Below are 288,358 nucleotides of genomic sequence, written 5' to 3'. Positions count from 1 at the left end.
GGGCAGTTGACATCACAGAACACACCCTTATATCAGTAGTGATACCCCCACCATGCTGGTCACCAACAGCCTCACACAACAGGCCCTTTAGAAATTTCAGCTCCAAGCCTATTAGAACCTTAATCTGGCATTGCCTTCCTGGCAAATATGATTTAGTGCAATGGATCCCTTCCACTGCATGCCATGCTCACAGAGCCTCTGGGTCATGCCCCCATAGCGGCAAAATGGGGGCGTGGGGGGGAGCCGCGAGTATAGGCCACGCCCCCAAATTATGCCACACACCCCGAAAATTTCAGCAGCGTCTCGTCTGCTGAGCTGCAAAAGTTGGGAGGTATGCGACAAGCATTGGGTCTACACCACTATGTCAACATGCAGCAAGGTCGACATGGGTCTAGGTCGACATGGGTCTAGATCGACAGGGTCATTAGGTCAACACATGCATTAGGTCAACATGGGCAAGGGCGACAGTCAAAAGGTCAACATGGGGTTTTTCACTATTTGGCAACTTGCACAGTGTCCCCACGCAAAAGCAGGCGGGCAGCTGCAGGCCGATGATGTCACAGGATGTCAACCGCTCACCCCATTCTCAGACCAGAAGCCACAAATATAAGTCTTTGCGATCAGGGGAAAAATCATTCGATGATCATCGAATCATCGAATGATTTTGCCCCAGTATGCTCCCCTGCGAATAGATGTTTATGCAAAACATCCATTTACAAAGCGGTGCGGAGGTTCAGGCGGCGGCGGGGGGCAGGCATTCGCATTCATTCGGGCGGCGTTAGCTGGCTCGAAAAGCAGCGACTTTATGATGCTTAGCAAGTCAACCAGAATCAGTCCCTGTGCCCCGTGTTACCCAAGTCTAACATGGAAGCTTTGTGCATTACATCGAATTTCCCTTTGAAAACTCATTGTGCACAAACAATAGTGAAATCATGCCGGGATATTGAGCTTATTTAGGCCTCTTATCATTCGGAGGAAGTGGTGAACTGTTTACTGATGCACGCAGAGAATCTGTCTACTATGTGGCAATGTTAAGACAGGCAGAGGGCTTGACAGCATGTAAATAAATCATGGTCATGAGAATCTGCATGCTAAAAAAGAGCAAACAGCTGGCAAACCTGACAGACAGGCCACAACCGGTAAGACGGGGTGCAGGCCTGCTTGTCTGATGTATGTATGCATGCTGCTTCTGAAGCTTAGCAGATAAGAATGCTGTGTCCTGGCTGTGTCGCTTGTCCCAGGTGCGGCCTGTTTAAGCCTTTTGAAGACTAAAGTCTGTGATGTTTGCCATACAATTAATAAAACCTAAGATGAGAGAAAGAAGTGAATCATTCATTGTAAGATTATTACTCATATACGCATTTTATAAAAAAAAAAAAAAATTTAAGGCCGGACAACAGTGATACACAAAGGGGGTTATTCTGGTTCAATCGGTCCTCTGCGCGTATACACGGAGGACCAATGTTTCGTTTGTGCGCATTTGCTTTGTAGAGTGTCTCCTAATAATGGGCCTTATTCTGGTTCACTCCTTCTGGAAAATTCCTTCTTAGATGGACAATACCATGTGCACTGCAGGTGGGGTAGATGTTACTTGTGCAGAGAGAGTTAGATTTGGGTTTTACTTCAAAGTGAGAGCTATATTGCAGTGTAGAAATAAATCAGCCAATATTTTCCCTGCGCAGAAACAAAATAACTCACCCAAATCTAATTCTCTCTGCACATTTTACATCTGCCCCCCTGTAGCGCACATGGTTTTGTCCATCTAAGAAGGAATTTGCCAGAAGGAGTGAACCAGAATAAGGCCCAATGTCCCCAAAAATAATATTTCCGAGGAGTGATAACTTATTGTTACAAAGAGGTAGACAACCCCATAGTTTCTGGGAGATGGTTTGGATTCCACCTCCAGAGGGACCAGTTCAATTGAGATGATGTTGTGCAAAATTTACTTAACCTGTTGCAGTGCCACTTATACCCCATTTCCACTAGCAAATATAACTGCCGGTACGCGCATCTACCCTGTTCTTTTGATAGTGGAAATGAGTCTTTGGTATAAATACTGGGTTGACTGACCCGGCAATCCAACTCAGGTAATTACCTGGGTTGGACCTGGGATGCTCCTGGTCCAGTGGACCTGCCTGGCAATATGCCAGGTGGGGATGCTAGTGGAAAAGGGTTCACAAACCGGGTCGCACCCAGGTTAGAGCCGGGTACAAAATTCCGGTTGCGACCCGGCTTGTGTAGTGGAAAAGGGGCAACACGGATGGTGTAATGGTTAGCATTACTTCCTCACAGTACTAAGGTCATGGGTTCGATTCCCACCATGGATCTAACTGTGTGGAGTTTGTATATTTATTATTTATTTATTTACAGTTTCTTATATAGCGCAGCAGATTCCGTTGCGCTTTACAATAGTAGACAGTGATAAGACAAACTGGGTAACAACAGACAGACTTGGAGGTAGGAGGGCCCTGCTGCAAGCTTACAATCTATAGGGATATAGGGGGGAAACATAAGGATATTCTTCCTGTGCTTGCGTGGGTTTACTCCGGTTTCCTCCCACCATCCAAAAATATACTGGTAGGCTAATTGGCTCCCAACAAATTAACCCTAGAATGTCTGTGTGCGTGTACATGTGGTAGGGAATATAGATTGTAAGCTCCACTGGGGCAGGGACTGATGTGAATGTTCAACTCTTCTCTGTAAAGCGCTGCGGAATATGTGTGCGCTATATAAGAAACTGTTAATAAATAAATAAAAGGGATATAAGTTGAAAGCACTATTGTATTTGTGCTATATGACACCCTCTTAATAACATGTGTCACAAACATTTTATTGATAGTATCATGTAAACTCGATAACACATATGGGACATTGATGAAAATACTTTACAATTATAAACGCACACTTTTCTGATTCTTTTTTTCTATTACAAATGATGGTAAGGCGCACAGTAAGGCGTATAAATTAGGTCATGCCGTGTCTAAAATTTTAAATGCAGTACATTTGAGGTGCAATGATGGGAATAGTACAGCTGACTTTTTATATCTATTTTAGTGCAACTTCTTTTGCATAAGGAAGCTTATTCAGCAAGAATTGTGGCATTACTTCTGAAAACATATACTTTCTATATGCATTGCAATTTAAAACATAATTTTTTTTATCAAAATATATAAAGTTTAGTAATAGTTGCAAAAAAAGTATTATTTTAATTTTATATTATTTTATATATATTTATATATTTTATATATATTTTATATGATATATTATCATATATATATATATATATATATACAGCGCTGCTCCCATCTGGTATCCGGCTCGCAGGACTTTGACAGGCGCAGAGATGTTTCCTCCTCGGCGTCTCTGCACAGAATGATTTCTTGGCCAATCAGGAGCCGAGAAAGTCGGCTCCTGATTGGCCAGAAATCATTCTGAATACAGACGCTGAGGAAGTAACATCTCTGCGCATCTAGAGCAGAGATGTTTCCTCCTCGGCGTCTCTAGTTAGAATGATTTCTGGCCAATCAGGAGCCGACTTTCTCGGCTCCTGATTGGCCAAGAAATTATTCTGTGCAGAGACGCCGAGGAGGAAACATCTCTGCGCCTGTCAAAGTCCTGCGAGCCGGATACCAGATGGGAGCAGCGCTGTCACCGGAGAGGATTCCGAGGTCGCCGCCGGGGACCAGGTGAGTTGGATTTGCTTCCTTAGGTACCCCTGGGGACTACCTCGGATCCCGGACCCCGGATTCTGCAGCCCAGGAGCCCCGGAACCCCAGGACCAGCCCCGGAACCAGGACCAAGGCCCCGGAACCGGACTCTTCTGCCCTGGAGCCCCGGAGGACGGACCCAGGATCCAGGGACCGACCTACGGGCTCAGGGTAGGTAAGTATCAGTGTGTGTGTGTTTTGTGTGTATTAAACTTTTATTTTACAGTGTGTCAGTGTGATTTTGTTAACTATTTTTTGTACTGCAGAACTACAAGTGCCAGCGGGCCCTTTAATGCCCCGCATGCTGGGACTTGTGGTTCTCCAAGTCCCAGCATGCGGGGTAGGCTTGCTGGGACTCATAGTTTGCCAGTATAAAACAATAGTTGTACTTCTTTTTTTTACACAAGCCATCAGCCCGATGCCCACCGCCCAGGGGCATCGGGGACAGCCCCGGACTATCAGCATGGGCTGGTAAGTCCTGGAGGGGGGGGACCCCTTCATTGGGGGGGTCCCCACTTCCCCAGGACCCCTGCCCATGCTGACCAGCCAGGGGGTTAATGCTTTGGCCGCGGGAGCATATATAATAAGTTTCCCCCGGCTGTGGCATTAACCTGCTGGCTGGTTGCGTCCGGTGCTGGTTCTTAAAATACGGGGGACCCCTAGTCATTTTGTCCCCCGTATTTTGGGAACCAGCGCCGGACCTTGAGCCTGGTGCTGGTTTCATGAAATCAAGGGGACCCCTATTTGTCGGGGACCCTGATTTTATGTCACCAGCACCGGCTCAGTGAGCCCGGGGCTGGTTATGCTCGGGCGGGGGACCCCGCGCTTGTTTTTTTTTTTTTTAACTTTGCGCTGTCCTGCAAACGTGCGATTTTCAGACATGAAAATCGCACATTTTCAGGACTAAATACAGCGCACCACTTCGCCGCAAATCGCCCCTCTTCGCACTTTTCAGCCTCCAATGCGCATCACATTAAATATGCGCATTTTGACTGAAAAGTGCGAAATGAAAAAAGGCGATTTGCGGCGATGTGGTGCGCGAATAAAACATGCGCATTTAGCGCAAAGCATAGAATGTCACCCACAGAGTCAATCACGCATACAGAAACACAGAGACAATCACAAGGTAGCAGACTAGCTTTCGAAGCTATTGCTTTGAGCGGGCTTAGCTAGTTTTACATATGTGTGTGTTTTTGTTTATATGCTTTAATTTATTTATTTTAAATAGTGGAACCTACAGTATGTAATGGTGGCCATACATTTATACGATATGGTCTTCTTTTTTCACATGAGTATGATCCAATCGGCCCATAAGTCTTGTGGAAAGTGCCATATCTTAAGTATAAATTCTACAGTAACTCCGATCTGAAGACACAAACTTCCTGAATGCATCAGACCTTCAAATGTGGGGATGTCATACCCCATTTTGAAGAAGGGAGCTGGGTGTTGCCCCCAAATGGCATAGCAGGTCGGTCATGGCATGATATTATTTCCTATTGCAGCTCAAGGCGCGGTTTGGATAGTGGAACAATCCTTTTGTTTTGAGTCATGGCAGCTGCTAGGGGGCTACAAGCTGTGCCTGCACACATCACGTCTTGCGTCTTCGAAGACCCAGGGATAGACAATCGAGGCAAAACTACACGATACTGCCCCTGCTTCCCCATTACTCTTGATTCAGCCACTTACATACAGTACATAACTGACTTTTTTAAATGTTTTTTTTAGACCTATGAACAACATAAATATAAAAGTAATACGACTATAATAATAATAATAATAATAATAATAATAATAATAATAACAGCAAAATTGTCACCAGGACCACCATGTTCATACTAAGAGCATTTTAGTGACCATCAGACAATATGGAGAGCATTCAAGTGAGCAACAGACAATACGGAGAGCATTACCGTAACCGCCATACAATTTTGACAGCATTACTGAGACCGCCATACAATATTAAGTGCATTTGTGTGACCGTCAGAAATGCAGAGAGCATTTAACGGGATACCAGACACCATGAATCCCACATCACCCCTCACTTGCCCATTTGCACATAATCCCTCACCAGTACTCCCCTCATATCACCCCTCAATATAAACCCCTAACAACAACGCTTTGTCTCCTATAGTTAATTGTATAGTACAGTCTGGTTTTGTGGTTTTTCAATGAAAGAGGTGAATGTATTCTCTTTTTGCCTGGTGTACCGGTGCTACTATAAATGTTGCTCTCCAGCTGAAAGAGATCTTAGCATCTCCATGTAGCGTGATGCTGGGAACTGTTGGTGGAACTTAGGAAGGAAGCGAATGCTTGTGACTGAAGAAATGGTGCCCCGCTTTGGTAGTAATCACAGTCATGGCCAATTTGGTGAGGCCAGAGCCTTCTTGGGACCCGCTGGTAGCTTATACCCCCTCACACCAGAAGCAAATTTCCGGGTTAAAGATTTTCAAACTGGGAATTTGCTGAAAAACCTAGGTTTTTCTGGGTGTGAAAGGGTCAACACTGGTCTTAAATCAGGGTGTGAATTGGGGTCAGGCTTCACCCGGGAAAACAGCCGGCCCTCAAAAATGCCAGGTAATTGCTAGGTTGCCGGTGTGAAAGGGGTATTAGTTTACCTAACTGTAAATCTGACTTTGCCTTAGCCAACATCATGTAGATCAGGGATGGGGAACCTTCGGCCCTCCAGCTGTTGTGGAACTACAAATCCCAGCATGCCTTGTTACAGTTTTGCTATGTGGCCATGCTACAACTGTTGCAAGGTATGCTGGGATTATAGTTCAACAACAGCTGGAGGGCCGAAGGTTCCCCATCCCTGATGTAGATGAAGGATGACTCTTTCAGAGACATCCTTCATTTTTGTGTATGGAGGACCCAGAAGTGCCCCCCGCCGCCAGCACCATATGCAGCTGTCTAATGGTAGCGACGGGCCTGCGAAGACCCCAAATCGTATTTCAATGCACATCCTTGGGTTTGCATACAGATAGAAATCCAGACCATTATATCCTACACTAGCGCCAATATAGGAAAAACATAAGTTTTCTTAAAGTTTTCTTATTCTTGATTTCAGCAAGCATAATTTAGAAACCATTTTTCTAGATTTAACTCCACTCTGTTAGTTTCATGTCAATTCTAGTGTCATACACTGAATATTAATGTCTGGATAATTCTGTAGTAGATGCAAGGAGTGATTGCAGCAACATTAAAAAAAAATCACCTGTAATATAATGAGCTGTTCTAAAAATCAGGAACAACAGTGTTTTAATTAATTAAACTTGTCAGCAGAGGCAGAAGTTGTCTTTTATTGTGGAAATAGATATAAAAATGATTATTTAAATTGGGCTTTAAAAGTTATAATTGACATCAACATAATTTACAGATGATTGGTTTGTAATGCCTTAAACAGGAACTTTACTTTAGTTCTCATTTTATTTTATCTTCCAACTACAATTAATTGTGTAGAATTTTTCTTTACAATATTCCAATACATATATATGAACAAAGAGAGGGTACAGAGTGCGCTTATGATATACTAATATACATATAATATAAAAGATATTTATTTATAACAGGTTTTACCTTTATAATATTTTGTATACAAAAGATAAAAAACAAACAAATACAATTCAGTTCGTATCCTGTATGTGGTTTATTCGCAGTATGTGATCAAAACATATGAATCTGGTCCAACGCGTTTCGTCAACTAGGTGACTTCATCAGGGGCGAATAGTAGTTTCAAAATGAATGATACTAGTAAGATGTCAATATGGATATAACCATAAGGGTAGGTAGGAGCATCTCCTTCTTAGGAGTTAGTTAAACAAGAATCCGATATAAAATTCAAAACAGATCGAACAGATTAAACAGCCCAGCAGTAGGTTCTTGAAGGTTCAGACAACCACAAGGGAATAATGGTCCCAAGTAGGTGTGTCAGCTCTGAAGTCCAAAGCTGAAATCAGCCACACTATATAAAATCAACTCCACGCAGACATGGATAGTGGGGGTATGAAAAGGTCGGAGGACGCGTACCGCTGCCCCTCGCGGGCTCGCTGTGCTCGCCACGCTTCGGGTTGGTGTTGATAATGGGGGTGCATTTAACATTGAAAGCACCCATCAGGGTGCTTGTACAATTAAAATTTGCATCGCATCGCATGTCATTTGCTGGCATGCAATGCTATGCGATATTTCATTGTACAAGCACTCCTGTTAATTTAATGAATGTCGCATCGCACACCACTAAATATGGTATGCGATGGGCGCCATGCTAGGAAACAAGTACCCCCTCCTGTTAGTGAGGGACAGTGGTTTGAAATTGGAAGAAAAATAATATCGGAGTGCGCTAGTAGTACCACCCAACAATACAATAAAAAGTTTTTATGTAATTCACTTTCATGTATCCGATGTCCAGTGGCGTAACCCGCGGTGGCGGGGAGGCGCAGAGCAAGTTTGGGCGCCGGGGGTCTGCGGGGCTATAGTTACCCGCTGCTGTCTGCGGTACCTGCCTGCCGTGCCGTGACTGCTGTCACAGTCCCGTCTCTCCTAGCGCTGGCTCCTGCTTCTATAATGAAAACGGACACTTAGAAAATGGCTGCCCCCATACTGCAGACAGTTTTCTGTCTGCAGTATGGGGGCAGCCATTTTCTAAGAGTCACGTTTCATTATTAGCAGCAGGAGCCAGCACTACGGGACCGTGACGGCACGGCAGGCAGGTACCGCAGACAGCAGCGGGTGTGCAGGTATGGGCATGGGGGGGGGGCTGCCGAGGGGAGGGGGAGTGGGGGCGAATTTTTTTTAGCGGCGGGGGGGCGCATAATAAGTAGCTACGCCACTGCCGATGTCCACAAGTATTCAAAATAAGATGCATGATTTGTTCATAGAAATGGCTGTTTATTAGAAAAGGAGATACCCAATGCGTTTCATTACATAGACTTCATCAGGGGTATGAACAAGTAATAGGATCAAATTGGATCTAGACATTTTAAGAGTAATCTCTATGGTACATAGTGACAGATAAAATCAATTCAATTTGGCAAAAAAAGGTATAGAATGACCTGATCAAATAGGTAACAGGATATAGGTCACTGAGACAAAGACTACAGTTCAATTCAAGCCAACCTTTTCTTCCACATCATACTACTTTTTCCTTTGCTAGCCGTTTGCAAGGTGCTTGACAGTAAGTAGGCACCTGGCAGTGGTAACTTGCCGTTTAGTGGGAGTGGTAAGAAAAAAGAAGGTGTGCGGAAAAAAAAACCACAGCTGGGAGTTTGGCAGGCGTGTCCAAGCGTTTTAGGGGATGGTGTGTGACATCAGCTCCAGGCCGGATAGGCAGTGGCTTCAACAGGTCGGCTGGACCTCGGAGAAATTGAAAGGGCATGGCCACCAGGCAGGGGTGTGGGCTCTGGGACCTCCGGGCTGCAACTCAGCTGAAGAGGCGATGGGGGAGCAGGAGCCGGGTAGAGTCCCGGGCCCCAAAATTCCTGATGGGAGCCCTGTCTCCTGTCCGGTCACCCTGTGCAGAGAAAAAAAACTGGGGCGAGTAACTGTTGTCACGGCCCGCCATGTGCGCAACACTTACCTCCGCTCCCGGCAACGGTCCCGGTCCACGCTGTCCAGCTGTCCTGGTCTCCGGGCGGCATGTGACAGTTCCACGCCGGCATCCTCCATGCTGGCTCCGGTATATTCTCTGGGCATGCGCGGAGCTGGGCGCCGTCATCCGGATGTCTTCCCAGTACTGTCTGCAAACATGTCTCCTGTGTGGGGGCGGCCATATTGTTGGAGTCATCAATCACTCAATTATGATGTCATCCTGGATCTTCCAATCACTGGGCTTCTCTGCACATATATTCTGGCAGCCCAGGACTATTAATCAGTCAGTGCAATGTTGTCCATCAGGTAGAAGCTCTCAGCTCTATCACAGGCAATTACTGCAGTAGTTCATTCCGCTGCAGCCTGACCTCCAGGTGTTTTTGCTATAGACACCATCCTGATCCGTATTCCTCTCTACTGGTCGGTTATTGCTCGGAAAACGGTACTGCTGGTGTACTCAATCCTACCGTCACGTATCCAGAGATGGACACTGACATTCACCCCAAAGGTGGGTGTTCTGTGTCACCGTGCACACGGTGGTCCTCACCTGTGACAAAGCGCAAGTGAGTCCGGCATACATTCCTGCAACGGCCTACTCAGCAATTATCATCATCTTCATTATCGTCATTGTCATCATCTTCAATATCATCATCATCATCTTCAATATCGTCATTATCATAATCTTCAATATCATCATTATCATCATCTTCATTATCGTCATTATCATCATCTTCAATATCATCATTATCATCATCTTCATCATCTTCATTCTCCTCCTCATCGGTATTCGTTGGGACTACTACTGTACTGTTTAAGTCCAGAGACACCTGCTCCCCGTAGGGCGTATCCATTATTCCACTAACCTATGCAGCACAGTTATATCAAGGAACCCAGCTTCCGTTTCACTCCAGCTTCCCCTGAACAGAGTCCTCAAAACGTGACAACTGTATGGACGAATTGATGGCATTCACCTCCATATAAGGCCCTGACCAGACATTGCTGGATTCAGAATATTACAGATAAAATTCATCCTTTAGGGGAAGTGTAAAGATGTTTCATTTTCATGTTTAGTGTATATTGCCTGGGAAAGCAGTGTACTTACATGAAAACTATGAATAAAATATGGCAAGTTCCTTGTGCTTATTTCGCCTGGTAGACACCCTTGTAACACATATCCCCAGAGACTCCCAGCCCTGAAGTAGAGAGAAATTAAAATGATTAAAAACTCCTAGGCTATGCATGGGTGAATCTGCCTGGAAATGTTCATGAAAGGAATCAGGCTCCTATGAGTGCAGTTCATCCTTCGTCTCTGCATATGAGACATGTAATGCATCACGCTGGGCAATTAGACAGGCACACTGTTTGTCTAGAGCAGCAGTTCCCAAACTTTTTCCTCAACCATACCTTTTGATTAGGCTTTTTTTTAATTTATGAGTAACCCCCCCCCCCCACCCCCCCATCCTCCAGTGGCGGTTTTTACCTATGAGCTGCAAAGCTTAAGCCCCCTCCACCCTGGTAAAATCCGCCACTGTGTGAAGCCAAATGCAGTCTGTGAGACTGTACTGGCTTAACTGTGACTGGCAGTGGCTTCTTATTGGAATTCCGACCTGACAGTCACCCAAGGCAGACCCAATGGGAGGTGTTCCCTCCCTCTGGGATGCCTGTGTGCGGCAGCAGCCCATAAAAACGGGTTCTGCACATGCGCAGTATCCAGGGCTCATGTGCTGGACCTGGGACCATGAATATGCTTCTATGGAATGCTGCCAAAGCAGCCCATAGAGGCTTGGGGCCAGAGCATGCGCAGTATTGAAAAAGCTACTGCACATGCGCTGGTCATGTGCTGTCTGCTGACTACACATGTGATGTGATGGGTTATGGTATGTTAGACTCCTCCCATCACTTTGTGCCTCCACAATGCTGCCATGTATGTGCTGTCTGCTGACTACACATGTGATGTGATGACCTTCTGCAGTAACTTGCTGGGGTCCTGTCAGTATTTTTATTGTATGATGGGGTCCTAGAGCAAAGTAGTTTGAGGACCCCTGCTCTAGCGGATCGATGTGCCCAATCCTTTGAAAATGCAGTGCAATGTGAAGATATGGTCAATGACTACATGCTCAGCTGGGGTCCCGGTGATGGCACTGAACAATATCATTGATGATATCATTCAGTGTTCACCTCGGGGGTCGTTTGTTTGTGTGGCACAGCTGGAGAAAATCCCAAGCAAACAGGAGAACAACATACAAACTCCACACATGTTACCTGGTAGCAATTACAGAGCTCTGCTGTAATGAGTAGATATTATTCTCAGAAACACAAAAAATATCTTGAAATAAATATACATTCGAACGTATTTAAAATTATTTCAGATTTCAGTTTTTCTCACTGCTATAGATACATAATATGTAACAGAGCAGTGCCCCCAATTCAGAGCATGCATCATAGCCGTTCCCCTCAATCTATATTAAAGCGCTGCTCCTCACCTCTATGGGGGGAATACAAGTGTTGTGTGCACCAGGGGCCTCTAGATGGTGCTGGAAGAGCAATTCAAGTGTTGCTCCATTCTTGCGCCTACTGCCACTGGCAATGATATAACTGTTATGTTGTTCTATCAATTTCATGGGCTGTTAACTAACTAGTTGATAATATACCACACTGTAATGCTCCAATTTATAATATGACACTGCTATGCCCCCTATTTATAATATGCCATAATATAATGCCCCCAATTTATAATATGCCACACTGTAATACCACCAATTTAAAATATGCAGGTACAGAACGGTAAGCCCAGCATTACACTCTGTGGGTGTGGGGCCAGGCTGATATATATATATATATATATATATATATATAAATATGGGGGGGATCCCCTTCCTGCGCTTAAATAGTTGGAGCAGCACCTCTGAGGGGTCCTCTGTTAGGCAAGACCCAGATGATAGAAATGAGAAGAGGAGGGGGTTTTCAGAGGGCGCTATTGATCGTAACAGAATCACTTCAACTTGACATTAACATTTAATATAAAATAAACAAACATATAAAAAAAACATATTAGGGTATCAAATAGACACTGTTTGTGAACAATCGTATGTTAATACAGCTCGATTCAATTCAGTTGGTCGATGAGGTTGAAAACAAGGAGCCATGAGGTTTTCAACCTCATCGACCAACTGAATTGAATCGAGCTGTATTAACATACGATTGTTCACAAACAGTGTCTATTTTGATACCCTAATATGTTTTTTTATATATATGTTTGTTTATTTTATATTAAATGTTAATGTCAAGTTGAAGTGATTCTGTTACGATCAATAGCGCCCTCTGAAAACCCCCTCCTCTTCTCATATATATATATATATATATATATATATATATATATATATATATATATATATATATATATATATATATATATATATGATTTCCACTTGCACCTTGACAAAGGGGTGATTAAGACCCCGAAACGTTGGTCCTTTCTTTTGCCACAATACACTTTTGAAGAATCCCATTTGAGTGCCGCCTCTTCCATTCCTCTACCTTTCTGTCCTGGAAGGCACCGGGGTATTCGGACCCAGCTGCGGGAGTGCCAGGCCTTCTCCATTATCTATCTATCTATCTATCTATCTATATATATATATATATATATATATATATATATATATATATATATATATATAGGATAGTGAAGAAACAACAGCGGCACTCTGGGGATTTTTAGAAAAAATATATTTTCAGCAAAAAAAGCTTCCAACGTTGCGGGGTATGTGACACCCCTTTGTCAAGGTTATACGTGCAATTGCACGTATAACCTTGACAAAGGGGTGTCACATACCCCGAAACGTTGGAAGCTTTTTTTGCTGAAAATATATTTTTTCTAAAAATCCCCAGAGTGCCGCTGTTGTTTCTTCACTATCCTGTACTTCTGTTCCTGAAGGCACCTGGGTTACTTATACTGCTGGAGGAGTGCCAGGCCTACACCTCTACATATATATATATATATATATATATATATATATATAAGTATATATATATATATATATATATATATATATATATATACAGGGCTATTTTTCAGCAGGCTCCAGCAGGAACTGAGGCCCTTATTCTAGTTCACTCTTTCTGACAAAATATTTCTTAGATGGACAAAACCATGTGCACTGCAGGTGAGGCATATAAACACAGAATATGATGGCAGATAAGAACCACTTGGCCGATCTAGTCAGCCCCTCTTTTTAAACATGTTACCTCAAACCATATTTGTTCCTTATTTCTTTGTAATAGCAGCTGAAGAGGGCTCTTCACAGTAACCTCACGACATCAGGGGAACGCTGCACTACTGGGAACTGGCGTTCTGAGACCTTAGATGTCTGTTCAAGTGTGTATTTGTTTATTTGGTCGTGATCTACCTTTTGGCCAGGTCTACTTTACAGAGGCCCCTCAGAATAATGTTGTTTCTATGAATTATACTTAACAATCTGACCAATCAGACAGCTCCAGCAATGTCAGCTTGTTCTGGATGTAACAATGTTTGATTTCCTTACTTTATTCTAATACTCCTTTCCAGACTGCTAGAACTCTGTGAATTATACATGAAACAAACATACCATAAAGTATCCTTTTCATACCGCATGTTGTGGTAAATTTCTTGCTGTGTCACATTTAATTAACATAACTTAATGAAATGAAATGATAATTATCCCTTTAATTACACTGTTTAAGGGAGCAAGCACACTGGGATTTAGACAATGCAATTACACATAATACCATGGCAACAGTAACAGGTGGCTGCAATTTAATATCAAATATAAACACATGATACTTGTCCTTTGACCTTGTTTCTAGCCAGAGGGCAGTCCATTTTGTAGTTAATACTCGCTAATAGGCCCGCTGAAAATGTTAAACAAACCAGTGCGATCCAATGACGACACTCAGTTTTGTATAAGCAAAAGAGTCACACTGAAAGATTTGTGTTCATTAAGATGTATACATAGCAGTAGACAGAACCCATCAGCAGCCCATGTGTTTCCTTCCCAGACTTCGGATTACTTAATGCATGGTTCCACCCGAAACTGGAAATTCAGCTGTGGGTGGAATATTTAACGTATTAATCTGAAAAGCTTATCGTCATCCGACAAATCAAAAACGTTTCTCATGATTAATTTTTCTTTTGTTTTTATTTTAGTTACTTATCATTTTTATATATGTCTAGTGTCTGATTGTGTGTCTCTGAAACACTGCCATCTGTTGGCAGCGAGTGAAACTACATCTCTTTCTCCCTCACACATGCACAAACATAGAGGCAATCATAAGGTAGCAGACTAGCTTTCGAAGCATTTGCTTTGAGCAGGCTTACTAGTTTTGGAATACATTAAGACAGGGTGCCTCAGGTTGGTAGTCTAGCACAATTATTTATGGTTAAAGTGATAGGTAAAAATTAGTGCTAGTGGCAGCCAATCATAAAACACTAGTTTAAATCCTGTTTTTACTTTCACTTTGAGCTGTGACAGTTTTTAGCCCACAAACTCCCTCCCTTTCTCCATATCCAGCAAGTTTGAAACAGATTAGTGTCCTACCAAAAATTGCTTTTACTTTCTGTTATGAAGTCTTTTAGCACACAAAGGTGTAATTTAGTCAGTGGAGTTACCTCTAGTGGTCTGTGGCGATACTTCTCCTTATAGAGGTGAAGAATAGTTAGCTATATATATACATTGGACACAGAGTAGAACACTACTGCTGGTGATACCAGGAATTTTCCTTGTTCCTTTGAAAGATTATCTCTAAGAATTATAAAATTATCTATCCATTGGAGAAATAATTCTGAATTGTGGTCCTGATCTCAGACATCTATGTATGTGGAGGCGCACTGATCGCACAAATATCTGATCTGTATCAGAAACCAAATATTCAATTGATCTTCTTCATACTTTAAAAGAGAAGAATGACTATGGACCAGTAAACAGACTGTATATTTAAGTTATAATACATCCAGTGAGGAATTCATTCTTGAGCCATTGACAGTAATACCAATACTGCAAATTATTCATTATTGAGAAACTTTTATACAGATCCATTAAGATATATGTAAAGCAACCCTGATGAAGTCTCGTAGTGAGACGAAACGCGTCAGGCTTTTGTATACATCCACTATTTAAAAGAAAATCCTCTGTTGAGAAACAATTGTGTGAACAACTATTTGTTTTAAAAAGTGATTTTATAATAAATGTTTTTTATTTGTGAAATGTGTCTATAAATGTTTTAAGACAGGAAAGACTATTGTAACAACAGGGCGCTATCTAGCACTATTTTGGTGAGATATATATATATATATATATATATATATATATATGTATGTGGACAAACAGAAGCACAATTGTACACCACCACATAACTGACCCTAAAAGCCCCCATACACTAGTGTGAGGTATAGCATAGTCACTAAGCAGTTCTTAGGCAGCTGGACCACATACAATACATCATGTGCGGTCCTTTTGCAAATAATTTACCGTATGCAATCCCAGTCAAGGCTGCTGGATTCAACTAATCCTTGTGGCAGCCATTTCTGGATCCGATGCGTATAGGACAGCACCTCGGATCGGATTCAGAGGTAAAATACATACAATGTGACACTTCACACAATTTATTGGCCCAATGGGACCACTTTGTGTAAAAAAGGCCCATATTCCACTAGTGGATGGGCACCTTAATTATGACAGGAAAGCACAATTTACAATTTCCTTACTAAAAAACTTTTATTCTAGGGGCCAGTGGTCAAAGTGGGGCAGTATACGGCGGTATCCGCCACTTAAATCTGAGGATAAAAAAAAGTTTTTTTTCCCCCTCAGGGCGCACTCTGACCACTCAGCAGCGCGTCCTGTGCTTTCATGCTGCAGCTCCAATGGCAGAGGAGGAGTCCATTCTGACTACTGTTCTTCCACATCTCCTCCTCCCCGCCTGATCCTTCACACCGAAACCGGCACATCTTTACCCATCCGCCGGCGACGCAGCGGGGGAGACAGCACTGCACCTACTCACTCACCAGGTGCACAGCAGGAGGGCCCTCACACAATGACTGCAGCAGCCGCCGGCCCTCACTGCTCTCCAGAGAGGAGAGGAGTGGTCTGACAGCTGCAAACATGAACCTCAGCAGGCAGAACAGCGGTGAGCATAACAGCCTGCGTCTGTGGGTGTGCAGGCGGCTCAGGGTTCGGGATTATCATTAGCTAATATGTGTGTGCGGGCAAGGGGGACTTTCACTAGCCAGCATGTGTGTAGGGGTGAGGGGAGACAAAACGGGAAGGGTGTGGGGGGGACTAATTGGGTATTTATTCCATAATATGTGGAAACAATGTCTGGGGTACTAATAAGGGTAATATTGTGGGTAATTCATGTGGTGCTCCAGGAATATTATGTAATAACAGTAATCTTACCTCATTGATGACCTTAGGGTATGGGAAGGAGCTAACGACATAGGAAGAAGTTTCAAAACTGTAAATAGGTCGGGCAGTGGGAAGGGTGGGGAGGCCTGCAGAGAGTCTACTAAGGGGTGAGGTGGGTACGAGGAAGTTAGTAAGGAATACAAACAAGTCCAGAGGAGAAATTTAACACAATGGCCCTTATTTTGATCGGTGCGGCCCGATCAGAATATGCGGCCGCAACCGTGCAGGCGAATCCCCGCCTTCCATACGGATCGCCACCTGCCGTCCGTACGCGGATATGTGGCGATCCGCATGAAATTGGACGGGGATACGCCTCCTCCGTCTTGGGAGCTGCCCCTGCATTCGATGGTCGCCGAACATCGAATGCAGGGCCGCACGCTCCACCAGGTCCCGCAACACAAGACCACACGGACACTTGTCCGTGTGAAATCATGTATGGGGGCGGGCAGCTGACATCCGGCGATGTCAGATGCCCGCCCCGTACCCACGCGTCACGGCCTCATTACCATGCATACGCCCCGCGTTTGCATTGGAACGCCCATGAAACGGGGGGCGTATGCATAGGGTAATGAGGCTAAGTAGCCCCTCACGCCCCTCTACGCCCCCTGTGCGGCGTATAAAGAATCCGTGCGGCGAAATCGCCTGCACATGCGCAGAGTGACCTCTGCACATGCGCAGACGATCAACATCGCCGGTCCGTCCGCATGCGGGAATTTCCGCACCGATCAGAATAAGGCCCCATGTTAGGGACGCAAATAAAAATAAACATAAAATAAAATGCCTACTGGCTAATGCAAGAAGCTTAGCAGGTAAAATCGGGGAACTTGAAACTGTGGTCACTAGGGACGATTATGACATTATTGGTATTACAGAAACATGGTGTAACGAGTCGCACAATTGGGCATTATGCATGGAGGGATATACACTCTACAGAAAAGACAGGGAAAATAGAAATGGCGGGGGGGGGGGTGTGCCGATATGTAAAAAAATAACTTAACATCATGTGAGAAAGAAATGAGCACAGGCACAGAGGAAAACTACACGGAGGCCGTGTGGGCAGAGATAACCGACAATAACAAAAAAACTAATAACAGAATTTTAATAGGGGTATGCTATAGACCACCAAACATAAACGAAGGGGACGAGTCTCTTCTTTTAAACCAAATCAAACAATCATCAGATCAGGGTCAGGTATTAATTATGGGGTATTTCATTTACCTGATATTGATTGGAAAAATGAAAAATGTAAAACAGCAAGAAGCAGTGGGTTCCTAAGCTTACTTAAAGACCAGTTTATCGCACAAACGGTAGAAGCTCCAACTCGTAATAAGGCATTATTGGATTTGGTTTTAACAAATAACATAGATTTAGTTTCAAACACAAAAGTAATTGAACACCTAGGGAACAGTAACCACAATATGGTTTCACTGGAAATCAACTTCAGTAAATGACATCATAAAGGATTGACAAAAATACTAAACTTCAGAAAAGCTAACTTCAAATTATTCAGAGAAGCCCTAAAAATAATTGTGTGGGAAACAGTTTTTGAGGGGATAAATGCTGAGGAAATGTGGGATACTCTAAAAAATGTACTCGAATCATTAACTATTAAATACATTCCTAAAGTAACTAAGGGTAAATTCAATAAAAAAAGCCACCATGGTTGGACAAAAAAGTAAGGTCAGCTATCAACAATAAAACAAGAGCATTTAAATTCTATAAAAATAACTTAAATGAGGAGGCGTTCACCAAATACAAAGAATCAAACAAAATTTGCAAAGGGGCAATCAAAGTAGCTAAAAGGGATTATGAAGAGCGCATAGCCACTGAAAGTAAAACTAACCACAAGAAGTTTTTCAAATACATAAATAGTAAACTTATAATTAAGGACAACATAGGCCCACTGATATCAATGGAAAAAGTTTTACAGAGGACAAGGGAAAAGCAGAACTGTTAGATGAGTTCTTCTCATCAGTGTTTACTAAGGGAGGGCAGACTGTGGAACGCACACATACCACAAATGGAATGAACAAGCCAGACCTCAATATTGTATTCTCTACCGAGGAAATTATATTGAGGATCAGCAAAATCAAAACAAATAAATCACCTGGGCCAGATGAGATTCATCCTAGGGTACTAATGGATTTAAGGGAGGAATTAGCTACCCCTCTACATTATATCTTTGATAATTCACTATCATCAGGAAAGGTACCAAAAGACTGGAGAATAGCAGAGGTAGTGAGATTATTCAAAAAAGGAAAAAAGGAGGATCCTGCTAATTACAGACCTGTTAGTTTAACATCAATAGTGGGTAAACTATTTGAAGGAGTTTTAAGAGATGGTATCCAGGAATATTTAGACCTTCATAGTTTACTCAGTAATAATCAGCATGGGTTCGTGAAAAATCATTCATGCCAAACTAATCTACTTGGTTTCTATGAAGAGGTTAGCAAAAACCTTAATAATGGAAACGCTGTAGATGTGATTTTCCTAGATTCTGCTAAAGCCTTCGACACATTACCACACAAGAGGTTGATAAATAAAATGGAGGACATGGGATTAGGGGCAAATATCTGTAGATGGGTAGGGAACTGGCTGTGTAATAGAGAACAAAGAGTGGTCATGAACAGTGCCGTATCAAATATGACACCAGTACTATGTGGAGTGCCACAGGGTTCGGTTCTTGGGCCCATTTTGTTTAACATTTTTATTAACGATATTTGGATGGGGTTACTCAGTGATGTATCCATCTTTGCGGACGATACAAAACTGAGCAGAGTTATTAAATCATCAGAAGATGTCACCACGCTTCAAAATGATCTTGACAATCTAGATGAGTGGGCAAAAAAGTGGAAGATGAGGTTCAATGTAAACAAATGCAAGATCATGCACCTTGGGAGACATAACCATTGTGCTAGTTATAACCTAAGCGGGGATGAATTGGGTAAATCAGTACTCGAAAAGGATCTAGGTGCGAAATGCAATAGGGTGTGTTTTTTTTCGCAAGAAAAAAAATCGCACCAAATCGCACATTTAAAAATCGAATTTTTTGCTGCAAATTCGGATATGTAATGAGATGCGAATTTGTGGCAAAAAAGTGCGGTTGGGTTGCGATTTCGGGCGATTTTTACTCATGAAATGCATTTTAAAACATGCAATATTGTGTAAAAAACAAAAACGGGAAAAAAACTGCGTGGGGTCCCCCCCCCCCCCCCCCCCCCTGAGCATAACCAGCCCTGGGCTGAAAGAGCCGGTCCTGGTTTCATAAAATCACAGGAACAACCAAGTTGGGGTCCCCTGGATTTTATAAAACCAGCACCAGGCTCAAGGGCCGGTCCTGGTTCCCAAAATACAGGGGACAAAATGACTAGGGGTCCCCCGTATTTCAAGAACCAGCACCGGGCCCAACCAGCCAGCAGGGTAATGCCACAGCCAGGGGGGAGACTTTTTATACAAGTCCCCCCGGCCAAAGCATTCAGCCCTCTGACCGGTCAGCATGGGCAGGGGTCCTGGGGGAGTGGGGACCCCCTAAAGAAGGGGTCCCCCCCTCCAGAACTTACCTGTCCATGCTGAAGCCCGGGGCTGTCCTCGATGCCCCTGGGCAGTGGGCATCGAGCTGATAAATGGTGTAAAAAAATAGATGAAAAACTATTATCTTATACCGTGGAACTATGAGTCCCAGGAAAACCTCCCCCGCACGCTGGCACTTGTAGTTTCACAGTAAAAGAAATAGTTAAATAAACACACACTGACACCCAGTAAAAATAAAACTTTAATACATACAAAGCCCATACATACTGATACTTACCTATCTTGAGCCTGTCGGTAGGTCCCAGGGTCCGGGGGCTTGGTTCCTTTGGAAGGAAATCCTACTCACCAGGTCTCCCGACACCTTCTCCATCTTCTCCATCTCCGCCGTCTCCGCCGCCGGTAGCCAACTTTCAAAAGGGGACCCACACCTAATGCCACTCCATAAATCACTGTCCTGGACTCAGTGGCAGATGATGTGACCCCCCCTCTTTGAATTTTGGACTGTGCTGGAGTCCCACCTCTGTAACTGCCACTGGCAGGGAAGTCTAGGAATAGAGCATTTTGTTCCTAATGGAATGGGTCATGTTGGAGGGTATGAAGTTGGGTATGAAAATTATAAAAACAGGGAGCCCCGTACTAGTCCATGCCCCCTTTACTGTAGGCCCTGCCCTCTCTCCTCTTAGCCCCACCCCATTTTTTGCGCCAGGTCCCAATTTGAAGATTAGCAATGCTGGGAGGTATGGCAGTATAAGGCTGTATAATATACAATTCAAATGCAAAGTCTAGAATCTGATTGTGTGCGCATTCATATACTGTATATTCTCTGTAATCCCTAGATTGATGCACATATGACAGGTTCTCAGCATTATGTCCATCTGGAATATCTGCCTCTTTTTTTTCTTATTTGTGGCAGGAGTCTGAGTATTCTACACAGAAAACCTGTTTTACAGATGCAATAAAGAGAGAAAAAAAAAGAAATAAAACCTTGATGGAAATACAGAGAGCAAGATTTACAGACGTGATTAGACCTTGAACGTTTTCCATTGCAACAGAAGCACTGCAGTGACATTGCTGCATTGGATTGCTCTAAGACTTCTGCATTTCATTAATTTAAGAGTAACCCATAGAGACAGTCTGCTGCATTGAAACTATTGATTTAAACTGATTGGAGGCTGCCGCACACTGCCGCGTTGAAATGTTTTGTAAGGGATTTTGGTCCACAGGAATGGAGATAGATCAGGGCAGAGTGATTAACGCAGTCAGACTACTGTGCAGAGAATAGCTTTCTCTTCCCAGTTGCTATTCTGATTTGTTGGACTGAATAACAGGCTGTGTTTACATTTATTTTTGCTGAGGGATTGCTAACTCTTTCCTTGCTGCAGCAATGACTGCCTGGGGCTGCATTTGGGTGGGTCTGGTGTGCAACCTATATTCCCTGTGTGCTGGAATTTCTCACTGTATAGAGACCAAGGAACAAAGCAAAAAAAAATATTAAATAAACTTTATTTGCACACTGACATATGGTTCGATTATTCAGATGTATTAATCAAAGACACATAGGGACCAGCATACCTCCCAACGTGACCCATTCCAGCAGGGACACAATGCTCTGTTCCTGGACTTCCTTTTTAATTTATGATCACCTGCTTTGAACAGGTTAAGTGACACCAAAGGTGTTCAACACAAGTGATAGCAATCATTAATTAAGACGGAGGTCCAGGAATAGAGCATTGTGTCCCTCCTAGGCCCTTATTCTACTCGGCTCGGTACGGCCCGCGTGCGGCCGTACCGCCGATGTTTTTGTTCTGCACATGCGCAGAGGTCATTCTGCGCATGTGCAGCCCCCTTCGCCGCAGACGGATTTCGTCCGCCGCAAAGGGGGCGTATAGGGGCGTGAGGGGCTTCAGCCCCTCATTACCCTATGTGTACGCCCCGCGTTTCATGGGCGTTCCCATGCAAACGCGGGGCGTATGCATGGTAATGAGGGCATGACGCCCTCATTACCATGACATGGGGGCGGAAAGCTGACGTCGCCGGATGTCAGCTTTCAGCCCCCTTTCAAGCTCCCACACGGACGATTGTCCGTGTGGTCTGAGCTTGCGGGAGCTGCCGCGGCGTGCGGGCCTGCCTTCGATGGTCGTCGACCATCGAAGGCAGGGGGCAGCTCCCACCATGGTGGAGGCGTAGCCTCCACCATTTTTGTGCGGATCGCCAGCCGTCCGTGTACGGACGGCCGTGGCGATCCGTCGGGTGGGCGGCCCTTGGTTTGTGCGGTCGGAGCCCCGTGTGCGGCTCTGACCGCACCAACCAGAATAAGGGCCCTGGAGAGGGTCATGTTGGGAGGTTTGGGACCATACAAGGTGCTAGAAGGGAAGTCGCTCTGTGGGACGCCAGTGCAGTTGTGGGCTCCAACAGCTAGCAACATCTGGAGATTCACGTTAGGCAAATGAGAAGCCCCCATACAGCTGGAGCCACGCTCTTCTGTAGCTCCATCTTGGCACGCCGCTCGCTGAGACAGGGACGTGCAAGCATCTCAGGCGCTCGAGGGTCCATTGTCATAAATGGGGCTGGCGAGCGTCTCACATGCACGTTCGCCTTATTTGTGATGCATCGCGCCACGCCATTCACCGAGAACCGAGATATATTTGGGGAGATATAATATTTATGAGTACCCCGCAAAAATGGGTGTTTTCAGGAAATATCCTGCAGTTAATAATGGGCTCCCCTAGAGTTGGAAGTGGGTGTTTTTAAATTCATCTCTAAATAGCAGTGTTAAAAAATAGCTGTGTGAAGTAAAGTTTTCTGATTTTTGCTCTGTTCCCAACTCAGAATAAGGCGTAAGTGTATCTCTTCTATAAAAGATAACCTATAGACACTGGGTTATAAATTCCACCTTCTTGAATTTGGGACACTGCCATGCATTGAAGGCAAGCACACCAAAAAGGAGGTGTGGCCTTGTGCTAAGGAGGCAACTCTGTGGGGACATGCCCAGTGTGATAGGACATGCCCAGTGTGATAGGACATGCCCAGTGTGATAGGACATGCCCCGTGTGATAGGAGCAGCTAGCCATGCCCCCAGTTCCTCTCTCCAAAGAGTAAATCCTGTTCTAAGCAGAGGCACCTATCATATAGAAACCTATCAGATTATATTTTTATTTATTAGCACCAGAGGATAATAGAAACAATCTGATATTTTGATATTTTCTGTCATTTTGGAAGTTGGTTTGAAATAAAGGTTACAGCAGTTTCCCACTGAGAAGTCACCAAAAGCCCCCGAGATACAAGCTGCGACCTCCACATACTGTACCCCAGGTTATATTAGGATAGAAGTAGTATTTGTGACTGAATTGCGTAAGTCATCAATAACAGCCAAGGGGGATAAGTTAGGTTAAAGGTCATAGCAAAGGAACAAGAGGGAGGACATCTCAGAAAGTACAGACAAGATCATCTAAGAAGGAGAGAACAAACCTGGACCCCGCCAGAGAGAAAAAAAGTAGAGAGATAAGCAGAAGACAACCTGGAGACAAAGAGGGAGAGAGATAAGCAGGAGACAGCCTGGAGACAAAGCGAGAGAGGAATGTGAAGGAGACATCCCAAAGAAAAAGATGAAACCACTCGCACACAAGTTGGAACTGACAGACAAAACACAGTATAGGGAGGGACGGAGATATACATAGCTGCAGAAGATCATTTGTTGATGATGTGGTGTGGATGGGGTGTAATACATAAGAAACTGTAAATAAATACATAGGCTCCATCCTTTCAAAATGGTGGTACTCAAGTACTCCCCCAGTGTGAGTGTAAGGTGCCACTATAGACAGTGGAAACACCCACAGAACCTGCAAAGCTGGCTCCTATGGTGTAACATACTCAGTCGTACTGAGGCATAGGGCGAGATGTATCAAAATAAAAATGCCGTAAAAAACCCCGTTTTACCGCATTTTCATATGTACTATTACATACCTCCCAACTTTGCCCGAGTAGGATGCGGGACACTGTCGAAATTTTCGGGGGCGTGGCCTAATTTCGGGGGCGTGGCCTATACTCGGAGCTCTCCCGCGAGGCCACGCCCCCATTTTGCCGCTATGGGGGCATGACCCAGAGGCTCTGTGAGCCTCTAGCCTTGCCCCCAGCCCCCTGGCTGCGGGAATAGACGCTGTGCGCATGCGCACAGCGTTTATTCCCCGCTGTTTAGCAGCCGACAGGAGGGACTCCCAACAGCCCCCCCTCACCGCGGGACACTGCCGGCCGCGGGAGGGACAGCGGGACAGGTCCTGATAATCGGGACTGTCCCGCTAAAATCGGGGCTTTTGGGAGGTATGCTATTACCCGGCCGCACCAATTTCACCGGCCAGGGTATCGCCACCCTTTGGGTGGCGATACCCTATAGAAGCTTATGGCCTTCTTTTCGCCACCCGCCACAACCCCACCGCCTCGCCGACCCCCCCTCTCCCCCTCCCTTGGGCTTACCTTCTTGCAGGTCCTCCTGGACCCCGGAAGGTAAGCCCTTCCTCCCCCTAGCAACGCAGCCGGATGTCATTCCGGCTACAGGGGGGAGGAGGAGGCGCCGGGGACAGCCTGCTTAGCTGTCCCCGGCGTGAAGGCATCAGGAGGCGGCAGGGAGGAGACGGAGACCCCCACACACCACAGTACAGGTATCGCTGGGGGTCTCCGTTACCGCACCGCGATGCCAGCCGCATATGTTAGTACATATGCGCTGGCATCGCGGCGAAGGCCGGCGATGTATTTTAATACATCCCGCCCACAAAGAGCCCCCCAGGAGAAGGCCACTAGGGGCCCATGAATTGGGGTGTGGCTATGCTTTGGTAATGCACCATGGAAAATACCCCATAGTCTTGTGCAGTATAATCTAACCTATGTATAATGTATAACTCAAGTGTACTTGGATAGAGTCTGGAAACTGATCCCTAGAGGAAGAGGTGGGAACACAGGCAGTAGGGCTCACCAAGGGTAACTCCTATTACCATGTGGGCCAGACCAACCATGAGCATACATAACAAACTACTAACTGCAACATCTTTCTTCTGTCATCAAGCAAAAATCAATTCTGTTCATGAAACAAACACTAACAAACCCCATTTGTGACCCATTAAAGTTGTCCTATAAAAGCATGTTATTCCCATAGGTCAATACACATTTCCCCCAATAAATCCATCTATATTGTCATGGATTTACCTTTCCCCTGCAAATACACAGAATGGATTGTTCCTAGCTGAACCAAATGATTCATGCAATAGCAGAGCTGACATATTGCCAAGTACTGTAGTTAATGGGTAACATAAACTTTTTTCCAAAGAAGTCTAATAGATATTTTTGCGTCTTTCTACCATTATTTTAGTCTGTACTTTCATTCCTTGTATGTGAAATGTGTAATAAAATATCATTACCCCATTTGTATGCATGTATTATTATTACTAATTACCAACATTTACAACATACAGTGGAAGTACAAAAATATGTGGATTTATTTAATTTATGTCAGACATCAAAGTTTCTCATGAGCCAAAGGTTCATCAGTTTTTGTAACGGTTTGTAACGTTGTTGTAGGAAATACCATGTGTTCATTTGAGTTGGAAGCAAAGTATAAACGGGGAGATGTATAAAGTTGGACCCATTGTAACCAATCAGCTTTTTCCTATATTTAGCTAGGGCACTCTATAAAATCATAGCTAGTATCTGATTGGTTGCTATGGGAAACGTCTAATTTTGTCCTGTTTAGAAGCTTTTATACATCTCTCCTATTGTAACCACCTGTTCTCAAAACTAATTGTTAAATGTGATTGAATCTCTAACAGGGATATATACGGATAACCGGCGGTATCCCGAAGGAGGGAATCTATAGGTATCAGGTAAGTATACTTAACCTCTCCCTGCACCCCTAACCCTCCCTTCTTGCCGCCTTATCCTAACCCACTCCCCCACAGCCTGACCCCCCCTTGTAGGTGCCTAAACCCAACCCCCCCCCCCTTCCTGCTGCCTAACCTTAAATTTCCTCACCCTGCAGCCTAACCCTAAGTCCCCCTACTAGTGCATAATCCTAACACACCCCATCACCCGCCCAACCCTAACTCATCTCCCATACTCACGAATCAGTATTCCCGCATCAGCATTTTGATCCTTTAGAGCAGTGGTAGCCAACCCTAGCCTACGAGAGCTACCAACAGTTCACATTTTCCAGACAACCTAGCTGCTGCACAGCTGCACTCATTAATCACTGACACATTTTAAAATATACACAGATGGAGCTAATTAGCTCACTTGTGATTCTGTGAGGAGACCTGCAATACATGCACTGTTGGTAGCTCTCGAGGACTAAGGTTGGCTACCCCAGCTTTAGAGCATGCGGCACTGGTATTCTGGTCAACTTTTAGCACTGTTGGTGGCAAGCAGCATACAAGGCTTGTGGTGCGGCATAGGTGGGCGGTGTGGGGCGTGTTGGTGAAATTGGTGAAATTGCATTATCACAGCCCCTCCCTTGCTTTACAATCCATCATACAATTCACAGGCATCAGATGACCTAATTATATGGACTAAAATGGTCACAGTTCCCATTCAATCCTCAGAATAGGGGACTAAGTAGAAACCGGATCCGGTCCAGGGGTTTCTTGCCCGAGGGGGGGGGGGGGGGTTATTGATGAATGGAGCCTGTCTGGTCCGGCATTCCGGGGTCCGGTTCGGTTTTTACCCATACCCTCAGAATAGTCACCTTGGTAACCAGGAAAAAAGAAAACTACCAAGTGTCACAAATTAGATGACAAATGATCTCAAATCACTGTGTGACAGGGATTCCTATATACAGGCTGCATATTAAAACTGAGAATGGTTTAATAAAGTGTTGGCAGAACAGGGGAGGCACATCGAAAACACACACTGTACTGGATCCCTCACCCCAGCAATGAGATATTTGTCCTTGCTCTGTAAATTGTTTCCTCTGCTTGCAACCGTACCACAGGGAGAATCAATTATAAGTCTCTGGTCATGTGTCACAGCGGCTGATAAGAAATCAAGCATCCTGTGGTGGCTTAGTTTTACTTTATTGGGTTTTCAGGCTCTGAGTGTCTTTTAGTCTATAACGTGCATTAAAGGTTTGGAACCTCTATTTTTATGACATGAGAATACATATATTGTTTTGGGGTTTTTTATGCTACAGACAAATGACATGCAAATTAATCTGCTATTGATTTTCAGTGCAGGCAGCAACCACTAATTATCTATTTATAAAAGATTATCCCTACAGGGCTTGTTATCATATTTCTCTAAATGTCTGCTGTTGGCCACATTTTATTTTCTGTTGTCTACCTACAGTATACTGCCCTGCTCTGGCCAGTCAGTCCACTGGCCACTAGTCTTCCTCAGATTCAACTAGTCTCCCTCAGATTTTAAACTCTTCACATGATGTTCTGTCATTGGGAGGTCTCTCTCGCTTCCTGACAGGTTTCTACTCATAGTAACACATATAAGCTAGACTGCCAGATGCACTAGGCTTCAAAAGTGATAAAAGGGAGAGTGATAAACAGCCAGCCAATCAGCTCCTACCTGCTATGTCACAGACTGTGTTTGAAAGATGTTAAGTAGGAGCTGATTGGTTGGTTGTTTATCACTCTCCATTTTCCTGAGCCTAGAACATATTTGGAGCTCTTTCCTACAGGCAGGGTCTGATTAAAGGTTCCAGGTGCCCTAGCAGTGGCGTAGCTATAGCCCCGCAGCCCCCGCGGTGGCGGGGAGGCGCAGAGAACATGTGGGCGCCGGGGGTCTGCGGGGCTATAGTTACCACTTACCCGCTGCTGTTTGGTGCCCTGCCGTCACGGTCCCGTCTCTCCTGGCGCCGGCTCCTGCTGCTATAATGAAAACGGACACTTAGAAAATGGCTGCCCCCATACTGCAGACAGTTTTCTGTCTGCAGTATGGGGGCAGCCATTTTCTAAGAGTCCGTTTTCATTATAGCAGCAGGAGCCGGCGCCGGGAGAGATGGGACCGTGACCGCAGATGCGGCCGGTCAGGTACGCCGAGGGGAGGGAGGGTGCCGAGGGGAGGGAGGGGAGGTGGGCACCGAAAAATGTGCAGCGGGGGGGGGGGGGGTGAAAATTAGGTAGTTACGCCACTGTGCCCTAGGCTAATACACATGTAGCTCCCCTTCGTACTGCTGCTAAACACACATGTATGAGCACTAAGAGACTCGCCAGTCATACTGCCCATGTGCATGTAATGAAGGTTATACAACTAGGATGTAATGCTTGTGGTGTGTAAAGGAGACTTTGACTTAAGGCTGCCCAGCTGGCGCTGTAGCGCAATGTATATAAAGTAATGGTACTGTTTTCCAAGGCTGCAGCCTAAGACTATTGGTTAATCAGGCACTGCCTTCATGTATGAATACTAAATTACATTTTCATATAAAGGGATTGCATCTTTTAAGATAAGAGTCATGGCCAGGATTGGTTGGGTGCATATTTCATTTTGTTACTGCTGTCTAGCATCACCTCACGGATGCATACAGTATATATAGATCAGCAATTGAACATGAATACAGATGCAGGGGTTGTTTCTGTTTAAAACGATGACTACACTCCAGTTCATCTTGGAGCTACAAAGTGGCAGGTGGCCATAACCATCCCACCTACTGAAACTGCAGAAACGATTACGGGAAAAAAAATGTGAAACTGTTCTGCTTAATATTCATCTCATCTCATTCGTCTCATCTTCATCTGGCAACAGAACTTTGGTTCTGTGATGGAATTTGACCTTAAACGTTCCAGCGTGGAATTCCGTTTATCATTTTTGACACAGTCCTAACCGCAGCTCCATGAAACGAGAAGTGTGGAATTTACTGTACAAAGCGGAGAAGTAAAATCGGAACTTGTTATGCAGAAAAACTTGGACGCAACATGTGTAGCCTGCAGCTATCGCTGAACACAAAACTCCAACGCTGCATGTTTACTGAAGGGACTATTAGTCATTTGCATACTGAATACCGACTTCAAAAGCACCTTCGAACTGTTTCACCTGGGGGAGCTCATCATTTCATAGTTGGTCTCTATAATATTCCACAAATCCTTCTAACTATCTCATCACATGCAATAACCCGGTAATGAAATAAAAAGTGTACTGCTACCTTCAAACTACCGGATTCCAATTTATACAACGAGATTCAAATTATACTTAAATAAACGAGAAATCAATTTAAAACAAATAGTATTTTCATTTTAAATGATATCAGGATTGGAACATTGCGTTATCTCTGAATTTCATATTTCTAGAGCATTGGAAAAAATTGCATGTACAATCAGCCTGTGATCATTCAATAAAAGGCCATTTGTCCACACAATCGCTATGCCTGGGCCATTAATCACGTTACAGCAGAATGTTAGTAAAAGGAAAGGTTGTATGTTTGGTAACAGAAGAGAGGAGAACAGTAAAGAAAAAAATTAAAAATAGGATTTAATAGAGAACTTCGATATCACCAAATCACCATGTGGTACAGGCAGGGCAGGTGACAGGGGGGTCAAGGGGGACAAGTGTGACCGGCCCCAGTGATCCGAAGGGCCCCAGAGCCTCTATGCCCAAACACGCCCACAGCCTGTACTAGCTAGCCTGTCAGTGACCCTCACGGCCCGGCCGTCTACTGTGCACCATCAGTGTGTGGCTGAGTCTGACTGACTCACAGTGTGCCACTGCTGTCTACTGTGTGTGTGTGTGCCCTGCTGCTTGGTGCTCAGCCATCTACTCTGTGTGTGCATACGGCATGGGGCCGCATTCGCACAGACGTACCCGCTGCTGGCACTGTGGCCTCAGTCTCTGGCTCCTGTACTTGGCATTATTTTGTAAAAGTGACAGGCCACCAGTAGCCGGGAGCCAGCAGGAAGCAGCAGCCAGGAGCCAGGCCAGCAGGACTGAGAACGAGAGAAGTCCTCACCTGAAAACAGGATATGGAGCAGCGAAAGGTTGTGAGGCTCATGCAAAAGAGGGTTGTGTGGATTTGGGATTAGGTGGGGGGCCCCAGAAATATCATTGTACAGGGCCCCAAGATTTCTGTTGTCAGCCCTGGGTACAGGTAGGGACTGCAAAACACATAAAAACATACATGTGATCAACATGTACTGTACAGGTACATGTACCCCAAACGGGTCACTTTTCGGACATTTGTGCTCACCCCCTGCATGATGCAGTGAGCAGTAATGCCGATGTTCACCACCCTAAAGAGCAACGACTGAATTGTTATCGTCAGTGGCAGCCGCTAACACAATCAATTGAATTCCCTCCTATGTGTCCCAATATATAAGAGAAGGATTCATCTTAGCCAGTGAAGGTTAAAGCGCTGTCAATGTGGAGTCTAAAGGTGCCCGTACAATTGTGTGATTTGGGAACTTTTTTCCGATTCCAGCCGGACCTGGCTGAGAAAACGGATGAAAAGTGGCTGAGAAAAAGGATGCGTGTGTTTCAGCTCCAATTTGCGGACCTGTTCAGATTATAGCTGGAGATCGCACGGCCTGTAATATAGATTTATCGGATCTGGCAGGCCTCGCTGGGATTGCATCTGATACACTATGTATCAGATGCAATCCCAGTGAGGCCTGCCATAAGGAGGCATATGATGTATCGTATGTGATCCTGCCATCGGGGAAACTGCATAAGTGTGGGATGCGGTCATTTGGTCTACAGCATGATGGTGGACAGTCAGTAGGTTGACACCATTAGGTCAACATGGGAAAAAGTCAACATGGGTCGAGGTCCACATGGGAAAAGGTCGACATGGTTCTAGTTCGAAAGGACATTAGTTCGACAGGTCATTAATTCGACAGTGTCTAGGTTGACAGTCAAAAGGTTGACATGGGGTTTTTCACTGCTTTTTGAGCCGACATGTGCCGACAGGCTGTATTTCATGCCCTACCATCCACTAGGGCGTGGTGGGAGAATAAAATATTCTGCCGAGCGCAGCGAAGCACCGTGCCCGACGCATTGCGAGCGCAGCGAGGGGATGCGGTGCACTTGAAACTGTGTCCATGTCGACTGTGTTGAGATTCAAGTAAAAAAACTGTGAACAACCCCATGTCAACCTTTTGACTGTCGACCTAGACACTGTCGAACTAATGACCTGTCGAACTTATGACTTGTCGAACTAATGACCTTTCTACCTTTTCCCATGTCGACCTTTTCCGATGTCAAACTAGACCCATGCTGACCTTTTTCCATGTCGACCTAATGGTGTCGACCTAATGACTGTCGACCATCATGCTGTAGACCAAGTGATCCCAACCCCATAAGTGTATGGGGGCCAGAAGGGATTCACCAGGGACCAATGAAAGGTGAAATAAGGAATTGTCCCGGGAGCCCACAGGTAGTGGCTCTATAACTGCCCCTCCCCCTCATATAACTAATTGGGAATATTACACAAAATTTGAAAAGGCAGTGCAAAACCAGAATGTAGACAGTGGCTAGTTTTAGCCAAAGACCAGGGTCACTAGCACATGTTCAGGTATAATTTACACAGCCAAACAGGTTATAGTACATGGCTTTCTGCCTCTATACAGATCAGACGTGACCTGTGAGCTATCCACTGAGAGTAGAAGTGCATACACACTGTACAATTTTTTTGACCAATCTCATTAATTTTGGCCCTTCTGAATGATATTGGTCATGCGACGAACGACGAATGATGATGCGCATACACGCCAGTTGTTCATCAAGGTTGTTCGTGCAACTGTGGATGCAGCTCAATCTTTTGTCTTTCATCAACATCTTTCGTCCAGGACACTGGATTCAAGGGAAATTGGTCATCAGTGTCGCTAATTGGAGCCAAGAAAGTCGGCTCCTGATTGGCCGCTAGGCGGCCAATAGAATCATTCTGAGAAGAGGCGCCGAGTATGAAATATCTCAGCATCTCTCCTCAGTGCGATGCGGAGACTGCGGGGAGCACCGGCAGCATGAAGATTACCTGGACTACAGTGGACCAAGAGAAGACATCTTCACCACAGGACCAGGTGAGTAGAATTTCCTTCCACAGCTCCACCATGGATTACTTCGGACCCGGATACCGCCATGGACCTGGAGGACGACACGGACCGCTGACATGGACCTGGAAGACGACACAGGACACCGGACACCAGAACAGAGGGCTACCTACGGGATCAAGATAGGTAAGTATCAGTATGTGTGTAATGTATGTATTAACGTTTTATTTTTCTAATGTGTCAGTGTGTATTTATTGTACTATTTTTATTAATGTGGAACTACAAGTGCCAGCTGGCCCTTTAATGCCCCGCAGGCTTGCTGGGACTCATAGTTCCACAGTTTTAAACAATAGTTTTTTCATCTATTTTTTTTTTTACACCACTATCAGCCCGGTGACCACCGCCCAGGGTCACCGGGGACAGCACCAGGCTTCAGCCTGGTCAGGTAAGTCCTGGAGGGGGGGGGGAACCCTTTATTGGGGGGGTCCCCACTCCCCCAGGGCCCCTGGCCAGGCTGACCGGTCAGGGGGTTAATGTTTTGGCCGCGGGACCTTATATAATAAATGTCCCCCGGCTGTGGCATTACCCTGCTGGCTGGTTGTGCCTGGGGCTGGTTCTTAAAATATGGGGGACCCCTAGTCATTTTGTCCCCCGTATTTTGGGAACCAGCCCCGGACCTGGAGCCTGTTAAAAATCGGGGAACCCCTATTTGTCGGGTTCTCTGATTTTTAATTACCGGCCCCGGCTCTGTCAGCCTGGTGCTGGTTACGGCTGTGGGGGGGTGGGCCCACGCCGTTTTTTTATTTATTTATTTTTTCTATTTTTTTTACACTCTGCAGCCTGCACGGATCTGACTGATCCGTGCAGACTGCCTGAAAAATTTGTAATTAGCGGCCATATATACGGCCAGCTAATACGAATTAGTACGACATCGGAGGGTTACAAAGCAGTCGTATATGACTGCTTTGTAAATTCCACTCCGGAACACGACTTTGCATGCGACTGAAACAGTCGTATGCAGTCGTAGGGAAAATACTAATACGAAAAACTAGGTTTTTCATATTAGTAAATTTCCCCCATAATGTCCGATAATATTCAGAAAGGCCAAAATCATCTATATCGCTTATTTTATTGCCCAATGTGTACGGGGCTATAGCCTGCATCTACCATAGTCTGCTGTCCGAATACTGTGTTCTCCCTGTGTGGTCACCTGGCTCTCATTCCAACCACGTTCCTCTGCGTATCTAGGCTTCCGCATAGTCTTCACCGCAGATTCTCCTGTTGGCAACTCATGTTCTCCAGTCTTCCAGATAGCTGTCTTCTGATCTCTGCTCACTGTGGGCCTTACTCTAGTTCACTCTTTCTGACAAAATCCTTTTTAGATGTACAAAACCATGTGCACTGCAGGGGAGCAGATGTAAAATGTGCAGAGAGAATTAGATTTGGGTGAGTTATTTTGTTTCTGTGCAGGGAAAATACGGACTGCTTTATTTTTACACTGCAATATAGATCTCACTTTGAAGTAAAACCCCACCCAAATCAAATTCTCTCTGCACAAGTAACATCTGCCCCACCTGCAGTGCACATGGTTACATCTACATGTACAACATTGATTTCTTTGCCCAGAACCTCTTTTAAAGCAGACACATCAGGTGCCGGGGGAATATAGGCTACAGGAGGGTTTAGAGTGGCAGCTGCAGTCGTGCCGAGGGATGGGTGAGCAGCGCTTTGGTCAAAGAATCACTCAGCGGGGATTAACCACGGAAAGAAGGGGTTATTCTGAGTCAATCGGTCCCCCGCGCGTTCGCACGTGAGACCGATTGTTAGCGACTGCATATAGGTTTTTTATGCGCACATGCACCCGGTGTGTGTGAGCACCCACAGCGCTCCCACACAAGAGTTCAGGCAGGGGGCACAGTGGGGCATGGAGAGGCGGGCCGGGGAATTCGCCTATGGGAATGCCCAGCGCTTCATTGGCGTTCCCATGAGAAAGCTGGGCATTTCCATGGTAATTCCCTGATGACGCGGGTGTGGGGGGCGGGCAGCTGACGTCAGCTGCCCGCGCTTTCCTCGCACAGGGTGCCTGCAGATCAGAGACACCATAGAGGTGTCTCAGATCTGCGAGCGCTGAAGAAATCATTCAAATGATTTCTCCCCCGCACCCACGGCTGGGAATGGATGACTCATCCATTCGCATGCCTGTGGGGGTTTGGGGGGGACAGGCAGTCATGCGGGCAGCATCTGGGGGACTCTCAGGGCTGTGAAAGACCTAAGAGCAGGGTTGCCGACCCTCCCGGAATTTGCGGGAGTCTCCCGAAAATCGGGTCCCCCTCCCGGCCCCCGGAAGGGTGGGCAACCCTCCCGGAATCTGGGGGACCCTCCTGAGCCCCCCGAATCTCGACATGTAAATGCCGCAATCCGCGGGTCTCAGAGGAGGGGGCGGAGCTAAAATGGCACAATCGCATCATTTTAGCCCCGCCCCCTCCATGGATATCAGTCATGTCTACTATTTCCCGTAATGGGGTGGGGCTTAATGAAGTCACCGTCAAGCCCCGCCCCCGATCTGGTAAGGAAAGTCTCCTCTCCGGGCTTCTCCCGGAGAAGAGCATTAAAAAGTCGGCAACCCTGCCTAAGAGACGCACTGTAGGGGGGCAATCGCACTGCAAAGGACACCACCGGTCATCTGGCGCACACTGTTGAAACCAAGGATGCCGGATTATTTGTGGTGTACCCATATTTCCAAGCATACTACAGCACTAAAATCTTGTATTTTTTTATTAATTTGTACTGCATAGAACAATAACCAACCACAATTGGTGGCTGCAATGGTCCGTGGGAGTTATGTTTTAGAGGCTTATTCATCATTACATAAAAATGTTTTTCTACTAACTTTTCCTGTCTTTTGAGATCCCTCCCGCTGTTGCAGGGGCTGCGCCTCCATTCCTAACAGGCATACACCTCAGTATTGTTTTGGCTTCATCATGGGGTAAGGATGGCCATGGGCAGGATACCCATTGGTGGTATTGAACCATCTGGCTGTTCTATGGAGGGGGCTGCAGACTAATCACAGCCGTGGCGCGGAGCAATAATCTGTGTGCATATACTTGTAGAAAAAAAAAAATGATGGAAAACTATATGTTCTTTTTTTACCATCAATGGCAAAAGTTAACATCAGGCACAAACCATCAATTATTTTTTTATTATTATTATTTTTATTATTAGTTATTTGTTATTGTTATTACCATCGATGGTCAATGGCCATACCTGTCACAGGGACACTTGTAAGTTTTTCCTTAAGCACTATAGTTAAATGTCTGTTCCAGTTGTTCTATTTATTTTAAATAGTGTAAGTAACTAAAGGATGATAAATGGGTCCAATATTTATTGCAAACTCGCTGTTTATCACAGTGAGTTCATTAATAATATATAGCTGGTAATAATTTAACATGATGAATGTGCTCCTTATTAGCATATATACTACTGTCTACTAAACAAAGCAACGCTATTTCTGACACAGTTTTTACATTCAAATCAAGCAGAGGCGACTGCATTACAGCAATGAGAGCACGGGAGCCATCCTGCATATGCGCAGGTAGAGGCATTCGGAAGGAGGGATGGGGACGGTTGGTCTGTGATGTGATCTCAGTTTAAAGCAATCGCAAATGCAGACAGGTGGTGGTATTCAGGTAGTATGCAGGCAGGTGGTGGTATGCAGGCAGAAGGTGGTATGCAGGTAGGTGGGTGCTATGCAGGCAGAAGGTGGTATACAAGCAGGAGGTGGTATGCAGGCAGAAGGTGGTATGCAGGTAGGTGGGTGCTATGCAGGCAGAAGGTGGTATACAGGTAGGAGGTGGTATTCAGGTAGTAGGTGGTATGCAGGCAGGTGGTGGTATTCAGGTAGGAGGTGGTATTCTGGTAGTAGGTGGTATGTAGGCAGGTGGGGGTATGCAGAGAGGAGTTGGTGTGCAGGCAGGAGGTGGTATGTATGCAGGTTGTACTATGCAGGCAGGAGGTGGTATTCTGGTAGTAAGTGGTATGTAGGCATGAGGTGGTATTCTGGTAGGTAGGAGGTGGTATGCAGGCAGGAGGTGGTATGCAGGCAGGAGGTGGTATTCTGGTAGTAGGTGGTATGCAGGTAGGAGGTGGTATGCAGGCAGAAGGTGATATGCAGGTAGGAGGTGTATGCAGGTAGGTGGTGGTATTCTGTTAGTAGGTGGTATGCAGGTAGGAGGTGGTATGCAGGAAGGAGGTGGTATCCAGGCAGGAGGTGGTATTCTGGTAGTAGGTGGTATGCAGGTAGGAGGTGGTATGCAGACAGGAGGTGCAATGCAGGCAGGAGGTGATATGCAGGTAGAAGGTGTATGCAGGTAGGAGGTGGTATTCTGTTAGTAGGTGGTATGCAGGTAGGAGGTGGTATGCAGACAGGAGGTGGTATGCAGGCAGGAGATGGTATTCAGGTAGTAGGTGGTATGCAGGTAGGAGGTGGTATGCAGGCAGGAGGTGGTATGCAGGCAGGAGGTGGTATGCAGGCAGGAGGTGGTATGCAGGCAGGAGGTAGTATTCTGGTAGTAAGTGGTATGCAGGTAGGAGGTGGTATGCAGACAGGAAGTGGTATGCAGGCAGGAGATGGTATTCAGGTAGTAGGTGGTATGCAGTTAGGAGGTGGTTTTCTGGTAGTAGGTGGTATGTAGGCAGGTGGTGGTATGCAGGCAGGAGGTGGTATGCAGGCAGGAAGTGGTAAGTATGCAGGTTGTACTATGCAGGCAGGAGGTGGTATTCTGGTAGTAGGTGGTATGTAGGCCGGAGGTGGTATTCTGGTAGGAGATGGTATGCAGGTAGGAGGTGGTATGCAGGCAGGAGGTGGTATTCTGGTAGTAGGTGGTATGTAGGCAGGAGGTGGTATTCTGGTAGGAGACGGTATGCAGGTGGGAGGTGGTATGCAGGTAGGAGGTGGTATTCTGGTAGTAGGTGGTATGCAGGCAGGAGGTGGTATGCAGGCAGGAGGTGATATGCAGGCAGGAGGTGGTATGTATGCAGGTTGTACTATGCAGGCAGGAGGTGGTATTCTGGTAGTAGTGTGGTATGTAGGCAGGAGGTGGTATTCTGGTAGGAGATGGTATGCAGGTAGGAGGTGGTATGCAGGCAGGAGGTGGTATTCTGGTAGTAGGTGGTATGTAGGCAGGAGGTGATATGCAGGTAGGAGGTGGTATCCATACATCCGAGGGTCCTGAAGAAATCCATATGGGTACCTGTGGAAGAATGTGTAAAAGTAAATAAATAGTTTAAAAAAAAAAACGATGTTCTGTCCCCTCTCCCTAGCCATAATTGGCTAGGATTCCCTTATATTTTTAAAACCAGATTCGGGCTCTTGGATTCTACATGGGCAAGGTAGGTGAGTGGAGTACACCACGCCAAGTTTTTTTAACTATTACCAAAAAACCCCATTCCTGTTGCTAACAAATCTCACCTTGCCTAAAAAAATTGCACATTCCTGTTGCTTAAAAATCACCTAAAGTCAGATCAAAAAGTGATGTCCAGAGTGCCTGAATGTGGGGACATTTCCAAAAAATGTGTAGAATGCTGCCTATTTGTCCACATCCTCTCCAACAGTAGGGTGAGGTTTCGGGCCAGAACTTATGCAAGAGTTCAGGTGTAAGGTAGGCTCTGTGAATGTGTTTGAGGAACATCTCTGTGTGGGAGACGCATCTCGAGATTTTAAAGCAGGAGGAGAATATCTTCTCCCAAATTTCTAGGTCAAAGACCTCACTAAGGGCCTTATTTTGGTTCATTCTTTCTGACAAAATCCTTCTTAGATGGGCAAAACCATGTGCACTGCAGGTGGGGCAGGTGTTACTTGTGCAGAGAGAATTAGATTTGGGTGGGGTTTTACTTCAAAGTGAGATCTATATTGCAGTGTAAAAATAAAGCAGTCAGTATTTTCCCTGCACAGAAACAAAATTACTCACCCAAATCTAATTCTCTCTGCACATGTTACATCTGCCCCCCTGCAGTGCACATGGTTCTGTCCATCTAAGAAGGATTTTGTCAGAAAGAATGAACCAAAATAAGGCCCTAAGATCCTTCTCCCATTTAGTCTGGGAGGGAAAAACAGAGTTCGTAGATTCTGTTATAGCATATCTATACCATCTCGAGATGTTTCCCCTGCTTGTTTTAGCGTGTATGAGAAGAGAGAGTTGCTTCAAACAGTTCCTAGGGGTCGAAGGTTTATAGTGGAATGCAGTGAGCCAACTTCTGATTTGAAGATATTTATAAAAATCATGTTTTGGAATTCGGAATCGTTCTTGAAGTTGGGTGAATGAGAGTAGGCTATCCTGAATTTGAATATCTTGGAGAGACTTAAGGCCTCGTGATATCCAAGATTTCAAGTCTAGGTTTGGGATCATAGATGCAATAGATTGGAGAGACAGGTATGGGGATGGGCTAGAATGGGCTGATTGGACCTTACATATTTTTCGCCATAAGGATAAGGTGGTGGTGATTGCTTTACATTTATTAACGGAGAGAGGAATGGCTGAGGGGGGGAGCCAAAGCAAGTCCAATAGTGAGAAGGGAGATATAATAGTCTGTTCTATGGTGACCCAGGGTTTAGGATCATCTGTATTAGCCCAGTCTAATTTGGCTGAGGATGCAGGCTGAGTGGTACTTTTCTAAATCTGGGTACGCTATTCCCCCTTTATCTTTCGGGACAGTCACAATAGATCTGGCAAGTTTAGCTTTCTTTCCCTCCCAGACGTATTTAGAAAGAATACGATTAAATTTATTGCAAATTGATTTGGGAAACGGGCGAGGGATGGTTCTGAATAAATACATGAGCTTGGGCAGGAGGATCATCTTGGCTGCCGCTACGTGCCCAATCCACGAGACGTCCCGCATAAGCCACTCCTTAGTCAGAGCTTCAAAGGCTTTTAGTAAGGGGTCGAAATTGCAGGTCATGAGGTCAGAGTCTCTAGCTAGGTGCACACCTAGATACTTGAGAGATTTGTTTTGCCAGGCATATTTGTAGTGTGCTTTCATAGAGTGGACAGATTCGGAAGAAACCTGTAATGGGAATGCTTCTGTTTTGTTGGTATTTAGTTTATAATAGGAGATTTGCGTATAAAGCTCAAGGGTGGAGTGTAACCGAGGGAGAGATGATTCGGGGTTTGTGAGACAGACTAAGATGTCGTCAGCAAAGAGGCAAACTTTGTGTTGTGTCCCCTCTATCAATGGGCCACAAATTAAGGGATCATTCCTAATATATTCTGCCAGTGGTTCTATAGCAAGAACAAATATCAACGGGGAAAGGGGGCAGCCCTGCCTGGTGCCATTGGTTATGTCAAAATTTGTGGATTGGCAGCCATTGGCGAATACTGTCTGTATTAATATGGTATGTTCATGAGCAAGTCCCATTGTGCAATGTACCTAGCAATACTCCCCCTCTCTTTCCCTTTTCAATCCTCTCCCCCCCCCCCCCCCCTACTCTCTTCCCATTGACTATGCTAATATATTGATCCTTAATGTTGGATATTATGCTTATTATGTTAAATGTTTTATTATCTTCATAAAACTCCAATAAAAATGATTAATGAAAAAAAAAAAAATCACCTAAAGTCGCAATCGATTTCTGGCGTGCAAATAAATCGCATCCTATTACATGGGTGGTTTGGTGAGATTTTTATGTTACTAAAAAATTGCACCCTATTACTTTTGGCCCATCATGTCTTCCACCACCAATCCCAAACCATCTCCCAGTTGTTATACCACCTCCTCTCCCAAAGGTCGTCTTTAAAATATAGGTGAGTATGGTTTAAATACTGTAAGTCAAGACAGGACTTTTCTGCCATAGGACTGTACTTCTGTTGGGACTGTACTAAAAAACTGTGCATTTCGGGGCACATGAACAACCTGTAAAGAATCAGTCTACGTTACACTTCCATACTGGCAGTTGTGGGAGGCTCACGATTTTTCGCAGAGCCCCCTGAATCCCTGCAAGAGCAGGCTTATCACCAGCATCCGGAGAGAGAGAAAGAGGGCGAGATGTACTAAGGCTGGAAAACTGATAAAATGTAGAGTGATAAACCACTAACCAATCAGCTTGTACCTATCATTTTTCAAACACAGCTTGTGACATGGCAGGCAGGAGCTCATTGGCTGATTCCATCAGTCTTAATTTTATCACTTTTGAAGCTTAGTACATCTGGCCCAGAGAGGGTTAATTACAGGTATTTGTGAGTCGGAGGGGGTGGGTTAAAATAATGCGATTTGCATCATTTTATCTTCAAATCGCTGTATTTTTCCAAAATTTTGGGATGTCTTCTGAAATGAAATTAGCTGCAAAATACTGTATTGTACTGTACGTTGATGTGACTTAGCATAATAGTGGAGTCACATGAAAGATTACTACATAGCAAAACAGCTAGGGAAAAAAGTTATGCATCTGGCAGGAAAAGGGCTTGGTGAGGGCAGCTGTGTAAATTGCCCATGTGACAGGTGTCTGTACAATAACATGCACTTTTTTTGCATGAGCTCTTTTGCTGCTCACAGACAAGCACAGAATTTTGACAGAGGAATTCTATAACTGTACGTGCAGCTTTTTAACAGCTATCAAAGCAGAAAACCTGATTTATGTGACACCCTCCAGGCAAATCTCATTCATGTAAATAAGACAGCATTTAAAAAAAAAAAAGAGAGAAGAAAAAACTGCAGGAAGAACGCCGATTGTGGGAAAGAGAGATGATGTACCTAACAAATGTTTGTCTGTTCAAACGGGGATAGAATGAAATGGAGGCAAGGCCAATAGATTATAGGGGTGTGGCCACAACCCTGGGTAACGGGCCTGATTCAGACAAAGCTGCAAAATTTCTGTGGGTCGGCCATCCAGGACAGGGCAAGGCTGCCCCACAGGGCAAGGCAGGTCCCTCCCCACGATGTGACCACAAATTTTTGCAGGTATATGCCCCCTGGCTGCACCGCCTAGTTGTGAAGCCAGACAGAGGCCAGCCATGTTTTGGGGGCTGCAAAAGCTGCGTGTGATGTCACACAGTCACCGCATCCCTGATCCCCAATGATCCAGATACACCTGCATTGTCCGCATTGTGATCACGTGTGATCTGTGTCTAGGTCTTAATCAGGCTCAATGTTCTAGAGCTAAGCTGTCCTATACCATCAATAGACGAGTGGCAGGTGCATGTATATTTCATTCACCACTGTTCTGCTATGAAGAGTACTGTAGCAGGTCTGTGGTGAGTGCGTGGGCATACCTCCCAACTTGTCCAGTTTTAACGGGAAAGTGCCTTTTTTGGGATCAGTCCCGCTGTCACACTGGTGGGTAGCTATGTCCTACAGTGGCAATGGGGGAGTTGGAAGCTCTTCTCTCACTTGGGGGGAGATTCTCTAAATAAGAAATGCGGTAAAAACCCCGTTATCGGGGTTTTTACCGCATTTTGGGATGCTCTAAGCATCCCCCGCCGGGTTAGCGCGGCGGGGGGCAACGCCAGAAAAATCTGGAGATGCCCCATAGAAGCCAATGGGCTTCTACCGCATCCCTCCGCCGCCCCACAACGACCCCCCGCCGCCCCGCACGGACCCCCGCATCGCCCCCTCCCCCCTCACCTGTGTCCGGGCAGCACAGCGCAGTGCTGCCCGGACCTGTGACCTCCTTCCTGCACTGATCCTCTTCCGGGTGCAGGGAGGAGGAGAGCCCGGCGCAGCAGCAGCAGCGCCGGGTGTGTGAGGGAGGGGGGAGACGCCGGGACCTGCTGGGACCCGGCGACTCTCACCGCAAAGGACAGCTCTTAACGCAAGAGCTGTCCTTTGCTATAATTATCGCATATGTTACAACATATGCGATAATTATAATTGCGAAGACAGGCGAAGGGGGGCGGAGATTCTTAGAGAATCTCCCCCTTGAGCTGGGATGCACTTGCATTCGTAGGGATAATCGTTCCATTCCGGCTTTTTACCACATGATTTTGTGATGTTATTGAAATTAATTCTGCCATATGCTAATAGACAGTGGTAGCCAACTCCAGTCCTCGAGAGCTACCAACAGTTCACATTTTCCAGACATCCTAGCTGCAGCACAGGTGCACTCATTACTCACTAACACATTTTAAAAGATCCACAGGCGGAGCTAATTACTTCACTTGTGTTTCTGATAGGAGATCTGGAAAACATTAATTGTTGGTAGCTCTCGGGGACTGGAGTTGGCTACACCAGCTCTAAGAGTTGTACTTTCTCATCGTCTGCGCGGTAAGGCACACCCCTTGCGTTGTCAGTCGGATCTGTAGTTGGAAGCTACTGCGCATACGCCCACTGTGTTTTTTTTCAGTCATACGCAGTAGTTTCTATATGACACCTTCTTTAATAGCTTCTTTAGGATTGCTGCCATCTAGTACCTCCAAACTCCTTGCCCACCTCCTTGCTCCCGTCTACTACCTCAACCTCCCTTCCCACCTCCTTGCTTCCATCAAGCACCTCAAACCTCCCTTCCCATCTCCTTGATCCCGTCTAGTGCCTCCAATTAACGGATTTAAACTTGAAGGGAAGGATAGGTCCCCCCTTGTGAGCAGGATCCCGGCGGCAGTTAACTCCATTGTCTCCCAAAGTTCTGCCACTGATGATAGCTTAAACGTGTCAAATAAATTAGGTCTTATTTTTATTCCTCTGCAGTCCAGACTGACACCCTAGGCTGCATCCTATTGGTTAATCAGGCAGTGACTGTCCCAGTAATTATTATACAGGAAACATCTGACTAATCAACTACCTTAGGTACTGTTGCTATTAACAAAACTGGGAAGCAGATAGGCAGACTAGACAGTGTAATATCTGTGACTGCCATAAAATTTTGCCGTTTACAAACAGAAACTAGTATATGACGTCTCTGTCTCTCTCCTGAGTGAGGTGATTCCTCCTCAGTAGAATCACCTCATTCAGGGTGTCATCATCCTAGACACACAGTACATACTCACCGTATGTAACCTGGGATCTTAGGTAGTGATTCACATTTTTATGTCTAGGTGGGAAAATACACAGATGCTCTGAATCAGAAAATAAATTTCCATTGTATATTGGAAAAATAATAAACCTTTTCCAAACCTATAGCACAATACTAAGCACCATCTCTCCGTGTGCAGAATATGGAACGATTTCAAAACTTGGTACAAAGAGCAATAATGTGCTGTATAGTTATAATAACCAATCCAATGTCACACTTATAACAATATAGCACAATGCTGGGCAAGAGGTAGCTTTTAACCTGTGTGTGGCCCTCTGAGCCTTAACTAATTTTTTTTTTATACAGCTTTGATGCCATATTTGATTGTAACAGGTTATAATGCGTATGGTAAAGGCCTGCTGGTAAGTTTTTTTTATAGGTAACATTAAAGATTCATTTAACTTTCAGTTGGGGGATAGTCAGTATCACTGACAGCTCTGCCGGGCTCTGGTAAAAAAAAGGGGGGGGGGGCGTGGTCAATGGGAAGGACATTGACAATGGGAGAGGGGGTATCCACACCCCTCTAAAAATGGTACTTCCTCATCGTTGTGGCCACCGCTACGCCAGTTACGTTAGCCGATACTTAACCGATACGTAAGGATTTTCGGTGAGGGAACTGTTACAAATCTGCTCTAGAGTAATATTTTGAGATAAGTAAGATATGTTTACTATATTTAATTTACCACAAACTGAGGAAAATGCAGTAACTTTCTTGAACAAAGAAACATTTTAAACACAAATAAGAAAAAATATGCAAATGGGCCAGAAAAATCTTGGGGCTTGTTACACTGATATCTCTGGGCCCCTCTCAACTGCGCCCTCCTTGACCAGTGGATTTTTTTGAATGTGATTTTTGGTATTGCAAAATAAATATTATAATTAATATTCACTATGCAATGTGATGTGGGCCACAATAGCACCTGCGTATTATTACATTGTAATGTAATATTACCTTTACATTGCATAGTGAATATTTAATTATCTGGGGGAGGGGTTTATAAATAACATTTCTGAAATCATTGTATAAAGCCCTAACCACATCCCAAAGTACACCCATTCAAATCCTAATAGGCCAGAATGAAAAACATTCCATAGCTCAAACCTCAACCTTCTAACAAAATTAACCCCTGCTGCTAAATGAAGAGTTTGCTGACGCATGCTGGAGGTTTAAATTCTGTCAGGCAAATTAAATGCCTTCTGTCTCCTCTCCAACCTCAATTATCCTTCAGCCCCGATGTTGCTATTGAATGGTTAACCATATCACCCATATTTGATGACATTGATAAGACAAACATTTTGCTGTGTGTAAACAAGCTTCTTAATACCATTGGTGCTGCCGTAATGCCTTAAACAACCTTGAGTCGCTTGCTTCTGTCACACCGCGGGGTTCTGTTCTCTCTGTACTGGGTCACAGCTGCAGAACCTGAGTTGATTATAGTGGTTCGTCTCAGCCATGAGAGAACACGTTCACCCACTGTCTTTGTGTATGAAATCAATTATATCTACTGAATACTTATTATTTTCAGAAGGCACATAAAAAAACATTATGCCATTTGAAAAATGATAAAATGTTGGGGGACAGTTATGTAGATGTAAAACTGAATCTGATTGGTTGCTGGTGATTACAATTTTTTTTTTTTTGCGCTGTACATCATTTTAAACAGGTAAATATGGTCATCTGGTTTATGCCAATACCTTCAACTATGCATTAAGATCTTGCCCAATTTTGCCACTGTAGAAAGTTAAAGGACCAAGCGCACTGGGCGATGTTGAGCTGAAAGCCGCTCAAACTTGGTATTTTGAGCGGTTTTCAGCTCAAAGCCGCCCAGTCTGTACGGTGCGGCGATGAGTGGTGATGTGCGCTTCTGCATCATCTTTGCCGGCCACCGCTCATCTGCTGAAGGCTTGTCCTTCCCTGTTGGAGATTGAGCTCTAGCTGCGAGATCCTCACTGTTAACACTGCCCAGGGAAGGAATTCTATATTCCAAAAACCCAAAGGGTGAATGCACTTTAATGCGTATTTAACGCTCTACGACCAAATCATGGTTCACTAAGTCCAGTTGAGTGGTATAAAAGATTGAGACGGGACTTCTCTTCCCCTTCTAATATATTTGTTGGAGATCAAACTCTTTTTGAGAAGAACCTTGAGTATACCCCTGATGAAGTCACTGTAGACGAAACGCGATGGGTGTCTCGCTTACTGTTTTGCCTATGACAAGTATGAAGGACTAAATAAACAAGTCATTGGAGGAAATTTTCTTGTCTGCTTCACTGAACATTTGGATCACCATACATACGGACTTAATTATATATATATATATTATTTTTTTTATAAATATTTATATATATATACATACATATATAGGGTTTAATAAAAGTAATTTGATCATAACCTTTAAGAGGGGTTGGAAAATACTGAAAGGATGTGACTTAGGGGGTTATTTTGGTTCACTCTTTCTGACAAATGCCTTCTTAGATGGACAAAACCATGTGCACTGCAGGTGGGGCAGATGTTAGATTTGGGTGGGGTTTTACTTCAAAGTGAGATCTATATTGCAGTGTAAAAATAAAGCAGTCCGTATTTTCCCTGCACAGAAACAAAATAACTCACCCAAATGTAATTCTCTTTGCACATTTTACATCTGCTCCCCTGCAGTGCACATGGTTTTGTCCATCTAAGAAGGAATTTGTCAGAAAGAGTGAACCAAAATAACTCCCTAAGTCACATGACTCACTCACTTTGGTCCCATGATGACCTTATGGGCAAGGTCTGACTAACTGTCCAGTCCCTGACTATACAAGACATATATTGTGATGCAGCCTGAAGTTTCTACCCTCATTACCAATCATTGTTTTTTACAGTATACATATTATCACAGCATTATTTATATAGTAAAAAAAAAAAATTAATATATATATATATATATAAAATATATATATAAAATATATTTTGTATTATTTTGTATTATTAAACGTACTACTACTACTATTATTTTAGTATCAGCTGATTGCATTGCATAGCATTACGAGCACGAAAATCACTCCAACCGCCCTTTCATTTTCATTTGTTTAGTAAGCAGATCACTTTTCCCATACATATGGGGAACGTGCAAGGGTGTAACTACCATAGGTGCAAGGGGTGCAGCTGCTATTGGGCCCAGAGTTGAAGGGGGCCCATCTTTACTGTCTAAGTAGTATGTTTATCATACTGTACATTGATCACCATCAGTTGCTAAATAGGGGCCCTTACAAACGTTTGCTATGGGGCCTACGAATATCTAGTTATGCCCCTAGGAATGTGATTCTGGTCGAATTTACAAAAAGAAAATTGTGGAAAAACCCCACAGTGAAGACAGTGATAATAATGCCAGCTCAAGCTGGTGTTATTATCACTGGGCTCAATGGGAATCCTCTACTCAGGCACAGCTTTCTCTGCCACTGGTCCCATCACAACAGTGCAGTGATGGGACCAGTGTGATCAGCTATGAGTGCCCGATGGTGATCACCGTGTAAAAAAAAGAAAAGAAAAAAGAAGATACTCCTCTACCCAGGATCCAGTGCTTCGGTGAAGGCTGACAGTCATCAGGGCTCTGTGCTGCTCCTGTGACTGCTGGTGCAGTAAAGTGATGCTGGAGGTCGCAGAAACCTGGATTCCCAATGACCGGCAGCCCTGCAGAAGCTGTGATCAGCAATCCCCCAAGAAGGCAGTGTGTGGGGGGGGGAGGGGCTTGGTGCAGGAGGGTCATCGTGATGGATGGGATGGTAGCAGTGGTGATGGTGATGCATAGCACATTATTGCGGGGGGGGGGGGGGGGGGTTCACGAAAAATGTCCCGATAATGGTACAGAGATCTATCGCAGGGACAGAGCTTTTTCGCATGCGTTAAATTGATGCATCCGTGAGAATTAGTCAATTATTGCATTGCGAATCTTGCCAATATGATAAAATTACATCTGCATTTGAGGATGTGTCTGGTAATAAGTTGGCCCCTAAATGTTGAAGAGTCAACCAGTGACTTCTCGGCCTCATTGTAATGCAGCTTTCTGTGCGTAATTGTTGAAGTAATTCTTTTCAAACTGCCATTATGTTGTTTTGCCCACATTTCCATCCTTAACAAGCTCCACAATCTGTGCACATGCACCTACCTCCCATTCACTTTAATGGGACCCACCAGCGATGGGAATGAGTGTGGCTTGGTGCTCTTCGTTAAGTTCCTATACGCAGCAACAATGTAGTGGGACACATCAGAACATACCATCATTATCAGAACAACCTTTGGTTCAGCAGGAGCACCATGTCCCCTGAGGATAAAGGAGCCCACTGCTGCTCCTGTCACCATCTTCCTTTTCCTGTCACCCACTGCCGTGTTGCAAATTATGAACTCTGGTTTGGGTGGAGGAGGGGGCCCAAATGATATTTTTGCACATGGGCTCACCATCCACAAGTTCCGCCGCTGGGCTTTATTAATGCTGGTACAGATGGCGTTTCTATGGCCATCCGCCGCTGCTTGCCATCCGCCGGATTGGGGCATGTGCACATGAGACGCTCACGCACCATGTTCTTACAAAGTCAGCCACGGCCCTCCACCACCTCTCCGCTGGTCCCCCAAAGCTGCCCGCACACCCCCCCCCCCGCCCCAACCCTACCCATCTCCCTGAAGTGGAGAGGGGCTGGGCTTCTGCCACCTACCGTCAAGCAAAGGAGATGCGTGTGCGTGTGAGACCCCAGTGTATTGCAGCAGATGCAGCGCCTCTCTGCCAGCGATCGACAGCTCAGGTAATCTGGCAAATCTCTGGGCTGGCTGAGAGGTGCTACAACTGTATGTACCCAATATGTGTATCCAGCAGCGTAGCTACGCTTTGGGCGCCCCCCCGCCGTTAGGGGGGCGCCCCCGCCGCCCATTCAAACCCCCCCAATCCCCCGCAGCCTTACCTTTCGCGCTGGTCCCGGCTGCTCCGTTCTTCTGCTGAGGACCACCACAAAATGGCCGCCCCCATACAGCAGACAGTTTCAGAGAACTGTGTGCTATATGGGGGCGGCATTTTGTGGTGGTCCTCAGCAGAAGAACAGAGCCGCCGGGACCAGCGAAATAGGTAAGCCTGAGGGGGATTGGGGGTAGGTGTAATTATAGCACCACAGCCCCCGGCGCCCCCATATGCACAGCGCCCCCCCCGCGGTGGCGGGGGCTGCGGTGCTATAGTTACGCCACTGTGTGTATCGTGTATCACCACAAAAATATAAAAAACAGTGATACCGACTTGCAGTTGTAAAGACCTCTTAGTTTTTTATTCTGATAGTGATATCCACATCATTTACAGGACAGTTTCTCCTGAGTAACACCAAGTTTTCTTAATGACTGTACCTGCTTTACGCACCGTAGTTTTTTGAGCAACACAGGGATTACAAATCTGCGAGTTACAGGAACAATAGAGAAGATCACACCTTATTAAAGCTCCTGGAAGCTTCAGTTTCCTGTGAAATTTATTGCTCCGGCTGGAGAAAAGTTTCAGGCTCACTTTGTGAACGATTTTTACATCTCCGTACAAAATGTGATTTTTCAGCTATTTCTATATCTAGGTTATGTGGTAAATATAAAAAAAGTTCTAAGAAAGTTAAAATAGCGGTATTCCTAAAATGTCCTTGATACACGATAGGCAGAATATTATTGTTTTTTATGAGCAATTATATTAATATTATTAGGTACACGTCTTCTACAAACTGTGATCGCAGCCATTTTCTGTTCTGAAATGTTTCCGTAGTATATGAATTCATAGGCTGTCATTTTGAAATCATGCAAAACTTATTAAGTTCTCGTGAAAATTCTATGGTTTAGCCTATAATATATCTGTCCACTGTGTGGGAAATCTAGCAGGTTAATAAACTGGTTAAGTGCCAACCTACAGTATCAGACATTTGCTTTTATTGGGGTCTCGCACAACATGGATGAAATGAAAACCTCCCAAAATTTACACATGCCAAACAAGATGAGATAGGCCTGTTCTGGTCCGGCCAATACTTGCCCCATTCTAACAAAACACCTCCTATTGGTTGTGCCATCCTCCAGAATGGGGTATGCGCACGTCGAGACGATCATGCGCACCATTCTCCGCAATGAACGCTTGAGCGCATGAAATGCTCGCACGTCAATGTCCCATCCCTGTACACCGGATCGCCATCCGCCAGAAACTTTGTACCAGCACGGGGGGGCAGTATGGATGGTGTAATGGTTAGCATTACTGTCTCACAGCACTGAGGTCAATTCCCACCATGGCCCTAACTGTGCGGAGTTTGTATATTCTCCCTGTGCTTGTGTGGGTTTCCTTCGGGTACTCCGGTTTCCTCCCACAATCCAAAAATATACTGGTAGGTTAATTGGCTTCCAACAAAATTAACCCTAGAATGTCTGTGTGTGCGTGTAAATGTGGTAGGGAATATAGATTGTAAGCTCCTCTGGGGCTGAGACTGATGTGATTGTTAAAATATTCTCTGTAAAGCGCTGCGGAATATGTATGCGCTATATAAGAAACTGTTAATAAATAAATACCAAATAAATCTGTACATAAATTATGTGGTAAAGAAATGAATGTATGAATAATGAAAAATGTAAGTATTATGCTCTAGTACAGGGTCACCTCAATGCGCCCTGCTCCCTGCTCATCCAGCCCTGCCCTTTCTTTCCCCTTATGTGTCAAGTAATGACACATAAGGGGGCACATATGTACATACTGTATAAGGGGGTACATATGTACATATAAGAGGAATATGTACATATCATAATTAACTCCCAACCATACTGATTTTGGGGTCTGTCTTGTGGGCTAAATGAAGGGACAGGAGGCAGTTTGTCTCAGTTTGAAAAGTCCATATTATCTCCGGGGCCCGCACACCCTGCACCTATTACAGATATACCTATGGGCAGGGTTATTTTTCAGCAGGCTCCAGCAGGAACTGAGGCCCTTATTTTAGTTCACTCTTTCTGACAAAATATTTCTTAGATGGACAAAACCATGTGCACTGCAGGTGAGGCAGGTGTTACTTGTGCAGAGAGAATTAGATTTGGGTGGGGTTTTACACCTGCCTCACCTGCAGTGCACATGCACATGCACATGCAAATCTACTTGCATTGCCATCAATGACGGAGAGCCACCAGATCTCCGTCATCAGTGGCATAACTATAGTTCACAGTGGTTGACCATCGATGGCTGGTAGCCATATATAGCGCATGGCAATTACTAAGGGAAAGGATAAAATGTAGGAGGCAAGGATAAAGGTGGGCACAATGACATAAGAGTGTGTACAATGCTGTGTATTGGCTTTGATGTTATTTTGACAATAGGAAGTTGAGAATTGTGTAATGCTGGATGCAATATACACAACCAGCTCATGTTGCGGCATGTCCCGTCCCTATTATACTCTGCATCCTGTGGCTACATTATGACATTATGACAGCTATACCCATGTTTACATTGCTAAACAGATTGTGCATTTCTGAATAATGTATGAAGGGATATAAAAACATTACATAACATCTGTGTGTGAAATAACTTACCAGAATATCTGGGCGACTCAGGAACTGACCATAATAGAAAGTGTTTCATGGTTGAAGTGACGTCCAACATATACATTAAGGATCAAATTGTACAACTTGTTTTGTCATGACATTATAATAAATATTGTACCCCTTACTATAAATCACTATGTAATAAAAGGATTATGCTGCTCCTCAGCTTAATGGAGGGAATTCAAGTGTTTTGCACACCGGAGGCACCAAACAAAGTAATCTCTCTGCTCATGAGCGCATAACCTCCAAACACTGACATAACTGTCATTTTGTTCCATTACTTCACTCGCTGGTAACCTTGGGGTTACTTGGCCTCTATAAAATCAATTAATGCTTCTATGTAGGAATGGAGCTCCTCGTTGCCATCTAATATCCTAATGTTTCAAAGTAGCATGTACAGACGTAGCACCTCTTAGTTAGCTTAGGGAATAGCCAGATGCCTTCACTTGGCGGGTGGGAGCATAAACCCTGTCCATCTAAAACTTCAGGGAGATGGGCAGGGTTAGTGCGGGGTGCAGGTAGCTAAGGGGGGGAGCAGGGAGCAGCGGGGAGGTGGCGGAGGGCGGCAGGCTCCATCAGAACGGGACGCGCAAGCATCTTGTGCGAGCGCACCTCCTTCTTGCAGATGGCATAAGACGGTAAAATCCCCTTGTCATGTGGGATAGAACAATATAAGGCTTGGATATCAACTGTCAGTCAAAGAAAATCTTCCCAATCGAACAAGCTTAGCTTGTCCTAACAGCATTGGGGCTTTCAACAGTGAATACAATCCTCTCCGGATACACAGAACATACTTATGAAGAGATCCAAATCATATTAGCGAGTATTAAGTATATACTCACACATAATTAATTTGAATTCAGTGGAAATGTTTACCTTCAACAAACTGGTACTGCAATGGGACAAAATTTGCCCCATCATATGCCAGTTTGTTGATGGGAGTGTGGGAAGAATGCTACATACTGTATATGAATCAACATTTCAACATCACATTTGGTTCTATCAAAGGTACATTGATGGTCTGATATTTATCTGCAAATGGGATCTGGCCAATGTTGTGGCATATGTGTTGCAACTCCATCAAAATGAATTCAACTTAAATTTACTATTTCAACTTAAATTTAAACCACATGATGAAAGTATTGATTATTTAGATTTAATCCAGAGTTGGAATGATAGCTTCAATGAGGTCAAGAGAAGAGATGTTGTCCCCACCAAGAAAAATAAAAAAAAGCAAAAAACTAGGAAGACCTTTTATTACACAATTTAACAGAGCAAATAATTTGATCAGAAAAGTTCTAGACAAGCATTGGAATATTATTTTGAAGGATTCTGTATTGGATCCTCTCTTGCCACCGAAACTGAACCTTATATTTTGTAGATCAACTATCCTTAAAAGCATCATTGCCCCCAGAAAAGTGAAAAAGGATGTAAACAATCAACTAAGACTAAAGGTGCCCATACACTGTGCTGATTTGAGCCGATTTCAGACGATTCCAACGCATACCATGAAATCGGGCCAAATCGGCTCATTTCGGCCAATTCCAACGCATGCCATGAAATCGGGCCAAATCGGCTCAATTTGATGTCCCCTCAGGTCCAATGCATGGTCCCATGCGCATCGGACCAGAGCCGGTGGTCGGACCTGCTGGCCATCCGACCACCCGACCTGGGATGTGGAATGATTTATATTGGGAAAACCTAACGTCAACCCAAAATAACAATATTTTGGTAGTTCACTTGCGAAATATTATAAACAAAGTCTCTGTACATTATATGGATAAACATAATGAAACAGTAGAAAGGAGTAACTTTTCATTTACTATTCTTGAACATGTGCAACCAAACCCAAGGGTTGGGGATAGGGATCTGGACCTATCAAAATTCTTAACATTCTGGATTTACACTCTTTCTGAATTCTCTTTGCCCCAATGGGCTAAATGAAAGCGTAGATATAGTTTCCTTTTTAGGGTAAAAATTCTCCCTTCATTTATAAAAAAATACCACTTACTAGAGGAAAATGCTTATAGGTATTTAGCTTTTTCTTTAGGAAAAACTTACTTCCTCTTTATTATTTGTTGTTCTTTAAATAGTTCTCCTTCCTTCTCGTTTCTTTTTTCTAACGCATTTCTCTGAATTTGGTTCGTGCTTCTACACATTTACTTTCGCTAAATGGTATTTGCCCTTATATACATATATTATGTTATTACCTATTTTATGTATGGTGTTTAACCTTTTAGTAGAACACAAAGTTTAGTCTAATTAAAGTCCTACGTCTGGGTCAATCAGTGGGAATCTTATTTCTGTCTTATAAATCATACCTCCCAACTGTCCCGCTAAACGCGGGAACGTCCCGGTTTTTGGGGACGTTCCTGCGTCCCTCCCGCGGCCGGCATGTGTCCCGCTGAGGGGGGCAATTGGGATTCCCCCCCAATCTGAAAGAACAGACCCATGCACACAGCGTCTATTCAGCAGCGCAGTGGCCGAAAACGCAGACGCTGCCTAATTTGCATAAGCCACGCCCTCGTTTGCATACACAACGCCCCCTTTTCTTTTTCTGTACTATTTAAAGTTCTTTAGAATTTTTTAGACACAGGAAGTGATGTCATAGTTCAGCGCTATACATTTTTCATTCACCATTGTTAGGAGATACAAAGTGGGAACTTCAACGCAGTTTATTTTTTTATATGTTATGTAATTATGACCTTTCCTTGTTGAAATTTAAATTGTAAACACATGCTGTCCTCCATTCTTCTTTATATATATCGTTACCAAAATTAAGCAAGTATATCCTACACTGTGACAGGAGCCAGGGCTAGGGTTGCCACCTCACTCATCTTGGATTCCTGGAGACTTTTCCCTCCCCCTCATTAATGCGCGCTGGCTGGCTTGCGGGCTAGCTTGCTGGCTGGGCTGGCAGGCGACACCAGCGGTGAGCTGGGGGCGGATTGCGTCGGGCGGCGGGCCTGCAGAGAATCCTGGAAATCTGGGAGAGGTGGCAACCCTAGCCAGAGCTTCCATCAGAAATTGTGGGGTCCAGGACTGACAAAATAGACCACCTCTGTATTCGTACAGCTTACTGTGTGACATTTTAAAGCAGTTTCTAAGAGATACATGGACAGGATATCATGTCCCCTGTTTGCTTATCATACACAAGTTGTCATGAGAGCTTCTGATTCATTTATAATGCTCTGGATTTGAGCTGTCCTATCTCTGCTATGTAGTGTACCCAACAGCAAAGGCAGATATTCCTGTACTCAGGTAATGGAACATTACAAAATGTTGCAGGATATATATATATAGTACTTGTGTAGTTTCACGGCTGCACTGTGCTGCGCTCCTTCCCGGTTCGTTGAGAATACCGCTAGCTACGCTGTCAGTGGAATTGTCCATCGGTTCGCACTGTGCGTAAGGACTGCTAGACTGCTATGTAGTGAAAAGCACCCATTTTGTAGCTACCCAATGTAAAGAAAACGAGGCATTTGCCAGTGCTCCATGTCACATGCTGGCAAATTCCACCATTTCAAACCCCCACTATCCACATCAGCCCGAAGTGTGGCGAGCACAGCGAGCCCCGCGAGGGGACGTGGTACGCGTCCTCCCAACCTGTTCATACCGGCACTATCCACATCGGCGTGGAGTTGATCTTATAAAGTGTGGCGAGCGCAGCGATCCACCCAGCCCGAAGCGCAGCGTGCCCCGCGAGGGGCCGAGGAAAACGAGCCAGAATCAGGGCGAGCGCAGCAAGCCCCATGAGGGGACGCGGATTACTTGTATTCCGCAACCCCTCGCTGGACTCCCTGTGCTTCGGGCTTGTTTTCCGCTGCCCCTCGAAGGCCTCGCTGCACTCGGCCCACTTTATAAAGTCAACTCCATGCCGACATGGATAGTGGGGGTGTGAACAGGTCGGGAGGACACGTACCATGTCCCCTCGCTGGGCACGCTGCGCTCGCCAAACTTCAGGCTGATGTGGATAGTGGGGGTGTTTCGGGAACACATTCACACCTGTCATGCCATCCATATGAGTCCAGGTACTGCCATGCAGTGCCCCTCTGCCTCTTATTCCTCTGCTTCACTTGCATGAGCCCCAGAGCCTCTCAATATTCTAGGAATGGACCCCAGTGTCTTGGTCCATGAAGTTATAACGGTGGCTGATATATATATATATATATATATATATATATATTCAAAATAATCATTATCTAAGGTAGTGCCCGGTGACTCAATCTATCCTGCACTATCATGTGAATGTCTTTCCTGCATCATCCGTCCAGAGATGCTGCTTGTATATTAATGTTCTCTGAATAATAATGTTGTATGCTTAACTTGGCACAATCTTCTAAACCAGTGTTATAAATGTATCATTGTCAGTCTGTGGTGTAACATTAGCATTGTGAGAGATTTATATACAGACATCTTCCTCTAACAGAAACCGAGAGAGTCTCTCCACTGACTGTGTGTGAGCTGCCGAACTATCCCCGGCGGTTCTCAATACCGGTGTCTGATTCTCTATGTATCTGCACACTCACCAATATGGGGGGCACATATATAACCCCACACTCATATTATTGGATCACCAAAAATGTCATATCATATGTACAGATGGAGCGCCTCTCAGCCAGCACCGGGACTCGCCAGAATGCCCCCGCTGGCGAGATGGCACTCCATCCGACTGGAGTGCGAGAGCATCTCTCACACGCGTGCTTCCCAGTTTTTAGGCGGCGGGGGACGCCAACCCTGCCCGTCTCCGCTTCAGGGAGATGGGCAGGGTTAGGGGGGGTGCAGGGAGGTGGGTCCGATCGGCAGGGACCGGTAAGGAGCTCCATTGGAAGGGGATGCGCAAGCGCCTTGTGTGCACGCGTCCCCTTCTGGTGGCTGGTGGGGGCTGGCGGTAGGTGATCCAACTGCCAGACCCCCGCTGGAAGAGAGCGGCTCCATCTGTATATAACATAATATCCAGCTGTACGCTCTGTGTTTTTGTAAGGGATTATGGCCCTCATTCAGCTGGTATACGGTTCCTGGGTTGACATTTCCTAGGTCGACATGGTCGAGTTTTTCACATTTTTTTTGGTGTAGCGGCATAGAGTGAGAATATGGAATATATACAGTGTAGTGTGCCGAGCACAGTGAGCCATGCAACGGGACACGGTACACTTATCCATGTCGACCTTAGGTTTGTGTCAACCTTTGGCAAAGTCGACCTATGGTATGTTGACCCTTTGTAGGTGTTTACCTAGTCACCTTCGACTATTCAGTTACAGTCACAGTTTCGCTTAACCCTTTGAGTGCCAATTGAATATGTCAAAACTGGTGTGAAAATTGCCAGTCAAGCATTTGTATTCATGATAATGACCTGTAATGTTAACTTTTTTTATTTGAATTCATATAACAAATGTGAGGGATGCTGGCATTTTAAGCCAATATTTTGCACATCTGTCACAGAGCTGTTGGCACTCAAATGGTTAAAAAGCAATTTAGGGGGAAATTTACTAATATGAAAAACCTAGTTTTTCGTATTAGTATTTTCCCTACGACTGCATACGACTGTTTCAATCGTATGCAAAGTCGTGTTCGGGAGGGGAAATAACAAAGCAGTCATATACGACTGCTTTGTAACCCTCCGATGTCGTATTCATTCGTATTAGCTGGCCATATATACGGCCGCTAATACGAATTTTTCTGGCAGTCTGCACGGATCAGTCAGATCCGTGCAGGCTGCAGTGTGTAAAAAAAAATAGAAAAATAAATAAATATAAAAAAAAAACAGCGTGGGGTCCCCCCCCACAGCTGTAACCAGCACCAGGCTGAAAGAGCCAGGGCCGGTAATTAAAAATCAGGGAACCCGACAAATAGGGGTTCCCCGATTTTTAACAACCAGCCCCAGGCTCCAGGTCCGGGGCTGGTTCCCAAAATATGGGGGACAAAATGAGTAGGGGTCCCCCGTATTTTAAGAACCAGCCCCAGGCCAAACCAGCCAGCAGGGTAATGCCACAGCCAGGGGGATACTTTTTATACAAGTCCCCCCCCCCCACAAATACGAATGTCCCATCAATAGGAATACGAATTGTTGTATTTTCGGTATGGTAAATCCCGAAAATACAAATGTGTAAAAAATAGGTGTATTTCTGCCTACGAATACACCTATTTTTTACGAATCCATTTTGGTAAATTTCCCCCTTAATTACAATTGCCTCGTAGAAATGCTATTGTACTTCACAAATGCGATTCTATTGCAATTTCTATGGTAGCAAGCTGCGTAGGCAGGCACAAGGCCAACATTTTCTGGCTAGCAGTGGCTATGTGTAATGACATGCCTGAGTTGTCCGGACCGCGCTCTCCGCATGCCACATCGCGATAGGGATTCCAATACCAGGACATTTTTTAAATCCCGGGATTCAGGGATTGGCCTCCCTAATTTAAAAAAAATGCGCCCGTCCCACTAACACTGGCCACCTCGCATATTTACTTACACGGAAGGCGTGCTATGTGGCTGGGAGCGTGGCAAATGGCAGTGGTGGGGTACCGGCAATTTTGGCGCCAAACATTGACCTCCCTAGTCGTCATCACTCAAGATGCGATTGTAGCCTTTCATGGGGGGGAAGAGTGCTGGAAAGTTGCCCACCTTTCTGGGGACCAGGAGGGTCACCCGGTTTGGGGCTATTCTGATAGGATAGGCAAGTATGCAGTGGCGTAACTACCGAGAGCAGTCACTACAGTCACTGTGCAGCTTGGCACGGAGGATGAAGCTGCTCTCCCCCAACCCACTTACCAATCTGGCCGGCAAGCTGCTCTCCCCCAACCCACTTACCAATCTGGCCTGCATCCAGCAGTCCCACGATCTGCAGACATTTAGGGGGGGGAGCCCTCTGACTGCTGCAATGCTCCCCCTCTTTCTCCAGTCTCTCTTCCCACTTTCTCTCTCTCTTTCTGAAGCTGTCACCCACCCCCTCTCTCTGACAGCTCCCCCTCCCCCTGTCTCCTTCCCCACTCTTTGACGCTATCTCCCCCCTTCTCTCTGATGCTGTCTCTTCCCCCTCTCTCTCTCAGGGCTGCCATCAGAAACCGTGGGGCCCATGACTGACAAAATCGCCAGGGTCCCCCTCTCCCAGGAAGCATAGGTGGATGGTGGGGGGCAAAGGTGGGAGGAGCTACAACAGGTTCGGGCATAAGTGGGGTGGACTTAGGGTTAGGCTGCGTTGAGGGAGGAGGTTTACGTGGCGGAGTGTGGGATTAGGTAGTATGGGGAGGGGAGTATGGGGAGGTTAGATCCCTTATGTGGCTCTTGAAGGGATTTTCCATATGGGATGCTGGGATGCTGTATGTATCTATCATGTATGCATACATAGTAATTTTGTGCTTCTTATACCTCTTCCTTTATTAATTTATTACAATTGATATTTGGTTTATTACTCCAACCCTTTTATAGTTTATGATCTTTACCCCCAACCTTTTTGTATTTTACATCAATCACACCCCCCTAATTTTGTAGAAAATTAACACCCTCCACACCCCATCTTTATCTTATGCCCATACACTTCACCAATTTTATACTTTAAATATGTCACCCCCACCCATTATATAATTTCTGCATACACCTCCCCCCCTTATATATTTTATGCCAGGGGCCCTCAAACTATTTTGCTATGGGACCCCATTAGACAATAAAAATAATTACGGGACCCCAGCAAGTTACTGTGTAGACAGACAGCACATACAGTACATGGCAGCATTGTGGAGGCACAAAATAATGTGAGGAGTCTGAAGTAACAGACAATTCAACAGATTATTCAGACTCCTTGAATTACTGACAGATTACAAAAGTCATCAGCCTGATGGTCAGCAACATGGAGTCGCGACCCCATGCTGAGAAGGTCGGGACCCACTTTGGGGTCAGGACCCACAGTTTGAGAACCGCTGTTTTAGGCTAACATACGGTACACTTACTTGCTCGCTGTGGGGGACTACTCCAGGGTAGCTGGCAGGCTGCAGGAGATGAGCACTGCAGGTGCATGTCATCAATCCAGCATAAGGATGCTGGAGGCAGAGTGGGGGGTGGGCAGAGGCTCCAGGTGCACAGCCTTGGAGACTGACAGTGGCTTGCATGCAGTGTGCGAAGCAGTCCTGGCCCGGGTCCCAGGATTCGCGGCTGCTGAGATGCAGCCTTAGTTTAGTGGTACGGTCCGCCCCTGATCTCAGCCGGCTCTTTATCACAATGAAAGTGTGCCGCCACAGCTGTGCAGGAGCACAGTAAGTGCGTGGACGGGGTTTGGGTGGCCGTGGGTGCTGAACATTTTCAGTGCTTATGTACATCACTGAGCCTCGGGCCCCCTTGTCTGCCGTGGCCCGGGACTCCGGTCCCCCCAGACCCTCCCTGCTCTATCTGCTTCTCCCCTCTGTCTGATGCTGTCTCCTCCTCCTCTCTCTGATACTGTCTCCTCCCCCTCTCTGATGCTGTCTCCTCTCATTTTTTTTCTGGCGCTGTCTCCCTTCCTCTTTCTTTCTCATTCTGATGCTGTCCCTCCCTCTCTCTACCTCTCTCACTTCTCTCTCTTTCTCTTTCTTTCTCTGTCTCCCCCCCCTCCTCATTGGGCGGTATTCAATGTGAATACCTGCGAGGTGCAGCGAATCCTTTTTTGGATTCGCTGCACATTCGCCACGTTCCGGAGCCGGCGGGCTCCGGTATTCAACGAGTCAGGGGCAGCGAGCCCCTGACTGGCGAATATGAGCTCCTGCGGCGATTGCCGCAGGGAGCCTGAGGACGGTGCCAGGCAGAGAGATGGTAGTCTCTCTGCCTAGCCCAGACCTTTGTGGGGGGTTAGGTGGGCTCCCCGGGTGCCAGGCAGCACAGGCTGCCCCCCCGGGGGTGCCAGCAGGGGGGTGTATATTCACTACACACGATCGTAATGATCGTGCAGTAAATATATGAATATGTAATGAGCGGCTCGGCTCCGGCGCCCACTGCTGGCTGCTGTGTTAAAAAAAAAAAAAAAAAAAATATTATTTTTAAAATTAAATATATATTCATGTGCTTACAGCACATGAATAAAAATAGCATGCCCCTCCTCAGAATAAAATTCCTGATTTTTTGACACCAAATGTAAAAAACAAAACACTTTATTTTAAAAGTTCACATTCCACTTCACCATAAAAAGATAGCGATTGCTACTCGGTGAATCATGGCGAAAAAAACCTTTAAATGTATTCGCCATGTGGTCATTGAATAGGGTGATTCACCGTTTTTGTCAGAAATTCGCCAAACAGCACAAATTCGCCATAAAAACCTGGCGAATCAGGCTCATTGAATACCGCCCATTGTCATTAACTTCCCTAACTTTCTCTCTCTTGCTTCGCTAATGCTGTATATACACTGAATCGATTGCCATGGGAGAACGATAAAGTGCATACATACTGACCTATATCGTTCACAATGTCGGTCAGTGACATCACCTACCCGCTCCATTCATGCAGCCTCTGACAATACTGTCAGATTGAATACAGAGGGGTATGTTTGCAAGGAGCAAACGGAAAGACAAATGTGCCTTTTTGCCTTTAATACTGTCAGATTGACCTGCATGTACAGACAACAGGAGGGGCGTTAACAACCCACACCATTGTGCAGCGTTAATATTGACCATACACACTGGACGATATTCACATATCGCCCAGTGTATACCCAGCCTAAGGGGAACTGTACTAGCAATGTGTGTGTGGGGGGGGGGGGGGGGCTTTTTTAAGAGTTTGCTATGGGACCCACAACATTCTAGTTACCCCCCTGCTTACTGCTTTAAATGTAAGTAAGCCACATGCATACTGGGAAGACCAGATCCTTAGTGACACCTCTGTTAGTCAAAGTCGTTTTTCTGCTAAATGTTTCTGGTCTCCCCTGCATCTGATCTCTAGTGGAGAAATTCACAAATCAACTTCAGAAATGCAATTAAACAATCTACATCAGTACAACAACAAAACGACATCATTTAATACACTGTATAAACATCAGCTTCATTATTGTTTCGTAAGTGCGTAGATGACTTAATAGGTTTACATTACAAAATATGAAAGAAAGAGAAGAGCTGGAGTTCGCACTGGCTTAGAGACGGGTAATTTAGTACATCTCGCTAGCAGCGGTCCTTCGCTGCTTAGCGAGCTGCTTAATCCCGCCCACAGCCAAATCCCCTCGGTGGGGATGTGTAACAAGAACACATCCCCTCGCATGCAGTCAACCATCAATGATTTCTCCTGCCTTCACAAATAAAACTCAGTCTGAACTGACTTTTATTTACGAGCGCTAGGACGAAGACGAGGCAGGCAGCTGACATCCCGTGATGTCAGCCGCCCACCCCCGACAGGCCTTGGCCCGCCCACGTTCCCATAAAATGCTGAGCGTTCCCCAGGTCCGGCCCTGTGTCTGCCAACATATGCAAATGGCCGCCGCCCCATGCCCCTTCACGTCCCCGGCTTGCACATCGAACAACGTGTTTGCCATGGCCGCTTGCACCTGACGTATGCACATGCGCAGAAATGACCCTGGGCATATGCCCACCACGGGAGCCACTGGGAATATTCTGGTACGTGCAAACAGACCAGAATAAGGCCCTTAGTTGGAAACGATAGTTGTATTTAAAACTTAACTTTTATTAACATCCTTAAGACACTATTTTACATATAGATACGTAACACGTATTAAACCTTGCTGTGAGCCATCCTCACAATATCTGCGAAAAATGCCAGCGTCGTTCGCAGCGACTGTTCTTTTAGTATAAATACAAATAGAGCCAAGTCAATTCATTGTAGTTCAAATATTGTACCCCGAAAAAAGAACAGGCATTTTTAGCGGATGTTTTGAGGATCACTCACAGCAATGTGGCACAGTCAGAGGAGGCAAGTGGCAGTGCAGAGGGTGCGGGAGCCAGCTCTCAGAGGAGTAGTACACAATTACTGTGGTCTCTGTTAGCAGTGGCTGTCAGCTCTATGTGCCCACTGCTGAGCTGACACACCGCTGAGTTCTCTGGTGAAATTGTATGAAATGATAAAAGGAGATGTCAGAGTGGTGTATTTGTGCTGCTCTATCCAGGGCTTCATCCTATTGGACCAGCTTCGTTCCTAGGCTTGTGAGTTATTTTAGTCACTAATATTATAGTGGGGACTGATTCAGCTTAGCCTGCAATTGAGTGCTTCAAGAATAAATATAGTAAGGTCTCATTTGGCATTTTGTAGTGTTTACATGGGTTGCTACGATGAAAATAAGGTGTTATAAATACATTAAATGGCTTGTTAGTTTAAAATAAAGATTATAAAAAACCTAAATGTGCTGCTAGTTTGAAGCTGAGGTGTCACAAGATGGTTTTATATAGAATAAATGTGCTGCTTGTAACTAGACCGTGGCCTTGTGGGAGTTATGCCATGCCCATTTTGTGCATGGTATCGGCTCTTTGTCTTACCATAACACATTTTTGGGCTCATTGCTTCTGACTGGTTTGCCACCCTAGCCTTCAAACAAATTCATATGTTGTCCTTAGAGGTGCACATTTTAAGCTTGAGTCGAGATGCCAATTTGCACCTTCACGAAAATATAATATAAAGACTACCTGTATTGTATACATTTGTATTACAAGGGAAGGTACAGTACCTGTGAACACGGGAAGTTAGCCTGTTACTTAGAGAACATATATAACCTCTTAAGCGACAAATTGCATATGGGTTATAGCAGAGCTAATTTAATGCCCTAGGCAAGTTTTTGTTTGGTGTCCCCTAGCACTGTCATTAACTCCGCCCCTGACCCATTGCTCCTTATTAACATTACAACACAAAGTATTGCTCCTTTTCACACTGCACCGCACTGTATTGCTCCTTATTCATACAGACTGGCTGCTGCTGGCTTAGTTGTATGAGCTGCATGCCCCATGGCATTCAAAATGGACTAGGCATTTGCCTAGTTTGCCTATGCCTAGGGCTGGTCCTGAGTTATATGAAGACTAAAAAATGATTTGTAGGAAACAGTAAATCACTCATACTGTACATCTGATTGTCTGGGGAACTGGTTAGTCCACTAAAACCCCTTTCAGACCGCACTTATTACCGGGTAAAATGCCATTTTGTGTTAACCTTTCTGGGGAGGGGGGCAGGAGCCGGGACCCGACAGAAGCGCAGGCGGGCGGACGGCAGCAGGTAACTGTAGCCCCGCAGACCCTACCCTCAGCACCCACACCTTCTTAGCGCTTCCCCGCCACCGCGGCGGCTGCGGGACTATAGTTACGCCACTGATACTATCTGTGGGACACAGTGGTGGCATACTATCTGTGGGACACAATGGTGAAATAATACCTGTGAGACACAGTGCTGCCAAAGTATCTGTGGGTCACAGTTGTGGCATATATATGTAGGACACAGTAGTAGCATACTATCTGTGTTACACGGAGGCGCCATACTATCTCTGGGGAACAGTGGCACCCTACTATATGTGGGACACTGTGGTGCCATTTTATCTCTAGGACACAGTGGCAGCACGCTATCTGTGGGGCACAGTGGTGGTACAATATATGCAGTGCACTGTGATGGCATACTATCACTATCTGTAGGACACTGTGGCACCATACTATCTGTGGCACATGGTGGTATTGCTGGCATGATTTCCTTATGGGATTTACTGTAGCTCTATGGAAAAACTTTTCATCCTATACAAAGGGATGTATAAGAATGGAGAAATGTGTGCAAATGTTTTGATGTTTCCAATCAAATTGTAATTTTTCTAGTGTAGTAAAGAAAAGGAAACATCTGATTGGTTTATGGGTGTTGGAGTACTTTTGAGCACATAGTGTTTGGTTACAGCAATAAGCTCATGCACTGACTAATATGTTTCTACACTGACTAGTATAAGCATAGAATTAAAAAATATACTGAACATTGGTTTGTGTAAATCATTCTAAGTGTAACAGTTTGTATAACTATATACCAGTAATCGTGACCTCACTAGCGGGAAATGTCTTTATAAGATTAATTCCTACTTATAGCATATAACGACGATTAATGTGGTGGTCAGGTAACATTTCTAGATGATTACATATATGTTGTAGATATACTAATGTCTAGTTAAATTGCACCACACTTGACACAATGCACAGGCCACAGGCTACTTTTAGACTTTTCTTTGTGGAAACATTTTCATACCTTGCTGGTAAAATACAACACACCTAATGAATCATGAAAATACTCCCTCTAATGCGTGACATAAAAGGGGTTACAAGGTGTCACCTGGAAAATTAAACATAGATGACGAAAAAGAGCCTTTCATTACATCTACTGACAGTCCACCTGTTAAGCTTAGAAAATTGTTTCAATTCTGTATAATTAGCGGAACGATATAATTGTAGAAACCCTTTGTGGGTCTCCTCAGCACTCCTTCAGTAAATCTAATGTTATCACTGCTTTTTCTTCTAGTCTTACCTCTGCTCCTGGAAGATGGGGGAGACTAACACGTTCCCTAGACCCCTGGATGACAGGGTTAGTCTCCTGCATCCTGTCCATTTCTTAGTAGAGTGGATAGGAGGGGAGATCATACTGGGAAGTATGGGCAGTGCCATCGAGAGGGGGAGGGGTGGGTACTTTTTACCCAGACCTCGGTCTGCTAGGGGAGCCCGTGTCCCGCTCCCCTTACCTAGAGATGGCCTTCGTTGCCATTGCCATCAATGGTTGCTTTGATGTTAATAGTGCAACTGTCCGTCGATAGTGTAAAACTAAGCAATGGATGACCAATATTTTTACCTATCGATGGTAATCTATTTTGTTTGACTGATTGGCCTGTGGGCCAATTAAAACACGGGGCGGGACTTTACGGTTGTTGGGGGCGGAGCTATGCTCCTTGTCCCGGCACTTTGAAAAAAAAACCCGCAAAACGGCCGTTCTCCCTATCGATGGCAAAAGTATTCGACATCGGCTATAAACAATCGTTGATTTTGAATCATCGATGGTCGACGGCCATCCCTACCCCCACCTAGTTGCAGGGAGCGGCAGTGGGGAGAGAGATGACAGGCTACAGCCTCTCTCCCAAGCTCAGCACACGCTGCTCAGTGCCATGTGCTGAGGTGTGGAGAGAGGCAGCTGCAGTGGCAGCCTGTCCTCTCCCTCCCGAGTCTGTGTGTGACTGTGATGATGATCACTCCCGGCAACACGCACAAATTATGTTGGATTTTTTTTATCCCCTCAGGGGACGTGGCCACGCCCCCTCACGGAGGCCATGACCCTGCAGCCTAATCAACCTATTGGTTAATCAGGCACCGGATGCCCTGGGTTGGTGGTCCAGAACCAACTTAAATTATTTATGGTCAAGTAATAGGCAAAACCAGTGCATGTGGCTTCTAATCATAAAATATGTGGTCAAACAGAAGCGAATCCTGTCCCTCACCACATAACTGAACCTAAGGATGACATATAAACACAATTTACTTAATTTAATATTTTTGGTACTTGTTTCCTAGCACGGCCACACCGATTTACATCGGGGTGGTTGTGTCGGAAAAATCGGGTCGATCGCATCGCATGCGATTTGGTCGCATGCGATGCGATCGACGCGACCGACCGATTTTGGACCCGATTTTTTTTTTGAATGAAATGTAAATCAGGTCCCTGGGACCCGATTTTACATTGGATTCAATGTAAAATATTCCCAACCCCCCCAAATTTAACGGCGTACACCCCACCCCACGATAGACGCCAACCCGAAGCGTGGCGAGCGCAGCGAGCCCGCGAGGGGCGGCGGTGCGCGTCCTCCGACCTTTTCATTCCCCTACTATCCACGTCGGCGTGGAGTTGAGAATAGAATAGTGTGGCGAGCGCAGCGAGCCACCGAGCCCGAAGCGTGGCGAGCGCAGCGAGCCCCGCGACGGGACGCGTATACCTGTGAAGTTATACGCGTCCCCTCGCGGGGCTCGCTGCGCTCGCCACGCTTCGGGCTCGGTGGCTCGCTGCGCTCGCCACACTATTCTATTCTCAACTCCACGCCGACGTGGATAGTAGGGGAATGAAAAGGTCGGAGGACGCGCACCGCCGCCCCTCGTGGGCTCGCTGCGCTCGCCACGCTTCGGGTTGGCGTCTATCGTGGGGTGACGACGGGGACATCTATAATGTGAAATGGGTCATATTGGCCCATTTCACATTTTTCACATTTTTTCACTATTTCAATGTTAAAAAATATTTTAACATTGAAGCCTATGGAAAAATCGGGGGCATCGCGTCGGGACCATTGTTAATGGTCCCGACCGACGCGATGCCCCCGATATTTTACCTTTCCCGACACGATTTCAATGTTAAAATATTTTTTAACATTGAAGCCTATGGGGAAATCGGGGGCATCGCGTCGGTCGCGTCGGGACCATTGTTAACGGTCCCGACCGACGCGATGCCCCCGATATTTTGTCCTAGCCGGCCAAATGGACCTGATTTCAAAGGAAATCGGGTCCATCGTATGGATCGTGTACCTTAACTTAAAGGTACACGATCCATACGATTGTGGCCGTGCTAGGAAACAAGTACCATATTTTTTTTTCTAAATGACTCAATAAGAAACTTTTGGCCTAGGGGTGCCCTGAAAAAAATGTGGAAACTTTAGGGCACCATGTTTGGGAGCCACTGGGCTTACCAACTAAGGGGATCACTTAAAAAGTGGTTTTGTATTAATATTGTTTGTGTCCATTTAATTTTCTTAATTCTACTACTTAGTTACCAAAACCTAATTATGCACTAAAAATAAAGACAAGAGAGGGTTTGGATATAGGGACATGATTCTATGAATAATTACTAATTTAGAGCATATTAACTAATAATGCCTAGGGTAGTGTTTTATCTAACTACAACCATGAAATGAATGTGCATGGAATGTTAGCAGCAGAAAGCCCCAGTTCTTTGTGATTAGGAAATAGCAGAGATTGTACTGCATTTATAAGAGATTGTACTTAAAAGTGGAAAATGTATTTAACTTTTTCATGACATTAAGGAGCCATTTAAATACATCAGTTGTTACTGTATATGCATACACATAATATTTGATTGGAAACTTTGGGCTAATTTCATGTGTGTATGCAATGGTACATGTGAAGCAATAGTAGTGCGCATGTGCCCAGATTTCTTTGTGCTCACGCTTGTAAAGAGGATCTTACTGCAGAGTTATTGGCAGGAAATGAAAATTTGGGGAAGGCACCAGAGAGTGGCGGCATTTAAAGCAGGCGTGTCATAGCCATTCCTGATGTGTGTTTCTGACTTCAGCTGCGAACCCACAGCACTCGCACACAGAAGACCGGGCAAGGGGGGGGGGGGGGGTGGAGTACCGGGGGGTGGCGGGACGGGCATATGGGAATGCTCAGCGTTTCATGGTCCCGCAGGTCTGAGACACCATAGAGGTGTCTCGGATCTGAAAGCGCTAAAGAAATCCTCAGATGGTTACCGACCGTCGAATGGTTTATCCCCCACATGCAAGGCTGGGAATGGATGATGATGCGAAATTCACAGCCTTGCGAGTCAACCAGAATAAGGGCCTTAGTTTGATATCCAGCGTACGCATCTTTTCAATGCTGCATATGCACAGTTGTAGATGCACTGACACGCAACACTGAACTCTACCTAAGTGAGAACACCCTGACACAGCCCAGTTACAGCCCAGCCCAATATTTGTACAACTGTCAATCATCAGCAGTTGCGTACACTTGTTGCTGGAGCGTGCACAGTGTGAAAAAGGATGCAGGGTGCACCCAGTACACAGGCTTCTGTACGGCACCGATACCTACAGCACTGGAATGATTCACTTAAGGGCGACTATGCCCAGCGTGTATGGACAGTGATGATCGGTATCATAGCTGGGGGGAAAGCCGCTCAGTGCATACACACTGAGTGGCTTTCCCCCTGTCTGGCGTCGATGGAGGGGGGAGGACGGTGTTGCATAGCGGAGCGCTGTGCAAAGCCATCCTGAAAGCCGCTCATCTGCCGGTATAACCAGCAGATGAACGGCTTTCCCGGCGATGTTGCGGTAGCGCGCAGCAGTACTCACCGCCGGGCCATACACACTGGGCAGCTTTGAGCTGAAAGCCGCTCAAACCTGCTGTTTTGAGCGACTTTCAGCTTAAAGTCGCCCAGTGTGTATGGGCCTTTACATTTGACTCAGGCTTGATTTGCTTTTGGACAACACAGTTAAAGTAGTAGTTAACATAGCTGCCTTACAGACCTGGGGTCAGGGCAGCCATCAGGGGGACACTGTGGGCAGTGGTGGATTTCCCACTAGGTATGTGAGCCAAGTGTCTAGGGGAGGCACTAGTTGGGGGGTGCCACCCCACCAGGGCCGGATTAAAGCAGGGGCAAAAGGTGTTAGTACCCCTGGGGCCCCCCTCTAGCTAGGACCCCCCTGTGGTTGGCATGTATTTTTTTTTTAAATATAATTTTTTTTTAGCTAAAGGTTTTGTGCATGGATTGGGGTAGTGCTGCAGCTTCACCTATCTGCCAATGTGACAACGATTAATGGTGCTGAGCATCGGGAGCCAAGGCACACTGACTGCACAAGTGTGCAGTGCATTACTGGGAGTTGACTAAGTCCCATGACACTTTGCACAAGAGGGCAGAGGCTGAGAGGTTTATGCTGAGCTCTGATTGGTTGAGCTCATTACATGCTTCTCAGGCCCATAGAGGATAGCAGCAGCAGCCTAGTCATGGGAGGGTTTTTAATCAGAGGAAGCACTGACGCTGTGAGGTCTCCTACAGAGTAAGCAGTTACCCTGTCTTATACTGTCTTTTCTCTTTGTTTTGACAGTGTAATATTCTCTCATGCAGTTTGTGGCCAGTAATGACAAGTGCAAGGGGGCCCCCTGTCTAAAGTGCCCCGGGCCCCCCCGAAGGCTTAATCTGGCACTGCACCCCCCCCCCAGATGTACAGTCTAGATTCGGCCCTGGCTCTGGTTGCCGTCCACTCTCCAGATACAGCCTTCTGACAAAAATGAACCCATTCTGAAAGATGTCTTTCACTTTATTTTGTAGTGTGTATGGGGATTAAGAATAACAAGCAAATAGTTTTATGTTTTAAAAGTTTCTCCGGAGCTATACTAGGAGCTTTAACAGAACAAAGGGCCTGATTCAGTCCTGCTCACTAGGCTGCATATATATTTGCTGTCTAGCGAACACATATAGTAGGCGCCAATTCCGTGGGTGTTCCTGGGCCCAAGCACCCACGGAGAATGACGAGCACCCACAGCAGATCCAGCCTGCGACCGCCGCAGGTGCGATGTGCACCACACTGACTGCGGCCGGGAGACCTGGAACACAAGCTCCCGGCAGCTCCAAGACACTGATTAGCAGCGTGCCTGTGGGGCCAGGGTGAGACCATGGGACAGAGTGACGCCGCCCAAACAGGGCCAAGCACCTATCAGAAAAATTCACAAATCGCTGGTTGTTTATCACTCTCTATTTTATCACTTTTTGAAGCTTGATACATCTGCCCCTTAAGTCAGCCCCAGTGTACTGTATATTTTGCAGGCTGCTAAATACTGTGCATCCTACATACCTTTGCCTTATGCCCAGCTAACAGCCGTAGTAACAATGTAACACGTCACATTTGTATGCAGTGCTGGTGATAAACGCAACATACTGTATAATCCTATGATCCTATACATCCTGATCTATGTGTTGTCCTGCCACAGGCAGAGGATGGAAGGATGCAGAATAACCAGCGTCAGTCTCCTTACTACCAGGCTTACATTCCAAACGCTGTCACTCCCCTCTCACTGCTGCTGCTGCTGCTCATTCTGCTGCCAAGCGGCCTTGCTATTGGTCACTCCTCTTTTCGTTTTTGCATATCCACGCCCCCCTCCCCCTCCAGCGCTCTCTCTGTCTGTCTGTCTCTCCTGCTCGCTATAATGCAGTGCGGTTGTCGGTGCTGGCTGGAGCTGTGCGGCTGTGCGTTACTGCTGCTGGGGAATCTTTGCTGATTAATAGGCGACTTTTTCTGCGCTTCTCTTGCTCCTGCCAGGGGAAGGCTCCTGCAGCTGTCCAGGGAGTGAGCTCTGCAAGTGAGACCTGGAGAAGGAGATAGGAAAGAACTGCAGTAGGGCTCCTCATTCCTCCCTTTAGTTTTAGTGGTGCAGTATGAAGTGCAGTTATGGCAAGAAGAGGTAAGACAGCTGTGAGGACGCTGGAAGATTTGACCCTGGATTCTGGTTATGGTGGTGCTGCTGATTCCATCAGGTCGTCCAACTTGTCCCTGTGTTCCGATTCTCACCAGGTAGCTTATGCCAATGGAGGAAACTGCTGCTGGCTTCTAACTGACTCCATGCACAGTAGACACAACAGCTTTGACACGGTCAACACTGTCCTGGCTGAAGACTCAGAGGTCCTGGACTGCTCAGGACAGTGCTCCAGGCTGCCTGACCTTGAGGAAGTCCCCTGGAGCCTTGAGGAGCTAGAAGCTCTTCTGAAGAAAGAGCAGTTGCTGATTGGTGCCAGCAGAGATGTCCTCTCCAAGCTGTCCACCTTGGTCAGCAGGTCCCTGGTTAGGATTGCCAAAGAGGCTCAACGCCTGAGCCTGCGCTTTGCCAAATGCACCAAGTATGAGATCCAAAGTGCCATGGAGATAGTCTTGGCATGGTCTCTATCTTCCAGTTGCACCACCTCGGCTCTCAGTGCATTATCCCTGTACAACATGAGCACTGGGGACAGGCTTAGCCGGGGCAAATCTGTGCGTTGCGGCCTCACTTTTTCGGTTGGAAAACTATATCGGTGGATGGTGGACAGTAAGGTGGCCCTTAGGATTCACGAACACTCCGCCATCTACCTGACTGCCTGCATGGAGGCCCTGTTCAAGGAGATCTACAAGAGGGTCCTTGCCATGCCTCGCCCCGAGAAGGAGAATGAGGCACCAAACTTTACTGCCGAATCCCTGGAACAAGCAATTAGCAATGATTCTGAGCTATGGGGCTTACTACAGCCATTCCAGCACCTTATATGCGGTAAAAATGCTAGTGGTGAGTAGTAGCAACAAAACCTTAAAGATGGGGGTACCTCCACTCCTCATTTATATTCAGAGTGATGCTTTAACGCCTATAATGCCCTACCACCTCGGCCGGCATGTAAAGGGTTATACTGTGCTCATTGTTGGATGGTCTTCTTGGTATCTACTATAGGTGATGGTCATTATTTTCTGCTTACCTGTGAATCCTTACCTGCTGTTGTTGTGATGTACCACAATGCTATCATTAATACATCTCTCCCTATGTGCCACAGCCACAGAGGATTGGCCTGCAGCACAGTCTAGCATACAGTATGCAACAGAATGAGCATTATCAGTAGCTTCACAGATAAAAGAACAGTACACATGCTTTTAACAAAACCACTTCCAAGACTAGGCAGATAATCTAGCAGACTAACCTCCCTTCCTTTACGTTGCCGTGAAAAATCTCTTAATCCAGCATTTGCCAGGTGAAAAAAAAAAAAATCTTCACATCTGCATTGATGACAAGCATCTATGATGTCAAATGACTGACCTTGGTTACATCAATGTAAATGTGAATGCAATATCTACAGCATGGCACCCAGGCTAGGTGTATACACAGTAGTAATTAGTGCACGCCTCAAATGCACAGCATGCATACATATTTGGTATGCACCAGTCATTCTTGCAGGGAGAGAGTACAGACTCTACCACTGACACCTGTATAGAAATATATTATTGGATCTATACTCCATTAGATCTCACCGTCACTGGCTGTAATTTAATGTTGAAGACAGTTCTTTGGTTTCTGTAGTCCCAATAGTAATTCTCTGTTCTATGTGTGAACTCTTCGTTGTGGGAAAAGACAACATATTTTTGGTATAAGAACAAGACAGCCTGTTTATCTGGTTTCAGATGGTACCCACATCATTGTTTATTGCCCTGGTTTTGGATGCTGATCTGTGTAATTGCCGCAACCCTGAATTTTGGTCATTCATGTTAAGATGATAATGGTTTGGAAGCTTGTTTACGCACATTGTCACAGGGAATAATACATGCTGCACCAACGTATCAGCTGTGGTGTTCACCCCTATGGAGCAGTGGGGCTGCTCTGAGATTTACACAACCAGCTGAATGCTAGACACACTCATACAATAGGTGTGTATCCAACAGGATTTCTTGGATATGAGTAATAATGCAGGTTGGCTGTACAGTGCTCCCATGTGATGTGTTGGTGTATTATAGCTGTATTGTGTATTATAAGGTATGTGCAATCTGTACAGAGGGTGATAAACCTATACTGATACATGGACACAATGCTGTGTACAGACACACAATGGGATCGATTGTTACCACCTATCCGAACACATGAATGCTGTACACTCATTTTCTGCAGGATGGCAACCCACACTCTTATGCAGTATCCAGTGATCTACCAATAGCAGCACACAGATACATCTCCCCAAGGCTGGGTCTATCTGATCACTGTCTTGTAACGCACAATTGTGTAACTGCACACATAAGCACTTTAATAGGTGTCCCCCATCACTGACAACAACCACCTGAGTAACAGGCGGTCGCAATACATACAGTCACGGTACAGTGTGTCGTGTCATTTGCCTTGATATATGATACCTGACACATGCATTATTGATGCCCATGGCCTGTGTTGCAATGTTGGATGATGGCCTTAGTTGTGTACTCTGTGTGAGGATTTGCAACACTTGATGTTTATATTGACATCCTGTGCCACTATATTTTTGACATCGTTGGAGGCAGTGACATCAGAACTGGCATCCTGATGTCACTCATAGCTCCTCCTCCCATTATCAATCTCCATTGTTTGCGTGTTGTAAGTATAAAACCTCAAACAAAACAAACAAAAAAAATGCTAATAATACACAATGTGTACCGTTGGGAGGTGTAAATGCAGAGCGCAACTGAATTTGCTGCGCTATATAAGAAACTGTAAATAAAGGGTCTGTAAACTGTAAAAGTTCACAATTTGTAAGCGCTCTTAGACCGCCATGATGTGGCGACTGTTGGGTGTGAATGTTTAGGAACCTAACATTTTCTGAGCTTAGTTGTTCTTCTCTGACAGGGAATGAGCTTTCCCTTCCTTTAATCTACCAGCACCTGTTAATGAATGCTGCACTATGCTACTTGATGTACTGGCATTTGAAGAGGCTCTGTGCCGCCACCCATACTGTCTTACTGTATATCAAAATGAGATAGATACAGATATATGATACAGGTATGACATACATATATGATATGAAATAGGTCTTTGATTTGCAGCTATTGATTCAATATTATGGTGCATACATTACAGTCTATGTGAGTCATACATTGCAGCTACAGTATATAGTATTGCAGTAGCAGATGCTCATTGAGAGAAACTATACCGTTAATTTGATTATTATAATAATACATAAAACCAGTACTTTCAGCATTTTCTCTACTTCATATTTACTGTACGTTGATAAAATCTATTGCTGTTTTTATTTCAAAGCAACAGGCGCTGCAGATTAGATGCTGTTTAGCCCAACCTTTTTCAAGTGTCTACGTGTATTAAGCACATGGGTCAAATTCTCTATTGTAACTTGAACGGGTCTTTCCCCAAGTAATAGAATCAGGCAGCGCACCTGCGCTCCTGGGATTCTCCATGCATAAAGGTAAAGGATACTTAGATCTAAACAGCTGATTTTATGGGGTCAATCCAATTAACTCACCTGTGCTCTTTAGAGGGGGAGGGTCTGAGTTGCAGTTGCAACAGTGTGTAAATATTGGCGATGTCACCAGAGCTTGCTCCCCACGTGGCCCAGTTTATGGATTTTTGTATGCAGCCCTATGGCCCACTAATACCGTTTTCAGACCGCAAATGCCGGGTCGCTCCGGGGATGGGACCTGTGTCTAATTAGGACACAGGTCCCATCCCCAGAGCGACACGGGATTTGCTGTCTGAAAATGGTATTAGTGGGCCATAGGGCCGCATACAAAAATCCACAAAACTGGGCCACGTGGGGAGCAAGCTCTGGTGACATGGGCATTAGTGCCGGGTCGGTGGTGTCACCGGGGGCTGGGGTGGAGGCAGCGCTTGGAGCTGACTGCGCTGTCTCCTCCATACTGTGAACGGGACCCAGGTCGCTCGACCTAGGCTACTTGTTCACACTGCACTTGACAAGGGTCAGAGTCGTGTTCAACCCTGGTCATTAACCAGGGTTGAACTCCCGTGCTGCTCGACCTGAGGTGGCCCTTTCAGACCTCACTTTGCCCTGTGTTGGGGCTGCAAGAACAGGGCAATAACCCGGGTCTAGAGTACGGTCTGAAAGCGGTATTACTCACACCTATGAGTACATTTTGGGTAATCAGCTTGACCCATGTGATTGTATAGAAGTTCTTGTGATAATGGGTTGTAGGCCAGATGCACTAAGCTTGAAAAGTGGAGAGTGATAAACAACCAGCCAATCAGCTCCTGCCTGACATATTTCAAACACAGTTTTTTGACATGGCAGGTAGGAGCTGATTGGCTGGTTGTTTATCACTCTCCATTTTATCACTTTTGAAGCTTAGTGCATCTGGCCCTGTATCTGTACAAGTACCGTGACAGAGATCACAATTACTGGCTACAAGAAGTCTGTTTCTGTATTGGTAGCAGACAGTATTCAGGGCTGATCCTTTGACGCAGTTGACCTTTTGTATCTGTCTACTTTTAGCTGACAACATTTTGTCCCTGTTGACCTTTTGACCCTGTTAACCTAATGAGTGTCAGCCATATGTGGTCAACCTCACCCAGACACTGTGTAGATCTGTATCACACCCTCTGTAAACTTACAGGTTTGTTTTTTTTACTTCTCATCTTGTGTAAATGCAGATCCTATCTTCTCATACACATCACAGTTCTGAGGAATTCAGTGTTGGAGATTTCCCACAGTCTAGATCTCCCATACACACTGAAGTGGTTTTAAGCACGGGACTCGGGTAAATATGTATGTGATGCCCATGGCCACCAATCAGCTGCTCTGTATAATTTTATATTATGCAAATTATAGATGTTACTTCAGTGCTGATTGGTTGCCATGCGCCACTTCTAGATGTAGTTCGATGTCAGAGATTAGATGGCAAACTGCATCCTGCCTTCCCTCAGCTGCGGCTAAATACACAGTGCGGGCGGCTTCTCGTGAAAATGTTCTTGTCTGCTGCGCGGTCTACCTGGACAGGCGATAGTGATGCTGCAGGTCCGCGCATTGCCCGCTGTGTACACATGAGGCGATTCTGCCTAACCTTTTACTACAAGAATCGCCCCGTGTGTACCCGGCTTGAGAGATTTGCATAAGAGATTTGTGCTGAGCGATTTTTAGCGTAGGAGATTTTTGTTAAGCAATTATAATAATTTAAATAATGGGTGTGTATTATTGGAAGGTAGACGTAGATAGCTCAGATCTTTAAACATAGGTGATTTGCAGTCTCTTGCTAAGCCATCTGACTGGACATATACTGAATGCTTGAACGATCTAGACTGCGTATCGCCATCGCTATGATGCATACACACTGAACGATTGTGCTTTATTTTTAATTGATTTAGTCAAATCACTTAAAGAGCCTACGCAGGAAGATGTTACCGAGTGATCTGAGCAATGTAGATCGCTCAGGATTGCTTAGCACACAGCGCTGCACATCGACGCATCAGCGATGTGTGCTGAGCGATCTGTCAGGGCCAGTGCTCTCCTGTGAGAACACTGTACCTGACCAGCGATTAACTAGATTTATCCAGCATCCTGGATCTTTATCGCTGGGCAATAGCATTTCTTGGGGCCATGTATCGCTATTAGGGATGGCCATCGTTGTCTTTGCCATCGATGGCAAAAGTGCAACTGCCCATCGATAGTGTATAACCATTCTATGGATGACCATCGATGTTTTCCCATATCGATGGTCATCCATTTTATCTGATTGAGTGGCCTGTGGGCCAATCAAAATGTGGGGGCGGGGCTTCATGGGTGCTGGGGGCGGAGCTATGCTCAGTGTCCCGGCACTGTAGGGAAATAGCAAAAACGAAACTATTTGTTTACATCGATGGTGGGAAACCATCTGGTTCTCCCCCATCGATGGCAAAACTATTCGACCTCGGCCATAAACCATCGATGATGTCTAATCATCGATGGTCGATGGCCATCCCTAATCGCTATGACCCCTACACGGAGCGATATAGGGGCATTTTCTAAGCGATCTTACAAAATGCCCTGAAATCACCTCATGTGTAGGCCCCATTAGAAATTAAGCAAAATCTCCCCGTGTATATGGCCCATTAGCCAAGCCTGAGAGTATATAATAGATGTAAGTCAGTACATGGTATATTATCCTGTTTACAACGTATACATGTGCGTAGTTTGCATATTTTCAAATGTTTCTGTGCTGCTGAGCGATCACGTTACATGTGGACATGTGCATTGTAAATATTCCCTTTCAGTTAGTATTACATTATAAAGCCAGGGAATCATTACACATGGAAATAATTAGATTAAATGTGGAAAAATTGTACTGCAGAGTTGTCCATTCTGAAATATTTTGCAAATAATCGTTTTCATTCTAATAAACATGAAACAATAATGTTTATTTCTCCAAATTGTCAAATGAACAAATATTGGTATGTTTACTGTGTTATACTGCACTATGATGGCAGGTGAATGACCGAGAGAGATGGTCCAAGGGGAGATCCGTAATATAAGCTGAGGTGAATGAAAAAACCCAGTGGGCAGTTAAAACAAAAAGTACAGTCAATAACACAAGGGGAAGTCCCCCCAGCATATTGTACATTAGCAGTGTAAAAAGAACACATACGCGCTTGTCCGCACTGACCTGGGTAAAATGACACATGGGACCCTGCTTGAGTCATCAGCCCCTGGTAGAGAATGAAGCTGGGTCATTGTTATGTGTGTGGGCGTCTTCATGTTGCATGTCTTCAGTTTTTATTACAGTTCTCACGAGTGCTTGGAAACACCCACTAAAATGTACAACAACTTCAGGTGGAGATATGACATATTTCTAGTTCAGAGTGGTAACAATATAAATATGCAGGACCATTCATAATCATTAATAAACAATGGCAGAGGTTTAACCAGTGGCGGTTTTAACCTATGGTCTGCAGGGCTGCAGCCCCCTAGGTAAAATACGCCACTGTGTGAAACCAGATGCAGCCTGTCAGACTGCACTGGCTTTACTGTGACTGGCAGTGGCTTCTTATTGGAAGTCCGACCTGACAGTCACCCAAGGCAGACCCAATGGGAGGTGTTCTCTCAATCTGGGATGCCTCTACGGGCTGCTGCGGCGGCAGCATATAAAAACTGGTTCTGTACTTGAGCAGTACCGAGGATGCTATTGCACATGTGCTGGTCACGCTACTGCGGTCAGGGGTCAGGATCGGCAGCGGGGACCAGCAGGCATTGGTGGTGGGGTCCAGCGGCAGTGAAGGGTTGTGGGGGCAGCAATGCAGCAGCCCCCCTTCTCCACAGAGGCAAGAGCCGCCACTAGGTTTAACCATCATTTACCTACAGAAAGTACTCCTGGTTATTATCTGATTACAGCAAAGTGCTGTCTGTTGGGGGACTGCCAAGGAAACATACAGCTCCTGGCTTACTAAGGCCAGACTGGGCACATAAGAATTTGATCTCCCCTTTAATTTTAACTCCCCTTTAATTCCCCAAATGCCCCATGGTAGTTCAAAGCAAGTGCAATTAACAGCCTGACGATTATCGGATGACCACACATGTGCCCTTATTCTGTTTCACTCGCAGAGGCAAATTCCTTCTCAAATGGACAAAACCATGTGCACTGCAGGTGGGGCAGATGTAACATGTGCCGAGAGAACTAGATTTGGGTGAGTTAATTTGTTTCTGTGCAGGGAAAATACTGACTGCTTTATTTTTCCACTGCAATATAGATCTCACTTTGAAGTAAAACCCCACCCAAATCTAACTCTCTCTGCACATGTTTAAATTGCATGAAGTTAAATTTATAACTTTGGTTTATTGGAAAACTTCCATGTAACAGTCAATAGGGAATACCCATTCAAATCTCCCACTCAATGGCTGCTCCCTATAAGGTTGTTAAAGGAGAATTCACAAACAAGTTAAACTAATGACGATTGATTATGATTAAAGGATGATCTAGTCAACATGCATTAGGTTGACGGGTTAAAAAGGTGACATGGTCAATAGGTAGATTGTTAAACGTCAACAGGTTCCAAAGGTCAATGGGTTCAAATGTTCAACATGGCAAAGGTCAACCCCCCCCCCCCTCCAGCAAACAAAAACCTATGTGTTTACCATGTTCACATCGACCATTTGCTTGTGTCAACCATTTGTTCCTGTTGACATTTTGTGGTGTCTACCTTTTTCATGTCAATATATTGACCCTGTCAATCTATGGCATGATGACAGCATAGGGTCAACCTATTGACTTTTTACCTATTTCTGGTCAACCCAATCATCTGCACCCATATCGTATTCCTCTACCCATCTTGCTCCATGCAACAGTGCCATGGAAGTTCAGCATTTGGTCAATCTAACTTGAAAATTGTGATAATAGCAGCAAGTTAGACTGTGCTAAGCAAGACCACACCCAATGTTGTGAGTCCACGCCTACTTATCTCAGATCTTGCTTTTAAGGTATGTCACTGGTTTTCATTGAATTTGTATGCTGTGAATATTGATTGTTTCATTCCACAAAATAGTCATTATTTTGTATTTAATGTACAGTATATTTCTACAGCAAATATTCTGGTTCATACAACCACAGGTCTCTTGGCGCTAAAACAGCTGCTGTCCCCGATGATATATACTATAATTTATATTGTTATTTGCTGAAATGATATAAGTTGCACAGGGTGAGCACAGGATCCGACTTTCGCCAGCTACTGATTTGCAGTGAGAACAGACTTCTTCAATTTCTTATAATGCCTGTGTTGAGAATAATTCCCTTTCCTTAATTTGAATCTTGATTTCTCCCCTGAGAAAGATTTTCCTTTCTCACATTTATAATACTGCCCCTCTGGATTTGTAATTGCTCAAGTTCTGGCAAAATTTCAACATGATACTGTTCCCAGGCCATGCTCTGTACATTGTTTTGGCTCAGAAACCACTGAAGTGATAACATTTCCCAGCAGAGGTGGCTGGGGTTCATCACTAGCTAATTTGTTGCATTGCATCTTCCCAAATGGCATTCATTCGTACCAGCCTCAAATATGTTTTGATGATCAGGCCAATTATGGTTTTTACACCACAGAGAAAACTGAAAGTAGACTATCGCCCCCTAGAGGTATCATCCTGTATTGCAGTTCTTGCTAATATAATAACCACAGCTGGGAGTTGCATTGGTACATTTCTTAGTTGTTGTAGATACTTTGGACTTAAAGAGAGTATGAGTATGAGTAATGCTGGGTACACACCAGGACAACTAGGGCCCGATCCCCTCAATCTAGATCCAATTCCGACCAATTGGATGTAGATTGTGTGGTGATTGGGCCCTTTTTTGTCCTGGTGTGGACCGATACCGATCCGATACGTGGTCCCGCGGGTCGGTCGGTCGTTATTGAGATCCTACCTGCTGCAGGTAGGATCTCAATGACGACCATACAGCCGGGTGCGGGTTGCCATCGGATCGGACCCGCTCACGGTGCACATCGTGAGCGGGTCGTGCCCCCCCCGCGTCACCGTGAGCGGGTTGGACGAGACACTGACGACCCGCTCACGATGTGCATCGTGAGCGGGTCGTCGTGGTGTTTACCCTGCATAAAGGTACCCATACTCAATCCCGACCCTTCGGTACTGCCATTACGCCGACCGGATGCTCCTATCAGTGGGTAGTGGTAATGGCTCTGTCTGGGCATGTTAAAAAGTCGTAGATGTGTGATCCCCGCCGGGATCCGGATTTTTAGACACGTTTAATATCCCACCCTGTGACTGTCAGGGGATTGGGGATTGCCACAATACACCGGGGGTGTATGGGCACCTTAAGTCCTTAGTGAAGGTGGCACATGATTGGTTCACCATGTATTTTGCATAATTATTTACTTTCACTTATTCCCTTCCCTGATGTATTGATTGTTCCAAATTCATAACGTTCCCCAATGTCTGTCATCACCCTAAAAATTATTTGTGGTCTTGTTAAAATGACATGTGGTTTGAGCAGATCGGAGGCCTTATTTTTGTTCTTGGGAATGTCTCCAATAATTTTAATACAGATCCTGGGTTCTTAACCATTTTCTACCTGGGTGCCCCTGGAAAGCCCTTTTCCATTATTTCTTCAACATTTGCAAAGCAATACATCTGTAATGAGTATAATTGCTGTTAAATAATAGGTTTAAGCATCACTATTTATAAACGCAGCAAATGTGCTATAAACAAAATGTTTAAAAATGACACAAGAACAGAACAAATGATATTTATTACAATTTGAGAAAAATGTTAAATGGACAAAAATACTATAGCCGGCATTTTACCTCTTAGTATTTTTTTGCAACATATGCTACTATTTGTTCTAAGATTGACAGGAATAGACATTTGTTGGGCCCTTAGGAAGATGATGTAAAAGTCCCCTGTGTTCTGCTTATGGGTGAAAAGAACACATTGTATACATTATATCACAGGGGAAGTGGGACAGTGAGCTTTGTTCCCCACAGAAGCAGCAGCTCTTGCTGCTACAACTAAATAGTCTCCATACAATTCTTTTTATAACCAGGGTTGTATTAAGGAGCTGGTGTTATGCAAATATTTATACAGTACTGTCAGAGCAACAGTGGTGTATGGCCAGTGGCTACATCGTGGCAGGAGCCACTGATGCTGCTTTCAGACCGCATAACTGGCTTTGACCCTGTATTTGAAAACGTTTCCAAAAACGGGTCTGTCAGGTAAAACCCCTTTCACACCTCATCTCTTAAACGGTATATTACCGTTTAAGTGCCGGTTTTGGACACTGGCAGTCCTGTTTTTTTTTAAACTTTCCAAATACCGGGTCAAAGCCAGTGCGGTCGTCAAACTCCCCCCCCCTCCCCCCCGCGGGTTAACATCACCCCCCAATGTGTTTAAGAAAACCCTCCTCATGTTTCCGAATGCTGCTTTTGGAGGCTGCGGGACCCCTGCGCTACTGGCGACGGCTCACTGGTACCCACCGGTAGCTGGTGTCTGGGGATGATTCCTATTTCCTATGCAGCAGCACGGAGACAGATAGCAGTGCGGACGGTGCGGGGCAGGCAAGCTGGTTGTCAGAGTCCCAGGCGCGATGGGTAATGTAGTTCTGCTCTTGGCGTATTATCTACTTACCGCCATTACTGAGCAGCTTCCGTGGTACTACAACTCCCAGGTGACATAGCACTCTGAATGTAGTAGCTTTATTTAAAATGGGTTTTACACTGTCAGTCTTGTGATGTTTATTATTTTACTAAGCGTAGATTCTTGTACGGGACTGCGGGACACGGGCCCTGGCAGCGGTATGTTACTCGCAGCACTCTGTATGCACTATGCTCACTCTTGCCGTGCATTTACTTATTACATACCGCACAAATCTTTGGGTTGGTTGGGATGTTAACCCACGGCATTGGCTGGGTCCTAAATACCGTTTCAGACCTTATTTGATACCAAAATTTTAACCTCCATTTTAACCGTTTTACAAAAATGACTTTTGTAAAACGGTAAAGTGGTCCTGCACCTTTCAGACCGCACAGATTACCGTTTTGAAACGGTTAAAAATCGACAAAATACCGGATTTTAAGTGCGGTCTGAAAGGGGCATAAATATGCAGATCATTGGCTATATAGCCAAATTTACCTGCATGTTCAGCAGACGGCAAGGCTCAATATGGCCGTGCGGGAGCGTGCAACGTTAACGATATTGAGTGTACCCACTAGACGATATTGTGAAAGATATCCCTTAGTAGGCCCTTTCTGAGTGATATTATACCCTTCAACATGTCATGCATAAAAATCAGTACAAATGGGGCATGGCCATGGGTAAAGGGGGTGTGGTTAAAGTTGCCAAGATCCAGCAGCGGCTCCTACAGTGCGACCCTGCTATTCCTGCTCCCTGCCTGCCTTGCCACACTGCTCTTCGATCCTGGATCGAGTGGTGGCTGAAAACCGGTACAAACTGGTAAATTGGTTTTAGCCGGTACACACCATTGAAAAATGGTAATGTGCCGGCTAACACGCTACAGTTGGTGGGTGTACAACACATATAATATAGTGTGTGTGGGACATTTCTGCCTGATATAATCTTTAATGATTGGCACAGCCGGATTGGCCATCTGGCAAATATCAGAAGGCCTGATGGGTCGGTCCAGCTGTCTGGAGACCTAGTTGTGCAGCTCCGTCTCCCTGTGTTCTGCTGGTATGGTTAGTACATGGCGTGATGCATGGCCATACCCTACGATTCATGGCCATGCCCCAGTGACATGTGACCACAACCCAGGTTTCCAGTGCATAGCCTATTTTAAGCCAAAGTCCATCCCTGCTGACATCTTACTATTCATTTATTTACAAAAAATGTTGTCTAATATTTTATCATTGGGTTATTTTATTGGTGAGATAATATATTACTGTGACATTGGCAGTTATCCAGTGGTGCTCTGGTACAAGCTGTGACAGGCAGGGCCCTCCAGCCTCTCGTTTCTCACCCTGCACTATCCTTGCCTACAGTGTGGCTCTGTTCTTCTCTGTCCGCTCCCCCCCTAAGGCAATGGTTCATTGAGTTTTGCTATGATGATCTATCACTCATTGCGTTGTACAGAAATCTCACTCTTTGGGTTTTCACCTTGTACTGTCTGCATACAGAATATTGTATTGATTTTGTGTTTTATCATACCTCCCAACATTTGAGCACTCCAAGGTGGGACCTCTGTTCATGCCGCAAGTGTGAGCCTGAAATTTGTAGGGAGTAGTCTACCAATCAGGCACCGACAGCTCTGTCTTCGGGAATCTACGTTGTGCGCATGCATCTGGATACTTTGGGCAGTATTCCATCTGTGCCGATACAGTATTTGCCACAGGGGTACATAGCGGCTCTCACCTATTCAATGCTGCCGTTTCTGACGGTATTGAATACTGTCAGTTTCTTTTTCTTTTTTTTGTCGGAAACTGCCGTGGATTGTCGAATCCGCAGCCATTTTCCGACAATACGTTTTTGCTGATCTACTGACTTTCAGACACTCGACAGTTAGAAAATTGAATTCTGACTGTCAACTTATTGATGGAACCAGCGAAAGCAGATGGAATTCTGACTGTTGGGATGTTCTGACAGTTGGAATTCCGAATTGAATACCCCCCTTAACAGGATCTGGTATTATTGTATGGACAGTCACACTGCTCTGTGAAGAACAACCCGCACATAGATCAGACATGTATGTCCAAACTATGGCTCTCCAGCTGTTGTGAAACTACACATCCCAGCATGCCTTGCAACAGTTTTGCCATTCACTACTAGCATAACTATGGCAAGGCATTATGGGACTTGTAGTTTCACAACAGCTGAAGGGCCATAGTTTGGACATGCCTGACATAGATAGTTTCTTTAGGTCTTTCAATCACTGGACTTGATAAAACTCCAGGGTTGCCGACTTTCAAAAAATCCTCTCCGGGAGAAGCCCGGAGAGGAATCTTGCATTACGCGTTTTGGGGGTGGGGCTTAACTGTGACGTCATTAAGCCCCGCCCCCATTACGGTAAATAGCCGAAATAACTGTTATCCATGGAGGGGGCACGGCTAAAATGACAAGATTGTTCCGTTTTAGCTCCGCCCCCTCCCCTGAGACCCGCGGATTGCGGCATATAAATGCCGCGATCGGGGGGCTCAGTGGGGGTCCCCCTGATTCCGGGAGGGTTGCCCACCCTTCCGGGGGCCGGGAGGAAGGACCCGATTTTCGGGAGACTCCCGCAAATTCCGGGAGGGTCGGCAACCCTGTAAAACTCCCACCTTATAAAATGAATAACAACGCATGTTTCATGTACGTTTTAGGGCCTGACAAAAGAACAAATGTGATCTAGATCTAGGGGTGCGACAGGGCATTTTGTTTATCCAACAAAATTGTGTTATACCGCTTTCACACTGCCGAAACGTTTCAAAAACCGTTATTTAAAACGTGTCTGAGCCTTCACATTGCAGTAGATTACCGTTTTAAATACCGTTTAAGTACCATTCACATCAGTCAACCCGTTTAATCCCCTGAACACGTTTCAAGGCAGAATGCAGGGGACAGCCTATCACAGGTCTGTAATCTGTTGTTTTTACTAAATACCGTTTCAGAGCCATTCTCACTGCATAAAAAACTGCTCTGAAACGTGTAGGACTCTGCTTTTTAAACGTTTTGAAATACCGGTTATCTTTAACCAGTAAATCAACTCTGGCGCTTTCCCACTGCAGCCTTAAACGTTTTGAAATGTGAAAAAAATGGCAATATACCGTTTAACAAGTGCAGTGTGAAAGGGGTATTAGATTACCCTTATTGCTGTGACAGCAGCGATCTCTGCAATGCGATCACAATTAGATTGCGGTTGCATCGCAGGATTAGACTTTACATGCTGGGTGGCTTTGCCCTGTACTCTGCGCCCCCCAGCATGCGAGAGACTGCAGTGCAGTTGTTATTTTAGGAATACTGCGGCTGAATCAGGCCCAATAATACAGGCTGAAGCAGGATTCTGATTAATACCAGTATGTTTTAGTTGCGTGCAGATTTTCAGCTTCTAAAGTCATTTTAATAACCACTCTCTGAACCCTAGCTTTCTGCCTGCTTACATTCGGCCATGAAAAGTCTTCTGTATCCATGGTACTGTGCATCTGAGGTTAAAGCATTGCAAACAATTAAATGGGTTTAAAGACTGTTATCTGTTCTCACTAAAATACACACATTATAAAACATTAGAGCAACTGCAGTGAGCAAGTCAATTACCGTGCATTTAATGAATTGTATAGTACTATCGTTTCTTCCATGGCGAAAAATAGAAAGACAGTATGGAAAATAATTCATACACAGGGCGATATCCAGTATTCAGTTAGCGTCCGTTTGTATCTGCCAAAAATGGACCAATAAATGGGCTAAAACACATGGGATCGGGGTTAAGTTCTCAGTTCCGGTGGCTGCTTGTCAGTGATTATGACCAGAGCCCTGGCTAGCTGTTAAAGTTGCCAGGTGAGCAGTGATATTGGGCAGGGCATACTCAAGATTTAGCCATAATATGTAGATTTTTTCTTGTCTGTTAACCCATCACTGTGCATGGGGCAGCCCTGTTTTTTTACATTATAGCGTGCTGGAAGAAACTTGTGGCATGAGTAGATTGGGGCATTGCCTCATCTATTTCCTGTCTGAACTGTTGACCGATAATCTTGCCCTCTCTCTCTCTCTCTCTTCTTCTTCTTCTTTTTCTTTCTGTTATGTACAGTATACATAATTGTGCATACACACAGGGCGATTTAAGCCCCATTTCTTAGAGATCTGACTAGATCTGTTCTCATCTGTGTTCTTGCACAGATGAGACCGGTATTATGAGGCCCCTATTTGGTGCTGCACTGTTCTGCCCCTGATTAGACTACTGAAGTGTATGCACTAACTGCTCCTGTGTAGGTCTCACAGAGCAGTGACTGATACATGGGAGGTGAGAACGGTATTGTGAGGCCCCTATTTAGCTCTGCACTGTTCCAGCCCTTATTAGAATATTGTAGTGTATGCACCAACTGCTCCTGCATAGGTCACACAGAGCAGTGACTGATACCTGGGAGGTGAGAACGGTATTGGGAGGCCCCTATTTAGCTTATATAGACTATCAAAGTGTATGCACTAACTCAGGCATGTCCAAACTGTGGCCCTCCATCTGTTATCAAACTACACATCCCAGCATGCCTTGCCATAGTTTTAGCATTCCATAATAGCAAAACTGTGGCAAGGAATGATGGGACTTATAGTTTCACAACAGCTGGAGGGCCACAGTTTGGACATTCCTGCACTAACTGTTCCGCCATAGGTCTCACAGTGCAGTGACTGACACCTGGGAGGTGAGAACGGGGTACTTGTGTATTATCACGGCTCCCACGATTTCCATCTTATGGGATCTTATACAATTTAAAATTGTATACCATTGTATATGGCATACAATGGCATACGATGAGATGAGATTTTAAATTGTATAAGCACACTAATGGGTGCTTTCAAGGTCAATTGGCCCCCCTATAAGATTTTTGGTACTCTTTACCTAGCACGGCGCCCATCGCGGTCATCGCGGGCATTGAACGTGGATAGTGGGGGTATGAAAAGGTCGTAGGACGCATACCGCCGCCCCTCGCGGGCTCGCTGCGCTCGCCACGCTTCGGGTTCACGTTGATCGTGGGGTGGCGTTAACAATTGTGGGGGCCATTTCACACTTCAGGGTGCCTCTGTGGGCCATTTAACATTGTTTCCTATGGAAAAATCGTGTCAATTGAGGCATTGAACAGTAAAATCGAGTCAATTGAAAAATTTAACATTGTTCCCTATGGGAAATCGCGGGCATCGCGTCGGTCGCGTCGCACCCGATTTTTAGTGCATTCAATGGCCGCGATGCCCGCGATTTTTTTACCTGCGATGCCCACGTTTAAAATCGTGGGCGCCGTGCTAGGTAAAGAGTACCAGATTTTTAATTGTATAAGCACCCTAATGGGTGCTTACAATGTTAAATGCACCCCCACGCCACCCCCACTATCAACGCCAACCCGAAGCGTGGCGAGCGCAGCGAGCCCGCGGGAGGACGGCGGTACGCGTCCTCCGACCTTTTCATAATCCCACTATCCATGTCGGCGTGGAGTTGACTTTATATAGTGTGGCGAGCCACCGAGCCCGAAGCGTGGCGAGCGGACGTGTAATACTTTACATGTATTACGCGTCCCCTCGCGGGGCTCGCCACGCGTCCCCTCGCTTCAGGCTCGGTGGCTCGCTACGCTCGCCACACTATATAAAATCAACTCCATGCCGACATGGATAGTGGGGGTATGAAAAGGTCGGAGGACGCATACCGCTGCCCCTCGCGGGCTCGCTGCGCTCGCCACGCTTCGGGTTGGCGTTGATAGTGGGGGTGCATTTAACATTGTAAGCACCCATTAGGGTGCTTATACAATTAAAAATCTCATCTCATCTCATCTCCTCGTATGCCATTTTTAAATTGTATAAGATCGGGTCCCATCGCAGCACATCTCATCTCATTGCATACCATCTTAAGCCTTATGGTATGCAATGAGATTGGATGAGATGGGAGCCATGATAGTACACAAGTACCGAGAACGGTATTGGGAGGCCCCTATTTAGCTCTGCACTGTTCTGCCCCTGATTAGACCATTAAAGTGTATGCACTAACTGCTCCAACATAGGTCTCAAAGAGCAGTGAACCAGGAAATGTTTTACCAACATAACCAGGAGTTCATGTTGCTCTCTATTACATAAGAGCAATAATTTATCCCGGCTATTGCTTGTCATCATCCTTATGATGTGAATAAGAAGCAGAATGGAAGACCCAAGAGCATCAGTCGGATGATTTATTATTTTATTTTCAGTTTCTTATATAGCGCAGCATATTCCGTTGCGATTTACAATTGGAAACAACAGTGATTAAACAAACTGGGTAGATACAAACCGACATGGAGGTAGGAGGGTACATCGGCTGCTGTAAAACGCCTGCTTAGAATTCTGCGTTGTTCAAACAGTTTTTTGCAAAGGACAAAAAAAAAAAAGGTTCTCCGTGGTGTCACGAGCCTGGCACACATCCAGGGATATCAGCATGACACCAGTGTGTAACTAAATGGCTGTTTTAGATTAGGAATGAGCATTTTTGGTAATTACATTTCTCTTTTCTGATTTTCTTTTTTTTTGCCTGGTTGAATATTGTAGATTCTCTCAACCTCAAAATGTAGTTTTCTTCCTTGAGCTGAAGTGTGCTCATTCTTGCTGAGAAACCTGATCCCTGTAGAATGGCTTTCAGTGTAGTAAGTTAGCAGCCACCATCTGGAGGGAGGAGGAAAACAAGGGCAGGGTGACATGTTCACGTCAAAGAAACTAAACTAAACTCAAAACGTATTCTCTCAGCTCTGCGTGCCGTCGGGAAATATGATCCGTGTAAAAACAGACCTGGTACAGGCTACGAACATTTTCTCATTCAGTGTTGGAAAAAAAAAAGTCGGGTTCCTCTCCTGTACTAGGAGCAGGGCCGAAACTAGGGGTGTTGATGCTGGGCCGTCACACAGAGCGCAGGACCCTGTGGGTCAGCGCTGTTGCTGCCTCACAGCAGGTTTCCTCAAACAACTACTGCAGAGCATCCCTGAGCCTTCAAGGGATGCACAGGACAGACACCCTGCAGCCTGGAGTTGCCTGGAACATGCCTTAGGATTTGGGAATATTAATGCCCCGTCAGCACTACCGGACTAGCAGCACCGCCGATATAGCTAACTATATCGGCGGTGATGCTGGACAAACATATTGAAAGATATCGGTCGATGATATCGTTCAGTTAGGTCACCGGGTACCCCTATTCCCGGACTCCGGTCTTAATTACCGGACTGTCCGGAGTAATTCAGATTTAGCTGCTTGCACAGATGATGTAGGGGGTGGGGGGGGCGAGTATTGTTAATGACATTGAGCATACACACTAGACTTTTTTTAAAAAGATATTGCTCAGAAGGGCCCTTTGAGAGAGGCTGGCTTGATTTTGCCTTTAGGGGCCGATTCTGGTTCACGAACGGAATCAGGCCCTGCCCCGACAGTCAGGGGGCTGGATTCTCTAAAATCCGCAGCCCAGTATCGCCGGCATTCGCATTTCTATTGACCGCATATTCTCTAAAATATGCGGTCATTAACGCAAGGGACAGCTCTTGCGGTAAGAGCTGTCCCTTGCGATGCGGCGCCGTTGCTGGACTTCCGGGTCTATGACCCGGGAGTCCGTCTACGCATGCGCAGACCGACGCTTCAGCCGCGGGGCATGCTGGGAGGGATCCATGACGGATCCCTCACACAGCGCTGCGGTAAGAAGCCCATAGGCTTCTGCAGGGGATCACCAGCTTTTGCTGGCGATTCCCTCCGCAGCGCTGACACTGCGAAGGGGGGTTAGAGAATACAGAAATGCGGTAAAAACCCGATAACGGGGTTTTTACCGCATTTCTGTGATAGAGAATCTCGCCCAGGGTTTGAGCATGCACATTTGTGCGCATTCTTAATCCCCGACTACAAGCGGCCTTGACGATTTACATTGTTTTCCGGGCCGATCGCAGCGGGACGGTGGCGGATATGGGAATGCCCAGCGTTTCAAGAAAATGCTGGGCCTTCCCATGCAAATAGGGTGGGACGAAATGTGCCGCGGGCGGAGCGGCTGAGGTCACATGACGTCAGCCGCCCACCCTGTCTTCATCCCAGCGCCCACAAATATAAGTCAATCACCACTGACTGTATTTGCGAGCCCGGAGAAATAATTCGATGGTTGCCAAGATTTCTCCTGCTGTGGATACATGGGAGGGTATATATTTTCATAACACATCCGCTCGCCTGGTCTGAATTTTGCTGGCTGTATGGTTTATCTATAAGTCAATAAACAATGTCTTATTGGTATATGAAAAGTGGTTTTGTTGTATACACTGGCGTTTTCATTGGACCGCGGAAGTTGTGGCCAACACAGGGCAGGAAGCACTATTCAAACAGTACAAGATACACAAAGTCAACAAATACAAAGTTAGAAAACAAATAAATAAACAAATAGCAAAGGTTTAAATCATGTTATGCAAAATCTAAGTAATTGGGGAGATAGAGAAAATGGAATAAAAATGACAGATGTAGTAGACTTCAGGTGACCATACACTAGGGTGCTTCCATAGCCATTTGGTCACTTTTCATCCGATTCCGGCACGAAAATTGATGAAAATTGTCAAAATCGGTTGTGTTTGACATCTGGTCTGATGTGCTGCAAGATCCCGTGAGTATCGAATCGAAGCTTGCACTGGCTGCATTGGTGTATCGAATGCAGTCCTTCCACCTGGGAGGTTCCTGGACAGTTTAAGGGGGATTGTGCTAGTGTATTGCCACCAGTAGAAAGCAGGCAATTGGAAATATATAAAGCAGATACAGATAGGACTAAAACACTATAGCTGTGACTATATTTCTGCCAACCCTCTAGCTATAGACGTAGGTTCAGTAACAGTCAATGGGGCAGGTGTTCTAAACTTTGGAGAACGATTAAATAGAAAGATAGTTTTCTGAGGTTCGGCCATGTACCGCATATGCACCAAGCTCCAGAATGTGATCTTTAGATGGTGTGGCCTACTGAAGCCTATGGGCTTGTGTTGCACATCCCCGCAGAGAGGGATCCAATCAGATCCCTCCCAGCCCCGCTCACGGTGAGTACATCACTTGGCGCTTGCGCAGATAGGAATCCGTTGTGATTTTCTTTGTGCGTACAGCATTAGTAAACGCTGATATGCATGCGGTGAGAGGCAGGATGCGTTCGTTCTGTTACAGCCTTTAACATGACAGTTAGGGGCTGATTAATTGGTGCTTTTGTCTCTCTCTACATTACCTCTCAGGGGGAAATGTATTAAGCCTGGTGAAGAGATAAAGTGGAGATAAAGTAGAAGGTGATAACTCACCAGCCAATCAGCTATGTTTACAAAATGGCAGTTAAGAGCTGATTTGCTGGTGCATTCACACCTTACACTTTATCTCCACTTTATCTTTTCGCTAGGCTTAAAAAATCTGCCCCGCTGTTTGATATACCTCCCCTAAGAGAGTTACCAGGAGTCAGTGTATTATATAGTATGAGAGTAAAGGCTCCCATACTCAAGTATGCTTTGGGCCATTTTCACCCATTTTCGATGGATCGGGCCGAGAAATCAGATGAAAGGGTCAAATTGTATCTGTTTAATCTCTGATTCCGATCCGATGTGCGGTCCCATGTGCATTGTATCAGAGCCGGAGATTGCAAGTGCTGCACTAAGGATTTGTCAGATCTCTCAGCCCTTGCTGGATTCACATACTATACATCGTATATAAAAGGACCGCATACGGTTCAATGTGGATTGCGTGCGACTTCTCCCCTCAAAGGTGTCGCACAAGTGTATGGGCACTTTAAGAGCAGGTAGCTTAGGAGTGAGGTTATCAGGCAGTTTCAGTCCATTACAATTAAGGCAATTACCTGGCTCTTGGTATAGGACAGCTGTGATGTTCTAGATTTCTGTTGCTAGACAACCAGCAGATCTGGTGGCATGTTATATTGTACGACATGTAAGAAGCAAGTTGTATATATTTACCTGCAATTCTCAGGAGGAATACATTTTCTTTCTTCCTTGGTGCTGTGGCATAATGTTGGTCAGTGGTGTAACTCTAGAGGGTGCAGGTGGTTGATATGAGGTCTGGAGGAATACAAGGATGATTTCCTTTGTCACATTAGCATCAGTGCCCATGACCGCTGTTAGAGATTCTCCCTGCCAGAGGCTGATTGGACACTTCCTGGTGACTGGCCCCATAGACCGGACACCTAATTCTTGTGGTGCTCACTACTCAACCCTTGACATTGAGCGGGCTGTGTGTTGGCTATCTTGTAGCTTTAGATCCATAACCGAATGATATCCAGATTTAGGAGTTGATCCTCCAGGATCTTTGGAACCAGGGGAGACATGCCTCATTCAAGCCAGTACCCTCTTCCAGCCCAAGCAGATGCACCCTCTGCATTAACTGTGGTTGTATTGCTTTAGTACAGAGTTGGTGGCGGTGATGGTGGTGCTATTCCTGTTCAACAATGGGAGTTGTTTTATTGCTGCAGCGTAGAGTTAATGGTGGTGATGTTATTGCTGTTATACAATGACAGTGGTGTTATTGCTGCAGTGTAGTTAGTGGTGATGATGGTGATGGTGGTGTTATTGCTGTGCTGCGGTGGTAGTGATGCTATTGCTGCAGTGTAGAGTTAGTGGTGGTGAGGGTGGCATTATAGCTGTTCTGCGGTGGTAGTGATGTTATTGCTGCAGTGTAGAGTTGGTGGTGCATTTGCTGTTCTACAGTGATAATGGTCTTTTTGCTGCAGTGTAGAGTTAGCGGTGCTGATGGAGGTGTTATTTCTTTTCTGCAGTGGTAGTGATGTTATTGCTGCAGTTTATAGTTAGTGGTGGTGATGGTGGTGTTATTGCTGTTCTACAATGATAATGGTGTTATTGCTGCAATTTAGAGTTAGTGGTGGTGATGGTGGTGCATTTGCTCTTCTACAGTGATAATGGTGTTATTGCTGTAGTATAGGGGTTATGGTGGTATTATTGATGTTGTACCTGTATGGTGATGGTGGTAGCCCTAGGCTGTTGGAGGCATTGGGGGAAATTTACTAAAGGAAATTTGTAAAAAAATAGGTGTATTTGTATTTAGAAATACACTTATTTTTTACATTTACTATCCCGAAAATACGGCAATTCGTATTCGTATTGATAGCACATCAATACGAATACGAATTGCCGTATTTTCAGGATAGTAAATATCAAAAATAAGTGTATTTCTAAATACAAATACAACTATTTTTTTTTACAAATTTCCTATTGTAAATTTCCCCCATTGTTGCTGTACTGTGGGGTGATGGTGGAATTATTGTTGTGGCATGGGTATGGCAGTGGTAGTAGATTGATGTGGGGTTGGAGGTACTGTAACGCTATAGGGTGGGGTATTGATGTAGGGCTGGAATGATGGTGTTAATGTGCAGGTAAGGTGGTAGTATTACTGCAGTCTTTGGGTGGAGTGGTAAGCAGTGTGTTTTGGAGGGAAATATGTAGCAAGCCTATAATGAACAGGTGAAATTACCCGTAGCAACCAATAACGTACTACTTATCATTTTATAGAATTAACTTAACACATGATAGCTAGAAGCTGACTGATTGCTAAGGGCAAATTATTTCTGTATTCATTAATTAACGAACAGTTTCATAAATAGTGCAACAAATTCTTTTGCGGTTTACAATGGGAAACAAAACTGGGTCATAACAGACCAATATAGATGTAAGAAGAGGAAGACCTTGATTGCAATCTATAATAAGCTTATAATCTATAGTTTGATGCATCTCCCCTACAACCTTAATACATGGTTTTCACTAGGCGAATGTGGGGTGGAGAGCTAGGCCGGATGAAACCATCCGAGGGGGTGCCACTAAAATGACACACATGACACACCAGGAGCACGGCTTTGCGGACACAAGGCCATGCCCGCTTTTACTTGCAGCGCCACACCGGATGAAACTCGTATTGACGCAACTGTTTAATGGGTCATATTGTGTTAGCATATTTATATATCTTACTACTGAAACATACAGTAAGAACTCTTTATCAGGAAAGAGAGACTTTGGGGGTAACAAATGAGTAATGTCATTGACTCTGTAACCGGAACAGCTTGCGTTCTGTGAACATTACCATCAATAAACCAAATTAGGAGGAGGTCATCCTTTAATGCATGTGATCAGTGAGAGCTGAATGCTCTCCTGACAGATGTTGCTGGTGCGGGGCCTGCTGTATTCGTACCTCCCTTCCCAATTCATCCAAAGTATTCTCATTATAACAAGTAATTAGCGCACAGCTATTCCCAAGTACAACGTACTGTTAGGTGCTATCCGGGAGTCACAATCAGTTATATGGTTAAAGGCTGCTCTCCTTAAAAGAAAAAGGGGGGTACAGGTAGCTGTAGAAAATATGGTATACGGTCATTGTGTAGACCAGTTTTTGGTCAACATGCATTGGGTCGACCACTGATGGTCAACATGGCTGAGGCCTACACATGAAATAGGTCAACATGGCCAAGGTCGACCCAAGCATTAGGTACACAATGGCATTGTCGACAGTCAAAGGTCTAAATGTTTCACTTTTTCTTTTAGCCAACATGTGCCGACAGGCGGTATTAAATGACATACCATCCACTGGGGCCTTGACACTCCAGATGTTGTTAGACTACACATCCCAGCATGCTCTGCTTCAGTTTTGCTATTTTGGCCATGCTAAATCTGATGCAGAGCATGCTGGGATGTGTAGTTCAACAACAGCTGGAATGTCAAGGTTAGCTATCAAGGCACTAGGGCATGGTGGGAGAATAGAATAGTGGGCCGAGCGTAGCGAGGACCGTGCCGTGTCTATGTCGACAGTCAAGACAAAAATCCTTGAAAAACTCATGTTGACCTTTTGACTGCCGACCTTACCGTGTCGACCTATTTCATGTGTCAACCTAAGCAATGTCGACCCAATGCAAGTTGACCTAATATGGGTCGACCTAATGACCCATACCCCAAAAAACTGTACCATATCACCTAAAATCTTATTGTCCTGATTTTGGGCTAGATTCTCTAAGCTTCAAAAGTGATAAACTGGAGAGTGATAAACAGCCAGCCAATCAGCTCCTGCCTGTCACGGACTGTGTTTGAAAAATGTCAGACAGGAGCTGATTGGCTGGCTGTTTATCACTCTCCATTTTATAACTTTTGGAGCTTAGAGAATCTGGCCCTTTGACTGTAAATAATGCCTAACTTGCACCTATAAGAACTAGTGTGGAGATGTCTGAAAGTTTGGACAGACATAAAGGGGGTTATTCAGACCTGATCGCTGGGCTGCGAATTCGCAGGCTGGGCAATTTTCTAATGACTGCACATGAGCACGGCTCGCAGCACTCATGCGTAAGTTCATCCTGCGATAAAATCCAGCGTATTTGTTCATCGCCGGCCATACGCGAGTTTATTGACATGAAGTCAGTGTTTGTGGGTGTCCTGCAGCCGTTTACTGGGAGTGTCAGGATTCAGAAAAACCCCAGTTATGCCGAACCGTTTTCACAGAAGGTGTGTGACGTCAGCTCCAGCCCCGAGCAGCATGTGTCTTATCGCCAAGTCCTGGGCTACGCACAGACTGCACAGACTCAAAAATCATTCAAAGGGTGAGGGGTTGTCAATGGATTTTCAGCTAATCGCAGGGCTTCGATATTTTTGCAGGCTTGCACAGGGCAGGATTTCACTCAGGCTGGGTCTCTTGATTGCAGGTCTCTGCAAGTAAGCAGCCAGGGGATCATGTCTGAATTACCTCCCCCCACAAAAGTACCAACCAATCAGTTTCTGTCATTTTTCAAAAAAGGACAGCCAATCAGCTTCTATAAATATAGAAACAAAGCATTGAATAAGAAGCAATGGGGGCGGGGGCAGGGGGCCGCTCATTAAATATTCACTGCACACTGGTCACGCTCATTACATATGCACGAGCGGGACCAGTGTAGCAGCTCCCTGACCGCGTCCCCTGCCAGCTCTCCCGGGGGGCAGCTTTTGCTCCCTGTGTCCCCGGGAGCCCTCCTTCACCCCCACACATTCCGGCGCAGGCAGGGAGGCTTCCATCTTCCTGCCTGCCGCCGTCCCCCGGCTCCCTGTGGCATTCAGCGCAGGGGTTAAAAATCGCCAGCTCCCTGCGGCGTTGAATAGGGTGAGAGGGAGGGCTGGCAGCAAATGCTCCAGCCCTCCGGAACCCGGCGAATGTGCAGCGAATCCTAAACAGGATTCGCTGCACATAGCGTAATTTACCATTGAATACTACACTAAATGTAAAATGAAGAATATATTGCAGAGCGTGACGGTTGAATGATGGGGGATACCACATGCGGGAGTCGTGGTTCTTAGTGTACTTAGTATTGTGTTTCTTCCAAATAAAAATCTGTGTTCTCCGTGAGCAGTTACAGGGGAGCTGCTGGGAAAGCCCCCGATTGCCTGAAGTGCTGAAGTCTTCACTCGAACTACAGCTTTTAAACAGACCTCTATAAGGAGCGATTGTATCATAATGGTGTTTGCACTACATGGGAATGAGCAATCTGTATACGCGGAGTATCCTATACCCTATAATAAAGGCGCACTGTTATTCATCATTCTGGATCAACAACATCCAAGTCTTGTTCTGTTTTCAAACAAACACAGTCTGTTTAAAATAACACAAACACATAGGGCCGGATGGAATGCGGTGCTAGTCCAGCGGGATGCCGACCGAACTTGGATGGTTTTTTTTTAAAGGTGCAGTCGCTTATAAGGCCTGGTTTTGCGTAAAATAAGTAGTAAAACGCTATAGAAAATAACAATACAGAGTTTAACAAGACACACAAATATGGAACTTAAACTTCATCTATTTTGGAATATGGTGTTTAAAGTGGCCATTCAATGAACAAAGTAGTTTTATTTTTATTTCTCCTTGGTATGTTTTTATAGATGGCTATTAATGATGAATAATTCTTTAGATTTTCTATATTTTTATGTGACTGCCATGGCAACCACAGTAACATGGCACAATGGATCTTATTCTGGTCCGTTCGCACCCCCGCGTGTTCGCATGGGGGGAGCGATGTTTGGTGTCTGTGCATACATAGGGTGCGAACGGACACGGCGAACTGCAAGTTTGCCGTCACATTCACACCCAACAGCTGCCCGCCCTGTTCTCGCACCGGGCGCACACAAAGCTAAGACACCTGGGAGTGTCTTAAATTTGCGTGCTCGTTCCACATCATTCGATGGTCGGTGACCATCGAATGATGTGGTCCTCGTCCACAATGCTGCGAATGGATATCTAGCAAAACATCCATTCTCAGCCGTGCGGGCAAATTCAGCGTGCAAGGGTGGTGGGCGATATTGCGAACTGCGGGCTAAAAGTCACACACAGCATGTGAACCAGAATAACCTCTATTATGTAGTGTACAAAGAGGCTTTGGGCCAGATGTAATGGGATGCATGTAAATTTACAATTTACAAGGCAAAACCATGGTGTGTGTGGCTGTGGCTGTGTGCGTGTGTGTGTGTGTGTGTGTGTGTGTGTGCACCATATTGGTGTCCCCTCCAGAGATATATAAAAAAAAAAAATGATTCACAGGTTGATGATCAAAAGGTGTTTAAAGACAGAAATTCTGAATAGAAATGGTGTTTTAAACAAGAGCATTGAAGTGAGCTGATGTGACTGAGCACAGCGGGGAACTTATGGCCTATTTAATCCTTTTTATTTTTTTACATATGTGAGATATGAAACGCATATCATTTGCAGAGGTTATGTCTACACTGCGGCTGATCATTTATAGACATTTGCAGGCTACAATTTAAATCTGAATACACACCTGGCTTATCTGACCATTGGTACGTGCATATAAACCAGGCATGCCCAAACGATGGCCCTCCAGCTGTTGTGAAGTCCCATCATGCCCTGCCACATTTTTGCTACTAGGGAATGCTAAAACTATGGCAAGGCATGCTGGGATGTGTAGTTTCACAACAGCTGGAGGGCCACAGTTTGGACATGCCTGATATAAACCAATGGTCTGCCCAATGTGTAACTCAGTTGAGGTATCAGTCACCAGTGGTCTCTGCAGCAAGTGTACTGATGGTTGGCATACCGTCTGTACGTACAGCCAGATGTGCCGCTCTGTCTGTATATATTTTGGCCATCGGCTGTGCTGATGATACATTATATGCCTGTGGATGATGTCATTAACAGACATATGGGGAGTGCACACTTGCCACTATATCTGACAGTGTGTACCCAGCATAATCTTGTCACAAAGCATAATGTCTATATCATTTCTAGTTGTGCGCTGTGCAGCGTTTCATGATGTTGCAGTTGTCTTCATCATACATGAAAACATTCATAGAAAATGGACATTTCTACTCAACTAGTTAAAAGCCCGTCCAAAGGATGGCTTCTGCAAGGTACATTCACTTTGTGCTGTGACAGTTTTTAGCACATAAACTCTCCACCCCCGCCAGTCGCTATTTGCTCGTACGGCCAATCTCTGTCTTCACAGCTCCCTGTCTCCATATCCAGCGAGTTTGAAACAAATCAGTGTCCATGCAAACATTGCTTTCACTTTCTGTTATGGCATCTTTTAGTAATTTGGTCTGTCAAATGGCCTCTAGTGGTCGCTGGCGGTACTTCACCTCAGAGGTGAGGAGTAGTTAGCCTTTTATATATATAGATTGCTACTCTATGGTGATGTAAGGAAAATGTATTGATAAGCTTGTTGTAAGCATCCCTTTTAATAAAAGCCATTACACAAGACAATGCGCCTTATTCTGGTTCACTCCTTCTGGCAAATTCCATCTTAGATGGGCAAAACCATGTGCACTGCAGGTGGGGTAGATGTTACTTGTGCAGAGAGAATTAAATTTGGGTGAGTTATTTTGTTTCTGTGCAGGGAAAATACTGACTGCTTTATTTCTACACTGCAAAATAGATCTCACGTTGAACTAAAAACCCCACCCAAATCTAATTCTCTCTGCACATGTTACATCTGCCCCACCTGCAGTGCACATGGTTTTGTCCATCTAAGAAGGAGATTGCAAGGAGTGAACCAGAATAAGGCCCAATGTTTTGTACCTTTACAGACAAATAAGGGGAACATTTTTTAATTCTGTACAAAGAAATGATCTTTTCTGAATTTACTGCAGTGATCTGTCTCTCTGATGTAAACAGCTTCAGTATTGGCCAAATGTTCATTGTTTTTTTTTACCCCGGTCGTCTCCTATGTGTCTTGAATAATGACATTGACATCCTGGACAAATGTCCAGTTAATATTCATATACGGTGTCCTACTGGCACCATGAGTCATAGAGTCATCAGTTCCTATATTAGCAATTCTGATTAGGGATCGGGGACATAATGATTAAGGATTTATGCATTCTTTGCTCACTGTGTCGGACCTCAGACAAATCACTTGACATCCACGTGCCTTCCTTTCCAAATTACAGCGGAGATGATTTAATGCGGCGAGCACTAAAGTCATGTACATAGAGTACAGAAGAGGGAAAAGATCACAAAGGGCCTTATTTTAGTTCACTCTTTCTGACAAAATCCTTCTTAGATGGACAAAACCATGTGCACTGCAGGTGGGGCAGATGTTACTTGTGCAGAGAGAATTAGATTTGGGTGAGTTATTTTGTTTCTGTGCAGGGTAAATACTGACTGCTTTATTTTTACACTGCAATATAGATCTCACTTTGAAGTAAAACCCCACCCAAATCTAATTCTCTCTGCACATGTTACATCTGCTCCCCTGCAGTGTACATGGTTTTGTCCATCTAAGAAGGAATTTGTCAGAAAGAGTGAACTAGAATAACCCCCATTGTCTGACCCCGAGGCACAAAAACAGAAAATTGCAGCAGTGTTGGTGCTGCCGGGCAACGAAAAGCTATAAATGTATAAAACAAGTGGGGAGGGTGAGGGGTTTTTATTCACTTTCTATGGAATAAATAACATGATGGGAAATATGTGGTCTCTGCATCTTCATGTGCGGTCCTAGGGCCTGCAGGTGGGGCAGATGTAACATTTGCAGACAGAATACAATTTCGGGGAGTTATTTTGTTTCTGTGCAGAGTAAATACTGGCTGCTTTATTTTTACGCTGTAATTTAGATTTCATTTTGCACCCAACCCAAATCTAACTCTCTGCACATGTTACATCTGCTCCACCTGCAGCGCAGCATGGTTTTGTCCGTTAAAGAAGGAGTTTGGTTTTGAAAATCAACCAGAATCAGGCCCCCGTTGTCTTCTTGCTTTAATGTTAGTTCATCTTGTAATACAGTAGCTTGTAAGACTTTTTTATAATGCCTGCTGATATGTTATTGCATCCAAGTGTCTATTTCTGTACTTAATGTAGTATTTGGACTTATTACTGACAATGGGGCATTGTATTAAGGCTGGAGAAGAGATAAACTGGAGATAAATTCAAAGGACATAAAGCTCCAGTCAATCAACTCCCAACTGTCATTTTCAAACAGTTCATTGGCTGGTGCTTTAACTCCTTGCACTTTACCTCCACTTCTTCTCCAGACTTAATACATCTGCCCCATTATTGGTAATGTTAGGCCGTTTTACAGGTTTGACAGCAATCCATGACCACAAACCAAACCAGGGAGCTGTGTGCTCAGAGCTAGTGCGTTCCCCGCTATGTTGTAGTGGATTTCCTGTTTTTCCCTGTTCCCCTCTCAGTTGAAAAACAAAGTGATTGGCTACTCACGTATAGTACATAGCTTCTATGCCTGTGGTGAGGAATTAGATTGTAATGTAAACAATGATTGGTTACAGGTTCCTCTAAGGTGGCAAATGTCCTAATACTCTTATTGGCTAGGAATTGGTCTGTTTCTGTGAATGTTCTAATGTTCTGATTAGGTATAGACTGGTCTGTGAGGTTATGTGAACCAACTAATGCTCTGATTGGCTATAGATTGGTCTATAAGGTTCTGTGGACATTCTAATGCTCTGATTGGCTACAAAATGAGGACAATGTCTTGAGAATGTTGCAATGTTCAGATTGGCTACAGGTTCATTTCGTCCACTGAGGGGGAGATTTAGCAAAGTTTGGAGAAAGTGGAGAGAAAAAGTACTAACCAATCATCTCCTAAGAGTCATTGTACAAGCTGTGCTTGAAAAATGACAGTTAGAACATTATTGTTTTTTTACTGTATCTCTCTACAAGCTATGATAAATATCCTGATGAATGTTGCAATGCTCTGATTAGATACAGCATACTCTAGTTCTGTGAGCATGATCAGCTTCATGGTTAGAAAATCACAATGTGCCATATTTTGAGTCATTGACATTTTATATGGTCTTATCCCTTTCAATTAATATGATGTTTTAAAAAATAAATTAAAGGAACCACTTAAGTTTGTGTTTAAATGAACAGCTGAAGCTGGAGAGGAGGCTGGGTTCATCTGGCATGTATTAGATAGGAAACCTAAACTAATTCAAGAAATAAAATTCTGTAAACATTATGAAATGTTGTCAGAACTACTTAATTACAAGCGAGATACCATTGTGTTCTTAACCAGACCCATCATAATCATTTAAGTATCATAAACTTGACTTGTTAGTTAACACTAAAGTGGTCATCCAATTCCATAGAACAGGAGAGAATGCGTGCGTCCTAATTCAGCATTCAAGGAATGTGTGAAAGAGAGAGAGGGAGAGGTGATTGTTTCCGCTTCTGCCTTGATTTGACGCATGAGGTTTCGTCCTTAGTGGCTTTAGAAAACCGAGGGCTGTTTTAAGCAGGAGGTGTCATAAACCACCGAAGGTACCTGAGCTGCTGGCACTTTAAGTTCCAAGTTGTTAGGATCTGACTTTGTAGGGATTAGCCAATCAGGGTGTAGGGTGGAGCTGCCTATGCTTAAGGCAGAAGGAAGTCAGGGTGAACTTCCTCTATGATCCAGCTTTCCCCTCCCTCCCATCCCTATTTTTCTTCTTTACAGGCGGCGGTAAAGAACGGTCTTGTATATTTGAAACCATCTGAGGATAGTGGGGTGTGCTCTCCCGGCATTTGATATGTCGTCAGCACATGCCCCTTGGACAGGGGATGGCTGCACCATCCGGACGGGTGGGTGTGTTTGGGAGAGTTTGAACACCAGCGATGTTTGAATGGTGTGTGTGATCTTTACCCCCTCCTTTCTATGACCGTTCTTTAGGGCCGCTGACCACTTAATAGTCAGAGATATTTAAATGTCAATGAATAAATTTGACAATATAATTTAAACGCCAGCACTTGTGTCTATCTCGTTATTTTTAGTGTTAAGTTTAGTGATAAGTTAAATAAGTTTTGTTAAAGTGTGCGGCAAAAGGGTTGCCGATGGTGAGTTTATGGGGTTTTCTTCCAATGTTGACCCATTATAGGCAATTATTGTAAATACTAATTTTTTTCAAAACTTTGTGCAAAGTGTTCACCTTATTCCACGTTTGGGCACGGACTTTTTTCTGTTTGTGCCTTACCCAAAAAATAACAAGAATTAGGATTATATTATCTTTTATTAATCCCTGAGGAAAAATGGATAAATCTGAAACATTGGGCAGCGTATTATTGTGAAAAGTCCTGTAGGTGCCGCTACCTATACTATACCGTGTATATGTATATATACATTCCTGTTGATATTTAGCACAGATACAAATCGATCAGCACAGTCCTGTGATTACTACACCATGCACACATAGACTTAAATTACACAGCTAGGCCCTTATTCTGTTTCACTCGCGAAGACAAATTCCTTCTCAAATGGACAAAACCATGTGCACTGCGGGGGGGGGGGGGCAGATGTAATTGTGCAGAGAGTTAGATTTGGGTGAGTTATTTTGTAAATACTGGCTGCTTTATTTTTACACTGCAATATAGATCTCACTTTGAAGTAAACCCCACCCAAATCTAACTCTCTCTGCACATGTTACATCTGCCCCACCTGCAGTGCATATGGTTTTGTCCATTTGAGAAGGAATTTGCCTTTGCGAGTGAACCAGAATAAGGGCCCTAGTCTGAAATAAATGGCTGCATCTTTCGTTTTTTCCTTACGATGCAAAATGCTGCTGTTCGAAAACCCCTTTAGGTTCCTGTCAGAAGAATCTAGAGAAACATTTTTAGCATTGCCTGCAGGTCCTCTGCCAGCATTCCTGGTAGTCTGAATGAATGGCATGTGACTTATTCAGCACATCACATGACCCAGGGTCAGTCAGTATATTTGCACATCGTATAATTGTTTCCTTGCAGGAAAAGTTCACATATGCAGATATCTTTGGTTAGTTCTAGTAGTGAAAGCATAACTTAGTTACACAAAATATACATTTACTAAGTAGTGTTGCTGTAGATCTTAGTGTCTGTACACGGTAAAATCTTGTCAGCTAATTTGCTCATTTTCAATCAGTTAGCGCAGTGTTGGCCTGATTCTGAGACTGTTGCAAAGCGCCCATAAGCACGGATGCTGCTCCTGCTGCAAATTGACTTCCTTATGCTAATGCTGGTGTGTTCTGCAGCTGTTTTCATCCAGGAGATCCTAAAGAAACAGGCATCCTTTCTCTGTATGGGGGATCAGTCACAGTCATAGTTGCCTACCCTCCTGCATTCTGCAAGAGACTCCCTGAAATAGCAGCAATCTCCCTCTCTCCCTCATTAGTCTAGCATTCTCCCTCATTTCACCTAGCCTACACTGTTACATTTTTGGGGAAAAAAGGAATGAGAGACATTTACATTGAATCATCAGCGCCATTTCCCAGCACTTTACCTAGTATCTCTTACTAACTGCTTTGGGGCTCATCTACATTTGGATATAAGTCATTTTAAAAGATTCCTCTCAGATGTAGCAGTACACACCCACGCTTCTAGGTGCCACGTTAACAAACGCTTTTCACAATCTCTCAATATATGGAGCTAGACACGCCCTTTGGGTGGAGCATAACACGCTGTGCAAAATTCTACTACCAACTATAATCTCCCTGAAACTAGTTTTCAAAAGAAGGTAAGTATGGTCACAGGGCCGACGGTCTGCAGTTAGCAGAGAATGTGTTTCCAATGGGAAGCCATTTCCCTGCTATAATGGCAGCCCTACCTGGCTTCTCCCAACTGCACCCAATGCAGTCAGTAGAAACCTTTTTTTTTTACATCTCTGTGCATTTTTCCACATGATGACGTTGATGTGACACTAGTAACAGAAAGCGGTCCCTACCCCAGGAACGACAAATACTGTAGGAGCCACAGCTATGATTTTTTTTTACATTTTACTTCTGCATTGTGACTGGCTTACTGAAGTTACAGTAAAACTGTTACCAACCGGTATGCTGTCTGTTTGGACGGATCGGACAGGCATATTGCCCATATATGCAAAATATGTGTGCTCCCGCGGTCATTTGTGGTTGTTCCGTTCTTATTTTAATAACGCTCCAGTGTGTACAGACAATCTGGGCTGACGGGGAACAAATCCACATTGCTCCACAGACGGCGCTCCAGTGTGCACCCATCTTAATATAAAATAATGCGTTCCCATCACGTACCCGGGAAGAGGCAGCCATATTGTTTACTGTACCAATATGGCCGCCACTAGGTTTAATGTGCAATGTAATTGCAGCCTATCCATTTACTGGAAATTAGTGATGTCACTAGTGCACTAGTTTGGGCTTCATGTACCAATGGTTTCACTAGTTTCTCGTTCATCGAAAGGATAAATATTTGTTCATCCAATATGGCAGCAGTCACTTTATGTAGAAAACAGGTACAAATTCACTAAGGCTTGGTTGGTTTAGGTCAGTCATGGGCAAACTATGGTCCTCCAGCTGTTGTAAAACTACAAGTCCCCATCATGCCTTGCCACAGTTTTGCTATTAGGGAATGCTAAAAACTATGGCAAGGCATGCTGGGATGTGTAGTTTCACAACAGCTGAAGGGCCACAGTTTGGCCATGCCTGGTTTAAGTAACATGAATTAATTAACATGGTGGAGGCTGAGGCTTGTGCCTTATTAAAACAGAGGGGGGATAAACTTTGAATTTGCATGACAGTTAATTATATAATAACATTAAGCAAAGGAATTACATTACACGTTTAATAAAATGGCTGGAAAAATCACATCTCTTCATGACCAAAGCTTACATAATTAGTATGCTACATTTATAAAAGATCACAGAGAAAGCTGTTATATGGAAAATAATTATTGAAGAGTTCTAGGTTAGCCTCTTTCTTCCCAATTTCATTTTCATTGTCACTTCAAATACTCAGTCCACGCTCTCGGTGAGATTTTTCCTTTAGATGATTTTGAGGGGAAAATTACTGCTGAGATTTGGACTGTTCCTATCCATGTGGAATAATTACTTTGTGTTACAGTCATCGCAATAAAATATATTGTTTTATACTATTAACACATACCTGGAACTTTCACACTGCTCCCGGGAACAGCAGTGAATAGAACGGCATTGTTTTGAGAAATGTCATTGCAAACTCCAGGACACATCCCCTCAATGCAGCCGAAAGGGAGAAAGTCTTAACTGACTTTTATTGAATGACTTTTGTTTGAATAGGTGAAACCATGGGGGTTATTCAGATCTGATTGCACGGATCATAATGCGCATGCGCGAGGCCAATGTTTGCCAGTCGTAACCGGATGTTCTCTAGTGGCGTCAGGGAAAATGCACCCAGGCATTTGAGGGGAAGGAGTTTGAAATCAGCTCCAGCCCTGGTCTGACTATTTCTATTGCAGTGGCTGAGTAAGTCCTGGGCTACGCACACACTGGAAAAATCATTAGATGGTGGGCGGTTACGAAAAGGATTTTCTGATATTCGCAATGCTGCGATATTTCTGCAGGCTTGCACATTGCAGCATTGCCCTGTGCAAGCCGATCGCCATAATTACTGCAAGCTGCGCACATCAATTTGCAGGCCTAATCGCAGGGCTCAGGTCTGAATAACCACCAATAAGAGACAGGTGGTGATGAACACAAGGGGCCTGATTCTGGTTAATTTGGTCCCCGGAGTGTTTGCACCGGGGACTGATGTCTCTGATGTCTCTGTCTATTCGATGCGCTTGCACAGGGGGCGGCGACATGGAGGCGGGCAACCGGCGTTCCCATGAAAATGCTGGGTGTGCCCAGAAAAACGCTGGGCATCCCCATGCTAACACACATGGGCACCTTGCTTTTGGCGGGAGAATGGCTGGCGCCCGTTGAGCGCTGCTTACGGAGCCAATCAAGGTGCATTCCCAAAATGACAGCAGGAGAAGGACATTAGGGCACAAAAATAAATAAGAGCAGGGAACTTGGGCACCAGAGGGTCATGTCCTGTCATACTTAGCTGCTTTATAACAGTGGGAGGAGGAGGTCTAGAGAACTCCCCCAAATACAGGGGGTGTCTCCCCAAAGAAGGCAGATACATGGTAACAAACTGCTTAATGATCAGGGCCCGAAGCATGAATGTCTGGTGGTTGTAATAATAGTGATGGAGCATAGCCCAAATATCACTGCAGGCCGCTCTCCACCTGCCAGCTGTACAGGAGTCTTATAGAATTGCATGAAAGAGGTATTTACTGTGTTATAAGGAAAGAAAACCGTTCTTGTTTTATATTAGCTTTATTGGCGATTTTATTTCAAGGTGGAATTACCATTTAAGAAGCAAAATTGAAAAATCTTTGTCGGCGCTGCGATTGTTCATTATTACACTTTGGTATAAAAAAAAAAAAAGATTATGCCGATTCAACGAACGTTATCCAAGGTGCAAGGAACGTTTTCTGCGAAATCCATAAAGGTTTTTAAGAAGTGTTTTGGGCTGGAGACAAAAATGATAAAAGGCAATTTGTACTTCATCATGCCGGTAAACCCCTAAACCAGACTTGAATGATGAAAGCGAATTATAAATGTAAAAATCGGATTAACTGTTAACAGGGAACAATCTATTCTGCATATGATAGATGCCGGAATGCAATTAACTGCCAACATGTGGCGTGAGTTTCTTTATATTGCTGTATAGAGTACGGTTTGCTGCTATACATCATACTGTGGGGGTATCAGGTTCTCAGCGGCTAATGCAGGGGGCGTGGCTATCTTTTATTGCTATATAGAGTACGGTTTGCTGCTATACATCATACTGTGGGGGTATCAGGTTCTCAGCGGCTAATGCAGGGGGCGTGGCTATCTTTTATTGCTATATAGAGTACGGTTTGCTGCTATACATCATACTGTGGGGGTATCAGGTTCTCAGCGGCTAATGCAGGGGGCGTGGCTATCTTTTATTGCTGTATAGAGTACGGTTTGCTGCTATACATCATACTGTGGGGGTATCAGGTTCTCAGCGGCTAATGCAGGGGGCGTGGCTATCTTTATATTGCTGTAGAGAGTACGGTTTTCTGCTATACATCATACTGTGGGGGTATCAGGTTCTCAGCGGCTAATGCAGGGGGCGTGGCCATCTTTATATTGCTGTATAGAGTACGGTTTGCTGCTATACATCATACTGTGGGGGTATCAGGTTCTCAGCGGCTAATGCAGGGGGCGTGGCTATCTTTTATTGCTGTATAGAGTACGGTTTGCTGCTATACATCATACTGTGGGGGTATCAGGTTCTCAGCGGCTAATGCAGGGGGCTGGCTATCTTTTATTGCTGTATAGAGTACGGTTTGCTGCTATACATCATACTGTGGGGGTATCAGGTTCTCAGTGGCTAATTCAGGGGGCGTGGCTATCTTTATATTGCTGTATAGAGTACGGTTTGCTGCTATACATCATACTGTGGGGGTATCAGGTTCTCAGCGGCTAATGCAGGGGGCGTGGCTATCTTTATATTGCTGTATAGAGTACGGTTTGCTGCTATACATCATACTGTGGGGGTATCAGGTTCTCAGTGGCTAATGCAGGGGGCGTGGCTATCTTTTATTGCTGTATAGAGTACGGTTTGCTGCTATACATCATACTGTGGGGGTATCAGGTTCTCAGTGGCTAATGCAGGGGGCTGGCTATCTATATTGCTGTATAGAGTACGGTTTGCTGCTATACATCATACTGTGAGGGTATCAGATTCTCAGTGGCTAAAGCAGTATAAGGGGGCCTGGCCATATTTATATTGCTGTATACCGGTGTGTTTGTGGTAGCTCGCTTGGCGGCGGCCTGGAGGTCAGTTTGAAGCAGGTACCTCCACGGCTGGAGGTCACTACAGTGAGCACATGCGGTAGAGCCCTGTATCGAGCCAGCGTGCTGTAGACTGTGCATGCCCTTCACCCCGCTATGGCTGCCACTTCACTCCGTTATGGCTGCTGCTTCACCCCGCTGTGGCCACCACTTCACCCTGCTGTTGCCGTCGCAACCCGTCATGGGGGCATATGTATATCTGCCACTATTGGGGGCATACCTGGCACTATTGGGGCATACCTGGCACTATATTGGGGGCATATGTGTATCTGCCACTATTGGGAGCACACCTGACACTATTGGGGGCATACCTGCCACTATAGGGGGCATATCTGTATCTGGCACTATTGGGGGCATACCTGCACTATATTGGAGGCATATGTGTATCTGGCACTATTGGGGGCATACCTGGCACTATATTGGGGGCATATGTGTATCTGCCACTATTGGGAGCATACCTGGCACTATTGGGGTCATACCTGGCACTATTGGGGTCATACCTGGCACTATTGGGGGCATACCTGCCATTATTTTGGAGGCATATGTGTATCTGGCACTATTGGGGGCATACCTGGCACAATTGGGGGCATGTATGTATATCTGGCACTGCACTATTGGGGGCATATGTGTATCACACACCCACTTTCATTGGCCGCACTGCATGTGGCTACACCTATTTTTTGGCACCGCCAGAGTATTTATTTACAATAGCACTACAGTCAGGCGGCCATTGTTTATCTGGCACTGCTGGGGGGGCATTATGTTTATGGCATTAGTGCGGGTATTGGTGGCATTGTGTAACTGCCACTGCTGGTGGCATATGTATATATGGCACAGCATCTATTCAGAGAGGCTGGGGCATGACCAGCAGCTGTAAGAGCACTGGCAATGTCCCCATAGCAGAAAAATGCGGGATGTGGCATCATAGGAGTTCCATGATAGTAGGTCATGCCCTCTAATTTTGTGTGCGGCCTTCTCCTCTGCCTCCAGGGTTGGGAGGTATGTATGCCGCATATTGGACATTGCAGTGTGTGGTATATTGTGTCTGTGGCATAATGTGTCAGGGGCATTATAGTGTGGAGCATAATGTGTAAAGGGCATTATTTGGTCATTAGGCAAATTTTTTATTTTTTTTTATTTTTGTAGCTCTTCGGGTGGCTTATTTTGCCACGAGTAGCTCACGTCCCTAAAAAGGTTGGAGACCACTGCTGTATAGAGTAAGGTTTTCTGCTATACATCATACTGTGGGGTATCAGGTTCTCAGTGGCTAATGCAGGATAAGGGGCGTGGCCATCTTTATATTGCTGTATAGAGTTTAGCTGGATACACACTTTAAGATTATCTTTCCAATCTGACTGGTTGGAATGAAAATCTGGCTTGCTTATACCACTCGAAATCCTGGGTTATTTCTGGGTCAACCCGGGTCGGGCCTCATTTTAAATGCGCCCCCTTCCCCCGTATACAGTGACCGATCAATCCAACCTGGAAAGTGAGCAGGTTTAGACATCATTGATAGCGATGGGAATGCGGATACCTCCCAACCGCATTGCCCTGCGGGCATTCAGGATGTTAAGGACATGGCTCATGCAGTCCCGGCAATGCAGACAACAGTGGTCCCAGGGTGAACGGATGCGGCGTGGCATCTATTCACTGCACAGAGACGGAGGCTAGGGGGCAGCCCAGCAGCTGCCCGAGTGAGGGTGTACTGAAAACAGGATGGAAATTGCACATTTTAATTACTCCTCCTGTTTTCCCCCTCTGTAGCTATTTTAACTTTACTTAGGGGTTAGTGGAGCTTCTGCAAATAGTGAGACGCTCAAACTGGTCTCTATCACTTAAGGAAGACTATAGGGCTGATTATTAGCAAAGGGACACTCAAATGACATTGGTGCAGCTCATCCTCTTTAAACAGTCACAGAACTTTGTGTTCATGGCTACAGGAGCACTAACTGCTTACTGAAAAATAAGGAAAAGGTTAGTGATAGTGATCACAGCTAAACGTACCCTTACATGGAATTTACATTTTTATTTTGCCTATAGTTTAAAAAAAAAAATTCTCCCAGTCATAGTGCAGCTGGAAAACTCATTCTCGGCCTACTATTAATGGTCTCTTTCTCCCTCTAAAAGTTTCATTAGAACTGTTGAAGTCTTTTAATAACTATGAACTGTGATTCCTTCCCACATGTTATTTTAAGCCTTTTCATGCTCTAGAAAAGTAGATCTGGCTTCCGTGGATCGCCGTTGCAATATTTTCTTTATTCCCTTTATATCGCACTGTAGAACGTGGCCGCGAAGTGAATTGAGAACATAGTCTTTGTTCTAGACCTGTCCCAGCATACATTGTGAAATATGCAGGTTGGATATTATTTGCAATTCTGAATGATACATTGTTCTGCAAAATAAGAAATGTCTAAACTCTAGGCAGTTTAATGAGCCCTCCCCCCTCTCCCTCACCCTCGCCCTCCTCCTCCAAGTGTTCCTCCACAGGTTTCAAAAGCATTTCCACTGCCAAAGTCATCCAGAGACCAAACAGACATCCAGATGTTAAAGCTGTTGAAGTCACTTGGCTCCAGACCACAAATCGTTTGATGGGGACACTCAGAGAATATTCTATGCTGAGCAACCCACATATTTGAAATCTTCCAGCTATTTTAACTGCTTTATAAAACAATAGTAAGCTCAGGTCTATATGAGACCATTCACAAGCTAGCAGACTGCAACACGGAACACGGACTGAGCTGCATTTTCTGGTGGTCCATATTTATCTGCACTGTGTTTGTTTTATTGTATTATTTTGGGAGTCGTTGATTGCAAAAGACATCCACTCCCTTGGTGTCTGCTGCTGTAGCGCCATCAAGGACGAAGCTTAAGACCATACTTCCGCCAGTATGAAATGTAAAAATTGTAGGGTAACTTCAAATGAGTACTAATGGGCATTTTTGTTTGTTAAGTATAATAAAGTTTAAATATAGTATATATTAAATTCACTTTCTCATGCAGACTACAATGTGGGTTTTTGTTTATTTAGCCTGGTATAGAATTTTAAAAAAAGCTAAAGACTTCTAATAAAGTGGAGTAAAAAAAAACAGTAAAATGTAAAGCAAAAAGACAAAATAAAAACAAATGAATGAACATACAGTAAAATAAACAAAGCATATGTTACAAAGCAAATAATTCATATACTGTATGTGTATATATATATATATGTGTGTAATATATATATATATATATATATATATATATATATATATATATACATTTTTGCATGCAGGGTAAATTCTGACTGCTTTTGCATGTAGCCCACACATGCTAGGCCACTTTATTTTTACCCTGCAATTCAGATTTCAGCTTAGACACGCCCATCTCAAATTTAAATCGGTGCACATTGTAAATATTTTCCACCTGCAGATATATTTAAAAACAACAACAATAGAAAGCATCCCAACATGACCCATTCCATACCTCCCAACTATCTTGATTACAGCAGGACAGTCCTGCTAATTTGACACTGTCCCGCTGTTCGTCCCACTGTTTACAGTGTCCCGGGGGCGGGGAGGGGAGTACATTTGGGAGAGGCAGTGATCAACGAAGTGGAGCAGCCGGTCATTTTATTTATTAATTTATTTAGTTATTTAGTTTCTAATATTGCGCAGCTTTACAATAGGGAACAGTGATATAACAAAGTGGGTAGTAACAAACTGACATAGAGGTAGGAGGGCCCTGCTCGCAGGCTTACAATCTATAGTCATCACTGAATAGATGTGCATAGCATCTACTATGGCGGGGAGGGGAGCAGGAGGCTGCCCAGCTGCTCAGGGCCCAAACATGGTGGAAAAGGGTGTTGCATTGCTAGACACTCCCCTCCACCAGAGGCCACTCCCTCTCCATTGGGCTCCTCCCCTTTTCTGGCCCATCACGCTTTTGATGCAGTAGGTCCCAAGTCTAACAGGACTAAAGTTGGCAGGTATGCCATACCAGTACGGACAACATATTTTTATACTGGACTTCCCCCTTAAGTAATGTTGGTCATCCAGTGTGTTGAAACTCTGTTCCCATTAATAACTTTCAACAGGTTATGGCGATTCTAGATGAAGAGGTACGTCTGGGAACAGAGCATTATGTCCCTCCTGGAATGGGTCATGTTGGGAGGTATGGTATAAGCAGCAGAGCCTTTCATTGAAACTAGTTGGAACAAACACATCATCCATTTGGCGTAAGAAAACGAGCATTGTTCCCTATGCAGTTACGTGTGATTCAGGCAGATCCAGGATTACTTAAATACAATATTTGTCTGACATCACCCTCTGATGGTAATTACCCTTTCAGAATGACAGTGATGCAGCAGATTAGTGAATCTGAGACTATAAATCTTCTCTCCAGCATTGTGGTGCGTTTCCTAATTGCTCACAAGCTGAAACGGATGACAAGTTTTAAAAATGACTTTGAACGATGAGAAAATATTTGACCAGAACATGTGACCAGAAGTCGTTCATGTCATGTGACGTCACCTGAACAGAGTAGGGCTGTCTACTCAATGGCTGGGGGGTAGACCAGGAGGATTTAGTAGCCAGTTGCACAGATTTAGCTGCCATCTGATTTTTATTGGTTTGTAGCTGCATACGATTATTTCAGTGTCTTAAAATGCTCCAAGCTAAGCGCTTCTGGGTTTCAGTCCATAAATCAAAAAGTATTACATTGTACTCAGATATGTTGTGAACATATGTGAAAATTCCTATCCAGTCAGAGGACAATGTTCTAATGACCATGTATGTTATTTATCATACTGCATATTTTCAGCTTGCTCTGTGCTTCCTCCTGACGTCACATGGCATCAGTGCCCGCCCCCTTTTGACGATCATCGTTTTAAACTGACTTTTCTTTCCGAAATGGAGAAAATCATTTGCTGGTCGGCAACCTTCAAATAATTTCTCTCCCCTTCAGCCGCATGTTAGTGGATGTGTTCTAGAATGCGGCCGAAGGGCGAGACGGTCATTGGGTCACCAGCAAGTTGTTAGAGAGTCATTAGGTCGACATGCATTTAGGTCAACATGTGTCTAGGTAGACATGCAGGAAGGTCGACATGAGTCTAGGTCAACAGGGTCATTAGGTCAACAGGGTCATTAGGTCGACAGTCAAAAGGTTGACTGTTTTTTGAGCCGACATGTGCTGACAGGAGGTATTTCATGGCCTACCATCCACTAGGGCATGGAGGGAGAATAAAATTCGAGCCCGAAGCATGGCAAGCGCAGTGAGCCATGCGAGATGACGCGGTGCACTTTAACCTATGTCCATGTCGACTGTGTTGACATTCGGGTAAAAAAACTGTGAAAAACCCCATGCCAACCTAACCCATGTGGACCTAATGACCCTGTCGACCTTATGACCCTTTTGACCTAACCCATGTCGACCTAGACTCATGTCTACCTTCCTGCATGTCGACATAGACACATGTCGACCTAAATGCATGTCGACCTAATGGTGTCGACCTGATGACTGTCTAGCAACTTGCTGGTGACCACAACTGATCCACACCCGGGGGTGTTTGGCAGGGCAGCGGGCTATGCTGCAAGTATACGCAGCCTAGCGTACAGGTCTGAATCAGGCCCTTTGTCTGGAATCTTTAACCCTTAAAAACACTTTATTGACTTTACTTTGAAACTTTCAGTCGCGTTCCTTTGGATCTCTCGGCATCCCCTAACTGCCTAGAGCGCAGGACATGCATGTGAGGTACGAGGTACTGGCCTGTGCTATGCTGACTGTCCTTAGAACCGCAGTGTGGTGATGAGCGTGGCGTTATGTATGCTTATGGTTAGGCTTAATGTCATACCCTAACACAGCACAATTCCAATGTGGTCGTTTGTGACGTCAACCCTGTCACCCGTATAATCATATATGTATTTCTATAGCTGGTCTATAAGGGAGCTATATAGGGGTTTATTATCATACAGTAGCCTCTGTATGAACTGTGTAACCTCAGATAGAAATGTCTCACAGGATCCTCGTAATAAGTGAACATGATCACAAGTAGTATGTCTGCAAGGCCCCCGCATTGGGTCTGTGTAATGTGGAACAGGCAGCGTACAGGGCAGAAGTCAAAACGCTTCTCGGGTGAGCTTTGAAAAGGGATCATTGATCTGTACAAGCATTTAGACTGATGCAGCACAGAGAGATACAGTGCTATGTGTCTTCATTACCTTCTGCAGTGGTGTAACTAAGGTGGGACCTAGGAGTTAAGTGTCCTGGGTACCACTGGTGACAATGGCATTCATTTTTAGGTATGTGTATTTGCAGTGAAGAGTAACTGCATCAGTTGGCTGGAAGGGAGAGGTTGGATGAACAGAGTAGTCCCATGTGCATAGTGCTGCAGGCGTCAGGCTCGGTTAAGAACTGGAGGTTAAAGCCCCATACATACTAGACAATATAATTTCCGAACGATATTGGCAACAATTTCTCTTGAACTCCCGGACAAACTGTATAGTTCATACCCACTGAACGTTAATGTCAATTAGGGTGGCCAATCCCGGGATCGGGATCGGCGGGATCCCGGGATTTGGCCCCTAAAACGCCAGGATTTCCCATCCCGGGCAGTGCGGCTTTGCGCAGCGTGACGACGTTAGAGGTCACGCTGCGCAGGCCACACAGCAGCATGACTGACTCCGCGCTGACCTCCCGCCGCCTCCGAGACCGCCCACCCACCGAGGCTGACCCCCGTACCATCACCCGCCCAGGCTGCATCATCCCACCCACCCAGGCTGCATCCGCCCGGCCGCACCGCACCTGTAAGTAAATATGCCGGTGGCCGGGGCGGGTTTTTGCATTAGGGAAGCCAATCCCGGGATCCCGGGATTCCCGGGACTGGGCCTTTTTCAATCCCGAATTCCGGGATTGAAAAAATGCCCCGGGATTAGCATCCCTAATGTCAATGATATAATTTAGTGATGTCATAAGGTCCCTGCTCCATACATACAGTCTTTGGTGATGTATTCAAAATGGGCCTGTATGTTCAGACAATGGAGGACATCATGAACAATACGTAGGAGCGTGCATCATTAACAATATTCAGCGTACACACTGGGCAATATTACAACGATATCGCTTAGAAGGGCCAAAATCAACAATATTGTTTGTAATATCGCTTACTGTGTATGGGGCTATGGTTCTAGAATCATTGAAAGAATTTTGAAAGGGCTGAGCTTTGTGATTCAGGGCTAATAACATCTATTATTTGCATAGTTCTGTGTCCAATTTGTTTGAATGTTATTCCATAGCAGTGTGTGTGTGTGTGTGTGCGTGCCAGTGGTGTTCACAGTGCCTGATAAACCAATAGGATGATTAGGCTGCAGCCTAGGGCACCAGGATTGTGTGGTGGGGTGGTCGCTTCTTGCAGATGACAGCCTAGTGACAAGCCCAAATGTATTCCATGCTTGTTAGCCATATCCCATCCCGTAGTACTATGTACTAGGGATGTAATCTGTGTAACTGGCTACTAAATCCTCCAGGTCTACCCCCCAGCCATTGAGAAGACAGACCCACAGGCCAATCAATCAAATACAATGGATGACCATCGATATGTAAAAATATCGATGGTCATCCATTGCATAGTTAAGCACTATCGATGGCCAGTTGCAGAATTGCCATTGATGGCAACCATCGATGGCAATGGCAACGATGGCCATCCCTACTATGTACTACTAAGTACTATGGGGCGTGAAGTTCTTAAGGTGACTGCCAGATGGCTGTGCCAATGTAACTTACTGATGGAACCATTACTTTATGTATATTGTGCTGCAGAGCCAACTGGGCAGGCTAAAGCCAAAGTCTCCTTCACACACCACAAGCATTAGATCATACGTCCCAGTTGTATGACCTTCATTACATGCACATGGGCAGTATGAATGCTGAGTCCCTGAGTGCCTATACACGTGCATTAGCATCATTACAAGGTGTATACATGTGTATTAGCCTTGGGCACCCGGAACCCTTAATCGGGGGGGGGTAATTTATTTTGTGAAGTAAAATAAGAATTCAACCAGAATTTTTTAGTGGGTGGATTTTTTTATTTATACTGGGTACCAGAAGCAGTAGTTATATCACTGGCATTTTCCTGCTCTCCTGCTGTTGTTCATAAATTTACTGTTTATCGTGTTACCATGTTAGCAGGGAAGGTGATTCTCTACAATATGAAATTCAGGGGTAGATGTGTGGTACCCTGCCGCGGGTTCCACTAATGGAACTAGCGAGGATTAACCCACCAGCAGAGCAGGGGTTAATCTCTCGCAGAGCGCCGAGGCAGAGAGGCCGGAAGAGGAAGGTGAGAGGTGACCAGGGCGCGCGAGGAGGAAGCTGGCAGGAACGGATGATCGGGGAGAGCAGAGTCGGGCAGAGGAGGGGTGAGAGAGGTCACCGAGAGGCGCGTGAACACCGCCCGGGGGTCCGGAGAGAGGCTGCGCCCGTAGAAGAGGAGCAGAGCGCATCCCAGCGCCATCATCATCCCTGCAGCCGGCGGGTGGACACAGAGACGGCCTGGAGCCGCTGCAGCAGCGCGGCCAGTGTAGCCCGGCAAGACACGGCAATTGAAGGAGCTGTGCTCTCCCCACACGACCACCCGCTAAACTGTAAGTCAGCCCAAGTGGCCCAAACCCCAGTGGTGCAACACCCCCTCAGTGCCAGAAGGGAGAGAGTGCAGCCTGACCAGGCCAAGGCCAGTGAAAGAGAAGTAGGAGTAGTCCCCCACGAGAGGAGCTCCCCAGACCCGGAGATCTGCCCTACAGAAAATGTGAGTTTGGGACCTGGCGCCCTTAATAGTGCACCTGTGAAGTGCTCCATAGAGATAAGGGGAGACAGCAGTAGCCGGCCAAGTGAAGGGCCCAGTAAGGTGCTTAGAGTCTGGCCTAATTGTCACCAAGGGGGTGTCACCCCCCACTGTACCCCCAGCAGAGGATCAGTGGCCGGAGTTCATGGGCCTGCATCAGAAGGGATCCCCTGCCTTTCCCCAGCTTGGCCGTATAGCCCATTCAGAAAGAACCCATTGCACCTCACTTCAGTGCTTCTGGGTGAGAAACCCCCACCGAGAAGTAACCCCCGCCCATGCAGGCTACTTATCCGTAGGAAGGCCTGCCTCAAGAACCCCGGGCTACTGATCCGTAGGAAGGCCCTACCGTACTGGGACCCAGACTACTGATCCGCTTTAAATGTGATTTGCATTGTTGATGAATATCGTAAAACATTTCCTCTCTTGTATTGCTGAGAAGTACTGTAAAACATTTCTTTTTCTTGTATTGTTGTTGAATGTTGTAAAGCATTTCCTTTCTTTGCATTCACCGATATGTGTTGTGCAATACTCTCCTCCCCTTGTACCATTGACAGGTGCGGTAAAACATTTCTAGAAGATTGCACCTTATCCGTTTGTTGTAGAAAATAAAAGGAGTGTTGTATTGCATTTGTAGTCTGTCCTTTTCTCCAGAGCCCTTTTCCCCTGGAAACCAAGAACCTGAAGCCCCCGGCTCCGCGTACCACAGATGTATGAAGCAGTGATAAGGGAGGAGATGTGAGCCAGAGGAGAAGTGCCTCATGGCAACCAATCAATGTGGGTGTGGTATGGGGCTCCGACATTCGGAATCCCGACAGTCATTAGCCCGACATTGGGATCCCAACTGCCCGTACTCAGACAGCATGGCGAGCGCAAAAAAGCCCCTTGCAGGCTCGCTCGCCACGCTGCAGGCACGGTGACTCCCTACACGAGGCACCTATTCTATTCTCCCTCTATGGGGGTCGTGGACACCCATGAGGAAAAAATAGCGGGTGGCCGTCGGGCACCCGGCTGTCTGCGTTTTGACAGTCGGGATTCCGACGTCGGGTAAATGACTGTCGGCAACCTCAATGGTTGCCATGGACCACTTCTCCTCTGGCTCACATCTCCTCCCTTATCACTGCTTCATACATCTACTCCACTGAACCAGTAGAAAGGTTGTCCTTCTTTATCTTCCAACTTTCTCAGCCAGTAGAGTCAGCAGTCTGGGTATCACTAAAACCTGCCCTGTTAGTGGGCTGTGGGGGCCGAGGTTGGGAATACCTGCTGTAGAGAATAAATCACAGCCTCGCTCTGCAGAGTTGTGAAAAACATGCTATTGCACGTATATTGTATTCTGAACCTCTACAAAGGAACTTTATTTGTAACTATACAAATGGCCTTCATATCGGTATAATGCAAGCTGTTGTCCAACAAATACGTAGGATGCTTCAAAGAAAAAGACCATCTTTGAGCAGATTTTTTTAGACAACAGAAGGTGCCTCTGTTCTGTATAACGTGTTAGCTATGTAGACACAAGTGATTACATCCATCACATCAAGAAAGACTTAGCACCAGGTAATGTTTAACTTTTGAACTTTGGCCTCTACCACCATGGGTTCAGTATCGATGACAATATATATCTTTTAAATCTGACTTTCAGTTTATTGTTTAACTATGGCATTCCAATGCCTTTAGGAGCAAATAACTTCACTACTTCCAAACTTCAACAAAAAATGTAACTCCATTCAAAAATAAATGTATACATATGTGTAGCTAACTTAGGGGTAGATTTATCAAGCTCGGTGAAGTGATAAACTGTCTGGTTTTTATCACTGGCCAATCAGCTCCTACCTGTCATATTTCAAATCAAGCCTGTAACTTCACAGGTAGGAACTGATTGGCGGGTATTAAAAACCAGACAGTTTATCACTTCACCGAGCTTAATAAAATCTAACCCTTATTTATTTTAGAGTCCTCCTATATTTTTTAGTTTTTTAGGTTTCTCAATTTTTTAAATATAGACGTCTTTGTCTGATTCTTCCAGTAGACTTCTGCATCGCATGGCAAATTGGCTCTAATGTTGCCATCTTGTTAATAAATAGTGACACCTCGTTTTATTAGGTCATTGTTCCCTGTAATAACAATTTACCTTTGTCTAAGTTCTTCTGTTCTACATAAACTCTTCTTCTTTCTTGTGAGGTGCAAAAAGAAAAATGTAATACTTTAATAATGTAGAGATGTCCACTGAACATCGATGCTTTATAAAACATCATTGGCCGAGGCCATTGTTTGCTGTTTTTCACCTCATCAGCAGTGACTCATGTTTCCTACCATTACATTTTCTAACGATTTATTTTTATATTTCACATAAGACACCAATGTTTTCATTCAAAATATAGATTTTTAAACAGACTACCAGTCAACCCAACGCATTTATTTCATTGGAATGTGCATCCAGAAATCAACGCTTTCTTACATTGGATTGTGATGGAGAAACCAACACTTTCTTACATTGGACATTCTGTGTATACAGAAACCAACACCTGTTTTACATACAACTGTGCCTGAAGAACCCAACGCGTTTCTTACATTGGACATTCTGTGTATACAGAAACCAACACCTGTTTTACATACAACTGTGCCTGCAGAACCCAACGCGTTTCTTACATTGGACATTCTGTGTATACAGAAGCCAACGCCTTTTTTCATACGACTGTGCATGCAGAAGCCAACGCGTTTCTTACATTGGAATGTGCATGCAGAAATGGGACAATTTGGAATTTATCAAATGTGTTACACTGGAAGTTAATAGAAATAATGATTATGAAAATGTATGCAACTTTTTATTATTGACGATATTCATTGTTATTGCTTTTACTTTCTCTTTAAACACATCACAGCATTGAAGTTTTTTATATTTCAGCTATTTATCATTTAAGAGCACTATTATCTTTGACTTAGATCACCACTTAGGCATTTCAGCCCCCAGGCTACAAGAAATTTTATAGCGTTGGTCCTGTAATAACAAAAACACATTATCTGCTTAAAAGAAGTAAATAAATGTGCGTGGAATCTCTTGTAAATTTTCCAATCGACTCCTTTGCTGAACAGCTGGACTAATTGTTTATGGGCTATACCATGGGAATTACGAGTGTAAGGGGTCTGCTTATGATCTTTAAAAAAAAATTGTGCCTCTTTCTATGAGACCACCCAGAGGGCAAAACAGCCAACCTGGATGTTTCCAGACTACTCTGGCTAGTAGCATTATGGGCAATGGTTGCATGTAGGCTAAAGAGTCGCTACTGTGCCAACCAAGTGGTTCCTCTATAAATAACAGCACATTTTTAATCCACTAGAATTTATACCCAAAACATTTTTAAAGGTGAACTTTAATTGACCAATGTTCCCAAAATAGCTATATTTCTGGCCATGGGAAATCCAGACATCGACAATTATTTTCCAAATGATTGGAGTCTTCTTTCTTGATAAAGCCACCATCATATTTGGGGTTGTTTTTTTTCTTACATTTCCATTGGTTTAAAATTGATTAAGAAAGAGGACTTTGTCGGTGTAAGACAAGCTTTTGGTTGAGATTTTTGATAAAAATGAATAGTTAAACAAGGGGGGGGGGATATTGGGTGTTTTATTGTTTCTGTGCAGGGTAAATACTGGCTGCTTTATTTTTAAACTGCAATATAGATATGGATTTGAAGTACAAACCGCACCCAAATCTAACTCTCTCTGCACATGTTACATTTGCCCCACCTGCAGTGCATATCGTTTTGTCCATTAGAGAGTGATTGTACCTTTCCGAGTGAACCAGAATAATCCCCTTAATGCTTTGGTCCCAATCATATTAATATTAGATAATGTAATTTTCACACATTTTTGGCATTGATAACTATTAGCTCAACCTTTGATAAATATGATTATTTGTTAATATACTTCTGATGAAACAGTAGGCAAATAAATTAATAATTTCAATATTTTCTTGATCTGTAGTGTTCCAGCTGCTAGCTAGGCGGGATTACCAATCCCAGTAAACAAGATAAAGAAACAAGTAGAGATCGCGCTAGGAACAACCAGACATTAATAATAATGCTAAAAGCCAGTGAAATTGGATTGTAATCAATATACCATTTGTATTAATTAAATAAATATACATAAAAATAAGAATGACATATTTAATAAGTACATCATTATGTACCGGCCGATACAGCAAAAAATAGATAAAAATTTAAGAATGAAAAATGAAAAAAGTATATAAAAACTGTAAAATGCAAAAAAAAAGGGATGGTTTTCATTTCTGGCTAGAAAGCCTAAATGGTAGTCCACCATGGTAGTTCAATTGTTCAGTTAGTGGTGAGCCAGTAGTTGGTAGTTGTTCAGTATATAGCCATTTAAGTTGAAGTAATACTAAAATAATGGCTGCAGTGGACTAATAAATGCCAGAGTACCTTGATATTAAGGGACCATAACCTGGTTTTAAAGTCCAGACTTCCGTGTGCCGGTCGGCGTTGGATGGATGCTAGCGCAATCAGGACTGACGCGTTTCCCCGCCTTCATCTGTCGGCGGCTTTCTCAAAGATCAAGTGTGATCTGAACAATAGAACTTCAGTGGACTACCATTTAGGCTTTCTAGCCAGAAATTAAACCCCCCCCCCCCCCCTTTTTTTTTTTTTGCACTTACAGTTTTTATATACTTTTTCAATTTTTCATTCTTAAATTTTAAAATATTTTTTGCTGTATCGGCCGGTACATAATTATGTACTTATTAAATATGTCATCGTTATTTTTATGTATATTTATTTAATTAATATAAATGGTATATTGATTACAATCCAATTTCACTGGCTTTTATCATTATTATTAATGTCTGGTTGTTCCTAGCGCTATCTCTACTTGTTTCTTTATCTAGTTCATGTGTGAGTTCATGTAATCCTGTCAGATGACGGTTTATAACTTTTCTTCCGTGGACTGTAGAAGATGTAATGCTGCATTTGCGTCAGTCGTTTGAAGACCAGAAAAGAAAGAGATTAGCTTTTTATGCAATCAACTAAAAGCATTTAAATGTCACATGAGTTAAAAACATTGATCAACGTGGCAGATTCCGGCCTGCACGCATTTTGGCTTTTCTGTGTGAAATCAATTCTCCGCTCCAATCTTTACCCTTAATTATTTGGCATCTGATATTTTCGAGCAGACATGTATTTCATTACAGTGGCCAAGTGTACTGATCCCAGCCAAACACTTATGGTGATGCTGTTCTACGGCATACAGATTATTCATGTTGTTTTGAAACTGTTGCTGAAGTCACCCTACGGTCTTGCAAAGGCAGCAAGTTAAGAATGAGCCAAAAGTTAGATAAAGTGAATTTAGCACTTATTGGAAGATGTTTAGAAATTGCGAAATGTTTTGGCCCCACAATGCACCTTTGTATGATCTGGATGGTTTGGAGGTCTACGCCAGCACAGCTTATCCACCGGCATTCTAAATCATTACACTGCCAGTAAGTTGCGTGTCTGGTTCCCTTTGGGGTCCATGTCTTTGTCAACGTGGAGGTGACTAAACACCCAGGTGTGTGTGTCTAACATTTCTAAAAGTGATAGGCTGCCCAATTCCTTTTAAGCATTACAAAAATATCCCTTCTATGCCGCGCTAGCACTTGAAGCTTTGAAATGGCATCAGACCTCACTGAACATTAATTGGGACTTAAGTTCCATACATACTGGGCGACTATGCCCAGCGTGTATGGACAGCGATGATGTCAATCATCGCTGCGGGGAATGCCGCTCAGTGGATACACACTGAGCGGCTTTCCCCCTGCCCGGCGCCGACAGAGGGGGGAGGATAGCATTGCATAGCGCAGAGCTATGCAAAGCTGTCCTCAACGCCGCTCATCTGCTGGTATTACCAGTAGATGAGCGGCTTTCCCGGCGATGATGCGGAAGCGCGCAGCAGCGCTCACTGCTCATCTCCGGGGCATACACACTGGGCGGCTTTGAGCTGAAAGCCGCTCAAACCTGCTGTTTTGAGCGGCTTTCAGCTCAAAGTCCCCCAGTGTGTATGGGCCTTAAGGTACTACTTAAAATCTGTTAGCAAGGCTGCAATGTGGGGCAGAAGTAACATGTGCAGAGAGTTCTAGATTCAAATTCAGTTGGTCCCCTGCGTGTTTGCACGGGGACCGATTGTTTGCTACTGAGCATAGGTTTTTATGCACAGGTGCAGCCGCTGTGTGTGAGTGCCCACAGCGCTCGCACACAGAAGCCCAGGCGGGGGGGCATGGTGGGGAGCCAGGCCGGGGAATTTGCCTATGGGAAGGCCCAGTGTTTCATGGGCATTCCTATGAGAATGCTGGGTGTTTACATGGTAATTCCCCGATGATGGCGGTGCGAGGGCGGGCAGCTGACATCAGCGGATGTCAGCTGCCCACCCTGTCCTCACACAGGGCGCCCGCAGATCAGAGACACCATAGAGGTGTCTCAGATCTGCGAGCACTGAAGAAATCATTCGATGGTAGCCAACCATCGAATGATTTCTCCCCCGCACCCAAGGCTGCCAATGAATGATTAAGCAAATCATCCAATCGCAAGCCTGTGGTGGTGGTGTGGCGGCTGCGTGTGTGGTGGGCGGCGACCAGAATATGGACCAAAGTCAGACATTATAATGTAGTCTTTCTCCGGAACTCAGCCAATGTAATGGCGTAGATCTTTTATGCTCCGAATGCAAATCGGATCCGACTTCTCATGGGCTATTGGCCTTTTAGTTCACCCCGCCCCAAATGAGTATCCTGAAGATATTTTTCTTTTCAGTTTATTTTACTCTAATGTTGCCAGAGACATATTTTTTTTTAATTATAATAAAAAATTGTACTAGCAGTAATATCAGTAATCTTTGTGTCTTGACAAGAAAAGCTTGTTGTTATACATTTCCATTACAGCATCTCGCTCAGTGACTTTCTTTGTATCGTCATATTGAATAGTGTTCATGGTTAGAAATGGTCCTGGCTTGTCTTGTGCTGATCCAGGTCATCCATTAGGCAAGTATCCGCCTTAAGCCAGAGCACTGATGCCAGAAGTTCTCTAATCCACTTTCTGTGTTTTTGGAAAACAGAGGGCGTTGCCCTAGACCAGTACGTTGTCTAGAGGCCAATGAGATCTGACTCAGGCTGTGGTGTTGGGCACGAGGAGACTTTTGAAATCTTCTAAAGAAGAAAAATCAAGGTGTTGTCCCTAGTAGCCAATCAGAGTCCAGCTATTATTTTTACAATAAATGATAGATAGAATCTGACAAGTTGCTATGGGAAACATCAAGTTATTGTAACCCGTAGCAACCAATCAGGGGCCAAATGTAATAGGATGAGAGTTTCAGAAAGTGAGAGATTTTGGGAGAGTTTTTCTCCTTTTTTTTAAAGCAACAATCAATTACATTGCAAAACCAGGTTGATTTTGCCATGTAATGATAGCTGCTTTAAAAAACATGGGAAAACTCTCCCAAAATCTCTCACTTTCTGAAACTCTCACCCTATTACATTTGGCCCCAGGTCTTCAACTTTGAATAATTCACTGAGCACAAGACTGCTAAGCTATTAAATGGTTATTGTGGGTGAAGACGTTTCTCAAGTACATAAATAGTAAGCTAGTAATTAAAGAGACATATGGCCCTTTAACTGATATCAATGGTAAAAGTTTTACAGAGGATAAGGGAAAGGAAGAACTGTTAAATGGGTTCTTCTCATCAGTGATTACTAGGGGAGAGCAGACAGTGGAACGCACAGGTACCACAAATTGGACAAACAAGTGGGATCTCAATATTGCTTTCACGACCGATGAGATAATATTGCGGCTCAGTAAAATCAAAACAAACAAATCACCAGGGCCAGATGGGATACATCCTAGGGTACTAATGGAATTAAGGGAGGAACTAACGACCCCTCTATATTACATTTTTCATAATTCACTATCATCAGGTAAGATACCAAAAGACTGGAGAATAGCAGAGATAGTGCCAATATTCAAAAAAGGAAAAAGGGATGATCCAGCTAATTACAGACCTGTGAGCTTAACATCAATAGTGGGTAAACTATTTGAAGGATTTTTAAGGGATGGTATTCAGGAATATTTAGACCTTCATAGGTTTGTGAAAAATCGTTCATGCCAAACAAATTTACTAGGCTTCTATGAGGATGTTAGCAAAAACCTTGATAATGGAAACGCTGTAGATGTGATTTTCCTGGATTTTGCAAAAGCTTTTGATACAGTACCACACAAGAGATTGATAAGTAAAATGGAGGACCTGGGATTAGGGGCTAGAATCTGTAGATGGGTAGGGAACTGGCTCTGTAATAGAGAACAAAGAGTGGTTGTGAACAGTGCCGTATCAAATATGATACCATTACTAAGTGGAGTGCCACAGGGCTCGGTACTAGGGCCCATTTTATTTAACATATTTATTAACGATATTGTACTGGGATTACTCAGCAATGTATCCATCTTTGCTGATGACACAAAATTGAGTAGAGTTATTAAATCAACAGAGGATGTCTCCGTGCTTCAAAATGATCTTAACAATCCAGATGAGTGGGCAAAAAAGTGGGAGATGAAGTTAAATGTGGATAAATGGTTATGCACCTTGGGAGACATAACCAGTGTGCTAGTTATAACCTACGCGGGTTATACTTGGAAAGGATCTAGGAGTCTAAATAGATAACAAACTGCGGTGTAGTGCTCAATGTCACATAGGGCCTAATTCTAGTTCACTCTTTCTGACAAAATCCTTCTTAGATGGACAAAACCATGTGCACTGCAGAGGGTCAGATGTAACAGGTGCAGAGAGAATTAGATTTGGGTGAGTTATTTGGTTTCTGTGCATCGTAAATACTGGCTGCTTTATTTTTACACTGCAATATAGATATCACTTTGAAGTTAAACCCCACCCAAATCTAATTCTCTCTGCACAAGTAACATCTGCCCCACCTGCAGTGCACATGGTTTTGTCCATCTAAGAAGGATTTTGTCAGAAAGAGTGAACTAGAATAAGGCCCATAGCAACAAAAAAGGCCAACAGAATTCTAGAATGTATTATAAGGGGCATGGAAACTAGGGACTCAAAAGTAATTATGCCACTGTACAAAGCATTGGTCAGACCTCACCTTGAATATGGAGTACAGTTCTGGGCCCCGCGCTATAAAAAGGACATCATAGAACTGGAAAAATCCAAAGAAGAGCAACAAATCTTATTAGGGGAATGGAGAATTTAAGCAACGAGAACAGATAGAGCAATTTTAGACTATTTACACTAGAGAAGAGACGTTTAAGGGGGGACATGCTCAATATGTACAAATATATCAAGGGCCAATATAAGGAACTGTCAAACACCCTGTTTACTGCAAGGAAGGAATCTAGGGCTCGCGGGCACGAGTTTAGATTAGATGAAAGAAGATTTATTTCCCTTAGAAGGAAAAATTTCTTTACGGTCAGAGTAGTTAAACTGTGGAACTCCCTTCCTGGAGAAGTGGTGTCGGCAGACACAATAAATATGTTTTTAAAATAAGGTTGGATAAGCATTTATTGGTTGAAAACATCCAAGGGTACAAATAAGAATCATAATCTATCTTTAAAGATAACAGAATATACTATATAACAAGGGATAAGCTATTCAACCTTATCTACTATGTAACTATGTAACTATGTAAGATTGAACTATATTAGTAACACATATCATATCCAATAAATTAAAGTAAAAAGGCTCATGGGAACGAGTATGAAACTACATTTTTCTTAGACAAGAAAAAACAAACAAAATCCCCCCAGCACATTGCAAATAAGCCCGTAAAATGTATTTGCGTTCTTTATAATATTAGCAATGCCGAGAGCTCAGTTATACTCCTCTCACATCCTTTCTAATTTCCCGGGTCCAGCAACCCGACATTCAAATGCGGGTTAAAAGAATGTTTAATGCACGGTCGGACCCAGCTTGCTGTGCAGTGTGAACGGGTAACCCGGGTCGAGAGACTCGGGTCCCATTCACACTATGGAGGGGGCAGCATTTGGTCCTGTGCTCATCCTGTTGTTTTTGACACGGAGAGCAGTAGCTGCTGTCTCTTTAAGATAGAGCAGACAGTCTCTAGGACCCGGCATGGCTCTCTGCAGACAGCAGCAGTCGAGTCCTCTAATTCCGTCTAAGCAGCTAGAGAGAAGCTCCTCCTCCTTCCAGCAGGGAGACTGGACTTCTTCAGGACTACTCTCAGTGCAGGACTGGAAGGGGCAGATCCGCACCTGCAATGCAATTTCAGGTTGTTAATGCGCCTGATAGGTGTTATTTTGGGTCTTGATTCAGCCATTATTTGATAGTCAATGGGTTGTAGCTGCCAGGTAAAGTTTCAGGCAAATTATTCTTTATATTTTTTTCTTAAAGCAGGACCAATTTTTTTATGTTCAGGTTCCTTTATATTGTATTTTGATCTCTCTCATTAATTACAATAAGAATATTAGGGCAATAAAAAAAGAGAAGAGTAAACTTTCCAAGGTGGTTCTTATATAAAGTTATTGACGTATCTGTGGTATTTTCTGCATTCTGGTAATAATCCTTCCACATTCAGTATAATGTCATGGGTGTATTCTACAATGATTGCAGGCTTTTTCCTATAACTAATTGGGAATTGTTTCACTGACTCCATCATATGTGTTCAGACATGAGTTATCCTATAGGCTCTGGGATGGTTCACATTCCTAGCTTGGGAATTTAATCATCTGTTTACACCTAAACAAGTGATGACCTCCAGCACAGTTCATAGCACCGTGCTAGTGAATGGTTGCTATTGGCAACTTCTCTACTGGCTCACTTTTCCAGTGTTTTCACTAATTTATGAATAGAACCCCTATGTAACTTGTTGTCCAAGTCAGGGGTCGTGCAAATGTGCTAAGGGTTCCAGAATCCTGTGCAGATTAATCAGTTAAGTCTTACCACTGCCTGAAAGCATAGCTGCCTACCCTCCCTGAAATAACAGCAATCTCCCTCTCTCCCTCATTAGTCTAGCAATCTCCCTCATTTCACCTAGCCCACATTACACTGTTATATTTTTGGGGAAAAAAGGAACTACCAACTATAATATCTCTGAAACTAGTTTTAAAAAGTAGGCAAGTATTCCTGAAAGTGTTGTGGGATGTTGAGTATAACTCAGCTGTCTTGATAAATTGTTCTTAAGGCCCATACACACTTGGCGATCTTAAGCTGAAAGCTGCTCAAAACAGCAAGTTTGAGCGGCTTTCAGCTCAAAACCGCCCAGTGTGTATGCTGCACGCTCCCGCATCATCGCCGGGAATGCTGCTCATCTGCTGGTATTACCAGCAGATGAGCAGCTTTGTGGACAGCTTTGCATAAGGCTGCGATATGCAAAGCCATCTGCCCCCCGTTGTCAGCGCCGGGCAGGGGGAAAGCGGCTCAGTCTGTATGCACTACAGTATTGACCGCTGTCATCGCTGTCCATACACGCTAGGCATAATTGCCCAGTGTGTATGGACCTTTAGTATATTATAGAAAAATCTGATTTATCGGGGTGACAGATATTCGTTGGCCGGGATTCCGGCGTCGGGATTTTGACCGCCGGGATTCCATACCAAATTCACTCATTTTACACAAACTTTGCTTTCGCTCATTAACAATAATAAATTCCTCAGTACAACCAGGGTAGAATAATTTGCACACATCAGTTAAGCATGGAGGAGTTATGTGAGGTGTATGTCTTTGAAAGCAGCAGTTTACTGGTTTGTAAGTATATAATTAAATTATATCTGGGTGTGTATTTTATTCAGATGCAGTTCTGTGCCAGCAGAAATAAACCAGAGCGTGGGAACTTTATTTTTCTTTGCCTCCATTTCATAACCGCACTATTTGCATAGTTATATCCAGCAGAAGTACTTGTGGGCAAGGATTTTTTTTCTTCTGTTGCGGTCATGGCTTTTGCATGCTTCAAGTAAACTTTTTTACATAATCGGCAGTTTATATGTTTGTTTTTAGCCAGTTGTAAATCTAATTTTTTTGTGTGATAAATTGTCATTTTCCCCTAATGAGTTGGTCCTAATCTCCTGTTCCCTGCCCACTCTCGCCCCTATCCAGGAGTTCTCCCAGAATAGACCACTATTAGTGAAACGGGTGGGGCAGGGCCATAATGATGCAATTGTTCGTAGGTTCTTATTTGAGAAAGAAAAAATATTATTCCACTCTTTATGGGTCAATAGTGTTGCTGGTACTCATCAGTGTCCATTTTGATTACCACATGGGAGGGGGCATTATGAGGAGGGTATGGAGAATCATGATGATGTTTAAAGCTTAACTACTGACACTGTTTAAATGCTTTAATTAACATTACTTCTGCGTCGGCATACTCTCGTTGGCATTATTCTGTTCACATTTCAACTGGCAACATTGTAAGTGGTGCCAGAACAATTACTTCATGTGATGGTTGAAGGGCAGAAGGGTGAGGAAGAGAGGGTTAGAGTGAGGAGAGTAAAGTGGGAGAGTGAGATTATATTTATTTATTTATCTACAGTTTCGTATATATAGCGCAGCATATTCCGTTGAGCATTGGAAATAACAGCGATAAAAAAAAACTGAGGTTGGATGTCCCAGCTTGCAAGCTTACAATCTATAAAATATATTGAATAGAGGACAAATAGACTGAGCAGTTTAGGTTGGAAGAGCTGCAAAGGTAGGGGGGAAAGTAGAGGGTGGAAGAATGAGTAGAGGGTGAGGAGTGGAGGAGGTAGAATGTGGAGGGTAGAGAAGAGAGGGAATAAGTGAGCAGAGAGTGAGAAGTTGTGAGTGAGTAGAAGAGTGCTTAGAGTTGGGAAGAGTAAAGAGGGTAGAGGGTAGTTGGGAAGAGTAAGGTGGAGATGGAAGGCTGTAGAATGGGAATGGTAGGGATGAGATGATGGAAAAGTCAGGTGGAGATGGAGAAAAATTAGGAGGGGAAGGGGGACACATTAGTTGGCAAAGGAGTAGATGAAGGAAAATCATTTTGGAGATAATTTGGAAAGAGTGAGAAGGATGAGAGTCAAGAGGTGCTGGAGAGAAAGGTGAGGTGGTAAAGGAAGGAAGTGTTAGGATGTAAAGGAGAGAAGGGTGAGGAGGTGATGGAGTAACAGGGAAGAAGGTAAAGGAGAGAAGGGTGATGAGGTGATAGAGTAATGGGGAAGTAGGTGAAGGAAAGAAGGGTGAGGAGGTGATGGAGTGACAGGGTTGAAGGTGAAGGAGAGAAGGGTGAGGCTATGAAGGAATGAAGAATAAACAATTTAGGGGGATAAACAGGAGGTTGAGGAGGTAAATGAGGGAATATTGATGAGGTGAAGGAGAGAAGGGTGAGGAGGTGAAGGAGAGAAGTGTGAGAAAGTAAGAAGAGTGAGGCTGTGCAGAAAAGAGTGAGGAGGCAAAGATTAAGAAGCTAAGGAGAGAAGAGTAAGAGGTAAGGAGAAGTATGAGTAGATGAAGGATACAAGGCTGAGGATGTAATCGAGAGAGGAATGAGGATTTGAAGGGAAGAGTGATGGGATGTGGTGTCCTCATAATTGCTTTGCTTTTGGGAAAGGGACCACTGTGGAATAGATGAGGGAAAGTGGTTCAGAAAAAAATAGCTTTTGACTGGAGATTCCATACTGCCCAACACTTGTAAAATGCAAAATGAAGGCAACACAAGACCTGCTCAATCCACCTAAACTCCTCCCATTCCGAAGCCCATAAGTCTTTATAAACAGACACGTTTCCATAGGTATTTTCTCATGGGACTTTTTAATCTGGTATATTTGGGGGAATGATCTTTAAGAAAGAATAACAGCTTGTAACTTAAGCACACATTTCCTGTACTGTGTGACATTGAAGCAATTCAAATTTCTTCAGAAAAATTATGAAACTTACCTATAGCAGGGTGTGATAAATACATATGGGAAATGACATCTGCAGACAGGAGGAAGCACGCCTTAAAGCAAGACATTGCGAACCTGACTGACAGCTCGTTCACATTGTGTGACATCCTCCAAGGCTCGTGAGAGCGTCAAGGTTTTGCAAGCAGTGTTGACAGCTTGGCTATTACAGCTCTTTTCACTCAGGCAATAAAAAGGTGTTGCAGAATGGGCAGCAAGTATGACAGCGAGAGGAGAGAAGCGGGAACGGAACATGTTAATTCCGCCCATGAAACATATAATTAAACATCTGATGTTGGTGTGTTAATGGGAGATTCACATAGTACTCACTTTGGGGTTTATTTACTAAGATGGGAGTTCTATTGAAGATGGGATGTTGCCCATAGCAACCAATAATATTGTACTTATTTATTTATTTAGCACCTGCTAGAAAATAATAGATAGAATTTGATTGGTTGCCCATATCAATGTCCCCTCTTCCATAGAACTCCCATCTTAGTGAATAAACCCCTTAGCTCTGGTTACCTGTTGGATAACAAAACCCAGTTGATATTAACTCTTTGAGTGCCAAGTGAATTTGTCAATATAGGTGTGAAAATTGCCAAGCAAACATTTGTATTCATCATAATGACCTGTAATGTGACCTTATATAGGAAATATCATCTTTTGTTACACAACATTTATTTCTTTGAATTTATATAACAAATTTGAGCGACGCCGGCATTTTTAGCAGATATTTTGAACATCGCTCACAGAGATGTTGGCGTTCAAAAGCCGTGTACACACGGCAGCGATAGGGGCTGATATCGCTGGGAATATGGTCACTGGCGACCATATTGCCAGTGATGGGAGTGTGCACCGGCTATAAATCGCCGGGTGCGCGCTCCCGTTTTCAGCCCCGTTTTAATCGCTGGTCTCAGGAGCTTGCTCCTGCGACCAGCTGATTACCTCTGCGGCACCGCCGGCAGAGGTTCCCTTTCATCAGCGTCCATCTCTGGTCGCCGATGAAAAGGGGGCATTGAGCGATATATCGCTCGCTGATATATCGCCCAGGAATATATCGCCGGGCGATATATCGCCCCATGTGTATGCACCCAAAGGTTAGACTTTCTCTTTTGTTGTCTTTTTATTGTTACTAATATTATGTTCCTTTCACAACACTGGAAAACATCTAATATGTGCTGGTTAGAAGCAGTATATCGCAATATTAATGAATTATTGCTTACACCATATCCCGCCCGCACAGGACCGGACTTCTACTTTTAGTAGGTGAGCACAATACCCTACAATCGACACTGAACTGTGGACACACGATCCATGATACAAATTGCGCTACTTAGTTCCACCTTTATATCACTGAAATTCTGCGTGTTACTTACATGCTAAAAAGGATGGACTGTTTGCACTTCATATAAACTTCATGTCCGGACTGTTACAAATTTACTACTGTTCTACACAGATACATTTGCTGCTAATCAAAATAATTGAGACCGACATAAAAGTAACAACAGGAGACATACACCTTTCTATACCCTTATTTATAGGGAGCATTCATCTTGATATTTGAATCTGATTATTGGCTGTCCTTTTTTATAACCATTATGTTTTTAATTTTTTTATTTTATTAATTGCATGTATTGTAAATTTCTATGTATTTTTATTCATTATAAAATTGTTACATTTGTAGCAGTGTGTCCGAACTCATTTCTCTTCAGTAGACACAAATCAGCAATTATTCTTTCCAACAGCGCAATAACATCCAATTGTACATTATCTAGGATGATGAAGGACTTCGCTAGTAAGGGCTATGCTGCATTGCGCTCTATCGCTGTCGGTATCGGCAAGGGTGTACTTCCCCATGCCGGCTACCCCCGCCCCCCTGTGTCCCATCACCCATGACCTCACCAGGTAAACACATTATCAAATTTATAACCAACCAGCTCTAGAGAATCACTAGGGATATTATAGACACCTGTCATTTTCTTAAAATCCCTTAAGATGTCTGCTCTTAGCTATTGTCGGTCACCATTTCATGCTGGGAAAATATTTATTTGACAATAAAAAATAAATATTTTTTTATGTAGTTTTACTGAATGAATCATGGAAAGTCCTGTATATTGGGGGATATTCAGGTTGGATTGCATAAGCATATAAATTTGCCCACACAGCTGTGATGTTGAGGGCACTCACAGACATATCAGCCAATCGGGCAGATGTATTAAGTCTGGCGAAGAGATAAAGTGGATAAAAAGTGGAGATAAAGTAGGAGGAGATAATGCACCGGCCAATCAACTTCCAGCTGTCATATATCAAACACAGCTGATTGGCTAGCGTGTTATCTCCTTCCCCTTTATCTCTTTGCCAGGCTTAATACATCTGCCCAAATATGTACTCAGCACCTGCCCCCAGGCCTCAAGCCCTGATTGTACAGCAGCACCTGTGTGGTACACAGTAAGATCCAAGTATGACCACTGTTCTTCCAGTGGAACTCTGCGGCAAACCTGCTGCAGAGTTAATTGCCTCTATCTAAGGAGCCCTGCTCACAACTACAATAGGGGAGAGGACAGCTCCCACCTGGTCCTGCTCAACACTGCACTGCAGCAAGCGATGGTGCACCGCTTCTGCTGGACCGTGAGTTGGGACCCGCAAGTGAAAGCTGATTCTGCCTATTGCAGACAGGTGAATCTCGTGAGTCTGATCCTGAGCAGCCAATGTCGGACAGCATAGCTGAAGCCCTAATAATTCAGTGCAGGCTTCGTTACCTGCAGATTGGTTGAAAGTGCCATTTATAAAGGTGTGTGCACGGGGAGGCCACCAAACTTCAACTTCCCTCCGGAGGACTCGGATGAACTGAAGTGCCTGACCCAGCATTAGGATTATGCTGCAATTATTGATAGACTGGCTCAAACGCTATGTCGACATGCCAACTGTCGACACCCTGGTGTGGAGTTTTGCCTGCTAACCAGCTAGGTAAAATGTGTATACTTTCTAAGTTCTGCCCTAGATTTTAAGATGAAACATTATATCCACCCATTGATGCACTAACCCCCTGGCAACAATTACATATGGGTTAATGGTTAATTAAGTGCTAATTAGAGACATCTCAAAGACTTGACCTGCTGGTGTCAGACTGCGCACAGTGCTCATAATTGTCCCATTTTTATTAAATATACATACACATACACAAGGCTTTTGAAACTAATGAATTTTTTTTTTTTTGAGTTTGTGAAGTTGCAGCCTCCAGCAAGGTACAGGGCAGCGTGCAAGTTCCCTAACAATCCACCTTCATTACCATTTGACATCTGAGGGAAATTGGAAACCGAGATCCAGGCTGTTTAAATTATTTAAGACAGTAGCATTGCTTGAGAAGCTGGTCTCTGCAATTAGATACACTGGAGGACGTAATTAATCCCTTACAACTGCCTACAGTTAAAAGATTACTAAATAACAATGAAGAGTTTAAAGGGTATATTTGCAGGTTTTTTGGATGTCAGGGAAACAGCTGCCCGCTTCTATTAATCAATAGGAATGTCTGTACTCTTGTATATGAGATAAATATTATCGGTGTGCGAGGTAACTGGAGCTGCAGTCTCTTGACACGGAAGGGTTGGCTGTATTACAGTTGCCCAAATTGTAAAAATGTTTGTGCATTGGTAAATAGCCGATCTTGCTTGATTGCTATTGTTTCCATGGTAATGCTGGTACTGCTGCAAATTAGTGTACAGATGTAGAGATGTCTCCTCGTACACCTAGCATCAATACACTATGTGGCACAAATAGCCGGGTAAGGTGACCCGCCATGTGGTTCAGCATGCGCCAAGCATTTGTTTTGTTGGAGTTTGTACCTTCAGGGCCTGACTGACCCATATGGTCCAGGAGAAACCTTGACCCTTAATGTGTAATCACCATTGTAGGTGACAATCTGTTATTATACTAGATTGAGAGTAAGCCACTTGACAAATTATGAGTGCATCAAGATCACCGTAACCTATTAGTCCCAATGAAGGAACATGTCAATAAAAGTATAAGGCTCTGTGTGTATATCATGTATTCTCCAGCAAGGGCGTAACTACCATAGGTGCAAGGAGTGCAGCTGCTATGGGGCCCAGAGCTGAAGGCGGCCCATATTTACTTTCTAAGTATAATGTTTTACATACATTTATCACCATCAGTTGCTAAATAGGGGGCCCTTACAAACCTTTGCTATGGGGCCTACGAATATCTAGTTACGCCCCTGCTCTCTGGGCATGAGAAGTGCATAAACGTTATATTCCAACATACTGTAGCCGGCTGATGGGGAGTGAACTTGGGAACAAAAGCCCATGCATGTATTACTTGCCCATTAGATGAATCACATGACCCTTATATAGCATCAGACCCCTCCTCATGCCCCTTGTATACAATTGGACTTCGCCACAATTTTTTTTTTGTGCCAGCAGATTCTTAAGGCCCGTACACACTGGGCGACTTTAAGCTGAAAGTCGTCAAAACAGCAGGTTTGAGTGGCTTTCAGCTCAAAGCCGCCCAGTGTGTATGGCCCGGCGATGAGCGCTGCTGCACGCTCCCGCAACATCGCCGGGAAAGCTGTTCATCTGCTGGTTATACCAGCAGATGAGCGGTTTTCAGGATGGCTTTGCACAGCGCTCCGCTATGCAACGCCGTCCTCCCCCCCTCCGTCGGCACCGGGCAGGGGGAAAGCCGCTCAGTGTGTAAGCACTGACCGGCTTTCCCCGCACATCATCGCTGTCCATACACGCTGGGCATAGTCGCCCAGTGTGTATGGACCTTTCCACATGTCTTGGTTGTGCCAGTAGACTTTTGCTATGCCATGATGGTGCACCAGTCCCCTCCACATTCCCCTCTTTTATGTAACTATACCACCTCCTCTTTTGCATCTGTAATGTTTCATTCCAGGACTCTGGGACCAACATTTGTGATTGGCATGGCATAGGGCACAAGCTGCTTATGTTTGTGATGCCACTCATCATCTGGTGACATCTGGCAGAACCAACCCCCCCCCAAACATTTGCCGTTGCTGCAGTAAAATAAATATAAGTGAGCGTATGGCTGAATCATCGCTGGGACTATGGGGGGGGATCCGGATGGTATGTCTACAGTTTCTAGATCAACAGTCAATAGTTTGACACCAGAATGTTGACATGCACTAGGTTGACACTAAAAAAGGTTGACACAACCAACAAGTCAACAAATTATACGATTATTCACAATTTTTTGTTTATTTTTGGAACTTTTTTTTATACTTTAACATCCACATGGACTCCGATTTGGAACAGGAAAGTGTTGCTGAGCGAAACAAATTGGGGGTCCATGTTGACGGATGTGTCAACATGTGTCAACCTATTGACTGTAGTCCTTTCAACCCACACCCCTGTAGGTGCTGAAGCTAGTTGTGCCATGTTATCAGTGCCCTGAGGATTAGGTCAATATTTTGAACCATCGACCTTGGCTGTAGACCGGGGGTGGCCAACCTGTCCTCGAGATCTACCAACAGTTCATGTGTCTCAGGCAACCTGTGGATCTATAGTAGGAATGAATGCAGCATGTTTGAAAATGTGACCGTTAGTAATGACTACGGCTGTGCATCAGCTAGGGAGTCTGGGAAAAGTGACAGTTAGTAATTACTACAGCTGTGCACCAGCTAGGGAGTCTGTGAAATGTGACAGTTAGTAATGACTACGGCTGGGCACCAGCTAGGCAGTCTGGGAAAAGTGACAGTTAGTATTTTACTACAGCTGTGCACCAGCTAGGCAGTCTGGGAAATGTGACAGTTAGTACTGACTACAGCTGTGCACCAGCTAGGGAGTCTGTGAAATGTGACAGTTAGTAATGACTACGGCTCGGCACCAGCTAGGCAGTCTGGGAAATGTGACAGTTAGTAATTACTACAGCTGTGCACCAGCTAGGCAGTTTGGGAAATGTGACAGTTAGTAATGACTATGCCTGGGCACCAGCTAGGGAGTCCGGGAAATGTGACAGTTAGTAATGACTACGGCTGTGCACCAGCTATGGAGTCCGGGAAATGTGACAGTTAGTAATGACTACGGCTGGGCACCAGCGAGGTGGTTTGGAAAACATAGATTGTTGATAGATCTCGTACCCCTGCTGTATACCAAATACAGTATTAAAAATCATCTGTATCTAATCTGTGTTTTGCAATGTGTGTTTCATAAGAATCAGATTTCAGATTTCCACTTACAGAAAATGTAATTTACCAAACTCTTTGTCACATTCTTCTGTTGCCAAAGGGTGGCTGGAGGCCAAACCGGTGACCTACATATCACTCTCAGTTCCTGTCATACACAGACCACAGAAGAGGGCTAAACACTGTACAAGTCCTCTAATAGCTTCACCTCCCTTAAACTTTCAGGTGCTAAAATAGGATACAGCTGCTCTCACCTGACTCTGTGGTAAGAAAGTTGGTTTCAGTCTCTGAAAATATAAGCTACGCCCAAATCTGGTCAGGCAGCTGCAGCGCAGTCACGCTATGATACCAGTACAGGTGTAGTTAGGTTATTTGCACATTGCAGCTTAAAGCAGTGTTACAGTTTTCCTGCTTCCTGTTGCGTATGGAATGGTGTAATACAGGGCCTAATTCATGTTTGTACACAAATGCAATTGTGATTTTCCAAGCTAAGGAACAGCAAGGGAAGCTGTCGCCCAGTAATGAAAAAAGACATCCACCGGGGCCATTGCGAACTCTTTCAGTATTGGACCTGCAGCGTGGCCAGATCCAAAAAGGGTTCGGGCTTCAGTTGGATGGGCGGGGCTATGTGCAAAGGGGCGGGGCCAGGTGCAGCCAATGGCAGGGACATGCTCGAAAACGGCCATGACACGCTAACACCCCCAAACGGTCACTTCCTGTCAATCACTTTCCCGTGAAAGCGATATCGCAGCAGCACATAAGCAGTATGCTGATAATTTCTCACTTGCGTGAAAATTGTCCCTTGCGTACAAACATGAATACTGTACATCAGACTTATACAGAGTAGGTAACAAAATTTACAGTAAAAACATTAAATAATATTTTATTCTCTGTACTTTATAGATGGGTACACAGTAGGATGACTGGCACTTGGATTGACGGTTCCCTTGCATTACACCAAGGCAGAATGCCCTTACACATTAACCCCTTGGGTGGTATGCCTGGAAATTACCCAGGCTCAGTTGCGCTGCCACAGCAGGCATACCACTTTGCATTAGGTGCGCGCCAGTGCCAGGACACGGAGCATAGCTCCACCCTCGGCACCCACGAAGCCCCGCCCCAGTGTTTTTATTGGCCCACAGGCCAATCAGTCAACAAAAATGAACGACCATCAATAGGTAAATATATCGATGGTCATCTGGTGCATATTTTACCACCGTCGATGGACAGTTGCACTATTGCCATCGATGACAAACATCGATGGGATGGCCATCCCTAGCTTTGGCAAAATCTGTCTCTGCGTGCACAGCATGGAAGTGTGACATGTCTGTGCTGACCAATAGGGAACCATTGGTCTACATAGCTTCTCTCACCCTCACCCTATCTGCACCTCTGGATCTCCTCACTGGCAAGAGTGGGTTCTTATTTGACCTCATTTCTCCTTTAAGAAGTTATAAGTTTAAAATGAGAGATCAGCGCTGGTTTCTTGTGGTTACTTCCTGCACTTTATAATGGTAGTGCTTTAACCAGGTTTGTTAAAGGGCCCATTGTACTCATGTCTGACATTACCTAATGCTTTTATCTGGCAGACCCTGGATATAGTAATTTATCTTGGGGCTTTGTGCGCTTGAAAAAGATTTAAGTATGATGTCTGTGCCTTTTGAATGGCTGTTTACCTCTGTGTGGCAGACACAATGAAAGATTGTGTCGCCTTCTTATAACGTTGGCATATATTAATGTTTTAGAGGAAAAATACTGTCACGCCGCCTCATTCTTTTTATTCTATCTGAAATGATTGTTTATGTGCGGACTTTTGCAGAAATTGGCACATTATAGAGTGTCAATTAACATGCCGTGTACCAATTACCAACATGTAATTTACTTTTAATTAATTCAGAGGGGAGATGAAAAAAAAACAAAACATTTTTTCCTCTGTTATATAACATGCAAGGTGAAATCTAGAGCACTAGAATACATGACGTTCCAGACTAAATGATTCTCGTTTGCTAATCTTGCTTATAGTGGCCTAATAAATACGTATTATGAGATTTTGGATACATACTGTACATTTAAAAATAACCCACGTGCAATTGTACCAGAAACTCTGTAATGAATTGGGTATGGTATTATTTTCCGACAGTCAAAATAGCGACCACTTTTGACCGACAGTCAAAATACTGACACATTACAAATGTTGACATGCATTATGCCGACATTGATAAAATGTCGACACTTATAGTGTTGACTTGTGAAAGAGTCAACTTGTTTTTTTGGGGTGTTTATGTTGCTATAGGTCAGGGATGGAGAACCTTCAGCCCTCCAGCTGTTGTTAAACTACACATCCCAACATGCCCTGCTGCAGTTTTAGGATTGCCAAATTGCAAAACTCTAGCACGGCATGCTGGGATGTGTAGTTCAACAAAAGCTGGAGGGCCGAAGGTTCCCCATCCCTGCTATAGGTTACCATGGGCACTGTAGAAGTGTGCTGTCTCCTCACCACACCCCTTCCCCAAATGACACCCCCCCCCCCTCATGAGGCCACACCTCCCCGGGCATTCCCCCAGCAAAAACACAAATCGGCACCCCTGCATGGAACCAGCTCTCTACGGCCCATTGTGACGTATGTTCCTACTGTCATTATTTGCATTATTTGAACACCTGTCAGATGATGGAGGATTTCTGTAGGAATAGCAAACTTGCTACAGTATTTCATTTATACCCTTTGTTCTTCCCAACTGGCATCTTAAAAGAAAGAATGTTGTCTCTTTATCCAGAAACACATCGTTCCGCTCTTTGTCAGGTAGAACAGCCAGGTGCTTTGTACTGTAGTCGTGTGTTATGTTGTTTCCTTTCGGTTATTTATATTTGCTAGCGATGTTTCAAGTCTCGACCTGCACTCTCTGTTACCTGGCAGAAGAACAATGAGATCTTCAAGCTAGGATTTTGCTGTGACAAAAGAGGAAGTGAAGCTCATCTGCCGGGAGTCTAGACGTGGGCTTTAGACTCAATCCATCCTTTCAAAGTGATTTTTGCACACATGGCGCAGTTATTATGGGAAGCCCATAGATCTGCGCATTAAGATGTCTGCATCAGAGAATAAGCCTGTAACTTCAGATAGCAGTTTCTGGATGCATCCAGATGTTCATAGCTGAATAGAGTTTGGACACACTTGTTCTGAAATTATTGAGGCTTTAAATGGTTTATTCAGGCAGAAGTGGTGCGTCCAGTGTCCAGAAGGTATTGGGAATTGGGGTCTATCTATAGCAGGCATGTCCAACGTTGGCCCTCCAGATGTTGTGAAACTACACATCCCAGCATGCTTTGCCACAGTTTTGCTATTAGAGAATGCTAAAACGATTGCAAAGCATGCTGGGATGTGTAGTTTCAAAACATCTGGAGGGCCAACGTTGGACATGCCTGATCTAAAGTATACTATTGGAAGGCTTTTTTCAAACCAGGTGCAGGTGGGGTTAAGTTCCTAAGATGGGAGTTCTATTGAAGATGGGATGTTGCCCATAGCAACCAATCAGATCCAATTTATTAGTGTTACTGCCTACAGGGCAGTAACTAGGGGTGTTCAGTCTCCTGGATCGGCATCCCTGTAGGCAATATGACTGCTGCTCTGCCATCCAGAGCATCCATTTGACACTCTGGCCTGAATATTGCGACAAAATCTGATACCCATGCTGAAATACTAGTACCTCTTTCACACCGCACAAAAATCCGAGTCCGACATGGGTTATTGCCAGTTCACTGTGTGGTGTGAAAGGGCCTTTTGAAAAATACCGGGTCCAGCAACCCGGCAATCCGACCCAGGTAAAAAGAAGGGTTCTACCTGGGTCGGACCCGGGTTGCTGGGCAGTTTGAACGGGTAAACCGGGTCGAGTGACCTGGGTCACATTCACTTCTATGGAGGAGGCAGCAACGTCTCCTTAGTGCTGTCTCCTTCCCCGTCTTACGCTCCACTGCTCAACCCCGCCCCACGGGTGATGTCAGCGACCTGTCAATAAGCCGGTTGCTAAGAGCCTCAGTCAGCGCAAATGCCGGGTCGCTCCCAGGACAGACCCCTGTCCAAATACCGGGTGCGACCTAGCATTTGCAATGTGAAAGCAGCATAGGTTACTTAACCCGGCTTGTTCATTTTGGGGTGTAAAGTGGCAGTTAGGGACTGATCGGTGGGTACTTTCTCTCTCTCCACTTTAACTGTCTTGAAGATGTAATTCATCACTTGAACTTGTTAGCTACTATGTATTCCCTAGAAATATAAAACATCCTTCTGACCACACTATGCAGAGTAGAACATGTCGTCCATCTCCCGGTTGCAGTACGGATCTTCCAGCTGGGGGGGGGGGGGGGGGGGGGGTGTTACTCCAGCATATGAAGCAGCTTTGCACAGTCTACGGTCATACATACAGTATGTAATGTGTCAGAAATATGCATGTAGCTATGCTATTTATGGTAAACAACTTGTAAGCTGTCATTTTGGTAATTAGTCACAATTAACACACTTTCTTTTCTCCAGGCGGTGTTTTCTCTACTTTATTCTATTATGCTTTGCTAAATGATGTTATTAATTATGTGCCGGAATTAGAGAAACACATTAGATGAATTCTGTTTTCTTCAGATTTAGCAGTTTTCCCCATACATTTGTATAGAAGGATATTTTCTAAGCATGTCAGCTATCAACCGAGTGGGCAGGATAAAGGGATTATAGGGTTTGCAGGCTTTGGCTAACAGGCAGAACCCTATGTTCACCAGTTTAACCATTGGGAAAGGTCCTCTTCAGTCCCTGTAGATATCCCACATATTTGGCATAAAAACAATACAAAAACCACATGAGAAGTTGCAGAGCTGCTTCCATTGGGAGCCCATCTTAAGTGACGGGTCACTATTGTACTCTGCCACAGGAATGAAAGGGAGCACTCTAATTGGTCAGAGCAATGCAGCTCCCACACTTTGATTGGTTAATTATGTAACAACTTATACTTGCCCACGCCTGTTCCGCCGTTCCATATGCACGGAGCCTACGCCATTTGTAATTGTGTTGTTGATTTTTTTTGGGTGGGATGTATCAACCACTTGCGGCACATCCCTCCACCAATCACAACGATACTGATCTCTGTAAAGATTTGACCTTTGCGATGCGATCCTTTGTGACCCGGAGGTCCCTTTGTGCGGGTGTTGATCGTTTGGACGACAGCCAATAGGTCGACACATGAAATGTGAAAAAGGTTTACAGGCATTAGGTTGAAATTATCAAAAGGTTGACACAAGCAAAATGTCGACATGGGAAAAGGTTGACATAGGAAAAGGTCGACCTGCGTATTTCATGTTTTTTTTGCTGTCAATGACGACATAGGTCGACATGGTCACCGTATTAGTGTACCCCGTCCCCTCACATGGCTCATTGTGCTTGCCGTTCTTCGAGCGCACTATTCTATATTATCCTTCTATGACCACTGGAATGTGAAGTATGAACAAGTCAGTTTGGAAAAAAATCATGAAAAACTCACGTCGACCCTTTTCCATGTCGGCATTTTAATTGCGTTGACATTTTGACCTTATGCACAGCAACCTTTTTCACGTGTATTTTGCCTTGAGTGTCGACCAAGACACTGTCGACCTTATGACCACATACCTCTCCATACGTGCACAGAGAGACTCAGGTGCCCGCCGGGTATGCTGGGAGGGATCCGATCAGAACAGAAAGCTTCAGCTTTGTGACTTTGTACATTCAAAAATGCGGGAAAAATCCTGAAAGTTTTTTTTTTTTTTTACCTAATTGCAATTCTAATCGCCCTGTACACACGGGGGATATATCGCTGATCGATATATGCTCGCGATGAGCGATATATCACTGTGTCCCGTTTGATGAAAAAGAAACTGCCGGGTGAGCCCGGCAGTGGAAATCAGCTGGTCGCAGGAGCATGCTCCTATGACCAGTGATCACTACGGGGGAGAAAAAGGGAGCGCGCACCCGGCGATATATATCGCCGGTGCACACTCCATCGCGGGCAATTGACCATATTGCCTGCGATATTACACAAAATTGCCCCGTGTGTACACACCTTGACTATACCTTTTTTCTCTGGGCTTTAGAAGTTAATATTTCCAAATGATCAATATTTGAATTGCAAATTTATTTTAACAAGTGCAATAACCGTGACATTAAGGGATTTTAGTGCCTTAGACTGTACGTAGACATGTTCGCCCAGTTATGGCTCAGCAGCAAAGTGTCCTGGGAAATTAGGCTTAAAAACATTGGCTGCTCTGATCTGCTGTAAGTTTAAATGACCTTGTGGGATAATTAAAACTGCATTGTTTGCAGGTTCCTACTTTTGTAAATTTATCTTATGAAAGTCGATTAGCTTAAGTGGATGCTGCAAACACTTTGATTTTTAACTGTGATGTGACTCATCAAGCAATGTCAGCGGGGAATGCCATATTCTTAATAATTAGCAGCGTCTTGAAACAGTGCATGTCACTATGGATTTGAGCAAAGTAAGAACCACCGACGCCCTCAGTCTCCCAGGCAGCCTGCAGCTAACGATATTAATATACGAGCGTGAGCCGCTGCTCGCCGTACAGTAACAGATGAGATTGCGGCTGATCGCTCTGCGACACTCTGGGAATAGATCAGGGAGTTGACATTATTGTACAGCAATGATTTTCTTGTCCAGGAACTTGTCAAGGTGATCAGATGGAAAGAAATTGGATTTAGGTCTCGCATTATCTGTTTCTGGTGGAAATGTTTAATTTGCTTTAACCCTCTATTAACAGTCTGTTTAAAGGGGATTATTTTAGTGGAACATGTCAGCCGTACTGTACAGTAATTATGACGAGCTAGCTAATAGGATCCATTCCCTCTCAATTGATTTGGATTCTGGCTAAAAAAAATTGTTGTAGTATTCAGTTTCCATCTTCCTTATGTTTGTCACTTATGTAGATTTTGGTTCTTTCTTATTGACATTCCTACCCTTTTCACACCAGAAGCAAATTACCGGGTTAAAGCTTTTCAACCCGGGAATTTGCTGAAAAACCTTGTTTTTTTCTTTGGTGTAAAAGGGTCAGTATGGGTCTTGAATCCCGGCACTCCGACACACAGAAGCAAAATAACTCACCCAACTTTTTTTTTACCTTTGCGGGTGAACCAGAATAAGGGCCATAGTTGCAGCAGTGGTGGCAATAGGTGTACATCTCTGAATGAAATATTATCGCTAAGAGCTATCCGTACCAACATCTCTACATCCAACTCATCCTGCTGCCTTTAATAATACTGAACAATGGTTAAATGGGACTGATCCATGTATACTCTGCAGTGTGCCCATGGCTACAGAGACACAGCCAAATACAATCCATAGCATACTGTAGTATGTGTGGTTCGGCATGTCATTCACAATGCTGTATTACTGCAAGGCCTTTATTACTTCTCAGTGTAGACAGTTACTGTTAATCAATTCCTGAAATGCACTGTATGTGGGGTCAGTCACCCATGAAACATGTTGACACTGTGGAACCCAGCAGGTCCTCAGATCATCCAAAGCTTGCAGTTGAGCCTGCTAGTAAGTGCAGACTACGTTACATTGGCCCTTATTCTGGTTGGTGCGGTAATATCCGCGTGCTTTCGTGCCGCCGATGTTTTGTGTCTGCGCATGTGCGAGCGGGCCGTACGGCCAAATCCTGCATGAAATGTGAACACTCCGAACAGGGGGTGGAGAGGGGCGTGAAGGACTATTTGGGCTCATTACCATATGCATACGCCCCGCGTTTCATGGGCGTTCCCATGCAAACGCTGGGCGTACATATGGTAATGCGGCCGTGACGCACGTGTAGGGGGCGGACATATGACTTCGCCGGATGTCAGCTGCCCGCCCAGATCCCTGCTTTTGCACGGAAAAATGTCCGTGTGGTCTGAGGTTGCGGGAGCTGGTGGACCACTCGGTCGAATGATGGGGGAGGTTCCCTGAGATGGAGGAGGTGTATTCCGTAAAAAATACACGTGCGGTCCGTTCGGCCAGCTTCTTACCGCATACGGACGGAGTTGGCGATCCGTATGGAAGGCGGGGTTTCGCACGCACGGTCCTGGCCGCATATTCGGATCCGGCCGCACCGATCAGAATAAGGGCCATTGTGATTGGCTGTTGTTGTGCATGTAGCAGCCAGTTAAAGTGAGGTTTACAAGTAGTACAAAGGAAATAATAAGTAACTGTCATTATTTTAAGGGGTACTGGTCACTGGGTCGACCCTATTTAGGTCAACATGCATTGGGTCGACCACTGAAGGTTGACACCGGAAATAGGTTGACATGTCTAAGGTTGACAGGGTTGGAAGGTCAACACAAGCATTAGGTTCGACAACAGGAAGGTTGACAGTCAAAGTCGAGATGAGGATTTCATGTTTTTTTGTCCCAAATGTCGACTGCGTCCTCTCGCATGGCTCGCTGCACTCTTTTATTCTCCCGCCACGCCCTAGTGGATGGTAGGGCATGAAATACCGCCTGTCGGCACATGTCGGCTCAAAAAAAAAGTGAGAAACTCATTTAGACAATTGACTATCAACTTTCTCGTTGTCAACCTAATTCTTGCGTCGACCTTCCAACCCTGCCGACCTTAGCCATGTCGACCTATTTCAGGTGTCTCCCTATTCTTTGCGATCTACAGTGGTGAACCCAATACATTTAGATTTAAATTGGTTCGAACTAGTGACCATAAGCCTTAACAAGAGATAAATACAAGGGTGATTAAGGGCGGGATGTAGTAATATACTTTGCTGCCCGTCCGCCACGATGCCAGCGCATATGTGCTAACAAATGCGGCTGGCATCGCGGTGCGGTAACGGAGACCCCCCGCGATATCTGTACTGTGGTGTGCGGGGGGTCTCCGTCACCTCCCTGCCGCCTCCTGCTCCCCTCATGCCGGGGACAGCTAAGCAGGCTGTCCCCGTCGCCAACTCCTTCCCCCTGCAGCCAGAAGGACGTCCGGCTGCATCACTAGGGGGAGAAAGGTTTTACCTTCCGGGGTCCAGGAGGACCTGGACCAGGTAAGCCAGTGGGAGGGGGGGCGGCGGGTTTGCGGCGGAGTTGGCGGGCGGCAAAAAGAAGCCCATAGGCTTCTATGTTGGCGGCGATACCCTAGTATGCGGAAACGTGGCGGCGGGGTGTTAGTACATTGGAAAATGCTGTAAAACCGGGGTTTTACCGCATTTTCCCCTTAGTACATCCCGCCCACAGAGAGATAAACATCCAGCCAATCTGCGCCTTACTGACTTTTTTCAACCACAGCCTGTAACATGGCAGTTAGCAGGTGATTGGCTGGACGTTTATCTTTCCTTATCACACTTGCATTTATCTCTTGTTAAGGCTTAATACATCTGCCTCAAGGGGAGATGTATAAGACCTTTCAAACGAGAGTGGTGAAGTTGCCCATAGCAACCAATCAGCTGTGAGGTAATACTTATCAAGGCTATAAAAAGTTAGGTGTATGCTGATTGGATGCTTTGAGCAACTTCTCCAATTACCCAGTTCTCCACACTTATCTCTGCTGGATACATCAGCCCTATTTGGCTAACTTTTTGGCTGGGGGGAGCAAAATTTATAGTTACGCTACTGTATGCAGAAGATGATGAGGGTGGATATATCGATGGACCATCGGCTAATGTGTACCAGCGATATGTCTGTGAGCGACGTAGTTCAAACACCACAAATGCTCCATATAGCTAAAGATATCTTAAGATATATTGGATGAGGAGCTGCTACTGCATGGACTCTGGGTCTTATTCTGGTCCACACCCAACACTGCGAAATTCGTAGCATCGCATGTGGATTAAATGCCGCCCGCACCCCCAGTTGCCTAGATGTTTTGCATAAACATCCATTTGCAGCCTTGGGTGCGGGGGCTAAGTCATTCAATGGTTGCCGACCAGCGAATGATTTGGAAGGGGCACGCAAAACTAGACACTCTCTGGTGTCTTAGCTTTGCGTGTTCCCTGTAAGGGAAGAGGGCGGGCAGCTGACATCCGGTGACGAAAGGAGAAATGAGCCAGAGGAGAAGTGGCCCATGACAACCAATCACCTGCTCTGAATAATTTTACATTATGCAAGTTATAGATGTTACTTCAGTGCTGATTGGTTGCCATGGGCCACTCCTCCTCTGTCTCACTTCTCCTCCCTGATCACTGCTTTATAAATCTGCCCCTGAATGAGCTAAATAAAAAATAAGAAGGGGGCAGCCACCTACTGTAAACCTCATTCTAACTTGCTGCAAAGACGCCTTATTTTACCTTTTGGCCTTCTCACAAAGCAATATATTCGCAGGATACTTGTCTCCGCGCGCTTCCCAGCAAATTGTTTTTATTTAAAGTTATCACAGAGAAAACTTCCAATTATTACATACCACACGGCCTCTAAGGTATTCCTTCTTAATATTAACAGCAGCCCTGGCAGCAGAGCCTGGTAATTAGCATTGCTTCTACATGTGGTTAAGTAAAAATGCAGAAACTCACAGTGACAGGGTTATTGGATTCTCTTGGTAAGCCTGTGATAGTTACAGAATAGACACATATTTAGAGAATTTTCACCACAGGCGAGCAGTTCATCTTACGCAACAATCTCATTTATTTACTGTTCTGTGAGTGAGGCAGAGGGGTGCATTCAATGACTTTTGCGAGCTGTGACAGCGAGCTGTGCTGACTGATAGTATTCAACTGACCCCCTGCACACGCTGTTTCCACGTCACTGGTTTTTCGCAGCGACGTGGAAATGGCATGTGCGGACGCTAAAACATCACAGCACCCGGATAAATGCATCGGGCTGCCTGCATTAGCCGCGAGCCTCGCTGTTTGGATGAACCCTCGCCATCATCTGACAGCGAGGGTTCCCCCGGGACATTGAATAGGGTGAATGGCCAGCGCAGGGGTTGAACAGCGAGGGTCGCTTGTTTAACCCCCTCGCCGGCCGCATTGAATACGGCCCAGAGAGTGCTTTTGCCCATTTGCAGGCTAGCTATCCGACAACCCAGAGGAAGGGCACATCAGAAGTAAATCATGTAAGCTTACGCCCCTTCCAGACAAGTGAGAATCTGGATTTTTGCCTGGGTTCCGCCAAACTACCCGCATCTCGCTTAGGTCTAAAAGGCTTGTTTAAGGGGTCTGGAAACATCAGATTTCCAACAGCCAAGGCCTGCTCCAGCTCCTTCCGGAATAACAATTCTGGGGAGCAGTTTTTTATTTTAAAGGTGGATTGCGGCGGCAGGGAGTGGATTTCCACTTCAGGGAGACGATCAGGGTTAGTGGGGGTTGCGGGCAGCTACAGGGGAGGCCAAGGGAAGCAGCGGGTAGGCGGCGGGCTCCATCAGGATGGGGTGCGTGAATGTCTGGTGCGCTCCCCCTTCTGGCTGCTGTCGTACGGGGGACGGATGGCGATTTTATCGCCAGGATCAGCTCTAATGAGCACTGCTCCATCTGTAGATGTATGAAGCAGTGATAAGGGAGGAGAAGTGATAAAGTGCCTGGTACTTTATCACCGGCCAATCAGCTCCTCACTGTTACGTAACTTGCTGGGTTTAAAAAGGGACAGTCAGGAGCTGATTGGTCGGTGATAAAGTACCAGGCACTTTATCACTTCTCCTCCCTTATCACTGCTACATACATCTACCCCTCTGACACTTAAGACAGTTGAGTTCACATGGCACCAGTAAATCAATAAAGCAGCGGCCGTATTATTCTCAGTGCCATGGTAATTCCGAACTTTAGCCTCGGGTCTTGACTCAATGCAGGCAGGATAGACGTCTGATGGAATGCTGCCAGCTAGATTGTTGAGTGCAGATTGTTGACACAGTGTCCTAACATTTCCTATTATCTTTCTGATTTCTCAGTCTTAATTGTCCAGCCAGGTTCCAAATCATTCTCCCGTCATTTCAGCTCATAGAATAACAATCTTTTTGGTTTCTTTTTTCCCTTAAAAGTTAAATTGAGACCACATTTAAACTAATAACTGCAGAATCAACTGGGTCCACATATGGAAACCATCAATGAAACCACAGACTCAATCATTTACATTTGAACACACAGTCTTAACATCTCTGATTGTATAATAAATAACAGAGCTATCTATCAAGACATGGCATGCCGGATAAGCTGTAGATTTGCTATATTAGACGGAACTATTAAATCCAGAAGGTTTTTTTATCGTGATATAAATGCCTATATTCCCAGTATAAAAAGCCATTGGTGTAAAGAGTCTATTGTGTATCCACAGCATACAGTAGTTCATATTTGCCTACTTTTGAAAACTAATTTCAGGGAGATTATAGTTGGTAATAGAATTTTGCAAGCGCCCCATTGAGGGGGCGTGTCATGCTCCTCCCAAAGGGCGTGTCTAGTTCCATATATGGAGAGATTTTGAAAAGAGATTGTGAGCGTGGCACTTAGAAGCGTGGGTGTGTACTGCTACATCTGAGAGGAATCTTTTAAAATGACTTATATCCAAGTGTAGATGAGCCCAAAGCAGTTAGTAAGAGCTACTATACTTGCTAAAGTGCTAGGAAATGGTGCTGATGATTTAATGTAAATGTATCTGTCTCTCATTCCTTTTTTCCCCAAAAATGTAACAGTGTAATGGGAGCTAGCTGACATGAGGGAGATTGCTAGACTAATGAGGGAGAGAGGGAGATTGCTGCTATGTCAGGGAGTCTTCTGCAGAATGCAGGAAGGTAGGCAACTATGCAGTAGTTGTCAACATTTAGTTAAATGTTAGATACAGCTATGGACATCATTTATAGCACTGGGAGGATTTTGGGGTCACCAAGAAAGTTGTCACCACCAAGGGATTATTAACGCACCCAGTCCATGTACATAAAGAGTTATGTTTTTAAAATGCTGGGTCAGGCTGTAAGAAGATGTTGGTATTCACCATGTTGTTTGCTTTCAGACTACTAATAATCTATCTTTGCGGACGATACAAAATATCTTTGCGGACGATACAAAACTTAGCAAAGTCATCAAATCACCAGAAGATGTCACCATGCTTCAAAATGATCTTGCAATTCTAGATGAGTGGGCAAAAAAATGGAAGATGAGGTTCAATGTAGATAAATGTAAGGTTATGCACCTTGGGAGACACAACCAGTGTGCAAGTTACAACCTTAGCGGAGAGGAACTGGGTAATTCCATACTTGAAAAGGATCTAGGAGTCCAAATAGACAGCAATCTAGGATGTAGTGCCCATTGTAATGTAGCTACAAAAAAGGCCAACAAAATTCTGGCATGTATTAAGAGGGGAATGGAAACTAGAGACTCAAGGGTAATTATGCCACTATATAAAGCATTGGTGAGACCTCACCTAGAGTACGGAGTACAGTTCTGGGCCCCACACTATAAAAAGGACATCATAGAATTAGAAAAAGTCCAAAGGCGAGCAACAAAGCTTATTAGGGGAATGGAGAATTTAAGCTACGGGGAGAGATTAAGCAATTTGGGACTATTTACATTAGAAAAGAGACGTTTAAGGGGGGACATGCTCAACATGTACAAGTATATCAAAGGCCAATATAAGGAACTGTCACACACCCTATTTTCTACTAGAAAGGAATCTAGGACGCGAGGGCATGAGTATAGATTAGAAGAAAAAAGATTTCATTCAGCTAGTAGAAAGAATTTCTTTACGGTCAGAACAGTCAAACTCTGGAACTCTCTTCCCAGAGAGGTGGTAACGGCTGGCTCATTAAATGCGTTCAAGGCAAAGTTGGACAAACATTTACTGGAGAAAAACATCCATGGGTACAAATAAGAAATATAATTTGTCTGTAAAATTCCAGAACCTACCAAATCAGCAATGGATATCTATACCAGGTTGAACTAGATGGACGCAAGTCTTTTTTCAGCCTTACCTACTATGTAACTATGTAATAATGAATGATAGTTCTGCACAGTGTTGGCAATGTCCATGGCAACCACAGTCACATGGCACATCACGTAGTGAGAAAAGAGGTTTAGTAATGCCATGTTGAGCTCTTCCCATTGTAAAATCCTTCCCTTGTTCCTTACACAACTTCTTATACATGGCTTGGTGCATAAATATTGACATACACATCCCAGGAAATAAGGATAGGTCAGAATTAAAAGCTTTCAATATAGTAAATATTGTGATTTATACTCTGCAGTTGAAAATTAAGAACTTTAGGACATAATTGTTCATGCACAAAAAAAGGAAAAGCTGTGACTGGGCGTGATAGTTAGAAACAGCTGGAAACAGAAAAATAGGGTGACAAACAGACAAATTTAATAGGATGAGAGATTCAGAAAGTGAGAGAGTTGGGAAGAAATCTCCATTTATTTTTTTTATTTTTTATTTTTTAAAGCGGCACTCATTTACACTGCGATCAAAATCGAGCTGGTTTTAAATGATTGCCCCTTTAAACCCCACCTCTCTTTAACCTCTCTTTAACCCCAGTCACAGCCTAACCCTGTCCACAGCCTAACTCTAACTACACCTCTCCTTAACCATAGCTGCAGCCTAATGCTGGGTACACACCAGAACGATTTGGCCTAATTTCCCCCAATATCGATGCAATCTCGACCGATTGTATGTAAATTGGGCATGTTTTGCCATGTTTTAGATCCAATTCCGATCCGATGTGCGTCCCCACTGGTCGTTTTGGAGATCCTACCTGCTGCAGTCAGGATTTGTAAAAGATCCCTTCAACTGGGAACAGATCGTGATTGAATCGTATGCAGATCGCGCGCTCCAACAGATCATGCGGCCATCGTACGATCATCTCACTATCTGCTGACAATCATGATCATTCTGGTGTGTTCCTAGCATAACTCTAACTAAACATATCTGTATCCCTGGCTGCAGACTAACCCTGCCCGTATCCCTAACTCCAACACCTCTCCCTGATCACAGCCTAATCCTGACTGAAGCGTAAAATAAAATGGTCAACATTCTGTCATGTAGCTTAATACTCATTATTAAACATACCTCCAAATAAGTATTCCTAATGTTAGTTTGATTTACTGTACCCATATAGTCACATGACCCTGTGTACATTCTGCAGTTATGTGCTTATAAAGGGACCACAGCAGAGTTAAATACGTAATTGCTCCCACATTGGGAATGCAGAACTAAATGTGCATAAATGCCCAGGAAACGGTGGTCGGATAAGTCACATTCTGATAGCACTGTGGCCAAACACAAATGGCAATGGTACATACTGGAATAAATGATGTCCTATATAAGGAATATATTGCTTACTTTGCTCCATTATAAGCTAGCGTTATATATTTTATTAATATTGCATTCTTTTTAGCTCAAATTGGTTGCTTTTGTCATCAACCGTTGCCAAACCTTCATACGCATAACCAGCGGCGGCTCCTACCTCTGCGGAGGAGGGGGGCTTTCACTATGCGGCCCCCCCCCTCTGCTGCCGCTGCTGCTGTGCTCGTGGTCCCCGCTGCTGCCGCCGCCGCAAGTACCAGTTCCAAACACTGGTCCCCGGCACGGGCCAGCGCATACCCAGTAGCTTCTTACATACTGCGCATGCGCTGGCCCCAGCCTCTATGGGCTGCAGCCCCTGGAGGCATATTCAGGGTCCCGGGTTCGGTACATGCGCAGTATCGTCGAGGGTACTGCGCATGTGCATAACCTGTTTTCGGGGCTGCCTCGCAGCTGCGCATAGAGAGGCATCCCGGAGGGAGGGAACATCTCCCAATGGAACTGCCTTGAGTGACTGGCAGGTCGGACTTCCAATAGGAAGTCACTGCCAGTCACAGTGAAGCCAGAGCAGTCTCACAGACTGCATCTGGCTTCACTTAGGCAGAGAACAGTGGCAAATTTTACCTGGGGGGCTGCAGCCCTGCAGCCCATATGTAGAAACCTCCACTGCTCATAACCCTGATAACAAATGTCTGCAATAATTGCAGTGTTCAGCTCTTGTGCATGTCCTTCAGCTGCTTCAATATGTATTATTATAATCCCACATATGTATAACATATGGCACCCAGAGCTGTAAGTCTACTTTCTAACTGTTAAGAAAAATCATTTCCGTTACATTTATTCCTATAGACTAAACATATGCAGAATTTATACCATAGCAAAGTCTATACCAAACTGTTAGTACAACACTTTTATTCAGCTGGGAATTAAATGTTGAGGGAAGTCTATAGAAATGCAAAGTTGATTTCACAAGCAAAGCAATACAGGAATTTGCCATCCTTTTGTATCTTTATGTGTTTCTGTGCATCCACCTGTTGTGACACCTGAGGCCAAATGTAATAGGGTGTGAGACTCAGAAAGTGAGAGATTTTGGGAGAGTTTTCCCATTTTCTTAAAGCGGCAATCAATTTCATGTGAAAATCCACCTGTTTTTTTTTTTTTTTCATTAATTGCCGCATTAAAAAAAGCGAAAGCTCTCCCAAAATCTCTTACTTTCTGAGTCTCACACCCTATTACATTTGGCCCCTGATTCTTGTGTTAGCATTGGGACAGTTGCAAAGGGCATCCTCTGCGTCATAACTCGGGGGTAATAGGTATAAACCGCGCAGACAGATTTAAATCCCGCCCCGTGCAAGCCGCTCACATTGAATGATATTTCCACTGTGTGTTGTCTGTGCATAGCCTAGGACTTACTGTAATAGAAGAAGTCAGTTCAGGCCCGGATCTGACGTCACACGACTTCCCCTCATCTATTATCTTCTAGAGCAGGGGTGGCCAAACCTGTCCTCAAGAGCTACCAACAGTACATGGGTCTCAGGCAACCTGTGGATCTATAGTAGGAATGAATGCAGCATGTTTGAAAATGTAACAGTTAGTAATGACTACAGCTGTGCACCAGCTAGGGGACTTACAAAACATGGACTGTTGGTAGACGTGGTGGCCTGCTCTCCAGATTTTTTTAAGCCTGGTGAAGTGAAAAGTTTTTGATTATATCATACAAGCAGATCAGCTGCTAACTGTCAAACTACTGGCTGGGTTCGAAAAAAACAGGTCCCAACTGACAGGTTAAAATGGCATTTAGGGGCTAACTGGCCACTGTGCTATCACTGGACACTTTATCATTTCACCAGGCTTAATAATAAATGTGCTGTTTCATTGCAACAAGCCAGCTTGCAACATGTTTTACCATAGGGAGTAACTTATTGCTGGGTGCACTGTATAGTTACTAACAATTCCACCAATCATGTAAAAGGCTGTGTTGTACTTTTATCCAATAGATGAAGGCTTTGCCACGCCTTCCCAGACATATATGTCTGGGAAGGCGTGGCACCTACTCTTTCCCAAGAACTGGCAGCAAAACCCTTTTTTTTCCATGTAGGAAAACTGTTCTGGAATGGTAATAAGCTAGATATCTTCTATCTTATGATTATCCTGTGATTTATTCTGTGGCATACACATAATTGTGCTATTTATCTTTTAAAGCTGTTCTTTATTAAAAAAAAAAAAAATCTAAAAAGTGCCCCCTCTCTGTGTTACTGCGGACCTTGTAGGCAACACAGCGGAGGGTTGAGCACCCCACACATTTTTTTTTTTTTTGGGTGTAATAAAGAAAATTATGCATATTAGCTATAAATATCTTATGCTGTAGGAGTGAATTGTGTTTCATCTGTAATTTTCCTTTAATTAGCATTCGGTAAGGCAGAGGCTGGAGTTTTGCAGTACGAGCCAGACATAAAACTTCTAAAGAATATTAATTTGCCAATGTTGAAACATTCAACCGGATCTGGGATCAGATTGTAGCATAGAAAAAGAAAGCCGTAACAAATGTATCTTTGCTACATCAAGAGAAAACATTTATACCGTGTTGTATGATTTGGAGATGAACAGATGCAATTAATACACAAACACTTAACATTTGTTATTATTCAGTGATGCGTCATCATTTTTCTTAACCCTTTGAGTGCCGACATCTCTGTGAGAGGCGTTCAAAATATCCGCTAAAGATTCCAACGTCGCTCACAGTTGTTATATCAATTCAAATAAAGATTGTGTAAAAAAAAAAAAAAAAAAGATTATATTTCCTATATAAGGTCACATTACAGGTCGTTATGATGAATAGAAATGTTTGCTTGGTACTTGTGTATTTTGGCGGCGCCCACGATGAGGATCGCGTCCATCGTGTGTGAAAAATCAGGTCCATCGCGTCCATCGCGTCGCGTCGTGTGCATTAACATGGCACACGACGCGACCGACGCGATGGACGCGATTTCTCCATAGGCTTCAATGTTAAAATATTTAAACATTGAAATCGTGTCGGTCGCGTCGGTCTTGTGCCATTATAATGGCACAAGATAAGATGGACTTGATAAAGTCCATTTTACATGGAATAAAATGGGAAATGGGCCAATATGGCCCATTTCTCATTGTATATGTCCCCGTCATGTCCAAATATAACTGCCCCCCCATTGTGAGCGGCACCCCAGTATTGACGTCAACCCGAAGCGTGGCGAGCGCAGCGAGCCCGCAAGGGGCGGCGGTGCGCGTCCTCCGACCTTTTCATACCCCTACTATCCACGTCGGCGTGGAGTTGAGAATAGAATAGTGTGGCAAGCGCAGCGAGCCACCGAGCCCGAAGCGTGGCGAGGGGACGCGGACACCTGTGAAGCCCGCGTGGGGACGCGGATACCTGTGAAGGTATCCGCGTCCCCTCGCGGGGCGCGCTGCGCGCTGCGCTCGCCACGCTTCGGGCTCGGTGGCTCGCTGCGCTCGCCACACTATTCTATTCTCAACTCCACGCAGACGTGGATAGTAGGGGTATGAAAAGGTCGTAGGACGCGTACCGCCGCCCCTCGCGGGCTCGCTGCGCTCGCCACGCTTCGGGTTGGCGTCAATACTGGGGTGCCGCTGACAATGGGGGCCATTTATATTTGGACATGACGGGGCCATATACAATGAGAAATGGGCCATATTGGCCCATTTCCCATTGTTTTCTATGTTAGATGGACTTTATCAACTACATTTGATCTTGTGCCATTATAATGGCACAAGTCCGACGCGACCGACAGTATTTCAATGTTAAAAATATTTTAACATTGAAGCCTATGGAGAAATCGTGTCGGTCGCGTCGTGTGCCTTAACTTTAAGGCACACGACGCGACGCGATGGACCCGATTTCTCCATCGGGTTCAATGTTAAAAATATTTTAACATTGAAGCCTATAGAGAAATCGCGTCCATCGCGTCGCGTCGTGTGCCTTAAAGTTAAGGCACACGATGCCCGCGACGGGCGCTGCCAAAATACACAAGTACCGTTTGCTTGGAAATTTTCACACCAATTTCGACAAATTCATTTGGCACTCAAAGGGTTAAATTGACTATCGCCGTAGCTTGCCAATGACAATAGCTGTCGTGATCTGATATCCGGTCGATTGCTTGACAGCAATTCGGTCGACGTGTGAAAAGGTCAACATGGTCTAGGTCGACATTGGAAAAATGTTGACACAAGCAAAAGATTGATATGGAAATGGCCGACACAGAAAAAAGGCTTACATGAGTTTCTCAGGTTTTTTTTTTTAATCAAACAATTTTATTATCTTATATAACAGTACACATAATACATACGGTTTTATTTTTAATCGACTTGTTCTTACGTCACGATCCAGTTGAGCATGGGTCCTGTTGGAGAAAGTGCGCTATATAAATTAAACTTACTTACTAGATAACATTAGTACACCCGAAGCATGGCGAGCGCAGTGAGCAATGTGAGTGGACGCGGTGCACTTATACGGTGACCATGTCAGCAAATTTCCACACTGATCCCCAAAAAAGTGAAAAAAACCCATGTTGACTTTTTACCATGTCGACACTTGTGTTGACCTTTTGTCAGTATTGACCTAGACCAGGCATGGCCAAACTGTGGCCCTCCAGTTGTTGTGAAACAACACATCCCAGCATGCCTTGCCATAGTTTCTTGCCATAGCTTTAGCATTCCCTAATAGCAAAACTGGGAAGGCATGATGGGACTTGTAGTTTCACAACAGCTGGAGGGCCATAGTTAGGCCATGTCAACCTTTTTTATGTGTTGACCTTTTTCCATGTTGACCCATAGGGGTCGACCTAATTACCGTCGATCTAATGATCCACAAACCCTGTGATTTGGGGAGAGGTTTAAGAAGGGAGAAGCCCTCCCCTGGCTAAAACCCCCACTGTCAGCGGATGAGGACATTCATTCTATTTAATAAATGCTATTCCAGGTCTGGTGGACTGTTGGAGGCTGAGGCTTTCCAGGCCATTGCTTGTGACAACTGTTGCTTCATATCTGTTACTGAGATTCCTTATGTTCGTCATTCTAGATATGTAAATGATTTGACGTTAATATCTGGCTTCCTCTGTGTTTCTTTGCTGACTGTTCTGATTAGAATCTTCAGAATGAAGTTAACTGTTCAGACACATCTATGAATTTTACTTTAAAGGTCCTTACACACTGGGTGTTTTAGCCCAGCGTGTATGGACAGTGATGATGGGGAAAATCGCACTGAGCAATTTTTGCATCACGCTATGGAAAACATGGGGTTTTCACACTTTTTGTCCCGAATGTCGACACAGTCGACATGGACACTTAAAATGTAGCACCGCATCCCCTCGCTGCGCTCACCATGCTTTCGCCACCATTTTATTCTCCCACCACGCCCTAGTGATGATAGCTGCCATATCATTCATCATAGTTTAAGGTTAATGGCTACAACTAAAATCAAGAATTTTATCAAGTCAGCCCGCTGTAAACCTGTCGGATTTCAGAGGTTGTGGCCATTTGACAACATCAGACCGACCTTTACCATCTGGTGGTGGAACGGAGTACTGCAACCAGGAGGTAAAATATTTTCTTTTGAAATACTCCCTCTTAAGGTGCCCATACACAAGTGCAATATGGCCCTTTTTTATGAGATTTTGACCCATTGGGATGAGAAATCGTGTGATATATGCCATATTGTATGTTATTTACCTCCGAGGGGAGTGTGGGCAGTGGGCATGATGTTGGAATTTTGGTCACTGAGGCTCCGCCCACATATACAATTTAGTGGTTACAGGCATTGTGACGTGGGGGATGGGCCACGTTGACCTGCTTCAGTGACAGTGGCTTCCTATTGTGTTTGAATTGATATATTTGATATTTATTAATTTACTTGTTCCAGTCTAACACCCTTTTAGGTGGGTGTGCATCATTGGGCCGACCATAATTAGGTCAATAGGTCGACCCCATATAGTCAACATACATGAGGTCGACCGGGTCAAAAGGTCAACAGGGTCAATAGGTCAGCATGTAAAAGATAGACGCCTGCACATTTTGACAAGTACAAACATCGACCTATCATCCGAGACCCATTTTAGATCATAATATTGACCCTATTAAGATCACAGACCTTAGGTCGACACCTGAAGTTGGTTGACATGGCTAAGGTGGACAGAGCCGGATGGTCAACACAAGCATTAGATCGACAATGGGTCGTTTGACAGTCAAAAAGTCAAAACGATTTTTTCACGGGTTTTTTTTAGCCAACATGTGCGACCGGCTGTATGTAATGTCCTACCATCTACTATGGCATGGTGGGAGAATAATATCGTGTGCCAAGCGTAGCGAGTCCTGCGAGGGGAGGAGGTACATTTAAATGGTGTCCATGTCAACGATGTCGACATTCAGGACCAAAAAAGTGAAAAAACTTTGACTGTCGACCTTCCCATTGTCTACCTAATGCTCGTGTTGGCCATCTGACCCTGTCGACATTAGCCATGTCGACCTATTTCAGGTGTCGACATGAGGCCCGTCGACCTTCAATGGTCAACCCAATGCATGTCGACCTAAATTGGGTCAACCCAGTGACCCATACCCACAGATTTGGACAATTTTATAAATGTATTGTATTGCCAGGTGCCACTTAAAATATCTCCCACCCAACACATAAACTATCCATGAAGTTTCAATAATTGTTTTAAATGGAAAATAATGTCTCTTTAAAAGATAACATTAGAGATCGGGCGAAATGTAATAGGGTGCGATTTTTGGACGAGTTCCAAACTCGCCAGAAATCGCACCTTTAAAAATCGCGTTTTTTGCCGCGAATTCGCATATGTAATGAGATGCGAATTAGCTGCAAAAAATGCGATTTGCCGCGATTTGCCGCGATTTTTAGTCATGAAAATGTGCGCATTTTCAGTCATGAAAATGTGCGCATTTTCATTAATGCGATTTTGTGCAAAAAAAAAAAAGTTTAAAAAAAACGGCGTGGGGTCCCCCCTCCTAAGCATAACCAGCCCCGGGCTCATTGAGCCGGACCTGGTTCCAAAAATACGGGGGGACAAAAAGCATAGGGGTCCCCCGTATTTCTGAAACCAGCCCCGGACTCTTGGACCGGTCCTGGTTCCAAAAATACGGGGGACAAAAAATCTGGGGGTCCCCCGTATTTTGAAACCAGCACCGGGCTCCAACAGCCCGCGGTGTCATGCCACAGCCGGGGGACACTTTTTATACAAGGTCCCCCGGCCGAAACATGAGCACCGTGGCTGGTCAGCCTTGGACGGGGTACCTGGAGGAGTGGGGACCCCCCCCAATAAAGGGGTCCCCCCCCCCAGGCTTCACCCGTCCAGGGCTGAAGCCCGGGGCTGTCACCGGCGTCCGTGGCCAGTGGACGCCGGCCTGATAGGGTTAAATCCATCATACATATCATTACATTGCTTTTTACCGGCGAACTACAAGTGCCAGCAGACCTCCCCCGCATGCTGGGACTTGGAGAACCACAAGTCCCAGCATGCGGGGCATTAATGGGCCCGCTGGGACTTGTAGTCCACCTGTAAAAAGAATGTTTATAAAAAACACACACACAGAGAAGTAAAAGTTTATTACACACACACACCTCACTTTTACACCAGCGTTACTTACCATTCCTGGATCCAGCGCTGGTCTGGCTGCTTTACAGCCGGCTCCCCCCGAACTGACAGGCAGCGGGGAGAACCGGCTTTCTCCGTTGCTTCTAACAGCTTCTGTAGCGCTGTCCGAGTGCTACAGAGGCTGAGAGCGCGATTGGCTGAGCTACAGTATGCGTCTCCATGGAGACGCATAGCTCAGTCCTGATTGGCTGAGCTATGCGTCTCCATGGAGACGCATACTGTAGCTCAGCCAATCACGCTCTCAGCCTCTGTAGCACTCGGACAGCGCTACAGAAGCTGTTAGAAGCAACGGAGAAAGCCGGTTCTCCCCGCTGCCTGTCAGTTCGGGGGGAGCCGGCTGTAAAGAAGCCAGACCAGCGCTGGATCCAGGAATGGTAAGTAACGCTGGTGTAAAAGTGAGGTGTGTGTGTGTGTAATAAACTTTTACTTCTCTGTGTGTGTGTTTTTTATAAACATTCTTTTTACAGGTGGACTACAAGTCCCAGCGGGCCCATTAATGCCCCGCATGCTGGGACTTGTGGTTCTCCAAGTCCCAGCATGCGGGGGAGGTCTGCTGGCACTTGTAGTTCGCCGGTAAAAAGCAATGTAATGATATGTATGATGGATTTAACCCTATCAGGCCGGCGTCCACTGGCCACGGACGCCGGTGACAGCCCCGGGCAGGGGCGGATTGGCCATTATAGCCACCGGGAACTTTCCCGGGAGGCCGACGCTAGTGAGGCCGAAATTTGAGCAGGCTCAGTCACTGGGCTCAGCCGCACAGCGGCAGACGGCATCACTGCCAGCCTCAGCACAGTCCCTGTGTGGCCTGCAGTGGCGTAACTATGCCTCCGCCGGCTGCGGTGGCGGGGAGGAGCCAGCGCCACAGCACAGAGCCGGAGGTAGAGGTCCCACAAGGCTTAAGCTCTGCTGCAGCCTGCAGCAGCAGCAGCCAATAGGATACAGTAATTCTCTCTCTACCTCTATCTAGCTGTCTATCTGTGTGAGGACGCTCAGTGACCCTGACGGGGCGGGTCACTGACTCACTGAGCGATGCGTCCACACAGACAGCCAGAGTCTGCTCGCTTCCCCTCCCTCACTGCCAGTGCCTGCTGCCCCTCTTCCATCCTGCCCGGCGCTGGGCGCCCCGCTACTCTTCCACTGTGGCCGCCGCTCCTCCTTCTGCACTGTGTGCATTAGAGAGCGGCAGCCAGCTGCTGCCTGGCCCGGCGAGGGGGTCCCCAAAACAGCCCCCCATCCCACTTAATCGTACTGTACTACTACTTACACAGTGCTCAACTGCCCGGCGGGTGGGCGTGGCTTCACGGACCGGAGGGGGCGGAGCTAAACGGACCCCGGTCTGTGGGCGGAGCTACATAGTTTGGTGGCTGCTGCTGCTGCTGCCCTGCCTGAGCAAGAGGGGAAAGAGATGCTGCAGTGCACTGCTAACCACAGTCTCAGGCCTGCCCAGAACCAGCCAGACTGCACTCTGTGGATGTTCAAAAGGTAAGAGTAAGGGTTATGGTATGTGTGTATATTTGGGGGGTGGGTTAGGCTGAGGGGGGGGAGAGTTAGGCTCAGGGAAGGGGTAGTAAGTTTTAGGCTGGGGGGGGGGGGGGTAAGGGTTAGGCCTCAGGGTACGAGGGTTAAGCACTAGGGGGGAGGGTCAGAATTATCCTGTGGTGGGTCAAGACGGAGGGTTAGGGAGCTCATCAGCATAATAGTACACATGCCACAGGTTTCGTCAGCGTTATAGAGTGCAGGCGCGGGGCGATTGAGTGTGCCGTGGGATATCGTGCAGGGTAATAAAGCGCAGGCTACAGGGTGAGGGAGTGCGTCAGTGGGATATAGCGCAGGGTGAGGGAGTGCGCCAGTGGGATATATCGCAGGGTGAGAGAGTGCATCAGTGGGATTAAGCGCAGGGTGAGGGAGTGCGCCAGTGGGATATAGCGCAGGGTGAGGGAGTGCGTCAGTGAGATATAGCGCAGGGTGAGGGAGTGCGTCAGTGAGATATAGCGCAGGGTGAGGGAGTGCGTCAGTGGGATATAGCGCAGGGTGAGGGAGTGCGCCAGTGGGATATAGCGCAGGGTGAGGGAGTGCGTCATTGGCATATAGCGCAGGGTGAGGGAGTGCGTCAGTGGGATATAGCGCAGGGTGAGGGAGTGCGCTAGTGTGATATAGCGCAGGGTGAGGGAGTGCGCCAGTGTGATATAGCGTAGGGTGAGGGAGTGCATCAGTGGGATATAGCGCAGGGTGAGGGACTGCGTCAGTGTGGTATAGCGCAGGGTGAGGGAGTGCGTCAGTGGGATATAACGCAGGGTGAGGGAGTGTGTCAGTGGGATATAGTGCAGGGTGAGGGAGTGCGCCAGTGGGATATAACGCAGGGTGAGGGAGTGCGCCAGTATGATATAGCGTAGGGTGAGGGAGTGCGTCAGTGTGATATAACGCAGGGTGAGGGAGTGCGTCAGTGGCATATAGCGCAGGGTGTGGGAGTGCGTCAGTGGGATAGAGCGCAAGTCCCAGGGTGAGGGAGTGCATCAGTGTGATAGAGAGAATAAGGCTGCAGGGTGAGGGAGTGCTTCGGCGTGATTGAACGCAGGGAGAGGGTCAGTGTGATAGAGCGCAGGCCAAAGGGGGAGGGAGTGTGTCCAGTTTATGTTTCAGCATGGGAAGAAATTGATGATGTTTGATGGGGAGGGGGGCAGTGATAACAGTGTATGGGGTCCCATGGTTTCTGTCACTGGCCGCTGCAGAGAGCCCGCTGTGCACTGGCATGCACACAGGTAAAAATTCTGCTACTGTAACTGCACATTTAATCCAGGATGCGTTCCTCCGCTACTCTGGGTAGGGTGGTGGTGGTGGTGGTAAGCAAGGGGGGAGCCTGGTCCTTTTTTATATATTTTACAAATTTCAATGTGTTCCTAGTCCCTTTTCAATGGTAGATAGATAGATAGATAGATAGATAGATAGATAGATAGATAGATAGATATAGGTCCATACACACTGGAAATTTTTGCCCAGCATGTATGGATAACGGTGATGGGGAAAATGGACATTACGTGTGTGGTATATTCTGTAATGGGTATTACCAGTGGCGGATTCAGGGGGGGGGGGGGACCAAGGCATGTGTCCCCCCCTGTCATTTAGGTGATTATTTTTTTTAATCTAGTTTAAGCCAGGAGCTGACACCAGAAACAAGAGCCAGGAGCTGGAGTCTGAACCTCGCGGGAGCCAGCAGCAGACAGGTAGAGGCAGGAGCCTGACCCTCGAAGCTGCCTGGAGCTGACACCAGAAGCAAGAGCCAGGAGCTGAGGTATGATCCTTGCGCTAGCCGGAAGCTGACATCTAGAAGCATGGGGTTGGACCCTCGCAGCTGGCAACCAGAAGCAGGAGCCGTGCAGCAGCCTGGAGCTTACAGCCGCAGGTAAGTCGGAGGTCTAGCGCTACTTAGAATGTGGCCGTATGGCCCTCTACCTGTTACATCACTCCATATTTCTTTCTCCGTTTCTCCTTCTCTCTCTCTCTATCCACATCTGTCTCTTTTCCTTTCTTTCCCTTCCTTTACCCCTGATCTCTCCCTCCTCTCCATTTCTGTCTCCTCCCCTTATCTCACTCTTCCTCTCTCCCTCTTCATCTCTCTCTCTCTCTTCCTCTCTCCCATTCCTACTCCCCCCTTTTCTCTCTCTCCGTCCTTAGCCTCTATTGATTCCTCCCTCTAATCCTCTCTTCCTTTGTCTCTCCCTCTCCATCTCCCTCTACCCCACTCTCTCTATCCTCCTCCTTTCTCTCCACCTCTCTCCCTCCCTCCCCGCCTTCTCCTCTATCCCCCCTCCTCCTTCCCCACTATCTCTTTCTGTCACCTCTCATGTCATCCAATGTCTCTACCTGCCATCCTCTGTCACACATTGCCTTCTCCTGGCATCACCCACTTACTACCTCTTTTATGGTCACCCAATGCTTCTCACTGTCACCCTTTGTCCCTCCCTGTTAATCACTGCTCCTCTATCTCCCACTATCCTTGCCTTTTCTCCACTACATCACCCTCTACCTCTCCCCGGTGTGACTGTCACTACCTCTCTCTCCTGTTGGTCTCTGCCTCTTTCAGACATCACTCTTTGCCTCTCCCTGTTACCTTTTCACTGTGCACTGCCTCTCTACATCATTCCCTTTGAGACAACACCATTGTGAGGCCATGGCCACTGTTCCAGGAGCTCACACAAATAACCTCTCCCAATGTCATGGTGACCCCCCTGTCACTTTGTTCAGGATCCGCCCCTGGGTATTACGGTGTGTGGCATAATGTGTAATTGCCATTATGTTGTTGCATAATGTGTATTTGGCATAACTGTATGTGGCATAATGGGTTATGGACATTACAGCATGTGGTAAAATGTGTAATAGGCATTATGGCAATGGACATAATGTGTAAGGGTCATTATGGTGTGTGGTATAATATGTACTTTAATAGACATTACAGTGTGTGGCATATTCTGTAATGTGCATTACAGTGTGTGGCATATTGTCTAATAAGCATTACTACACACCCTTTTTGGAATGGGCACTTCATAGGGTCTTCATGAATTGCTATGTTTTTAATTTGGGGGGGTGTCATATTTTTACTGTTCACACTGGGAGCGCCGAATTGCCAACAAACAGTCCTGTTTATTTATTTTGCCAAAAATGGGAGTGTGGGGGGTTAATGGTTCAGAATTGTTTTTGGCTGGGGGGGATCTAAATTCTAGTTATGCCTCCTCCGACTGTGACTGGTGGCCCTCCTCCTGCCCGCTGTTCTCCTCTCTGAGAGGCTCTCTCCGAGCGGCACTGCTGTCCACTGCCCCACCTCCTCCTCGAGTCCTCTACATGGTTGTTCCACCAACCATCATGTATAAAATAGTCCAGTCCTCTCGGTTTCCGGGACTTGGAGAACAGCGGGCGGGAGGAGGCGAGGCCACATCTAGGGGGGCACTGGGTGAGGTGTGGGGGTCATTGATTGGCGACGGCCGGGGACTTATATTTTTTTTATACATGGATTTTATTTTACACAGCATAGTCCTGGAGAGGACTCGAGGAGGCAGGGCAGTGGACTGCAGCGCTGTTGGAGAGAGAACAGCGGGCAGAGGAGGCGGGGCTGCTTCCAGTAGAAGCAGACCCCAGTTCCATTTTCAGTTGTTTGGGCCGCCCCTGGCTCTGGCCGTTTCAGGTGGCCTGCGAATCAGCAAATGAGGGCAACCTGCTGTCACGCGCAGGTTCCTGTGTGCACTATGCAGGTGCCACTGTAGCCCCCGCCCCCTACAGCAAGACCACGGATGCGCCGAACAGACCAGCAGGACTATGGAGCTATGGAGCCGGGAGCATACAGGATTGGGAAGCAGTGCCCCATCGTAAGAAGCAGAAGCAGTGCCATAAGCAGGGAGGTAATGAGCCCTTTCTGCAAACTGAGGCCCACCCTGGAGTAGTGGCTGATTGCTGATTTAAGTCACCACCCGGGGAAGGTGGTGTCAGTGTGACTGTGAATGTGGGGTGGGGAATTACTATATTCATATGAACCCGCACTAAGTTTGTAATGCGGGAATTGGTGTTTGTAATTGTGTATGGTGCTGCACTGGGGTTTTGTTGTTTTGTTGGGGAGGGGGGGGGGGGTTGTTGTATATATGAATGGAGCTGGAGGAGGTGTGTCGAAGTATATATGATTGGATGTATAAATGAGAGGCAGCGTATGTTTCCATATACATGGATGAGAGTTGAGGTGGGTGCATGTATGCTTGTATGTATGTATGTATGTATATATGAGTGTATGTATAAAAGTGGTGGTATGACTGGCAGGGTGTATGAGTATATGAAAGTGGCAGGGTCTATATATGTATGTATGAGAGCGGCAGGGCAATGTATGTATGTATGTATGAGAGTTGCAGGGTGTATGTATGTATGTATGTGTATATGAGAGCGGCAGGGACCATGTATGTATGTATGAGAGCGAAAGGGACCGGTGTATGTATGTATGAGAGCGGTAGGGTGTATGTATGTATGAGAGTGGCAGGGTGTATGTATGTATGTGTATATGAGAGCATCAGGGACCATGTATGTATTATGTATGTATGAGAGCAGAAGGGACCGGGTGTATGTATGTATGAGGACGACAGGGACCATGTATGTATGTATGAGAGCGGCAGGGACCGGGTGTATGTATGTATGAGAGCGGCAGGGTGTATGTATGTATGTATGTATGTATGAGAGCGGCATTGTGTATGTATGTATGTATGAGAACGGCAGGGTGTATTTAAGTATGTATGTTTGAGGTATGGCAGGGACCATGTATGTATGTATGTATGAGAGCGGCAGGGACCGGTTGTATGTATGAGAGCGGCAGGGACTGGGTGTATGTATGAGAGCGGCAGGGTGTATGTATGTATGAGAGCGGCATTGTGTATGTATGTATGTATGAGAACGGCAGGGTGTATTTAAGTATGTATGTTTGAGGTATGGCAGGGACCATGTATGTATGTATGTATGAGAGCGGCAGGGACCGGTTGTATGTATGAGAGCGGCAGGGACCGGTTGTATGTATGAGAGCGGCAGGGACTGGGTGTATGTATGAGAGCGGCAGGGTGTATGTATGTATGAGAGCGGCAGGGTGTATGTATGTATGAGAGCGGCATTGTGTATGTATGTATGTATGTATGAGAGCGGCATTGTGTATGTATGTATGTATGAGAACGACAGGGTGTATTTAAGTATGTATGTTTGAGGTATGGCAGGGACCATGTATGTATGTATGTATGAGAGCGGCAGGGACCGGTTGTATGTATGAGAGCGGCAGGGACTGGGTGTATGTATGAGAGCGGCAGGGTGTTTGTATGTATGAGAGCGGCAGGGTGTATGTATGTATGAGAGCGGCATTGTGTATGTATGTATGTATGTATGTATGAGAGCGGCATTGTGTATGTATGTATGTATGTATGAGAACGACAGGGTGTATTTAAGTATGTATGTTTGAGGTATGGCAGGGACCATGTATGTATGTATGTATGAGAGCGGCAGGGACCGGTTGTATGTATGAGAGCGGCAGGGACTGGGTGTATGTATGAGAGCGGCAGGGTGTATGTATGTATGAGAGCGGCAGGGTGTATGTATGTATGAGAGCGGCAGGGTGTATGTATGTATGTATGTATGTATGAGAGCGGCATTGTGTATGTATGTATGTATGAGAACGACAGGGTGTATTTAAGTATGTATGTTTGAGGTATGGCAGGGACCATGTATGTATGTATGTATGAGAGCGGCAGGGACCGGTTGTATGTATGAGAGCGGCAGGGACTGGGTGTATGTATGAGAGCGGCAGGGTGTATGTATGTATGAGAGCGGCAGGGTGTATGTATGTATGTATGTATGAGAGCGGCAGGGACTGGGTGTATGTATGAGAGCGGCAGGGTGTAGGTATGTATGTATAAGAGCGGCAGGGTGTATGTATGTATGAAAGTGGTAGGATGTATGTATGTATGAGAGCGGCAGGGTGTATGTATGAGAGCGGCAGGGTGTATGTATGAGAGCGGCAGGGTGTATGTATGTATGAGAGCGGCAGGGTGTATGTTTGTATGAGAGCGGCAGGGTGTATGTATGTATGTATGAGAGCGGCAGGGTGTATGTATGTATGAGAGCGGCAGGGTGTGTGTATATATGTATGAGAGCGGCAGGGACCATGGATGTATGTACGTATGTATGAGAGTGGAAGGGACCGGGTGTATGTATGTATGAGAGCGGCAGGGTGTATGTAAGCATGTATGAGAGCATCAGGGTGTATGTAAGTATGTATGAGAGCAGCAGGGTGTATGTATGCATGAGAGTGGCAGGATGTATGTATGTATGTATGAGAGCGGCAGGGTGTATGTATGAGAGCGGCAGGGTGTATGTATGTATGTATGAGAGCGGCAGGATGTATTTATGTATAAGAGCGGCATGGTGTATGTATGTATGTATGTATGTATGAATGAGAGCGGCAGGGTGTATGTATGTATGAGAGCGGCAGGATGTATTTATGTATAAGAGCGGCAGGGTGTATGTATGTATGAGAGCGGCAGTATGTATGTATGTATGAGAGCGGCAGGGACCGGGTGTATGAATGTATGTATGAGAATGGCAATTATTGATTTGTTACCGCCCACCTGAGGCCACTGCCAGAAATTTTCCAGGGCCACTTTTAGTCCCCAATCCGCCCCTGGCCCCGGGCTTCAGCCCTGGACGGGTGAAGCCTGGGGGGGGGGACCCCTTTATTGGGGGGGGTCCCCACTCCTCCAGGTACCCCGTCCAAGGCTGACCAGCCACGGTGCTCATGTTTCGGCCGGGGGACCTTGTATAAAAAGTGTCCCCCGGCTGTGGCATGACACCGCGGGCTGTTGGAGCCCGGTGCTGGTTTCAAAATACGGGGGACCCCCAGATTTTTTGTCCCCCGTATTTTTGGAACCAGGACCGGTCCAAGAGTCCGGGGCTGGTTTCAGAAATACGGGGGACCCCTATGCTTTTTGTCCCCCCGTATTTTTGGAACCAGGTCCGGCTCAATGAGCCCGGGGCTGGTTATGCTTAGGAGGGGGGACCCCACGCCGTTTTTTTTTTATAAAAACACTTTTACACATTTTTATTAACAGAACCATGCACAGATTAATTAGGGAATAGTGATCAAATTAGGGAATAGTGATCACAATATGGTTTCACTGGAAATCAACTTCAGTAAATTACATCAAAAAGGATCTGCAAAAATACTAAACTTCAGAAAAGCGAACTTTGAATTATTCAGGGAAGCCCTTACAGGAATTGGGTGGGAAACGGTTATGGAGGGAAAAAATGCAGAGGAAATGTGGGATACTCTAAAAAAGGTGCTTGATTCACTAACTATTGAATACATTCCTAAAGTAATTAAAGGTAAATTCAACAAAAAAAAGCCACCATGGTTGGACAAAGAAGTAAGGTCAGCTATCAACAATAAAACCAGAGCCTTTAAATTCTATAAAAATAACTTGAATGAGGAGGCGTTCGCAAAATACAAAGAATCAAACAAAACTTGTAAAGGGGTAATCAAAGCAGCTAAAATATTATATGAAGAGTGCATAGCCACTGAAAGCAAAACCAACCCAAAGAAGTTTTTTAAATACATAAATAGTAAACGTTTAATTAAGGAAAACATAGGCCCACTAACTGATACTAGTGGAAAAAGTGTTACTGAGGACAAGGGAAAAGCAAAACTGTTAAATGAGTTCTTCTCATCAGTATTTACTAAGGGAGAGCAGACTGTGGAACGAACATTTACCACAAACGGGACAAATAAGCCAGATCTCATTGTGGATTTCACGCCGAAGGAAATAATACTGAGGCTAAGCAAACTCAAAACAAATAAGTCACCAGGGCCAGATGGGATTCATCCGAGGGTATTAATGGAATTAAGGGATGAACTAGCTACCCCCCTACATTATATTTTTAGCAAGTCACTATCGTCAGGTATAGTACCAAAAGATTGGAGAATAGCAGAGGTAGTGCCAATATTCAAAAAAGGAAAAAAGGGAGATCCCGCTAATTACAGACCCGTTAGTTTAACATCAATTGTGGGTAAACTATTTGAAGGATTTTTAAGGGATGGTATCCAGGAATATTTAGATAATCACCGTCTACTCAGTACTAACCAACATGGGTTCGTGAAAAATCATTCATGCCAAACTAATCTACTAGGGTTCTATGAAGAGGTTAGCAAAAACCTCGATAATGGAAATGCTGTAGATGTGATTTTCCTAGATTTCGCTAAAGCATTTGATACTGTCCCACACAAGAGATTGATTAATAAAATGGAGAACCTAGGATTGGGTGAAAATATCTGCAGATGGGTAGGGAATTGGCTATGTAATAGAGAACAAAGAGTGGTTGTGAATGGTGCCGTATCAGATATGATACCGGTACTAAGTGGAGTGCCCCAGGGCTCGGTCTTGGGGCCCGTTTTGTTTAACATTTTTATTAACGATATTGGGATAGGGTTACTTAGCAATGTATCCATCTTTGCGGACGATACAAAACTTAGCAAAGTCATCAAATCACCAGAAGATGTCACCATGCTTCAAAATGATCTTGCAATTCTAGATGAGTGGGCTAAAAAATGGAAGATGAGGTTCAATGTAGATAAATGTAAGGTTATGCACCTTGGGAGACACAACCAGTGTGCAAGTTACAACCTTAGCGGAGAGGAACTGGGGAATTCCATACTTGAAAAGGATCTAGGAGTCCAAATAGACAGCAATCTAGGATGTAGTGCCCATTGTAATGTAGCTACAAAAAAGGCCAACAAAATTCTGGCATGTATTAAGAGGGGAATGGAAACTAGGGACTCGAGGGTAATTATGCCACTATATAAAGCATTGGTGAGACCTCACCTAGAGTATGGAGTACAGTTCTGGGCCCCACACTATAAAAAGGACATCATAGAATTAGAAAAAGTCCAAAGGCGAGCAACAAAGCTTATTAGGGGAATGGAGAATTTAAGCTACGGGGAGAGATTAAGCAATTTGGGACTATTTACATTAGAAAAGAGACGTTTAAGGGGGGACATGCTCAACATGTACAAGTATATCAAGGGCCAATATAAGGAACTGTCACACACCCTATTTTCTACTAGAAAGGAATCTAGGACGCGAGGGCATGAGTATAGATTAGAAGAAAAAAGATTTCATTCAGCTAGTAGAAAGAATTTCTTTACGGTCAGAACAGTCAAACTCTGGAACTCTCTTCCCAGAGAGGTGGTAATGGCTGGCTCATTAAATGCGTTCAAGGCAAAGTTGGACAAACATTTACTGGAGAAAAACATCCATGGGTACAAATAAGAAATATAATTTGTCTGTAAAATACCAGAACCTACCAAATCAGCAATGGATATCTATACCAGGTTGAACTAGATGGACGCAAGTCTTTTTTCAGCCTTACCTACTATGTAACTATGTAACTATGTAACTATCTCAATGATCTGTGCATGGTTCTGTCAAATTCGCCTGTCAGAACCTGGTCTATTTTTTTTGCGATTTTTGGTAACATTTACCAAAAATCGCACCCTATTACATTTGCGAGTTGTATACTTTATAATGGGAAAACATCTGGATGCGAATTGAAATGTGACTAAAAATCGCACTTCTAAAAGTGCGATTTCGCGGTAAAAAGTGTGATTTTTTACCGCGATTTTTAACCTATTAAATGTGCGATTTTCGGAAAATGTGCGATTTTGGCCGTTTTTTGACCAAAAATCGCACATGTCTAAAAATCGCACCCTATTACATTTCGCCCCATCTGCTTCAGTGTCTGTGCCGGGTATTATCTGCCGCGTATCTTCGCAGGCTGAGCAACTTCAATTAATCTTTTTTTTTCCGCAGATCAGGTTTTCCATCATTTACCCTAATAGCAATTTCTCTAAACCCGAGATAATCATGGCATCATTCTGTATGTCAGCTTTATATGTATGTATGAGCCGTTCCTTCAGCAGATACCCGAGATATTAGCATGCTTTTATGTGTAATGAGGTTACTCAGAAATAATGGCATATCACAGCGAGATCAGATCATGGAGAACATTTCGCAGGTGTTTAATCTGCGAAAAATACCGTTTTCAATAGATAAAATGTAAATTTTACACTATTTTCACCATTGGATACAAGAAGCAATTAGAAAACAAAACCTTTTTTTAATGATTACGGAGCGGCAAGCGGCTGGCTTTTTTGGAGCCGCCATGTGCCAACAGGCGGTATTTCCTGCCCTACCATCCTCTACAGCGAGCGCACGTGGTACACTTATACAGTGTTTATGTTGACTGTGTTGACATTCGGGGCAAAAAAAAATTGTGGAAAATTCATGTCAATGTTTTGACTTCCCAGTGTCGACCTTCCGATCCTGTTGACGTTAGCCATATTGACCTATTTTAGGTGTCGACCTAGGCCTTTCAACCTTCAGTGGTCGATCCAATGCATGTCAACCTAAATTGGTTCGACCCAATGACCCATACCCTCTGATTTCTGTCGGAGAAGACAGCCTTAAGGCCCCCACACACTAGAACGATTTTTTTTCCGATTGTCCGATTTCCGACCGATCGTCCGATATATGGGCCGATTTTTTTTTACAGGTAATCGTCAATAATCGGCTGATATATCGGACGATCGGTCAAAAATCGGACAATCGGCCAAAAAATCGTTCTAGTGTGTGGGGGCCTTTAGGGTTCGCCTTGAAACTGCATACAATACACCATATGGAGTCTTTTTGCATGTGATGTATCGTATGCGATCCCAGCCAATCCTGCTGGAGGCGCTGCAATGTGATATATCTATACTGGAACCTGTGCAATTTTCCGTCTCTGGTGCAATGCTCACGGAACTCTGCAATGTATAATAGAGTAGCATAGAGTCAAATTGACCAACTTATTCAACAAACCATACAACGTCTCTCCAACTTGTGTCTGTGAACTAGTAAATAATAATACGAGTGGCTCCAGTGTCTCACTTCCTGCGGTCATGCTGTGGAACCATAGCACTACCCAGAGTCCCTACAAACCGATTCTGATCTGATCGCAGGACTGCAACTTTTTGCAGCCCAGCGATCAGTTAACCCCCTCCCGGCCAGAGTGAAATCCCTCCCCTGGGCTGTGAATGGCTTTGCAGCTGTGCGAAGGGGAAAATCTGTTTGAATCCACTCGCCATCTAATTGGTTCCCCCCTCCGTGTGCTGCAATGCGCAAGTCTATGAGTCTAGACATACTCAGCATTGGGATGGCCGTAGGGAGATCTTGGCCACTGATGATATCAGCGTTCCTCCAATGGCGGGGCCCGCCTGCATTTATTAGTGGCTCTCCCAAAAAAACACCTACGATCGCTGGCTGGCTGTCAATCATCCGGCAAACTGTTACTGGGGGACCTTGCATAATTCGCAGTCCTGCGACAGGGTGTGAATCGGCCCCTATACTCAACTGAATTGTGCCAGCGATACTTCATCTTTGTATGCAGCCGCTGACATTTGTAAAGACGCTGGTGGGCGTCTTCATCCAAAGCCAGGCGTCAGTGACTTTTGCATATGGTTTTGCACAGTAATTGCTTACAGACTTGCAGCTGCGACTGCGTTAGCCCCATACATATCAGGCCTAGTGTTAGCAGCAGCAAAGAGAATTTCTGTATGTGTAGAATAGAGAAGTGAGGCTGCTGTCAAAGCAACGCAGGGAAATTGTAGTGTTGCTACAGGAATTCCGTATAAATGCCCGCACTGTTTTATACTAAGTATGAAATAGACATTTTTCAATGAAAAAACAAGGCTGTTAAATGAAAATTGGTATGCGCTGTGTCATCCGCAGCACACTTCACAGTCAGCCAGATCATTCCTGAGCCTAGCTGCCTGTCACTGTTAAATAAAATCACAATTATTTCCCTTAATATGAACTGCGCTATAGAAATGAATCATGCAGTCCATCATAGGATGAGGCACACTCGCGTGTTCATCAAAGGGCAAAAAGACCTATTCACAGCAAACCCTGGTGTTATAAGAGGGCTTATATTCTACTCACCCTGTATTTCAAGGGGTAACCCCCTACCTGCAGATATGGGGAAGTGTATTTTACAGGATTTACAGCAGTACTTGTATTATAATTATATTATATTTTTAAATTAAGTCCCCCCCCCCCCCCCCCCATTTTTAAGTCTTTTATGCATTATTCAACTGCACATGCTGGCTGTGCTGCAGAGATTGGGGCTTTAAACTTGCAATAAAATCCTTAGCACTCTAGGCCATCCAGTACTTTATTAACAAAAAGTGGCAATTAAAAAAATAATAATTTCCGCAATGGTGCTTCATAATTCAGCCTCCTGGTGTCCTAAGTAAAAGAGGCTAACGAGGCCTAGACATAGCAATTTAGGGGCATTTTCTAAGCGACTCCACCAGAGCCGAATTTAGGGGTCATGTCACCCATAGTCACAACATTTTTTGCCACCCCCCCCCCCATTTGCACGCATGTCTGTGTACCTATTAACACACATACTGCATGACTGAACACACTAGTATGAAAGTAAGTTGTATCACCTCTTTGCTGTCTTCTTTCTCATCCTGCTCCCTCTGCTGCTGCACCGCTGTCCGCTCTCTTGTGCCCTGTCTTTGGCGTATCCCTCCAGCCTCCTCTGAGGCACAGTAGGTGCTGCTCCCTCCCTCCCCTCCGACAGCGTCTGTGAGCCCGAGGACGGAGTGATGAGGAGGAGGTGTTGCCGCTGCCCCCATCTCCCTTGGAAACTTTGCCCTCCATGTCCCTAGGCTGGAGTGCCAGACGCACCAAGCGTTTGCACACAAAGCGCAACCTGCGCTCCTGCACCGCCGCCTGCTCACACTCATGGAGACAGGTCGCTGGGGGTGCGGGCACTGGGGAGCAGATGTTCACTCGCGTCTGTGGCCCGGCTGGTGGCTGCATCTTCGCTGTCCTTTAGATGCGATCCCGATACGATGCGCGGCCCCATCGGTCTTTTCTGAGATCCTACCTGCTGCAGGTAGGATCTCAGAACCGACCAATGCAGTGGGTGGGGGTTGTGATCGGATCGCGATCACATCAGCGGCATTTTCGCGGCGTGTCGGCGGCGCCGTCAGCTCTTGAGCGGGTCATACGTTCCTGCGACGACCCGCTCACGAGCACCATCGTCCTGGTGTGTACCGGGCATAAGATCGCTCAGCACACAGCAATGGTCTATTTGTTTTGCGATTTTTGGTCATTCAAGAATGCAAATTGAAAATTTGCACCCTATTACATTTACTATTTTGATGTTTTCTATGACAAAATAGTAAATGTGCGATTTTTGGTAAACCTGAGATTTCTGATGATTTTTAACCAAAAATCATACATTTTCAAAAAATCGCACACTATTCCATTTTGCCGCAGGTTGGAGATTGAGCCTCCCTGTGGACTATGGGTCCTAGTGCTGGCACTGTATACAGAATAGCCGTAGAGGGCTGCTCTCCCAACAGAGGAGGCCTAAACTGTTGGGGTTAGCTTGTAATTTATATTTAGTGACCCATTAACCCTTTCAGGTTCAACATCTATCCATGCTCAACATGCCTAGCGCTAGTAGCAGATCCAATGGGGAGCCACTTTAAAATAAGAACGTTAACATCGTTGGTACTTATGTACTAACTGGGCTGCCGATTTTGAAATCGGGTCCATCGCATCGCATCCGACCATATCGCATGCGATGCGATGCGATGGACCCGATTTTTCCATAGGATTCAATGTTAAAATGGACTGAGTCCATTTTAACATGGAATTCAATGGGAAAAGGGGTCCTTTTCATAACCCTACTATCCAAGTGGGCATGGAGTTGGATATAAACCTGTGGCGAGCGTAGCGAGCCACCGAGCCCGAAGCGTGGCGAGCGGACACAGAATACCGTCCCCTCGCCACGCTTCGGGCTCGGTGGCTCGCTACGCTCGCCACAGGTTTATATCCAACTCCATGCCCACTTGGATAGTAGGGGTATGAAAAGGACCCCTTTTTCCCATTGAATTCCATGTTAAAATGGACTCAGTCCATTTTAACATTGAATCCTATGGAAAAATCGGGTCATCGCATCGCATGCGATATGGTCGTATACGATGCAATGCGATATCGCATCGCATCTGATTGTATGCCTTAAGTTAAGGCATACAATCAAAAAATCGGCAGCCCAGATAATACATAAGTACCACATCGTTCAACATTCAATGTAGACCATTTTGGAATAAAAAAAGAAAAATTTAAATGAATTTAAACATTTAAACCAGACTGTTTGAATTGCAAAACAGAATTTGGACTGCAAAGGGATAAGGAGGAGAAAGCCTATTTTTTTTTTTTCATTGTAATGTATCATCCTATTGGGCAAATGTTAGGTGCTGGTAGTGGTGTTTAGGTGAATACTATATATCTATAATCTGCATTGCTGGTACTGTATGTGTGTGATCCTTCACACAGAAACCACTATGTACTGTTAACGAATAGGATGTTCTTTGTCTTCTTACCTAAACACCGAATCCCTGGTCGATCGTTGTGGTTGACTGTATATACTGAAATCAGTCTACACCCAGACCTTGGGCGCTTGTGTTCTAAGAAACACAACTCTTTCAGTTTGAAAGCGTAAGCTTTATGTTTATAGGACAAGCTTCATTTTTTTTTTCTTAAGGGCCATTACCATAAAGGAAATGCTGCCGCCACTTCTCAGCTAAGCTGAACACATTTCTATTTGAGCTTTTTATTTTCTACAGTGTACGTTTTACAGATAAACTGCATCCTGGCCACATCGCGTGCTTCTGAGCAGAGAACATCTGCAGTAATTACACCTCTATGGAAAGGAGGTGTGTAATAAATGCAGCACCTAATTGGATGCCTGTGGAAGCTGCCGCCCAATCAGGGATGGCTTTCCATTTCACATTCCTCATAATGCATGTAAATGACATCCAGTCCGAAAGTGATTAAACCTCTTTACGCTAATGCATGAGAAAAGGTTATTTTAATTAATAGCTGGTGGTTACTTCGAGAAGGAGGGTTGTCCCAAAGTGAATGTACAGATATATAACCACTATAGTCAATATATTTTACTTACGTACATTTATTTTTACTTATTTATTTATTACAAGTTATTTATATAGCGCACACATATTCCGCAGCGCTTTACAGAGTATATATGAACATTCACATCAGTCCCTGCCCCAGTGGAGCTTACAATCTATATTCCCTACCACATGTACACGCACACACACAGACATTCTAGCCAATTAACCTACCAGTATATTTTTGGAATGTAGGAGGAAACCAGAGTGGGTATGGGTCAAATTAAGGTCAACATACATTGGGTTGACCACTGAAGGTTGACAGGGTCAAAAGGTCGACAATCATTAGGTCGAGATTGGGAAGGTAGACAGAAAAAAAGTCGACATGGGTTTTTCACGGTTTTTTGGTCCCGGATTTCACCATAGTCGACATGGACATCATATTGGTGCACCGTGTCCCCTTGCATGGCTTGCCTTGTTTCGGGCACAGTGCTTTGCTATGCTTGGCACACTATTATATTCTCCCTCCAAGCCCTAGTGGATGGTAGGGCATGAAATACCACCTGTCAGCACATTTCAGATGAAAAAACGTGAAAAACCCCATGTTGACTTTCGACTAATGCTTGTGTCAACCTTTGACCCTGTCGACCTTAGGCATGCCGACCTCCAGTGGTCGACCCAATGTATGTTAACCTAACTCCTGTATACCAACAGAGTCCCCGTAGGAAACCCACACAAGCACAGGGAGAATATACAAACTTCACACAGTTAGGGCCACGGTGAGAATTGAACCCATGATCTCAGCGCTGGGAGGCAGTAATGCTAACCATTACACCGTCCGTGCTGTAATATGTACTTAATATACCGTACAGTAAAGGCAAAATGACTGTGTATATAGATAGGTATCCAAATGTGCTAATGAAACTATTGCTAAACTACAGTCACAGTGAATATAAAACATTGGGGGTGGGGGCAGCATTCACACCAGCCCACCCCCACATCATTTACAGAGGAGGCTTAAACCTTGCCTAGAACAACAAATTGGTCCTGGCCGGGCCTCTGTAACTGTTTCCAACCTTATTTCCAGCAATTCCTGTAAAAAGTTTTTTTTACTCTCCCATCTCAGAGCGAACACACTAAAGTTTCTTTGGGTGGAAACACTTGTTCTTAAGTAATAGCTTTCAAACAAGGAAGCTGAACATTTTAACAATTCTAATTATTCCCACACACTGGGGAGAAGGACTGGGGAGACATGTGTGACTTATTTATGCATCGTCTTCGCTACTTTGGATTCCGGATGACTCACAGACTAGGTAGACAATATAAAGGTTGACATTGACAAAAGATCTACAGGCAAAATTCCGACTGTGACAAAATGTCGTCATGGAAACGATCGGCTTGCATTTTTCAATTTTTTTTTTAAAAAGTGGGACTTTTTAAAACGTCACCATCTACGGGAACTCCTAATGGGAACTGTAAAGCGTGCCATGCAGAAAGGCAGCGTAGGCCCGAAGCAAGGGGTGTTCACTACACTAATTCTAGGTCCACGTGCTGAGGTGTTTGACACAAAATTGACACAACAATAACACGAAAAAAACATGAAAAGCTCATTTTGACACTGCCTTCTGACACTGTTGATTTTTTAATGTTGACCTTTTGACTGTCCACGATATTGTCAGTACCACGGGTTGTCTAGTGTGTACAGGGCTCTACTTTTTGAATAAATTGTGAATCATTTGATGCATGTCGGTGAGATGGGCGGGGCCTCACGACAGGTGGGCAGTGTGGGGCATTAGTGTGTCATCATGCCCCCCCCCCCTACTATTCACTGCCAGATTACCGGTATTGTAAAAAGGGCTATGATGCCACAAATTGCCTTCATGGACTGTCCTGTTTATAAGGGAGTGGGGGGGCTCCGGGAGACTTGCCTACCCTTCCTGGCAAAATTTTTGGGAGCCTATTGGCTGATCCCAGAGCATAGCCAAGTATGTTCTAGGGGGTGACAACAACATAGTAAGCATCTCTGCCACCCTCAGATGGTGTCAGCAAGTGTGGCCCACACCCCTTAGTTTCCCCATTATTTCAATGTAATGCCCCCTACACACTGGTCATTGTGGTCTATTTTTCTATTCGACTTTGTGTGTATATAAGCAAAATCAAATCAAATCTAAATCAAGCGGAAATCAAACGACCCAGGGGCATCGAAATCTAATAGAAAAATAGACTGCATGCAAGACTATATACAGTAGTACAGATCTGTACTATATAGTCCACATCGAATGCTTTTGCTTTGCCTTGCAATTTGATCCAGATTCAGTCCCCATTCAATCCCAATCGAATCGAGATTGAATAGCAAGGCATTCGCACTGTGTTTACACCCCTTAACATAGATCTAGTGGCAGCTAACATACCAGTTTGGTAAACATGGACTTTCATTATAAACATTTAGCACATTTTCCTAAATCCGACCATCTTTATTTATTTACAGTGCGCCACAGACTCTGTAGCGCCAGTAAATCTGGTCTAAACACACTTTGACGCTGATAATTAGAAGATGAGTGAAATGGTCCTTTAAGCACAAAATAACAAGCTTTGCTTTGAGTGAAATTTGTTGGCAGAATCAATCTAAAGGGATGACGTTCGGTAAAATAGTTCTGTGGAAACGCTCATTAGCTACATACAGTATTACGCTATGATTAAAGGAAGTTTTGAGACATGCTAATGAATACAATTATAATCGCCTTTCAAAGGAAGGACACATTTAAGACATAAAGGACCTTATTCTGGTCTACATGCCAAGCTGAGGATTTCGCAGCTTTGCGTGTTAATGAAACGCCGCCCGCATGAACGCCCACCACTTGCTTGCCGAGTTCTCCAACATGGCTTCAATTGGGTGCGTGTCAAAATCATTTGATGGATGGCACAATCAATTGATTTCTACAGCGCTTGCAGATGTAAGACACCTATCTGGTGTCTTACATTTGCGAGCGCCCTTTGTGGGAAGCGGGCAGGCAGCTGACATCCGCTGACATGGGCTTTCCCATGGGCGCAGGCCCTAAACATTGCTCCCCCGTGCAAACAAGTGGGGGAGCGATGTGATCAGAATAAGGCCCAAAGAGTGTTCTGAGCATCCATTGGCTGATTAGGTTTTGTGGCCTTCCAATTAGAACACTTTAAATACAAAAAGATCTACCATTGAATAACTTTATTGACAAACAAATTATTACAAACCCATACTCAGATAAACATGGTTATATACACTTTTTATTTTTTGCTTTTATATAGAAACCCTTAGCCAATCCTGCTCAAACTCAAACATTACCCCTTAGAAAAATAAGCGACATATGAGGTAATTGATACTTAAACAGATCCACACCTCAGATAAATGCTATCTGACTGTGGAGTTAATATGAAATATTCTAACTAGAGAAATTCATCGAATTAAATATAATTTGACATAAAGTGAGAGCAGCTTATGAAACTAATTTTTATCACATGGAAAGACGAAATGACCTTCGGGTGAACCTGGGCGTACGAGTACATTGGAATATTAAAAACACTCTCCTCCTGTCATCAGCAGAGGGGGAAAATAAAACAAAATAGTCTGAAATATAAAGGGGTGATTTTTGAAGGTTGAAGCTTTTCTGAAAGGGTTTCATTGTTGAACACATGGAATTTTTCCAGGAAAAACACACTTTTAAGTAGTCTCGTCTTACTTTGCCATGAAGAAAGCATTTTAAAAATAGTTTTATGAATGCGGCATTGGGAACAGTGTATTAGAAATATACAATGCAATTTTGTGGAGAAAGTCTGTGTAGCGCTGCTAAAATCCAATTTATTAAAAAAAGAGTTCCTTGGGAAGAGTGGGATGTAGGGATTGGTAGGGAGAGGGGGTGGGGGGTGGGGTTTCTGACCTTTCTATTTATTAATGTGGAAAAATATATCTAGGACCTAGAAGACATTATTGTTACAACTGTATATAGTTTGTTATTACTGGATCTGATACTTTTCGTTTGAAGACGGTTTATATGCCAATGTGATAAAATTACATTTTCAGCGGACTATTATACTGCTAAAATGTAGGATTTTTTTACCTAACCATTTGCTAATTAAAGTTTCAACTATAAGACTTACTGTGGGCCAGATGCACTAAGCTTCAATAGTGATAAAATGGAGAGTGATAATCAGCCAGCCAATCAGCTCCTACCTGCTATGTCACAGACTGGGTTTGAAATTTGTCAGGCAGGTGCTGATTGGTTGGTTGTTTATCACTCTCCATTTTATCAGTTTTGAAGCTTAGTACATCTGACCCAGAATATGATCAGGTCATGGTAGGGATGTAATTCTCTAGCTCTACTTTAGAGTGTTAGAGAGAGAGGGAGAGAGATGTATTAAACCTACTTGAGTGAAGAAATTGATAAACTGACAAGTGGTGAAGTTTTCCCTAGCAACCAGTCAGCTTTGAGTTAGCATTTATCTTGTGCATTCTTCTGTAAAAAGATAGCTGATTGGTTGCTTTCAGTAATTTGTCCGCTTCTTCAATTTTAAGGCTTGATACACCTATATTGAGTTCTGTTATGGTCATGTCTAGTGGTCAGGTTCGGAAGGTAATGTCCTATATCTGTATTGGGTGTAATATATGTATTATGCTCACATCCAGTGGTCAGGTCATGTTGGGGGGTTTAGTGCCCTGTGTATAGGGTGTAATATATGTATTATGCTCACATCCAGTGGTCAGGTCATGTTGGGGGGTTTAGTGCCCTGTGTATTGTGTAATAGATATATTATGGTCATGTCCAGGGGTCAGGTCGTGTTTGGGTGTAGTATCCTTTACCTGTATATTGCTTAATAGATATATTATGCTCACGTCCAGTGGTCAGGTCATGTTGGGGGTGTAGTGTCCTATGTCTGTATAGGGTGTAATAGATGTATTATGGCCAGTGGTCAGGTCATGTTGGGGGTGTAGTATACTACACCTATATAGTGTGTGTATTTTAGGTCCGTAAATGTTCTATGTCTATCTAGAGTGTAATAGAATTGTAATATAATCATGTCCATGCTCAGCTCCTGTTGGGAGATATAGGGGGGTATGCAACGTGCCGCCGCTATTTCCAACGTGGGAAATAGCGGCGGCTCCCTATTCAGTGCTGTCATTAACAACAGCATTGATGCGGGATAATGGCAGAACGTCCCGACTTCAGAAGCTGTCGGGCCCGTTCTGCCAATAACGGCTGTATATTGTCGTTATGCGGGCCGCAGATTGACAATCCACGGCCGTTTTCGTGCCCACGCCCGTCTGTCGTTATGCGGTCGATCTGACCGCAAACAGGCCAGGATCATAGCTGTCGGCGGGGATCGACAGCCGTGATCCAAGATTGCATACCCCCCATAGAGTAATTTTTCTATTACAGTATGTTCTCTATAAAATATTTTTGGTGGAAAGTTAAAATCTCTTGAAACTGGCCTTAGGTCAACACACCTAGAATGCAGCCTGAACAGCTCATATAACAATAGTTGTTCCTTGTGTTACCTGAGTCTTCAGTCCTGGATATTTTCCAAGTGCATGGCGGACATTGAACAAAGCAAGGTATATTTTTAGTTCTAGTAACACAGAAACCATCCTCGTTCCACCAAGCTTGGGTATTCTGCGTCCCACTTCTGCAAATGTGGCAGATGAGGATAAATGACTTCAACTGTTTTGAAAAACATATTCTTAGAATCTCCATTCCCATAAGCTTTCTTCCTAAATGTTCCACGTGCCCATTCCTCTTGTGCTCCGGGACAAGTAAAATCTCCTGTGTCAGCAAAATGTCTCTCATAGTCTCCATAACTTGCGTTCTTAAAATAACTGCCCTTCCATTTTTTATGTAGACCTTAACTTTGATGAGAATGAATGACATTATCCATGGTTCAAGTGACATGCTTTCTCTCAATGAGATATTATCAGTGCCAATATGTTATTGCCACGGAGTTGGATATTTTAGTCTTTGAGAAATATTTGTTATATCCCCTAGAGACCCATGGCATTTCTGGAACATAATAAGCAGTACAGCTAATGACAATGCCATGAATTGCATTAACCTACTTTTCAGAAAATACACAGCTTATTTTAGACATAAGTATAATGTAAACTCTCAGTAAAAATATTGACCCAGCTGGTTTGTGTTGTTCTCATTCTGAGGTTGAATAGTCAGGTACATTCATATAGGTTTAAGAAGATTTGTGAAGCAAAGGATTCAAAGGCTGCATTTCCTCGTCTTGTCAAAAAATAAGACCAATAAACCCATTCAATTCTCACTTGCCTCCACTCCTAAATTTTGGCTAGCTCTTCTGGACTACTGGAAGAGTAAATCAGACATCTGGAACACATACACCTAACCAGTGAAGAGAGCAGTCTGGTTGCTGAGGTGAAACACGTGTCCCTCTGCTGTACAATGTCATACATTGCAACATTTTATAGTGGGGATGGTACTGCGATGGTACTGCGATGACCTGTTTAATGGGTCCTCCAAATCAATGGTTCTCATCTTAAATCCTCAGGCACCTCCAACAGGTCATGTTTTCTAGATTATTTTAATCATGCACAGGTGATATTGAAAACATGACCTGTTGGGGCTTAAGGTAGAGGACCACTGGTTTAAAATTTTTTATATCTACAAATAGTAGATAGGATAGTTTTCAATTAAAGGGCCTTCATGAGTAAAAACAATATCCCCTTTGCAGTTAACCCTTTCAGTGCCAACATCTGTGAGAGATGTGCAAATTATCCAGCGTTGCTCAGATTTGTTATATAAATTCAAATACAAAATGTTCTGCCTAGTTCCTGCCATCATAAAATGCACATTTGTACATCCACACCGGCCATACTCTGCTATGATGGTGAACAGATCTGTTGTGCATAAAACAATCACATGCTAGACAAAGTGCCATATGCGACCCTTAGGGATTTATTTATTTAAAAAAAGAGTTCTATTGAAGAAGGGATGTTACTATGGCCAACCAGAATCAGAATATACTTTTGATGTATTTAGCATCTTCTAGAACAGTGGTTCTCAAACTCGGTCCTCAGGACCTCCCAGCAGTCCACATTTTCCAGGTCACACTGCAGGTGCACAGGTGCACTCATTATTCACTGACACATTTTAAAAGATCCACATGTGGGGCTAATTACTTCACTTGTGATTCTGCGTGGAGACCTGGAAACCGCAAACTGTTGGGGGGTCCTGAGGACCGAGGTTGAAAACCACTGTACTAGAAGACAATAGAGATAATCTGATTGGTTACCCATAGCAACATCCCATCTTCAATAGAACTCTCACTTTAGTAAATAAACCCCTTCATATCTATGTTGTTGCTGGTTCTTTTCTGTAGCTTTAAATAACGGAGGGCTGAGATAAGCTTGGAGGACTATCAACCCCAAGGTTGGGACAGGTTGTGTGCAAACTGACAGTTACATTGTATTTTCCATTTGGTGATTACTATGGTGACAGATTGATCAGTTATTAGTTCTGTGTATGAGGGGGTATGGGTCATAGGCTCAACTGCATTAAGGTCAACAGGCATTAGGCTAACACCTGAAATAGGTCAACCTTTCCATTTTCGACCTCAACCTTCCGGCCCTGTCAACCTTAGTCATATTGACCCAATTCAGGTGTCAACCTAACGCTATTGACCTTCAGAGGTCGCCATAAAGACTGTATCCCATATTCGGAACTTAAGGCGTGTCTTCGGGTTTATAGCGAGTTGTTAGCTTGTGATCTGCCTCTTTGCATATGTATAGAAGGTGCAATGACTCTAAAGAGAGCGAATGTATCTGGGCTTGAATATTCATGAATTAAACCATTTACTTTCACCTATATTTATTAAATAAACCAATGTCATCGGTTTTCAAAATACTCAATAGACGTTCTATTTCAAGAACTGCTTGGAAATCTTCCTGAAAATAGGATAACATTCAAGAGAACTGATGTTAATCCTGACATGACTCCAAATTTAGATACAAATGCATTACTTTGCATTATTATAGGCATTTATCTTGTAGCAGCCTCTTGTACAATGCAGCACGTTATGCCCTAAATTTTTCTATTACCCCCATATAATGTGTGGATTGCATTAACTCATCGGGTCTCTTTAATAAATGTTTTTCTTTAGAACAGCAGGTTTCCGCTAATCTTAATTAACTCATACTAATTCTTTGCCAACGGCAGCCGGATACATTTGCAGAGGCATAAGGAATTTCATTGCACGATTTTATTCTGGCATGAGACGCTACATTGGATTTCTGATGCCCCTCAATATCTTTTTTTCCCTGGTATGCTGCCAAATAGACTAAAAAATTTGACCATTTCTATAAGGGACAGAATATGGTGCCAACGAGCCAGCCTCCCAACGTCAATGGCCATGGAGAGCAACCAGTGGGGGTTGGGCTTGGAGGACGTGGACTAATTATGGAGATGGGGCTGGGTATTAAGACAGGGGTGTCTCTTCTCTGCCTCCAACTGACTGCTGTGTACTGTAGCATCTGCTTCGGCATTGGTCTCTCCTCAGCCCAGCACATGCTGCTCTGTGCTGGGCTGCAGAAGGACCAAGGGCCAGCCGCAAGTGGGCAGAAGTGAAGTATTACCAGTTGGGGCAGAACCAGACGGACACTCTCGACCTCCCAGGCTACCCTAAGCCTGAGCTTGCACATGCCCAGCCCTTGTGAGTGTTCAGATGGGCAGACTAGGGGCTTTGTAAATGTTGGCCAGCATAACTCAGCCATTGTGCCAACTTTCAGCTACTGGGGTTTGACATTATTGTATGTGTGGTTTGGACAGATGTGTACAATGGAAATTCTCCATTTTTTTGTGGAAAAAAATTAAGAGCTCCCAATTTGGCAAAAAAGCAACATAAAAGTGCTGCAAAATCACTGTCAAATCAAGTGCTGCAAAAAACTTCACTTTTGCATATCTGGTCCTATTACATTTTATGAGTTCATAGAGGGACGCGTAGTTCAAGAGCACATATAGTTCAGGCAGAGAGGGGACTCACTGTGCTGTGGGGTCCTAGTCATATCTACTTATTTTTTGACAGAATATTATTTTGGGATCTTGAATTGTGTGCAGGCAAAGATTGAGCTTAAGGGGACATTTTGCTAGGGGTCTAGTTATTTGTATTTTTTCCTCTTTGTATGAAACATTTTGTATTTTGAAATTCTTTGTCAAATATATGAAAGCATTTTACCAGTTAGCGTAGTCACTGAGAGGAACAGCGTTGGAAGGACTGTGAAAGGAATCCAGGAGACGCAATATGAAATCTATGGGCAAATGACACTTTGTGCAGCGAATCCTGTTTAGGATTCGCTGCACATTTGCAGGATTCCGGAGGGCTGCAGCATTCGATGCCAGCCCTCCCTGTCACACTATTCAATACTGCAGGGGCTCGCTGCCCCTGCTGGCGAATTAAACCCCCCGGGGAGCCGGGGGTTGGCAGCAGGCAGGGAGATGTTAGCCTCCCTGCCTGCCCCAGAATTTGTGGGGGAGAAGGAGGGCTCCCGGGGACACAGGCAGGCACAGGGAGAGCTGTCAGGGGACACGGGTAGGGAGCCGCTTCACTGGTCCCGCTCGTGCATATGTAATGAGCGGGACCAGTGTGAAGTGAATATTTAATGAGCGGCTCCCAGCCCACTGCTGGTGAATGTGTAAAAAAAATATATATTACAAATTAAATATATATTCATGAATAAAAATACCATGCCCCTCCTCAGAAAAAAAATCAGATTTTTTAACACCAAAGGAAAAAAAAAAAAACCTTTATTTTAAAAGATCGCTTTCCAGTTCACCTTAAAAAGATGTTGAATGCAAAACGGTGAATCGTGGTGAAAATCATGCTGAAAGCAGTTCTCCATCCTAGCATTGAATACACTCTCGGCGAATCCCAGTGAAAACCCCATTGGAATACACCAGCGAATTGCAGCGAGAATGAAACTGAGAACTGGCCTGCATTTACTGTTTACTTTCGGCGAACAGTGAACATTGAATAGGGTGAATCAGATTTTCAGTGAAAAATATTCACCGCAAGGAGTGAAAACAGCCCGATTCTCCGAAAAAAACGGTGAATCGGGAGCATTGAATACTGCCCTATGAATGAATGATATTTGCCATCATTTTCCAGTCCTCTACACATTTAAAAATAAAATAGGTGGATCTGTTCCAACTGACAGCGATGACTAGATGCTTGTTATGTTCCATTTATAGATTTTGTGTTTGCGTACGTGGGTTTCCTCTATGTTCTTGGAAAGTCGGCAACACTGTTTTTAGATTTTACTTATTGGAATATTTTATTTTGGTGTACAGACGCGTATGCAGTGCCAATTTCCACAACATTTCACTTTAGTGTTTCATTTGCTGGAGAGGCCAGTAATGTACTTTTTATGCAGTGGCCGGCAAGATATGTTCACTTTCTAAATAAGCCCGCCAAATATATGCAATGAGGCTGATGCTAAAGATGCAAAAATCACAAGGTTAGGCGCCAGTACTATATGTAAATCTCTCTAACATTTACATCCATCTGTGTAAACCTCTCAAACTCGATCCTCAGGACCCCACATAGTTCATGTTTTCCAGGTCCACTGTGTGGGGTCCTGAAGCCATCTGACAGCGACCTCCTTAGCAAAGTGAACGGTCCAGGCGGCTGATGACCTGAATTGCGTTATGTCCTTGTCCCAGGAATCACTGTGGTGGATATTGCAAGACTGTATAGCAGGGGCATGGACATGCTGGTGCAGTTGGGCCCTTATGCCCACTGTTCCACCCACTTGACTGCACCATGCCTCCTGTACCACTGACTTTGCTGCGTTGTACCCCAACATTGCTGCATCGCTTCTTTCTCCCATAGACCGCCATCTGAAAGCCAGTAATAATGGTATAAACCATATGTTTTCCTTCTTCTCTTCATTAGCTAATACATTTCAATAAAGCGTAAAAATAAAATGTGCTAAACATACAGACATGACAGTGAAATAAGTGCATACAGTATAAGCTTCAGAAATGATCCCGCAGTAGCCAATCAGATGCTGTTAGAACACATAATAGCCAATACAATCAGTCGCATTCTGCCTGCTGCACTCTAAATATTTTAGAGCGTGACTGTGATACCGTCTTATGTAGCAACAGCCTCATTCGCAATTGTTAAATGCTGTTTTGCATGTGATACTGTAGCTCTTTCTGACATGTCATTTTCACGTGTTACATATGATGATGTTACATATGATGTTTTACAGTTAAAATGTTTTTTTTTTTTTATATAAATTTGGAATTCTGTGATTTTTTCCCCCCAGTTGTTTCATTTGAAGTTAAGACTATATATGTTACTATATTCATTTTACCTGTTGTACTGCTGCACATGCTTACTAGAGATCTGTTTAAAAGAGTTAAATGCTGAGAGTTCTATCATTCAAATGCTGTTATTCATTCATTCTTCCTCCATGTGATCTGACATATTTCATCCACCAGTACGCAGCAAGTTAAATTCAGCAGTGTTTGCACATTGCACCCAACAGCCCCTACACTGTTCAGTGTATATTAGAGGCATCCCTATACATGGAAGTTAAAACTAATTTGTAGTTTAGGGTATTATTAGGACTTTTAAAGTGGTTTTATCCTTGGCTGCTCCATCTTTTAAATACAACTCCCGATTGACACTCACATTCCCCCTATACGTGGTCACCATGTCCTGGTTTTTCAGTCCTAGCAAAAGCTCTGTGCAGCCAAAGTACATACTAGGTTGTAAGTCATAGTTTAGGTTTGAAGGCATTAAACGTTCTGATCTGACATGAGTGCCTTGGAAAGTTTTAGAAATGTAGCATTTTCCAAGTGAGAGACTTATTACCATCTTGTTAATTGGCCATATATGAAAGTCCTGAATTCCACAAAGCCGAACACCGTACCGGTCTTACCATGCCCCCTGCTTGCTGAATACAGATCTTGAAACACAGGGCAGAATGTAGATGCGACGTCTCTAAAACAAAAGTCTATTGGCTGATACTTGAAAATCATCTAGTCCTTACCAAGTCCAAAATTTGATCAGTCTAATCTCATGTTTCATATAACATAATAATAATTTGTCATAGCAAACTACAAAATAAAATCTGAAAAACTCATGTGTGAAAAAGTACATTCCTCAATTCAGAAGTATGAAGAACCACATTTCGCATCTCTCTCTTGCTCTAGATTTCCTTTCAAGATTTTTGTCTTCTACTGTACATCGTATTTGGGTAACTAGGTCTCACATACATCCTTGCAATACTGCTTCAGTTCATGAATGTTTGAGACCACCCATTTATTAACAGATGTATTTAGGCCCTGCAACAGAATCTTTTTCTCAATGTGGTTGAGTTATTTTCTTTTATTTGGCAGTACCAAAACCTTAATTTTTCTCAGCCATTTAGCAGTAGATTTTCTGATGTATTTTGGATCATTGCCGTACTGCATAATCCAAATTCGGCTACAATGGATTGAAATATTACATGGAACTTCTCCACCCATGTGCTTGATGGGTGCTATGAGGTTCTAGTGGTGTCATTCTGTTTAGTTTTAACTCCGCTCTCTTTTTGCCTGTCTAGAAGACATTGATCCCGAGCCTTTGATTTCGTTCAGATCATCTTTACAAATCTAAATTCTGATTAATATATTTTTATTGGATAGCTGTGGGTTTCTTCTGTCTACCCTTCCAGGGCAGCCATACTTATTCGGTATTCCTCTGATGGTATTATTTTGAATATTTATTGTGCTGACAGAGGCATGTACAGTAGATCTCTGGATGTAAATTATTTATTCTTGCATTTTCTTAGACCATTATGTAATCTAATCTTTAGGTGAATATTGGGGCGCCCACTCCTGGGAATCTTGTGAAATGCCTTCAGCCATCCTTTCTTTCAATAGCGTGATGGTCATCAAAATTTTCCTACCTTATTTTCCTTTTTCGGATTAATAAACACCAACAATTGTCTTTTCTCTTTGGCGTGACATGGAACCAACCTGAATGTTTCAGACTGAACTTTAAATGTTCTAGATTTTATACCAAGGGGGAGCACCTCCTGATCAACATGATTAGCAGAACCTTTCTTAGATGACCATCTTTATGGATATGCAACCAGTAAGGGTGTACTTACTTTTTTCACACACGGCTTCTTTAAATTGCTCAATTTTACTAATTAAATAGCAACACATGAAATCCTTTTACGGGTTACTCATCAAATGAGATTAAATCGATCAAACTTTAGATTTTGGCGAGGGCTAGATGATTGTTCGTTATGTCATGTTCTATAGGCTCTGTGCCTGCAGGTGCTGTCTCCACCCCCTAATAAGTGGAACATCCTGGCTTATTTAAATAACAGTGAGATCTATTTAAAACCTTTCATTTGTACTGGGGTACAGAACTGCTCTTGTAGACCATAAACCATTATACTAGACCCAACCCTGAATTCGACAATGGATGGTCTGTATGTTTGCAATGGCCCCAAACACGGAGCTGCTCCTATACTGCTACCAGGGTCATAACATGTAGTCTTTATTTAATTTAATATAAGCTACTTCCCTTTTTTAATAGTTGCTAAAGAAATTTACTCTATGTTTTTTAGTGGTCAACACCTCTTGATTATACTTACAGTAGTTGACCTTTTTCTTGCAAGGTTAAGAAGTGCAGCAATTTTATTCATTTTGGTTTTGTATTTTCAGGAGTCCTCTGCCTTCCAGACAGTTTGAACCTCCATAGAGAGCAGCAAAGGCCCAATAAACCAGGTGATGTACAGATGTTTAGCCAATCAGAACTGAGGACAATAGAGCAGTCTCTGCTTGCCACACGTGTGGGAAGTATTGCAGAGCTCAGTAAGTACCCATCTGTAAATATTCTTTCTTCCTATTCCCTTCCCCCACCCCTGTCTTCTCCAGATACATATTCCGTGGGAGACAGCCATGGTAACAATAATACATGCAATTTATCTTAGTCGGGTGTAATTATGGCAATGCAGCAAAGATGAATGAACCTGTCACGGGTACACAAAATAGATTTTCATCTAACCTCAGAGGATAAATCTATAAATTGATATTGTTAAACTACCGAAGAAAAATAAATAAAAATATCTAAAAAAAAAAACATCAAAAAATCAGTTGGAATTGTATCAGATTATGATATTTACTGATGAGCTTTTTTTCAATCTTTAAATTGTTGGTAACTGCCATTGGCTTCACTTATTGGGGCTTTTTAATAGGTGCTATATTAATTACTTCTGTCCAATCAGCACCTGTCTTAGAGAGAGTGTGAGAGAGATACGACACTGTTTCAATTATAAACCTCCCCCTTTCTCTACTAGCAGTGGTATGTTCTATACATCTCTTGGTTGCATAGACTGCCTAAAGTTCTCATGGCATAGGGGGGAATAATAGTTAAACATAAATTATGAGTGGACAGATCCTTTTTAAATGACATAAGCAGTAGTTAAGTGTTTGTAATCAAGGAACTCGGTTTTTTAGTATATACTTAACTGCCGGACACAGTGTGCTGGCAATCAAAGGGAATGGTAGTAATTAGCTTGTTCCATTATACGTGGCAATAAAAATACATTGAGTTATGAGGCCCATACTTCAGCAAGCAGTCTGATCTCCTGATAGTGAGATACCCGATAGGTCCATATGGGTAACTGCAGTGGTAGTTAGTTGTCCCTGCTATCAATTAAAAAAGTTCAAAGAAGTTAGAAGTAAAAGTTTGATCAAAGCTGCAGTACAAAAGCATCTTACGCCTTGTTAGAACCACCCATCACCCATTTCTACTGTAACAGCAACCATGTGACATTATTACACTGATGCATTTTCATGATTCTACTGTAAAAGGATGTATTTTATAATATATGGCTTATGAATTCAATCAATGTGTGTGCTCATTTACATTTGCTTATGGGAGGAAACCATGATGACAAGGGGATCATCTCTACCATACAGTAGGTGCAGCTGCTGTCAGTACCATTGTGGGGGTAGGGTGCCTTCCCTCTCCTGTGTGTGTGTGTGTGTGTGATTGTTTCATCATTGGGGCCCTTATGTGGCTTATGGCACACAAATGTCTAGTTACACCCCTAGGAGATGCCTTGTCCCAATGGCTTATATAATAGGAATACTGCTTTTATAAACACCTTAAAATGCACCTGTTATCCTGCCATAAAGAGATGTATTAGACCACGGATGGGGAACCTTCGGCCCTCCAGCTGTTGTGGAACTACACATCCCAACATGATTTGTTACAGTTTTGCTATGTGGCCATGCTACAACTGTTGCAGGGCATGCTGGGAAGTGTCGTTCAACAACAGCAGGAGGGCCGAAGGTTCCCCATCCCTGTATTAGACATTGGAGAGAGCTAAAGTATCAACCAATTAGCTTGTAGCTGCCATGTTACAGGCTGTTTTGAAAAATGAAAGGAGCTGATTGGATGGTGCATTAATCTCTCTTGACAAGTAGGTTATATTTGTTTGTGGGAAATAATCTTCATTTACAGCAGTGATTTCCAACCACTGTGTCCCAACCCACATTTGTGTAGCAAAGAGTCTCTAATATACCCTCCTTCCATATAAATGCTCTGTTCCGTGGTTTTCCCTTCAGTTTATGATTGACATCACCTGTACTGAAACACAGGGGCGGATTTAGGGATGAGGGCGCCCCTAGGCACAACAATAATGTTTACTAAGTAGGACAGTTTATAGGGGCAATATCTGCATGTCCTATCCATTTACACTCTATTTAAGATGGAATATAGTACAATGGATATTTTGCAGTTATTGGTACATTTTGGGCTGACAGTACTATCACAGGCATCCAAGTGCCGCCCCCAAACATGTGCCGCCCCTAGGCACGTGTCTCACGTGCCTAATGGGAAATTCGGCTCTGCTGAAACACCTTTCTCATCAATGGACTAGTTCAACACAATCATACAGTGATACCACATTCTCAACTACAGTAACAATCATGGTCGAAAAAAATGGAACTCTATTGACCCCATTTAACATTGAGTGATAAGCCTTTGCACTAACATCTACCGCACCCCCTCCCGCTCCGCCGGCTACTGCATCGATAGTAATCGCATATGCTCTAACAGGGATAGCCAACTCCAGTCCTCGAGAGCTACTAACAGTTAACGTTTTCCAGGTCTCCTTACAGAATCATAAGTAAAGTAATTAGCTCCACATGTGGATCATTTATGTCAGTCGGTAAAGAGTGCACCTGTGTCCCAGCTAAGGGATCTAGAAAACGTGAACTGTTGGTGGCTGTTGAGGACTGGAGTTGGCTACCCCTGCTGTAACAGATGCGACCCGTATTGCAAAGGGCAGCTCTTGCGATAAGAGCTGCCCTTTGCGAAGCAGCCACCGGAGAGTGAGCGGGTGCCCTTTGGCTCCCCCCCCTCCTCCTCCTGCCCAGCTGCTGCAGGGCTCTCCTCCCTGAAGGGGAAGTACAGGCTAGGGAGGAGGAGGTCACTGGTCAGGACTAGGGAGTAGGAGGAGATCACTGGTCAGGGCTAGGGAGGAGGAGGAGGCTGCCCGGTCACAGAGGGGGGTGGGGTAGGGCGTAAGCAGCACATAGGCTTATATGGTGTATCGCCAGCTTTTGCCCCCCTGCAGCGGGGGTATTTACCATGTTTTTCTGATAGTGCATCCTGCCCTGTATCACTCTTTTCTAATAAAAAAAAAATAGATGCTTAAGATGCATCTCCTGGAATATATAATTTCCATGACAACTCAGGGATCTGCGTATGCTATACATCACGCTACGTTTCTGGTAAATACCGGCATTAATAACGCTGCTGTGTACCTTTAGTATCACAAAGGCCGACTCTTGTGATAACCGCTGTCCTTTGCGATTGGAGGACTTCTGTGTTTAGGACACCTGAGTCCTTCTGTGCATGTGCAGTAAGTGTGCTGCAGTGGGCACTGGGAGGGATCCAATTAGATCCCTCTTAGAAGGAAACATGCAAAGATACTCACAAACTTCTGAATCCAAGCCCTGGAATTTATCACATTCCTGGGCTTGGTACATATGGGAATTACCTTACATCCTGCTGTTAAACAGGTCTACCCTACTGGGGTGTTTATTTGATTTGCGGAACATTCACTAAAACCTGTTTTGTCCTTTTTTTCTCCGCAATGCACGATAGGTCATTCGGCTTAAAGAGATAAGGGGGGATTCTGGTTGGTTTGCAAAAGCAAACTCCTTGTTTAATGGACAAAACCATGTGCACTGCAGGTGGGGCAGAGGTAACATGTGTAAGAGAGTTACATTTGGGTTCTAAACTGAAATGTAAATTGCAGTGTAAGAATAAAGCAGCCAGTACAAGAAATTAACCTGTTGCAGAGCTGAATGGCAGTCATACCCCTTTCACACCGCACAAATAACCCAGGTCTGACCTGGGTTGTTGCCAGGTCGTCCCGTTCACTGGCTGGTCCAGCAACCCGGTAATCCGACCCCAGTTTAAAAGATGACACCGGAGACTGGGTCACTGTGGGAGCTTCACCTCGCAAATGCCAGGTCGCTCCCGGGACAGACCCGTGTTTAAATCCCAGGTGCCACCTTGCATTTGCGATGTGAAAGGGGTATGTGTGGTAATTCATGTGGATGCCCATGAATCTCTGGGGATTCCCATGGGTGCGACGCGGCCCTCCGCCCCATGTCCCCCACCTGCACTGCTCCGTGCGAACGGGATGGTGACTATGCAAGTCGTCGAGTCCGTTTGCCTAAAGAGCATGCACATAAATCATTATGCGCTTAAAAAAATAATAATCGCTCCCCTGTGTGAGCGCATGGGGGAACGAATGAAGCAGAATGACCCCCATTGTTTAATCACAGTTCATGGCCTTCGTCTGCCGGATTGTGTCATCTGATATTGTGCACATCATATGGTCCTAACCCCATGGACACACCCATGGAGTTTATTGCGGGATGCACTGATATATCACACCGATGTTCTATGTATTGTGGCGCGATATATCGGTACATCGTGTCTGGGGCGTGCTATTATTGAATGTACCAAGTTTTAGCAACGGATTGGTCCTTTCGCTTGCTCTACTTTAGCTCTCTCCCAAGCTTTGCTATATCTCCCCTATTGTAGTGTACGCTCTGTACTGTCCAAAGACCAGCATGTGATTCAGCAGGCCAGGACAACGGATTACTCAGTGGAAAATTGGAAAAATAGAGCCCCTCTGTTGCCTTCAATAACGTGATCTGTCCGATGGGTCAGCCTTGAAATCCGGTGTGTAATCATATGCAGGCACAAATCAGGTGATTTATCATCCGCTACGTGCAGTTTCCCTCTCGTCAGGCCTCATCCGCGCATTACATTTCCTCGCTTGTCTCACTACCCCACGCTGACCTCAGAACATGCAGACCCTCGGAGAAATCCCTATTACAATTTCTTAGCAACCAGATAGAAAAAAAACAGAACACATGATTTCCACTGGGATCACAGCGAACAGTATTCATTTCATGGTTACATGTTGGCTATTCAGATACACACACATATTGGGATTTGTAGCCTCTACACCCAACTGTGGGGGTTATTCAGACCTGCCAAACACACGGCCCCTCGCCGACTGAATTCCCGCTGCACGGTGCGAGCTGATGTGTACGCTTACACATCCGCTGGCCTGCCACCGCACAGAGGGAAAACCATTCCATGGTCGGGGCTTGCTTTTTTCCTGCACAGGGCAGGCATGAGCACGCCTGCATTCTCAGGGATACGCCCAGCATTTCTATGGGCACGCCCACCATTTTTGTGGGCACGCCCATGAAATGCTGGGCGGACCCCAGCGACCGCCTCCTGCCTGCCAATCATCCTGTCAACACCCTTGTGAGTATAAAACTCACCAAAGGCGTTCAATCTGGGGGTTTGCGCATATACATGAATTTATTATTTATTTATTTATTTATTTATTAACAGTTTCTTATATAGCGCAGCATATTCCGTTGTGCTGTACAATAGGAGACAGTGATACAACAAAACAGGGTATTTACAGACAGTCAAAATGTAGGAGGACCCTGCTCGCAAGCTTACAAACTATAGGAATGAATCGAAATCGGACCCTGTGTGTGTGTGCGTGCATGCATACATATGTGTTTTAAAATAACATTTACTGCAATAAGGATAAGTAAGTATTCACATATAGTATACGGCCTTGCTTTTTCATACTGTATACTAGGGATGCCAATTCTGGAATTGAAAAATGCTCAATCCTGGGATTCCTGGGATTGGCATCCCTAGTTAGCAGGTGTCCCCTACCCCCGGCACCCACACTGGCCGACCTGCACATTTACTTACAGGGGCGGGAGCGGGGCAAATAGTAGTGGGTGCGGGGGTGCACGGTGCCTCTGGGAGCTTGGCACTGGCAGCAACAGGAGAAGGGGCGGGCGGTGCCACCAGACAGCAGCAGCAAAAGAGGGGGCGGGCACCGGATGGCAGTAGCATCGGAGTGGGCGATGTGGCCTCTGCAGTGTGACCTCTTACTTTCGCGGTGCAGCGTCTGGGCATGTGCAGTCTAATACGGAAATCCAATACTCCTATCCGGGATTAAAATCCAGGACTTTTTGTGACCAAATCCCAGGATCCCACCGATCACGAGATTGGCCACCGTACTGTATACTAATATCACATGTAAGTGGTTGGCATTAGCTGTGCTTTATGATTCATCTAGTGTGGTACCAGTGTTGTCCATCAGAGGCTCCTATTAAGGTTAATCAACAATGGGTTATATAAAAGGCATTGTAGTTTGTCGGAGATTCTAGGGCAGGATAGATAATGCACTTACATTTACATTTGTATGTGCTTGAGGTCAAGGCTGGCATAACCCATAAAAACGATGCTCTAATTGGTCATTGAAATGAAGTAGAGCTTGTGGCATTGCTATACGCATTAAAAAACTTACAGTGATTGGCTATGTCACAACCAGCGCGGTAATGGTATCCAGACCGTCCCGACTATCTTTAGCTATCTAACTTGGAGGCATCAACTAAGGGTGGTCGTTCATAACATGGTTGATCTACAACCTGGGGGGGACCCTTTATTGGGGGGTCCCCACTCCTCCAGGTACCCCATCCAAGGCACTTGTAGTTTTCCTGTATAAAGCAATGTAAGGTATGACAGATTTAACCCTATCAGGCCGGCGTCCACTGGCCACGGCCACCGGTGACAGCCCCGGGCTTCAGCCCTGAACGGGTGAAGCCTGGGGGGGGCCCTTTATTGGGGGGGTCAACACTCCTCCAGGTACCCCGTCAAAGGCTGACCAGCCACGGTGCTCATGTTTCGGCCGAGGGACCTTATGTAAAAAGTGTCCCGCGGCTGTGGCATGACACCGCAGGCTGTTGGAGCCCGGTGCTGGTTTCAAAATACGAGGGACCCCCAGATTTTTTTGTCCACCGTATTTTTGGAACCAGGTCCGGCTCAATGAGTCCGGGGCTGGTTATGCTCAGGAGGGAGGACCCCACGCCTTTTTTTTTCCAAAAAAAAAAAAAAAACACTTTTTACCACAGGACCATGCACAGATCTCAATGATCTGTGCAGGGTTCTGGCCAATTGGCATATCAGAACCTGGTCTGATTTTTTGGCAAATTTAAGACACATTTCCCAAATTCGCATCTCATTAATTATGCGAATTGTACACTTTTCAATAAGAAAACATCTGGATGCGAGTTCCGGCGCGAGTAAAAATCGCACTTTTAGAAAGTGCGATTTCGTTTTTCGCAATGCGAATTCGGGATTTTGGCCGGTTTTTTTGCGAAAATATCACGTCACATTTTCGCATCTCATTAAATGTCACCCATAGTGTCCCATGAGCCGGAGCAGGGGACAGCAGCGAGGGGGTGTACAGCAGAGGCTGCTCGTGGGTGCTGTCCTCTATTAAAATGCCCCTGCTCCATTCTGCTATTGTTAATGCATGTGACATGAGGCACCTGCCCATTATAAGATGTTTCCTGGAAATGACATGCACATATAGCCACGCATGTAGCCGTCCTTCCTTTTAGGTTTAGCAGCACTTTAAATAAAGAGTCCAGAGACACTAGATAATAATATTGAGCCTAGATCTGAATCCCGACTATGTAACTAGACTTTCAAAATGTATTTCAATAGAACCGAGAGATTTGAGGGATCTGAAAATCCCCTCTGCCTGCACACTGGTGTGATCCCTGCTTTCATGTGGCCTCTTTTTTCCTGCTGTAAGAATGAGAACTGCCGCTTCCAGCATCACAAAGTGGCTCTCTGATTGACCATGATCAGAATTCTGCAGCAGCATCGCAGCTCAAAATAACCTGTGTCTGACAGGGCCTGTCAAGGTATTGACTGCGGTATCATGCACATTAAATTGAGAACATTCCACTGCACATCTATCATCACCACACGTCAAGAGCAGAATGGAATAGAATGAAATAAATGAAGTATCTATTCTAGATGCAATGTCTATTAAACTTCCACTTAAAGTATGAAAATAACATGAGGCTAATTTTCTTTATAGCTTTTTACAAGTGTCATATATATATATATATATATATATATATATATATATATATATATATATATATATACACACACACATGCAACTATCCTAATGGGACATTTTATATATATATATATATATATATATATATATATATATATATATATATATGAAGCAGAGACGGGCGGCACTCAGGTGATAGTGAAAAAAAACCAAAGTGGGTTTATTGGTGCATACAGGCAACGTTTTGGGGCTGCGCCCCGTTCTCAAGCCAAAAAACAACAAGACCCTTGGCTTGAGGAAGGTGCGCAGCCCCGAAACGTTGCCTGTATGCACATTTGAACATTCACATCAGTCCCTGACTCTACCCCCCCAACCCCCCCCCTGTGTGTGACCTCTACAACAGGCTGGATATGTCTGTTTCCTCCGCAGCCGCCGAGTGGGTGAGTAACAGGCATTGAGGGTAGCGGGATACTCTGAGCCTGCGATGACTGGTGCCTAGTGGGGAACTCATTAGATAGTGAGCAGCTTATGAGTGGTTTTGGACATATTCGCACAGCTGCGATTAGATTTGCAGCCATTCACATCTATACGCACAGTGAGCAAAAAGATTTGCAAGTCAGGATTTCCGTACAGTCAAAATGTAATGGCAGCAGCAGCCCAACAGGAGTTTTAGCCGCAATCAGTTGTGAAGAAGACCAGTTGCTTCTGGTTGAAATTACTGTTAGGCTGCTGCATTAGAATTCTTTCAGCTGTGCAATTCTTTAAAAACATGAATTGGGACCCAATGTGTCATCCTATTTGGCACATACAGTAAACACACTTATCCGCTTTTAACTTAGTCTCCAAAAAGCATCTTTAACACTTTTTTTTCTAATGTCACCCCCTGCATTCCCCGCTACCCTCAATGCCTGTTACTCACCCATTTTGAGCTCTGGAAAGGATTTTAAAGTCCCCCAAAAAATGAGCTCAGGAAAAGATTTAAAGTCCCCCCAGAAATATGTAATTTGACATTTAGGAGGATATTCAATGTGTGACAGTCGGAAATATCAGCACAATTCCACAAAAGCTATTCACTCTCCGACTGTTGGACACAGTTTAACTGTCAGAAAACACGTGGAACGGTGAAATACTCGCCGGTCCACATGCATTTTTTTTAAATCATTTGCACAATGGACAATATAGCGTCCGTTTTCAACAATACAAATTTGACTTTTTACAAAGTCGAATCTGCAGGTCAAAAAGACGGCCAAGATTGAGTAGGCGAGTGTCGATATTTCCGACTGTCGGAAATATCGTCGCACGTTGATTTGCTCCCTTAGATGCCATTCTCGGTAGTGTTATCGCAATCTAAAGCAGGGTGGTTAACCATTTGCCTGGCAGACCACAAGAGAACAGACAGATGGGCTTCAGTTGACATGATATCATCTCATTTGACCACAGTCTCTTCCGATCTTGCCAGGTTGAGCAGGCAAATATAATTCACCCTTCGGCAAATGCATCACTTTGAATTTTCCTGCCTTCAGCTTGCTGTAGCATCTCCTCCCTTCCCTTGTTATGCACTGGACTTGTAGGTGTACATAAGCTAAACCAAGGTCATACTTGTCTGCTTCAGTAAGTTCATCTTACGGAGATTAATGGAGTTCCGATTGGGCAAAGTGCTATAAATCATGTTATCAAGGCCCATCCCATTGATGTCTTTACATGTGAAACCTGGGTTTTTATGTTATTGTGTCATCAGGAATACACCTGTGGGAGACACGGCTGTGCACTTAAATTTGCAATTGCAAAATTCAATGCAGGCCATAATAAGATTGTAAGGACTCTGGGAGGCACCACCAAACCTGACCCCTGACTCTGTTGCCTCTCCTTGCGGTTGACGGACAGGTGTGGTTCTAGTCTTCACCTTTAACAACCGTGTTAGAAGGAGCTGGTTATGTCGCCAGGCCTTATGTGAAACAACGTGTCCGCCAAGGTGAGGAGAGTGCAAGAGGAAAGCTGACTAGAGAGACACACAGGATGGGGTACCCCCAGAGTCTCCAGGGGAGCAACAATGCTCAAAAGGTGATACACTTATACAAACGACTAGGTGTAACAATACAAAAGATGTTACTGTAATAAATAGGATAATAATAGCTGAGATGCAACAATGCACAAGGTGACTCCAGAAAGATAAATATAAAAGACAAGTATCCCCTGACATATCTGAGATGAGGATTGACAAGCCCAGGGGTTCTGTAGCAGACAGACAGACTGACGGGCTGACAGACAGGCAAGCAGGACCGCGGCACTGAAACCAGGAACACGCTAGCTGAGGCTCTGGAAGCACACAGGACGCTGGATACAAGGGCTGAGACCGGGAACACTCTGGAGCAGGAGCCAAGACAACCAGACTAGCACTGAGGACTGATGCCGCCCATACACGTCCTGATGCGAGCGTGCATTCTGTGCTTAACTAGCACGCATCGCATTGCATGCCTTGTGCATGCGTTGCGATGAAAACTAAGTACAAAAAGTATGTGCAGCACATACTTTTTGTACTGTGCGATGAGGTGCCCCGGGAGCGCGCACCTCAAAGCACGCATCGTACAGCCCGCATCGGAATGTGTATGGCCAACTTCAGAACTATAACTGGCAGGGTAGTGCTGGCCAGAAAGCCTTATGAAGGGCTCAGGTGATTAACACAGCTGTGACAGATCCAGCCCAACTTCCAGCAGGGATAACAAGGTTATACCTCTCAGACTTGTGAATAAATTAGATCGCAGGAGACTGGGCTACAATGGCACAGACCCACCACTGGAGGCCACCAGAGAGTCAAATACCAACACAGACAAACAGAACACATAATAGACAAGACAGAAATGGACTAACAAAGATAAATGGATTAGCGTTTTTGCCGTTTCTTGTGTAAGATATGGTCATATTTTCGAATATGTTTTTTTTTTTTTTTTTTTGATGCTTGGAACATGATTTTGAGACCGATTGAATATGGGGGGGGAAAGGACAGTTCAGAGTCAAGGATGACACCTAGGCAGTGAGTTTGTCAAGTAGGATTGATTATAAAGTTCTCAACAGTGATAAAGATGTTAGGTTGGTAAATACTATTGGTCAGTGAAAATATACCATAACATATGATACAGTATTTATCAGACTTTTATCTAACGTCCTAAAACATCCTAAAAGCCAATGGGCCAGATGCACTTAGCTTCAAAATTGATAAAACGGAGAGTGATAAACAGTCAGCCAATCAGCTCCTACCTACCATGTCACAGACTGTGTTTGAAAAATGTCAGACAGGAGCTGATTGGTTGGTTCTTTATCACTCTCCATTTGATCACTTTTGAAGCTTAGTGCATGTGGCCCAATATGTTTATACTTATCACTTAATGGACTGTACTTGACAAATGATTACTTTAACCTGATTGTTAGTATTGGCAACTATGGGCTCTACGTATCTTGTTTAGAATATTTGGTAAATATCCCCCTTGGTGAACAGTTTCCCAAAATGTAATTGTAGAAGCCGTATACACCTCTGGTATGCCATAAGACATTTCTATATTACAAGCAATGTAATGAAGACATTTTCGTGTATTCTTGAGAGCTTTGCCTGGCAGATACTGGTAGGGTTGTTATGGTTTCAGTGGAGTTCGGTTGCGCTCCGGTGCATAGTCCTCCTCTGGGGTTTGCAGTTGCTGTGTCAGTGTTTATTTAATGACCTGTAGCAATGAGACGCTCAGATTGTCACACTGTTCTCCACATGCTGCCTGGCTTGTGCAATTTATTTCCTAAAACACAATTAGTATTGTACAGTAATGTGTTTGCTACTAGGAAATATACAATACATCTGTAAGTGTGATATGCTACAGCAGTGACAGGCAACCAGAGACACTTTGGGGTAAATTTACTAAAATGGGAGTTCTGTTGAAGATGGGATTCTACTTATTTAGCAACTTCTAGAAGGTAGAATCTGATTTGTTGCTACGGGCAACATCCCATCTTCAATAGAATTCCCATCTTAATAAATGTACCCCTTCAAGGGCCACATCTGTGGACCTCTAACATTTCCACAAGGGGGCACCACTCCAACTGTACCGATTTAGCCGGTACAGTATAGTTTTTTTAATGGTCTGTACCGGCTAACTCTAACTGTACGGAATGTACCGGTTTTTGGTAGCCGGCTCCTCCGACTCTGGGAGTTGTAGTTTCCTAGTTGTAGTTTCCGGTGTAGATTTCTACACTGCTGGCTGCTCTTCCGGCAGCGTGAGCCATGAGGGGGAGTGGCTGGCCAAGACTACAGCTCCCGAGGTGCACTGCGGGGGTACTCAGCCTCCCTTGCTCACACACACGCACAGGGCGGAGGTGTTGGGAATGACAGACGCCGTCTCAGGAGTGAGGGTATGCCAGCCCTTCCGCTACTGCAGCGCACATGGCTGGGGGGGCGGGGACTGATGCTGAGCTGGATCGCTGCGGGAAGACAAGGTAGGCTGCAGCAGTAGTAGCACTCAGCATGTGTGGGGGTGAGGCTGGGTTGTTATATGTGTTTACATGTTCTATATGGGTTAACTCCACTTTTTAAGAGTGGCGGGAGTCCTCTTAGGTATATGACCACGCCCTCTTTAACTGTGGCCACACCTACTCTACCTGTGGCCGCAACCCCTTCCTGAATGTGTACCGGTTTCTATCCTTTAGATGTTGGAGGGTATGGATTATAATTCTCTTCTGCATGAAGATACATTTAAAGAATTTTATGTTAGTATGTGTTGAGTAAGCTGGCCATACTGTAAATCTACAGATTGATTGTCAGATCTGGCTGGTTGGAACAAAAAACTGGTAATATTTGAATGACGATTTTGTTAGTTTTCCAGTATTTCGAAGCAAATGGTCAACTGTCATCCATCATCCATTACCAGGATTTTGTTCCCACCAGCCAGATCAGACATTCAATCTGTAGATGTATGGTTAGCTTAACATGCATCCAGGTATATTATGTACATTCTACACTTTTCAGCAGAGAGCCTTAGTAATACGTTAGTGGGTTTGCAGAATGTCAACCTTCACTGTGTCGAGTTTTCATAACGTCATCATCAGAATTTCAAATGTTATTATGCTCACATGGTTAAAATGACGACTTCTGAAAGTGACAACATGGTCAAAATGTCAACATGAGGTGTATTTATAACAGTGTGTCTGTGTGGTGCACACGGGCCCCTGTGTCCCAGGGGGCCAACACCGCATACACTGCACTCATATTTTTCAATACTAACCCTCCAGAGTCCCCCGATGCCAGCCTCAGCACCACTGAAATCCCTGGAAAATGGCCACCACAACATTTTTCCAGAGATCTACGCATGCCACAGACCCTCTAGTGCTCAGACCAAAATGGCGCCGGTGACGGCAGAGAAGAGGGGGCCAAGCCGGAAGGAGACTGCACACGGACCTCTCCGCTTTTAAAACGCCTCTGTCAACAGTGAAAGTGTCGACATTAGTGTTAGTTTTGTTGCTTGGTTTAGGGGAAGCATTAGCTAAGTGTTGACACTTTTGTTTCTACTCTTTATTTGATTAGAATTGTTTTCAGTGTCCATAAGAATGGGCCTTTACATGGCGTCACGCAACAGTATCTATTGTGTGAATAATCTACAGATCATTACACGGATCTAACTGTATGTAAATGATGTATTTCCAATCATGGTATGACCTGTAGCTCTGTGTTCTCTGTTAGGACTGCCTAACATTTCTTTGTACCCGTACAGTAAATGCCTGACTTGATTTGTCTGTCCTAGCCTACATGGATGGAGCGTACTTTAAACTGCACAATGAGTTGTTTGAATGTCAGTTCTCTTCTGCAAGCTTATAAATAGTAGGCTCAGGGGCTCCTCGCTGGTCCTGCTGTGAGGATGTGAGGTTGTGGCGGCATCACAGATGAATATTGTATTAGAGGGTTAACACACAGCTACAGAATCGTGTAGGCGTCCAGTGATTGACTTTTCCGTTTGAAGGAAAAGGATCTTCCCCAAATCAAAGATAAAGCAATACTAAGGGACATGTTTTCTTCTGTAGAGAAGATGTGAGCTTGAGTGGTTATGCATGGGTTTGCGGTGGACAAGAGGGTGGAGAGAAATTGGGATGCATTAGGGTTGAGGGGAGGACAGGCTGTAGGGTGAGGTGATGATATGAGGGCACAGATTTTATCTTTAGTTACAGGTTGAGCAATGGGCCACTTTGTCCAGCTGTACTTCAGTCTGATTTCCATATGTAAGATTGGGGGGTGTTCAATCTCGGCCGCTATTTCCACCGGGGGAAATAGGGGCCGCCGTCTATTCAATGCTGCCATTTCCGACAGCATTGAAGGCAGATTCTGACAAACACCAGCACTTAAAACAAGTTGGATCTGTTTTGTCGGAAACTGACATTTTTCGACTATCCACCGCCGTTTTCGCCGACACACCCACTTTCCTACACTTGACAGCCGCAACATTGAATTTCGGCTGTCGAGTTTCTGTCGAGCTGAGTGAAAACAGTCTGAGATTCCAACTGTGGGGATGTTCCGACAGTCGGTATGCCTTATTAAATACCGCCCTAAAACAGGATCTGTTTTGTCAGAAACAGCTGCGTATTGTCCAATTCACGGCCGTTTTTTCGACAGTCCGTGGCCGTTTTGCCAACACGCCCACTTTCCGACACTCGACATTGAATTCCGGCTGTTGCGTTTCAATCGAGCTGGGTGAAAATGGCCCGGGATTCCGACACTCAGGAAATTCTGGCAGTCGGAATCCGGGATTGAAAACTGCCCATAGAATGTAACCCAGTTCAGTTTGCAGGACTTGGAATTGGGTAAAATCTTAAATATTTCCCAAAGCTGCTCACAAATCTTTTATTACTGCACTAAACAACATGAATGTTGTTCCTCTCCTTGTTTTCCTTGTGTTCCTCTTCCATGTTTAGGATAACATAGGGGGTTATTCTAGTCCATTCTTTCTGACAAAATCCTTCTTAGATGGACAAAACCATGTGCACTGCGGGTGGGGCAGATGTAACTTGTGCAGAGAGAATTAGATTTGGGTGGGGTTTTTCTTCAAAGTGAGATCTATATTGAAGTGTAAAATCATGCAGTCAGTATTTTCCCTGCACAGAAACAAAATAACTCACCCAAATCTAATTCTCTCTGCACATGTTACATCTGCCCCCCTGCAGTGCACATGGTTTTGTCCATCTAAGAAGGATTTTGTCAGAAAGAATGAACTAGAATAAACCCCATAGCACTGTTGTTAAATGGCTGTATCAGTAAAGTACCTGTCTGTGGCAAATAATAGTTTTCCGAGCTTTGTTGTTCTGCTCCGGGGAAGCTGCCTAATACAATTTTGAGTACAACAGTGTCAAATGAACTACTTTGTGTGTTTTTTTTGATGAGTTGTACAAGCAGTAGCCATTTTTGTGGAGACTGAAATGCACTGAGGCCTACAGAATGTAAATAGCGTAACTACTATGGATTCAGAATCGGAGAATAATTGATGGTGCAGTTGATCACCAAATGATGAGTAAAGGTTAAAAAGCTTACCTTGACAGATGTGCACCTTAAATGTATACCTCTTTGTCACCAACCAGACAATGGCCTTGTGGCAGTATCTTGTTATGTTAGAAAGAAGGTGCTTCTATATCAGAACAGTAGAGATGGTTTTTACATAAATGCCCTGTGGGTATTGGTAGACGCAAGGGCAGAGTAGTAGAACCACAGTAGGACACTGTCATGAGCATGTGGGGAGTTGTTTGTAGTAGAGTGGAAGTTAAAGAGTTAAATTGAACCTTATGTCCCAACATATAGAAATGTGAAATCTGGAATCTGCTTTGGATCTGCACAAAAATATCACAATCCCGCCATAAACTCACACTTTTTGCTGAAACTCTGCTCCTTTGGACTCTAGATTTTCCCATTTTTAAAACATGTAGGTTAGCTGCCACTGGTATTAATCTTAGGCCATTTATTCAGCAATCAACATTGGGCGCACTGCTGGTTATAGGTCAATGGTTCCCAAACTTTCTTGACTCACAGCGTTCTAGAGTATCAGCATTTTTGTTGAAGGCATCGCTAGAATAAGAGTTTATGACTGATACAATTGGAAAAAGCTATTAAATGAAGTACAGTACAGAGCACCCTTTGGTTCTGTTCGGCGTATTTAACCACTTCTAATTTCCACAAAGATGCACTTACCCTTTAATTCCAAATGTGAATTGTGTGCTTACTGTGCAGTATCGTCTCTGTGCCAGAATGCTAAATCATTACTTTTAGCATTAATCTCTCTGGCTGAACATGCAGTATTCAGCCTGGGGGTCGAGACAGAACCTTGTATTGTTCTACTGGGTTTTCAAACATTCCAGCATGGTCCCTTACAATCTGAATCAGCATTTACCTTCCATGGACGTGACATCTGGTGTCCATGCAAACATTATACATTATCTGGTTGTCAACAGTTAATTGCTTTATTGCGTAATATTCTGTAGTTCTTGTTGGCATGCATGCATTCTGGTTGCTGTTTCTATTAAGTGATCGTGTGTTTAGTTTTTGTTAAGGCCCACAAACACTAGTACAGGATGGCCCTTTTTCACAAGATTATGACCCCCATAGCTGATAAATCATCGGAAAATGTCATATCGTATGTCATTTTTCCGATCCGATGCACGGTCCCGTGTGCATCGCAACGGATCCGGGAATCATCATGGCTGCTGCAAGGATACATCATATCCAGGGGCAGTGAATGGGATTGCATATGATACATTGTATGCAAAAGGACCCCATAAGATGTATCATATGCAATCCTAGCTGTCGGGGAGCCCGGCAGATCCTCACCAAGGCTGCATGCTATACCTCGGCTAAGTATATGGGGAACCTAAAGACCACTGGCTCCCAGACTGCTGCCTGTTCCAATATCCTTTGCGATGAAAGATAAACATGATGGTCTTTTTATTGTATAGCCAGGGGTTTTATGGATATTATGGGGGGTATTCAGTAAGGGATTCCAACTGTCGGAACAGCCCGACAGTCGGATTCGTGGGCAGTTTTCGATCGATTTGTCATTAATTACCTCTAAAAGGGTGGGATGCACTAAAGTGAAAATCCAGTAACCCCAGGGTTGCCGACTTTTGTAGTCTCCTCTCCGGGAGAAGCGGGGGTCCCCTAGATTCCGGGAGGGTTGCCCACCTTTCCGGGGGGGGGGGGGGGACGGGGACCCGATTTTCGGGCCCCTCCCGGGCATTCGGGGAGGGTAGGCAACCCTGAGTACCCCCCCCCCCCCTTTCTGTTTTACCGTATTTCCGATTGCACTAAAGCCCATCTACCAGAGCTCCGTTGCGGAGGGTATACCTACCAAAATCTGGCGATACCCTGTAGCAGTGGTTCTCAACCTCGGTCCCCAAGTACCCCCAACAGTGCGCACTTTCCAGGTCACCCGGCAGGTACACATTATTCGCTGACACATTTTAAAAGATCACAGGTGGAGCTAATTATCTCATTTGTGATTCTGTGAGGAGACCTGGAAATCGTGAACTGTTGGGGGTACTTGAGGACAGAGGTTGAGAACCACTGGGGGGGGCAGATTTTAGTGTATCTAATCTCCCCCACAGTCTATTTTAATCTGTTGCATTCAACCAAATCATACTAAGCTGTATCAGAGTTTTTTTTTGTTATACTTATTTTCGAAATGTTTATTTATGAGAGTTCATCAGGTCACAGGAAGATAATAATTTGCCGTAAACAAAGAGACGTGTATAAGCATGTTCACAGTTAAAAGGCAAATACATTTTTCTAAAAAGTAACATCATAAAAAGCATTTATGAGCCTTTTATTGATATAGAAGGGAGGACAGAACAATCCTGGTGATCTTGGAGGAGAGGTCCTATGGGAAACGACAACATATTACGGTGCCGCTTCTGCTGTATTTGAAAGCAGAGCGCTGGGCCACAGTGATGCGATAAACAGCAGATTGTCATCAAGGCCCTGCCCTTTTCTCGTAAAGTGGATAGGATGCTAAAGACCAAAGAACTGGAAGGCAGTCACCTGAAATGTCCTACTATAGAGGACTATCTCACCATCCCACCTATGGGCTGCAGTGTTATGCAGGGAGAGAGGTAGATGGGGGTGCACTCTCCCTCTGACAGGGAGGGGAATCCCATTATACTATGGCCCTATGAAAGCAATCCTAAATGTTAACTGCATATGTTTGGAGGTGCACTGCTTACCCTCCCGGCACAGCTGCGAGGCTCATGAAAATCATGTCAACCTGTGGGGCCCCGGAAAGGTGGGCAAGTACCCTCCTGACACAAATACCACGATTTGTTGCACTTCTCAGAGGAGATGGGGCAAAAATTATGCAAATCATGTTGTCTTAGCATCGCCCCTCTTTATAGACCCGCAGGTAGTGGCATTTCACTCAAATGGGGGTGGGGGCTATACGGCGTCAGAGTCCGTCCCCACCTGCCACACTGGACCAACTCCTCTCCAGGCTTCTCCCTGAGATGTCTACAAAGAAGTAGGTAATTACAGTATGCTGCAAGGGTGTGATTAATGCACTCAATGCTGACATCAAAACAGCTGCATATGCTCCTGTTGGAAGGCAGATCATATCCTGGTGCTGGGACAACCAGGGCTTAAAGTGGTCCTGGAGAGGTGGTGGAACTCATTTCCCTCTGTCACCTAATTTTCCCCTTCCTCTACCCCCATTAAGCAGAGCCTGGGCCAGAGGTAGGGTTTTTGTCACCCCCTGCAAGCTATAATGCTTTTCTGTTACTGTTCTGGGCCAATGTGGATTTTGAACTAGTTCCAACTCACCGTTAGAGGTGGTGGAACTCAGTTACACCCCCCCCCCCCCCCTTCCCCCACTTTAAGCCCTGAGGACAACTTTCATATTTATAACGATGACAAAGGTCACATCTGTTTGGGACAAGGGAGCTTATTTTGGTTAACTCGTTCCCCTGCCCATTCGCACGGGGAACAATGTTTTACTTCTGTGCGTGCATATTACTGCGCATGTGCATATGCTTGGTGCGGGTGGGCACGAAGAACTGCTAGTTCGTACCTAGCATTCCAGGGGGTGGGGCATGGGGTGTTATGGCAATGGGCTACGCTCATTGGAACATCCAGGGTTTCATGGGTGTTCCCATTAAAATGCTGGGCATTCCCATGGAAATTAGGTAGTGACGTGGGTGCCAGGGCCGGGCAGCTGACATCACCAGATGTTAGCTGCCCGCCCTCTTCCCGTACAGGGAGCACTCAAAGCTAAGACACCAGAGAGTGTCTTAGTTTTGCGTACACCTTCCAAATCATTCGATGTTTAGCGACCATCGAATGATTTGGCCCCTTCGAATGGATGTATATGCAAAACATACAATGCTGAGTAAATGCCGCCGCCAGGCGAGCGAACGCCTGCACCCGCCACCGTGCGGACAATTGTATATCCACAGTCTGGAACCCTTTCCGCCTTTATCTAAAGCATGGCTTTATTGGTCTGCTTCTGTGTTTTTCATCGCCTTTACATCAACTTGCAACAGCGGTTTATTTGGGGTTTTTTTTGTTTATTTTGTTTATGATTCTGACTAAATTTAATGTACAAAATGGATTCACTTTAATATTTTGGTACTTGTGAGTTATCTGGGCGCCCGATTTCTAAATCGGGTCGGATCGGGCACATCGCATCGCATCGCATGCGACCATCGGATGCGATGCGATGCGATGACCCGATTTTTCCATAGGAATCAATGTTAAAATGGACGGAGTCCATTTTAACATGGAATTCAATGGGAAAAAGGGGTCCTTTTCATACCCCTACTATCCAAGTGGGCATGGAGTTGGATATAAACCTGTGGCGAGCGTAGCGAGCCACCGAGCCCGAAGCGTGGCGAGCGTAGCGAGCCCCGCGAGGGGACACAGAATACCGTCCCCTCGCGGGGCTCGCTTCGCTCGCCACGCTTCGGGCTCGGTGGCTCGCTACGCTCGCCACAGGTTTATATCCAACTCCATGCCCACTTGGATAGTAGGGGTATGAAAAGGACCCCTTTTTCCCATTGAATTCCATGTTAAAATGGACTCCGTCCATTTTAACATTGATTCCTATGGAAAAATCGGGTCATCGCATCCGATGGTCGCATGCGATGCGATGCGATATCGCATCGCATCTGATTGTATGCCTTAACTTAAGGCATACAATCAAAAAATCGGGCGCCCAGATAACTCATAAGTACCAATATTTTTGTACATAATTAACAGCAGTGAATGGAGAACAGATTTGCTTATTTTTGTCAGGAACCAAACATTCATTGTTAATAAAAATAACTCTTTTGAGCAACAACTTCTGTTATAACAAATAATAATAACAACCAGCCCATATAAACATCGTATCAGCAAACACAAACAGGCAATACCTCTTCTCCAAGGCTGGGGGCAGTAGGTTATGGGGGCATGACAGAGTGCTGCCACAGATAATAAGTCCCCTGCAGAATGTGTGTGTGTAGGGGGGGGGCTGAATATTGTACTATGGCCCTTATTCAGATCTGATCGCAGTACCATTTTGTTTTCGAAATGGGCAGAACATATGCACTGCAGGTGGGGCAGATGTAACATGTGCAGAGAAAATTACATTTAGGTGGGGTGTGTTGAAACTGAAATCTAAATTCCAGTGTAAAAATAATGCAGCCAGTATTTACCCTGCACAGAAACAAAATAATTCACCCAAATCTAACGCTCTCTGCACATGTTACAACTGCCCCACCTGCAGTGCACATGGTTTTGCCCATTTTGAGAACAAATTTATACTGCGATCAGATCTGAATAAGGGCCTTTGACCGTGTAGTACAGACCTTACTACCCTACCTTTGAAAAGCCCCCTCCGGGACAAGGTGGTAGAGGTTTCGGAGTCAAACTGCTGCAGCTGGCACATTTATCATGCTAACTGGAACTAAAGACTGAATAAGACTAAAGTTAATAAATTAATAATATATTAAGACGTCTGGAGCCCAGGGTGATTCTTCCTCTGTGATCGCTGGGCCCTTCCTTATAGTGATTGAGAGAATGTCTGATTGAAGACACTTTCCTTTAATACACAAATGCAAACTGTGTGAACTCTTGGCAATATCGGACTAGAATTATCAGGGGTTACATTTATGCCTATTCCTTGCAGTTTCCATGGTAACATTGTGATTATTTTAATCGGTTGACTTGTTTACATTAACTAGATTCCATTAGTAAAGTATTAGTCCTTTTTTGTCAATTATTTTCTGGTTGAGGAATGACTGTCAGGGCTGGGGCAAGTTGATGGTAATCTGTGTTCAATTATTGGTATTTAATTTTGGCGCAGCTGGAAATGCTATACGAAGCTAAAGTACCGAAATATTGAGCTGCTCATTTGGTAATTATTGATAGAAAACCTTCAATAAGGGTGGTCAGTATACACAGCCAAATTAACACAATACTCCTCTCAGATAGTAATTGAAGATATTGTGCATATGAAAACACACACACCTACAGTATGTATGTATATAGATGTATACTAGTAAGCACGCTCAAAGCTAATGCTTCAAAAGCTAGTAGATGTAGTTTCAGTTGCTGCCAACAGATGGCAGTGTAAGCACTCTCAAAGCATATGCTTCCAAAGCTATTAGATGTAGTTTCACTTGCTGCCAACAGATGGCAGTGTTTCGGAGAAATAACCACAGTCCAGCTCTCTTTGTATATATGTGCTGCATCGGGTGCTAGCTGAACCTCACACATACTGTAGATCCCCATTCACAGCAGCATCTAAATAAAGGTTAATAACAGCAGTGTAGTCACCATGTTGTGCTTTTGTGGAGGAAGGTTTAGGTGTATGATACGGTAATCTATGACAAAAAGGAGCTGAGCTGTGCTGATTTTAGTAAGAGTGACAAATACAGTAAGTGAAGAATGGTAGCACCCTACACTGCACACAGTGGCCAAGAGTGGTACTGCAGTAGCTGGGCTCTCATAGGTTTCAGATTTCAGGAAATCATTACAAGTTATCCTTTTGATATGTCCCCGTGCCCCGCCCCTACTCTGCCTAATGCCTCTCCTTCACCTGCTATTAAAAGTCATCAGTAATATGGCCAAGTCTTTCCTATGAGTGCATTTGCCCCCTGCCTACCCAAGAGGTGCGGTATACGGTCGTTATTTCGACACACCTAAGGTTGACATGCATTGGGTTGACCACTGAAGGTCAACATAGGCTTAGGTCGACACCTGTAAAGGTCAACATGGGCTTAGGTCGACAGGGATATTAGGTCGACATGGGCCCATGTTGACCTAATATCCCTGTCGACCTAAGCCCATGCTGACCTTTTCAGGTGTTGACCTAAGCCCAAGTTGACCTTCAGCGGTCGGCCCAATGTATGTCGACCTTAGTTGTGTCGACCCAATGACCCATACCCAGAGGTGCGTGGGATCTATTAGGCTGATCTAATCTCCTGGTAGTCAGAACATTCCGGTGCAGTAGACAAGTATGACTATAAAGAAGCCTGTATGTGTTCTGGGTGCGTCCTGTTTATCCCAGTGTCAGTCTCGGTGATCAGCCTGATAAACCAGATATGGGTTATTACTAATGACACAGAAATGATTACAACCTTATGCTGAAAATTGATCTGCAAACTAAATATTTTGATAAAGCGTCTTGAGGAACACGTCCCACGATAAACCCGCTGATATATCGTGTTTCTATTTATCGGTCTGTTTCCAATCACTATAATGTGTTATCTTATATTTTTGGCACTGACGTGGCCTATGTTACTTACAGTACAGTATAAGCTTCCCCCTGGCTCTGCTCTTCTGGATTGTGCACAGTGGAAATCCTTATATTTATTGGCAGCTGCTAAAACGAATTTGCAGGAGGCATCCACTTGTTCACCGCAGAACCTCCTCCTAAATAGCAAAGACATTGCTGCCATAACCATCCATTATCCTGCAGTGTGATGTAGGTATACATGTAAGGGGTAATTCAGTCCTGCTCGCTAGGCTGCATATATTTGGAGCCAGCAATCAGGTTGACACCTCCCCGCCGAATAGGATGAGAGATTCAGAAAGTGAGAGATTTGGTAAGAAATCTCCATTTTTTTTTAAAGCAGCAATCATTTACACTGCAAAATCAAACTGGTTTTGCAGTATAAATGATTGCCGCTTTAATAAAACTTTAGATTTCTTACCAAATCTCTCACTTTCTGAATCCCTCATCCTATTACATTTTCCCAATATGTTTGTTTCACGGTGACCAGAGCACTATCAGGCTGATTCTGTGTTGTGAGAACAGCAAAAACAGCAAGGAAATCTGCACTAGCATTGGCTATCGATGTCAAATAGGTATACCATCAATGGCAGAGATTCGAGTGGTTTGCCTCCATCATTGGTTGACATGGGCACTACACACACACACACACTTCTGCACTATGCATAACAGCAGGAGGCATTGCAGAGCTGCTGACTGACAGCCGAGCCTATTAAGTCCGCTACAGAGTGAGGCAGGACATTGTCATCCCAGCACACTGTAAATGAGTGACAGATAACAAGTACAGTGTGCCAGGATGCCAATGTTATGCCTCCCTCTATAGCTGGCTTCACAGGCTCAGCTGTCAGTCAGCAGCCATGTGCCAGCCCCAGCTCTCAAGGTGCCCATACACGCACCGATCCCGGCGTGCGTTCTGTGCTTAACTAGCACACATCGCATCGTATGCCTTGTGCATGCGCTGTGCATGCGATGCGATAAAAAGCTAGTACAAAAAGTATGTGCAGCACATACATTTTGTACTGTGCGATGATATATCACTAGTTCACCACGGATTGCAGAAGCTATCTACAACAGTTTCCCATCTGTGCAGGATGGTCCCGGGATTGCACTGCAATAATGCAATCAACTATGCCTGATTGACAGACAGAGGTGCTCACGCTAAGAGATGGGAGCTGCTGGCGTTTCAGGACCCTTATGCAGCAACCAGGGATATTTTCATATATATATATATATTTCAGGTGTTAATACTGTAGCTTCTGCTCAAAAGCGGCCAAATGCAGATCTGAGGCATCTTTATAGTTGGCTTTCCATGAGGTTGGGGGAGATGTAAGAAGAGATAGTAAGTGCCAAATGCATAAGCAGCGTTATTTGACACTCCCAGCGAGCCTCAGTATGAAAGCAGGGAACATGGAGAAAAATCACCTTTGTCTACATTATCTGCAGACATCTAATGATTTCGCTGTCAATAGTAGGGTGATGGAGAACCATTCAGATGTTATTAAAAAAAACAATAAGCGCTGTTTTGTGGATTATCAGTTTTTCACATATAGGGCCAGATGCACTAAGCTTCAAAAGTGATAAAATGGAGAGGGACAAACAACCAACCAATCATCTCCTGCCTGACATTTTTCAAACACAGTCTGTGACATGTCAGGTAGAAGCTGATTGGCTGGCTGTTTATCACACTCCATTTTATCATTCTTGAAGCTTAGTGCATCTGGTCCATAGGCAGAATTACCTGCTGCAGATTCTGTGAGAGTCCGACTGCACATACAAGATCTCCTGATGTTGGTGAGATCTCACACATGTGCAGTGGGTGTAAATAGGGGCTTATTTACTAAGATGGGAGTTCTATTGAAGATGGGATGTCGCCCATAGCAACCAATCTACTTATTTATTTAGCATCCTCTAATAGATAGAATCTGATTGGTTGCCCATAGCAACATCTCAACATCTCTTTGCTTTTCGATAAGAGACAAAGCTGTAAACCCTATACGCTATTACGATTTCGACCCAGTCTAATGCCGGGCAGTGTCTGAGCCAGTGCTCAGACACTGCCCGGCTTCTCCCGTCCTGGGCAGTGCGGCTCTGCGCAGCGTGACGACGTCAGAGGTCACGCTGCGGAGGCCACATAACAGCAACCTCATCCTGTGTGCACCGCGGCAGTGCTGACCTCCCGCCGCCTTCATGATACCGCCCACCCACCCAGGCTGCCTGCCATCGCCTCTTCCCGGACCCCCATACCAGCGCCGGACGCCCGCCCAACAGCAGCCTCATCCTCCGTGCACCACGGCCGCGCTGACCTCCCGCCGCCACCATGATACTGCCCACCCACCCAGGCTGCCTGCTTGCCTGCCATCGCCTCTTCCCGGACCCCCATACCAGCGCCAGACGCCCGCCCACCCAGGCTGCATTTTCCTGCCTACATCCCCTGCTCCATCGCCCACCCGCCTGGGTTTTTGTATAAAGGAAGCCAATCCTGGGATCCCGGGATTGGGCATTTTTCAATCCCGAATTCCGGGATTGAAAAAATGCCCCGGGATTGGCATCCCTAGATATATCTATCCTATCATTTTTGGTCCAGCAATTCCCATATTTACTTCCTCATCCTCCTCCTGCTCACATCACTAGGAAGTAGATGAGATGTGAGGGACCAACCCAATCTTCCAGGGATGAGAGGGACTATCAGATGGGGGTGGGGCCCCTGACTTGGTCGGTCATCTGCAAATGTTGGTATCTTTTCAGAGAGAAAGGATCATAGATGGACAGAGATTTTTTTTGCACATATGTACATAGGGTCTGATTAAGACCTAAACACTGCTGTGCAAATTAGCAGTGGCCAGCAAACAGTTAGACGCCGGCCCGCTATAGTGAAATCCCACCTTGCAAATGAATGTGCTCACTGTGTGTTCGGCTAGCATAGACTTCGCGGGCAAGTAAATATGTCAAAATCCATTCGTAAGATGCTCGCCATCAAATGATTTTGACACTGGTTACCACCAGGCTCAGATTAGGCATGGATTTATGCTGTGGCTGCGATGAATTGAGCCTGATCCAGGCTGGAGAATTATCCTAAGCACACCGAGCATTTTTTCTGTCACGCTTCGCATTTTTCTTGGCACTCCTACTAAATTCCCGGTTACCATCTCCAGAGGTCTACTTCCTGTCCATCATATTGCGAACGGCTAGTGAAGGGGAAACTAGCAGGATTTCTTTGCTAGCAGGCATCGCGCGGGCGCATTGTGGCCCAGACGTATGCTCAGTGTATCAATAATCGGCCATTGCACGAATTCGCTCAGCAGCGATCTGTGGAGTGGGCATCATCCATGCCCTAATTTGCCCAGTCAGCTGACCAGCTAATCCCCACAGTAATCCAACTCCCAGTTCCACGCAAAGGGGTGTTAATGTTTGGTATAACAGGAACCTTACAAATTTGACCAGTAGGTGTTAACGGTCACAACAGACCCATCAGATAATAAATAGGCTCGGTGTATGCATTGAGAATGTAAAGTCTGTGAGCCATATGCTAATGATATGTTTTCCATTCAAACCCACAACTTCCTTGTGGCAACAACCACAACAACAATGGAAGCGATGGTGACGCCACCAGAAATTCTCATATTGGTCTTATCATCTGCAAATCTGGGTTATATTGGGTTTCCTTCCATCCGTCCATCTGGTTTGTGTTAACAGCTGTGAAACGAGTCTCCAGAGAATGGCAGAGTACGGAACCTTGTATTTTCCTTCAGTAAATATGTGGTAGAATGTGACAAACATTTTAATTCAATTAAACTATTTGGTTGCAGCCTGTGATACGCCCTATATATCTCTATCGAGAAGGCTGTTAAACGACTCCACTGAAAAACGAGTGGTCACAGGTTAATATGAAGTACTTGTATTGCGGTCTCCATCAAATGACATTACACCATAGAAAGTGCACAACTTGTTTACCAGTGTGCCTACGAGTATTGTATTGTGTAAGCATGACTAGGCACGGTAAGCTGCTGGTATTCGCTGCCGCATATGTTTCCATAAGTGGCAGATGGAAACAACGGATGCATGAGTACAATAATATTTAGGTCACAGGGATTTTAAACCATTTTCGAGGAATTGGCCCCTAAATGGCTTGCGATCTACAGACTTTGCTAATCTGCTAAGCGAAAACAATTAGTAGAATAACCTACCTGTATGTATGCGACCTCATTTTGGCAAATTCTGGTCTGACAACCTATGTTTTGGGTCATTATAGGGGCCTCATTCATGATTGAAAGGAATTGCACAACTGCAAGGAAGTTGCTGTACATGTCTATGTCATTACCATTATAATGCAGTAGGAGGCGTCTGAAGGAGAAAGACGCCTCCTGTGTGCATTAGCGAGATCTGAGTGCTGTGTCTGAGAACGCAGCTTCCAATAACATTTCGCAATTGTTTTAGGGTGGTATTTAATATGCACTGGTATTTCTTAACATCGGCACTCACCTTTTCAATGCTGGCATTAACAGCATACCGTAATTGTAGGGTGTCAGATCCGACAGTTTTTGTAAAGTCGGATCTGTTTTGTCATAAATGGCCGCAAGTTGTCGAATTCCATCCGTTTTTTTAAATCACTGATCCACGGACTCTCTAACACTCAACAGCCGGAACATTGAATTCCAACTGTCGAGTTACTGTTGGATGAAACTAAAACGGCCCAAAATCCCCCCCCCCCCTGGCACCAACCAGCCTGCATACCTGAAGTTTACACAAGCTGGCCCTCGGTTCCAGACATCTGGGTTCAGGATGTTTTCGTCCTTTAAAATGGGTCAATCGTGCTACAGCTGACAGGGGGCTGCGAGCAACATCGCAATACCCGTTCTGCACATAAGTAGACCCCCAAACATTGTATTTATACACAAAGCATTGGGTTTGCATACAATTATGAATTAAGTTAGTTCCTAGGACCCGGATCATGGGCCTTATGCTGATTGACTCGGACGGTTGCGTGTGCGGACGGCCGGCCGATGTTTTGCACGGCGTGAATTTTGTTCGGAAAGCGATCGTACAGGACCATCCGGGCAGGGGGTGGAGAGGGGCGTGAAGGTCTGTTTAGGCTCATTACCATTTGCGTATGAAAACACTGGGCGTGCGTATGGAAATGCGGTCGTGACGCACGTGCGGAGGGCAGACAGCTGAAATAGCTGGATGTCAGCTGCCTGCCCATATCCCCGCTTTTGCACGGACAACTGCCTGACCGCTCAATCCATCATTCGATGGTTGGTGACCATCGGAGGATGGGGGAGGTTCCCACAGGCCAGCGAGTGGGTGTTCACATGAAACATCCACTCACGGTCCATTGGCTCGGCGCCCGACCATATTCAGACGGCGTGAGTGATCTGTACGCTAGGCGGGGTTAAGAACACTCGCTGCCTGTCCCAAATACACATCCGACCGAGTCAATCAGAATAAGGGCCCATGTCATAAGGCACAATTGCTCCAGCAATAAATATATAGTACCTTTACCTAAACACGTGGAAACGATTCAAACAAGACTCTTCTGTTATCAATATAATAATAATAAGAAAAGTGCAAATAACTGCATTAGCTTTCTTCTATAAAACTAGTCTTTTGAAATCCCCTGAGAGACTAAGTTCGTGCAACTGATTTATTTCCTAGATTCCTGACTGGGAAGGGATGTATTATAATAGTATAAAGAAAGTCCATTTTGTGCTGTTTAAAGCTGTTTTAGCCCAGTGATAAATGCTCGGAGACAGCGGTTGTTACCATAGTAACACACACTAAGAAATAATCAGCAAATGCAACTTAGCAGGAAAGACAGAAGAATACAGAAGTTTTGCAGAATACAGTATATGCAACAATAAAGACTCTCATACATTACATTATATATGTTTTTTATATTTATAAGAAATAAGATGAAGGCCGAACATCGCCATTACGACATTTTACCTCAGAAAATCTGCAATGAGTCAACTTTAGGACAATGTCAATGTTTCAACACGCCGTCCATTTGCCTGCTGAATAGATGCAGTTTGCAGGCTGACATTGTGCTTGTTCTTTGTAAGTAAAGGTTTTCCTGTTGCTTCATACATTGATCAGGTGTGTCGGCAGAGCCGGCCCTAAGCATACTAGGCAATTGCCTAGGGCGTTGGCCTATGCCTAGGGGCGGCAGCCTCTCAGCAAAATGTCAGCGCCGCTGGCTCTGAGCTGACCGCCCGTCACCGCGCCTGCCCGCTTACGCACTCACCCATCCATTGTAGTGCACTCTGCCGCAGAATGTGCTCGTTGCTCAGTGCTGCGGCACTGTACACTAGAAATAAGCGAGGCTGCCCGTAAGAAAAATGGCCGCTTGTGAAAAGGAGGGCTGCTGCGCATGCCCAGCAGCCGCCCCTCCTTTGCGGAGTCAGTTTGACTCCAAGCACTACAGTCACGCGACTCACCACCATACACTCCTCCTCCCAGTACCACATCAACAGAAATCTTCACGGGTGGACATTGGCGCAGTACAGATCAATTTTTATAGTGAGTAAACTCATTATCCAAGTTTAACTATTTAAAACATTATGGGCCTGGTTTATGCTAAACATCCATTCGCATGTGTGCTGGGAAATCGGCGTGGGGGGGGGGGGTGCTGGGGGCAACAAAAGTCTTGTCTAGGGCATCAAATTGGATAAGGCCGGCTCTGTGTGTCGGGGTCTGAATTGACACCAGAGCTAAATGCATTAGATATGAGTGACTTGATTGGACTGTAGTTCTTTTCTTTTTTTTTTCTTTTTTTTATTAATATTCAGACTTATTTGCTTATTCTGACACCGAAGGAGTCTATATAACAAGTTTTTAGCAAATGTATGTGTTTTTTTTCCCCCCAGGTGACCTAGTGTCTCGTGCAATGCATCACCTACACCCCCTCAACATAAAGCAACATAGCAACGGAACGCCATTGCATCACAAGCAAGGACCATTATACTGGGAGCCAGAGGCCCTGTACACCCTCTGTTACTTCATGCACTGCCCACAGATGGAGTGGGAAAACCCAAACGTGGAACCATCCAAAGTGACACTTCAGACAGAAAGGTAAGATTGCCTGAGGGACTGCTACAGATAAAAACATCAGCAGGCACGTTTATGGAACCTAGTGCTATCACCAATAGCTTCCAATTAGAATTCATGTTTTACGAAAACGTCCATCTCAGATGACCTAGGGGTTATTCAGACCTGACCAGACCAGCTTCTCTGCTAATTTGTAGAGCCCTGCGATCAGATATACGCAGAGTAGACCAGTCCGAGTGAAAGCCTGTTTTGTAGCAATGGCTTCTGCTTGTACCCAGGCCAGAACCTGCCAGCTGCCTCCTAAAAATTATGAACATAAGTTTGAGGTAAACCTTTACCATGTGTCATGCAACAGGCTCGATCCTCTATCCAGCTATTTTGCATCTGTTTTATTTAAAAATGTATTTTAAAATATGACGTTTAAGCCTGAGATTGAAAAATAATTTTTAAAGTCCGCTTTCACCCTATAAAACTTTATTCCATTATAAATAACACAAATACTGCTGGGATGGTCTTTGTTACCTGGCCAATAACAGCTTGCTATGGTCATTAGATGTTGGAGTATGCTAACATTATCATCAAACACTCAAGTCTCACCAGAGTTATGTTATTGTATTATTTACATCACTTGTGGGTATTTTCAGTCTGAGCATTTTGTTGGAGACCAGGTGGCTGTCCTCTGTGTTCTCGCACTTTAGTGGTTAAATATAAGAACATTATTCCAAGGTTCTGTAGCCGCTCAGTAGAAGATGATTATGTTATATACACACATATTGTTTTCATTTTCCATGTAATGAAAAAACGTGTTTTCTATGTTCAGACCTTACTGAACATAAAATAAATATATACAGAAAGCAGGGTTACAGGTCTTAGAAATCCTGTCTCTAGGAGGCCTATTCACAAAAAAACAATGATTTATCTGTTTATTGCTGTGCCAGTCTCTGACAATGGGGGTCATTCTGGTTGACCCGCAAAGCTGCAAATTTGCGGGTCATCTAAATGCAGCCAGCCGATTTCCCCGACCATTCGATTGTGGCCGACCATTGAATGATTTCCACAGCGCTCGCAGACCTAAGACACCTCTCCGGTGTCTTAGATCTGCGCCGTCCCTGTACCCCTCTCCGCAACCCCACGCCCCCTGGTCCGCACTGCTAGGTGTGAACAAGGCAGCGAATAAGCAATTCGGCATGCCCGCTCACACAAAGCGGCTGCACATGCGAATAAAAGTTTATGCGTATGCGCAGTTGCTGAACATCGCTTCCCTGTGCGAATGCAATTAGAATGAGAACCAATATGCGTAGGCATGAGCAATCTCAGGCTTTCAAGTCAGCTTAGTAAAGCTTAGAGACTTACAATAAAAAAAAATGTTTACAATTATTTACCAGTGATAAAATAATTTCTAAAAAAACAAACAGAAAAAAGACTTATTTTCAATCATTTTCTTTTGTTAGAACAAATATCGCGGCTACTGTATGTACACTAACTCACTATTGTCTGATAGGGTCTGAGTCAGAGGGCCGTCCAGTTTTGAATTTAATTTCAAATTCTGCCTCTGCCGCTGACTACCGCCGGCCCTCCTGCACAGCACTGCACTACACTGCCGCCAGCACTCTTCCAGCATATCAGGTGCTGGATAAAAGCAGTTGGGCATTATAAGCTGCGATCGGATTCAGTGGGACAATTATGGGTACCATAGTCTCTCTGCACATATTAAATCTGCCCTACAAAATGGCTGAGGTGGACCAAAATCCAGGTTCGTAGCTTCATGCTTTGCGCAGGTATATACTGTATAATTTAAGGAGCTTATAAAATAAGGAGTTTATTTATTTAGCACCTTCTAGAAGATAATAGATACTATCTGATTGGTTGCCCATAGCAACAGTCCATGTGAAATAGAACTCCAACCCTAGTAAATTTACCCCTGAGTCTCTGCATCTATAAAATGCATCTGTTTTTGGAGCATGCCCAGTAGACACAGGGACAGCACTAGACTCCTGCTGGAGAGGTGGAGGCCCAGGCGAAATCTGCACACGGACCACCTCCTCTCTAGAAGTTCCTCTGTGTGGACCTGATTCATAGGTGTACCCATAGGTAGCGATTTATGTTTTTGCTGGTGGGTGCTCAAGCGAAAATATAGGGGAGTGGCTTCAAGTGCCTTTTTACACATAACTTGTGGACCTGCAGCTGTTTCTCTATGATAACCGTACGTACCCCCATGCACAGGAATGCTTCTGTCAGCTCTGTTAATGGCGATGGGCAACAAATTTTTTGCGGCAGCCACCGGGTCACTAAAGAGCGGACGGAATACACTCTTCCCGGCATACTGTTTGCCAGGCGGCAGGGCTGGCAATCAGGGCAGCCGGGGGGGGGGGGGGGGGGGGGGAGCGGCAGAGCCGAATTTCCCATTAGGCACGTGAGGCACCGGCCTAGGGGCGGCACATGTTTGGGAGCGGCACTTGGATGCCTGTGATAGTACTGTCAGCCCAAAATGTACCAATAACTGCAAAATATCCATTGTACTGTACTATATTCCATCTTAAATAGAGTGGAAATGGATAGGACATGCAGATACTGCCCGTATAAACTGTCCTACTTAGTAAACATTATTGTTGTGCCTAGGGGCGCCCTCATCCCTAAATCCGCCCCTGGGGAGCGGGTACTAATTACCCGGGCCCAGGCTTGCTGGAGGGTTCCCGCAGGGGCCCTGGTCCGACCCCTCCCTTTCCCCTCCGTCCCTCCCAGGTAGCAACATCAGCACACACTTCTACAGCATGTGCTGTGCTGACAGCAGGCTCAGCATGCGTGTCTCTCTGACAGTGTGAGAGGTCCTGCTGAGCCTGTTCTCAGCACAGCACATTTGTAGGTGTGTGCTGCTGCTGCTGAGATTACAGTCTTTAGAGTTTTCTTTCACCCTCCTATAAACATTTTGGGGGCGTGGCCTAAGTGTGGGAGGTGCCCCCACACATAGGCCACACCCCCAACATTTTACCGGGGCCCACCATTCTTCTCGGCTGCCCTGCTGGCGATGCGGGTGCTGCAGCTGCAAATTAGCAAGTTAATATGGTGGCCCAGCAGCGCGACTCGGGCCCTTGAGCACCCACAGAATAGGCACCTATGGGTGTACCCTAGTGCTGCCGCATTTGCGATCTTTGACCAAGATGCTACTGTTACAGCAGCCGGGATTTGTACAAAGACCTGGGTGGAAGGCTTTCAGAGATTGTCCTCACTGCTGCCAAGGAAATCCCACGTTTGTGGGATTTCCTTGGCCCCCGAATCATTTCTGTCCTCGAATTTATGTTCCAAGATCTGGCAGCTTCTGTATACTACTTTATTTACTTTATTTCAGCTAATGGGGCCTCTTACTTACACCGGGAACAAGTCGCTTCTGTTTACTTTTAGCTGAAGGTTTGAAAATCACTATAAAGGGTTTTACATCATAAATCTATGACCTAGATCCTCTACACTGCAAGGACTGTTTAGTGTATGTATCGGTGTATTTCCCATGGATATGGTAATCAGCCTATAATGTAAATAACTGGCATCCTGAAGTGTCTCACAAACATAAGCAGAGTGTATGACTGGCCTGGTGCTATGGCAGCTTATTCTAGAGATCCTTTGATAGCAAAATGCTAACTGTTTCCAGGTGGATTTCAGATCCTGTGTCCTGGGTCTGTGCTCTCAAATCATGTCCAGCTACAGTCAGGGGTCAGTGTTACTTGCAGGGATATAAATGCATATATGCGGCCATATGCAGAGTTGTGCACATCTTGGCAGCACCCTATCTGTAAGCTCATCATGAGTTATACTTGCTGCCTTCTGCTTGGCCTCCCAGAGGGGGCAACCTTGTTTTGTGGGTTGAACATGGCTCTGACCCAGGTCAAGGTGCAGTGTGAACAGGTAACCCGGGTTGAGCGTCCTGGGTTCCGTTCACAGTATGTAGGAGGCAGCGCTGTCAGCTCCAAGCGCTGCCTCCTCCCCGCCCCCGATGATGCGCCACCGCTCAGCCCTGTCCCCATGGGATGTCAGCGACCTGGCAATAAGCTGTGTCGGACGCGGAGCTTAAAGACCGCAAATGCCGGGTCGCTCCTGGAACGGACCCGTGTACGACCCGGCCTTTGCAGTCTGAAAGGGGTATTAGTTAAAAACTCTTCTGGGGTTTTAGAGTTATGGAGATATTTAGGTTAGCATTATTAAGAGCGTGCCATATAAAGGAGTAATGGGTCTATTCATGGAGCAGTGAAAGGAGTGGAGAAGTGAGCCAGTGGAGAAGTTGCCTACTCAACCAATCAGCTTTGAAGTAACATTTATCAAGTGCATTTGATCAAATTATGGCCCTGATTTTGGTTGACTCGGTAATATCTCAGCTTACCGACTCACGGAGCGTCCCGCGCTGAATTTACACCCCCCGCCATAGACCCACGCAACCAACAAAGACACATCCCAGCATGTGCTCACTGAAGGTGAAATCAATCGATGTGGAGTGGAGACTGACTTATATTTGCGGGCAGCGGGACGAAGACAGGGTGAGCAGCTGACGTCATGTGATGTCAGCCGCACGCCCCCGGCACACCTCATCCCGCACGCAATTCCATGGGGACATCTATGAAATGCTGGGCGTTCCCATGTCCGTGCTCCGCTCCCGTCCACCCTCATTCCGTCCTCGGCCCCCCTCCCTGCTTCGAAGGACCCGACAACATGATAAATCGCCAAGGCCGTTCAATCGGGGTTTGCATCTGCACAGAAATGCGCACGCGTAAACCCCGACCATTGGGGCAGGGGCCGAATTCGGTTCACTACGAGTAAACCAGAATCAGGCCCTATATGTAGTAGTTGCTAGTTTGCTATAGGCCACTGGCTCACTTCTGCACTCTTTTGACTGCTTCCTGAATAGACCCCTAAATTCATTGCATTTTGTGTAGTAAACATATAGGGGTTCATGAAGCAGCGAAAAGAGTGTAGAAGTAAACCAATGGAGAAGGTGCTCATAACAACCAATCAGCTTTGATGTTACATTTGAAGTGCAGCTGATTGGTTGCCATGTGCACCTTCATCACTGGCTTACTTCTCCACTCTTTTCACTGTTTCATGAATAGACTCTCATGGTGGTAAATGAGGTTGGCGATACTGAGGGGTGATGTAAAATAACAATGAAATTCATACAGTAAGTTGTTTGCTGCAAGCATATCCAGCAATATTGTTAATGTGTAATTTGGGACCATCCTGAAGTGGCCATGATCACACCATGCCAGGCAAGTAGCTGTGGGCCAGATGCACTAAACTTCAAAAGTGATATAACGTAGAGTGATAAACAGCCAGCCAACCAGCACCTTGCCTTCATGTCACAGTCTGTGTTTGAAAAATGTCAGGCAGGAGCTGATTGGCTGGCTGTTTATAACTCTCCATTTTATCACTTTTGAAGCTTAGTGCATCTGGCCCAAAGTCTGATGAGGGCATGCCACTTCTGAGCCCCAATCCACCCTTTTATTGAAAGGTGCGCCAGTGGAAGGTGCATGCGGGTGACTATTCTGCATATAAAAGGACAGTTGGGGCAGTTTAGGATTCTGTGTAATAATATAACTGAAAATCTCACCAAAATATAACAAGATGGTTTTAAACTTATACCTTCCACACAGTACAATTATTGTGGTTTCATAAGGTATCGATGCTCCGGGGCACTTGTCTCATTGTCAGTGTGTTTGTATTTTTCTGACATATCCATTTTCATGCACGTAAGCGGTGACCTAAGAAGCAGGGAATCCTCTCACTTACTTTCACAGCAAGGTCACCTTCATATAGCCACTGATCACATTACAGGTTGGGCTGTCCTCACATCATATCCTGCATTACAGGCCTAGTGCAGAGTTGTACGTACATCTATTCTATCTGAACGGATATTGCCATTTTTTGCACGGCAAGTGCTCTAGATCCGAGATTACACAATTACTATCTATGCATTGTACACACTTCAGCTGTGTCTTAGGCAACATATCTAGGCTGTAACAACGAGCTCCCATTGTGATTTACAGTCAGGTCCATAAATATTAGGACATCGACACAATCCTTATAATGTTGGCTTTATACACCACCACAATGGATTTGAAATGAACCAAGTTGTGCTTGAACTGCAGACTTTCAGCTTTAATTTGAGGGTATTTACATCCAAATCAAGTGAACGGTGTAGGAATTACAACGGTTTATATATGTGTCTCCCACATTTTTAAAGGACCAAACGTAATGGGACAATCAATATAAAAGCTATATCATGTACAGTTGTGGGCTATTCCCTCGTTAGTTCATCATCAATTAAGCAGGTGAAAGGTCTGGAGTTAATTGCAGGTGTGACATTCGCATTTGGAATCTGTTGCTGTCGACTCTCAATATGAGATCCAAAGAGCTGTCACTCTAAGTGAAGCAAGCCATCATTAGGCTGAAAAATCAGAACAAACCCACCAGAGAGATAGGAAAAACATTAGATGTGGCCAAATCAACTGTTTGGAACATTCTTAAAAAGAAAGAACGCACCGGAGAGCTCAGCAACACCAAAAGGCCCGGAAGACCACGGAAAACAATTGTGGTGGATGACAGATGATTTACTTCCCTGGTGAAGACCCTTCACAGCAGTTGGTCAGATCAAGAACACTCCAGGAGGTAGGTGTATATGTGTCATAGTCAAGAATCAAGAGAAGACTACAGAAGAGTGATTATAGAGGGTGCACCACAAGATGTAAACCATTGTTGAGCCTCAAAAACAGGAAGACCAGATTAGAGTTTGCCAAACAACATCTGAAAAAAGCCTTTACAGCTCGGGAACAACACACTATGGACAGATGAGACAAAGATCAATTTGTACCAGAGGGATGGGAAGAGAAGAGTATGGAGAAGGAAAGGAACGGCTAATGATCCTAAACATACCACCTCATCAGTGAAGCATGGTGGCGGCAGTGTCATGGCTTGGGCATGTATGGCTGCCAGTGGAACTATTTCCCTTGTATTTATTGATATTGTGACTGCTGACAAAAGCAGCAGGATGAATTCTGAAGTGTTTTGGGCAATATTATCTGCTCATATTCAGTCAAATGCTTCAGAACTATTTGGACAGCGCTTCACAGTGCAAAAGGACAATGACCCAATCATACTGCAAAAGCATACAAATAGTTTTTTAGGGCAAATACAGTAAGTGGAATGTTATGCAGTGACCAAGTCAATCACCTGACCTGAATCCGGTTGAGCATGTATTTCACTTCATGCATACAAAACTGAAGGGAAATGCCCCGAGAACTAGCAGGAACTGAAGCAATTTGCAGTAGAGGCCTGGCAGAGCATCACCAGGGATGAAACCCAAAGTCTATGCGTTCCAGAGTTCAGGCTGTAATTGCCTGCAAAGGATTTGCAACAAAGTATTATTGAAAGTTTGATTTAGGATTGTTTAGTTTGTAACCTTTACTTTTGGTCCCTTAAAAAGTGGGAGGCACATATAGAAACCGTTTTAATTCCTACACCGTTCACCTGATTTACAGATGGGGCAGGTCCCATCCTTGCTGGCGGGTCGCCAGAACGTACGCGCTGGCGACCCGCCAGCAGCCACGCCAGCGAGGAGACTGAGACGCGCGTGCGTCTCACGCTCACGCGCGTCTCAGTCTCCGTCGCTAGCGCGACGAAAACCCTGTCCGTCTCCTCCTCAGGCTGGCAACGCCAGCGCCATCCCCTGCCAAGATGGGAGAAGACCCATCTGTAGATGTAAATACCCTCAAATTAAAGTGGAACGTCTTGTTTGGTTCATTTCAAATCCATTGTGGTGGTGTATAGGGCCCAAAATATGAGAATTTGGTCGATGTCCCAATATTTATGGACCTGACTGTACATTATGTGAAGGCGCATAGACAGAACTGTGGGTTATGTAGATTTGGATGAATAAGTTAAGAAGTACAGGCTGAACTACTGATGATGATAATCATGAGTATCAAATCTTCCTTGAAAACGTGTCTTATACAGTATATGCCACTTTAAGAATATTAAATAGGGTTAGGGAGGGGCTTCTAGTTACCCATACCCTTCCAAAAATCCCAAGCCTGCTGCTCAAGGGGACATATTCCCAGAGTCTATTATTTTCCATAGTCTTTTTTTTTCCAGAGGAGGCGTGGCTATGCTTCTAGATTTTGTCACTCCCCCTTCAGTACCCAGATTCCATGGCTGTCTCCAGGGCCATACTTCCCAATGGGCTGGGTGGACTTCTGCTTGAGGACCTCACAAGCATAGGGGGCACCAAAGCAGCCAAAGACAGGGCAAATAGAAAATAAAATGCGTTTTTTGGCAAGAAGAGAGAAGGAAGAAATCTGTTTTATGATGCACTTGAGACATCAAGTTAAAATATCACTTTTATTAATTTGTTATAAAATAATGATCCATTACTACAGCGCTGTTGCAATGGATCATTATTTTATAATAAATTAATAAAAGTTATATTTGAACTTGTTGTCCCAAGTACGCCATAAACAGACTTTTTCCTTCTCTCTTCTTTACTTCCAATTTACCAGTCTGAGGTTGCACCCCCTGTAGAATTAAAATAATTCAGGAAGAATTTAATAATAAGGGGTCTACTTGAAAATCATGCAAAGAATTAGTCCTTGTGTGGGTGTCCTCTCTGTGATATCCGAGGTAATCCCGTTAGCGCTGGCCAGTTTTGTCTGGAACCTGTCCTTCTCCATTGGTCGCACTGAATGTTGGGCGTGATATATAACTCTGCACACATCTGCCCCACCTGCAGTGCACATGGTTTTGTCCATCTGCAAACCAACCTGAATCACCCCCTAAGCACCCTCTAAGCCTTGAAAAGTGATAAAAATGAAGCATGCACCACCAGCCAATCAGCTCCTGTCTGTGACATGGCAGTTAGGCGCTGATTGGCTGGTGGTTTTCACTATATTTTATCGCTGTTCAAGTTTAGTACATCTGGCCCTCAGAATGAACTAGAAATTCAGGGAGTTCAACCTGGCTTCTAAAGGAGCAGCCCAGCCACCCATATCCACCCACTTCCCCACTAAAGTGGGCGGGGGAGAACCTGATGACACTGTTCGTTGCACAACAACGTGGCATTCATTAGCAGAATGGTGGCCCTCCTCTTCCCAATCCTTCCACCTGTGCCTGTCCTCAGGTTTCTCTTGGAGAAGATTTGTAAATTCTGTGAAGATTTCACCGATGTTACATACTTTTTCATGAACCAAGTTCAGCACTTTGACATTGTGTCCTTCTTCTCAGTCACTTCCCTTTAGAGTAAGACTATTAAGAATATAAAATCCTAAATCCTTTAATATTAGGAATCAAAATTGAAAGCATTCCGGGGGTTCTCTGTAAAGCCCATGACTTTGGTTTGTTCCACACAGGAAATGAGCATGTAGTTGGCTTCAAGCCTCATAAAATTTAAGTGCTGAGTTCTAGCGGGTAGCCTTCTCCGATACACTGGGAGGCGGATTACAGCTATATAGCGAGTGGCTGCATTAAAATAATAGTTGCTGGCCCGAGAGCATTGTCGTTAACTAACTAGGAATCAATATACTTGTTTATTATTGCACAGAGGGAAAAAAAACCTGCTTTGACAATCTTTTCTGCGGTATAATGTCTTTTCTAGCTGGATTTAAGATCAGTGTTGATATAGTAAAAGTCATACGTCGCTTGTACATTATGGCGGCTCAGATTTGTGCGCTCAATCAAACTTCATGAGTAAGCAGCCTAAAAATACACGAGGAAAGGAGTGACATCACTGAGGCATAAGCAAGTTTAGATGCAATGCCTAGAACCAAGATGCTTAGTATCTTCGGGCCTGATTTTGAGATTTACGTAAATTTGATATTTGTACTGTGCATGTACTAGCTGCTGCCAATTGGGGGCAGTGTTTCACAAAACTGGGGCCTGCAAGCCCTGATTTCTGGGCATGGAAAAGTGTGAATTTACCTGGCACCCTCAGGTCAGGATACTGAAATGTCCGATGTTTGGTGGGTGATTCTGGTTGGCTCAGAAAGCTGTGAGGATCGGAGCTTACCAAGCACCAGAGACACCGCCCGCACGCCTGACACCGCCACTGCCGATTCCCCTCTTGAACATGCGAGGGAATGTGTAATGAAAACACATCACTGCGCATGTCACCGCAGCAAGAGAAATCATTCAATGTACGCCGACCATCGAATGATTTTTCCTGCCTATTTGCATCCGCCGGGGTGAAGTCGGGGCCGCTGGCTGATGTCCAATGACGGCAGGCATCGGCCCGCCCGTGTACCTATGTACCTCTCTTTTACCCTGGTGGCCGATTGGCTTGTACTTTTTCTCCTACCACTTTATCTCTCTCCGAAGCTACATAGACCACAAGTCAATCAAACTGGCATTTGGTAAATGGAACCAATACCCATGAAAAAGCAGCCTACTAATTGATAATGGTTGCCAGGAATTCCTATTTCTCATGGGCTGTTTTAGGTTTTAAAAATTTGGCCTACTCTTGCAGTTTTCTAGTCTACGGAACCAGCTAATGTCGGCAAGTGAAGTTGCCGCCCAGGATTGAAATGGAACAGTCACCAGTGCTATCACAATTCATTCGTAGCTGTGTGCACTTTTGCAGCCTATACGCAAAAACTAGAAACATCGACTGCTCTAGTAGGTCTATGGCGATGCAGACTGGACGCACCAGTAGCAACTTAGACGCCATGTTTCTCTTGTGTACATGATCACAGCTGATAAACGGCCCTAAAACCTAAAAATGGCCATGACACATTTTTGCCACCAGTCCTGGCCCACTCGCCTCAACGGTGACTTCCTATCAATCGCAATAAAATCCTCACCACGAGCAGATCACGACGGTGCATATCCAGTCTGCTAATAATCGCTCAATTTTCCTAACATCGGCATAGTGTACAACTCTGAATCAGACCATTGTCCCTATTTTTGCACAATGACTCAAAGCTGCCAAGCAGAAGGCAGGACTGTGAAGAAGGAGAATGCGTAAGCATTTGTCCTTTGGTCCAGAGAATAGACAAGCATGGTGTGTAGGCGATGGTTAATTACAGCTGTTGAGTACAGCTTATTATAAACATAATATATGATACAGCACATGTTCTTCACACTCTGTACTTTAAGTCTTTTTCATATCACAAAATTGTTTTTTAATGTCAAGAAAAATCATGGTGGGATGTGGTTGCGTACAGCGTAAGCACTTTTTATTTAATTTCTCTTAAATCTGTGGTTTATTTTGGAAAGCACAGAGATTTGTTCGGGTAAAATGTGCACAGATGCGTCTTCGCTGAAGGAAAAAAATAAAAAGATATTGGATAGGCGCCCAAACAGATTTAAATTGTACTCTATACAATGACAGCGGTTTCCATGCAGCATCCAGACTGAATTCCAGTGTGAGCATCTTTCTAACTTCATTTTAACAGTTTGTTTAGATTGAGTCCTGAATTCTTCTCTTTTCAGGTTTAATATTACTTTTTTGGGTCCCATCTTTAAACTATTACAGTATTTAAGGGCAGGATATACAAAGCAGAATGATTCTTCTGTGACCAGACATCTTGTTGGCATGTCTTATTGGGGCTAACCATTCAGTTTATGTCCTTATTTTACCAATAAGACAGAGGGAGTCATTCAGGGTTGACTTGGCAGAATTACCAAAAATCCTAAATATCCCATAGAGAGTCAGATTTATAGGTGTTTTATTTTATGAAGAGAACTATGCTAAGTGTAGACATCAGATCACATAAGCAAACTTGGAGATACGGGGTGGGGGGCACAGTTTTCAGAGGGAGTGGGCTCTTTTGCTCTAACTGGGCTGTTTCTTGATCATATTTGATCAATCAATTTGCAGTAATCCAAACAGATGTGATGATCAAATAGTGTTTATTATATAAAGGAGTTAAAGTGAGGGGGAACGGGGTGGAATTGAGTTCCACCACCTCTAATGGTAGGGGGAACTGAGTTCCACCTCTACCACAGCCCTGAACAGTAATTCCAACAGAAAGGCCTGTTCTTCTGGCACGGCATATGTGATGTCATGCCATCACCGCCGCTGAAGTGAAGAAGAGCAACTAAGAGAAGCAGGCTCTGTGCATGCCTTCGTTAGGAGATGCAAGCTACTGTGCCTTAAGTCAGATGTTTAGTCTTGGTAACCGACATTTTCTGACCTAAGTGCTGCCCCTGAACTTGTTTGCTTATGCCATGCGTGTCCAAACTATGGCCCTCCAACTGTTGTGAAACTAGAAGTCCCATCATGCCTTGCCACAGTTTTGCTATTAGGGAATGCTAAAACTATGGCAAGGCATGCTGGGAGGTGTAGTTTCAAAACAGTTTGAGGGCTATAGTTTGAAAATGCCTGCGCAGAAACCAGATTTCTGTTTAGACATATGAAGGGGATTTTCTTCTTCTAGAAAATAGCACTACAGTACATACTGTAATCCTAAACCCATAAAACAGCAAAGATGTGGCTTGGATAGCATGTTAAAGATTAAAAAAAAATATATATAGTTTTTGCCTTCAAATAAATTGGCGCTTTAAATCCCCTGACAAAATCACAGAAAAATCAGCACTTTTGATAAATCACACTCTTCTACACTTGGCCCCTTGTCTCTGTGCCTTATATCAATTGCAAGCCGTTATATCTGGCAGCAGCATCAGCAGGTGCCTAGGTCTGTGTGATAAAGGAAGAATGACAGAGAGATATGCTCTACCAGTTAAAGTAGGTGTTTTATGTCCTCCTGACAAGTCCCACGGCCACATCACACTTGTGCTGAAGCTTTTGGTGAGTGGTGTCTGATAAACCCACTAATAGGTGAAGACAAAAACTTTCTTTTTTTGCTTAAACGTTTCTTTTATATGAGCAGTAACTTGGGGTACTGAAATTGTTCCCATGGTTTATTTATTTATTAACAGTCTCCTATATAGCGCACACATATTCCGTAGCGCTTTACAGAGAATATTTGAACATTCACATGAGTCCCTGTCCCAGTGGAGCTTACAATCTATATTGCCTACAACATGTACATACACACACATATTCATTCAATAGTTCAATTGTTGGGAGCCAATTAACCTAACGGTATATTTGTGGATTGTGGGAGGAAACAGGAGCACCCGGAGGAAACCCATGCAAGTATGGGGAGAATATACAAACTTTGCACAGTTAGGGCAACGGTGGGAATCGAACCCATGACCTCAGTGCTGTGAGGCAGTAATGCTAACGGTACTTGTTAACTAGCACGGCGCCCCCAATTTTGATCGAAGTGCATCTTATGCAATCGCATCGCATCGCACCTAATGGGTGCCTACAATGTTAAATGCACCCCCATTGTCAACTCCACCCCCACTATCAACGCCACCCCGAAGCATGGTGAGCGCAGCGGTACGCGTCCTCCGACCTTTTCATACCCCCACTATCCATGTCAGCATGGAGTTGATTCTAGATAGTGTCCGAGCCACCGAGCCCGAAGCATGGCGAGCGCAGCGAACCCCGCGAGGGGACACGGATTACTTTTACATGTATTCCGTGTCCCCTCGCGGGGCTCGCTACGCTCGCCACCCTTCGGGCTAGTATTCACAATCAACCTGACACACTCGCTCTAACAGGGAAAGCAGAAGAGTGTCTTAATACTATATATTCTCGTGCTCTCATATCTGCAAAATGGTTACAGATTGTGCTGCTGGTTACTTATGTTTCAATACTAATACATAGACTGTAAAGTAACTTATTAGTGTCAGTACTGCCTGTATCAGCCTTCATCTGAAAAACAGCTCTGCACAAGAGTCAGGTCTAATTTTAAATTATAGCAACGTATACCTGAATATTTCTCTTCCTTTTTCATATATCTTTTTGGGTCTCAGTACAATTAAGTCAAACAGAGAACCCACGGTTTAGACTTAAATATTTAAAATTAAGTCTTTCTTCTTTCCTATTTAAAGCAGCATCTGACAATAAAGGGGAGCCTCTAGGGCCACCCACTAAGTGGGGGCCGGTGACCCATTACCTGTCTGCTTATCTGTATATATACAAATGATTCTTTGTGTTTGTGTGTGAAATATTCTCCTGTTGTACACCTTCTTAGTGTACTTTATTTTATCTTTAACATTAATAAAAGTTATGTCTCAACGCAAGTTCATATTACAAATGTTTGGGACCCCTTTTCCTTAAATTCTAAGAGTGCCCCACAAAAGAGCTTTCTCTCTCTACTGTATTTGCAAACGTATTTATTCTTCTAGCTCAGGGAGCACCACCAGACACCGCTTAATCAATAGTTGCTATTCTAGCAACCATTTAAATTCGTTAGCTAGTTTGGTTTATCAAACATACACCTCAATCACCTGTGTCTCCACAGTCACATATAGAGTGACACATCCTGGCCCTTATTCTGATCGGTGCGGATATTCCCGCATTCTTACGGTGCGGTCCGCACGCCACGGTGTTTTGCCGCGTGCGGCCATCGTCCGTAGAAACGCCCATGTGTCCTCCGCATTCGGACGGACTCACTCTTTAAGAACAGGGCGTGTTTACGGACGACATACAAACCATGCGTGTGCGGGAGAAACACTCCGATTCTGCACGGTATTACTGAGTATTACAGAGTATGCTCGGAAATACCGCATCCGAACGGGAGCCAAGCGGTGCTACCGCCCGTAAGCGGAGTATTTACGCCAAACAACCCACTATTATGTCAATTCTGCAATACATCACATGACCCACTTATTCAATTACCTATCCTCATAAAAAACAGCTTATTTGGAATTGGAATCAATTAGATGCCAATATATCCTTACAAGCATGCCTAACACATCCATTGCACACATTAACCCTTACAGCAATGTAAGTGCAATGGTTTGTATTACACCCTGTGTAAAAGATTATAAACAATCTACACATATACTGTTTCAAGTGCAAATAAAACCAACAACTGTGAACTTGCATAAAGAATTTATTTTAAATCAACATTAACATAAAAAATAAAATATAAAATATAATAAATCAAAGCAGCAGATCGCGGATGTCCTGCAGGTCTGCTAGAAGGAGCCTTAAATGTTGCTCCGCTCGCAGGACGGCCCCACGCACCCCCTCATCTGCCGGTGTGGTGTCATCTGTGGGCATGTCAAAGGGGCAAAAATTAGTCATGTTATTCATGCATACATTTCACATACTGCGACATAAATTGCACAAATGCTAGGTGACATGTGTGTATATATATATATATCTATCTATGTAGAGAGATAGAGACACACATAGATAAATAGATATGACACATACATATATACATACATGCTAACTTATTTACTACATACTGTCTTTTTTGGCCTCTACCCTTTACTCTGCAGAAGACATAACAGTCATATTGTTTCTTCTCAGTCACAACCCACCCATGACTAACCAATGACAAGCATGTCATGGCCTCCGTCAATAAGAACTTGTCACAATCTGCTCAGTCTAAGTTCAGTGATGGTTCGTGGCATGGGAGTTATGCAAATGTCAGGAATGCACAGTACACATCCTCAAAATCATAATTCTGTCTAAACCAACCTACAATTCTGTGAGGGCAAAAAAACAATCTGAACTACAGGGGGTGTTTAGGTAGAGGAGGCTCCTGGGACACTGGCAACTTCTGACTCCATTCCAAGGTAGGCCGGCCCATACTCCATTTATAGCATACATCCTATAGTTTAGAAATAACATTCACCAACAATATAGATTCCACTATTTGATGGGTCATAATCAACACTTGCAGCAGGTGAATTTCATCCACAAATGATCCACTCATCCCTTTACTCCAGGATCCTGTTTAACTACTACGGTTATGTGGCAGTCAAAATGGAGCTCCAACCCATCCCACAAACCTGTGTAATTCAGAGGTGTCCTGGATGAAAGGGATGCCTTGGACACCCCATCTAACCCGTACCTGTATCTGTAGCTACCCACTTTGGGGTCTATATGAATAGTATGGGCCAAAAATTTGTTATCACCAGTGCTACATAACAAATACCAGTACAACTACTTCATTAATGATGCATTATGTTAACATACCGATCTGATGGTACTCCGGGGCCTGGCACGCCTCCTCCCCCTCGTCATCAGACTCCTCCGGGGCAACCGTGGCCTCCTCAGCCCCCTCCTCCGCCAGCTCCTCTGCCACAATAACCTCCTCCTCCAACTCCTCCTCCACCTCCTCCTCCTCCACCTCCTCCTCCTCCTCCTCCTCCTCCTCCTCCACCACCACCACCACCTCCTCCACCTCCTCCTCCGCCACCAACACCTCCTCCTCCGCAACCAACTCCGCTTCCACATCCTCCTCCACCACCTCCTCACGCACCTCCTCCTCCTCCACCACCATCTCCTCCTCCTCCACTTCCTCCTCCTCCACCCTTGCCGCCACCTCCTCCTCCGGGTCTTGGGCCTCCTCCTGGCCCAGGGCTGCCTCCGCCTCTTCACGGGCCTGTCGGGCTTGGGCTCGTGCTGTGTGGTAGAAAAAAAAATCATGGTCAATGTCGGGTCATTGGGGCACATGTATTAATCCATAACAAGACATACATGGAAGGGTGATAATGATGGCAAACGATGCAGGAAAGTAGCTCCTTACTGTTCATGGATTCCAAATTGTGACATGTAAATTATTATGTGATTGTTAGTAATTTGTTCACACATTACAACCCAGGCATTTATCAATGTGTAACACATATTAGATCTGGCACATTGTATGCATCAGAATCCTCAATGCTATGGCATTACATATAAAAGCCACATGACTGCATGTTAACCAGGAAGAAGCACACATAACAGTCTATGGACTTTTAAACCCATGGACACCCAGTTATCATGAGACACATTTTATTGTTTATATATGCTATGTTGTAAGTGCGAAATTTCATAGCTAAAATACTCACAATCAGCAATTTCGCTCCTGAGTTGCTGGAGCAGCTGGGGCTGGCGCCTGCGGAGGTCCGACCACCGCCTCTCAAGCTGCCCGAGGGACCTCCGCACCCGAGTGCGGGCGTAAATTCGGCACCCTGCCGCAGCATAGGCCCTCCGCTTATGGCGGTTTGTGATAAACGGGCCCGCACGGCCCAGCCTTGTCTCCATGACGGAGACAAGAACCCTCAGCTCCGCATGTGTGAAGGGTTCTGCCCTTCGTGTCTCCGCCATGTTGACAATGGCATCTATCAACCAATCAGGTGGGGGCATTGGTTGATCACAGTTATTTGTGTTAATAACTTTATTGTTCATCTTTACATGAACAGCGTGTCTGCGCCAACACAAATGGTGACAAATTCGCATGCCTTCAAAACAGTAGTGTTGATGTATGGCAATGAACAAATCTGATATATATAAAACACAGTGTGTATGCACTTAGCAAATCCAATGACGCCTCGCTCCGCCAAGCAACGCGTGCTATAGCTTAGCAACGCCTAGCTGTACTTAGCATTATTTACTCTATGCATCTATGTGTATGCGTACATTTATGTGTAAAAGACACATACACACACTTGCAGGTATCCTGAGACCAGCATTATACACCAGCCCTGCCTGCCTGCCTGCCTGCCTGCCTGCCTGCCTGCCTGGCTGCCTGCCTGCCTGCCTGGCTGCCTGCTCCTTGAAATGTTGAAACATGTGAATAAATTCTAATAGCATATATATATATATATATATATATATATATATATATATATATATATCTGCAAACAAATCAGACAGCAACACATGAAAAAATCCCAAACACATTACAGAATAAATCAATGTACTCACCAGTCATCAGGGATAGTATCAACTAAAATAATGAAGATATAACAAACACATAAGATCCCTTGAACAAGGTATAATAATTAGCACCTATATTTAACTTCCCCCAAAACTAAGCACATATGATAAATATCTCCTATTTCTTTGCCATTAGGAGGGCAGGCTGGCTAATTTTCGTGTTGTAACACTGACAACTAACACACTGTACTTATTTGAAGGGGTGATTTTTACAATAATTGGTGTGTTCTGTCAACTCGATAACATGTACCTGAAGTATCTTTGCGCCACAGAGTCCCGCAGCTGGTATCCCCTCCGGCATTCAGGGGCGCGGGATGGGCGCATGGGCGGATCTTGCGGCTCAGATGGTACCTCCCACTCATCAAAGGGTATCTCACGCCGCACAGCAATGTTGTGGAAAAATATACACAGGCCCACGATCCTCGACACCATTTCAGGCGCATATTGTAAGTCACCACCAGTGCGGTGGAGCACTCTAAATCGACCTTTTAAAAGGCCAATTGAGCGCTCCACCACTTGCCTGGTGGCAACATGCGCCCGATTGAATGCCTCCTGTGGGCCCGGTGCTGGGTAGCTGTACGGCGTAAGTAGCCAGGGCGTACATGGGTAACCGGAGTCACCCAGAACCCACGCATCACGGCCTTCCAGCTCTTGGAGTCTTTGCCATATCCCGGTTTGTCGGATGACATGAGAGTCATGGGCACTTCCGGGAAACTTCGAGTTGAAGGCGAGAATCTCCATGGATGGGCCACATACCACCATCACGTTCAGTGAGTGGAACAATTTGCGGTTCCTATATATCTTCTCACTTCGAGATGGAGGCACAAATGGTACATGGGTGCCATCCACAGCCCCTATCACATTAGGGAAGCCAGCAATTTGATGGAAGGCCTGCTGGCTTCTGCGCAGGGTGTCGGTGGCAAATGTCATGGCCATGAAGTGCCCCTTGCGCCTGAACATGGCCGACGTCACACGCCTCAGGATTCGGCAGAAGGCCGGCTGAGATATTCCAGCAAGTACTGCCACTACTTGTTGGAATGATCCTGAGGCGCAGAAATGCAACACCGCCAGCAGCTGTGTGTGAGGCGGAATTGCTGTCGTGATCCCGTGTAGAGGTTCCAGATCGCTCTGAATTAAGGTGAGCAGATCCAGAATTACATGTGGCGGTAACCGGTACCTAGTAAGTACCTCATCATCGGGCATAGCAAACAGAGTCACCCGTGTGCGATAGATTCTAGCACGTCCTGGCCTCCTTGGCCGACGAGTGGGGAGAGCCGCAAGTGCCCTTAGCCTCCTCTCCATGTAGCGCATAATAGCTTCAGCAACCTATAAAGAAATGAACATAAATACTGATGCACCTATGCACATAATGGCCATATCCCACTACAAATAGATTTGTAGCCTTCAATACGTACAATAGATGGCCACCCCGTGAAATCCCGCAGATCCATTTGACTCTCTAATGATGACACAATAATATGAACTCAATACACACCGTCCAAAACACACAGATAAAGGTGTCAGCATTTTTTGCCGACATCATGTACTATGACACATTTCATCTATTGCTGGGACATGTTGTCCTGCAATAGATGAACCCACACAGGTTGAAGACCTGTGAGTGAAATAGTGAACATGTGACATGTTGCAATAATGATACACCACTTTGCTGGCCCAACAATCTGTAGTCAGTGAGGCAATGGTGCATACATTCATACACTTACATTGTTAATGGATATCATATCTACAAGGAGCATGGAAGAGCTTACCTTAGACCCTGACAAGTCCAGATCTGGAGACAAATGATTCTAGCAGGAAGTCACTATTTATAGGGCTCTCACATGTGTGGTCTATAACAGTAGAGATGAGTATTGCATGACTTGTGGGCTGGATTCTCTAAGGGATTGGGCTACTTTTAGCTTGCACTAAAACGCCACAATACCACAGTAGTCATGAATGAAATGTCATGTCATGCTAGCAAATAGCATGTGTATTGTGCAATAGTCACAGGTGTATCAGAAGATTCTATGCAATGTTAGCATTGGTGACCAGTATTTCATGTAGAACTTTCGCCAGGTTTTACACAATGGAATTTCCGCCACCGTATGCGGCGCGAAAAAACAGCGACGTACGCTCACGCACGGAACGCAGCTGCCGCTGATGTCCGCCAAACAGATTACACAAACAGTATATAAAGGTGTATTAGAAGGTGACAATGTTGTTGCTAACATGTCTGGATCCCAACCAGAGGTGGACCCAGTGCTGCAGCAACTATTTGACCAGATGGACTCCAGCACCACCTATGTGCCACTGCACATGCGGCCAGTGGGTAATGAGGAGGCTGCTGCCCCTTCTACAGCAGGGGAACCTGCACCTGACCATTCTACAGCAGGGCAACCTACACCTGGCCCTTCTGCAGCAGGCCAACCTGCAGCTGGCTCATATCCACCATCAGCAGAATTGTTTGGAACACAACAGGGGACTTCACAAGGTAGTACCATGGCCAGCACTTCAAGTGCAGCGACTGGTGCCAGGGGGCGTGGCCAGGGACGTGGCAAGGGGCGAGCCAGTGCAACAGCGGAACCACCCAAAAAAAATAAGGCATATGAAGCACAGGAGCTGGCCATCCTGGTTCCCCGAGCACGTGATTGGATAGAGTGTCCATCCGAGAAGCTGACACACACACGCAGATGGAAGATTTGGGAACAGATAACGGCAGAGATTAATGAAGTAGCGCCACAAGTTCGTGAGACGGACCATGTGAAGAAGAGGCAAGTTGTTTTGTGATACATGTGGCCAGTAATAGCCAAGTAATGATTGAATTGATGCTTAGATGCATTTAGCAAATGGGCCGTGAGGTTGTTACGATACACATACATTATTGCCATGTTATTTCGTTGAGAGTTAGAGTAGGGTGATTGTGAATGTGTATTGTAACGGTTGATATCATAGTTGCATGTAATATTATATATGGGACATTAATCACATGTTGTAATATGTAGCACAGAGCAATGGCTGCAACAGCTAACATTGGGAGTGACATGTATTAATATGTCAACTTACATTGCAGGTGGCAGGACTTCAAAACCAACCTGAAGAGGAAGATGACCAAGCGGTGGGAACACAGCCAGACATCTGGGGCCGGCCCCATGCCATCAGGGCTAGAGCTCACCCCCCTGGAGGTGATGGCCGAGAGCTGTATATCAGTTGAGGAGATCAGGGGGGTGAGCACGATGGATAGCGAGGCCCCAGCTGAAGTGTTTGCGTCTTTTCTGGAAGGTAAATATTGGTCATGCCATAAACTTGTGCAAGTAATTATCGTAGAATGTCTCCTAATTGTGTTTATCTTTTCCCACAGACACCCCACCGCTTGGTGACGACTCTGTTCAGGAGGTGGAGGAGTCCGTGCCACCTGGCCCCAGAGGTAGGCCTGTGCAGCAGCAGGCATCGGCCCAAGCCGATTTGGCCGCCTTGGCCGAGGTGCTTGGGGACATCAACCAGCAGGGAGACTTGGCATCAGAACGGGTGCGTAGGACCGAGGAGATCCTGGCGAGCTTGGTCAGCACCCAGCAGTCCATGGCTGCGAGCATGCAGGCCATGGCTGCAAGTGCTCAGGTGCTGGCCGAGCAAGCCACCCGCCAAAATGATCTCCTCCTCCACCATAATGAGCTTATGGTGGAGCTGGTTACCAGCAACAGGGTCCTAATGGCATCCGTTTCTGGTGCATTACCACCGGCAACACTCCCTGCTGGCAGGAGGGGTAGACCAGCCAACCCCTCCACATCATCTGCTCCACCTGCCCCAGCATCTGGCCGTCCCCGAAGAGCTGCTGCACAGGCCAAGGAGCCTACCAAGGCCAAACGTGGTCGGAAATGAACTTGTGGCTGCATTAATCTCCGCCGTTATGTGTTCCCAAATCTTCCATTGTGCTGTGTGTGTCAGCTTCTTGTGTCCAATCACGTGCTGAGGGTAACCAGCTGAGCCCTTGCTTCATATGTCCTTTGTGGTTCCCCTGTTGCCCTCTTTTGCCTGCCATTACTGTCAGCTGTACTTGAAGTGATGGCCATGGTACTATCTTGTGAAGTCCCCGGTTGTGTTCCAAATGATTCTGCTGATGGTGCATATGAGCCAGCTGCAGGTTGGCCTGCTGCAGAAGGGCCAGGTGTAGGGTGCCCTGCTGTTGAATGGTCAGGTGCAGCTTGCCCTGCTGTAGAAGGGCCAGCAGCCTCCTCATTTCCCACTGGCTGCATGTGCAGTGGCACATAGGAGGTGCTGGAGTCCATCTGTGTGCAATTATATTTGTTTTGTATTATTATTTATTTTGCTGCATTCCTGCCATGTTGTTTATTGTTTGTATGTATTATTTTATGGTCATTGCATCACACTGGCATTGACTGTGACATGAATATAAATAAATGTGTTTACTTTACCCAAAATGTGTGGTTTCATGAGTACATGTCAAATACACATGTGTATTGCTAGTATTAATATTCTGTCATGTCCATTGTTAGCAGTTTGAAAGTGTCTGACAAGTACAGCATATGTGGGGGACTAGTAAGGTTTCCTTGAAGCAGCAATGGTTTCAATTAAAGCACTGACAAGCGTCCTATTAGTGAGTAATGAGTAAAGGAGTAGATTCTATTGGGTTCAGGTGTTAATGGTTGTAGTCATTAGGCGTACGTTCGCCTACCGCATGAACGAGTGGTGTCCGCAAAGCAATAGTACACTTGTGGACACCGCACATTTCTGCCCTTTTTGATCGCGTGCATTCGGAGTGGTTTCCGAATGTACGCCCCCCAACATAAGTGTACTCCCCCGTGTCCGCCCATGTTTCCGCCCCGTTTTGCCCACTTTGAAACTACGCCCATGTGTCATTCCGCATGACGCCCATAATACGCCCCTATTTCCCGAATGATAGCGGTGAACAGTTCTGGACGGGATCTGGCCGAACTGGTACCGAGTCAAGGCGTGGCACATGCGCGTTGCGTTCTCCACGCATGCGCAGACGCCGTAAAGACGCGATCCGAAAGTATGCGGTAAAGTCCGCGTCAATCAGAATAAGGGCCCCTGTGTGGTTCCAACCACCAATTTATTTTCTTGAGTGTTTAAAACTTAACAACAGCATAACCCTAAACCTAAGGGGAGGGTGTCCAATTAGCGGCAGTAAATTGTGTGAAACCAGTGATTTCCAAACTGGGGTGCCTTTAGACACTTGCGGAGTGCATTGTAATAGGCATAACCAGTACTTGTGGCTTCCCATCATAACATATTATAACAAGCAGAAGTGAATCCTGTGCTTCACTACATAACAACTCTTAGTATGATATCTCTAAACACAATTTACTTAATTTAATTTTTTTTCTTAAATTCTTAATAAGAAACTTTTGCTGTGATTCAAAAGTTTGGGAACCAATGTGCTATATAATTAGAACTGACGTGCCAGCACTTAACGGGAATTATCTTTTGTGTACTGTACATCCAGCATGTTACGCAAAATCCCCAATAACCAGACTTGGTACTTGTGTAATATCTGGGCGCCCGATTTTTTCATCGCATGCCAGTACTTAAGGCATGCGATGAGATGTGATGGGACCTGATTTTTACATTGTACTCAATGTTAAGTGGCCCCCCAGACCCGATTTTTAATTGTATACCCACCCTGATGGGTAATTATTAGGTAAAATGCCCCCCCATTGTTAACGCCACCCCGAAGCGCAGCGAGCCCGCGAGGGGCGGTGGTACGTGTCCTCCAAACCTTTTTATACCCCCACTATCCACGTCGGCGTGGAGTTCATTCTATATAGTGTGGCGAGCGCAGCGAGCAACCGAGCCCCAGGAGGGGATGTGGAATACGAGCCCGAAGCATGGCGAGCGCACGCGGATTACTTAACATGTATTCCGCACTCCCTCGCGGGGCTCGCTGCGCTCGCCACGCTTCGGGCTCGTATTCCACATCCCCTCCTGGGGCTCGGTTGCTCGCTGCGCTCGCCACACTATATAGAATGAACTCCACGCCGACGTGGATAGTGGGGGTATGAAAAGGTCGGAGGACACATACCACCGCCCCTCGCGGGCTCGCTGCGCTTCGGGGTGGCGTTAACAATGGCGGGAACGCCACACTGTATAAAATCAAATCCACGCCGATGTGGATAGTGGGGGTATAAATAGGTCGGAGAACGCATACCACCGCCCCTCGCCACGCTTCGGGTTGGCGTTGATCGTGGTGTGGCGTAAACAATGGGGGGGGGGGCATTTGATATAGGCATTACCCATCAGGGTGGGTGTACAATCAAAAATCGGGTCTGGGGGGCATTTACCATAGGAATCAGGCATCTGGGTGCCTGTACAGTTAAAAATCGGGTCCAAAATCGGTCACATTGCATGCGATCTGATCGCATGCGATGCGACCAATTTTTGGTTGTACAATCACATAAGATGAAAAAATCGGGCACCCAGATAATACAGAAGTACCCCAGATTGGCTGGCTGTTTACCACACTCCATTTTATCACTTTTGAAGCTTAGTTCATCTGGCCCTAGTCTTGTTCTAAATGTTGACAAAATAACCATATTGACATTGCATCCATATCAACATGGTCAATGTCGACATTTTCAGTGTGGTCATTCAGACCTTTCTATATGTTGACAGAATGACTATAAACCCTTGCCCATTGGTTGGAAATGCTGGCCAATAACCTTTGCTAACCATGATAACATGTAAAGGAAATAATTATCATTCATGTGGATGTATAACATAACTCAGTGGAAATCACAAGGAAAATTTGTATTTGGTATCTGAGGGGTAGATGTACAGTATGAACCAGTGATAATGGAGGATAAGCGTGCCAGGAGATAAGGGGCCCATGGCAACCAATCAGCTGCTCTGTATTTTTATATTATGCAAATTATAGATATTACTTCAGTGCTGATTGGTTGCCATGGGCCGCTTCTCCTCTGGCTCACTCCTCCTCCCTTATGACTGCTTCATACCCCTTTGTACTATATATTAGAGAAATACAACTTTTTGGTTCAGTTCCCCCTTTACAGTAAATGATTTTACCCAAATGCATTCAGGGAGCGTATTGTACGTCTCAAAAAAAAGAAAAAAAATTGAAGGCGTTGTAATTCCTCGGAGACCAGACTTTAATAACTGAGCATTGCAAGCACATACTGTGAAAATGCATTTCTGCCTGTATATCCATGTAATTATATATGTAGTTCTTGAATATTTCAGCAAGGTTGCCTTGAAGGTGTTGGTAACCGATCTGAAATGTACATCGGTGACATATAAAACATCAGCGTCCCTGGTCTAGGGAATAAAATAATGTTGTGCTAAATGCTAGAGACTGATTTAGTATTGACTGCTGTAATTCAATCTCTGAATGGATCTTTGCTCGGTTTTCCCATTTCTGGCTGCTAATGAAGGGCAAAGCTGTGATAAATATTTAAGGCTTGATTCCTACTACGAATGGATGAATAGGTTTTCGAAATTGTTCTCTGGAAATATCCAATCATATTTAGAATTATTAGAATGACAGATATTTACAAATATGGCACCTGGCGGGAGACCTTTGAGAATAAATAAATCAGATTGCTTTCCCAAAGATCGGTCGTATCCTGTTAAATGGCTTGTAGCATAAAGGAAATAAACTGTTCTAGTTATATTAGAAAGGGATCCACTAAGATTACGTAGAATTTTTTTTTATATTTCTCTGCCCACATGGAGTACCAGAATAGAGCATGTGCTCCAGACTGATACTCATAGTTATAAAAAGGTTCTACATTCGCACTTGTATAGGGGGAGCCTAGACACCAATGGTTAGTGGCATAACTACAAATTGTGCGCGCCCCCTGCCAAAAATCTTTCTGGAGCCCCCCATCCCATAGTACCTGCTCGTTGTCAGGGAATCTCAGACCCCAGCCACCACCGGTCTGCAGTCCTGGCGGAGGCAGCTGAACTCCCCTCATGATTTTGAAAAATGTCCCTGCCAAAATGGCCATCATCTACTCTAGCAGCCTTAATAACTGTCTCCTCTAAGGCGGAGACCATTTTGGTATGGACATCTCTCCCGTGATGGTGGCCCAGGACTCTTGTTCCCACAGTGCCCACAACTCACCCAAGCGCTTCCAAGCCACTGCGGGGACTGTTGCTGCATCACTAGTTAAGGGGCACGTAAAACACTAAATTAATTTTATAGTATCATATACAGTATTTTCCTCCTGTGGCTCTTTACAGTCAGCATTATGCTGGGAGTTTGATATCAAAATTAAGAGCCTCTCAGTTAGGGAGCATACTGCCTGGCTAAGTAATAAGAGAGGGGGGGGGCTACATTTGGCTATGGTGCCATGGGACTAGCACCAGAATTGAGAAGCTTTCTGGCATTTGCAGTATTGGAGTAACAACAGAGGCGTAACTATAGCACCGCAGCCCCCGCGGCCGCTGGGGGGGGGGGATGCTGTGCATGTGTGGGCGCCGGGGGGCTGTGGTGCTATAGTTAGCCCCCTCCTGTCCGCCCATCTGCCGCCTGCCAATCCGCCGCCCGCAGCCTTACCTGACTTCACTGGTCCCGTCCCGGCTCCCTTGCTGGCTTCATTCTTCTGCTAGTGAGATGGACCACAATAAAATGTCCGCCCCATATAGCAGACAATTCTCTGCAACTGTCTGCTGTATGGGGGCGGACATTTTGTGTTGGTCCGTCTCACTAGCAGAAGAATGAAGCCAGCAAGGGAGCCGGGACGGGACCAGCAAGACAGGTAAGGCTGCGGGCGGGGGTGCCCCCCATTAACGGCGGGGGGGGGCGCCCAATTCATAGTTACGCCACTGAGTAACAATGACATTTGTGGGGGGTTTTTTGTCATCAGTTTACCTTCTAATTGTATTAGTTTTGTTTTATGGTAATAAAAAAACAATGACACTAACGCACATTTGTCAGTAAATGATGTATTTGTTATATTTCTTATCCTTATGACAGAATTGTCAATTATTACCTTCCCATAAATGTACCTATTTTATCATTATTTGAAGATTAGGGCAGAGAGAGAGAGAGATCTGCTATTGTGTCCAGCAGTGTAATGATGGCAGACCAGCACACAGTAATCAGGCCATCTATGTTCCCTGCATTTTGCAGACATACTGTAAATCTTCCTTTAAAATTGGAACTACTGAGAATCTCTCTGTTGGCCACAGATATATAAATACTGTATAATTGGATAAATAAATGTGCAGAGGGTGCATTACAGTAAGCGGTGTGACATGGGGTATAATGTGTTCTGAGTATAGTATCTATATCCATGAGGAAATATATCTCTATTTCTTCCCCAGTTCTCTCTCTTTCTCTATCTCTGCCCCAGGTATCTCTCTCTCTGCCCCAGGTCTCTCTCTCTTGTACTCTGCTCCATGTCTCTTTCTCTCGCATGCTCTGCCCCAGTTTTCTCTCTCTCTCTCTCATGTTCTCTTCCCTATGACTCTCTCGTGCTCTGCCCCAGGTCTCTCACTCTCTCTCACTCACTCTCTCTCTCTCACGCTGTGCCCCAGGTCTCTCTCTCTCTCTCTGCTCCAGGTTCTCCTCTCTCAAGTGAGACAGTGGTTCTGTGTTAATATCTGACCGTACAAGCAGCCATGTTATCTTACTCAGAACACGTGTATTGTGTTACACACATGGGGAAATTACATATATTGTACACAGCCTATCAGTCATGTCAGCTGGAGCGCACTCAGGATGTGGTCTGGGAGAACGGCCAACCACCGTAGGACTGTCCCAAGACAAAAAGAGTAATGTTTGATGACAGGAGAATGTTCTGGAATCCTACATCTGACCGTCTGATCCGCTTTGTTTTTCAGGCCATTCCTCATGCTCCCGCCCTTGATGGAATGGATCCGGGTTGCCGTAGCTCACGCAGGATACCGCCGCAGTTTTTCTGTGGATAGCGATGATGTGCGACAAGCCGCCCGTCTTCTGCTCCCTGGTGTGGACTGCGAACCGCGACAATTAAAGTACGTATAGTAACTCAGCATGGCCTCGGTGCATAAACAACCTTACTAAATTTACCCCAGATCTGTCTGCTGATTTCAAACGCGCCTCCGGCGCTGCAACATTGTTTTGACAAGGTTCAAGAATTGGATTTACTCTGACCACTCTATAATGCATTTTGTGTAGTAATTGAATGTCCTTGTTCCTTTCATGTACTTTAGTTAATTAACTTTTAATACATTTATTAAAGTTTTCCATTCTTGCTTCTTACTTTTTATGGGTTTTTAAGGTGACTCCTCATTCACCGGTTTGTAAGTCCCTCCTGTACCGACATCTAATATCTACAGATGTATATTATGTTTGAAATATTTATAACTAGCGTACTTCATTTGCATGCGACAATTGTCAGTAAAAGCAATGTCATTATTAATTGAGAACTTCATGATTTAATGGATGAAGAAAAGGTCTCTTTGTTTTCTAGCAGTTTTGAATTTTACAAGAGATGAGCGCAGGCCCTCCTGTGGTTTGATTGTGGTTCTGATTTCATTTTCCTGTGTTGATTTAGGTTCTAAAATTCATCCTCCTGTTTTGATTTAGGTTCTAAAATTCATCCTCCTGTTCTGGTTTTGGTTCTAATATCCACCTCATATTTTGATTTAGGAAAACCGCTCTCAAGTATTTTGGTTTGGATACCGATTTTGGTTTCTTTAACCTTTTGAGCGCTAAGTGAATTTGTCAAAATATGTGTGAAAATTGTCAAGCAAACATGTTTATTCATCAGAATGACCTGTAATGTTTACCATATATAGGAAATATAATATATTTTACACATTTCTTATTTGAATTTATATAACAAATGTGAGCGAAGCTGGCATTTTTTTTTTTTGCTGATATTTTGAACATCTATCACAGAGATTTTGGCACTCAAAAGGTTAAAAATCAATTTTAAGAAATTGATAATCATTGATAAAAATTGATAATTGCTTAAAAAAAAAATTTGGAATGTAAAACTTGAATTTTGGATTTAAAAATCTGATCTCAAAACATGAATCAGTTCAGAAAGGAAGCTTCTTTGGAAGCAGCAGTAATAGCGCTGGATGATAATGCGGCATGAGGCGTCTATTACAAGCACAACAAGTCTGTTGCAGTAGTGACCTACGTCCTAGGAAGCAGCCTCGGATCACTGGACTCACCAACGGGAGGCTTGCGGCACTCATGGGGATGCACAAGCCTGTTGCAGAAGCTGGGAAATTTAATCCAACGATGGAGGTCGCTGACCTCTTCCCTCCCCATCAAAAATGGCGGTGACATACCTCCGTTTCAGAAACAAAGGTCACCTCCCCACAGATGGCAGCAGACTGTCAATCACTGACAGTAGGCTGCCATCCTGCTTCCAATATTGAAGATCCCGTTAGCACACTTGCAGCACTGGTCCTGTGAATGCACAAACTACTGTGGCAGTTGGGATCGATACCGAATCTGATTTAGCCCCATGGCTCTACTAACTTTTCATTATCAGGGAATAAAAACCAACAGATTTATCAAGCAGCGATTTTGAACACCGCAGTTAAACTGTCAAAATAACCCATCAAAGCAAGAATTGGTTGCAACAGACAATATATTTATTTTTATAAATGTATTCAGGTGCAAAATAATGTTATTTGATTGAGAGTGCAATATTATTTATTACTTATAGTTATACGGCACCACAAGGGGTCTGCGGCGTCTTATGTAGTACAGAAACAGTGCAGACAAAACAAGAAATAAGTGCAAATGCTGGAGAACATGGAAGATGAGCTGCATATCCATTTGCAAAAGCAGTGCCAGCTGTAACCAAAGATTCAATGCCACTGTTGGCACAGGGGAGGAGATGATGGTACAGGGCAAATTTACTAAGATCGGAATTCTATTGAAAATGGGATGTGGCCCATAGCAACCAATGAGATTCAACTTCTAAAAGATAATAGCTAGAATCTGATTTGTTGGCTATAGGCAAAATCCCATCTTCAATAGAATGCCCATGTTAGTAAATTGACCTAAAAGTTATAAGTGAGGGAAGAAAAAACACATGAGGGAAGAGGGCCCTGCTCGTGAGAGCTTACAGTCTAAGGGGGATGGGCAGGTGGACAAGGGGAAAGGCAGTGAATGCAAAACTAAAAGCGGTGGGTTAGGATGAGAATAGGAAGGCTGCAATAAATACGTGGGTACCGAGAACAGTTTGAGGATTTCGGAGAGAGGGGAAGAGTCCGATGGAGACAGATAGATAGTTCCTCTACTGAAAGGAATCTGCTGCAGTGACCTTGTAGGGTTCTTTTCTGTAAGAAATCAATTGAGGTGAGGGGGCTGGACTAGAACATCAGCTACTGTAGGCCCATTAATAGTTGTGTTCCACCGAAGCAGCAAGGCAGGATACTAGTTATATATTGCTACAGTGACATCACTGTTATATACCGAATATATATAGATTGAAATGTGTGTGCATATAATGTATGTCCTAAGATAAAAAAAAAGTCTTTGAAACTAAATGAAAGCTAGATGCAGATATCAGGGGTATTAGGTTATACGATGTATCAAATTTTAGAAGTGCAACCGCAAATGCAGGATGTATTTATCTTCAGCTGTTATCTAATATGGTCTCCTAGTATGTAACAATATAGATTGCAACCCTAGATTATTTCACCACTAATGATCAAACATAAAAGACATTTATCATTAAATGATACTGTGGAAGGAATAGTAAAAAGCCCTCTTGAAAATGACCCTGTGACATCAATAACCAAGAAGAGCCTCTGTGAGATCAGTACTACTGTGTCCTGGAAGCAATCAGGCCTTAATAGTACAGTGCTGCGGAAATGCATAATACCATTCCTGTGTGGTCCATAGATGGAATTTATAAGAAACAATAGTAATGTGAAACCAACAAGGCTGCACGGACGGTGCAATGGTTAGCATTACTGACTCACAGCACTGAGGTCATGGGTTCAATCCCCACCACGGACCTAACCATGCAGAGTTTGGATATTCTCCCTGTACTTGCTTGTGTGGGTTTCCTCCGGGCACTCCGGTTTCCTCACACAATCCCAAAATATACTGATAGGTTAATTGGCTCCCAAAAATATAAACCCTAGAATAAATGTGTGTGTGTGTGTACATGTGGTATGGAACATAGGGTCAGATGTATCAAGCTTCAAAAGTGATAAAATCAAGAGTGATAAACAGCCAGCCAATCAGCTCCTACCTGACATGTCACAGGCTGGGTTTCAAAAATGACAAGTAGGAGCTGATTGGCTGGTTGTTTATAACTCTCCATTTTATCACTTTTGAAGCTTGATACATCTGGCCCATAGATTGTAAGCTCCGCCGGGGCAGGGAATGATGTCAATGTTCAAATATTCTCTGTAAAGCGCTGTGGCATATGTGTGCGCTATAAAAATAACTGGTAATAATAATAATAATGTTAGGTCAGTTGTTAGCTACTACGGTATAGTGACTGTTTTCTTCTGCAGGGCCGATGATTGTTTTTGTGCATCTCGCAAGCTAGACGCCGTGGCCACAGAAGCTAAGTTTAAGCAAGACCTTGGATTTAGGATGTTGAACTGTGGGAGGACGGACTTGGTCAAACAAGCTGTGACTTTGCTGGGTCCTGAAGGAATCAACAGCATGAGCGAACAAGTAAGGAAATATCTTCTGCATATAGACGATATGACATCTCCCTGGTAGAAGTAGTGGCATGACAATCATTGGTGCAGGAAATGGGAAGTCCCCCCCACACACTCCACTTCTGCTTTCTAGCATACTTGCCTGCTCAGTAAGGCAGGGGGTGGGGCCATCGCCGGGAGTGAAAAGGGGCAGAGCCACAGGAGGGAGGCGTGGTCAGTGCGAACACTTGGGCATTGCACTGTGGTGGGCAGGGCTAAAATGACACAATTGCGTAATTTGACCCATAGCCCCCACCATTGAGGGGGTGTCGCGGGAGCCACACAGCTGTCCCGGGGGTGGGAGGGTGACTCAATTTCTGGGACCCTCCCGGCAACCCTGTTTCTAGTGGGGTAGTCAGATGACACAGCACAGGAGCTAGCAGAGTTTTTGTTACGGTGTTCGCTCTATTCTGCAAATATTAGCTAAAAACAAAACATGACAGTGGTTCGCACAACAGTTTATTTTTTTTTATCAGTGCAATATATTATGTTATCTGTTCACACTATAATGTCTGTAATAGCACTGTACAGTTATCGGATTTTTCATATTGTGTTGCTTGCCACTGCAAATAGAAAGAGTTAAAAAAAACGGACGTGAATTCGAAATTCGAAAATCGCTGTTCGTTTCTGATAAAACAGATCCGACTTTCAAAAAGTCAGATCTGACACCCTTCAATGCTATTGTTAATGGCAGCATTGAGTAGGTGAGTGACAATATTTTCCCTGTTGGGAAATATTGGCACATATTGAATACCCCCCCTGAGGGCGAGATTGATCGAACCTTGGATAGAGATAAAGTGGACAAGTTGTCCATACCGGCCAATCAGCTTCTCTCATTTTACTAGCTGTGGATACTATGAGCAACTTCTCCATTTCATTTCTATACAAGATTTAATAATTCTGCCCCTGTGAATGCCCCTGTTGATCCACATTTGATTCTTAACATTGGACCCGCCAGATGCACTAAGCTTCAAAAGTGATAAAATGGAGAGTGATAAACAACCAATCAGCTCCTTCCTGACATTTTTCAAACACAGTCTGTGACATGGCAGGAAGGAGCTGATTGGCTGGCTGTTTATCATCTCCATTTTATCACTTTTTGAAGCTTAGTGCATCTAGCCCATAGTCTTGTCTTATACTGTATCTTCCAAAACCACAGGGTCGTGGGGTTGATGTGTCAGACCTTCTAATGAGGACAAGCGCAGAAGTTGCACAAGAGCTGTCCTTTGCATTAATAATCAAATATGTTAGTGCAGTGGTTCTCAAACTGTGGGTCCTGACCCCAAAGTGGGTCGCGACCATCTCAGCATGGGGTCGCGACTCCATATTGCTGACCATCAGGCTGATGACTTCTCTAATCTCTCAGCCAGTGATCCAAGTTGTTTGAAAAATCAGTCGAATTGTCTGTTACTTCAGAATCCTTGCCTCATTTTGTACCTCCACAATGCTGCCATGCATGTGAGGTCTGCTGACCGCACATGTGTGATGACTGTTCTGTGGTAACTTGCTGGGGTTCTGTAATAATTTTTATTGTCTGACGGGATCCCAGAGCAAAATAGTTTGAGAACCGCTGTGTTAGTGCATATGTGATTATTAACTATGCGGTAACCGGCGAATGCTGCAGATGTCAGTGCATCCCCCCCACAGGCTGCAAGTGACACTAAGGACCTGACTGTTCTGTTACACGCACTAGTGACACCTCAATCATTGCTATATCTGACAACAAGGCAGACACATCAATTTGCTCCAATAAATTATTTTGAATCTCCATTTTCGCCACCATTTTAGTTTACCTCAGTTTTCCCAGAGAAAAAAAAAACATAATTTTTCATTGTCAAAGATATGTGGGAATTGTGAAATCACACTGAGGGGTTTATGTACTAAAGGTTACTTTCCATGAATCTTTATCGATTTCAGAATGATCAGCATCGATGATGGCTTTCAGAGGCTGAAACACTTTTACAGATAATAGCTTAAATACACATTTTCAAATGTTAGTAAATGTGAGTTTTAGTACTGGAAACTCAACATTGATTTTAGGATAAATAAGAATTGAATGGAAATCAATAATTAGTATATATACCCCTTGTCCTCTTATGGGCCCCATATATATCAGCAATTAATTGTGACAATCCTGAGATCTGGAGCTGATTGTCACAATTTATTTTAGATGTGTGGGCTCCCCCTTTTGGCAATCCCAATCAAAAATTAATAGGGATCGCCAATCGATTGCTTAATCAGATTTTTAAACATGCTTAATAATCTGGTATTATCTGCGGATCTTTTTTATATGTGTGGGCATTCCCAATTTGTCTTCTTCATCTATTTACATTATGAACAGCTGAAATGACAATCGATTGGGCAATTTCCAGATATGAAGATGCAATCTTTAGATGGGAAAAATCTGCCGATCACTGAAATAAATCTGTAATGTGTGGGCAAGTCAAATAGATTGTAGAATCCATTTATCTGGCCAAAAAATCCCTGGATCTGGAAATCCATTAATTGCGACTGCTGATGTATGGGGCCCATTACTTTTGAACAATAATGGAAGACAATCTCAGCAGAAAACCTATGAAAGGATGCACATCATGTGACCTAAATCATGTGACCTAAATCATGTGACCTAAATCATGTGGCCTAAATCATTAATAAAAAAAAAATGTTAAATAGAGTTGATATTTGTTATTAAATGTTGGTTTCCTATAGGGAATGACTCCGTTGATGTATGCCTGTGTTAGAGGCGATGAAGCAATGGTACAAATGCTTTTGGATGCTGGGGCAGAACTCAATGTAGAGGTAAGAAAAAAAAAAAGAAAATATAACTAGCAATGCTTACTGCTTACATCTATTACAACACCATTGGGTATTCTTAGTGCTGTCATTTATCAACTGAATTAACATTCAGCTTATTAATTAACTGTGAACTAGTGGCATCCCCAAAGCATGAGGTAAAAAGCTCTTCTTAACTCCATTACGTTGCTTATGCTAAATGAATAAATGCCATCACAAAATGGCTGCCTCACCTGAGCATAGGATAAGGTTGAATTCTGGAATGCATTAGTCATGTGATCATTTACATATTTATGACACAACGGCGAGATATATAACTGAGATTTACAGTATGTTGAAAAAACGGTATAAGGGGACAATTTATCAAAGCTTGAAGAGAGAGATAAAACATAAATCTATCAACGTATAACTCCCACGTTGCAGATTGTTTGAAAAACCACAGGAGCTGTTTGGTTGGTACTTTATCTCTCTATACTTTATCTCCAAACTTTGATAAATCTCACCCTGGGCAGGATGTACTAATGTCAGATTGCAGTAAAACAAAACAGTTTTCATGGTATTACAGCATTTTCCGTATGTACTTACCCCAGCCACTGGATTTCTGATGCGGAGGGTAACCCCAGCAAAAAATGGCATTAGCTCAATTGAAGGGTAGGGTTTCTTTGGGCATTGGTGATTTATAGGAATCTGTTTAGATCACCCCAGCACCCCCTACTGCCACCGTGTCACAGACACACAGAAGTCCAGTGACAGGTGAGCATCGCAAAGGACATTTCTTTGCGGGAGAGCTTTGCATATATTAGTACATACGCAATTACTATGTATGCCATGTTTGGTGGGATGCACCACCATAGAACATTACATCCCACCCTTATGTCTCTGCTTGTTCATTGTTAAATTACATTAACATAAGTATTTTGACACACAATTGTATCATTTATTTTTTTGATTAAGGTCCCAAGCACGGCGCACAAGTATCCTTCTGTTCATCCAGAAACCTATCACTGGACTGCACTTACATTCGCTGTGCTCCAGGGGCATATTCCTGTGGTCCAGGTACTATTAATGTGCATGTTTGCTGTCTATAGAATATTGGGTCTGTGGAGGTGGGGACAGGGGGCGAGATGCACTAAAGAAATTCTGTAAAAACCCAGGTTTCTGTGTTTTTACCGCATTTTCATATGTAATAAAGCCTCATCGTCCGGTGCAAACTGAAATGGGTGTGAGGTCATTGCAGCCATGATATCCATCCTTGTGCGTGTTTGTGCAAGTAAGACCATGATGTTTAATGCCAGTGGGAATTGGCTTAATGTATGTCTAGAAAATCCACATATACCTCTTTCACACCGCACCTCGGACCCAGGTTATTGTGGGGTTGGTGACGTATCGACCTCGGTCAAGGTGCGGGGTAAAAGCATCAAAGCTTATATCCTGGGTCAACCAACCCAGCAATTCGAACTCAGGTTAAAAGAAGGTTAAACCCAGGTTGCCCTCTGTATAATGGGCATACTGGGTGGGTCGGATCCCAGGTCCGACCCGTGTTTGCTATGTGAAAGGTGTATTACTGATGTGGAACATTTATTAACTCCATGAAGTGTCTAACTGGAGACACTTTTTGTACATCCTCCCATACTCATGAAGAGTTATAATATAAATATCGTGTTTATAAGGGAAAACAAATTTAATTATTTAATAGAAAAACTGTTTTTAATAATGTGTGGTATGTAATGCCTCTAAATTGTGATTTAAGCCCCTTTCACAACACACTTTCGACCCGGGTTATTGCCGGGGTGCTGACATCACGACCCAGTGAAAGCAAACCGTATAGACTGGGTCGAGCAACCCACCAATTATTTATTTATTAACAGTTTCTTATATAGCGCAGCATATTCCGTTGCGCTGTACAATAGGAGACAGTGATAAAACAAACTGGGTATTTACAGACAGTCAAAGGTATGAGGGCCCTGCTCGGAAGCTTACAATATCTAGGTAATTTGACCCTGGTTTTAAGAAGGGTTTAACCCGGGTCGCCCTCTGTACAGTGGGCCACCTGAGTTTAATCTAAAAGCGCCTGACCGGGTCGGACCCAGGTTTGCGATGTGAAAGGGGTATACGAGGTTCACGCAGATTATATTTTACCACTGTGCATGCGCCAAAGCCAAATTTCTCATATGCTGCAATTAATGAGCGATTGCGCACACACACATAACGTATTTGTATGAAGTAACAAGTAGTAAACTTTGGAGGTGGTAACGAGGGTTGGAGGGGGGGAGGGTAGAAAAATGTCACATGTCAGGATGTTTTTTTAGGTGTTCACTAGTCACCCAATGCAGTGTCTTAGGAAATCCACTCACTCTGAGACAGCGTAGGGTTGTTTAGTGGTCCGATGTTGTGCTTTATGTTCCCGCTTATGTGAGATGAGGTGTTGGCATTGGCCATCTCTGTGCTGCCAGCAGCTGATCCAAGTAGCCTATTTCCTCAAATAGGATGCCCTGAGAGGGAAATGTAGCTGTGCGTACATCTCTATCACTGCATTTGCTTTCTCGCAGTTATCTTTTTTTTTTTTTTTTAGCTAAATCTATAAAACATACCAACATGGAAATACAATGCAGATTTACTTTCTAATATTTGCCTTGTGTGCGTGTTTCTGTCCACAGTTACTATTGGATGCAGGTGCTAACGTGGAAGGCTCTCTAGAATCTGGAGAGGAGAATTACTCAGAAACTCCATTGCAGTTGGCTGCCGCTGCAGGTATATCAGGGACGACTCTGAAACATCGCCGCTACACACAATACTGAACTGCAGATCAGACACTGAAAGACGTATTTGATTCTAAGGGGTTTATTTACTAAGATCAGAGTTCTGTTGAAGATGAGATGTTGCTATGGGCAACCAATCAGATTCTATCTATTATCTTCTAGAAAAAGCCAGATAAATAAGTAGATTCTGATTGGTTGCACATAGCAACATCCTATCTGAAATATAACTCCCATCTTAGTAAATAAACAAACCCCTAAGAGCTATATGTACTAGGGTGCAGGTTTATAGAAGTGGAGATGTTGCCGAATGCAATGAGATTTCAGCTATTATCTTCTAGAAGGTGCAAGATATTGCTAGGCGCAACATCTCTGCTTCTATAGATGGAGCTGCTCTCATCAGAGAGGCCCCTGGAGTGGTAATGTGGCGCACGCGCGTCCATGTGCGCGCCGCGCACCAGCAGCCACAGTATGAATGGCTCCATCTGTATATACTAGGAAAGCCAATCCTGGGGCATTTTTTCAATCCCGGGATTGAAAAATGCTCAATCCCAGGATTCCCGGGATCCCGGGATTGGCTTTCCTAATAAAAAATCAAGAATGGGGAGTGAGTGGTGCGCTATCAACAGCAGCTGGCACTGGGTTGTCAGACCCAAATTGTATGTTAAAAAGAAAAAAGTGATGTGCCAGCGCTGGCTGAATAATTAGGAAGACTAGACGGTATCTCAAAAATATTACAAATTTAATTTATACATATATAAAAACAATCAAGAAAAGTAATAAACACATAAAAATAATAATGATAAAATTAAATAAAAAAAATGAGCACAGAATACTTGATGAATATTGCGGAGCTCCACATTTGTGGAATGAAAGGTAAAAGTTAGTGATATTACCATCTGTAGATTAAGGTGTGTTGAATGGAAACACCAGAAGGAAGGTGATGACAAAGTCCCATTAGAAATGACCTGAGTAGGAATACAGGTGAAATTCTCCCTATTTGGCGTCTTCTCCTTGTATTGGCTGAATGATTAGGAACTGGCTGAACGTCTGTGGGAGATGGGGCATCACTTTAAGAGATGGAAGATGGAGGTTAAATGCAGCTCAACGCATTTCCCCGGATGTTTGCTGTCCGGCTTCCTCAGGAGCAAGTCCTGAGGAAGCCGGACAGCAAACATCCGGGGAAACGCGTTGAGCTGCATTTAACCTCCATCTTCCATCTCTTAAAGTGATGCCCCATCTCCCACAGACGTCCATCATCTCCTAAATCTTTTTATGGGATTACAAATCGTTTATGGGACTTCAGCCAGTTCCTAATCATCCAGCCAATACAAGGAGAAGATGCCAAATAGGGAGAATTTCACCTGTATTCCTACTCAGGTCATTTCTAATGGGACTTTGTCATCACCTTCCTTCTGGTGTTTCCATTCAACACACCTTAATCTACAGATGGTAATATCACTAACTTTTACCTTTCATTCCACAAATGTGGAGCTCCGCAATATTCATCAAGTATTCTGTGCTCATTTTTTAATTTAATTTTATCATTATTATTTTTATGTGTTTATTACTTTTCTTGATTGTTTTTATATATGTATAAATTAAATTTGTAATATTTTTGAGATACCGTCTGGTCTTCCTAATTATTCAGCCAGCGCTGGCACATCACTTTTTTCCTAATAAAAAGACTGCCCCACAATTACTTACATTTGAGGGGTTGCTGGGTGGGGGGACGGGTCGTCAATGCCGCTGGGTGCGGGTGGGCGCGCTGGCTGGGCGGGCGGGTGGACGCGCTGGCTGGGTGGGCTTGCTGGCTGGGCGGGCGGCGCTGAATCACAATGCCGGGCGCGACCTCTTCCTGCGCAGCGTGACCTCTGATCTCACGCTGAGAGGTCACGCTGCGCAGTGCTGCCGGGAGAAGTCGGGCAGTGTCTGAGCGATGCTCAGACGCTGCCCGGCATTAGACTGCGCGCATGCGCAGTCTAATCCCGAACTCCCGGCATTGGAAACTCCAATCCCGGGATTGAAATCCCGGCGTTTTGGGGCCAAATACTGGGATCCCGCCGATCCCGGGTTTGGCCACCCTAGTATATACCCATATCTTAGTAAATATACCCCCTTATAATCTGGGATTAAAAATGATGCAATTGTGTAAATGCATCCACCATCTTGACATACAGGCAGACATTTTGTGTGTTGAGTTAATATTCATCTCACTAGTAAAATAATCTCATCACTGAAGTATGAGACATAGAACGGTTTTAAAACATTGATGTGAATGTGAATCTTAATGTTCAATAACAAAATCTCCATTTCTCAGTTGTGTCTATGGACCTTTGGGAACATGTAGTCTGCATTGTCATGATTACATGCTCAGTCAGCCTACAAGATGACTGCCTCACATGCCTGTGGCTAAGTGTCTATGTATCAAAGCTTGGCAAGAGATGAAAGGGAAACATTGCCCAAAACAACGAGTTTTTGTCATTTGCATAGACGATGAGGTTGATGTATCAAAGTTGACCATTGATACCATTCAGCATCTAACTCATTTTAAAATGTTCTTGGTAAATGCTTCCTCAAAGCTGATTGGTTGTTGCTGGCAACTTCTCCACTTTATATCTCTCCAAGGCTTGATACATATACCCCTTAGTGATTGGATAGGCTGCATTTCTTGAACATTGTAGTTGCCCACAATATGGCTGCTTAAGCTGTGTATGTAGTAGTCAACGGGTACAGTTAAAGACAGTTTCTAAATGCAAAACATTCATTGGACATAAACTTCTCCTTTGATGACTGCAGGGAACTTTGAGCTTGTGAGTTTACTGCTGGAACGTGGAGGAGATCCCATGGTAGGAACATTGTACCGAAATGGGATTTCTACGGCACCTCAAGGAGATATGAACTCTTTCAGCCAAGCGGCTGCACACGGGCACAGGTATTTCTAGACTCTTACCCATAATGTTTGTTCTCCAATAAATGTTTAAAGCGGTATCTACTTCAGTGGTGCTATGTGGAAGCGATGAGTCCCTCACTGACTAGGGACTGAGCAATTTACTTCCATATCTATATAAATATATGTTATGTAATAGATTAAAGTTAATGGGATAGTGCCATGTCCACATCTGCCCTGACTGTCTTGGTCACTGGCTGCTCAGTCCTAACGTTTTAAACGAGCCCATCAAAGCTGTCACCTTTGCTTCCATGAGCTTATTTTCTTATTTATGTCTATAAATGTTGGAATGGATTGTACTTTTGGCATATTTCCTTAGGAATGTATTTCGGAAGCTACTGTCCCAGCCTGAGAAAGATAAGGGCGACATATTATCATTGGAGGAGATTCTAGCCGAAGGGACAGATGTGCCTGAAACCACCAACACCTCCTTGTGCCCGAGCCGCAACAGCAAAGCCAAGCTGAAGGCACTGAAGGAGGCCATGTATCACAGCGCCGAGCATGGATACGTGGATGTGACCATCGATATAAGGAGCTTAGGTACAAGCATGTCTGGTGTGATGTCTGTACAGTATAATAACGCTTTCTTCATACAAGTAATGGGGACCATATATACTGTATAAAGGTTATGGACACATCTTATTTGGGCAGTTGGAGAATAGTTTTCTGTAGGGCCACGAAGAAAGCAATCAGGAACAAGGTGGGGTCTTGACCAAGGGTGGTGTGTGCTGATAGGTCCAGAGTGGGCATAGGCACACCACCATGGGGGGCTGGTCACATGATACTAAATAGGCATATTTCTAGTATTGTGTCACCTGTATGACCATTGCTAGTAACATGTCAAATACATTATGCCCATTACTGGTTCCATGCCACTCATATGCTTTTTACATGCCTCTCATATGCTTACTGCTAGTAACATGCCACCCAGTGGCGTAACTAGGTACATGTGGGCCCCATAGCAAAAGTTTGTAAGGGCCCCTATTTATCACCTAATGCTGAAAAATGTATACAGCATATGATACTTTGATAGGCAAAGTGGGCCCCTCAGCTCTGGGCCCCATAACAGCTGGACCTATGGTAGTTATGCCCTTGATGCCACCTTTATTCCCATTGCTAGTAGCATGTCACCTATTTTGCCATTGCTAGTAACATGCCACTAATCTGCTCATTGTTAATAACATGGCACCGTTGTGCCATTCATTTGCCCATACCTTCTCCATGGCTACCTTATTCTCCTAGCCTCCTACACTAGTTGCACTTCCTAGGAAGTATTCCGAGACAGGTAGCTTCCCCTGACACTTAACTCTTATGCTAGGTACACACCAGAACGATCATGATCATGAGCAGATCGTGAGACGATCATACAATGGTCGCACGATCTGCTGGAGCACACAATCTGCATCTGATCCAATTCTGATCTGTACCCAGTTGAAGGGGTCGTTTTAGAATCCTGATTGCAGCAGGTAGGATCTGTAAAACGAGCAAACGACCAGCGGGGATGCGCATCGGATTGGAATCGGATCTAAAACATGCCAAAACATGCCCAATTTACATACAATCGGTCCAGACTGTATCGAAATTGGGGGAATTGAATCCAAATCGTTCTTGTGTGTACCCAGCATTAGGGGTTTCCTCCTGTCTGTGAAAATATCGGTGCGTCAGTATTCAATCCTTAAAAAAAATGAATTCTATCTATTATGCGCGAAAACGGACGATATTTCCCGATATAACCATGGATCGAAAATATCGGGAAACATTGACTATCCTCTTATTTCTCAATTTCATTACTATTTACAGCCGTTTACAGTTAGAATCAGGGCCGCCTACAGGGGGGTGCCAGGGGTACAGCTGTCCCGGGCCCCGGCCACTGCCGGGGCCCGGGCAGCTGCCCACAGTGGCATGGCACCGCCCCCACCCGGACAGTATCCCCCACCAGGCGCCGGTGGCCCGGCGCGCACAATACACAGTGCAGCCTGCAGAGCGCCGAGCCTAGGATACAGAGGGGGCTCAGCGCTCTGCAGGCTGCACTGTGCAGTGAGTGCTCCGAGTCCCAGAGGGAGAAGATGCTGCACCGCCACCGTCGCTGGTAAGTAATAGTAATGGGGGGACGGGGTGCCGGCGCGCGAGGGGGGGGTTGCTGCTGGGGGCCCGGGCTGAAGGTCAGTCCCGGGCCCCAACATAACTAGTGGCGGCCCTGGTTAGAATAGCTCATAACAGTTGCTCGTACATTATGTGTACATATGAACTCTTGGCCTCCTTATAGTACAATATAGAAATAATGCAGAGTCTATTATTACCCGCCTGGGACATCACTGATCATCTGCATTACACGCAGCTATCTCTGTGACACTAAACATCAACTATGGATTCTGGCAGTTATGCTACATTGACTTGAGTCCAAAACAACTCTACATACATTGGGAAACATTGGCTACATTACATACATCTACTGTGATCGGCGGACATTTGAAATCTGTTATATTCTTTTAAAGCTTAACTAATTAATTGAACAAAATGAGTTAGAAAGACTCCTTATCAGCGCTCACAGCTAAACATGAACACAATATAACTACTGAATACTTTACTTACAACAATCATAAATAATCAAATGGATAAATCATATGAAAGTCCACACTCAGAACCACAATGTTCTTCTTAACGACGATATTCTCGATATTTTTCTCACATATAAAAAAGAGAAAATATAACAAAGGTATAAATCATAGTGTAGTAATTTCTGAGTGGAGTTGATAATCCCACGAATGTAATATTTCGTCCAAATGGGGAAGAGGGGAATGATACAGTAAGGAGTCACAGTCAGCTTACATTCATTCAAATGTTGAAAAACATATAAAGGTATCTTTATATAGTAATTCTTATAGACACACTTCGTCAGCCTTTATTTATGCCTATAAATTACTGGTTCCAGTTGATAGATCGACAGTGTCTAGATAAAAATTCAATAGGTCTACCCAAAAGGGTCCATATGCAATAGGTTGACAGGGTCAAAATGTTGACAAGGTAGACACATGACAAGGTAAACACATGACAAGGTAGACACATGACAAGGTAGACACATGACAAGGTTGCATGAGTTTTTCATGAATATTTTTTTTTAAACCGACTTGTTCTTATCCATCCATGTCGGCATAGAGGGAGAATGTAACGGTCGCTTGTCACCGAGCCCACAGCATGACGAGCACAGAGTCATGCAAGGGTACCCGTTAAACACTAACTGGGGGTCCATGTCGACAGTTGTCAACACAGACACCAAAAAAGTTAATTGGCGCAGGACATTCAGCACACCAAGTGGTGACTGTATGAGGGCAGCGTCACTAAACTGTTGTATCAGGTAAACACACGTCTTACAGAGCTATGTCTCCCTCCGTGGTACTCTAAGGGTATTCAATCTCCCGCCGCTGTTCCCGACGGGGGAAATAGCAGCAGGGCCCTATTCAATGCTGTCTTCCCTGACAGCATTCAACAGGGATCTCGGCAGAACGTGCCCGACTTAACAAGCAGTCAGACACGTTCTGCAGTTCCCGACTGCAGCTCAATTCCCGGCCGCATCTCGTGGCCACTCCCCCTTTTCAGCGCATGGCAGCTGGGACATTGAGTTCCATCTGCCTATCCAGCGCTGAGCCGGCCGAGAACAAGACAGGGTCACGTCTGTCGGGCCAGCCCGCCAGTCGTGACCCTGCATTGAATAACCCCCTAAAATTGTGACAAGATTTGGGCCACGCATACACATTATAAGGTTTGGTGGCCATCTTGGTAAGGAAATGAAAGCTCCTTGGAAAATCCAACGTGGATTATGTGCAGTAGCACTCTCCATCTGGAACAGAGACTGAATTTTGGGGGAACTTCAAAATAGGTGCCGGATGCGGTCCCGACAGTCGAGATCCCGACAGTCATTTACCCGACGTCGGGATCCCGACTATCAAAACTCCGATAGACGGGTTTCCGACGGCCACCGTCTATTCTCCCTCGTGGGGGTCCACGACCCCCATGAGGGAGAATAGAATAGGTGGTGAGCGTAGAGAGCCACCGTGCCCGCAGCATAGCAAGCCCAGCGAGGGGCTTTGTTGCGCTCACCATGCTGTCTGAGTCCGGGCAGTCGGGATCCCGACATTAGGCTAATAACTGTCAGGATCCCGACTGTCGGTACCATATACCACACCCCTTCAAAATAACTAGGACGTGGGTGTGCTGCATGAAATGTGGTAAACAGAGGGACACCTTAACGCAAACAGCAGGGCCTTGCACGCCCACATGTTTTGCACTTTTATAACTTTGCGCTGCTACTGTATGTAATTATTTAGAATCTAATTGCTAGGCTATCCCGACTTACATCCAGTATATGACCCTCATTAATCTTCTTTGGCTGTTGATGGATGATTCCTAAATATCCACTAAATATCTCAATACCAGTCAAAAGACAGCGGCAGTGTAATCGTCCGAGCCTTTGTAATGGTTAATGAAGCGACGCGTTATAATTTAATTCCGCTAACTGAGTTACATTTATAGTTTAAAATCCCCTTGCTAGATGTAAATTGCTTTTTTTAGTACAATCTACAAACCTTCGTAATTGAAGGTTTCAGAATTAAAAGGAAAACAGCGCGGTTGTCACAGGTGTTTAAATCAGCCCCCAGCTGTGCGGAGACGGAACTTCCTGGCAGCTGATGAGGCATTGTATTCAGATGATGAGGCCGGTGTCAGCGAAAGACTACAAGGGAGGACGCTAACAATGATCAACTCCTTGGCCTCTATATTTAAAGCTCTATTTACAGGTGAAGCAGGAATTTATTGCTCTGTGGTACATAATGTTATTTACACGTAACTGAAATATCTATAGCTACTTATAGCTGATACGTTCATCAGAGACCTGTCCCTAGAATGCACATAGAGCCTGATTCAGAGGTTTATGTACCGCTAATGTCGGACATACTGTAGGGCCTGATTCAGTCCTGGTCACACGAATTCGCACGGCCAATATCCAGTTCAGTCGCCGCCCCTCTGGAGTGAAATCCCGCCTTGTAAATGAATCTGCTCGCTCTGTGAATGGGTGCGAATGGCAATTCATTTGCAATGGTGTGAATATGTCCAAAACCCATCGTGATGCCCTCCCTACCGAATGATTTTTACACTGGGCACCAATCATCACGGGCTCAGAGTAGCCAGAGACTTAGGACCTTATTCTGATTTATTACCGATGGTGTGCGTCTGAACATTGTGTTCACCGGGTGCACGCACCCTACACAGCGGGCGGGAGGGGGGGGGCAGAGAATGACGGGGGGCGCCAGGCAGCCCCATTAGCATATGGGAATGCCCAGCGTTTCATGGGTGTTCCCACGAGAACGCCAGACGCTAATGATGCCATGACGCGGGTGCGGGCAGCTGACATCACCGGATGTCAGCTGCCCACCCTGTCCTCACACAGAGTGCCCACGGTTTATAGACACCTTATAGGTGTCTCTGAACTGGACCATCGACTGATTTCTCCCCTCCTGCGAATGGATGATTATGTAAATCATCCTGTTCGCAATCGCGCGGGTGGTCGCGCGTGCGCCGCCTTGTCAGTCAGTCAGAATAAGGTCCTTACTCCACGGTGCCATGGAAAAAGGCACATCCGGCCTGGAGCTGACGTCACACACCCTTCCGTAAAACGCTCAGGCATGCCTAGCATTTTCTTGAACATTCCCAGCATTTTTTTTCTGGCGAACCGGCATTTTTCGTAGCACGCCCATTAAATGGCTCCTCCCCAGACAACTACTTCCTGTCATTCACCTTGCGAATGGCGTGCGAATAGAAATAGTAGCAGGGTTTCATTGCAGCATGGACTCGCGCATGCATACTGCAAACCATAGGCATAATTTCAGGTCATGTAAGGAAAAAAGGGCCTCATTCAGACCTGCTCACAAAACTACAATCCAAGCTGAATTAGGCCCCACATTCAGATGGTGATATCTTCTCAGTTTAGCTAGCTAGGCACAGGTTAAACTCCTATTTGGGTTATATGAACATATCATGGTGGCCACCTCATTGTATGATTAATTGTTTGCAAATGTGTTTTAGTCTTGTTACAGAATAATTACTGGCTATGGGAACCGAATCTGTGAAATGATAGTACCTGTATAATTCCTAGCGTTTCATTTGTAGGAGTCCCGTGGACCCTTCACACGTGGCTGGAATCCCTGCGCATTTCCTTCAACCAGCACAGACGGCCTCTGATTCAGTGTCTGCTGAAAGAATTCAAGTCTATTCAAGAGGAGGAGTATACAGAGGAACTGATTACACAAGGGCTGCCCCTGATGTCTGAGATATTAAAAGCTAGCAAGGTATGGATGTCTGCTAGAATTCCTTTATACCTTTACACTGTTTATGGATTTTGTCTGCATCCATCTATTCATAACAAGGATCCAATACAATGAACATACAGCTTCTGCTGATTCAAATGTTATGCAGCATGCCTATATTCCATGTGACTGCAACTGTATCTGCATAGGAAACGCTACGTTACAGTGTTTTATTGGAAAACATCCCAGTTTGGGATAGTTCCCTATGCACTCTCCAATTTTGTAAATAAAAAAAATTAGTAAAATGGGTTTAGTAAATATGTTCTAGTAATGGGCATCGAAATCTGTACCATTGATGATCTATGTTTTCAAACCGTCTGTAGAAAACCATCAGCCGCTACTGAGAAACTATGCTGCTGCTGCTACTGTACAACTGTGCCGATAGGCTGTCTATTAATGTGCACTCCATTATGTCCACTCTATGATGCGCACAAAGGCGTAGCATAGAGGGGACATAGTTCAGAATCTCCAATAATATTATGCTGCTGGTATCAGTGGAACACGGTCCGTGACACAGGCACACCCCCATCACCGCCTGGTAATGCCTATTGGGTCTGCATCTGACAGCAGTAACCATTTGGATGCGTGCACAGTGCATCTTTCATGTATGCACAAAAAAGGTAGGTTGAAGTTTTGCCTAGGGTGCTTAGAAGCCTTACACCGGCCCTATTTAAGGGTCATATGGGATTAAGATGGATTTAAGACTGCTATTGTTGGCATGAAAGTCAATGCAGTGTGCATGTGGTACCTCCGTGCATAAGTAACATTATTTTTGTACCATATTCTTCCTTACGTCTTATGTCTTTCTATGCACAGTGGTACTTATTCTGCTCCTGAAAGGATCTGCGGTGCGTGCTGTAAAGCATTTATGTTCTGACCACAGACTTAGGGTGGCATCAGACTTTGAGTGATTAAGAGACTAGTGCCATTTGGGGGCACGGCAGCGATGGCCTCCGTTTCTTAAAACAGAGGCATATTGTGTAGGTCCGTCAGAGGGCAGAGATATCCTGGCCTTTGTATAGCGAATGCGGTGGCCCGTGGCATCAAGAAGCTGGCCAATGGTGTCAGAGATAATACAATACTACATCCTAGGATGCAGCTCGGATCAGTATTGCATGCAGGACAGGAGTCATGACTCCCCTTACCATATTAGTGCTATCGCTGCTTCTATATAAGCAGCAGCGATAGCAACTCCAGCCATTATCAGAATAAGGGCCAGTGTACGCGCAGTATATACTTCTTATGGAACCATGATTCGTACATGGTATGGCTTCCCATCTGAATGATGTATTGGCATGCCAGCCTGGAGTATGTCCGATACCCTTTGAACAAGTCTCACAGTGTGCAAATTTATTGAAGTTGGCAATAGAGATGACTGCTAATACAATACTGCAGTTTTTATAGGAATGCTATTGGTGCGATACAGTAGGTACAGTAATAACACATGCATGGATCCTTCCTTTGCACATTTGATGCATGAGCTTGGTAGCAAGACGAGATTTAATGAAAGATTCGGCTCACTATTCCATGCTGCCGATCATGATCTCGTGTAGCCGGTGTCTCGTCATTCCTGCAACAGTTTCATTAGAGGTCTCCGGGGAAGTAACTTTCCTTCTCGCCCAGGGTTTCCCAGAGTTCACATCACAGCTGTGGTTTTAGATGCAATTTCCAACTTTATCTTTGGCAGTTATCCCAGCGTTTAGTCCGGTGGGGCCTTTTATTCTTTCCTTCATTTCATTCTGGTCTACTGAGAAAAAGCCTTCATCTACTTTAAAGAAAACAGGCTTTGTAGTGCGGCTTCTTAGCACAGATCCTACCAACTTCGGTGCCTCACCGAGAGGCTGCTTGTTTTTAATTACGACAGATACGGTGGTGGCGAATACCGGTACTCTGGAGTGACATTTAATCAGTTTTACTGTAGCTGACAATGACAATTACACTGGAGAGTCTGCAAGGACTTTAAGCGTTTGAGTGGTGACAATGGTTGAACAATTTCATTACTTTAGCGAGTTTGAAATTATAGAAGAAAAAAGTTTACTTGTGTTGTAAATGACAAGGAGGAAGAGAAAGAGGGCCGCCAACAAAAAGTGTAAATTGGAACCAGTAAATGGGAGCTAAAGGGGATGGAAATCACTGCAGGGCCGTCTTAACAGCATTGGAAAAATGTTAAAAAGAAAATCATAACACCCCCCTCCTATGGTCCCATTCCATCTCTCCACTTGCTTCCATACAGTGGAATGGCTGTCAGCACTGATTGGTGGATAGTTCAAGCCATTCACCAATCAGCATGCTGACAGCCACTCACTGTTTGGCTGCAGTAGGGAGAAAGGTAGAGAAGGCTGGACTCTGGTGGATAGCTCCAGCCATTCGCCTTACTAGCATGCTGACTGACAGTCACTGTCTGGCTGCAGTTGGGAGGAAGGTAGGGAATGCTGGACTCTGATTGGTGGATAGCTCCAGCCATCCGCCCTACGAACATGCTGACTGCCAGTCACTGTCTGGCTGCAGTTGGGAGGCAGGTGGAGAATACTGCCTGGTCACTCTATTTGTTTGTGATCCACAATCATAGCGACCAGGCAGCAATTCTCTACTGCCTCCCAAGAAGTTCAGGAGGCAGGCTGCCCACAACCCAATCTGCCCCAGCTCGAAGGCCCCTAAATTTGGGAAGCCCTTGGGCAGCTGCCCATTGAGCCCATACGTGTTAAGGTGGCCCTGAATCATTGGCTGCATCACATTGTTATCGTGTTGTGGTTTTTATCAGCAGTCACCTGGCCGTGCACTGGTCAAGGGGCTTCATTCAGAGATGTACACTAATCCATTTGAAGATATGAATGTGTTTCCAGGTGCTGGGCAACAATATGCAAATGCAGCCTGGATTTATATTGAGACTCCCACCAGCAGCTTTGCGACTCCCAGCGACTACAATGCAATATTGTTGTTTTTGCCATCACTCAGTTACCTCCACTAAATGGCCTAGGCTGTCAATCATTTTGGTTATAAATCCTCAGTGCAACATAGAAGCATATGCAGACCACCAATCACTCATCTGCTTAAAAAACTTATTTGCGTGCAATCTGAATCAGTTCCAAGGTCAGCCAGAGTCTAATATTGCACACCTAAATTGTTTTTTCTATGGGAGATGTATCAAAGCTTCTAAAGAATGGAAAGCTTGCCCATAGCACCCAACCAGCTTACAACTAGAGTTTAAAAACGTTGATGCCTCTCCCCTTTAGCTCCTAGTTATAACAGTACATGTATCTTCTGCTTGTAGTAGGCGACCAGCTAGATGGAAGAAACTCTATTTTCTCTGAAATACGTCCATGTAAAATAAAAGAACCACCACAACACAGCTACTCTGTGTCCTGTGGACATTTCAGACATTCTGCGCCTTCGTGCTCCTTTCGTTTGCGGATGTTCACCCTTATACGGTTGTAAGGAAGCTAAAGGTGTTGTGTCTGGTAGTCTTCTGTCATTGCTAGACCTGGCTGGTTGTCTTTTCTAGACCTGGCCATAACTCTCATTTACAGCCTATACACCACACATTGGGCCTGAGATTGACACTTATGCAATTTCTAGTGCAGGTAAAATTTCAGCAGTGGCTTCGGTAATATGCAAATGCTAATCTAAGCCTTCTCCTTGTTCCCCCAAGTGCTGAGACACCTATTTAAAAAATGGCCGAAATCGCACATTTTCCGAAAATCGCACATGTAATAGGGTGCGATTCGCGGTAAAAATCATACTTTTTGCCGTGAAATCGCACTTTTTGAAGTGGCGATTTTTAGTCACACAATTCGCATCCAGATGTTTTCCCATTAAAAAGTATACAAATCGCACAAGTAATACGGTGCGATTTTTGGTAAACGTTACCAAAAATCGCAAAAAAATAAGACCAGGTTCTGACTAGCGAATTTGACAGAATCATGCACAGATCATTGAGATCTGTGCATGGTTCTGCCTTTAAAAATGTGTAAAAGTTCAAATAAAAAAAAAATGGCGTGGGGGTCCCCCCTCCTGAGCATAACCAGCCCCGGGCTCATTGAGCCGGACCTGGTTCCAAAAATATGGGGGACAAAAAGAGTAGGGGTCCCCCGTATTTCTGAAGCCAGCCCTGGACTCTTGGACTGGTCCTGGTTCCAAAAATACAGGGGACGAAAAATCTGGGGGTCCCCCATATTTTGAAACCAGCACCGGGCTCCAACAGCCCGCGGTGTCATGCCACAGCCTGGGGACACTTTTTACATAAGGTCCCCCGGCCATACAGGGCTGTCCCTGGCTTTTGGATGCCGGCCTGATAGGGTTAAATCATTTATACATAAAATTGCTTTATACAGGCCTCCCCCGCATGCTAGGACTTGGCAAACCACAAGTCCCAGCATGCGGGGCATTAATGGGCCTGCTGGGACTTGTAGTCCACCTGTAAAACATTTTTTTAAATAAAACACACAGAAAAGTACAACTTTATTACACACACACTTTTACACCAACATACTTACCGCACCAGCGCTGCCTCCCTTCTCCACAGCCAGCTCACCCCGCACTGATAGCACTGGTAACAGCTGATGGCGCTGGTAACAGCTTCTATAGCACTGTCCCAGCGCTATAGCAGCTGCTAGCGTCCCAGCGCTGGAAGGGTGAAGCCTAGGGGGGAACCCCTTTATTAGGGGGGTCCCCACTCCCCCAGGTACCCCGTCCAAGGCTGACCAGCCACAGTGCTCATGGTATGGCCGGTGGACCTTATGTAAAAAGTGTCCCCCGGCTGTGGCATGACACCGCGGGCTGTTGGAGTCCAGTGCTGGTTTCAAAATACGGGGGACCCCCAGATTTTTTGTCCACCGTATTTTTGGAATCAGTTCCGGCTCAATGAGCCCGGGGCTGGGTATGCTCAGGAGGGGCATTTTTTTTTTTTTTACACAAATTCGCACATTTTCATGACTAAAAATCGTTCAAAATCGCATGTGAAGTATAATCGCAAGCCTGTTACATTTGCAAATTTAACACAAATTAACGCAAATTTAACACAAAATATAAGATTTTTGCACATGCCATTTGATGCGATTTTTAAAGATCAAAAATCGTCACCTATTACATTTTGCCCCCGGTGTCTCATGGGCGTTCCCAGGGTAATACGGCAATGATGCAGGGGGGCAGGTAGCTGACATCAGCGAATGTCAGCTGTCCGCCTGCTTCCCGCACATGACGCTCGTAGATCAGAGACACCATAGAGGTGTCTCTGATCTGCGTGCGCTGGAGAAATCATTCGATTTCCAAGCACCAATTGTCTAATGGCTAAACCTTCATAGACAACAATAGTATCAGATTATGCGCGTAGACCTTAGAACATAACTCTATAACAGGAAGAGTTTTCTCTTTATTACAGAACGAAGTCATCAGCCAGCAGTTGGCCGTCATATTCAGCCAGTGCTACGGTCCTTACCCCATCCCAAAGCTGACGGAGATAAAACGCAAACAGACGTCTCGCCTGGGTGAGTGTTCTCGACAATCAGATGCAAATTGTGCTGTATTCATTCATTTATTTCTGCAGGACAGATATGGAATCTGCACAGACACCAATGAACTGTCAGCCCATTGAAGCTTATTACTACTCAGTGGCATGAATACCATCAAGGAAAATGTTATAGGGTCCAAGTTTGCGGAGGTCCGAGATTTCAGCCAAAGATGCCCATATTTTTAAAGCGACAATCATTTATAAATGGTTGCCATCTTAAAAATACAGTCTATCTTGGTCGAAATCCTGGACCTCCGCAAACTCGGACCCTATAACATTTCCCCACATGTATCTATGTGATGGGTAAAACAATTACTGTACAGCGCAGATCTTATTATATCATTATAGATCTCGTTATATTAATTGGCAGCATTGTCAAACTCATCTCTTACTGTAGCTGCGGGTGTTATTTAATGGATGTTTTAGTCATTTAATAACCTGCTGCTGATCTGATGCTAATGAATATAGTCTTATACTATATATATATGGATATTACAGGCTTGGTAAGCATTTAGCTCAATCAGCTGTGCTAAGGGCAATAATGCAGTCAAAACTCTGCATTTCCCCATGTATCAAGTTCCGTAATGCAAAACACTCCAGAGCTTGGATCTGGTGGATAATGTCATCTTTAGATGATGTTACCCAATAAAAGCCCGTCGGATTGTTTTTACATTTGCATGTGAGAGGGTTCCAATTACGCATGCGCAGAAGGAATTCCAGCCCCAGGCCTGAAACCCGGAAGTCACAAAGGACAGGTCTTATCGGGAGATTTGTCCTTTGTGTTTCTAACTGGATTTTAAAAGTTCTATGATCAGATGCCGGGGCTTCTGCATTGTGTGCACCTAAATGCATGTGTACTGTAGGTGTGTCTGGGGCCACGCCCAGCAGATTCGATTGGCTCATGTATACCTGGTTTGGAGATAACAACAGTTTTATATCTAGCATGTAATTGGAAGAGACAAAAGGCGTTTTCCCTGAAGCTTCACATTATAAGATCACAGGGGGCTAAGAGTCTTGTGCCCCTTCATAACGTACAGTAGGTGTCTAATAGGGAAGATGTTGGGGTTTGGTACAGAGGGTAATGCCATCAAAAGCTGACACTACTCTGATCTGATCCCTCCCAGCATCCCCACGTCCTTCTGCAAACTAACTCTTGGGTCATAAACCCAGAGGTCCATGGACTTGTGGCCATCGCCAAGTGCAGCTTCATAACAAGAGATGGCCTTTGCAATACTAATCGCATATGCTAGGACAGTATTGTCGCGGTAAGTGGCAGGATGTAACGCGCAAGGACGGTTTATCTCGCCCATAGTGAGAACACACCAGATATGTGGGTCTATGCTGAACTTCGAATCAGTCCCAAAAGTACAAGTTCGAATAGCACTTACCTGATTCCTTGGTAATTCGAAAGAATAATATTTATGTTTTTTTTTTTTTTTGTAGATCCGCATTTTCTGAACAACAAAGAAATGTCCGATGTCACCTTTATTGTTGAAGGAAGACCCTTTTATGCACACAAAGTATTGCTATTCACAGCATCGCCAAGGTACACATTCTTCCTTACCGTTGTCAAAACTTGTCTAGCATTTGTGAAATTAAAAACTATCGAAATATGGCTCTATTTATACATGGGTATTATCAGTGCTGACCCTAGGTACAGGCAAACTAGACAATTGCCTAGGGCAATGATTTTCAACCTTTTTCAATCTCAACACACCAAAATGATTTAAAAATTGCCAAGGCACACCATCAGAACCCCACAGGGAAAACACATTGCCCCCCACAGGGAAAAAAATAACCATTGGCCACAATATGAATAAAAAAATCAAAATGGTCCCCACAGGTAACAAGGTGTAGGTAGTAGGCAGCTCTGTATGATTTACTAATTACATGTGGTGTGCACCCAAGTAGGGTGCCACACAGTGTCCACCTTTTACAGAACGCAGCAGCTGCCAACCTGTTCACTGCTGGCACTGCTATTCTGCAGCTCGCTGGATGCGGCTCCTTTAGATGTAAATGACTGGTGTGACATCATGATATCGCTCCGCTCACTGCCAGAAACTGAACTGGGGAAGGATGCTGACTGTGGGGGACACAGATGTTTGAGGAGGGTGCAGGCCTACTAGCCTTCCCGCCATCTAGTGGTGCAGCCTGCTCATCTAGTGGTGCACCCGGACAGCCAGTATGTTGATTGAACAAATGTTAGAGGGGAGCACCTAGATGATAAATACTTCTATTATCTCACTTATTCCTTAGATAAAGATTTTACTGAACTGTCTTGTGTGACATTAGTGTTTTGTGGTTCACCACTATGTCCCTGTCATTCCTACCTCCCCAGTGACTCGCTATGTCCCTGTCACCCCTGCCTACCCAGTCACCCACTATCTCCCTTTCACCCCTACTTCCCCTGTCACTCGTTATGTCCCTGTCACCCCTGCCTACCCTGTCACTCACTATGTCCCTGTCACCCCTGCCTCCCCAGTCACTTATCACTCTGTCACCCCTGCCTCCCCAGTCACCTGCTATCTCCCTGTCACCCCTGCTTCCCCAGTCACCCACTATCTCCCTTTCACCCCTACCTCCCCAGCCACCCGCTATCTCCCTGTCACCCCTGCCTACCCAGTCACCCGCTATGTGGCTTGTCACCCCTGCCTACCCAGTCACCCGCTATGTTCCTGTCACCCTTGCCTCCCCAGTCACTTATCTCCCTGTCACCCCTGCCTCCCCAGTCTCCCACTATGTCCCTGTCACCCCTGCCTCCCCAGTCACCCACTATCGCCCTGTCAAAACTGCCTCCCCAGTCACCCACTATCTCCCTTTCACCCCTGCCTCCCCAGTCACCCACTATCTCCCTTTCACCCCTACCTCCCCAGTCACCCGCTATCTCCCTTTCACCCCTACCTCCCCAGTCACCCGCTATGTCCCTGTCACCCCTGCCTACCCAGGCACCCGCTATGTTTCTGTCACCCTTGCCTCCCCAGTCACTTATCTCCCTATCACCCCTGCTTCCCCAGTCTCCCACTATGTCCCGGTAACCCTTGCCTCCCCAGTCACTTATCTCCCTGTCACCCCTGCCTCCCCAGTCACCCATTATGTCCCTGTCACCCTTGCCTACCCAGTCACCAGCTATTTCCTTTTCACCCCTGCCTCCCCAGGCACCCGCTATGTTTCTGTCACCCTTGCCTCCCCAGTCACTTATCTCCCTTTCACCCCTACCTCCCCAGTCACCCGCTATGTCCCTGTCACCCCTGCCTACCCAGGCACCCGCTATGTTTCTGTCACCCTTGCCTCCCCAGTCACTTATCTCCCTATCACCCCTGCCTCCCCAGTCACCCACTGTGTCCCTGTCACCCTTACCTCTCCAGTTACCTATCTCCCTGTCACCCCTGCCTACCCATTCACCCACTATGTCACTGTCACCTCTTCCTACCCAGTCACCCACTACAGTGGGAGCCACTGCCATCTATGTCCATAATAGGATTAAGTGAGTAATTGGATTACTCTGCTTATCCCCTACTCTATTGTTCTATGTATTGTATTGCAGTTAAGAACAATCTAATAGCCATGGCTAGCCATGGTGAGCCATGGCCAAAGGAACAAAGATGAAACTGGCTCCTACTGTATGTCACTGTCACCCCTGCCTCCTGAGTCACCTACTATCTCCCCATCACCCCTACCTCACCAGTCACCTACTATCTCCCTGTTATCTCCCATTCATTACCTCAGTGTACCCTTGGTACCATAACACTTCTTGTGAGATCATGCCCATTTTTGGAGTAAGCCAATGGCACGTGCTGTCCCTTTATAAAGGTTAGCCTATGAAGGGGCTCTAAAATATATAATTGCTTAACAAAACATTTTTGGTTAGGGGGTTAGGCTGAGTGGAGGGCACTTAGAAGGGGGGGTTAAGCTTTGGGGCAGGGGGTAGGTTTAGGCAGTGGGGTGCGCAGGTTAGGCACTAGTGGGGAGGATTAGGGTCAGGTTGGGGGAAGGGAGGGTTAGGGTCAGGCTGGGGGAAGGGAGGGTTAGGGTCAGGCTGGGGGAAAAGAGGGTTAGGGTCAGGCTGGGGGAAAAGAGGGTTAGGGTCAGGCTGCAGGGGGAGAGTTAGGGCCAGGCTGGGGGAAGGGAGAGTAATGGGGTGCAGGGGGAAGATAAGTATACCTACGTCTGTCAGGGTTCCCTCCATCAGGATGCTCCCCTACACAGATCCATTGTCATACCTACACTAGCAGTATTATTATATATATATGTAGATTTATCAAGAGGCCCAGACCAGGGTATTGCATCCCCTCAGGAGCCAAGTACTACGCGTGTTACTGGGACGGGTTTAAAAAAATATATATATATCTTTAGCACAATTTATTAAATAAACCCATGTGCATGACACCATTAAAGGAAGCGCAAAAATACTATACCCGCATAAATCATTCACGTTAATAGATAGTAAAAAAAGTTTTTATTATTTGCTACAATAATTTAGGGTTTAATCCAATATTTTGCTGTGTGGCGGCTCTGCAAGCACCTGCGCAGTTTCCTTTGTTTGTGAGTCATGCGCGGTCAGCTGTCATTAGTCGACCGGGAGATGTCATCCTCATTGCAGCGAGCCAACGCCTGCTGCTGTGAACCAGAGGATGCCGGTCTAATGACGCTGTTCGTACAGCGGTGAGTTGACAAGCACGGGTCCCAGGGGACACAGGTGACAAGCAGGGGATGCAGTCAGCAGCGCCAAGGCAAGGGAAGCCAGGTGTCACCAGATATTTAAGTATTTGCTGTCTTGGACCTTTTTGATGGTCTACCGGCATCATCCTCTCCATCTTCACACACCGAAGAGCGAGTTCTTGTTGTACCTTGGCGCGGCTTCATCACTTTGTGGAAAGTGCCACATTTCCCTGCATGATGGGGGGCGATTCATGCAGCGCTTGACATAATTGTGGCACCTGTCGCATTGCCACTGGTGGCATTTCAGATTGGACACTGCCTTGTAAAACCTGTGGCGCACAGAGATGTTAGCGCCAGTCAGGTCGTTAATCTTCTGCATGAGGTGTAGAAACAGCGGCCCGTGCCCACCAGTGTCTGTCTGCTGCGTGGTGTAGATATACAGTACGCATGGATCATTTCATGCAGGAGGATATCCACTACATCTCAGCGGGACTGCTGCCTCAGGAGGGGCCTGCTGAGTTTTATCCTGCAGGGGCCGCCGGTATAACGGCTCGGGTGTTGGCAGATATCTGTGCACTTCTTCAGCTGGTTACTCCATGCCACAGTAACGCTCAGAAGTTTCCCTCCGAAAATCTTTCCATCAAACTCAGTAAAGAGCTGCTGGATATTGGCGGTGGGGTCTATAGAGTTCCATGCGCCATCAGTCATAGAGACATTGCCGCTGAAAACGTCATTGTCTTCAGAACAATCCATAGCTTCATCATTAGCATCCTCCAGTATAAGGACAGGAATTAGCTAATGTGGGTTTTTGTCTGGATTTTGTTATTATTATTATTTTATATCTATATAATAATATATATTTATATAATTGATACAATGAGGATGATACAAAGCAGAGAACCAATCACAGCAGCAACCAGCAGTAATGCAACTGTAGAAATAAACCATCTGCCTCTACAATAGTGTCTCCTGGGGCAGGGCTGTTGAACCCACTATATGGAATCCTGCACAGACTCAGTGTCTAACACAGGCCGCACTGGCTGTAGGGAAAGATGGGAGGCCCACGGTAGTTGCCGTGCGTCCAGAGGCTCCGCCCAACCACTCTAATTAAAGGTGTTTCTAGCAGCAAATTAGAATCTGTTAATAAATATAATGATTAAATCAAAGACTTTTGGAAGTTTGGTAACGTATCAATGCACGTGACTTACTAAGCTGCATACATTAATGTTTTCTATGAGCTAAGCATCAGAAAATCTTGATCCTCATGTACACAAATGAGACACAAAGCCTAATTCAGAGATGGACACAAATGCTGGTGCAGCGGCGTTCCCGTACGCAGGGGCTGGCTTGTAATATACAAATGTCACAGCCGCTGGGACCTGTATCTAGACGCCCACTGTAGGTGTCTCAGATTTGTGTACTAAGATGGAACTATCGGAGACACACAACTGTTGATTATCGACCATCTGTGTAACTTTTAGTCATGCAGTATGGCCATCGGACGTAAGATTACGGAGCCATGTTTGCTACGTCCCTTATAACGAAAGCTGTGGCACATCCACAAAACGGTCGCAGGTGTGCAACTCTCTGCTACCTCCCTCAAACACTCCTAGATTCTCACTCGCCGTCTCTGCTCTCCACTGTCACAATATCGGTATTGCACCTAGATCCTAATCCGTCCCATAGACATTCAACCCAAATCCAGAACAGCTCCCACATTATCATCGCTTTCTTTTGGGGGATTGGGTTATTTCTAATTAACTCTAAATTTTGGGGGGTGTTTTTCAGGTTCAAAGCACTTCTTACTAACAAGCCGACTACGGAGAACAGCTGCATTGAGATCAACTATGTGAAATATCACATCTTTCAGGTAAATGTGTGAAACGTAATCATACAGATCTGTGATACATTGTAAATGACATAAAGGGCCACTGCACCAGGTGAAATACACTGAGCCTAATTCATGTTTGCAAGTAAAGCAAATCAGCAAGTACTGTAACTTTGTGTCTGGAACAAAATATGTTGCCAAGCAAGGTAAGCAAACACATTTTATATTTTTTCACTGAAGGGTAAATACTGTCTGCTTTTGCATGTAGCCCACACAATAGACAGCAATATTTTTACAATGCAATTTAGATTTCAGTTTCAATACCCAAAAATCTTGCTCTGCCAGCCCCCTGCACCCTAAAACACCCCCTATTACTTAAACCTTACCCTCCTCCCCACTCGCGGCCTAACCCTAAGCCGCCCCAGTGTACTTATGCTCGGTATGCCAGCTGTTAGGATTTCGTTGTTGGTATCTATAGTGATGTCGGTATCTACAGTGATGTCGGTATCCAGCGTTGGTCTTATGGCCACAGGTCTGTATCCCGGCATTAGTATTTGGACTGCTGGGATGCTAACCGTATCCTGTTTAAAGTTATTCTTGCTTACCTGTGCACTTCCCATTTGCCCCTCTCTTACAGGATAACTTGGAGGCTAGGTATAACAAGTAGGCATACAGTAGGTGTATCGCAATCCGTCCAGAATGAGATCACAAATACTAAGTACATTGGGGTAATCTATGTCTGCCAGCGTTTCATTATGTAGACACGATCCTGACATTTTTAATGTTAGATTTACTTTAATTTCATTTGACTTACCAGGTTACAGTGGTTTATGAATTATGCACAACGTATTAATAGAACCGCATAGTCAATGCAGATGGCATACATTATGTATTATGCACTGTGCAGACTATCACCACTGAAGAAAAGGATTAATAAAACCTCCCTTGCAGAATCTATTTCACCAGACAGTTTACTCAGCTTGTAGAAAGACTGCAGCGATTGATATAACCCGGGCACAATCTGCGTAGTCTGTCCCATTATCTGTAGGTGTCCGATGTATAGTCCAGTAAAATGGACTCCTGTCATTAAACCTCTACGAACTGTACAGTATGTGTACAAAGTACAGCTGTGATATCACAGTGATTCAGAGGTGCACGCAGTTCCATCTGGGTACGGAACTTGCAGAATGCATGTGCGATTTAGAGTCAAACGCATCAGGGCCCTTATTCAGGTCGACTCGCTCGGGGGAGAATTTGACACGGGGACCGATGCTTTGCGCATGTGCAGCAGCATTTCTAGGCATGCGAGCCAACCTGAATAAGGGCCCTGTTCCTACTGTAACTTCACTTGCAGCTAAATGGGTGGATGATGAACGGGTGAATGATTCACTATATCAGTGAATGAGTGAATTATATAGGTTATACTGCACCATGTTAGTCTCCTCTGCCCGATCCGTGAAAATGTAGCCAGGACCACACGCCACTCGCGGCGTACCAGGATCCCGTCACAATTAGCACCACGGAGAGAAATCCGTAGCAGACCCAGCACGTCACAAAGCCACAACTTATGCATTTCATCATTGACTCTTATTACAAGCAATCGAGCACATGGGAAACATGCTACTTAGAGCCTTATTGTGAATATCATGCTGCAGCCACTGGAGAAGGGATCAAGGACCTCATTAATGATTGGATGATATTGCACATCTGCAAGGAAGCCGTTGTGCAATTTCCATGTATTTTAAACTCAGATGCAACAGGAGGTGTCCGTGAAATAGCTGACAATAGACTGTGAGCCATATTACTAGTCCCATTCTGCACATGCGTAGAACAGGTCTGTGCAGCCCCCATACATTAATGTGAATTAGACCACAGGTGCACAGAGAAGGGCCCATTTCATTATTGGCGCCAACACAAATAATGTAATCAGACGAACTGTGTGATATACCGTAGGAGGCAGTCGTTATAAGCATCACAATAATAGGGAAGGAGCCAAAATACATACTTCTGCAAGGCGTACTGAAGGCGTAAAACCCTTTCAATGGTGATAAATCCCCTTTACGAACTCCATGCGGTGTTATTGATATAAGCGCAGGTATCTTAACAAGGTCCTCCAGCCAGGACTTCTGCAAAATGTCTGCTTTATTTTCCAACGCACCTCTCGTTCTTCTCTTCTTTCTAGCTGGTCATGCAGTACCTGTACTGTGGAGGAACAGAATCGCTTCTCATTAAAAATAATGAAATCATGGAGGTAAGATGCAGATTGCGGAAGGCTCCGGTAAATGAGATGCTCGGGCTTAACCAGCCGCAGATGTATAGAAAAGAATCAATTTACTGTTTGCTGCGCGTGAGGCTGATCTATTTCAGACATGCCAATTTCTTAATATGGGATAATCCAATACTGAGAGCGTATTGAGAATATTTATTACCACTTGCGCTTGTGATTTCCAGGTAATGTGCCGCTCTGATCGTAAATGATTATACTTTGTCTTTGCAGCTGTTGTCTGCCAGTAAGTTTTTCCACCTGGAAGCTTTGCAACGCCACTGTGAGATTATCTGCGCCAAGAGCATCAATACGGAAAACTGCGTGGATATTTATAACCATGCCAAGGTAATCTTATTATACTCTGGGGTACACACTCACAGTGTTTATATCGCTATGTCCGTGTCATTGTCACAAAGGGGCCATAGAGATATAAACACTTTTTATTTTTTTTCTTATAAATGTGCACGCGCATTTCTGCGCATTTTGCATGCACCGCATACGTGCGGCCACGACGTTTCATTGGCTTTCCCTTGAAATCGCTGGGCGTTCCCATGCAAATTGCCTGGTGATGCGGGGGGGGGGGGGGGGAGCGGGCAGCTGGCATCACCGGATGTCAGCTGCCCACCCTGTTCCTGTCAAGGGTGCACGCATATCTAAGGGACCTGATAGTCACTTGATATATGCATGCGCGCACCACATCATTCGATGATTGGCGACCATTGAATGATGTGGGTGTAGCCCCATAGGTTTTGAATGGATGTTGTGCGAGGGGGGGACGGACCTGCGAGCAGCGTGCAGCGTTTAGTCCAAATGCAACGCTGTGAAATTCACAGCGTTGCGCGTGGACCAGAATAAAAACACCCCCCCAGTGCAAACGCCTTCAGCGAGTATAACACTCACCTAGGCATCCGCACAGGCAGGGGAGGACCGGGGCGGCTGCTGGGGAACGCCGGCATCCGCACAGGCAGGGAAGGACCGGGGCGGCTGCCGGGTAACGCCGGCATCCGCACAGGCAGGGGAGGACCTGGGCGGCTGCCGGGGAACGCCGGCATCCGCACAGGCAGGGGAGGACCGGGGCGGCTTCAGGGGAACGCCGGCATCCGCACAGGCAGGGGAGGACCGGGGCGGCTGCAGGGGAACACCGGCATCCGCACAGGCAGGGGAGGACCGGGGCGGCTGCAGGGGAACGCCGGCATCCGCACAGGCAGGGGAGGACCAGGGCGGCTGCAGGGGAACGCCGGCATCTGCACAGGCAGGGGAGGACCGGGGCGGCTGCAGGGGAACGCCGGCATCCGCACAGGCAGGGGAGGACCGGGGCGGCTGCAGGGGAACGCCGGCATCCGCACAGGCAGGGGAGGACCAGGGCGGCTGCCGGGGAACGCCGGCATCCGCACAGGCAGGGGAGGACCGGGGCGGCTTCAGGGGAACGCCGGCATCCGCACAGGCAGGGGAGGACCGGGGCGGCTGCAGGGGAACACCGGCATCCGCACAGGCAGGGGAGGACCGGGGCGGCTGCAGGGGAACGCTGGCATCCGCACAGGCAGGGGAGGACCAGGGCGGCTGCAGGGGAACGCCGGCATCTGCACAGGCAGGGGAGGACCGAGGCGGCTGCAGGGGAACGCCGGCATCCGCACAGGCAGGGGAGGACCGGGGCGGCTGCAGGGGAACGCCGGCATCCGCACAGGCAGGGGAGGACCGGGGCGGGGAACGCCTAACATATTTTATGGACGTCCTCATGAAATGACGTTATGTCACATGACGTCAGCGCCTGCCCCCCTTTTCGGCGATCTGTGGCGGAAATAAATGTCCATTTACACTGATTTTTATTACCAGAGGGGAGAGAAATCATTTGATGGTCAGAAACCATCGAATGATTTCTCTCCCCTTCTGTCGCATGCAAGTGGAGGTATAGCGAACAGGTCTGAATAAAGCCCAATGTCTGTTTTATATAGAACATGTCTTCTATACTATTATTTGCAGTATGTGTTTGGTGTATGTAATAAGGTGTATTAGTGAATGTGATAGTATGTATCGTTATCAATATCGTTCAGTGTATATCGTAATGTAATATCGCTCATAGAGTATATTGTACAGTGTGTATGCACCTTAAGGGCAGTTATTCTGATTTTGGGTGGGTAATTGAAATGATAATGAGCGACTCATCCATTCCATTTTTAGTTGTGCATTGTGCACAACACCATGGGCCTTATTCTAGTTCACTCTTTCTGACAAAATCCTTCTTAGATGGACAAAACCATGTGCACTGCAGGTGGGGCAGATGTTATTTGTGCAGAGAGAATTTGATTTGGGTGGGGTTTTACTTCAAAGTGAGATCTATATTGCAGTGTAAAAATAAAGCAGTCAGTATTTTCCCTGCACATAAACAAAATAACTCACCCAAATTTAATTCTCTCTGCACATTTTACATCTGCCCCCCTGCAGTGCACATGGTTTTGACCATCTAAGAAGGATTTTGTCAGAAAGAGTGAACTAGAATAAGGCCCCAATATACAGGCGATACGTCTAATGGGACTGCAGCATTCTAATGAGTTTTACATCAATATATCAGTTCTAGGAAGTGCTGTAATATGTTTCTAATTAAGCAGAAGATTTTATTTAAAGCTAACACATTAGCAGGGGATGGCTAATGGCTTAAACCCCCTCTCAGATTTTACAAATGGTTTCAAGCAGTGAAAATAATGGAGATGTGGATTAGGATTGAGGGTCTAAACGGCCGTGAACCCAATCAATGTACTCTACACCCTCTATGTTATGCAACTTTGCCATATCTTGCTTTCCTAACCCATTTTATGTCGTGGCCGGACCCCTTTTAGGGCCCTCGGGATGCCCACGGGTGCTAGGGGTGTCTTACTGCCACAGTATTTTTTTCCAGATTGTAAATCATATGTGTACCAAGTTTGATGTAAATTGCTCCAGGCATTCCAGCCTTATGCTAGAACATACACACATACATCCATTTATATATCAGTGGCGGATTACCCATGGAGCGACAGGGGTGGTCGCCCCGGGGCCCCCACACATTACGGGGCCCCCACACCCACCACCCCACTGCTGCAGAGGTGCAGGGTGGCAGGCAGCGGGGTCGGGCAACACGGGGCGTGCAGGGGTGCATGCAGGGATGTGAAGTCAGTGGCTGGGTTCCTGCGGTGGATGGAGTCAGCGGCGGGGTTACTTCGGCGGATGGGAACTAGTAGTTCCCATCCGCCGCAGGGACCTTGCCGCTGACTTCCCATCTGCTGCAGGGATCCAGCGCCGCATTGACCGCACTACCCCGATCCCCGCAAAACCCAGGTACCAGTGGGGGAACCTGCCTCAGTGTGTGGGGGTGGAACCTGCCCCCATGGGGGGGGGGGGGGAGAACCTGCCTATATATATTTATGTAATTGTAAAGTAACTTTTAGTCATATTCTTAGAACTAATCCGGTTTGTATCATAAATCTTTGTCTGCAGTTTCTTGGTGTGCCAGAGCTGTCATCGTACTGTGAAGGATACTTCTTGAAAAACATGATGCTTCTTATTGAAAACGAAGCCTTTAAGCAACTTTTGTATGATAAGAACTGCGACACAACAGGCCAGGATGTTCTAGGGGAATTACAAAGGACGTTGGCTATACGGGTACAGTCTATTCATTTATCTTCTTCCAAAGGATCTATAGTATAGAGTCAGTCGCTGGTCTGGTGGACAGTGTGCAGTGTTTACTCGCAAAGGCTTAAATGAAGATTACAGCTTTTAACTCAACCGGATTTCCTATTTTGCCAATGGCTTAAGGCAAAGACTTTGGATCTTCTCAGCTCGGAAAAGAAACACAAAATATAATTCTTATTTTTGTTAAAAAAGACGGTTACCTGAAAAAAAGTGGATTATTCTACATTTTCCCAAAAACAAACACGATGGTGTCAACTATGAAGTGAGGAAATACTCACTTAACAAGAAATTATATAACAAAAGATATATACAGTATATATATATTTAAAGTATGTTCTTAGATGTTAATCTAAATTCCCTATTTAAAAATTATATATTTTTTTCTGAACATTTATGAAAGTTTTTATTTTCTCCTATGTTCATGAAGAAGGAGAGAAAAAAATATAAGTCTGATTATCAATATGGAACTATTAAAAAAAAAACAACAATCAAATAATCATTGTTGACCGTACCGTCCGATGGACTTAAGTTGGAGGCTTTTTAAATATGAGACTTTTTAAAGATTTCTAAAAAAAAAAAAAAAATTGGGAAGACATTGTAGGAAACAAAAATCACAAACAAAAAACAATCCATAACTTTTCGTAGCAAAAACTTTTCATTTCTCAAAAAAAGTTGTAATATATACGACCAGTGACTTTTTCTTATTTCCTCTTTGACCAAGGACTTTTATTTCTGTGAACTCTGCAAGTCTAAAACAAAAACAACAAAAAAATCTCCTTTTATTCAGATTGCTGCCTTTTCCCAGGACGGAACAGATTGCAAAAACAGGTGTATACTGTCTTTGTTTATTCTCCTAGGTAAAGAAAAAAAAAGTTTAAAAAAAGCTAGAAAATTGGCATGTCTGTAGTTATGTTGAACAAATTAAGCAAACTCAGATTTGCATGGTGTTATCGTATATAATTTTGCCAAGAATTCCGCAGTTATTCGCTCCATTTGTGATGTAGAAGAATATCCACAAAATTCAGTTTCACTGTGAATATGTTATATTGATTGTAGGTGTTAGATTTTACATCGCATAGTAAAAATGGTGCAAAAGGTTTTCATTTTCCTCTATTCTTGTAAAATAAGGTCATTATTGTTACTGCATTGCTGACATAACCAGTGCCTGGCAGTATGTGGTTACCGAAGCCACGAAGATCACCGTTTTCATTTAACTATAATGCATTACCTCTTGTTTTATCTGTTATTGTAAGAAGACCTCTCAGACGACAAAAAAAAATGACGATGTCTTTACATGTATGTTTCGTTATATGTGTCAAAAATTACTTTAGTGCGTGCCGAAAAAAACCCCAAAACACAGATTTGTTGAGTGCCACATTCTCCCGGGCTATTTTTGCTTAGCAATCAATTTGCATGACCAATTAAATGTAAAAATAGATCAAGAAAAAAAAAAACTTTTGTGAAACTTTTGGCTGATATTAATAGAATAACATATTTTTCCATATTGAAGGAAACAGGGCATTGTCCATAAAGGTCAGGTTCCGGTAAAATGTTGATGACTAGTACTGTAGACGCCGTAGACGATGCAATGTCATTTTTTTTGGAACATTGTCCAAATATTAATGTGTGATGCTGTTTGATGTCTATGGCTTTCGGGAAATCGAGTCACACTATCATATACAAAGCTGTTGTATAGCTTTGACCAGCAGTGCCAGATTTGTATTGCAGGTGCCTCTACAGTAGGTACTGAGTTCCGCTAGCCGTTTTCCAAGGCTTGGCGTTTGCAAACGTAACTATATTAAGTCTGAAGTTTTATAGGTAAAATGACTTATTAAGGGCATAACTAGAATAATTTGGGTTTCCATGGTTACGGTGACCTATGGGCACGTGCCTTGTGTGTTCAATGATAGAACTGGTTCTGATGACAGATAGAACACTATTCTGTAATGCTTTAAACACTTTTGTTGACTATCCAAAAATCACAAATAACTGCCTAACGTCAAAACTATTTATAATGAGTATATTAAAATGTGTTTTTTTGTTTTTTTTGGAGCATGATAACTTGACAATGATTTTCTGTATAGATGATTTGTCGACATCTGGTCTGTCCTAATATATTGTCTGAAGTATTTGACAAACATTGTATGTAAATATTGTTCAATGGGTAACAGTCAGATCTGATTACACGCTGAAGACAGACGTCTGGTTCTTTAGAAAGTGGTGTCTGATATGTTTGTCATTCATTTTTAAGAGAAAAACTAGTCATATATGTTCTGTTAAGTGTTGCTAGAATGGATGCTGAAAAACAAACTGAAGGGAATCTGTCATTTCAAATGTAAAAAAAAAAAAACCTATATAAAATAAAAACGACACAAAGAGCATGAAATTATATTTATTTGGGCTCCTGTATAAATATGTTTTGCATTGTTTTCAGTCTTTTACAACTTTACAACTCAAAGGAGAGTTTGCACAGGACTTGAGTCGTACAAACAGCAGCCATTTTTCTGGAGACCAAAAATAAATGAAGGTCTATGTATTTAACTCCGCCATCATGGCCTAAGGTTTGGAGACACGCTGCAATTGATCATAAAGTGGAGAGTCAAGGACCAGGCTATAAAACTACAGCAAGTCCAAGTTACACAGAAATAGTTAAGAAGAACAAAAAAATAGAAAGAACAGTAAGAATAATGACAGGGATGCAGACATTTTGAATATTAACTTCCATGGGTTGTCCATTCCACCCAAAAAAGGTACCTGGTGAGGCAGTTGTCTTGAGTGCAATACTGTGTGTAGGATTGCCCTGGGTGGAATTAGTTACACCTAGAAGAGATGACAGAAAATGGGTGGTTGCAGCCTACAAATGCAAGGAGTATGGTTCAGATGACTATCCGGTCCATGCATTTTTTTATCCAATCCACCAGGTGACCGAACTACGATGGGCGCACCATTACACTGGGGGAGGTACGACGATCTAATTAGCCAACACGTACATGGAAAAACTTTCGCACATGTATTAGTATGTTATACTCTGTACCGTATGAAGAAACTGCTCACAGGCATAACAAAATGGTGGGGTGGAAGTACGCAGGAATAGCAAACAGTGGGGTGGAAGTACAGTATATGGTAAAAAATATTGTACAAAACAGTGAACAACATACATACAGTGATGGCCTTGTCTAATACTGGAACCAAAGTTAAGAAACCTCTAGTGAGTATGGGTTGTTTAATTAATATTGAATAGATTTTTTTTTCAGTTTATGTCTTCCTGTATGGCACGGAACTACAAGGTCTAGTACAGTGTTGAGACTTGTAGTAGTTCCACAGTAGCTGGAGATCCACCTGTCAGCTGTTGGCCTCATGACTGGTCTCGCTGTTCCCTGGATAAGTAGAACACTTTGTGCAATCTACATGAGATCAAGTCTGTTTAAGAATATTTTTTGGGGAAACAAGCTTATGTACTATTTTTGTTTTCATTTTTTGAGGTCCAGAGCCTTCAGTCCTATTGTCCATGGACTAGGGATGACTATAAAGTGTACAGGTTACCTATCAATGACCACTGGTTTTTAACCATCAAGTCGAAACCATTCTAGGTTAAACCCAAGAACGGAACTCAACCATTTATGATAAAACTAACTTACCATCTGGAGGAAACTATCAATTGTTATGAGATATCAATGCTCTGTGTCCGTTCCTACCATGGACTTAAGGTATTTGTAGTTTTAACCAAATGGAAAATAGATCAACATAGCACAAAACTACAAAAAAAAAAATACTTTAAAAATATGTTTTTGCTTTGCTTAAGGTAGTGTACAGTAGTGCTCTCCCATTCACTCCATAACTAACCTCTACCTCCTACGCCTGAGCTAAGCACAGAGTAGTGTGGTAAGTTGTTATCGTACTGTACTATGTAAAATACACCCAGCAGCTCAAATGGAGGCATTACAAAAATACTCTCCACTTCTGACCATGGGGTATGTGTCTGTTATAAACCTGTTCTGCCTTCATTATAGTGTTTCTTTTAACCAAATGAAGACACCACAACCATATATACTTTTCAAATATCCAATTTAGAAGTGATGATCTGAAAAATGATGTTAATTATGCAATAGAGGAAACTGGAAAAATACAAATAATGAAATGCAATCACAATGTTACAATGGGCCTTATTCTAGTTCACTCTTTCTGACAAAAACCTTCTTAGATGGACAAAACCATGTGCACTGCAGGTGGGGCAGATGTAACTTGTGCAGAGAGAATTAGATTAGGGTGGGGTTTGACTTCAAAGTCTGATCTATATTGCAGTGTAAAAATAAAGCAGCCAGTATTTACCCTGCACAGAAACAAAATAACTCACCCAAATCTAAATCTATCTGCACATTTTACATCTACCCCCCTGAAATGCACATGGTTGTGTCCATCTAAGAAGGATTTTGTCAGAAAGAGTGAACTAGAATAAGGCCCAATGTGTGAAGATAGGATGCAGAAGGCAATGCAAACCTATAGACATGAACAAAGTATGCAGACATTACTTAATGTGCAAAGGATCGGCAGCAGCTGCATACATAGCTTTCAGCAGGTCTATGATGTCAGATTTAAAGGCCAGTATCTCTTACTATCAGACTCTATGCTGTGGGTGAGCATGTGTGATGTCTGGCTGGCACCAGGAGAGAAGTAGAAAATTGATGCCTCCGCCGGATTATGCAGAATATCCTGAGAACCTTGCTATGGTGGGCTGTGATGTTCACAGTTGGACCACTAGATGGGGCTGATCACTATAAACATAAATCATATACTGTATGTGCTGAAAGCTTGACATTTTATTTATTATTGATTAAATTTCTTATATAGCGCACACATATTCCGCAGCGCTTTACAGAGAATATTTGAACATTCACATCAGTCCCTGCCCCAGTGGAGTTTTCAATCTATATTCCCTACCACATGTACACGCACACACAGACATTCTAGGGTTAATTTTGTTTGGAGCCAATTAGCCTACCAGTATATTTTTGGATTGTTGGAGGAAACCGGAGTAAACCCACGCAAGTTAGTAAGTGTCCCTTTTTATCCACAACCTATGTTTACTTTGCAGATTCAGTTAAAAGGTTTGTGCAGCATTGGTACTGTATAAATGATATTGGCTACTTGTTTCCTAGCACGGAGCCCATCGCATCACATACCATAAGGCATACGATGGGATGGGATGCGATGCGATGTTAGCCGATGTTATACAATTTTAAATTGTATACCATGGAATTGTATGCTATTGTATGGCATATACAATGGTATACGATTTTAAATTGTATAAGCACCCTAATGGTGTTTTCAATGTTAAATGGGCCCCCTATAAGATAAATATTTGTATAAGCACCGTAATAGGTGCTTACAATGTTAAAAGCACC

General features: G+C 44.7%; 1 protein-coding gene and 1 long non-coding RNA gene across 3 annotated transcripts; one reads left to right on the top strand and one right to left on the bottom strand.

The window, feature by feature from the left end:
- Window positions 1-69,651: 69,651 nt before the first annotated feature.
- On the top strand, window positions 69,652-285,351 carry ABTB3 (ankyrin repeat and BTB domain containing 3). Of its 2 annotated transcripts, XM_083181647.1 has the most exons (17): window positions 69,652-70,768; window positions 189,143-189,292; window positions 218,561-218,765; window positions 246,346-246,498; window positions 249,982-250,147; window positions 252,883-252,972; window positions 253,921-254,022; window positions 255,624-255,717; window positions 258,522-258,657; window positions 258,992-259,212; window positions 264,835-265,013; window positions 270,409-270,514; window positions 271,981-272,083; window positions 276,985-277,066; window positions 279,207-279,275; window positions 279,522-279,635; window positions 282,762-285,351. In XM_083181647.1, exons 1-17 carry the CDS (start codon window positions 69,907-69,909, stop codon window positions 282,969-282,971), a joined length of 3,042 nt encoding a protein of 1,013 aa, XP_083037773.1. In that variant the 5' UTR covers window positions 69,652-69,906; the 3' UTR covers window positions 282,972-285,351. The 2 variants fall into 2 exon arrangements, with proteins under 2 accessions (XP_083037773.1, XP_083037774.1); XM_083181648.1 differs by lacking the exon at window positions 189,143-189,292.
- On the bottom strand, window positions 233,663-234,859 carry LOC146072301 (uncharacterized). The gene is made up of 2 exons (XR_014473045.1): window positions 234,778-234,859; window positions 233,663-233,840 (listed from the first exon to the last, which is right to left on the bottom strand). It is a non-coding gene; the product is annotated as an uncharacterized LOC146072301 (long non-coding RNA).
- Window positions 285,352-288,358: the final 3,007 nt, after the last annotated feature.

The sequence above is a fragment of the Crinia signifera genome, chromosome 4 (assembly GCF_055691185.1).
Source record: "Crinia signifera chromosome 4, ASM5569118v1, whole genome shotgun sequence".
Lineage (NCBI taxonomy): Eukaryota > Metazoa > Chordata > Amphibia > Anura > Myobatrachidae > Crinia > Crinia signifera.
This window is presented reverse-complemented; position numbering and strand designations above follow the sequence as displayed.

What these genes read in the sequence shown, in the direction of transcription:
- ABTB3 (XM_083181647.1), top strand. Translation starts at nt 69,907, where the DNA reads ATGGCAAGAAGAGGTAAGACAGCTGTGAGGACGCTGGAAGATTTGACC. An exon ending in GGGCAGAACTCAATGTAGAG is followed by an intron (nt 252,973 to 253,920) that starts GTAAGAAAAAAA and finishes TTTTTGATTAAG; the next exon opens with GTCCCAAGCACGGCGCACAA. An exon ending in CTATTCACAGCATCGCCAAG is followed by an intron (nt 272,084 to 276,984) that starts GTACACATTCTT and finishes GGTGTTTTTCAG; the next exon opens with GTTCAAAGCACTTCTTACTA.